The sequence below is a fragment of the Manihot esculenta genome, chromosome 11 (assembly GCF_001659605.2).
Source record: "Manihot esculenta cultivar AM560-2 chromosome 11, M.esculenta_v8, whole genome shotgun sequence".
NCBI lineage: Eukaryota > Viridiplantae > Streptophyta > Magnoliopsida > Malpighiales > Euphorbiaceae > Manihot > Manihot esculenta.
This window is the reverse complement of record NC_035171.2, coordinates 2,483,310-2,752,628: the sequence shown is the minus strand read 5'-3', so window position 1 is coordinate 2,752,628 and position 269,319 is coordinate 2,483,310. Positions and strand designations below refer to the sequence as shown.

The window sequence follows — 269,319 nt, the reverse complement described above, 5'->3', positions numbered from 1 at the left end:
TTCTATCAATATGATATTGAATTTTTAGTCTACTGTGTGAATAAATGTCAATGTATGATTCTCGGTGTTTGGTTTGGAAGAAAAATGAGTCCTTTCTTTGATTTGCTCGCAGAAATTTCTATTTGGGGTGATAATTGACTATTGGGAGGGGCTCATGTGAACTAGATATTTCCTACAATCTGTGGAATAATAAGTAGGTTTTGGTATTATTAACTCAAGCTTTTATAAATTTTCTGATATATGCACAATTTTATATTTATATTATAAAATTTTCCTCATTGACTATATGTCATTTATATTTAAAAAACTTAAAATTTAATGCACATGTAATGGAAAGGTCACAACTCAAGCACATCCAAGATCCAATTTTTGTCCTTTTCTCAACTGCTTGTGTAGTGATCCCCTCCAACATGATTTCTCCATTTTCCACATGAACCCATCTTAACATCTCAAGGAAATCAATAGAGAAAACTCTTAGCTTGCTTTTGACAAAAAAAAAAAAAAAAAGCACTCTTGCTTTGCTTGGAAGTTTGCTAGTATTGCACAATTACACTTACCAAGTTCTGTGTTGGCAACCTAGAGAGCAATTTCACGCTCAGTACAAGTGGGAATTGCAGTAAAGTATAAGGTTATATATAATAATAATAATTAGTTATTAATTAATTATTTTGGACTAACAGGAAAAATAAATTTAAAAATGATTTAAATCAGTTTAAGTATACTCCATCATGGTTTTCAATGTGCCTTCAAAGGTTACCAAACATATTTGGCCCAGTGACGTAGTCCACATTAATTGTTGTTGCAAAGAAGGCAAGTCATTGCCTACTTCTCTTCAAACTTGGTGGGCGAGACGAAGAAAATGCCAAAGTATTACTAATCAAAGAGCAATCATCTTTTGGATGTGCACTAAAGATTTCATCAAGAATTTTGCCACTTGCCACTCAAGAATTAGCAGCATCATCCATGTTCTTCCCCTATAAGCTTGATGAACCCTTTCGATATTTCATCTCATTCATGGCCTCACCACCGTCCATTTCATGTAAGTTTGTGCTGGAAGCCACAGAGCTTTCCAAATTAAAATAAGGCATGTCCCCTCTATGGACCATACGCTTTCAACGTAAAACAGTTGGGGGTGTCTGCCAACCTGCATAACGATTGCCCAACAAAAAGCTAACTTTCTTCTCAGTCACCAATCACCAATCACCATTTATTTCATGAGAATTTGAGTTGATCCATTGATTTTCCTATGTGATTTTCCCAAGGTGATTAACCAGAGCTTGCACATGTGGCCTTAAATTGTTAAACGTTGAGCCATTTGTTAATAGGGTGAGGCCCATGAGGTAGATGGGAAAGAAGAGGAAGAGGCAACAACACTTTGATGATGATTCATTTCAAACTATGGGATTAGATTAGACTAAAGTAGGTTAGTTTCCATATTCTTGTCTTTCTTTTAGGCCTTCTTTGATTCAAAACAACAAGTATACCTACGAAATATTTATATTTAATTTATAAAATAACTTTTCAAGTGTTTATTTACTTAATTAGATATAAAATATTGTATTAATTAATTATTTTAATGTTTTGTGTTGCTTTTATTATAATATTAACCATATTTATTTTCTTTGAAAAAGTGGTTAAGAATCATCTACTGATTTGGAATGTGAAAGGGTATGAGGAAGGGAATTTCAAACTCCTACTTCTATTTCTCGAATTTTATAGTTTTATAGACTTTAGTTACCCAGTTTCAATAATTTCAACTATAGAAAAATTAGAATGTTAAAAAAATTTTTTTTTTTTTGAATTATTGTCTACAAGTTCATTCAAAGTCACTATTGCTTGTACTTAGCATAGGACGAATAAAAGTTCAATCCAAGAATAAAAGTTCAATCCAAGAATACTAAGATTCTCTCTAAATTTTTAGAGCGATAATCTTTATATTTTCTTATAATATTCTCATTTATTTAAAATTTTTTTAAAATTTTTTTAAAATTTTTTTAAAATTTTTTTATTAAAATTTATTTAAGCGTTTGCGAGATTGCGACTACTCTTATACTTATACTGAATAGCGAACGCAGAGAATTTATGTTCATAATGATTTTCTATTAAAATTTATCTAAATTAAAGTTTATATTTTGTGAATCTTTATTGGTTTAGAGTGTCTATGTTTAGATTTTGCACCATTGTTAAAATTATTTAAACATTTCTTTAGATGTATGGAAATTTAGGCCATTCATTATCAATGGCTAACAATAATGTGAAAGCTATAAATTTTGCATGTATGCTTGTTCTATTTTATAATCTAATTAATAGAATTTAAATAAATAAAAGGGAAGGGAAGAGTAGCAGGCCAAATGAAAAACAAGAACATTGCAATTTTGGAAAGCAAGTGAGAAATTGAAATCGATATTTTTTATCCAGGAATTAAAATCAAACTTTGGTTATTAATTATTTCCAAACATGTCGTAACAATACATATTAGACATTCATATACACAATAAAATTATTAGACTGCAACTGAGATAGCTGGTGGAGTGATTACAATTGGATTTCTGGTACTAGGGTTGAGACCGAGTTCTGGAAAAAGAAAGCAGACCGAGGGTTTGAATCCGCTAGAGAGGAGCCTAACTCGTTTGATATGATATGGAGTAGGAAAACAAGTCCAACTATGCCATGGTTCTATCAGCACGCATGCCGCAAAGGAATTAAACGACCGTCTGCGGGGACAGTTCTGCATAACATAGACATGTGACATTGTAGCAATACACACACTCGAAAATCTTATTTTCTCTAAATTTAAAAATATAATGGAATAAAAATTTTGCATCTCCCTAATCTTTTTATTCATGGCATCCAATCAAATCATCTATTCCTCGTAACATAAACAACAAGAAGAGTATTACACTCATCAATGTCATTAGCCCATTACTTACAAAATTAAATTTAAAAAATAAAAGGGAAAATTACCAAGAAAATGACAAGCCAGAAGAATAACACATCCAATGCATTATCACTAAATAGGATCATAATGTTTATGATATAAATTAATCCCTCCACACCAAAACCCCAAACAAAAAATTGAAAAATCAATCTAGTACTTGTCTTTCTCTCTCTCTCTCTTTTTTTTTTAATCATGTAGCTACAACCCACACACCAAAAAAACCAAAAAAAAAAAATAAAGAAAGTAAAGAAAGCCATATTTATATATTTTGGTTTCTTCCTATTGGAAACTAGAACCTGGAGTGTAAATAGCAAGATCAGGCCATCCATTACTGTTTCCCCAATCACTGCTTTGCAGATAACTCCCAACTTCACCTTCATTATTAATATCACTGCCTTGTTCATCAAAGCCTGGGGCCTCACCTGAACCAGCATTCAAGTCATCGCCAAACCCACCCATTTGCACCATTTTTAAACCCGACCCATTTGGATTCATACCCTCATAGATACTTCCAAACTGTACATTTGGTGCCAACAGCGAGCTAAAACTACAGCTCATGTCCTGTATCTTTCCTTCCTGATCTGCTTCAAAGCCATATATATGGGTCGGATCACCTAAATCCGAAATCCCATTAGCCAAAATTTGCGAGCTTGATGTTGCCTGTGTTGTTGTTGTTAATGATGATGATTCTGGCACACGGCAGTTGAGCCGAGCTGGGTCAGTGTTGGTGTTGGGGTTGGGGTTGGGATCCGAGTTGGCACGTTTCTGGTTCGAGGAACGTTTAGTGTTCTTGCGGCTGCCACCACCAACTGGAATGTTTCTTAGAGTGCCACCTTTGGTCCAGTATCTCCTACAATTCTTGCAAAAATGGCGGGGCTGAGAGAGATTATAGTTGTTGTAGTAGCAGAACTTGGTTTTGGTGGAGTCACAGCGTGGACACTTGAGCTGTTCCTGCTCCGGCCAGTTTGGCCTCATCGGCTGGAATGCCGTTGATGGATCTTGCATGTTAACTCTGCTCGCTCTTGATACCAAATGGATAAAAGTCGAGATGGGTTTTGCAGGATTTGCTAAATTGAAGTGGTTTTGGTTCTGATATTGGTCTTCTTCACAAAATCAAATTTAGACAAGAATGAATGAGAAGACAAGATTTGCTTTGAGGAAAAAGATTTGATTTTCAAGGATTTGATGGGTTGTGTGTTGGATTTCAGTAATGAAAAGAGCATAAAAGACTTGAAACTTTGAATTATTTTCTGATCATCTCTGATGCTGCTGATTTTGATTAAAGCTGAGAAACGGCGAGAAGGCAAAACAGATAACTGAACGGATAAGAGAAGAGATCACAGCGGCCGCCGCCAACTCTGTAATGCAAAACCAGAGAAACTTTCAACTTTCAAGCCATAAAGGGCAGTTAAAAGAGAAACAAATCCAATTTCTTGAAGTAGGGTTTGTGTTTTTTATGAGAAAATGAATTCAGATTGAGAAAGTAAAGAGCTGTGTAGAAGACATGAGAACGAAAGCGAAGAGATCTTTGGGTTCTTGACAATGTGGAAGAAGAGGATCTGTGAGTTTGTATTTACGCGTGAGAGCGACCACTGAAGAATAAAATGGATATTAGGAGAGGCTTAGGCTTAAGTAGACAGAGACTAAACCTGTAATTAATTTATAAAAGCAAACAATTCTGGATTAAAAATATTATTATGAATAATAATTAATTTGCTTTAATGATCTTTTCAGAAGCATAACCGAATTTGTTTTTTATTTGTGGACCTCAATATTTTTATTATTTTTTTAATCTTGGCATGTAGCAAATGTCAATTATACTCATGATTTATGAAACTGCTCCTAATTAATTACATAACCACTAAAATTAAATTTTTATTGATATGCTAAAATTTAAAAGGCAAGATTTACACATTTTGATAGGGAAAGAAAATGTTGTTTCTTTTTTACTTTTTTTTTATTTATTAGTTACATCTAACCACTTTTTAACTATAATATCATATATTTTTATCACTTAAATTCACTTCATTTCGTACGTACGGATATGTTAAAATCTCTTTTCACACCAGTTAATTATTTAATTTTTTTCAATGATAATTTAATTTTTTCGGCGTACATGCTGACAAGACTGCGAAGTAATTGGACTTATTTCTCTTTTTATGTCGCATCTCCAAACTAGACTTCATATAGATAAATCCGAACACGTAGTCGGTTCAATTCGCCTCTCATTACAAAACTAACCACACGACATTGAACTGATTTGTTAGCGTGTGACTTGATGAGCTTTGCGCCTGTAAACTTCCTGATTAGAAAAGTCCTACGGTCATCACTCATTAATAATAAAAATTAAATAATAAATTTTCTCAAAAATTAAATAATTAATTTTTCAGAAAGTTTGGGAAAATTGCTAGTAACCTTATTTATTAATAGGATGAAGATAATGATTGAGTTTCCAATACTACCACTAATTAATCACCCACTAATCCAACTGGCGTAATTAAGCCATGCGATATTATTATTCTTAATCAAAGTGAAAAAAAGAAAAAAATCAGCGTGCAAATAAAGCAAGAGCAAGCAAGCTACTCGTGTGTATTTCAACTCTAAATCAAGGCCGTCCATTTTTGTTTTATTTTTCAAATCATGTTGTCTATTTGTCAAATCACGCGATTAAAGTTGCGGTCGGTAACAAAAAGCCAACGTCAACGGCAATACGTGGCAGTACCCCATGAGTGATTTGAGCACTAATGTTGAATACTGGGGTGACATTAGCATCAATTGGGATAAATACTACGTGACTTTCTAATCCTCCATGGATAATAGCTGGAGTTGGGTGGGTCCCTTTGGTCAGAGTTTTCGTTTGTTTATTGGACTGTTAGTTTTTGCTTATTACTGCGCCAAAATTCGCAGTTTTAATTGAAAAAATTAATGCTGAATAGGTGATAAGAAGTCACACAAGGCGTTTTTTTTGGGTCAATTATGAGTGTTAAGTGCCATCAAGTCAAATTGGTTAAGAAAAAAACATGGGCAAGAAAGAAGAATAAGCATGGAGGGTGATGATTAAAAACGAGGTCACGAGGGCAAAGGGACAAAACAGCAATTGGTGAAGGTGGGTCCTTAATAACCAAAAAAAACATGGAGGTGGAGGATGGTGAGTGGTGGAGATGGAAGATGGGGTAAGCTTCCTCTAACCAAATAGTCATGGACACGTTTCTTTTCACTAAGGCCATGGTTGCCGATTGAGCTTTTTTCTTCGATCCCTCTGTAAATTTCAGTAGAAGAGTAATTTGTTGTTGCTGGAGGCTCTTGTTGGTTTGTCCGGAACTCATTTTGTATGCATGTTGTTTCTATCTAAGATCCGACAATATTTTCAATGGTTTTGCTTGTTTTTTGTATGTGAGTTGAATAGTAATTGATTTAAATTAAAAAAATTGGTCGAATCAAATTAATTTAAAAATTCAGTTTGATTTTTTATTTATTTTAATTTAATTTTTTATTTATTTTGATTCGGTTCAGTTTAATTATAATTTTAAAAATTTTAATTATTTTGATTTGATTTAATTTTGATTAGAAAAATTATAAAAAATTGAACCGAACTTATTAGTGATAATACTATATTATTTTTAATAATATAGAGATATTAGATCATATTAAAATTAAACTATTTTAATTAAATTTTAAAATATTAAAATTAAAATTAAAACATAAATAAAAAATAAAAAATTTATTAAAAATTTAAATCGATCAAACTGAATTGAATCAAACTAAATTAGATCATTTTAATTTAATTTAATTTTTAATTAAAATTAATTCAATTTAAATTTTATAAATATTAAAATTTTAATTTTCAATTTATTCCGTTGAATTTAAAATCTACCAGACCCCATAATCACTCTATCCACGGCGAAGGATGCAATTGATAAGAGGCAAACCTTTTGCTAGGTTAGGGTTTGATGGTTGATTTGTTTGAGTTTGGCAATGTAATATTAGGGTTAGGCTTATGGGGCCCTTTTGCCTTTACTTCTTTATATTTTGGGCTTCTTAATCTGTATTACTGTTTAAACCTGGGCTGTGCGGCTTTTTAAAGCCTTTCAATGAACTTTTACTTTTGATAAAAAATTATTTTCTTTTTAAATTTCATTTTTTTCTTATTTACTCTTTAAATTTACTTATTGTTAAGTTATTTATAATTTTTAAAATTTAAATATAAAACTAATAGAGTAAAATGATTTTTTTTGAACAAAATACCTTACATTTATTAAAATTGTTGTAAAAAAAAAACGTTTCTCAATATATTAAAATATGACCTTATGAAACATCAATACATCTGAACCCTGAAACGAGTTGATTATGTTTAAATTGTGTGCTTTCAAATTTCTGATATTGGAATGAATGGTGATAAACTTAATATGGTATGCAAAAACTGATCTAATGCCATTAGTGTTGGCTGACTCATTAGCTTTAATTTCAATAAAACAAACTAATTTCGCATATGCAAATTCAGACAGGTGAATCAAATCATCAAAAAGATCAAGACTCTGATACCTAAGCTCTAAAAACTTTAAGCAGATGAAATTAGACATGGTAACCAGTAATTTTAAAACCTCTGCCAATTATTTCACCACCACAGAACCAAGCAAAGCACTCAAGTCCAAACAGAGCAATCAGCCCAGCATTCTCTATATTGAACTCTTGCTTGCTCTTCATCAGGCCCTTGAGCGACTCCACTTCCTTCCAGAATGCTTCACACCGATTAGGAATACTGTGGGAACAACCACAAAACAATCAATCAATAAGTAACTTCAAATAGGGATTTTTTTAAAAGAAATTGTAAATTTATCTTTATTTCAACCTCTGGTATCTGCTAATTAAGTGCAGAAGATTCCCCAGAAGACATAAGATCAGTGTGTAAAATTTGCAAGAGAAGAACCTGGCAAGGCGGGTGTAAAGCAGTTGATTTGCTAGCAATTGGCATCTCTCAACAGTGGGTGGATCCTGCACATATTGCTTATTTTGCTCCAATAACTGCTTGTAAAAAGCACGTCCATGCTTGGCTGCTGAACTCAACTTAGCATGCAACTGTGGCAGCTTTGATGCCATGGTTCCCCTGCACCAATTCTCGCATTAAGCTGAAGTCTTAGACATCAATAGCTAGCTATCTAATCCTACTTAAAACTCGTAAGCATAAGCAAAGTTACAATTAATCCTTCATTAAATTAGTTGGAGGTTCGCTATATGGATATCTTCTCTCCATTGTACACGCCCATATTAGAACAGATTAGCAGAAAAATTATGTGGTCACATTCTCAACAATGGTTTTGCACATAAATATGCTAAGGCATTGGCTAATGTTCCATTCAACCAAGAGCCAACAAAAAATAAATATGTTTGGTGCACAAGAAAACTTCAAGGGAAAATTGGACATATAGATTTAGCACAAGAATGTTTTACTGACTGGGAAATTGGGGGAAGAAAAGAAGAAAAAATAAAAATGCTACATTTTCCTAGAAAATTCCCCGACCAGCAGCAGTCACAAAGAACCCAATAAAACAAGGAGGGGAAAATTCAAGAGAAGATATCAGATCAACAAAATAAATATCCAAAACAAGAAGAAGGAAGGGATTTAGCAAGATTAAACTACCTTTGATTAGTTTTTCTCCAAAACTTTCCTATTTTAAGCAGTGGAGTTCAGATAGGAATATATGCAAGCAGATGATAGACATGCTAAACTCTTAATAAAGCTGAAGAGAGAGATTAAAAAATGGCATTTCAGTTAATTAGTGCCAAGAAAGGAGGGGAGTATGACTAGTTCTCCAACTGTTCTCTGGAGAAATCAGTTCATGGGCCAATTGCACAAGGGAGAGTCAAATGAATACTGAAAAATAGCAACAAGATAACATGTATTATTGGGATTTTGGAATCTGGTAAGCTCAGTGAGATATGCTGATTTGGGTAGTTTTTCTGAATGATAAATTTTAAAAAAATATCTAAACTAATTCAACTACTTGATTATCTCGACCCTTAAATGTTGCAACTTCATTTAACAGATTTTATCATCACCCAACAGGTTCTCCATGTCTTAATGGGGATTGGATCAATCTCACTATCTCTTGAGGTTTGGGCTGAAAATTTTGGCTTTCACTCAAGGGATTGAAAAAGAGAGTAGGTTATCTGCTCAACCCTAATGAAATCTTTTTAAATTGAATCCAAGAGAAAGAATTAAAGTTTATATTAAACTATGAAATTATGAAAATAGTAAATTCTTAAAACTTATGAGTAATTTCTCCAAATTATTATTTTTTGAAATCTTTTCTAAAATTAAATTATTGTACTCCCTAAAATTAAAAGTTAATTTACTTTAACTCAATCCCCTAAAAATCTGATAGTTTTATGATAAAATATTGGCAAAAAATAGCATTTAATTTAAAATAAAACTCATAGATTTTTTTATAATTAAAATAAATAATAATTTAACATTTTCAATATTTAATAAAAAATTTTATTGAAGATTTTTCGTATAATATTGATGATTCAGAAAAATAGGATTTTTCAAGAGTATTGTGAATTTAAAAAAACTTAGGTTTAGAGGAAGACAATCCTCTTTTTATCTGTTTTCTTTTCTCCGCTAGTGACGTATAACAGACTGTCCGTCGTTGGGCCACCTGTTTCTGCCACGTTGATACGGACGTACGAGAATGTCAGATCTCTGCTCCATGCGTAACGACCTCTGATTCTCCCAGCCGCACATGCGGATGGACCTACAAGACAGATGGGTTGATCCCCTTCCTGATTTCGAGCCCGAACTGGGTCTGAAGATAGGATTAAAGCTGAGTCCAAATAGGAGCTGTTTAATGGGTCGCATGGATTAGGTCGGCCTGATTGAGGAAGCTAACTGGAGTCCGATCTTGAAGCTGAGCGGACCGGACCTGATTCATGCGGGAGACTTGAAGGCCTCTAAATAGTGGGCTGTTACCATGGACCTGACCCCGGACCGAGTGAAAAAATTCAACGGTCATCAAATATCTTATTATATTGAAGTAATATATTAAATTAATAATTTTATAATAATTTATTAAAAAATTAAAATTTAATAAATATATTTTATTTTATTTTATTTTTTAAAAAAATATATTTTAATAATTAATAAAATTTAATATATTTAAAATAAATATAATAAAAAAATTATATTTTTTAATATTTATAAAAAAATAAAATGGAGAAGAAAAAATACCATTTAACAAAAGTATTTGTCAAATTATTATTATTTTTGAAGCGGTTATTATTTATTTTCCTATTTTAAAGTGAAATGGATTTATTTTCACAAAATAAAAATCTGTTAACCCGCTAGGGTTTTTGTTTGCCGCTTACACATTATATCAGCTAGGGTTTCAGTCATCTACACCACTCTCTCGTCCTTAACAATGGTAAGCGGCTTGGAAATCGGTAACGTTCCTTTCAACCCCGACGGCTGGGGTCCTCCAGATGCCACAACAGGCGCTGCTGCCACCACTACGCTTCCTCTCAATGTTCCCTTCGCCCCCTTCTCTCGATCAGAAAAACTCGGCCGAATTGCCGACTGGACCCGCACCGCCAACAATCCCAATGCAAATCGCCCCAACTCCAAGACGGCGTCGGATTCAGTTTTTGACTTCACTGCCGATGATTCCTTCCCCGCGGCAACTGCTGCCGGTGATGATTCAACATTCCGTCTCGTAGACGGAAAACCTCCTCCTCGCCCCAAATTTGGACCTAAGTGGCGCTTCAACCAACACCGACCACAGCTTCCACAGCGACGTGATGAAGAGGTGGAAGCTCGCAAACGGGAGGCGGAAAAGGAACGGGCCCGCCGCGATCGGCTCTATAACCTCAACCGGTCCAACCAAAACCAGCCACGTCGTGAGGCGGCCGCTTTCAAGTCATCGGTGGACATCCAACCAGAGTGGAACATGCTGGATCAGATCCCCTTTTCAACCTTTTCAAAGCTATCATTCACAGTACCAGAGCCAGAAGATCTACTTCTCTGCGGCGGTCTCGAGTTTTATGATAGATCGTATGATAGAATCACCCCCAAAAACGAGCGTCGTTTGGAGAGATTCAAAAACCGAAACTTTTTCAAAGTCACAACTACTGATGATCCGGTGATACGGCGACTTGCGAATGAAGATAAAGCTACGGTCTTTGCAACTGATACGATCCTCGCAACTTTGATGTGCGCGCCGAGGTCTGTTTATTCATGGGACATTGTGATTCAGAGGGTCGGAAACAAGCTCTTTTTTGATAAGAGGGATGGTTCCCAGCTTGATTTACTCTCTGTGCACGAGACCTCCCAGGAACCTTTGCCAGAGGCCAAGGATGATATGAACTCGGCTTATTCGTTGAGTGTTGAAGCAGCTTATATTAATCAGAACTTTTCACAGCAGGTCTTGATTAGGGATGGGAACAAAGTCGCTTTTGATGAGCCCAACCCTTTTGCAAATGAAGGAGAGGAAGTTGCCTCTGTGGCCTATAGGTATAGGCGCTGGAAGCTGGATGATGATATGCATCTTGTTGCCCGGTGTGAGGTGCAGAGTGTTGTGGAGGTTAACAAACAGAGGTCGTTTTTGACACTGAACGCACTTAATGAGTTTGATCCAAAATATTCAGGAGTTGATTGGAGGCAGAAGTTGGAGACTCAAAGAGGTGCGGTTTTGGCCACTGAATTGAAGAACAATGCCAACAAATTGGCCAAGTGGACTGCTCAAGCTCTGTTGGCCAGTGCAGATTTGATGAAATTGGGTTATGTTTCAAGGGTTCATCCAAGAGACCATTATAATCATGTGATATTGGCGGTAGTTGGGTACAAGCCAAGGGACTTTGCCGCCCAGATTAATTTGAATACGTCCAACATGTGGGGGATTGTTAAGAGTATTGTTGACTTGTGTATGAAGTTGAAAGAAGGTAAATATGTGTTGGTGAAGGACCCATCCAAACCACAAGTGAGAATTTATGAAGTTCCTGCTGATGCGTTTGAGAATGATTATGTGGAGGAACCTTTGCCTGAGGAGGAGCAGGTTCAGCCCCCTGGTGAGGATACTGAGAATGTGGAGGCAAATGGAGCTGTCAATGATGTTGAGGATAAAAAGATTGATGCTCAAGCATAAAGGTATTAGTTCTTTATTTCCTATGTTGAGCTCTTTATTTCAGTCTGTTAAATAACTCATTTTTTCAAAAAAAATTTTGTATTGATGGAGTGAAGTTTGACACGAGAACTCTATTAAGTGAGGAAAAGTGTGGAAAATTTTGACACTCTTGGGTATTTGAAATTGTGTGGCATGATATTTGAAAATAAGTGTGTTTCCTGGGCCAGTGTTCAGCGAGTCTGAAATTATGACATTTCAGTATCCTTCATGGTAGCTCACGTATGGCATTATCAATCGCTGCCCTGTATTCATCAGGCTCTAGCAGTATGTTTTCTTAGAGATGTTGTCATTTCAAATTTCTAGTAAATAGATCCTAACTTAAAAGCAAGTGCCTTAAAACTAGCTAATACTCGTTAAATTGCTCCTTAGTATTAAAATTTTCTGTTTGCTTAAATTTTTTTCCCCACTGAAGCCTTCTCACAATGTCTGATTTCCTGTTGTTTGTAGCTGATCTATGAATAAATTGCTCATCATTTTCTGCTATATTCAACTTGATTAACTTGCATCAATGCCTGTTTTACTGCTACTTGTTTTGTTAGTGACAGTCTTCATTTGATTATAGTGCATAGTGGCAGTAGTTTTGGCAAGAAAAATGAAGCAACTGTGATGCTGTTTGCAACTGGAGCTTTACCCGCACTTCTTCCTTGTGTCCAGGAGTGCTGCTGATTCCTTTTCTTTTTCTTTTTTGGAGTCTTTCTATTTACATCCTGATGTTTCACTGTAGTTGGAAAGATATTTACAACATTAGATGGTTGCTTTTTGAGACTCAGTAGAGATACAATAAGTATTCATATGGTTGGAATTTTGTTGGTATGCTGGTGGGATTGTAACTTGAGTTTTTTTGCCTATTGTAAGCTGCTGTCTTTTGAGTACCCCCTATAAAATTATGATGAAATATATGTTGCCAGTGGAATTGGTTTCAAAAAAGCTAAATTACAAAAAATTCATGTCTATTTCCCTCCATTTGATATGATTCATTTTGATTTCTAATAAAATTATAAATAGATTTTTTTTATTTAAAAATGATAATTTTATGAGTTAAAAAAAATTCAATACTTTCGCTCCAAATAAGAAATTTGATAAAATAGAATAGAATTGAATTGAATGTTTATAATATCTTTAGGGAAATTAGTTTGTAAGACTTAGTTGTGATTGTATCTGAGTTGCCACTGTCGAGATTATATTTTGTCAAATAATCTTCTTAGATCTAGTTGTGAGATTTTTCTATTAACATGTGGAGATAGATTTTTGCAGGCTTTGAGCTTGCAATTTAGAGAGGCCAATTTCTCTGAAACGGTGTTTGGATTTATGAGCAAGTTTTCCGAGTGAAAATTAGATGCGCTTTGCCAATGAAATAGATAACAAAAGGAAAATAGAGTGGAAGCACATGCATGTAAAGTGAACAAAATATTATTGAAGGGTTGAACTTTCTTCAAGTTCACCGTTTTGAAAGCAAGCAACAAGTTGTTAGCATCCCATTACATCCAAGCTTATACACAAACCAGGAAATAGGCGATACATATAGGAAGCTCAACTTGGGGGGCTATGGGGACCATAAGTTGGAGAACTTGTTTCACTTGGTCCACCAGTGAAGAAAATCTCTCCTCCTGTTGATCTTCTTCTGCAGCTGCATGATTCCATAGAGCAACGCCTCTGCTGTGGGCGGGCATCCTGGCACGTAAATGTCGACAGGGACAATTCGGTCACATCCGCGAACCACAGAGTATGAGTAATGGTAATAGCCACCTCCATTGGCACAGCTTCCCATCGAAATCACCCACCTTGGCTCAGGCATTTGATCATAAACCCTGCAAAGAAAGTAAGAGTTCTCGACAAATCAGTTTCACAGGTTGGAACTTCTTATTTCCTTTGTCTCTAAAAATAATACTTCCGTCTCACAGTACATATCGTTTTAGAGTTAAAATTTTCAAAATAACATTAATTTTTATTTTTCATAAACACTCTTATTAATATTTAAGTCATTTAATATTAATATATAAAAAAAGCATCGTGATCTAAAAAGTGTGTAACAAATTATTATAATTTTTTAAAAATTTATTATGAATTAGTCTTTTTCATTTGTGAGCGAAGGAAATAGCACTCAAATATTTTTCTTAGAAGCTTACAAATAATCGTAGCATCCATTAATATAAGTTCAATATTATAAATAGCTTAATACTATTAAATTAATTATTTAGATAAATTAATTGAAGTGTTTATCATAAATGAAAAATTTATAATTTTGTATAAGCTCTAACTCTCTGTAATCTTACATTAATAACAACTCAAAATTATTAAGCGATTAATTAATAGATTTCGCAGAGGGCGAGAATACCACTTAATACTCCAAAACAACAATGAGTTATTATTAAATTAAAACATTTATTTATAAATAATATTAAGAAAAATAGGTATTCACATTAATATTATTTTTTTTCAAGTATATCCATCAAACTTATAATTAATGACTATAAAGGTAATTTTCATATGAAAACTATTTTCTTTAATCTCACCCCTTATTTATACACAAAAATCATGAATGCAATGAATAAGTGACTGCTAATGTTTACATTTGTTATATTCTCATTCACTATCTCAAAATAATATTTTCATTTTTATGTTGGGACTTTCTCATAATATCCATAAATTATAACCATTTAAATATTTTCCTTATTTTATAATTTAATTTAAAATATCTATAATTATAAATTTTATTATAATTATATTTAAATTTAAAACTTCAACGAAAAAGAGTAGGTTTTGATAATAGATTATTTTATTATACTTATATATTACATAAATAAATATCATTAATAAAAAAGTTTTAAATTTTTCACTATTTTATAATTTAATTTAAAATTTTAAAAATTAATGTAATTATGAGTTGAATTACATTTACCATTCAACTTTTATAAAATTCCATAATTTTATATAAACAAGAGAAGTGTCCATGAAAAATTACTCAAAAGCAAAAGTTCTAATTATAATAATATAATTACCTTTTAATATAAGATAAAAATAGGTTGTGAAAAATGCAAAAGAATAAAATTTTAAATAAATTTAGATATAATTATTCTACCTAAGAATTAATTATAGTTTAAGAAATTTTTTAAATAAATTCGATTCACACAAATCAAAATATTTATATAATTTTTTCATAATGAAATTCATTTGCCTATATTTTCAGTCCATGATATATCAAATCCAATGGTTTGTATGCATACCTCCTCAAAGCTGGAGCCATCTTATTGGTTAGAGTCCCAGCCACAACCATGACATCAGATTGTCTTGGGCTGGGCCTGAAAATAAGCCCAAACCGATCCATATCATATCTAGCAGCTGCAACATGCATCATCTCAACGGCACAGCAAGCCAGACCGAAAGTCATGGGCCAGATGGACCCTCTCCTGGCCCAATTCATCAGATCATCGACCTTTGTTATTGCATACTCTGCCACCTTCGACAACCCTGTTGCTGGCGTCGCCGGTGGCCTTGATCCGCCGTATTTAACCGGAGAACTCGACTCAGATGATGATGATGATGAGTAAAGGGTTGTGTGGATAAGAGATGAATTATGGGTGGAGAGCAGGGCTAGACGTGAAGCAGTTCTCGGCACAAGGGCAGCCATGGTTGCACAGAAGCAAAGACTTCAAAGCTTGAAATGTGCATGCATGAAGAGAGGAGAGGAGTGTTAAGGGGTAAGGGCTCATTAATATAATGAGAGAAGGATAAGATTTGGATAATAATTATTTATTTATTTATTTTATGTGAGAAATGATCATATGCTGTAAATACATCAGAGTGATTGGGAGTGTTTCAGCCGTTGGATGGTACTATGTGTTTAAACAATTTCTATGAGTTGGGTCATCTTGAAGATGACGATTCTAGAGATTATAAATCAAAATATGAAATATGAGACCTTCCAGAAGGGTTTTTATTGGTCCAATATTTGAAATTTTTATATATAATGTGATGTGTTTTGAATATTATAAGTTAAATAATTTCAATTATTGTGATAAAGACGGTTTAAATAATATTAAATAAAACAGCATTGTTTTTTTTTATATTAAATTATATGGCCCATCCTTGGATCTAGCATTTTAAATTGAGGAAAGCAACTAAGGATAGCCCACCAAATTGGAATTCCATTACATTGCGCAGTACAAATTCCAAAGATTAACTTACTATTGCTTGGTTTTTGGGGTTGGAATGAGTTAGGCCGTGACAAGAGCTTGGTGACATTTTGCATGGATGTTTTCACCATGAGATACGAGTACTGTACGACTCAGCTTTCATCATGTTTCCTATGTCAACACTTTCAGATTATCAACATCTAGATTTTATTGTGTTAGATGGGAATATGATTTTATAATTTTAAAGTGCAATAAGTAGAATCTAAAATAATTATTTTACATTGTTACATAAAAATAAATATTGAATATATTCAGATATTTAGTAAATTCAACTCAAATAATATAACATAATAAAATTAATGAGCCTTAGTCAATTGAATGCTTTCTAAACTCTCTTTTGAAGAAAATTATCATTTAATTAATAGAAAAATGCTTTCTAAACTGAAGCATTTTTTTTTCCATAGTGAATTTGAGAGTCCAAATTTTATACCCATTTAATTCAGATAAGATAAATCATTAATTGGAAGTATGCAACCTTATTTTTCTCTTCAAAAATCCCTTTTAAGTAGTTTAACTTTAAAATTTCAAAAACGATACTTTCTCCGGTAGCAATTTCAATTGAAAGACTATATACTAAAATATCTTGTTTTGAAATGGCAAAACAGCCAACTCTGATTGGTCTAGTTGATGTTAAAAAAGATGAGTGAAAACTTCGATTCGAGTCATTCCATCAACTTGTTTCGAAACGTTCGTTTTTATGGTTAAAAAGAAAAAGACTACCTGTAGATAAATGTGATTCAAAAAAATAAGGACAAAACACAAAGAAATAAGTAAACAACATTCACATAAAAAATAAAATAGGCAATTAAAATTAAAATGAGTACAATGGTTCAAAATGCAATCATTTATTTGCTCTTCAAGTCATAAAAGAACAAAAAGAAAAAGAAAAACTACAAAAATATCATAAAACTAGTAGGGGAAATAAATACCCAACATCCTCCAGTAGTCGCTAAATAACACCAAGTTTGGCATTGGCATTGGCATTGGCAATGGCAATTCAAGTCAGTAGTCTCTAGTTGGCAATCCTAGCAACAAAGAATCAATACCCCCCAAAAGAAACCAAGCAAAATCTCTACAAATTATCTTAGGACTAAAAAGGATCAAGTTTCAAGCATGACGACGAATCAATAGGAAAAAAAATGCACTGCAAGTTTCAACAGCTCCTTCCCACCAAGATTTGAGTTGGAAAAAAAATATAATAATGAAAAAGAAAAGCCTACATTTCACCTTAAGATCCAGTGGCAAATATTGAACTGAGGTGTCCTTTTAGTTTTTCCTTTTTTTTTTTTCTTTTGTTGAAGAGCTACTACAGTCACATTTTCTTCTGACTTCAACCCAACACATTTTAGAACATAAACCGCAATCTTCTATTTTTAGAAGATGATAAGATAAATAAGGGGAAGAAAAAGGAAAGGAACTGTGGGGAAAGAAAAGGAGGATGTAGCTGCCTACCCAGGAATAAAAACAAGTTGCTTCCTTGTGGATTCTGCAGACAGCCACATCTGGACATTGCATCTATGATCAGTAGCATGTGTTACAGATTGAAGGGGCATCTGAAATGTGAGGACTCCATGTAGCCTCCACCTAACTGGTTGGTGGGAATGCAAAAGAATCTTCTCCAATAGCAACCCAAAAGAGTTAACCAAGCAACTATTTCTCATTGGACCATCTTCATGCATAGTACATGTACAAGCTGTTTGCAGCAGCACAAGCAATTGAATTTTCAGTTGGGTGCCATGCTAGATGCAGCAACTTTGTTGTGAAATCAAACGAATTTCCATTTGCATCAACCCCTGGGCTTTCAGCTCCTGTTAATAATAAAAGCACATGCTCCACAGTTTTATATGAATATACAGAGAGATAGAGGAGAGGAGGAAGGGAGATTAGGAAAAGCAAGTGATGACACTGACCCCGTCTTACAACTCGTGTTATACTGCTTAGGGATCTGGAAGGCCTTGAAGGTGTCTGAACTTGTCTCCTAAATGGGTAAACCAAAGTTTCATTAACCAATGTTATTTTATAAACTTAGACGAATATATCTATGTACAAGTACCTCATGGGATTTTTGCTGGCTTCCAAAGTTGTTGCCTCAGAACTTCCCGGGGCACAACCAAACACACGGAACAAATTGCTGGATTTGTATAAAAAAATATAGCTATATTAAGGTGCACAAAGATTTCCAATAAAAACATATTGATACCAAGATATGGGCACTAAACACAGACCTGTAAGATCCTGTTGCCACTCGCAATCCATCACCGCTCAAACAACATTCGAACTTATCAAAGATTGAATCATTTTCATACAAGTCACACAACTGGATACATTCAGAGTAAATTATAATCAGCACAATTCAGCCTAGTCAAATGACTTTGGTTTAGTAACATCTCAAGGGAGGGAAAAAAATTTTTTCACCTTAGGTCTTAAGTACTCCTGAACCTGGAAGGCTGCAACTGGACCCGAATCCATATTGATGTCCCATAACTAACAATGTGAAAACACAGAAATGAGAAACCAGGAAAACAATCTAAGATCCCAACTCAACCTCAGAACATGTCTGCAAACATCAATTCCTTGTGGTATCTAGATTCTAGAATGCAAAGAATATTCATTAACAAACTCTTCCAAATGCATGGAATATTTCACAATCCGAAAATTTCAAACAAATTCTTAATAAATCCATTATCTTTTAAGATTAGAACATTTAGTGAATCTCATGGTTGCCAAAGGTTTTCAGAGCGCAGGTAGGTATAAGGATCCAACTCATCTAAAAATAAATCTAATAGAACTTGTATAATTATACTACTTTATAAACACTAATAATTTGCTTAAGGAGGCATTAAAAAAGGTACTTAACAAAACATGAATACTAAAAGAAGATCAACAACTAAAACAGCTCACCATAAGTGACCGAGTACAAAGAAATCATCCCAAACAAAACTGCCTTCAAGGTAAATTAAATAGCAAGGAAGACAACTGCCAACTACTAAGATTATTTTGCAAAAACAACAATAGCAACCATCAAAAGACATACTCCCACAAAGATCAACAGCAACTTGAAATATACTCCATGAGCCATTCTGGGAAAAAATAGAAGTGCTTATCATCACATTAAAGATCATCATCAGCTGTCTTGTTTCTTTTCATCCATCTTCTTTAAACTCGTTCCTTCCTCATCTATAATTTCCAATAGAGTAGCACCAAAAAAAAAAAAGAACTTGCCTTTTTGTTGGTACTCTAAACAATCAATATCATTGGAAGGCAGCCAACTTCACTTTGGGTTTAGAACACCATATGGTATATGCCATTCACCTTGTAAGAGTTGATTCTATTTAATCATATTCACTTTATTGTCATAGATACTTAGAAAATAAGATCTATATGGTTTTATACCCAAATAAAAAGGCAAAAAATAATAACTCCATCAATACGAGTAAACTTCAATATGCATGGGATGCAAAACTCAAAAGCCACACTCACATTTAAAATGTTGTCACAGAGAAAAATTAGTCTCAACCATCTTAGCCTAGGCAGGTCAGGAACAAATAAATATGGTCATGCAAGAACCAGATGTACCCAGCTAAAGGGTTGATTCACTTTGGGTTTAGAACACCATATGGTATATGCGATTCACCTTGTAAGAGTTGATTCTATTTAATCGTATTCACTTTATTGTCATAGATACTTAGAAAGTAAGATCTATATGGTTTTATACCCAAGTAAAAAGGCAAAGAATAATAACCCCATCGATACGAGTAACTTCAATATGCATGGGATGCAAAACGCAAAAGCCACACGCACATTTAAAATATTGTCACAGAGAAAAATTAGTCTCAACCATCTTAGCCTAGGCAGGTCAGGAACAAATAAATATGGTCATGCAAGAACCAGATGTGCCCAGCGAAAGCATTCAACTCTAACAGCAGTCCCAATGTTACAACACTAACATGGTAAGTATCATAAATATACACTCTCTTCATGATCCAACAATTTTCATTTTAAAACAACATAATAGCAAGCAATCAGATAAGTTCTTTTACCAAAATGGCTACAAGCAGAGGTGGTAATTTTGGTCATGATCACGTAGCAAAAGACAATGTTTTTTCCCATCACAAAAGTCCAAAAATCAACACCAATTTGTCTATGAATCTTTGCTACCGCATTATAGGCTGATGCTCATATAAATATGGTACTGCATGATCAACCACAAATGTGATCGAAATGAATTGAAATATAAAAGTCCAAACCTTGAGAGTCATGTAGTCACGACTAAGTATGTGCCGTCCATCCTTAGCAAATTTTATATCTGAGATTGAAGCGATTATTTCTGTGAAAAATGACCTAGAGCCTGGTGCCTCCTGTTCCTCAAACCTTCAAACAATGAATATTACCATTAAGTCCATTTGAATGCAAATGACCTCACAAATAATGTTTATTGATTCCAACACCATCCAATAAAGGCCTGTCCCCACAAAAACTCCAACATAACTATGCTACAAATTAACATGGCATATGTTTATGCGTTCCATTTTTCCTGATCCCAACCATCTCTTTTCTCTTCTCCAAAAGGCATATTCAGTACTAGTAGGACAAAGCAAAAATCTAATACTTACAATTTGGCATGAGAGTCGCAAAGAGCTGATTGCCGCAAATCAATGAGTCGGATTGAGCCTCTTGAACTGCTATATGCTAACATATTGCACTGATTGGGGTGGAATTCTGCAGATGTTATAACCTCTGCAAAGATCAAGAAATTAGGTTGATAGCTCAAGCAATGTATCACTGAAGAGAAGCTTGCCACTTGAAAGAAACACAATTAATAAAAAAAAGGAGAGCTAGCACTAGTTTATCCAGGAAGTATTTGATATGGAGGGCCAACATAATGATGAAATACATGGAAAAAATCAGCTCATTCACCAGGCAATAGAAGTCCCCTGGATAGCCCCATGTAAAGGTGTCGTTGCACTAAAAGCTAAACAATTTTACAGAAAGGAGTACAACAAATAATAATAAACCAAATGTCACACCAGGATCTGCATTGTTTATAGGCACGTTCATTGTGCTAATATATTAAGTTCCAATACATCCCTGAACAATAAAGACTAAGAGGTTTACCGGTTAGATCCTCCATATTTGCAGGTTTCACATCAACAATGTTAAAACTTTGATTGCTAATTTCCAAGTTCCAAAGATTGATTCGCAGGTCATCAGCTGATATAAATGTTTCACCATCACTAGAACATATGAGACAGGAGAGATGTTTAGCAAATTAACAAGTCAACAATGCAGATGAGACAAGGATAGCAAGACACATATTCTAAGTCCATACAAACAGTTCTTATAACACTTGCCACATTACTGAAGTAATGAATAAAATTAACATTTATCATAAGTTTCCATCATTATAGAGAGAAGAGTTACAGGGTGAACATTGGAAGAAGATGGAGTGACGATAAAAATGAATAATCTGTTGGAGATTACAGAAAATTGAAAAAAAGCATGTCTTGAAACCTTTCATTTCATGTGATATTTTAATAATGCATGGCCAAATCTAATGCATGCAGAATAAATTCTTTAAGGTATAGCCAGTTGTTCAAAGAGAAGAGTCAGCAAAACCATTCATTAGCTGTAGCCACATTGATTAAATAAGCTTCTATAAGGCACAAAGGGTTATAACACAATCGCAATTAGTGGTATTCAGATATTCAAAATTATGCATCATTTTTGAAGAATGCACCCACCTTGTAGCAAAAATTGCTACAGAAGGTTAGACCTTTATCACAGGGTAATGTTATCTTCAAGAATATAATTTGGAAATTTCAAGTCATCACAGATTTTTATCTTCAATAAAGCAAATTTGAAGTGTAAATACATAGACGAAATACCAAAGTCTCATTAAGGTAGCATCAAATGCACCAAGAATAAAAACAAATGACTAGAAATTTAGAAATGCAACCACCTGTTATTTGAAATTGAATTGATGTGATAATCATGTGCATGAGCATATACCCTTCGGCATCTGGCCACCAAGCTGGTCTCGCTGCTAGTTACCTAAGCAAAACATAAAATAGGAGTTAAATTAACAGAAGAGCAGATGAGCAATCAGAATGTAAAATAAACCATATCCAAGGAACCCACCCACACACACACACACACACACACAAGCAACAGCAAACAAAACATTGCATCCTAAGATTTCAAGGCTATTGAGGCAACAGAACTCATGAGAGAGAAAGACACAATAATTTATGTGTCCAACCATAAAGTAGACCAAAAAAAGGCATACAATTTTAGGACAGGGGAGAGAAAATTTTCACTAAATCAAGTAGAAAGAAATGGTAAATTATAGCAAAAAATTTCCATAATCAATTGAAAAACCATTCCTTGGACATGCAGCCCTTCATAAAACATGCCACTTCATTGAGGTATACTAATTGAAAAGTCAGCAAATACACAGAAGGCCAGATGCCATGAAAAGAAGAATATCAGTTCAAGTACAACTACCACAGGTAAGTGCAGAAATGGAATGCCCCCAGGTGGGAAATTGAAGTCATTGCTTGGGAAACTAGATGACTTCTCTGGACAACCTCCATTTGCAAGATAAGGTTTAGCACTATTTGAGTTACTTGAACTAGCAATACAACCATTTCCTACAGCTTTTGAAGAGTCCACATTCATTTCAGAAATTTTCTTCACCTTCTTTTCTTGGACCTGTGAAAATTTCATATAGAAATAACAGAAACAAAAAGGAAGTTAAGTGGCTGAATAACACAGGCAGCTATAAACCAGTGAGTCAACAGTAACGCTAAAGGCAAGTTCTCAATAAACGAAACATGAAAGTCATTTGATGTATCTTAAGCCAAAATGTACTCATAGTCCAATCTCTACTAAGGAAAATCATAAAAATTACTCACACAGAGGACATACATTTCTTACAAATATATACCATTTGGCACTGCAATGAAAATTTTCCCTACTCACAACAATTACAGACTAGTTGCATGATGCACTAAGATGGCTGCTTCCATGAAATAGCAATTCAATATCATGTTTAATGCATCAGCTTAGACACCATAGCATGCCATCTAAAAATTCATGCCCCACAAATATCCTAAACATGGGCATCTTAATGCACAGGATAAAGGAAAAGAAATACAAATAGGAAAAAAAATGTCCTAATCATCAAGACTTTGGCAAGTTAATCCAAAATTAAAACTGTCCCAAAAATAGATGTTTTAGTAAACAAGTATACAATTCTCCCATTAACACAAAATGCATAAGCATATATAACAGCCAGATATTTGCCTAAGAATTCTATAGGGCCAGTAATTTATCAGAGGTGCAAGAGTAATCAAAAAACTGAAAAAAAAAAAAGACTTTTACCATGCTTCAAGATAGTTTCATTTCTTACCTTCCAAAACTTAATGGTTTTATCATTAGTGGATAGGAGAAAAAGAGCACCATTGGCTGTTTGACACCATCTGATTTTGTTTATTTTCTCCTCAATTTCCAAGCTCTTGAGATAGTCAAACTAGAGCACATGCATATAGAAGTAGCGTAAATGTTAACAGTGTGATAACGGAAAAACAAATGAATTAGATACGCAGTAACCAGCACCAGAGGAAAATAATACCTCAGGTTCATGGCTCTGAAACTCTGTTTTATAACGAAACTCAGGGTGCCTACTAATAGGATAATCCATTCTTTCCAAATCCCTTCTGGATCCACCATGCTACATTATTACAGAACAAAAGTTGTTACAACGATGCCACTAACAGAACCAGATATCAACTAACAATAAGCGTAATATATCAACAACAGGTTGATATATGAAGCCTCTGCAAGGGAAGAGAGAAACATACATCCTTTGTGTCTGTCCTCTCAAATAGAACTACACGGCCCCCACGGTCACCAGTAGCAAGATGATCACCAGTTTTATCAAATTCAATAGCTGAAATGATATCAACTGCAGAAGAAAACAAAATCAAGATTAGTCAATCCTGATCCTTCCACTCCACTGCACAATCGTGCAAATACTATTAAACATCTTGCAAATAAGTTTGAACTTTCACTTTCCTATATCATATTTTATCTCTTTACTTAAAACTTTTTACGCGTCATAATTGTGATATCAGCTCCATGCATATTGCCACTGCTACCTGTTCTATCCTCCTCAAGGACTCAACTTTAAAAGTTCTTTCTTTTCAGGAAGTTTTTCTTCAACATATGCAATAAAGCATAAAATAAACCCCTTCACATGACATTCATGTATCTTGATGTTAGAAAAATAAATTAAATAAGCAGACAATAATATAGCTGTTTAACAAATAGTGATTGTTATGCTTGTATCATTTTTAAGCTGATACCAAGTGCACTGATGATAATGACAATAACCAAGGGGAAAAGGAAAAAGGGAAAAAGAATCAACAAGAGGAGGAAAAATAAAGAAGAGAAAAAAGAAACAAAATTGAAACAGAAACATAATATAAATCATCGATGCTTAAGTAAACAAACAAAAAGAGGGCCATCAATGAGTGACAAATATGAAAAGCATCACGTGCACACCACAAATAGCTCTCCTGATGGAATTCATCAGCGCACAACCTTACAGCCGAACCTAATTTGACCTTTTCCTCCAAGTGCAGACAGAACAGTTTTGCTAACTTCCAAGTTATTCTTAATAGTAATTATTATCACAGATGTACTTGTCAATCAAACTGCTTAGACAATCATTTCATAGCCAAAAGCACCAAGTGCAAATTGAACAGGCCAATAACAATTAAGTATCTGTATTCTGTAAGTAATAGAATAATTTAACAACTCAATCCCCTTTCTTTTGTGGCTGAAGAGTGTGGATTTGAACTCATAATCTCCTCTTAAAACAGTGGTTTGCACACTAGGTTATGCTTCAGCCACAGCAAATTTGTCCTCCTTGAACAATAAGAAAGCTCCAAGAACCAACAATAGCAGCCAAGAGGATCATATAGTATGCCTTTAGTATAACAGAGTCCCTTGATAAATTCCACCTGAACCTATAGTAGAATTATGAATAACCTTAACTGCTTATAGGAAGGGCGTAGCCATTGAATCCAGCAAACACCCCCCCCCCCAAAAAAAAAAAAAAACAAACGCCCCAAAAGAATATAGCAATTACCTGAAGCTATGTTAGAATAAGGTAGATCTTTTCAGACAACGAAAGTTAGACATCAAAAGAATACTGCTTCAAAGACTTCGAGCTAGAGTTATGGATCACTGGTGAGGGTTTCCGTAAGTTGGGAATATATTATTTCAGTAACGAGTTGATCAGTTTGTATTTCCTCAAAACCATAAGATAATCTTTCAAACTTACTTAAATTACACTAACATTCATCACTATGCAAGAACTCAATTTCCCATCTCACAATTCTTTAAGGCATTTTAGTGCCTGAAGAAACCTTCATCTTCTAGCTTATTTCTCACTAAACTAGCTCATATTAAAAGTTCTGAATCCCAGCTTTTTGCAGTGAGCTTCAAACATCCTTGCCTTCAGTTTTATTCTTCTTGCTCCATTGTCATCAGCAATTCTAAAGTCTTCCACTTGCAGTTACAATAGCAAAACTTCAAGTCTTGAAAGCCAACAATCTTTGCAAAGAAGGTTAGATTAAAGTACTGATTCAATTGACATAACAGAATGACAGCAGTAAAGCACATTTGCCTTCTTATCTCATTTTAGCTGTTCTTATTGGTACCTCATTGACTTTAGCTTTATTCCAATTCAGTAATCAATCTTGTATAATTCTTACGTTACTTGATATGCTAGGTCAATTGTCAAATTTTTCACAAATGCAACCACACACCCAAAACCGCGACAAAAGAAAAGGAAGGAAAAAACCTAGCCCTTTCTTGAAATGTGAATTACCTTTATTTAGTGAATTGAAAATGATGCTGCACATTCCATTTGGCAGGCTCCTCAAAACCACATGCATGTATAGATCAGGTTACCCTTGACCATGCAGAATGGAAGTTACAACATTCAGAAAGAAAAAACATTTGTCTCTCATGCTCAAATGTGGCAGATGTAAATCAAACAATTTTTTTTTTACTTCTGACCTGCTATAGTGCATTATTTCAAACATTTTGCGTTACACATTTATTTCCAGTAGTGTCATTGTGGAAATGTAAAACATTTGGGCCTAATTCAAATATCTAGATGAATCATTTATTCAAAACTTAAGTACAATCTCCAATATTCTATACACTATACAGAAATTGAATTATGAATTTAGGAGGGGGGAGAAACAATTCTTAGATTTATCATGCACCAAGTTATAAAAAAGGCAAAGTTTGAGATAGAGTAAACCCAAGAGCAAGTTAAATGTGGTTATTCTTTTGAAAATCAAGAAAAAAGAAAATATAACAGCTAAAGGGACTGCCATATTCACTACAGTAAATCAGGCCATATTAGCTTGCTTCACAAGACTATGAGCAACATGTACACCATAATCCGTAACACCAATTACCAACAGGTAATATAATCCATTAAGATCCACAACATAGCCACTAAATTCGAGCATTCACGACTTGAACGACCCAGTTGTATTACTTACACATTGCATGTGCCGTCAGAAAACAGATACCCAATTCTCCACTAACTTCACCAAGCTCACTTCCACACTATATTTCCCTCAATCTATTAAATATGCAAATCTCTATCACTAGACTTGCATAAATCACAGCAGAAACCCCACAATAAAATTTAAAAACCCATAAACCTAAACACACATTTATAATCGACCCACGATCCATTTCGGATCCAAAACCCAAAACAAGCCCTGATACGCAGTAAACATAAGAAAAATCAACTGGATCCAAATGAACCAAAACCTACATATTAACAAAAACATGAATATACAAACATGTATTAAATTACCTTCTTGTACTTCTTCTCCGGCGGTGCGCTCACCGAACACCTGAGAGAATTTCCACTCCAAAGGCTGTGGTGGGCCCGCTGGAGCTGCAGCGACCTCATCGCCACCGTTCATTCTATTCTCTTTCACTCTCTGACTCTTGCTCTATCTATTTCTCCTGAACACGATCAAATCCAAGGTCCACAAATAAGTCCCGACAATCAATCAAAAAGATCGCATCTCAGCTTAAAACAAATACCCATCAAATGAATTCCTTTTCTGACAAATGAGAGGTTTTCATAAATCAACCATTGAAACAGAGAGCTTTCTCATTATTTTTGGTTGTTCCTCCTTTTTTTTCCCCACTCCCTATATCTCAAAAGGCCAAAAAAACAAAAAATTACAACTTTCTCTCTCTACAAAAACTAAATAAGGCCAGTGGTTGCCTCTCTCTAAAAGGGCAAAAATGGAATTTTGATAACTATTCTAGAGAGAGAAAGAGAGCAACAAACAAAACCGTTCTTCGGCTTCGATGAGAGCAACCAAATAACACTTTGCCCATAAACAGCACTCTCCGTCTCTCTGCTTCTCTCTCAATAATGGGCCCTTTTTTTTATTTTTATTATTTATTCTTCATGGGTATATGATGGAATTACAGTCGGTGGTCATCTTTTTGTTTGACAGTCGGGTTTCATTGGGTTGTGACGCTGAGCGATGTGATTTCATTGGTTGGTGAGGATAAAAGGATTATGGATGTACACGTTAGGGTTGATCTTGAATGACAGGATTACCCTTGGGGATTTTATTTTATCTTTCTTTTTTTTGGCATGGAGATCAACGTGGGATGTGAAATCATGTGATCGGACGGTTGTCCGATAGTGTAAAATTATGAGGGGTTTTGTGTAATTATATTTTAAATTTTATGTTTGCTCTTAATGTTTATAAAGTATTTTAAAAGGAAGGAAATTACGGATTTATTTAGAAACAATTTCCGTAAAGATAAATTTATTTTTAATTTTTAAATATTATATATTTAAAGCCACATTTTTTTTACCTGCACAAATATATATTTGTAATATTTTTTATGGTGAAAAATAACAATTTTAATATTTATAAAATTAAATTAAATCGATTTTAAATATAAATCAATTTAAATCGAATGATCTAATTCACTTGAATTTGGTTTAATTTAATTTAATTAATTATATTTTTAATAAATTTTTTATTTTTTTATATTTTATTTTTAATTTAAAATTTAATTAAAATATTTCAATTTAAATTATAATTTAAAACTCTTTATATTATTAAAAGCATGATATTATTATTAATTTAAACTCTTTATATTATTAAAAATAATATATTATTATTATTATTCAATTTGCCTCGATTTTATTAATTTTTTTCTAATAAAATCAAAACAAAATAATAGAAATTTTATAAAATAAAATAAAATAAATCGAATTAAATTTTTAAATTAATTCAATTGGATTAATTTTTTTATTTAAATTAAATACTAATTACCCAATTTAAAAAATTAATTTTATATCATATTTATATTTTTAAAAATTCAGCAGTTTGATTCTTGTATTTTAACTGCATCAAAATGAAAGTCTTTAACAAATTTTGAAAATAATATATATTTTTTAGTTGAAAAAACTCAAAATATAAAGATTAAATTAATAAAAAAATAGCATTAGTTTTAACATAATAAAATAATGAAAAAGCAGTACATCTTTCAGGATATTTTACTAATTTTTTAGACAAATTGATAGAAATTTTACAAAAAAATATTCAAAACCATGGAATCAAAAACTAAAACTTATTTTTATCCCCTATTTACTCAATTTAAAATCAAATCAAATTAAATAAATTTAATTTTAAAATTAATATGAAATGCACCATTATTCGATTAAAGCTTAGGAGTGATTTAACTTTTTAATAATGGTTTAGAAATAATTTTAAATTAAAAAATAAAATTTAATATTTTTAATTTTATTATATTATTTAAAAATAAATTTAATTTTTTAACCTACATTTTTTCATTGGAATTCTCAATTTTGTTTTCCTTTTCTGTTTTTTTAAAGGTATATTGGAGGGTTAATTACATTATTTGTGAATTCTGACAAACCCTAATCCATTATCATTATAATAATAAAATAAAAATAAAAATATTAAATTTGAATTAGATATAATTCAGCCAGAAAATTAATTTGAGAGATAAGTGTCTATATTTCATATAAAGGGCACATTATCCTTTCACAATCCACATGAGATTAAAAAAAAATAAAAATAAAATTTAAGGACATCAACAGAAAAATAATAAAGGATAATGGGTTGATGTCATGGAGGAAAATCAAGTATAAGAATTAGGTGAATTAGTGGACTTAATGTCCCTTTTTCTCCCCATTTGATAATGATGTTTCTTTATAATCTTTTAATTAATAATATTTTTATCTAATTTATTTGTTTTATCTGTTCTATAATTCTATATACTTTATGTAAGCAATACTAGCAAGCTGGACAACTCCTTTTATTTAAATGTTTTTTCTTTTTTTTTGTTAGGTGAGGATATGAATTTTTTTTATATAAAAAAATATTAAGAAATTAACAAATACTAAACTGTTGAATTTTAAAAATAGATCGATATATATATTTAATTTGAACATATTTTATAAATATATAAATAGTTTATTAAAAAAATAATATAAGAGTGATTAGAGTATTGATAAATAAGGTAATGAGTCCAAACACTAGTGAATTATAAGGTCAAATAATAGATTTAGAATGTGTTGCAATGGTGGGTCAATCTATGGATGGGTTGTCAAGAGAAGGCAATAGGTACATCTCATGTTTGGGAACTCAACTCTTGGACCCATCAAATAGGTAAACTATTGCCACTACATACAGTGCTGATTAATCTCACAGTTTAACAATTGCACCCCTTTACTTGCTTGCGGCCTTCCCCATATGTACATTCAATATTTCTCTCTATTTTCGCTTGATCTATTCATCAGAGGATAAAACTCGGATAAAAAATTTTATCGAACCAGTATAAAATGATTTAGGCTAGTTCTAATCGATTTTAACTAGTATTTACTTTAAGCCCATCATGGTCATTTGGGGTTTGATTGAACCTCGATGAAAGACTTGTCTATGGGGACAGGGAGATAAGTGATGGGTTGCACTTAACCAAATCTAATCTCAATTTGACATTAGCTATTGTCTTGGCCCAAATATATATATACATATGGCTTAAAGCTGTCTTCAATTCCTTATCGTCAAATCTTGCTTTTAATGCCATGAGATGACATGTTTTTTAAAAGAATATTGAAAGCAGGATTTGAATTCTCTGTGTCGGTGATTGAATCTAAGCACATTATTCATTTTATTGTTATTAAACACTTATTTCTTCTGATTTATATATCAAGCTACACTTAGATTTTTATTTTTTTAACGTATTGATTCGAAAAATATTAAAAAATATTTAAAATCTTAATCATAAAAACATTAAAATAACAAAACTTTTTTTTTTTATGGCAGAACTAAATCACAAAGCACTGAGCATAGGGAGCTAAAGACTGGGTTATTGTTTTAGCCATGGGCTGAAACAATGAGTTTATAATATTTTCATAGTTGTTGGGTTGCTGGTTAATTTACAAGCCCAACCAGCCATGATCCATTGCTCTGGTAAAGATATTGGATCAAAGCTTGTTCAACTTCAAAATTGGTATAACAACAAGTAGGGGTGAGCAGTATTCGGTTTAAATCGAAAAAATTGATTGAATCGAATTGATTTAAAATTTTAATTTGGTTTTTTATACATTTTGATTCGGTTCAGTTTTTAATTTTAGAAATTTCAGTTATTTCAGTTCGGTTCGGTTTTAATCATAAAAAAATCGAAAAAACTGAACCGAACCGATTAGTGAAAATAATATGTTTTTTTAATAATAGAGAGAAATTAAATCATGTTAAGTTTAAAATATTTTAATTAAATTTTAAAATATTAAAAATAAAGTGTAAAAAATATAAAAATTATTAAAAATCAAAACCGATCAAATCGAATTGAATCGAATCAGACCGGTTCGGTTCAATTCAGTTTCTGATCAAAATCAATTTGATTCGATTTTTATAAACACTAAAATTTCGATTTTCAGTTTATTCAGCTCGGTTCGGTTTTGAACCGAACCGACCGAATGCTCACCCCTAAGAACAGGCCAAGGGTTGAGCATTTGAAGTTAATTTTGAGTATATGGGGCAAGCCACTAAAAGAACTAAAAGCAATAAGTTAGATAATTATGAGATGTGGATGTGGTATCATCTGATGAGATTAATGATTCATCTAGGTGGCTTAAGCTTATGGGAAGTGTTAAATTAAAAGAAAGGGAAGTTTTAGAGAAATGGGATAATGCTAAAGAAAGAATGTGAAGATAAAAAGAAATAATAAAATTTATGTGGGAATCTTGGGTAGGCAAAGAGTGCAAGGAAATGCCTCCCTTTACAATCTAATGCAAATTGCAATGTGCCAACCATGGCAAGAACGGAACAATGTTTTGGACTTTCAAAACTCAGGCAGGCAGGTGCGGCCAACCGTCATGGGTTTAGTTCCGCCATACCCAATGTATTAAAATTGACTCCATCATCAAGATTAGATTTTAAAGTCGGAAGATAAACCGCCTTGATATTTTTAAATCACTGAATTAAAATGTATTTATATTTAATTTTTGAAAATAAAAATTTAATTAATTTATTTTAATTTTATAACAAATATTAAATAATATGGATATTTAAAATTATAAAAATTAAGTAATATATATAATTGAAATTTACAATCATTTTCTTTAATAAAATTACTAAAAAAATTTACTTTTACAAAATTCAAAACGTTTAAATTGAGTCCAATAAATATTTAGATAATTTACAGGATCTCCAAAATTCATCAAATAATTTTTTATTAAATTTTTAATAATAAATTAATTTTTAAATTTAATCTTCGTCTAATTTTTTCATTAATAAAAAGTATAAATTTCTGTTAATTAACTATTGATTAGAGATTTCATATTTTTTTAATGATCAAAATACTTTTAGGTGATTATTTTTTTAATTAAAAATAAAAAAGAGCTATTTTAATTTTTTAAAAATGGATAAATTTGTGATTTTTATTCATTATTTTTTATTTGTTATTATATTGAATAATTTTACTTTTTAAAATATAAAATCAATATTTTATATAAAAATCAATAAAGAATAATTTTAATTTTTCTTAAAAATTAATTTTTATATTATGTAAGTATAAAAATGACAGATTTAAAAATTAAATATTAATTTTTATGCTTAGAAGTCCGTTTAAATTGATTTTTATGTATAAAAATTTGTATACTTAACTAAAAGTAAGAATTAATTTTTATACTTTTATATTATAGTTGGAATCTACCTAAATTAATTTTTATAAGATAATATCAATTTTTATATTTTAAAAATTAAAATTATTTATAATGATAATAAATAAAAAATAATAATAGATAAAATTCAAAAATTTACCAATTTTTAAAAATTTAAATAGTAATCTCTCAGTTTTTATTATTAAAATAATTTTTTATTAAAAAAATTATTAACTGCTTAAAAAATATTTTAATCATTAGAAAATATAAAATTTTTAGTCAATAGTTAACTAATAACTATTTCTACATGTTATTAATAAAATAATTATTTTATTAAATGAAAATTAAATTTTAATTTATTACTAAAAATTTAACAAAAATATTCTGTAAATTTTGTTAAAATTAAAAAAAAAATCCATATAAATTAACCTAAAATTTCTTATAAACTGATAGAGCTAAGTGTAGTTATCCTTTCATCCAAATTTTAATGTATTTTTTTAAATTAAAGAATTAATTAATAATTTTTTTCATACTAAATAGACTATGTAATAAATTTTCTTTTTATTTAATATTATAATTTTGTTGGTTTATTTTACCATTCACATAAAATTAATATTACCCATAGGATCCTAGGGAGAAATTGAGGTGAAATCATAAATATTTTATGAGAATAAAATATGATAAATCCATAAAATAAATGCATTATTTTTGTACTTAATTAATTAATAGTAAAACTTTAATTTAAATCACGATTATTAAAAATTATAGGGATATATTAACTAAAAATTAAAAACTTTATAATCTCCATTAAAATTTTTTATAAACATTTCAAGGGCCAATGTAAATTTTTATTAAATTTTGTTTTTATTGATTTTGAAGGGCATAGAGTACTCACTGGCATCCTTGATCCTACCATATCAATAACAATGTCGTCTTTAAGAAATCAAATCCAAATTTGATACTCAATTGGGTCAATTTTGTTTAAACATTTTGTAAATACATAATTGAGTTGTATCTATATCTAAATTTTTAAATATATTTTATTTTTTTTTATTAAATTTTGCGTTAAAAGTAACCGTCTGTCGTTCCATATCGACGGATTATGACAAATTATAATTGTATATAATAGTTAGTATAAAATTACTAAATAATTTATATTAATTATTTTGAATCAAATGAAAAGTGAATTCAAAATTTATTTGAATTAATCTGGGTTAGACTGTTTGAATTGGTGTTACCATGTGAAACGAGATGGAGCCGTTCGAAATACTAGCAAACTACATACAAGGTGGAGCCATATGAGATACTAGCAAATTACAATATCTGAAAGTTCAATTCTAGTTTAGCAAGTGGACAGTTTTATTTAAAGCGTGTCTAATTTATTTAAAAAATTAATTAAAGAAAATAATGTCTAAAATTTTTGTAATTTATAATTTAAGGCCTTTGAATAAATAACAGGCTAAATGGGACACTGCACAAGTTGTTGCATTTTCTTTCAACCACCTGCCTAGGGGCAAAAAAGCAAATTTCTTTTCTTTAACTTTTGGCTTTTGGCTTTTTCTCTCGGATGACGGTGGATTTTGGTTGGCATGTATTATCTTCTTTCTATTTTCCTTTAATTACAATTCTCCAATATTGTTCCTAAGCTCTAAGGGAAAAAAAATATTTAATTTGTACATTATATTAAAATTTATTAGTTGGTTATCAATTTTTAAAAATATATTAAAATATTTTTAATATTTTAATAAATCTATTAATTAATCTCTGTATTAATTTTATTCAATAAATATTAAAAAAATAAAAATATATTTAATATGAAAGAATTAATCGATGATTTTTTTATAAAATTAAGAGATTTTATAAAAAAAAACTGAATTTTTGTACTCTGAATTGAAAAAGTATTTTTTTAATATAATTTTAAAGGTAAAGTAAAAAAAAAAAAGCTATTTGTAAATTATTAGATAAGATTTTTGTAGATTTTAAATTTTTAGATAATTGTATCATGATTTAGATATTTGAAAAACATTTAATAGACAAATCAAAACGACATATAGTAAAGGGTAAATTACAATTAAGTGTCTATTTTTTTTATCAAAATTAACTATTAGTCAATATTTTTCAAAAACATAAGTAAAACATTTCACACTTTGAAGAATTAAACTTTTTAATATTTGATTTATTTTTTTAAATGTTAATTAATTTATTTTAATCTTAATTAGATAGAATTATAATAATTATACAATATAAATATTTAAAATTATTTTTTTTTATAAGATGACTAAAGAATTCAATTTTCTAAAATTAATATGGAATTTTTAATTGGACTTACAATGTTAATGCAATAAAATATGTAGATTTTATAATAATGTAGTAAATATAAAATAAAGGAATATTTATATTGTTATTGTAGTTTGGGCTTAGTTAAATGCTATCAGCATTATTCTCATGAAAATGATGTAAATTAAGGTGTTTGAATCCTAGTCAAATTAAGTTTTTATTATAATATACTTTTTTTTTAGAAAATTGGATTCTATTATTTATCAAATATTCAAATATATGTTTTTATTTACATTTTGATATTAATTTAAAAAATATTTTAAATTTTATAAAAATTTTAGAGAAAGCGTATATCTTTTAAAATAAGTGTAAGAATATACGATATTTTGATGTCTTGACGTGTAAATTAAAATAAAAAAAAATTAAAAAAAATCGTCGATTGTATTTTTTCTTATTGCTGGCTCTTTTACTTTTGCTGTGGATGTTTGTTCAATTTTATATTTTTCTTTTCTGTTATTCTATGAACTGTTGATTTTTTCGCTTTTAATTTGAGGTTTACATCGAGATGCTTTTCGTCGGATTTCAAGAAGATCGGTAATAATCGATATTAAAAATCTTGTTAAGCTCTTTAAGGTAACTCTATAGTTGTAATAGATTGAAAATACCATGGAATGATTTTTGAGATGTCGCTACACACAATTGATTTTATTATTTTTTTTGACTAATTTTTAAATTTGTGGTGCTTTTTCTTTATTTTGGTGATGGCTATTTTGTGTTTTTGTCTTCTTTATTATGTTTCTTTTTGCAAGTTAGCTTCTCATCATTTTCAAGTGTGGTATCGACGGGTGAGCATTCGGTCGGTTTGGTTCAAAATCGAACCGAATTGAATAAATTGAAAACCGAAATTTTAGTGTTTATAAAAATCGAACCGAATCGATTTTGGTCAGAAACCGAACCGAACCGGTATGATTCGATTCGATTCGGTTCGGTTTGATCGGTTTCGATTTTTAATAATTTTTTTATTTTTTACACTTTATTTTTAATATTTTAAAATTTAATTAAAATATTTTAATTTTAGTATGATTTAATTTCTCTATATTATTAAAAAAACATATTATTATCACTAATCGGTTCGGTTCGGTTCGATTTTTTCGATTTTTTTCTGATCAAAATCGAACCGAACAGAAATAACCAAAATTTTTGAAATTAAAAATCGAACCGAATCGAAATGTATAAAAAATTGAATTAAATTTTAAAATCGATTCGATTCGATCGATTTTTTCGGTTTAAACCGAATACCGCTCACCCCTAATTTTCGTAATCTTCTTTTTTTATTTTTGGTAGTTGTTATCTAGTGATGCACGACACGGCAATAAACACTAGCGATAGGACATGATCGGTGGGAGAGTTGTTGTGGGTGTACACATATGTGCCATATAACTGTTTGTTTATAATTTCATATGGAGTTGAGTTTGGGTTGATTGAAAATTAGTTGAATTTTTCTAATTTGACATTTGTAATTTATGAGTATGGATTTGATTTATAATTTATAATGTTTTGAGGTGGATTTGAATAATTTAATGCATCACCCTTATATTATTTTTAAAAAATAATAACATATATATTTATTTTGATTTAATTCAATATATAAATATATATTATTTTCATAATTTGAGTATTTGTAACTCAATTCCCTACTTAAAAAAAATGTGATAATATATATGCATTAATTTCCTTTGTGTATATTATTAATTTATTAAAATATATACAAGGACGCTTATTCCTAAATTATTATAAAAAAATACATATTAATATTAGTCTATTAATAAATTAGTAATTATTAATTTTAAACAAAATTATACTTTAAAATAAATAAAAAATAGAGTTACGAGGGAAGGAGAGATTTTTTTTTTTATCAAAAGTTTTTATAAAAAATAGAGTAACGACGGAAGGAGGGAGAGATTCAATAATTAACTAATAAAATTTTAAAATATTAAAAATATTTTAATATATTTTTAAAATTAAAAAATGAATTTATAAATTTTGCAGTAGTAATTTTTATTATTATAATTATAATTATAGGCAATTTGTGCTTAAATATGAAATCTGATATGGTCATTTTAACCTTTATTATGTGCCATAATTGTTTTGAAATTATTCGAAACTTATCTCTATACCTAATTTATACCTAATTTATAGTGGATTCCTAAATTTTAAGGAATTATAGGACAAATTTAAAATATTAAAGATAGTACATATATATAATTATTATTTAATTTATATATTATAAATTCATTAATCACATTAATTTTAAAAATATATTTAGAAATAAGTAAAAAATTTTATAAAATAAATATTTTTATAAAATTAAAAAATTAATTAATAAGTATATATATATATATATATCTCTCTTTTAATATGATGAGATATGACGCACATACCAAGAATAACGTGAGATATTGAATTTTTAAATGATTATTTCAAATGGAAAATTCCCAAATAGCTTTAATTACATAACACATCAATTATCTGAAAAAGGAGGAAAAGAATTCTCCTTCAAAAACTAGCAGCCATGGAAAAACAAATTAAAAAAAAAAAGAATTAAAAAAATTTGATGGTTGTAATTGTAAATCACAAACCATTAGAGAATTTTGTTAAAAAAGAAAAAACTAAAGTTGGCTTGGCAGCCACACAGGGAAGCGAGGTTCCAAGAATCACCGATTTTAGGACTTAACTCGGAATATTCTCTTTTAAAAAAGCAAAGTGCGCCTTGAAGGTTGGCATTCCTCCAGAATATTCCCTTATTCCCGCGCTGTCTCAGCCTCCATCTTCCCCACCACTCCCACCCATTCTCACATATTCACGTAATATTCTGTTGGCATCCATTCCATAATCCTCAGTATAAATACCCTCTTCTCTCCTCTGTCTTTTCACAAAATCATCATCATCTTCTTCTTCTTCTTCTTGCCTGCCTTTCTTGTTTTTTTTTTCCTATCTCTTATGGCTGGAATTGTAGTTGTTTTTGATTTCGATAAGACCATTATTGATGTTGATAGCGATAACTGGGTCGTTGATGAACTGGGTTTTACAGACTTGTTCAATCAACTTCTCCCTACCATGCCCTGGAACTCTCTCATGGTAAGTTTCTTGCTTCTTCCTTTGTCGTTTTCTTTTAATTCCCCTCTTGTCGTTTTACCCTTTTCAACCAATTAACCAAAGGTTCTTCCTTTTTTTGTCTCTGGGAATTGCAGGACAGGATGATGAAGGAGCTTCATTCTCAGGGGAAAACCATTGAACACATTGTTGATGTCTTGAAACGTACCCCTATTCATCCTCGAGTTGTCCCTGCTATTAAATCAGCTCATGCTTTAGGGTATGCTTTAGATATCTCCTAATCTTTCCTTAATTTGGAAGGAGAAATTGGTTTTAATTAATTAATTGTGATGTTTATTACATGTTTAATACTTTTCAGGTGTGAGTTGAGGATTGTAAGTGATGCAAATATGTTCTTCATTGAAACTATCTTGAAGCATCTTGGATTGAGGGATTATTTCTCTGAGATTAACACAAACCCAGGATTTGTTGATGAAGAAGGGAGGTTAAGGATCTCTCCTTACCATGATTTTACTCAATCTTCTCATGGTTGCTGCCGCTGCCCACCAAATATGTGCAAGGTATTGAACCTCTCCTGAAAATTCTTGATATTTTGCTGAAAAACAAGGAGCTGGATACAGGCAACCCCCTGGTGTTTGATTTATTGTCAACCATGTTTTATGCTAAGAAAAGTTTATGTGGAGTAGATTAGTTCGTTAAATCCAGAATGTCTGGAACATATATATTCATGAGTTTCTTTCTTTTAGTCTCTGATTTTGACATAATTTGGCTGGAAAATGTTTGATTCTTGTCAACTTGTGTTCCTAGTGACCCCACCATTAATAACATATGGTCCATGTATTTATATTATAATCTTGAGTTTATATCTTAATTGGGAGAATTGAAGTTCTAATTTTTATGTTTGTGCTTTCTGTTTCAATAGGGTCTCATCATTGAAAGAATCCAGGCTTCCATAGCAAAGGAGGGAAACAAAAAAATCATCTATCTAGGTGATGGTGTTGGTGATTATTGCCCAAGCTTGAAGCTTACAGAGGCAGATTATTTGATGCCAAGGAAGAATTTCCCTGTGTGGGATTTAATTTGCAGAAATCCCATGCTCATCAAAGCAGAAATTCATGAATGGACTGATGGGGAGGAGCTAGAACGTGTATTGCTTCAGATTATTGGTGCAAGTTCTATGGAAGACAGCAATGGAAAATCAGCTCAGTTATTCTCAGCTGACTGCAAGTTGCAGACTATAACAATTGGTGCCCATGAAGCCTTCCCAAAAGCTCTTGCTGTTCCTCAGTAGATAGCTTTTTATAACCCGAATGTTGGCAGATGCCACGCCTATAAAATTAACGATTATTTCCTTTCCTCGTTGGGTTAACAAGAAGCAAGCAAGTTTGTGATGCTGCTTCTGATAAAGAATTAATCCACGAAATGAATCCATATACCAGTGTGCTTTAACTTGTAAATATTGCTATTCTCTGCTTCTGTCTGGAGTCTTAAGTGGCAGCCAACATGGAAAACTCTGCCAAAAAAAGCTCAGGTGTCAGAAGCCTGAAAGAGTATGATATCCAATATAGTTGCAGAAATGAAATTTTGAAGTGCCATCAAATTTCATGGCAAAACCTCTAATTTTATGAATAGTTTTTTCACTGTCGTACTGGATTCATAATGGACAGCATGAGAAAGCATAAAAAAATTCTGCATTTAGAGTTTCATAGCTCTTAAAGTTTGATTCCTTAAGCAAAATTCCAAGAGTATCCATTATCCTAATTTCCAATTTTATTTTCAATTCTCATTAGTTTGAAGGCTGACAGGCTGCCGCCCTTCAAACTAATGCCATGGCAAGAACAGAATAAAAATTTCTTGTCATCCTGTTTTCTAACTAAAATTTCTAATTACATTGATCGATTAGAGTATAATAAAACAATTTTTAGAAGATATCTTTCCCTTGTTGAAATTTTTTATTTTTTTATCTTGATCTTTAATTCTGATACTTTAATTATTAGCTTTATTATTATTTTTTATTTTTGTATATTAAAAAAAATGTAAATTTGAAAGTATTATCAAATCTCTAATGTTGTCATGTGACACTTTCAATAGGAGCATGTATTGCCATATGGCACTTTCAATCCAATTCTAAAAGAGCATAATTTAGTGCATTTTTTAAGAGTGCTAAGAATAATGAAATTTCTAGCTATATATGTATAGGTTATAAATTGTTTATTTATAGGTTACAAATTATTTATTAATTGCCCTCTTAATGTAAATAATAAATAACAATTATTATCAAGTAAATTACAATATTAAAAGTATTTATTATACATATCTATAATGTAATATATGATAGAAAGTTCAGTCCACGTAAAAAGGGAGGAAAAAAAAAAAAAACAGAATTACTTGTCCAGTCTTTGCCTTAAATGAAGGGCTTCCATTGAAACAGAAAATAGATAATCTTTTGAAGCCCATTACATAAGCATAAGTTGGGCTTTGCACATTTGATCAAAAGAAGGGAATAGAGTTTTTTGATGTGTAGGGCAGAGGCCCATTTGGAAGAAAATTTATCCAAGACAAAAGAAGTTCAAGTTTGATCCTCTTCAGAGGCAAGTTCTCTTTCTCCCCGGCTTCAGTGCTCAATCTATGTTGATTGGTGTCATTGAAGGGCATCAGAAAGTTGGAGAAGAAACAGCAGACTGATCATTTCACCTATCAGATCCCACAATCCTACATGTAAATGACATCAAAACTCTCATGAACTTGTCATTAGTTTGAATGATTTGTTTCTGTTAGGACTATCAGATTATGTTTCAGAATCCTCAGAATATGTTGCAAGTGTTTTCCTTGCCTTCAAATGCATATTTCTAACCAAGCAAGCAATATATCAAATATTCTATAGAACCCTAAATAATCCTTACAAAAATTGAGAGAGTATTGAAGAAAACAAGCCTGCTAATCTTTTGAAGGCAAGCTAAACCCACTTAGCAGATTTTCCAAGCAATTTCAACAGGTTCAAGCCCCATCACAAGTAGCTCCCCTCAATGCCTTCCATTGCTTTCCTCTCAATTCTCATTGCCTCTCCTTTCAGTTCTACTACCATTTAAATTTCTCATCTCGTTTCTGTATTTGCCAGAATTGAAATCTGCCACTGGCGAACCTAATTTGCCTGCAGCAATTTCATGCCTGAGATCTTCCACGGCTTTCTTCAGTAGACCATTCTCAGCTTGCAAAACCTCTAGTTGCCTCTTCACCATCAAACAAGCCTCCGCCATATCAGCATTTGTCAATATCGAGCTCAACTTCGTTGCGGCGGAGACCGCCCCTTTCGATTTCGAATCATCACCGCTCATGAGCTCAATCCCTATCTTGTTCATCACCAAAAATGGAATCTTTCTTAGGTTTATCCCAGTAATAGATCCTATTCCATTCCTAATCTCCTCGGGAACCCCAACTCCCCACCGGAAATTCAGCACCGCTCTCCTCACAGGCAGCTTCGTATTTGCTGTAACTTCCAAGCCAGACAAAGCCCCATCAATCGTCCTTACAGTAGGCGGAGGCAAAACCGAAATTCCGTTCATCACTGGAGGCTCCACCGCTTCAATGGGTCCATCACAATTGCAATTCGGCAAAGACCCAACATCATTCCCACTCTTCTCAAAGAATGAAGAAGACTGCGATGTCTTAATAGAAAAATCCCCAATCCTGGGCTTGAAATGTAGCATAAAGCTAGGGTTTCCCCTCCCAAGCAAACTGAATTCAACATTCATGAGCATGGAACTGGCCATGGGCGAACCGAGGGGTCCAATTCCAGTCCTGACAATGAGAGAGAAAGGGTTCCAGGCATCGTTGGGGCGGTAGGCGACCTTGATAGAGGGTCCAGATTGGAAAAAGGTAGCGAGATTGAGAGTGAACTCCTTGAAGTCACCGCCGGCCACAATTCCGGATTGGAACGGCAAGCCTAAGATGCTTAAAGGGACTTTGGCTCTAAAGAGCGGCTTTTGTTCTTCACGAAACTTTAAGGAAGCTTTCATGATTCCTTGCTCTGACACGAAACCCTAAAAACCAAGATCAGTACGGAGCTCTTAAGTATTTTTTATTTTTATTTTTTGCAATTAGAGATTTCAGAACATTACATTTTGTGTTTGAGAGAGATTAATTTTTTTACAAATAAGTCAATTCACTAAATTAGTAAATTGAAAAGTTTTTTTTTATATTTAAATAATTTAATAAATTTTATATTCCTACCAAATAATAAAAAGTCATAAAAATTTAAAAATTACGAAAAATCTTATTTTTAAAAAAGCTTCTACTGACCTGTAAAAAATTGGCTCAACTGTTAGAGAATGGTGATATATCTCAAAGATATTATTATATTGAAAATCCTACTTTATAAAATTTTATGTAATAAAACTAATAGACACAAAATTATGTAAAACTGCATTAATTTATATTATAATGCAAAGATTTTTCCTCAAAACAAAATAATAGAAAATTTCAATGGAGGGTTTTTTTTTATTTTTTCTTTTGAAAGAGGGATATTGGGTATTTATTATTTATATTAAAAAATTATAATTTAATTTTTATATATAAAAAAAATTATTAGTTAATTTTTCAATTTTAAAAATATATTAAAATATTTCAAATAATTTTAAAAAATCTACTAATTAATTTTTTCATTAATTTTAACTATTAAATATTTATTATTTTAAAAAATTTTATTAGTTGATGTTTTAAATTTTTAAAAAATTTATTAATTAATTTTTTATATTAAAAATATTTTAAATTTTTTTATAATATTTAAAAAAATTAATTAATAAATTTTTAAATATTAAAAATATTTTAATATATTTTTTAAAATTAATAAATTAATTAATAAATTACTGTAGAAATTAAGTAGTAATCTTTCTTTTATATTATGACAAACTTCTAGCCCATATAACAATAACTGCAAGCTTAAAAACAAAAGCTACTATAGCTCAGCCCAAGAATACAAGGACAGCCTAAGGCCCATCACCCATAAATCCCAAAGTCTGCTGCGGGAGAGGAAGATTAGTCATGCTGGGGCCTACCTCGGTGAGATCTTCCACCGCTTGACATGAGGGAGAAATTATATAGCGGAATTCTTATACTAACTAGAATTGTATACACTCTACAATAAATTAATAAAAATAAAATAAATAAATAATTAAACTTTATCGATAAATTAATAAATTTTAAAAATATAATAATTAATTAATAATTTTTTATTAAAAAATACAATATCTTAAATAATATAATCGTTTTATTTTATAAATTCTCGATGGGAAGATGATAAAAGAGGAAAGCGAAACTTTGCATACATTTTACATATAAAGGCCATGCTTTTCAGCCTTTTAAGGGTGATGATGGCCTCATAGGGCAATGACCCTATATGCTTACCATCACAAATTTAGCATAGAATCCAACACCCTTTTAATCAAGCAAAGTATTACACAATTTAGCATAGAACAAGACACCAAGTTTTTCATGCAATCAATCAAAGGAACATGCTTTTCTGTGTAAAATGTTAGCTTTGTTTTGCCGAGGAAGGTGCATGGTGATCTTTATTGGCCCACCCATTTTGGCATCAATCTTATTTTCAAAATATAATAAATAAAATAATTTTATATAACTTTATCATAAATGTTCAATTTATTATGAATTGATATATTCATTCAGAATAAATTTATGGTAGTTGCTGGAGATTTATTGCATCAGAAACTGTTGGCAAGGAACCTTTAGCATTAATAGAAGAGCTGCACACATATTTACAAAACCAATTTAAAAACCATGTTCCCAAATTTCTAAGTCCTTGTACTGATTGGACAATTCAAGCTGTTAGCAGCAACTTTTAATGGACAAAGAGAGGCCCATTAGCATTTAATGAGCTTAAGACAGACAGTGAATCCTCCACTGGCCACTTGGGAGTTGGTCCAATTCAAGCCATCAAAATCAATATTCTGATTTATGGTCACCTTTCAATTAACTCTGCTCTTCCTTTTAATTTAGACAAAATTCTTCTAATTTCATTACTGCCCATAGGATGTTTGTATACTTTTCTTTTAGACTTTTGCTTGTCTAGTTGTTTTTTTTTTTTTTTTTTTTTTTTTTTTTAATTTTGATATTATTGTAAGAAAGGTTGCATGGCCAAACCTAAGATACAAATAATTAAAAAAAATATAAAAAAATCTTAAAAACTCATCAATCCAACCAATAAAAAATTCGTTTCGAAAATTAATCCACTAAGGAAGCACCGTCGATTTCAAAGTGTAATTACCATAGGGAGTAGATATTTCGGGGGGTGGGGGAAGAGAGCATGGAAAAAGCCACAATAGCAAAAATCTAAGCTGAAGCTTACTTGAGTAAATTTTTATTAGCGGTGAGTAATATTTAATTTAAATTAAAAAATTAAATTAAATTAATTTAAAATTTTAATTTAATTTTTTATTATTTTTTATTTAATGTGATTTGATTTTTATTTTTAAAATTTTAAATTATTTCAGTTTGATTTTAATTATAATAAATTAATAAAATTATTTTTGATAATATAAAAATTAAATTATAATTATGATTGAAAATATTTTAATTAAATTTTAATAAAATGTAAAAACATAAAAAAATTCAATCAATTAAATCGAATTAAATCATACTAATTTTGATTTAAATTAAATTTTATTCAAAATCAATTAGATTTAAATTTTATAAATACTAAAATTTTAATTTTTAATTTATTTACTTTAATTCCATTTTGTACTAAATTCACTAAATCCTGACCCATAGTTTTCATTACCAAATCATCATTTAGAAGTAAGATAAGAGCTACAACCACACATGCATGCAGGTCCACAATCATGAAAGTAAATGAAACTAATAAAAAGGATAACAAGGAGGTAAGGCTGTGCAAACTTTGTTCTAAATTGAAAAATTAAATCATTCTGTTTGGTTATTTGTTTAGTTTGATTAATATTTTTATATTTTTTTTAATTTTCAGTTTTATTAATTAATCAAAATCAATTTAAAAAATCGAATCGATAATATATATATATATATATGTTTAAAAACCCAAATCCCTACCTCATTTATTCGGCCGCCCCCATCTCATCTGCTTATTTCTCTCACGTTCTCCTGTGAAAGTCTCGCCAAGACAACGATGGCTTCTTTTCTCTCTAATGAAGCGAATGGTTGTTGCTTCTTCCCATGAATGAGATTCTTAGGTTGTGGCTTCGTAACAATGACCTCTTCTTCTTCCTGCTTTTAGATCTGCAACCAAATTTTGATGTTTTGATTAGAATTTTAGGAGATTAAAAAACTTAAAATTTTTTTATAAATTGATTGGGTTTGCTTGTTCATATTCCTTAAGTTATTGGTTTTCAATTAATTTATAGATTTCATTATTGCTGAATTGATTGGGGTTTTTATTTTTCAATTGATTGGGTTTTACTTGTAGATTTTATTAATAACTTTTAAGTTGTTGGATTTGTTGTTGAGATTCCATTGTTAATAAAATTTATGTTATTATTTTACGAGAAGTTGGGGATTTTGGTGTTTAAATGCTTGTAGATTTTGGGATGTTCATTGTTCTCGCAATATTTTGCTTTTGGATTTTTGTGGTTGATAGTAAGCCCTGTGCAAAAATGGTGATTGATTAAGAGAAAATACCGTAACCTTATCGAAATCAACAAGCATTACCTTTTCCGAATTCAAATAAATTAATCCCATCAGATCCACCGCCCGCCATTTTTGTCGAGGTGGCATCGATATTGATCTCCGGTAAAGAGACAAAAAAAAAAGTTAATTAATCAATTATTTAATATTATTTAATTAATTATATGATAAATATGTATTTTTTTAATGATTTTATGTAAAATAAATACATGAAATGACCATTTATCTTATCATTTTTTCATTAATTTAATAATTAAAATAGAAATAATAGAAAAGAAAATTATATTAAAAGAGAATGGAGGAGAGAAAAAAAAAAACTTTAATAACTTTCTTTTTTAAGATGGCGCCTTCTGCCATTTAAAATGAGAAAAACGACAGCGTAATTATCCTCTAATCCCAACATTAACAGAAGCCCAGTTCCGAAATTGTACCAGAATTAGAAGGGTAAATTAGGAAAAACAAATTAAGCCGAATAGAGCGCGATGCGAGCAGCGATCCTCTGAAAAAATTGTATGGTACTACAGTAGATTTTGTAATTGTAGAGCTGGGTTCATATATGAATAAATAACAACTGCAAAACAGAGAGAACTGTATCTTCATTTTCTCAGTTGATGCAAGGCTATGCAATCTGTTCATTTTGTATGTTGATTTAAACAACTTCGCTTCCAAGCAATCAGTGTTACAGAGAAACAGAGACACAGACAAAGAAGTGAAAGAAGATGATTCTGTACTCATTTCCACAAAATTGAATAGAAATTGATTGATTGATTGATTGTTTGCTTCCTGTAAGTAACCCTAACGTTTTTTTTTTCTTCCCTTTTCCTTCTTCTGCTAGTTTTCTCGCTCCTTCTCCCTCTCCTTCTTGGGAGTGTGAAAGTAGAGAGAGAGGAAGCTGAAGGTTTATCAGTTATGGGGATCAAAGCGTTTATTTATTTAGAAATGTTTCAGAAAAAAAACTACACCGTTTCACCAAGCAGGAGTCCTTTGTACATGAGGTTGTCGGGTTTTTTTTTTTTTTAATGGTTTGGGCTACAATGCTCCGAGTACTTTTCTTTGAAACAGAGCTGTGGCATTTTGAACTTAGCTTATGGTTGAAGGTTTTGGATCTAATGAGGAATAGGTCGAGCTAACCATGTTATGCATGAGTTATTACTTATGTTAGAGTTAGTCATTAATGGTCAGTTTTTTTCTTGTATTTTTATGTAATACTATTATTTTTCTTGCATTTTCCAAGGAACCAGTCAGATTTTTTTGGGGTCTTTTTCCTATACTTAGATACCGGTATTGGTTTCTGATTTCAAATTTAAGCAGATGACTGGCTTTGAAGGCTTAAGAGTTAAGAGTGCTTATTACAGTTCAAGTTTTAGGTTTCAGTGGGCAGATTCCACAGTCAAATCAATCAGCGCAAAAGCTTCAAAATAAGCAGTGATTTTTGCGTGTTTTATTGGTTCTATTGGGAAACCAAAAAAGAAAGGATAAATAGAATCTATAATCAGTACTGCCTACTAGGATCCGAAGAATTACTGCTTATTTCACCTTTTGGAGCTGTTTTTTTTCACTATTTTGATTCACTGGTTTGAAGGCTTAAAAAGCAAGTCCAGTCTGTGACATATAATGAGGTCTTGTGTGGGTTCTGTGTTCTTTTCCATTTTTGTCAAATAGTGTTGTTGATTCTCTATGTAAAGTTTTTGTAGGAGCGAGTTTTTGTCCAATTTGTGCCAATGGAATCAGCTTCCTGCTTATTGAGCCAAAATGATATCTAGATCCTCAAAGATTTCTGGGTACTATCTGCAGAAGGCCAGGGAAAGAAGACAACTTGTGAAGTAGCTTTATTTTTTGTGAGGAATACTCGTGGAATTTAGGTGAAATGGTGAAAATGGTCTTGTCAATGAAGGTGTGTCTGCTTCTGCAATGACTGGAAAGGGCATGGTTTTGCTGTCGGCGGTACAAGTCTTTGGAACCAACATGGTGGGGGCAGAGCAATAATGCATAAAACGTTTAGCGGCTTCTGTTTCTTGCCTTATAACTGTGGGGCTTCGATGGGTTTTGACATTTTGATATATTAAAGGAACAAGTAGGTTTTTTTTTACACATTTTGCAGTGGTGGCAATGAGTAGAGAGCAAAAGAGAGGAAAGCAAGAGAAAGGCGGCTCTGATGTTGCCGAGAAGGTTGTAGTCGCAGTTAAGGCATCCAAAGAAATTCCTAAGACTGCCTTGGTGTGGGCTTTGACTCATGTCGTGCAAGCTGGGGATTGCATCACTCTGTTTGTGGTTGTCCCTTCACAGAGTTCAGGTGCCTTTTCCATCTTCCTCTTGTTTTATTTTTTATTCTTTGCTTGTCAACTTTACTAGCATGTGTTGATTGAGATATTTACTTTTTTAACAATATTACGTGTAATATGAACTTTCCTTATAATTGACAACTTTTGCCAAATTCCAGTCATGCGTCGATATCATTTTATTCATTATACTTTGACTAATGAGTACTTCCAGATGGTACTAGGGAATTTACCTTCTAGTAAACAGCAAGGGAACTTCATTGATATTTCCCTTTTTGGAAGGTATTTACTGAAGATGAAGAGTTGCAATGTATTAGCTGTTTTCTGGCCATCTACCTTACAAAGTATTTTTTTTCTTGGTAGTACTGATGTCATGATTTTGTCTTTGAAAATTTTAAGGACCATTGTGAATGAATTATGGTATTTCTGAAATCTACAAAATGCAGTAGCACCATTTTTCTTTCTTTCTTTTCATTGTAGTTTGTTACTAAATATGATACTAACAACTTGCTTCTGTGATTATTTAGGTCGAAAGTTATGGGGTTTCCCAAGATTTGCTGGGGACTGTGCCAGTGGGCAGCGGAAGTCTCATTCTGGAGCATCCTCAGAGCAGAACTGCGACATCACAGATTCCTGCTCCCAGATGTTCCTTCAGCTCCATGATGTTTATGATCCAAACAAGGTGAGATCAATATGTGCTCTAATTTATGTGCAATGGCTTGCATGCTTATGCTGGATTTGATAACCTGATCTATTTTTGCAGATCAATATGAAGATAAAAATTTTTTCTGGATCACCTTGTGGGGCAGTGGCTGCAGAGGCCAAGAGGGCACAAGCCAATTGGGTTGTACTAGACAAGTAATACTAAACTTCTTTTTTTTTTTTTAATTTTTTAAAAAGGTTTTTTATATGGTTCTGTTTTGCTTAATACTTTCCTTTTGAGTTCTTATAATGTTTTACCCTCTCCAAAAACAAACACCTACTACTATTTTGAATTAACATGAGATCTTTTTGAGAGCTCACATATTGCTTTCTTTGATGCAGACATTGTTTTCTTGCTTTCAATGCATGCATTTTCATTCCATATATTTTTGGCTTGTTTTCCAGACAGCTAAAGCATGAGGAAAAATGCTGCATGGAAGAATTACAATGCAATATTGTTGTTATGAAGCGTTCCCAGCCAAAGATTCTTCGCTTGAATTTGGTTGGATCGTCTAAGGAAGCTGAAACCACTGGTCAATTGCCTTGTGAACTAGATGAAGCTTCTGATAAATGCACAAAACATAAAAATGATTCTTTAGTTTCCATTCGAGGACCAGTTGTCACTCCAACAAGCAGTCCAGAGCTAGGGACATCATTTACTGCTACTGAAGCTGGAACTTCATCTGTTTCAAGTGATCCTGGCACTTCGCCATTTTTTACCTCGGAAATGAATGGAGACCTGAAGAAAGAGGGATCATTAATCATTAAGGAAAATATGGATGTTGATGAATCTAGTTCAGACACAGACAGGGAACATTTATCATCAGCTTCAGCAAGTTTGAGGTTTGAACCATGGATGGGAGAATTCATTAGTTCCTACATTCAATCCTCACGGCATATGGAGGAAGGTTCACGCCGAAATACCAATATGGCTCAAGAATCAACAACTAAAGCTTTGCTAGACAAGTTCTCAAGACCTGATAGAAAAACTGGAACTGGAATGCGCAACTACAGGACAGATGTAGACTTGAGTGGAAATGTGAGAGAAGCAATATCATTATCCAGAAATGCACCTCCTGGACCCCCTCCTTTGTGCTCAATATGCCAACATAAGGCACCTGTTTTTGGAAAACCTCCAAGGTGGTTCAGCTATGCTGAGTTGGAGCTTGCAACTGGTGGATTTTCACAAGCTAATTTCTTGGCAGAGGGTGGGTTTGGATCTGTTCACAGGGGCGTATTGCCAGATGGCCAAGTAGTTGCTGTCAAGCAACACAAATTGGCTAGTTCACAAGGGGATCTTGAATTTTGCTCGGAAGTTGAAGTCCTGAGCTGCGCTCAGCATCGAAATGTTGTTATGCTGATTGGATTTTGTATTGAGGAAAAAAGGAGGTTGTTGGTATATGAATACATATGCAATGGATCACTTGATTCTCATCTATATGGTAATTTCTCTTTACCTCTGCATGAAGATTTTAATGCTTGCATGAGGCAGATGCTTTTGTATGTGGTCAAACCTCAGACTTCATTTGTCTACTTGTAGGTGTTGTAGGGTTTTTTTACTTGGCATTGATATTATTACTGTATAGTGCCAGAACCATACAAGTACTAGTATTGGCAATGTACCATTAATGCCATTCAATTTAGTGAGTTGTTTGTGCATAATTTCATATGGCTTATCATATAGAGTTCAAAAGCTTCAAGTGGATTTTGCTTTAAAATAATCCTTGTATTTATGGTCTATACTCTATAGCCCTCTTTTTAGTAGGTTAACTAATTCTGTCTTGATCATTGAAAGGTTTTGAAAGCGACTTATTGAAATTTTGTATATTTACTTTCAGGGCGTCATCGGGAGCCCCTGCAGTGGTCTGCTCGCCAGAAGATTGCTGTGGGAGCTGCTCGAGGGTTACGCTATCTTCATGAAGAATGCAGAGTCGGTTGCATTATCCACCGTGACATGAGGCCAAATAACATCCTTATTACCCATGATTTTGAACCGCTGGTATGTTGATTCTGTAGTATCCCATCTAGATCAACATCTTGGATAAATGTCAAATGACTGTAGCTTGCTTGCTGCATGACTGCATCTGCTCATATCTATCCGTCTGAGTTTCTTATTTTTTGGCACTAAATTGTTTGGGATGTTCATAGATTCCAGACACGAGAGTATCAAAATAGAATCTTCTGGATGTTTAAAATGTCAAATTTTAGCCCCTGATATCATTTGTCTTTCTAGAGTTTCTCAGAACCTGTTTTTTCAGATATTGATAATTTGAGGCTCATATCACATGATTGCACGTGCTAACATATTGGATATTGTGATGCCTTTTATTTTCTTAGGTTGGGGATTTTGGCCTTGCAAGGTGGCAGCCTGATGGAGATATGGGTGTAGAAACGAGAGTCATTGGAACATTTGGGTATTTTTGAATTTGTTCATTTACTTCTAATTTCAAATTTTACCTGCCCCAATTACAAAATTAGTAAAAGAAAAAAAAATCTATGTTCTGCAGGTATTTGGCTCCAGAATATGCCCAGAGTGGCCAAATAACTGAAAAGGCTGATGTTTATTCATTTGGGATTGTATTGGTTGAGCTTGTTACTGGAAGGAAAGCAGTAGATCTTAACCGGCCCAAGGGCCAGCAGTGTCTCGCTGAATGGGTAGGATATGCTTTTGAAATGGCTTCTCCATTTTTTGGCATTCAATTGTATTCTATTTATGAAATATTTCCTGTATTTTTCATGGCTGAGTGTGTGTTGATTGGTGAGTTAAGTGTGTATTAATCATCTATGAAAGATGTGACTTTAATTTTATTATAATGTTTTATTTTCTGACTGTATATTCTTTGATTTGATCTCTTTATTTCATTATGCTTCCTGTTCTGGATTAGGCACGCCCTCTGTTGGAGGAGTATGCCATAGATGAACTGATTGACCCACAGCTGGGGAACCGCTATTCAGAACAGGAGGTTTACTGCATGCTTCATGCAGCATCATTATGTATACAGCGGGATCCTCACTCTAGGCCTCGTATGCGACAGGTGAGGAGAAACTTCCAACAATTTTAGGCCTTTTCTTACAATAACTGGAATTTATATGGAAATTTTACATCATTTCTTTCCTCCATATATTTGTAGCAAGTCTTTAGAGCAGCCAGATAGGTTAGCTTGATTTGGACAATCCCAATTACAGTAGTTCTGGATGGCATACATCTGAAAACTAGGAAAGATGTCACATTTTGGGATAAGAAACTACTAGAAGTTATGTCTTCTTGAATTTAGCAAGGGTCACCTTCTCTTCTTTCATGCATATATGGCATATTAGATATAACTGCTAAGTATTTATGCATTGCATATGTGTAATCGTTTCCCTCTTTTGCAAGAAGGTTCTTCGCATACTAGAAGGTGACATGCTAATGGATGCAAGTTACACATCGACTCCTGGATATGATGTGGGAAACCAGAGTGGACAGATTTGGGCAGAACAGCAGCAGCAGCAACATTATAGTGGTCCTCCTTTCAAAGGAAGGGTTCAGTAAGCCTTCTTTGGATACGCTGAGGCTACAGTTCTGGGAGAGGGATAAGGCCAGGAGGATTTCATGTGAAGATGATCTGTGAAAGGTTAATCCACAGTGGAAAAGACACGGTAAGCTAAATATATCCCTGCCCTTTTTTTTGTGTACTTGGATTTTTGCCTTCAATTTTTTGGTTCAATGACATCCAAGATTTTGCTTTGTATAGTAGGAGGGTAGTAACGTTTTGTAATTTTTTTGTTAAATGATAGAAACCGATGTTATGCACGATTTTCTTTAGAATCAGTGAAGCAATTGGGTGTTCTTTGCATGTAAATTTGGTTGAAATTGCGTTGTTCAAAAAGGGGGAAAATAAAGAAGATAATTTGAATCTTGAGGCAGGTGTAAGAAGCAGACAAAACTAATATTAGATTTGTCTTGTCTTAAAGAAGCAAACAAAAAAGAGCAAAGAAGACATTAATGAGGGATTGCAGTGAAACCACATTCTCATATCGGCATTAGTATTTCGAATTTTAAATTTTCAAATCATATTAAAGCAAAAAGGCCAAGTGAAGTAATAAAATCTGATAATGACAACCTGAGAAATTTCAGAACACAGTTTAAGTAACGTTTTGGAGTTTGGCTGTTGCTGCTACTGCCTTAAGATTATAGACAATGTCAGCATTTGTATTTTTGTCATCCACAGGAGGAAGTTGGCTGCTATATTGTCTTATTTGCCTCTTTGGCCATTATGATTTCAGATAAGCTATCCTGAAATTGAATTGTCTTGTCTTCACTTTGACTTATTGGTAGTAATAGGTTTCAGTCAATTTTGTTTTACTCAAATTTTAAAATATTTTCAATCCAGTGTTTCTTCCTCCTTAAAGATGAGTCATTGATGATGAAAGAGAGTAAAACTCCACATACTTATCGGTAAGACTGGAGTATATTGAACCGTGATTATGCACTCATGAGCTTTATCATGTTAAACAATCTTCATCCCCTTTATCTTTAAGCTATGAAAATAAGAGTGCTTTCATGTTTTTGCAAAAGCTTCTACTTCTGGGTTAGGCTCAAATGACTAGGTTACTGTTCCCTATCATTTCTTGTTGGTGTACTATTGTTTGATAGTTCTAATATATGAGGAATTTCAGATTGTTCTAGAAAAAAAGATTTTTTTCTTTTTAAAGAAAATTAATGTACTGGGCAATGATCTCTAGCCACACTATGGATAAAGTTGCCTATCACATTCCTTTGGACTTTATTTTTCTCACATGAAACAAAGTCTGTATTTTTGGATCGGAATCATTTTTCAAAGTTTAATAAGATTAAAAATGGCTTACAAGGTTTTCCTGAATCTCAGTTTCCATTTTGTTTCCTTTTTAATCTAATAAATGTTAACATTTTTTAAAAAGGAGCAACAAAAAGAGTGTTGTTCTAAAATCATACTGAACTAAATTGGATAATCAATTCTGATCATGTTCAAGATTGATTTTAATTAATCTAATTTTAATAGTTCCGATTCCGATTTCAAGTTGAACTGAATATATAACTATTTACTTAAAATTAGAATTTATTTTTCTAATAAAATTTACCATTTATTTTAAATTCAAAAACTGTAACATTTGTAGAAAGATGAGTATCCAGAACCTAAAAATAATTATGGACAGCAAATTGTCTTGGTTCATCTTGAAAGCCGCTGAAGAGTGAACAAAATATTACAACTGGTTGGGATAAAATTTTCACCTTCCTATTTTCTGAGAATTATTACTTAGTTAATGTAGATTTGTGAAACCAAATGCTTTATCCATTTATTTTTAAAAGCATCTTTTCAATTGTTCACTATTTCTCCTATTATTTCTTAAAAACTTAATAATGTTTGAAATAATTAAAATGTTTTTATTCTAATTAAATTTCAAAAGAAAAACAACTATTTAATTATTTAATTTTAAAAATATAACTATTTAATTAATTTCTTTTTAAATAGGGGATTGAGATATGAAAACTCGAATAAATGTATTTTAAAAGTTGAAAATTTTAAAAATTTGACTGAACTAAGGAGGATGGACAAAGTGTTTTAAAAGTTAAAAATCCAAATTACATATTCAATTCATCATCTTTTCATACTACTATAATATTAATATTCATTCATTTTATTAATGTTTTAAATCACCCAAAGCCGCAATAAAATGCTCCTTAATTTTTTACTAAATTACATTTTTTTTTTCTCATAATAATTTCAATTGTAATCATTTTTAATTGAAAGAGATAATCAATGAAATATATTACTATCGTGTTTAATAAAAATTAAGGATACAATTTTTAAAAAATTATTACCCTTTAATCATTATAAAATTTATAAATGATTTTCCACAAGCCAACTTTCAAAAAGTGAGATAAAAAAAGCTCCTATTTAATTCAAGTTGAATTTGAGAATCAAGCTTTGCAAAAATGCAATGCAAGGGTTTAGTTCGCTCAGGAACTAATGTACACCTCACTGGTAAGGCTTTCTAATCTTGGGCTTGCCATATCTGAAGATCACCGATTTGCTTCTTATATTATAGAAAATTTTATTAATTAATTTTTTAATTTTAAAAAATATATTAAAATATTTTTAACATTTTAAAAAATTTATTAATTAATCTATTTATTAATTTTAACCGTTAAATATTATAAAAAAAATCTAAAATATCTTTTTATAAAATTAAGAAATCAACTAATAAATTTTTTCAAATTATAAAAATTAAATAGTAAAATATTTAATGGTTAAAACTAACGAAGGACTAATTGATAGATTTTTTAAATTTTAAGATATTTTAATATATTTTTTAAAATTAAAATATTAACTAATGAATTTTAGCATAACATAGAAACTAAATAGTAAATTTTATTAAAAGAAGGTAACTAGATTCAAATGGATTTCACAGGGAATGAAATTTAAGTTACTGTTCTAGATTCTGTTTTATGATTAATAATGAAATTCAGCAAAAGCCCAGGTTATACTTCTGTGAATGGAATGGAGGAATCCATGTAGATGAATCTTAAAGGTTCAGACAATATAACTCTCAAATAAAGATTACCAAGTTGGTAATCATTTTGGTAGTGCAATAAAACAAAGCATTGCTTATGCAATCATAGTATACTCATCTCAGGGACTCAGCAGACTTCTAATCACATAATGGGCAATCTGAAGATTAAGAGTCTCAAGGCATTCCAAGTGAAATCAATGACAATAACTGGCAATGGAAGCATGTCATATATAACCATCCCTAAGCAGATGCAAAGAAAGGTTTGCTTCTTTTCTTCCATTTGGTGCATATCTGACATATGACTAATTCAAGAGCCATTCACTTATATCTGCAGCTACTACAACATTTTCTGGATCTACAGCTACCTCACTTCAACTTAAAAATAGAAAAAAACACAGATAAACCGAATGAAATGCAATAACTTGATGAATGTTATGCACCTGAATGGTAGACAAGTTAGAGAAACTGAAGTTTTCAACAAACAATAAAGTGCATCTTTTGAAGTACCATAAATCTATTTACACTCACTAAATCACGCTGGTTGGCAGAAGCAGCAGCAATGTCAGTTGCAGGCGCTTCATCCGAGTCACTGCCTCCTGCATGTGGAAATATACTCCAACATGACATGTGAGTCCACACGAGAAAATTCAGAGAACTTATGTGAAATCCCATCCCATGTATATAACTGCTAACACAAATGAAGTTAAGAGAATTGAATGCATCCAACTTAGCAGGCTAATAACTTGACAGGCAACTTCAATCATGAGTGCAAGAGAAAGGAAGTATGAGATTAATACTCTGTTCATATTCATCAAATATCAATTTAAAAATAAATCAAGAAACATCATCATCACTATGATTATTGGGCATCATAGGCTCCAGTCCCTGCACAAAAAGAAATGTGAGTCGACAATCTGATAACAAAGGAAACAATTTTCTCAATTTAGTGCAACATGTGAGTATGCACCTGGTTTACATTTCCTCCTTGAATTTTGATCTTGCAAGTTCTGTACGCAGAGTGGATCCAGTTTGAGGATCAAATTTTACTCCCAAAATGTAAGCGACAAAGGAAAATCTGTTCAGAAAGGTGTATTTTACACATTTCCAGAATATTTTTCAGCAGCACTATTAAGCTAAGTTCGACTCTGAAGATGAATTGGAATGGGATGTGAAGAGTGTAATCCATTTTCATTTGCATTCTATTTTCAAGGCAAACTAAATGGATCCTAAGTTGCAAAATTTTCTGAGAAGATATTAGATTTTCCATCAAAGCCTAAGTTCCGTAGTTGTATAGGGAAATTTTAATGCAATAAAAAATGAAATGATGGCACCCGGTTGCCGTGGCCGTTGTACTTGATCTGGCAAGAGTTAAAGCCGTGGCGTGGACGAAAGAGGTTGTAAATCTCGCTGGCCTTGAAGTCGTCTGGAAATCCGGAGCCGAACAGAGTGTTGATCCCGCCCCGAATTGGTGGTGGTGGTGGCTGCAGCTGGTAATAAGGATCGTAAGGCTGATGAAGATGTGCCATTAATTTTATCCCAAATGGTTGGGGACAAGCTCGTGGATCTGATGAGTATAGAACCGCCACGTGGATCGCACCGTAGAGCGGATATGACGCGGTGGCGGAAGAACAGAGCGAAACAGAGCAGAGGGATAGTTGTAATTAAAATATATCTAAGAGAAATATCAAAGCTTTTATGATTAATTTGTTTTTTAAAAAATAGTTGTATTTTCACAGGCAATAATGTATAAAATTTTCATGCATGAAAAATAAATATAAAAATTGAGGTTTATATTTATATTTCTTTGATTTTCCTTTATAAAAGCCTTAATTTTGATTATTGAATTTAAACAGATTTTCATGGGCTGACATACAAAGAAAGAGATAGTTCCTCTAACAAATCTCTAATATGAATCACTTCAAATATCTTTTTAGTTTAAAAATTAAATTATTTTATTCATCATATTTTCAAATATAAATTAACAAAAAAATAATTAAATTTAAAAATTTTAATTCCTAAATAAAGAGATATTAAAAAATATAAAAAATAATTTTCTGAATTAATAGTGTAAAAATAACAAAATGTCTAAACAAGAATTATTTTAAAAATATATGGTATCATTAGAAAAGGAATAATATGTATGAAATGAAAGATTTTCCAGAAACGGCATCACTTTTACCTTATATAGAAGGAAAAAATTAAAGTCTGGAAGCTTTTTTCTTTACAATTGGAGCTATGACTGAGATCAAACTCAAAATTTGAATAATTATACTATATAATTATTTTATAAACAAATAAATTCTATTATAATCTTTAATATATCATTATTACATTATAAAATTTTCTAAAAGTTTGAATTTTGCTTTGATTTTACTATTAAATCACGAAGTAAGTTTCCTAATTTTGAAAAAAATATATAAACAATTTCAACATCATAAAGAGAGAACAATGGAAGCCAGAGCACAAAAACATCAATTACATGCACCATCAAAGCAGTCATTTTAGGGATTAGTTGAGCAAATGATTTTTCTTTCTACACATACCAACCATTCCAAATCCAGATTCTATAACCCCAAATCACAATTCCAAGAAAACAAAAGAAAAGAAAATTCCCAAGAGCTAGAAAACTAGAATTCTGTCTAAATTCAAGTTACAAATGTAAATCAAATTAGCCAACATCAAACTTAGTGACAAAACAAATTGGAATTAATCAATCTCACTAATACGATTAAACACATCCACCAAAAAATAACAAAAAGAAACCTCGGAATCAAGCAGAAGAGGAAGCACCACCACCACCGTCACCGGCACCGGCGGTACTCATCAATCCAGTGGCCTCCTCACCCAGGAACAAATCATCAGTCTTCCTTATAATCCCGTGCAACACCACAACCACCACTCCGATTAGAAGCGACACCAAAACGTTCAAAGTCACATCGGTCAGCAACAAGAAAACTATCGTCAACACCCCCAGTACGATCAGTACCACCCGATCGTCGATCGTCCGACCAAAAATCACCAAAGGCTCATCTCTCAGGAAGTACAAGAACAGCCACACAGCCATCATCACTATGAAAACTATGAGCGAGATTGGATGCCATAGGAGGCTCAAAAACAGGATAATTAGTATTATTAAGGCGTAATTCATGCGAAAATAGGCAACGTTGGTCTTCACTCGGACCAGAGCTTCTGCTAGATTTGGAGGGAGCCTGAAAGAATGGAGATTGAGCATTATTTTCCATGGTCTGCGAGTGCTTAGTCCCTCTTTGATCCTTCCTTTAGCTCGAGATATGTACTCGAGGTTCGTGGCGGCTCCTAGCATCGATGAGGTTGGGATTGTGCCGTATGTCGTCATTTCCCGGCGAGGTTCCGATGGAGATTTGCTGGGGATTGATGTTTGACCTTTTGGTGACGTTGTCAAAGAGAGAACCCGTGGGAAGTTGATACAAGGAAGTGGGACTGGATATGGACATATATATATAAATATATAAAAAAACTACTATTTAATTCTTATAATATATAAAAAAAATTTTAATTAATTTTTTAATTTTAAAAATTATTAAAACATCTGACACATTTAAAAAATTGTAATTTTTTATTTAATTTTACTTTAAATATTTTAATATTTAATCTTTATAATTTTAAAAAATTTATTAATTGATATTTAAAATTTTTTTTAAAATTTATTAATTAATTTTTTATATTAAAAATATTTTAAATTTTTTATAATATTTAATAAAAAAGACTAATGAAAAATTACTCGATAAATTTTTTAAAACATTAAAAATATTTTAATAAATTTAAAAATTAAAATTTTTATCTAAAATTAAAAATTTAAATTATAAATATACAAATTTGTAAAATTATATTTTTTTCAACCAATACACCTTTTAAAAATACATCACTTTTTTTTATGTCATTAACTATTTAATTTTTTTTAATTGTAGTAATTTTAAAAATATAATTTAAAAATTAAAATTATTAAATAGTTTTGATTTTGAAATTATAAGAGTTGAGTAATCATGTCAAATTATAAATATTAAATAGCTGTATTTTGAAATTACAATAATATTTAGAAATAAGCAAATAGTTTTTTTTTTTTTTTTAAAATAAGGGGTTGGGGGAGTAGAACTTTAGATCGAGGATGTACTTTCCACCAGAGATTAAGATTCGGAGTGCGCGATAAGCAAATAGTCACTGTTGTTAAATAACTAAGCAACAAATTTATAATTATTAATTAACATAAATGCTCAACTATTATATAAATAAAATAAAAATTAGTTAATATATATTAATTTATTTGATAAGAAAAAAATTTAAATAAATTATTATTATTTTTATTTTACAAATTTTATCTATTTTTTTATTATTTTAAAATTATTATCCATTTTTTAATTATAATAATATATAAATTATCTATTATAATTCTATTTAATTTTATTTTATTTTAAAGAAATTTTAAAAATATTTTTTAATATTTAATAAAATTTAATATATTTAAAATATGTATAATTTAAAATTTAATAAAAAAATATTTTTTTTAATGTCAGATAACTATACATAATTTTTTTTTCCAATTATTTTTATTTAAATTAATTCTGCATCAAAATTAAAAATAATAAAGTTTTTAATACTAGTTTTCTCGCAACATTTTCAAAATTATCATATCATTTGCCATTCATTATATTTCTAAATTATCCCATTTTAGATTATATCTTACATTAATTTTTTGGGTAGTCTTGAATCATTAAAAAAAAAAGTTGGGAAAATTCAGATAATGTCGGCAGCATATAATGATAGTGAGACTGAGTTGAAATCTTTAATTATTAAATTAGCACAACCGTCCAGCCTTCAATCATGATGGTAACGATCACGGCTTTAATTCAAAATATTAATTATTTTATCAAATCCTTGTTTATTTAATTATTTTTTTATTATTTAACTTTAAGTATTATTTGTAGATGATTAAAGAAAATTTTATCATTTGAGCTTTGTCCTGGATTTTAGCTTTATTTAATTTGTTATAAATTTTTTTTTATTTTTTTCTAATTTCAATTGAAAATATTAATTTATCAAATACAAATATATGAAAGGTAATATAATATTTTTTTTAAAAATTACTATTTAATTTATATATTATAAAAAATTTATTAATTGATGACTCAATTTTAAAAAATATATTAAAATATATTTTATATTTTAAAAAATATATTAATTAATTTATTAGTTAGTTTTACCGTTATATATTATAAAAAATTGTTATTAAATTCTTTTCATTAAATGTTATAAAGTTTAGTTCTCAAATCAATATCGTACTCAGCCAAGTAAGGAAATTCTTGCCCAACACACAATAAGCAAAAACTTCAACTTTATGTTTTGCAAGTGTCGAAGAATAGAAATCAATAACGGCTTTATAGCTTTTAAGAGTCGTAATCTAGAGGATATCGGTTTTCTTAATGACTTTGAACCATCTTTCTTCACAACAGCTTATATTTTTTGAATAATTATAAAAAAATTATGATATAATTTAGAAATTGATATTTAGGAATTAATTTATTATTTTATTATAAAATAAAATTTTATAATTAAATTTATAAATATTTAAATTAAATTATATATTTTAAAAATTAAAATGAGTAAGAACAATGCAATCACTAAGAAATCGAGCTTTTTGCAAAACTGAATAAATAAGAACTATGCTAGTTGTGATGCGGGACAATGGCCCCATTACTAACTGCCCCTTATAAGTTGGACTCTTATGTAGACAAGACCACAATAACGTTGGTAGGGACCCCGATAATAAAGAGACGGCAGGGTACCACCGAGGCCGGCCAGCTTGGCGTCGTTATACAACACACTGTGGATGTCCAAAAACCAAAAGCACAATGATTTTTCCACGTGGCATCTGACATTTGCAGAATCCAGCTAATCATGTATTGCCACATCATCAATTTAAAAAAGGGGTTCACGTATATTATTGATGCTGGATCAAAGGTGAGGTCAAGGAGAAATTGCCACCTCATGAAAAAGGTGGGAAAAGAAGTGCTGCAAAGGAAATGATGTTTTTTGTCTGCCTTTTCTTTGGTGGCTCATGAGAAAATGAATTTTGCCCATCACATTTTTTATGATTGAAGTAATGATTTAATAATAATTTTTTTAATTTTGATTTTCATTTGCTGAAATTGACAGCTAGCAATCTCAAACAATTTTTTTTTTACTTAAAGGAAAAGAAAAGAAATGGAGGAAGAGGAGGAGTTCAATATAAAGGGGAAGGGAGATAAATTGAAAATAAAGTAAAATGACTTATAGAAAAGTATGGTTTGAGAATAAAAACTTGAGCTTCAAGTACAATCTTGGAAATGGAGTTGAAGGTTGCCTCTAAGACTAACCAATGAAGAAAATTTCACAAGTTTTTCCAAATATGCCAACACATTCATTTGCAGTCTAAGCTTTCATTTGCTTGTTAATCTATAGCAACTAACTTACCTACCTTTATATACAAACAAACACCTCATATCACCCAAATTCAAACTCCCACATTACAACTCAATTACCATCTTTCTTTGCTTTTCTCTTGAGAGGATTAATTCAATTGCTTAAGGCCTACAGCAATGGAGGCAACTCAAAATTTCTTCCATGGAACCCTTGAAGTTACAATCTTTGATGCAACACCTTATTCTCCCTCATTTCCTCTCAATGTAAGTATTTATTCTTTTTAGTATAATTACATTATAAAAATATTTTATTCATGTTAAAATAATCAGGTAAAAGATAATTTTATCAAATTAATATATATTACTTTCGTCTTTTTTTAAATTATTTAATATTAATATGTTAATTCTTATAAAATTTTTTAAAATTAAGACTATTAATTACTCTTATAAATTTGAATGAATAGCAAAAATTATTTTAGACATTAATTACTAATGTTTTTTTTTTCTTTTTTAAGTGTCTATTTGTAAATGGAAAGCCCACATATGTGAATGTGAAGATAGACAAGAGGAAGGTAGCAAAAACAAGTCTTGAACGAGAAAGAATTTGGAACCAAACATTTCAAATTCTATGTGCTCACCCTCTGGACTCCACCATCACCATTACCTTGAAAACAAAGTGCTCCATCTTGGGAAAATTCAACATCCAAGCACACAAGATTGTTACCCAAGCAACTTTGATCAATGGCTTCTTCCCACTCGTAATGGAAAATGGGAAACCAAATCCTGAACTCAAGCTCAGGTTCATGTTATGGTTTAAACCAGCAGAACTTGAACCAACTTGGACAAGGATAATCAGCCATGGTCAATTTCAGGGACTGAGAAATGCTTCATTTCCTCTAAGATCAAATTGCCATGTCACACTTTATCAAGATGCTCATCATTGCTCTACCTTTCAACCTCCTCTTGCTCTTTGTGGGTCTCCAAGGAAATTATGGGAGGATGTCTACAAAGCCATTGAGGGTGCAAGGCATCTAATTTACATTGCTGGGTGGTCTTTCAATCCCAAAATGGTGCTGGTAAGTGAAGCCTTATGACAACTAGTTCATTTTCCTTATTAACCTTAGACTCGCTATAACAAAATTAGGTTTCAATAAAAATGCTAATTTACTCTTGAGCTATACAACGAAAACTAAATATATCCGTTACTATATATCCGTTGTTAATAAGATTTTTTAAACTTTTATCCACATATAAAACATATATACTATTAAAAGTTAAATTTGGGTAGTGCCTGAACATAATAATTAAACTAAACACATGCAGGTTAGGGATCCTGAAACAGAAATGCCACAAGCAAGAGGAGTAAAGCTTGGAGAATTGTTGAAAAGGAAAGCTGAGGAAGGTGTAGCAGTGAGAATAATGGTTTGGGATGATGAAACATCCTTGCCAATTATCAAGAACAAAGGTGTGATGGGAACTCATGATGAGGATGCTTTTGCTTATTTCAAACACACCAAAGTAATATGCAGATTATGTCCAAGATTACACCACAAGTTCCCTACTTTGTTTGCTCACCATCAAAAGACTATAACAGTTGATGTTCGAGCCAATAATGATTCTATAAATGATCGCGAAATCATGAGTTTTGTTGGAGGTTTAGATCTTTGTAATGGCCGGTTCGACACAGAACAACATTCTTTGTTTCAAACACTCAATAAAGAATCACATTGTTGCGATTTTTATCAGACAAATATTGCTGGAGCTTGCCTGCACAAGGGAGGGCCAAGAGAGCCTTGGCATGATACTCATGCTTGTATTCTTGGTGAGGCTGCTTGGGATGTGCTCACCAATTTTGAGCAAAGGTGGACTAAACAATGTGACCCTTGTTTGTTACTCAACACTAGCTCCATACCAAATCTCCCACGCCAACTGACTGTGTCTTCAAGCAACCCAAATGGCAGAAATTGGAAAGTTCAAGTCTTTCGATCGATAGACCATGTTTCAGTAACCCAAATGGCAAGAAACGTAACTGTGGAGAGAAGCATCCATGAAGCTTACGTAGAAGCAATCAGGCGTGCAGAGAGGTTCATATATATTGAGAACCAATACTTCATTGGAGGGTGTCACTTGTGGGATAAAGATAGGCACTGCGGATGCAGAAACTTGATCCCAATTGAGATTGCACTTAAGATAGTTAACAAGATCAAAGCAAAAGAGAGATTTGCAGTGTATGTATTGATTCCAATGTGGCCTGAAGGGGTCCCTGAGAGTGAGCCAGTTCAGGATATTTTGCATTGGACAAGAGAGACTATGTCAATGATGTATAGGCTCATTGGAGAAGCATTGCAAGAAAGTGGCCAGATGGGGCACCCAAGAGATTTCTTGAACTTCTTCTGCCTCGCAAATAGAGAAGAAGAGAGAAAGGGAGAGTTTGTGCCTCCATATTCTCCCCATACATCAACACAATATTGGAATGCACAGAATCATAGGAGGTTCATGGTTTATGTTCACTCCAAGCTCATGATAGGTACCCTCTCTTAATCTTTCTTCATCCCCACCTCTCCATTAATATTAGAAATTAGAGAAAATTACTATTTAGTCCCTGTAGTTAGAAAAACTCATTAATTAGTTTCTTAATTTTGAAAAATATATTAAAATATTTTTGAAATTTTAAAAATTTTACTAATTAGTTTCTTCATTAATTAATTTTATCTGTTAAGTACTGAGAAAAATTTAAAATGCCCTTAATCGGAGAGACTAATTAGTTTACATTTTGATACAATTGAAAGATCAACTAATACATTTTTTTCATAAAGTATGGACCAAATAATAGAATCCTTAATGTATAAAATTAGAGAATGACTGATTAGTAGATTTTTTAAATACCTCGTGAATGTTTTGATTATTTTTCAAAATCAATAGTAAATTATACCCTAAAAATTATGAAGGAAAGAGGGTGATTATAGTATAACGGTAAAGTTACTCAGCTTGTGACTTGAGATCATGTGTTGGAGCCATGGAAACAATCTCTCAATAAAGTAGAGAGAAAACTGCATACATTAATTTATAGAGATCATTCACTAACAAGTTCTGTTCTTTTGTTTCTAATGGATTTTGCAGTAGACGATGCATACATATTAATAGGATCTGCAAATGTGAACCAAAGATCGATGGATGGGCAACGTGACACTGAGATTGCAATAGGATGTTATCAACCACAAAATGATAGAAACAACACTAACCCTAATGATATCCTAGCATACAGAATGTCACTGTGGTATGAGCACACTGGCTTGGCTGAACAAACATTCCTCCAGCCCCAAAGCCTGGAATGTGTGCAGACAATTTATTCATTAGGGGAAGCAATGTGGAAAATTTACAGTGGTGAAGAAGTTGTAGACTTGGAAGGTGTGCACTTGGTGAATTATCCTGTGAATATAACAAAGGATGGTGTTGTTGAGGATCTTGTTGATGGAGATGGTAACTTTCCTGACACAAAAACTCCAGTTAAAGGTAGGAGATCCAAGGTGCTTCCTCCCATTTTTACCACATAGTTCTCAATAGATAGGTTGATTAAGATTTGTATACAATGATTCATTTGGCTACAGAAACTAAAACAAAATGGGGTGTAAAGTCTTTGAATGTTAACCTGGAAGGATCATTGTGAGATTGTGCATTACATATCAATAATTGAATAAAAAACATCATGAATGTAAGGACAAAGTAGTTTCATCCATCAACTTTGTAATAATTTATGAAGAGTGTCCCCACATCATACTCCCACATTTGTTGAACCTACTATCCTCCACTCAAAAGGATATGGGTATGAAATTTTATTGCATATTGAATATTATATAAAGAAAAAAAAAGATGTGATGCTTATCTTATTAAAAAAAAATTATTAAAGATTGCATGCACATATTTAATGTTTTAATAGCCAAATGACATGATTTTTTACAGAAGAATATGATAATTGAATTTGAAAACAAAGTTCAAATCCGTTCTTATATTATAAAGGATGAAATAATATTTATTATTGAAATTTTAAATCATGACCATTGGATTATTGTTGAAATATAAGAAATTAATATAATTTTTGCCCTTAAATTAGAGATAATTATTGTTGAATATGACAAAGTGGGCCATCAATTCACATGTGCCTGGTTTCCATTGCTTCAATCATGGTGTTACACTTTTTCATATTTGTTGATGAAGGGTACAACAAGTTCCTTATCTTTTATTTGGATAAATTATATATTATTCTTTAGTGAAATTTATATATTTTTTAAAATAAATTTTATTTAATTTTATAATGTAAAAAATAATAAATAAATAAATATAAAATAATTTTTACTATGAAACATAATAAAATGAAATGTGATAGCAGAGTAGTGTGAAAATTAAATTATTCAAATTTAAATTTAATTTATATCAATAATATGTAAATTTATTTTAAATTTGATTAAAAATTAATATAAACTAGTTGAATCGTTTTAAACTCATTATTATTATTAGAATAAAATTTGAATATGTTATTCTCATATATCTTAATTAATAATTTATATAAAAAATATTTTTTATTAATAATTTTTATTTAAAAATTTAATATTTTTAAAAATATATTTAAATATTAATTTTTAAATAAAAACACATAAATTTTTTTATAAATATTATTGTAAATATATATTTTTATATTAAATTATTTATTTATATAAATTAGTTCGGATAATAAATACCTATAAATAAAATTTAAAATTTATTACGGGTATTATTTTTTTAAATTTAAATTTATTTCAAATGCAATTATAATTACCAAAAAATATTTTATTTAGAATAAAAATTTTTTTAAGAATTTAATTTAATTTAATTTTTTTATTAATTTATACTTTTATTTGAAAGGAAAGAATTTATTTTTTTTATTAACAAATTTTTTATTTAAAAAAATTATACATCATTTGTAAAAATTTATCCATTTGAATTCTTTATCTACTAATTTATTATCTTATAAGAATTAAATAATTAACTTTTAAAAAATTGGAGAAACTAATATACAAATTTTGTTAAATTAAAGAAGTAGAATGTAGTTTATTCTTCCTGTTCCTCCTACCATTGGTGGTAGTATTTGCCAAAACGACAAGTAACCTTAACCTCAGATCATTTTGAGTGATGGGTGATGTTGATATCCTATCAAAGTTCTAAATTTCCCTCTTTCTTCTTTGTATTGTTAGGTTGTTATTCCAGATATGGATTCAACGAGGAGCTCTCTGGTACTCTTCCTTTTCTCTCATATAAGCCAACTAAAAAGAAAATGAAAAATCTCTCCTTTTTCCTTGCACATTGGAAATGAAGCAGAAGCAACAAACCCATTAAGATTTTTGTTGTTTCTTTGATTTTCCATCATCTGTTCATAGTTATCTAATCCAAGTTTTACTGGGTTTATGGTATGAAAAGGAGAAGAGCTCAAGCTATTTCTCCCCAAGCGAAAGACTCTGTGCAGTGCTTAAAGGAATAATAGAAACCGTGATCTTCAATTTTCTAGGCTGCTTTAATTTCCACCGTCTTCCTCCTAAGCCCCATTACAGCTTCAATGATCTCGATCGCATTGCTAGCACAACTCTGTGTTTGTATCTTTGCCTCAATGAATATTTATACGTTAGTTATGTTTGTGATGGTTATGGTTTTTTTTACTGATCCCAAGATTTTTGTCCCCTGTATTTGGGGGTGATATTGCAGTTTCAGTTAATGAAGTGGAGGCATTGCTTGATCTATTCAAGAAGTTGAGTAGTTCAATTGTTGATGACGGCCTTCTACATAGGGTATCTCTCTCTTTCTCTCTCATCCATCGCCAGCTCCCTTGCCTCCTCCTTACTTTTCCCTGAATACAGAACAAATTTTGCGATCCTGTGATAGAAGATACCCATGTATGCCTTCTTAGATTTATGTGCGAGTTAAATTTAAATTCTCATGTTCTTGTTTGTTTGGCCAGGACATGTATGTGAATTTAGTTAGTGGTAAACTACCCAATTTCCAGTATAACCGATTTGGTTTGTGTAAGCTGAGTTAAGCTAAGCTAATTTAGGGGGTTTATCAGATGAAAAAAGGTGTAGCGCATGATAAGGTAGCATGGAAGAATATTCTTTTGGTCTGGTGTTTCTTGGAGTTTTAATGCTTATATGGCTTTCATTTGGGTCTGCTAGTGTTTAGCTGGATAGATTATACTTGGCACCTAGAATTGCTGCACGTTTGTGTGACTTAAAAGCATAGTCTGTTACATGAGAACTTTGATTATTCAGAACCAAGAAAGTTTATGGACTTTGTTCTCCCGTTGAGCTGAATTTGTCAGTATATTTATTCAAGTTGGCGAATGTCACAAGCATTCATCTTATTACCTACCAAGCATTGTGGGTGAAAAAGAATTGATGCATGCAGGATTGTTTGATATTATTTTTGCCCTGATCCTTTTCCTTTTGTTCCTTCCTCACTTGAAGGAAGAGCTCCGGTTGGCCTTATTGAGAACTCCAGCAAGCAAAAACCTTTTCCTGGACAGGGTATATTCATCAACCTCTTTTCCGGCTTCTTTCACCTTTTGAATACATTCAGTTGATTCAATGGCCAACCCTTTTTTAACTTGTTTTCTTCTAGATATTTGATCTTTTTGATGAGAAGAAAAATGGTGCAGTTGACTTTGAGGAATTTGCTCATGCACTCAACATTTTTCATCCTCGTGCTTCTCTGGAGGACAAAATTGACTGTAAGTTTCCAGGTGCAAGAACCTTTTCATTTAGTTGTTGGTTTTCTGTGACTAGAACCAAGACATTTAATGTTGATATACATTGGTTTCTTTGTCCCCTGGGTTTTATGCAGTCGCATTTAGGTTGTATGATTTGAGAGAGACTGGATATATCGAACGGGAAGAAGTGAGTATCTTTATATGTTGAGACATGTCCAGAAAATACATGAGTTGATTAAATTTACAGAAACGTCTGTCTCTTCCCTAGGTTCCCATGTGCAGTATTGGATTTTGTTTTGAACTGCTTGCTTTATTGTTAATCAGTAGAGAAAGCAAGTCCTTTTGCCCCAGAGTCATCCATTCTCTAGTTGATATTTTAGTAGTTCTATTGCAGATGGCCAAATTGATGTCCTTGTTTATTTGTAACATTCTTATAAGTTTAGCCATTGACTTCTATGGAAGTTTTCAGGTCCGGCAAATGTTAAATGCCATTATTCTGGAATCTGACCTGCAGCTTTCAGAGGAATATCTTGAAGCAATCATTGATAAGGTGGAGAGAGATTTCCATTGTTTTAAGATTGTGTATTCTTTTCTACTTTCATTTTCTTTATCAAGCTTCTCCTTCTTTAAAAGTTGAGTGCGTTAATGGTCACTGCTCTCCTTGCTCAGACATTTGCCGATGCCGATATCGACGAGGATGGTAAGATTAACAGAGAAGAATGGAAGGCGTTTGTTGTTCAGAACCCAACCCTTTTGAAGCACATGACTCTTCCTTCCTTAACGTAACATGCTTCCTTCCATAGGCATCCTCATTTCATTTTCATTAGGATCATGAGTCTTCTTCTTCCTTGTAATACAAGTTTTGTTAGCTAACAGAATTTTGTTCATAGAAGAATTTCACGTAAATGATTATTTTGCAGGGATATCACCACAGCATTTCCGAGTTTTATTTTCAGCACTGAAGTTGATGACTGAAATTCTCTGCTAAGCCAATAATATTGATTGAAAGGCAGCTTCAATAAATTAGCATTCTAAGCATCCAAAAAAGAAGAAAAGAAAAGAGGCCTTAGCAGCTGGGATAAAATCTAAAATTCGATACTCTTCATGGGGGTCATTTTTTCAATTTAATTGCCAGGTCGGGAATAAAAGTTCTGAAGAGAACACAATGGTCCAAACTTACTGATTATTCTTTTTTTTTTTTTTTCTTATTCCTTTTCTTAACTCAAATTGGCAAATTCTATGATACTCTTCTCATTAACATTTTCTTCCCATGTGACAAAAAGGTAACTATACTTGGTTAAAGTTTGAAAAGTTCAGCTTATTTTTTCTTTTTGTTTTCAGAATTAAGAGGGTAATCTTTCTGATTCAAATTTAATACAGTTACTTTTGGCTTAAACCTGTAACTAATTATAAAGTTCATTTGTTATTGTATTAGTTACAACTTTGTAATGGAGATTTTTTTTTTCTATATTTTTACAGCAAAATGGGATATGCATCAAACTGTTCAAGAAACTAGACATTGATCCATGAGTTGTGTAAACATTTTTATTTTTGAAATAATAAGATTATTTAAATATATATATGTAAAAAAACATGTTAAAAATATACCTTATAAACTTTTTGTTTTTCCTGTCAATAAAATTCAATAAAGCTATTTATCGATGGCAATTTACTTGGTATTAACTGTGGCTTTTTATATGCATTGCCATGTTTAACCTATTCATCTTCCTATCTTTTCATGGTTAGTGTTATATTGTAGGCTTACTTCATAACTCAGTTTTATAATGCTTATACACATGTAGTATGAATATTATATTAAAATATTAGAAAAGTAAAAAATCTCGCTAATTTAATGATAATAATATATTCACAAATTTAGTAAGATAAATAATTTTATTTAATATATACATATTAGTTATGTATTAATTAATGATAAAAATACAGGTAAAAGAAAGAAAAACATGCAATAAATTATTTATACTTACTCTTGCACAAATTTAATATTTTTTACACCTTCCATTTCTTAAAATGGTGAAAGTCACCATTTTGCCAATTTCACTAAAATTAAGGTAATAATTAAAATAAATTAGTAGAACGAATATTTTACTAAATACTCTTTATGAAATGTTAAAAACCACATTGACCCATATATATATATACTCTGTAAATAAATACTTACATTGAAAAATTAAAATTTGTTGAGAAATGTTAACGAGAGAGCCATTTGAAGACATGACTGTTTAGCCCTCTCTATCTTATCGGCTAAAATACATTATTATTATCTCCCTTCAATTAATGATTAATTATTATATATCTCAAATAAAATGAGAAGTGATCAAATTTATTAAAAGAAACACTTATTAAAAATGGAGAGATTATCATTAATATAATTTTAATTCATAAATATATACTAACTTTAATATTTGTTTTAGGTATTAAAAAAAACACATTAATATTATTAATGCGGCTGGAGAATTTTCAGCAATAGACCCTTTCTTTTAGCTTTATTTATTTACTCTACAAATCTTTATTTCATGATTGTGCATTGTGAAACCCATATGCAATACACCCACTTGATAAAATAAATGGCACTGAAATCAATTTTACCCAAATCTTTGTTGATATTACATGCAATGACATGAAAAATAAAATTATATAGGATATGGGGAAATACGTGTTGATTTGAAATTCTTTTTTTTTTTTTTTTTTTTTTCCAATGGAGAATCCAATATTTACCGGTTTATTCAGAAAAAAGAAACAAAATTACATAATACTAGGTTCCTCATTAGGAATCATATATTAAAAAAAGCAATGCATAGAATAATAATTTTTCTTCATAACCTTCTAAGCTTTCAGATTATACATAAAATTAAAAAAAAAACAAACATATACAAGTTTACCTCTCTAGTTTCCGTATGATAATTTTTTGTTTCAACAAATTTCTACTATAGAAAAATAGCTTCCTTGCTAATAGAAAATAAAATTATTAGACCAGGTAACAAAATGAAATTACAGAACCCCGGAAATTCTCGTGCAATATGATTTCAGCTTAAAAGAAAAACCCCAGGCATGTTCTTTTTTTTTCTTTTGCAATTCTTGAATGTTAAATTCATGGCAATCAAAATGTTTTTTCTAATCTCCACAAATGTCTCTGTAAGAAAATGCTAGACTTAATTGAGGCTATGGCCTCTACTATTTTACCATACTTGTAAAAATCTTCATTTTCCTTTATTCTGAAGACATGAATCGTATAATTGAGAACAAAAACATGAATTATACTCCAATCATACGAAAGCTAAAAAAACAAAAGTGCTACAGCATATTTCCATCAGACACACCTTATATAAAAAAAATGAAAAAAGATATAACAAAAGTCCCATGTAATTTTACTTATTTTCATAAGAAAAGTACAATGTAAATTCATTTATTTTCAATTCAGCTTCTGTAATTCAATTTGTATCAAAATAATATATGAAATATAGTATCGTTAGCAAATAGCTGTAAATAAAATACTAATGTAACAATTAAAATATAATTATTAATTAAAAAGAGAAATATAAAAAAAATATTATGTAGGCTCGGCTTGTGCACTGTACAAGCATATTTTCTAATATGCTTGTTTTGGGAGAAAAGTAGTTGATCATCATATAGTACAGTTTAAACCTTCCCTTTTAAGTAATATTCAGAATTGTTACTTTGCTAAATTGCTTGTTTTTAGTTTTTGACACCCAACAATTGTTTATGCAGCAATATGCTTCTTCTATTATCAGAAAGTAATAAAAATAAATCCATACAAATGCTGGTATTTTGGACCATTTGACTTTCTATTCATTGACATAAAATTGGATTGAAACCAGAATGTTGCTCCTATTGTCCTTAGGGGGTGAGCATTGGTTGGTTAGATTGGGTTCAGATTTTGGCAAAACCAAAATAAATGAATTGTAATGGTATTAAAGTTGAAAAGTAAAAAGACGAATCTACCAAACTAACAATTGACCGAGCCTTCTCCTTTCAGTTTCAGCTTAGCTTATTGCAACCATCTATTTTATGTGATTAACTAGGCAGATTGAAATTTTTTTTTTCCAAAAAGAATAATAAACTCACTGACAAGAAGAGAGGCAAAACATAAGCTTACTGACAAACCCCCAAACAAATCACAACCTCAAGGTTTATATAACACCCAAATGCAAGTTCTTAATGAATGACTTGGAAGAAACACAAATCAAGGAAAACTTTAGCTTTCATTAACACGGGCTTGCCTAATTAAGAATGAGAATAGCAATGGAGAGAGACAGCACCATGCAGAGATTAAGAGTGGCAGATGAGAAGCCAGTACACGCTAGTTCAAAAAAAATTGACACAAAATCAATTTTTTCTGTTCTGAGAAAATACAACCAAATTGAAAACGAAAAATAAAGATTGATTAAAATTTCAAACCAAACTTAATCAACATGCAATAAATCAAATCAAATTAACTAAACCTCAATGGTTATTTTGATTTAAACCAATCAATGCTCACCCCAAAATTTTAGTTATTCCTTTCTAGAAATAAATCTTATCAGCAATATTTTTTTTTCTTTTAAATAATTTTTAATGCGTAAAACTTTCTTTTAAAAAGCAATTATAATAGAGGACTAAAACTTCCCTTTCTGTGGCACTTTGTTCTGGATGGCACCTCCCTCTGGGATAGAAGTGGGGTAATGCAGCGTCAAGCTGCCTTGGGTGGGAGTGCTAGTATAACAGAGCAATAGTAATAAAAAACAATACCTGAGTTTCGCCTGCCTTCACACCCAGTTATCAATCTGTAAAAAATTAAAGAAAACATAGTTAAAAGAAATCTCGAAAATGCAACTTCAATAATCAAAGACAAGATGACAAGCTAGAAATATTGTGTCCTATCTGTTCTTAATTTATCGTATGTAAGTTGATAAAATTAAATACACTGCCTCAGGAGTCATGATCTTGCTTCTGCTTATATAATCGTGTAGCTGTTTTATTTATGTGTCAAATAATTATATAACTCAACCTATATGAACTCTGATGAACTCTCTAAGGTTACACCTGTATCAAAACAAACATTAGATAGTGAATCATAACTTTATCTTTGTTCATCCTTGCATTGTTCAATAAGAATAGCTTAGTTGGCAACTTAAATAACTTCTTTGACTTAACAAACCATCTCCTCATCTAATTTGTAGCAGGAATGACCATCCTGAAAGTAATGCAGTCAAAATTTCACTGGACGAAAACCATGACATCCTTCACATTATACTGAGGCACTAGTTCACACTACAGGAGAATTTTTATCAAAGCCTGGTAATCAAAAAGGTTAAAGATAAGTCAACCCATAACTTTCAAAGGAGGTTAATCAGCTATTATGCAGCCATCCTATTACAAAAACAAAAGCATGGTGACCTTCAAAGTTCAAATAAGATTGCAATCCAACTTCGCCCTTCAGGATTTCTATTGATTTGTATCCCTTCTCCAATGATGTCCAAAATCATATGCCATCAACAATATCCTAGTGCTTTTCAAGAAGAGACTAACTACCAGAGCAAATTATAGTTACAAAAGAAAAATCCAAAGAACAATAACAGAAGGATAAATCAGCTATTAACTAGCAAAACCTTAGCATCTTTCTCGAGCCAGAACTCTAACAGTAAATACCTAATAAGTTGCTACACATTAAAAACCGAATAAACCGAATTTGATTAGAGTGGGCACCCTGATAAAGGGGAAAAAGAACAAACATTCTCCAGTCCAAATTAATCATATCATTCTATATAACTACCAGAATCAATCCATTACTCGCCCCCCCTTTCTCATCCATAGATACCCTTAAACAGAATTTAAATTTCAAACCAAGGCTTTCCCACGTTCAAATAACTACCTCATGGCTCTACAAATGAATGGCGAACTTTAGAAGATATTAACATCAAATTTACCACTTAGATAACTTGAGACCTTTTCAAGTCTGCCTCATGGACTGTTCCATTTGCATATTCCTCACCAAAAAATAACACCTAAAATATGTTCTTATCCATCATAAATACATACTCTTAATAGTCCTTGTAGAGAGCATCAGTAAGTAAGCATCAAAAGACAATCATCTGAACCTCCTATTATCCAACAACACAACAACAGAGCTTTGCCCTACACCATTTCATGCGATCCTTGAACATTAATGTATAGTTGTACAAAGCAAAACAGATGTTGTTGAAAAGATGGTAGTTAACTGTAACTGCACTTGCTTAGCTGTGATGCTAATAACCTATAGACAATCAAAGCAGCCAGGAAAGCTGATGAATAACTTAGCAAGGACGAAAGTAACAGATTGTTTGGTAGCGTATATGAGAAGTTATGCACCTATGGCGAACTACCTATGAATATATAGATCTAGACTAGTCATTAATCACCAATAAGAGAAGGAAATAAACACAATAGATCATTCATTAAAATTACCTTAAAGAAAAAGAAGTTTTAGATCCATGAAACCCAAATAACAGAGATAGAATACTTGCCTAAGAAGTATTAGCAGTCACCCTCACGTCAAACAGCATGCCCATTGTCCTTCAGAATTCTGGGGTCATTTTGACGTATCAAGCAGCTTGGATACTTGTAGTTGTACATGGTCATATTCTCTGTCTTGACTACTGAATGATGTTGTAGAACAATCAAGTGAAGAATTAGAAAGTGTGAAATGGAGTTAAGGTTGTATGGCCATTACTTTACCATAGATGGGCCGAAGACCTAAGTGAAATTTTGTCAAAGAGGAAATGGTTATTGTTTCATTCTGACCTGCAAGTGTTAGGGTGTTCCTATATGATCTCCACAGACATTTTGAAGCGTTGAAACAATACAATGAAAATCTGTAATAAGTCCGTCCAAGAACTCATATATCTTGCTTTACTAGTATTCTATGAGACCAGTAGATTTAGGAGGGGCTTCCCACATCCCCTTGAACACTGTGTCAGGGATATGAGAAGCGCTCTTCCAACCATCAGCTTAAATCAGTGAATCGGCTTTGCCTAGTACTTCTTCTATTTCAATCACCCACCCACCAACTGTGAGTCGGTCAAATCCAACCAAACACTCAACTGGAGGTCATAACCAAATCTTTAAATTATACACACTGAAAAACTGAGGGAAGGATGATCCAGCATAGCTAAAATCTCCTACAGTCCAAATATACTTCAATCAAGCATGAGTAGTCATCGAATCACATAGTCTAACAGTTTATACATAGAGAATTGAGCTAAATATCCACCTGAACATGTACACAACTTTAGAAACTAACTCCAAAATCTAAATCCTAAAGGCAATGGCAGGAAGTATAGCCTAGGTTATTACTTTTCGTTAATCCAGAATAGCACCAATGACAAGCCATAAAAGTCAAATGCTAATCCTCTTCAGTAAATTCTCCATATTCAAGCATTGAACATCATGGCCCTGCAAACATAATATATGGACAGGAATATTTGGAATCATTCCAGTGAATCGCTACAACATACCCCAACTCTCCAATACTTCCACTCCTCAAATGCCATTTTTTAGAACCTTTATAGCTAAGCACTTCATAGTGAATTGCAGGTACCCATTGATAAGTTTCCACCACAGAATGAACCAACATGCTTCCAGCATAACAAAAGTGCAGCTCAAGCAATAAGGGCAGATGCAAACACGTAAAGAATGCTCAAAGAGAACTCCTATGGGTAACAAGAACCTGAACTATTCATCACATCTACGAATGTTAAGATCAGAAGCTTCCAACTTTTGATCCTAGCTCTATTAGACAAGTGTTAATTCTATTGCACTTGTTTTTATGTCAATGTACTAAGTCCAGTAGTTTTCTCCCAAACATGTAAAGTACGCACAAAGAGAACTCCTACAAATAACAAGAACCTCAACTATTCATCACATCTAGGAATATCAAGATCAGAGCATTCCAACTTTTAATCATAGTTCTATTAGACAAGTACTTATTCTCTGTCACTTGTTTTTATCTCAACATACTAAGTCCAGTAGCTTTCTCCCATGCTACATGATTGAAGTATGTATCCTGAAATGTATGTTACTGTAAACTAGCGAAGGATTAATGCTATTTTCAGTTAAGGTAACTTCCCAAAGAAACAGAGTAGTTCCTTTTACTGAAAACTAATGCCTATCGTCCCAACATAATTTCTCATCCTATTCATCTCGTACAGAACGATATGCGTTAAGAATACAGCAAATGCCCTCCTGCGATGTAAATGAAGCAGCAGTTGCTGCAGCACTAATAACAAGCTCCAAGGAATTAAATTCTTGCAACATATACAGTGCTCACCAAATTTGTTAGCCAATAAAACTTCATACAGATTCCATTTACAAAAATTATCCCCTAAGACACCCATAACCAAGGTCACACACATTTTGCTTAACAAAAGAATAGCCCGAACTAATAGGGATAGCATCAGCTGGATGCCTGCTGCCATTGTCACATTGCTCCCCTTGCTATTAATATTAAGCAAAAGTATTTTAGGTCCCCTCACAGCAAAGCCAGAAGAGACAGAATGTATTCAACACTTAAAGGCAGAAAGTTTATATTCTCCATGCATGTCCAGCACAAAATTATAGTCCACGATTCCAACCACCAAAAAGAGAAGAAGATTCTATTTAAGAAATATTCCGGGTCTATGAAAGTAGAAAATCACATAACTTGGCAAGTGATGCGAGACTGGAAAGAGTAACAAACGGAGGTAAAGAGGCAAGGCAAGCAGAAAAGGTGGAGCTGAAATATATCACAATAGAGATTACTATAATTGGAGATAAAAATGAAACCATTGTCTAGCAATTAGCAAAGCAAAAAATAACCACATTCAAGTCAGTTTAGAATAACTAACAATGTATTCAGATAAAAGACTATTGTTTGGCATGCATGCAAAGACGAATGCATGCAAAGACGAAAGCATGCAAAGACGAAAGACACTTCTTCTGGACTGAGATATTCAACAATATAACAGGCAGCCACAGTTACAACTTGGCCCTTTTGAATCTCAACAGCAACCATCTCAACGACGAGGCAAGCGGGCTTTGTCCCATGAAGCAGGACCAGGGCCATACAAAGGACCCTTGTCAGCAGCAACCTAAGCAATCAGAGGAGAAAAATGAATTAAAACAGATGGAAAGTACACATCCGAATAATATAAATTACTGAAAAAAAGGAAAACTTTAATTATGAAAATTGAAAACACATACCATGTGAGTCCCATATCGATCTCCATAGGGTGCAGGAAACCCCCCCTCAGGATTACCATACTTCATCCCGTACGCTCCACCTTGAATCACCAAACATATGATAAGCAGCAGCACATTTTAGAAAATAAACAATAGAAGTGGACACACCGCCAAGATGATAAAATTCAGAAAGGGAAAGGCATTTTGGTTAAGGTCAAAACTAAATAACAAACTGCATAGAAAGGATTAAAAAAAAAATGAAAAAGTGACGCAGCACACAAAGCAATCCCACATTCATGGGCTCTAGGGAGGGTTGATCACAAGCCTTTCCTCTGGCCCCTGATTTGCAGAGAGACTATTTCCGTGGCTTGGATCTATGGCATCAAGTCATAAATCGAGTAACTTTACCATTATTATAAGAGATATATATATACATATATACATATGAGAGAGTGAGAGAGAGAGAAGTTATTGCATGTCTTGCTATAGCTTATTTGTTCACCCCTTAACTTCATGATGAATCCACAAGCAAGTAAGACAACTAATTCTCTTCCCCAAGTCAGAGATAAGGGAAAAGAAATCAAAATTATTCCCAGCTAATGAATAGTTCAAAATTCGACTTTAAGCTCCAACACTGATTAAAAAGGGCACAATCCAAGAAGGCGTGAAGTAAATAGTGGATCGACCAATGCCACATGGAATTCATGGAAAACCTTAAAACAAGCTCTAGAGGACATGTATTTATACCAGAAACCCGAGGTCGAGCATCAGCATTAGCAAGCTCAGCCCGTAGCTTTTCAACTTCACGTGCCATAGAAACCATGTCCTTCTCCATTGCCTGTCTCTGTTCCACCAACTCAATGTTTGCCTTCTTTTCATAATCGATAGCAGTTCTAAAACAAAAAAACTTAATTTTAGCATTTATTTAGATGATTCATTACATTTCAGGTGCAGAACGTCAAGCCAAAGGATTTATGGCGGGAAAGCATTAGAGTGAAAAGGAAGAATTATCTATAAAAATGAATCAAGAAGAGACCTAGCATGCATAAGTTCCTGGTGCATGCCCTCAATTTCACCCCGCAAAACAGGAATCTGTTGATTATCAGCTTGTGATCTAGCGAGTTCTTGTTTGAGGGACTGAATTTGCCCAAGGAGTTCCTTCTTTGCATTACTCAGTTTATGAACCTCCTCACGTAGTTGTACAACCTCATTCTTCAAAGGCTCAGTTGCACGAAGATCAGCTTCCAGCTTCAAGCCTTTCTCAATAAGCTCCCTTGAATGCACTTCATGTTCCATGCGCATTTCAGAAATGACAATATTCATACGATGAAGTTCCTCCTTGGCAGCACCAAGCTCTTGCTGCAGAGCCATTCGATCTTCAACAAGCCGACGATTATCAACCAGGAGCCCACGAATTTCAGCATGCTGTATTTCAAGTTCATCCTCCAACAAGGCAGGATGAGGAGGTGGATGTGGCAAAGGAGGGCCACGAATGAAATTTCTCTCTGGGGGGAAGCCACGACGTTCACTATAGGCCTCACGAGGAAAACGATTTCTCCCCGCCATTTTAAGTTGCTCTGCAAAAGACAGGTGAAGCAATAAAATCATGATATACTATATAAAGATGTTTCATGCATAACATTGTGACAAAGTGCCTCTATGAAACTTTTACAAACTTAATTTTACAAGCTTACACAATAATAATATGACAAACATCTAGAAACTTCACAAACAATATTTTTAAAGTTCAGATGCTGTAGCATAAACTCATGAATCTAGAATTTTATATTCCAGGTGAATGAAAGGAATAAAAACAAGTGGTCTAACTACTAAGGCAACAAATCTCTTAAAAACAAGCATCATTCAATATTTTATTCAGAAACCCACAACCATCAATAAACTCCACTACTAAGAGTGCTCTTATATAATGGCATCTTTCTGAAACTTCAAAATGGAAAGAACATTACAGTTCCCTTTTTCTTTGATTTTATTGACGATATACCAAAAAGGACTTCCAATTTTCAATCAAATGGCCAATACACATAGTTAACTTATAATCAAAATATAGATGGATTCTCATCACTTGGAACCCATCAATACAGCATGAAATGAGTGCAATATATTTTCTTCAAGTTGGAACCATATCCAACTTACAAGGCACAAATGAGGTTCCAAAATCCAAACATTTTGCAAAAGTCCCATTCCAACAGTTTGTAATTCATTATCTACAATAACTTCAAAATATTAACAAACCTAGCATATGATACCAATAGCATTCCATTTCCATTGCTCAGCCAACAAAAAATGTTCAAACAGTTGAACAGCATTAATTTGCGCAAACAAACCCTACTCGGATCACACCAAGCATATCTTCAACCCATATCTGTATCTTCCACATATGAACATATAAAAAAATTATTTAAACAAAAGACTCCAAAATCTGAAACTCATAAATTTGCGGTGAAAAAACTAGTTTAAATTAATAATAAAAAGATACCTAGAGCGAGCTAAAATTTGCAATTAAAATTGACCCCAATACGTGTGCCGATTATAAAAAAGGAATATGGAAAAAATTGCATTAGAATTGAGAAGAGCAAAAGATAAAGCAGGTAAAAGTGAAGAAAACATAAATAGATAGTCCAATGCTCAAATACTGAGGGATTATTAAAATAAATAAATAAAAGACGCAAAAGGTTTAAACTTTTCAATTGTAGAGAGCCAAAAAGGAGCACGAGAATCGAAACCTGCGAAGAGGAGATGGAGATGGTATTCGCTGAGGACTTTGATCGATATTCCGACGAAGGGAAGAGACCACGCTGCTACCCGGCCCTCCTACTGGCTTTTGCCGGTTCGTTCGCTCAGATAATCCAAGCCTTGTTTGGTTGCGTAAGTTAGCTAAAGAAGTAAAACTTTCACCATTTATTTCAATTAATATTTTAAGGAAAAATTATTATATTTGTGATATTAGAAAAAAAATTAGTTAATAATAAATATTTTTAATTAAAATAAAAAATACTAACTTATTTAAAAAAAAAACCTTCAAATTTCAAAAAAAAAACTTTATAAACATGTTATTTCAATTGAATAAATCATTTCTTTTAAAAATAAATAAGAATTGTTGATAAAATTTTACTATCAATTATAAAAAAAATTCATAGATTACTTAATTATCGTAAATTTGAATTTGTTATACAAATATGATGATCCTTGTGCTTATCTCACCATGGGATGAGCCTGGAACCGAAATTCGAAAAAGGATAGAAGGTTCAAAATTCCTATGGTCACACACAATTAAGTTGATCCAACATTGCACATCGAACTTTGTGACGTGAAGTGAAATGGGTTGACTACGTATGCGGGATTAACCAAAAACAATTCAGTTCGGTGACGTGATAAAAGGTAGGGGAGGGAGTTTAGTCACCTCACAGCTCTATCAATATGCACACTGCGAGAAATTACATAGGCGCCTGATATAGAAGGGTACTTTAAGCGGTTATATGTTATAAAAGAAAAAAAGATAAAAAAAAAATAAGTAATTTTCCCTTAATAGAGTTTACACAAAAACTCTATTTTCTTAATATCAAAATATCACAATATATATTTTAATATATTTATTTTAAAAATAAAGTGAGACAAGTAGAAATGGACATACTAGTAAAAAAATGTTTATTATATATTATAGTTTAAATGTAAATCATATAATATTTAAATTTAAATTATAAAATAAGATGAAAATTTATTATACTCCACCTAAACATTATTTACAATTAAAATAAATTATTTTTAAAGACAAAATATAAATTTATTTATTTAATATTTACATAGTTTATAATTTGAAGAACAAATTATTTATGGAATCCCACATATTAACTAATTTTTATTTTTCTTTATTTTTCCCCTTTTCAAATAAATTTAAGTGAAAGTATAAAAATTATTTTACGTTTCCATGCTTATTCTCACTCCTTCACCTATCCAAACAAGACCTAGAGGTCCTCATTTTTTGGGAAAATTAAGGCCTCACAAGAAGAAGGGTCCAAACCCTAATGCAAATTTGGGTTTTAGGCCCAAGACCACATCAATCCATTACAGGGCTTATTCTTGTTTGGTCCATTTAAAAAGGTAATAATAATAAGATAGGAGATTGCAGATGGATGAGATTTAAAGCATGAGGTATCAAATAAAAATTCATCATTTTCATGATTAAGGATCATCTAGAAGTAGAAAAGTTTGATTAAGATTAGTGGAAGGATTAATTGTTAATTAATTTTACAGAAGAGATTCATGAATGAAGCCTCTAACTGCCATGGAGCAATGGGACCTCCTTAATTAATTATAATTATAATTATAATTATGTCTTCAAAAGTTGCAATTTCAATCATCTCTATCCAACATATGAAATGAATTTAATTATTTTTATTCTCTATATTTTTCACACAAGTTGTTCAGAAAATGACATTCTTTTTATCTTTTATTCCACTATTTTCAAGAAACAAGTGTTCATTCTATCACTTTGATTTCAAATCGAATCGAATAAATTAAAAATTAAAATTTTAGTATTTATTAAAATCGAATCGAATTAATTTTAAATAAAAACTGATTTGAATTAAACCGATTTAATTCAATTTCACTTGATCGGTTGAACTTTTTAATACACTTTATTTTTTACCCTTTATTTTAAAAATTATAAATTTAATTAAAATATTTTAATTTTAATTTTAATTATAATTTAATCTTTTCATATAAAACATATTTAGTTATTTTTATTCTCTATATTTTTCACACAAATTGATTCAGAAAATGACATTGTTTTGATCTTTTATTTTTTTATTTATTTTTATGTTTAAGAAATATAAATGAATATTCGATCGATTCAATTTAAAATCAAATCGAATAAATTAAAAATTAAAATTTTAATATTTGTAAAAATCAAATCAAATTGATTTTAAATAAAAAATTTATTTAAATTAAATCGATCTAATTCAATTTCATTTAATCAATTGAATTTTTTAATTAACTATTTATTTCTTACATTTTATTTTAAATATTATAAAATTTAATTGAAATATTTTAATTATAATTATAATTTAATTTCTATAATTTAATTTTATTAATTTTTACTAATTAAAATCAAATTAAATTAAAAATTAAATTAAAAATTAATTTAATTGAATTAATTTTTTATTTAAATCGAATACGAATTTCATCCACCATTATTTTCAATATATAATATAAAAGGAATATTAATTATTTATTTTCTTTTGAAATTTAAATATATCGAATTTGGCTATCTATTTTCTTTTATTTGTTTTTGATATATGAGTAAATTAAAAAAAAAAAGTCACATCTTATTAAATAATTTATTAATTACAATTCAGTGAAAAGAAATTTTCATTAATAAAAAAAATTAAAATGATGAATGAAGATGGGCCACAGTTTGTGAAATCTGAGGAGATGTGGTTTCAAAAATTACTTAATAGGAAAAATTTCGGACAAAAGATGTTCTAAGACATTGAATGTTCAAATTCATTGGGACCCAACACCACAAATCATTGATTTATGCCCACTACTTGAATCAACTCACCTTGTTTTACAATTCACAATCAATTTTACATGCAAATGGTAAAAAAAAAATAAAAAATTATTGAAAAACAAGTGATAATTATAAAAAAAAGGGTCCCATGAAAAAAAAAAATATTATTCTATAGTCTAACATTTGCAATACCTAGCTAAATGGAAGAGGACAAATTTGTGTCAGTCTTGTTGATGTCCCCCACACGTGTGCACTGTGGCAAATGACAATAATTATTATTTTAATAATAATATACTATGATTTTGATGCCTTTGAGTCTTTTTCTTGTTGGCCTTAAGGAAAATTTTTTTATAAATTTTTATGTGCTCAAGGATCTTTATTTATATTATTTATTTCTCTCCTTTTGACCCAAATTGGCATTCTTCTCTTCATTCTCACTGTTGGGAAGTTTACAATTGCATCTTCCTCAGCCACCCAACTGCATTCATTAACCAAAAATCAAAATTCATACCATTAATTAAAATTTCTAATTAAATTATAAATATATTTAATATATTATGTGTTAGACCAATAATTCAATTTTCAAGGAGAAATACAACTTGGGATGCTTTATTATAAGACTTTAGCAAAAGAATAATCAAATCAATTATAAAGTAGCTAGCTAGGGTTTTTGAATTTTGGTTTCAAGTATGGCCTATAGCTATATATGTTTACATACATAGTCCTAAATTTCACTATTCCATTTTGTCTATGCCTTCATTCTATACTAAATCATCAAATCATATTCACCACTTTCTTAAAAAAATTATTTTTTAATCATTTTCATTTGATCAATTTCGATTCAATTTAAAATAAAATAATATGTCCTTATAAGAGATTCAATTTGAATTAATCATAATTCAAATTTAATATAATATTATAATTTTTTTTGTCAAGATCTGTTACAATTTCGAGATAGGCTATTCGATAGAAATATAGGGAAATCTCACTCTTCATATGGTTTTAAGTATTTTTTTTTTAATTAATTTTTGAAATAATTTTTGAAAAGGGAGTCGTAACTCATTAATATTAATTTTTTTTTAAAATGTAACATTTCAAAATTTTAAATTTCAACTAAAGCTATAGTTTAAAAAAAAAAAAAAACTCTAGATTAATGGTTAGGGACCCATAAGTTGAATGGCTCATAGTGGTGAAATGTAGTCAAATCTCTTAGGTAGGGCTAGATTCATAGTAGAAATAATGGCTAAATATATATGAAGTGACCTCTGCAGATTTGGTTTTAATTTGTAATGCTTTGAGCCAACCATGAGTAGTTATATAGCTAGATGATTGAAGATTGACTGATTGATTGATGTTGATGAGCTCAAATCAATTTCATATTACTCATATGGTAAAATAAATAAAATATTAATAATAATAATATGCAATGTATTTAAAGTTTATACAATAATTAACTATTTGTTTAAGCAAAAGGATAATTCTATTAAAAATAAAATAAATATTCATCAGCTGTAATTGCTTGTGGTAAATTTGCAAAGGAGGGTTTGGTTTTGTTGGAAGCAACTAAGGAAAGAAATGAAGCCATGTAAAAATGGCAGAAAGTTGGATGCAATGTCATGATTTTATCTTGTCTTGGCTCTTTTTTTTATAAAGTGAAGGGGGAAATCTAAGGGTTCAGTGGATGACAACTCTTCTAAATAATTATGAATTATTGCTTATTAAAAAAAATTATGAATTATTTCATAGATAAAATATTATATATAAATAAACAGCAAAATTAGCTAATCAATCAGCAGTTGAGTGAGAGAAATTAATTACCTAAATTGTGTAACTAAGTGGTGTAAGAAGATGGAAGCTTCCAGCCTAGCCAAGTCAAGACCAGGACATAATCTCTGTCCACCTCCAAATGGAGTGAAGTTGCTATTGCTTGTGTCTTTGTCCTGTGAATCTCTCCACAACTTCAACTTAGATGCTTATAAAAATAAATAATTTTGAAATCGAGTGTTTTATTCTTATAAATAGAATAAATATTCGTTGTTATCGTAATTCAACTTTAATCGTGTTGAAAATAAAAATAAAAAGAGAGAATGATTTCTTACTTGCCACCTCCATGGATTGAACTGATAAGGCCAATCATAGTGATTTCCATCAAGATGAATTGATCTAAAATATGCAAAAGCACACCATCCTTTTGGAATCAAATACCCTTTGATCTCTACATCCTTCATGGCCTTTCTCATTACCCCAACTATAATGTTTCCCATTCTTAAAGTTTCTGTGATCACCTTTTCAAATAAAAGGAAAAAAAAAATTATTAATTAATTATTTTAATGCTAAATATATAATTTACTTGCTTGATTGATTATTGGTTTTTACCTTCTGTGTAAATGGTAGTGATAAGTAATCAGTCCAACTTAGTGGCTCCCCAAGCTGAGCTTTGAGATTTTTCAATTTCATGTTCTCATCCTGAATGGAATTGTTTTCAAATTAGAGAATTAAGACAAAGACAAATCTATATAAGAAAAAAAAACAACCAAGAAAATTAGGAAATGAACAAAAAACAAAAAGCCCTAATTGAAAGTTACAACTCACACGTGGATCAATGCACAAAGACATTGATATCTCACCTAACAAATTAATGAAATTGACCCTAAAAATACTATAGTTTTGAGTCCTATGTCCATACGTTTCCACCAATTTAAACCCTAACATAAAGATAAAATTATTTTATTTTCATTTAAATTTTTATATATAATTCTCTAATAAAAATAGAAGGAAGAGTATTTTAATGGGATGGGAACATGTTTGTTTTTTCCTGTAATGAGGACATGAATTGGCCATAACCATAAGTACAAGAGTAGTGTGGGCAAAACCCTAGAAGATATGCTTATTTCAGTATCCCACTTGTGTCTACGAGACCTATGAATGCAACTATTCAGGTGCAAAGGAAAATTTTTCAGCTGGAAGGATAAGAAGAATGAAAATGACATGATTACAATAATAAAAAAAATTAATTAATTTATAAATTTAAACTAGTCAAAAAGATCTTTAGCTAGATAGCCGACTACCCACATCTTAATTTTGACTAATTAATTAAGTATAATAATAATTAACTAGCTAGAATTATTTTAGCCTTTAATTGATCGAGTAGACTGAAACGAAAGAAGAGAGAAAAATTATTTAACTTACTGTTAATTGTTGCAAGGCAGCAGGGCAATCTGAAAGGTATTTGATGGCTAGAGTCATAAGAACTGGAACAGAATCCTCCCCAGGAATCATCATATCAATTATGTTATCTGCTATTAGTTCATGGGTGAATTGTTCACTTGCATCATTAAGCAGAATATCCACCACATCTTTAGCTGCTGTTGAGCTTCCACCATCTTGATGATGATGATGATGATGATGATCCCTTTTAGATTGAATAATTTTCTGCACCAACTTCACCATTCTCTTCTTGGCCTGAAACCAATTATAGAAAGTTTATTTATCTAGATATGGCTTGTAGTTAATAAGGCTTAATTAGCAATAATTAGTGAATTGAAAATTTTTCAAAGAGACATGAACAGTTTTTTTTTTAAAATTTAATTGTCTTGCCTGTAAAGAGCGATAAAGTTGAGTTCCAGGGATATTGATGGGTAGAGACATGAGACCAGAGATAAATTCTTGGAACTGCTTCTTCAGTGACTCCATTTCTTCACCAGGATCCAAGCTGATCAATGCCTTGACTAAGACTTGAAAGGCAATCTGGAGACAAAAGGAAGTGTATTTCTTAGTAACTTTTAGAAAGAAGCTGTAAGAAATAATTATGTTGAAGACAAAATGATTTCATGCAAAATTATTATGAACCCCATAACTCCACTACTTTCCAGCAAAATCATTTCTAACTTAAGTAGAAGCCAGAGATAAAATTCAAACATCAATGATTCCTTTCACTACAGTGAGAGACAAAGGCAAAGCAAAGAGATTCTACATGTCCATTGAAGCTCTCTTCAGCAGTACTTTTTCATGGAACATGTGAAAACTTAGAAGAAGAAGAAGACAGAGATAGGTTTAAGAAAGATGACAACTTTTGTTTTTTCTCATGTCCAAAATGGAACTGAACTCTTCTCCCCAGAAATAAAGAAAAGGGAATTCATCTCAGAAAAAATGGGTTTCAAACTCCAAGAATCGAATTCACTCTCTGCTAAAACAGCACAAACAGAAGAAAACAAAACTGAGTCACAGAGAGAGAGAGAAGGTGAGCACTAACATTCTTGGTTTCGTCTTGTATGTATACTGGGTGGTGATCGTTCCATTTCTGCATTGATTCTTGAACATAAACTTGCATGTCTCTGGTGATTTGAACTTTGAGATGAGCGGACTTGAAGAAGGCGCCTACAAGGCCATGTATTCTCTTCTGTAAGCTACCATTGATGAGCAAAATGGAGGATTTTCCCATCAACTCTGTGAGAGATTTCGGGTAAGAAGGAACAAAGATCTTTGCATCACTTTGTAGTATAAATTTGCTCACTTCTGCATCTGTTGATACTATAGTAGGACTTCCAAATATGTGAGACTTGAACACCTTCCCATACCTACCAAAAACAAACAAGAAAAAGAAAAGAAAATCTCATCATCATCATCATATCTTCTAGTTTCTGCAGACATATATACTTTCCTGCAAAACCCTGAAAAAGAAAAGCAGATAGGCTCTAAAGCTTCCCTTTGAGCCTTTTCTTTCATTATGGTTCAGATATTAATTACTTGCTTATTCAAATAAGTACATGGTAACTAAATGAAACACACACATATACATACATGTAGGAGCAGATTCATTAACAATAAAACTTGAGTTGTTAAGGTGTATCATCTAGGATTAATACATGTATGTATGTATAGAAAGATGGACAGAAACTTACATGCGGCGACGTTTATCCATGAAGGTTTCAGGGCGGTCTGAGTAAGCACAGGAAATGAAGTCGAGGGTTTCTCCGAGAAAAGGCCATCCAAGGTTGCCTAAAGGAAGTGGGGTTTTGTACTTTGATGATCTGATGTTCCTGTTCTTGTACAGGATTATGGAAGACAACAAGATTGCTAATACAATCCACAATAAATTGTCCATTATAGATGCTTCTCTCTCTTTTCTCTTGCTTTCTCTTAAATGTGATTAATCATGGTGACTATAGGATGATGATGACATTATTTAAGATGTAAAAATATATGCATGTGTAAGTGCACGCGTGTGGTATAGAGAGAGAGAGAGAGAGAATATATGAGCTCAAGGTTGAAGAAGATAATATTTTGTGTTGGGAGATGTATATAAGTTATTACTATGTAGTTTTGTCTTTGAAGTTTCATATGCATATGAACACATACATGCATAAGACATAATTGGGTCGGGTTGGGTCGGATCGGAAAAACCTGACCCAAACTAAACCTTTTAGTAAATTCATTGCTCTGTGTGGATTGATGAGATCAGTAACTTTGTATTAATAATTGAGGTGAGATTAATGATAGTCATTATTGTTTATTATTATATTAATAGGGATGGTAACGAATCAGTTATTTTTAGGTATTCAATCCGATTGAATTTTAATAGGACTGATTTAAATAATTATAATCAAATTTTAAATTTGTTCAAATTTAAAAAAATGATATTCGTTCTGAATTTGGATGGAATTCGGATTTTATGTATAAATACTCACTTCTTCAATCCGTATATATAAATAATTAATTTAATATAAAAAATATATTTTATAATAATATTTATAAATTTTTTTATATATTTTTATTTAAGATATTTTTTAAAAATATTAGATTTTTTAAATAAAAATTATTAATTAAAAAATATTTTTATATAAATTATTAATTAAAATATATAAGATTAAATGAATTTAAATTTTATTTGGACAATAATAATCATATTTAAAATAAATTTGAGTAATTTAAATTAATTTTTAATTATTAATATAAATTAAATTCGAGTCGGATACATACATTCCTATATATTAATGGTCATAATATTTATTAGTTATATATTTTGTTATTGGATGGGCTTTGCTAAAGTTTTGAAAGAGAAAATGAAGAAAAACACATTTCCCATTTTGTAAAAGTTGCAAAGTTGATCATAAAAAAAAAAAAAGAAGAGAGAAATAATGTTTGCTAGCTAGATATAGGGTTTGTTAATTGGGTGGCAAGTCAAAATTAGGGTGGCAAGCATGGATCAAATTATGATTAGTGATTAATTTAACTAAGAATTAAAGTACAAAATCTATATGGGCATGATGTATGTATAAAAAAAATGTATGAGTGTGAGTGTATATAATAAGTATAGGTGTAGAAGAAGTCCCCACAAGTGCATGATTGTGTTGTGGCACAGGGGAGGGGCTGGAGGCGACCCTCTCCTTGAAGCTGCAGGCGCAGGCGCAGCTGGTGGCCTCGTGCATTCATGTGAGACTCAATTACTCCAACCACATTCTTCATCATCATCATCTTTGCCTCTGCTTTTGTCCCTCTCTCTCTATGCACTGAAATTATCACCCAATCCTCACACATACACAATAGGACAGCCTCTCATGTTACTTTCATCCCCATCCTTCACTCTCATTTTATATGGGAGAGGCCACATGTGGATACCTCTTTTTAACAAAAAAATACTAAATGGGTAGTGATTATTACCCTTGAATTTGTTGTTTGCAATGTGATTTGATGATGGGTAGTTTTGTCCATTTTGGATGTAAAAAGAAAGAAAAGAAATAAAAGCCATCTCTTTTGGAGAAAAGTTAATTAATTAATCTAATCTTTTAACTTTCAAAATCTCTCTCTTTGACTGTTATCAAATAATGGGGTACTCTATGTGGCCCATTCCTTTGATTGCAGTATATATTTAATTGTTGAGGTCTATTACTTAGCTCTTTGTTCAAACTACCTAACATATGATTAGGTATCTTTTTAACAAAATTAATACTTTAATCAATTATAATAATTACATTAGACCTTCGGACTCTCTCTCATAAGTTCATTTGTTAAACCTTTTCTATATCACCAAGAATCTTAGAGAATATATAGGATATGTTTCTAAATTCTTTTGAAAGTTTGGAGTTTAGGGCTTTTGTACTCTGGGGAGTATTTTATATTTTGTAATATGGCAGAAGATGATATTGAGTTGGAGTTTTTTAAAAAAGAAAATAATTATAAATAATTTTAGGTTGGAAACCATTCTAGTTGGTTGTTGAATTTGGTTTGATTTTGGAACCTTGCATGTTGTGGGTACTCTCAGCATGCATATTGGTTGTGTCCACATCCTCTTTGGAAATTGTGCAAGCTCTCATTAGGCCCATGTCACCATGTGAATCTCTTCAACACAAAAGTTGGAAGAAAATGCTCCATTTCTAATTTCTCTAATTGGACAACAAATTAGATTAAATCTAATCTCCCCCTGAAAATGATGTTAGCCAACTGATGCTAATATGACAAAATGACAGCAAAGAGTGACTTAAAACCTAGTTTTTTAAAGACCTATCGTCAGATAGAATGTGAAGGAATATTAGCAAGATAACACCCCAAAAAAAAAAGTGAAAATGGTGATAAAGGTAGAGAGAGAAACAAGAACTTATAGATGATTATTTTATTTGTAAAGAAAACATTTGAAAAACTAATGCAGATCAGAGTGGCATTGTTGGCCATAGATCAGTCAGGCAGATTTCATATTACAGTGTACTGTATTTGATATAAAACAATGATTCAACCTGCAGGTCTGCAAGTGTATATATCTGACCACACAAAGGCAAGTACAATCAGTAAGTTTATGGTCAACAAGAATCTTTCAGAAAAACAAACCTCAACATTGTATCAGAAAAAAAAGCAATAGTAATCACAAAACATGAGAAGACTTTTGAAAATCTCACCTAGAATCAAACATTTAGGAGAAAACAGTATATGCATTGAAATTCAGTAACTGCAGAATTCAAACTTCTCAACTGATGAAAGAAAATCTGCTAAATTCACGTCGAAATAAGAGCAAAAACAACTAAATACTTGGGATGGATTTTGCTCGAATGAACTGTTTAAGAATCGCTTTCTCTTCATCGATGCGCTTCTTCTCTTGGGGATCTTTTGTTTTGACCTTTCTTTTCTCTTCCAAAATCCACTTGTACAGTTCACGCCGTTGACTCTCTGGGATAGCTTCATGCAGCTTCACAGGTTCTGAAACTGTGGGCAATGCAGGCTTCTCAGGAACTGTTGTAGTTTTAGTAGATGTAGATGAAACTGAAGCAGAGGAGACATTGGTTGCCACTTCTTCCTGTAGGTCTGTATCACTTTTCTTTGTTCTCATGAATAAGTAAGCTGCAAAATTACAAAAAAAAAAACTTTAGTCCATGGGAAGAAATGCATAATCACTAAGAACTTTTACGTCACAATCAGTTGAAAGCTTCAAAAACAAGTGCCAACTTTAAATCCACGAATTTAACTCTTAAAACATTAAGAATAGGCAATAAAAAAAGCCAGACACCTGGACCAGAGGAAACATATACTCACCTCTCAAACAAGATGTTTATAGCTCAGTTGCTAAATAAGTGCTGAAAAGGAATAATCGCAATTGGCTGCCACTAACACTCGAAGGAAGACAAATAAGGGACATTTGCTAGTGCTCATCATTTATCACTGTAACCATAAAACAACTAAAATTGCTTTGTTGGCAGATAAGAACCAGCTCCATCACAAAATAATGATTATAAACAACGGTTTTAACTAAACATTGAACTGAACCAATTTAATTTGGTTTTTTTTCTTTTTCTTTGGCTTTTCAGTTCAGTTTATCCAGTAAAAAAAACAAATAAACCAAACTGATTTTATTGATTTACATAAAATGTCATCATCTCCATTCTGCATATATACACTGAAAATGAAAACCCTAAGCTAGGGATTTTCAGTTTCACACTGCTGCTTCTCGCTCCTCCACCCTGCACCATAATTCCATTTTGTTTCTTTTCATTTGTTCAATAGTTCCTTCCACTTTCAGAACCAGAATTCATTTGCCTCCTTTCACTTCAACAGGTTCTTGTTTACTTCAACAGATTTGCACTACCATTCATGTGCTCCTTCCACGATCAACACCTCCATCTTCGATCTCGACTCCAGTCAGACAGGTTCATACTCCTTTTTTCCTTTCTTTTTTCTCCCTTCCTCTCTGTTGTTCAAGCGCTGGTCATTGCTTTGGAATATTTGATGTACGCCTGGACATGTAGCCTTATTTGTTTAACTAAAATCTCAGCTTTCACTGTGCGACTGGGTCATGCAACCTCATGTGTGCTTTCAACCGCTGCCTAATATTGGTTGTGACTTCAACCTTGGCAGTCAGCATCTCAAATTGCTGTCACCTAACTCCACTATTTGCTCTGTGCTTATTTTTGTACATTGTGTTTGTGTTGTTTCATTTTCTGGATCGTTGAGATTGAAAGTAATAATGTTGATCTGGATTCTGGACCCATTTTTATGTTGTAAGTTTATTTGTTTCAAATTCTGGATTGATTGAATTCAGATTGCTATTTGTTTCAAATTCTGGATATTTTGGATTATTAGTTGATTTGGGAAACTTTGGGCAATTTTCTATGCACTATATAATATGGACAGCATAGAGGGTGGAACCAGTTGGTTCCAAAAGGAACTAATTTTTTCAGTTTGGTTTGATTTGATTTACTTGTTCGGTTTGGTCTATAAAAAAAAATGGTTTTCAGATTAGTTCAGTTCAGAACTGAACCGATTGATTGCACACTCCTAGAGCAAAAAGATGTTCTGCTATCAATAAATTCAATAAATTCCAGATAAACAGATACCTATTCCTTTTCCTTTATTTAATACACTCCATTCTATCGAGGACTTTATCTAATAGCTCAATAGACAGTAATATCTGAAGATGTCTCACTCAATGGCTTAAAAACTAGATTTACACCCACTCTTTCTTAAATATAGAATAAAAAAAACTTATCATTAAGAAACATTGCATACATCTGCATCCTGTCATATGGAAGATCATTCAAGAATGGGGGCTGCTGCACAGCAAAATTTTGCCCATTTATTCCCTAAAGAATACAAGGGCACATATCCACCAAATATTGAAGTAATAGAAACCTTTAAATGTGTTCATCACAGCATCTCATGCATGGATAGTTTACTAGGCAAAATAAATGGATATGATTTTGGACATCTCCATGGAGTAAATTCAACTAAGGGCTAACCAAAAGTCCTATTTGTTTGTAATGATTTTAGATTTTTTGAGTTTGTTCCATAATCATGTGATTGTTGGTACAATACGTTGAGAAATTTTTGAGATCTTTTTATTGAATGTTAGAGGTACTAATTTTGTGCCATAAACACAAGATATGGTATGATATAAATGGAGACTATTTGTTAATCTTTTGAGTTAGAGAGGAGGACAAAGCTTCTTCCTATATTGATTCAGAAAGATATTTCTCCTTTACCAATGTTTTTTTTTCCAATATGTGGTACTGGAGCTTCAATGACTTTCTGGGGTTTGTGAGAGGGAAAAGAAGTGCTTATGAAAGAAAACTTGTGAGACATCCTCTCCAAAAATTTAAATACAACCTTCAAATATGAAATTTATGAATGTGCATGGCACAAGTTTAGGATTTTCTACTGGAAAAAAAAGAGAGAGAGAGAGAGAGTTAAAACGTGTGCAAAATTACCATGGATTGGAGAAAAATTTTCCGGCCAGTATTTTGATGAGAAATGCATCAACAAGGAGCTGCTGATGAGAAGTGCATCAATATTGGAGTTGGGTGACAAGTGCACCAAAGTGACCAACTGGATAGAAGTGCTCCAAGACATGAATACAAAAATAAATCAAGGAATTTTTTTCATGATAAACTCACATTGATAAGGGAGGAAATCTTAGGTTAAGTAAAACAATAGCTGACCAAATCTTTAATTGTTTGTTAATGATTTAAGATTTTTCAGAATTAGTTCCATAATCATGTAATTGTGGTATAATTTGTTAAGAAATTTTAAAGATCTTCTATTCATTAGAAGTGTGATAATTTTGTGCAGCAAACACAAGATATGGTACTACATAAGTATAGTTTTTTGTTATCTTTTAAGCAAGAGAAATGATGCAAAGTTTTTCCATTATTTAGTCAATAAGCTGTTCTTTATATAATATTTTTCCAAGAAGTCCCTTACCTTACAGTTACACTACACACAAATTGGCATGTGCAACAGTAAAGGCAGTACAAACACTAACACATCGCACATGATACTAAACATTCACATCAGCCAACAAGGGTACTCCATAAACTTTTTAAATGCCCCTATGACATTTAAGTAATGATAGGTTAAGTTTGAACATAATCATGGGAGGATCAAGAACTGCCTACACTCCACGAAACTGAGAGGAAGTTTATGCCAAAAGACATTCCCGTATAAACAATTCAGAAGTATGCAGGAAAAGAGAAAAAAAAAAAAAGAGAGATAAGAGTCCTTTCCCATGCTGAACCCCAATTAAGTCTGTAAAATGCATCTGTAGGAAGAAGTTATAGGCTCTAAGCTAAAAAATAAAGAAAATTACAAAATATATCTTGTATGATATGCCCACAAACATCACAACTGGGAGATACAAACATTCATAAGCTGGAGCCTTCTGACAGTTCTTCAGTTTGAAGAGCTGACAAAATGCCTCCTCTATATGCTCCAGATGAGTGTATATATATATATGCACCCTTCATGGGACCACACACCCAAAGTTAAGGGCAGAACATGTTCTCCTACAGCTAAATGTTTTCAAGATGCTTCCTCAATCTGTCAGTCCAGTGAAGTGATATGTTAATCTGAACTGGAAAACATGCCATTGGGCAATGTTAAACTTAATGGAAGCTCATTAAAAATTACTGCAGAAGACACACAAATATACACACATATGTTTTTTAGATTTAACCCAGTATAGTTGTCCCATGCATGATTGGATCATCTGAAAACACAAAGCTGGCTTGACTCAAAGATTTGAGTGCGTAGCGTATTACATAGGCTTTGACCAGTTGAACAGTTTAGTCCATGCATACTTATAATATGAAGAAGCCAGCATTACAATTTTTCGAAACATTCCTCAAAACTTCATTTGGAAGCTAATGAAATGATTTTCAAGCATTGCACAATTGAAAAAGTGAAAACCCTAAATCAGAAGGGAAACAATCTGCAAGAAAAAGGGAAATTTGGAATTAGAAGAGTAAGACATACAATTGGAATTTCACCATGATGAAAAAGCATCGTCCAAGTCCACTATAAATCCAAGGACCACTTAATTTGTTTTGGAACATTGACACAATCCACATACTAATGCTCTATAATTAGAGAATCACTCTCGCATGTCCAAGATCTAAGCCATGCTCAAGCATCTCTAACATTCCATTGCCATCACTGGGTTCCAGTTCTCAATGGATATTACAATGAGACTATTTCTCACTTAAAACTAGGTCGTTACTGCACACGAGTAAGCTGAACTCATTTCTTAACTTGCCAACTGAACTTTTCACACTCATCTTAATGCACACAAGTATGCTGATCATCTATTAATTTTTTTCCCTCAAACAATCTCCCATATAAAAGAGATTTTTAAAATGCAATACAATCATCAACATGTCCAAGTAAAGCTGTAACTTAATCAAAGAAACAAACTACCCCCCAACAATGAAATGAATTCGTATGTAAGAAAGAAACTCCAAATACCCGTGTCATAATACCAGGCATTTGAAAATTTTATATACACATACAGAAGTATATAAATGTTTACACCTCCAAAAACCAAAAACAAAGACCTCAAAGAAAAATTCTAAGAATGAACTCACTGAAACATTTACTCAACCAAGAGATGATGAGCACATGGCAGTAGAAATTGAAAACCTATTGTTGCTGAAAATTTACCATGAAAGGCTAGAATACACAATCAACAATAGTAATAAAAAGAAGAATTAAAAAAAAAAGTTCCAAAAGCCTGCTACACAGCTATAAACACTTACGGGCATGAGAATAGAATCATTTAGAAGAGGGAAGAAGATCACCTCCAACCGTGAGATTGACAGCCAACAGAAGAGGCCACAAGAACTTGTAACGCTTAGAGAAGGGCTCCTTTGGAGGCTGAGGAGGAGAAGGAGGAGCCATCGACTGAGACCCAATTTTGTAAGACGCTGCTGCAGCTGAGGCTGCTGCTGATGGCGTTGGTGTGGCTTTAATAGAAGCTGTTTGTGTTGGGGAAGAGAAATCCTTTGCCTTCCGTTGCTCCTGAAATTGCTTAAGTTGTGCTGGTATTTCAAGAACAGGAATCGAATCAACAGCCAAACCCCACCATAACAATGATTGAAGAGAAGAAATAATATGGAAGAGTCATAAAGAACCTTAGTGGTAGTTGAGGAAAAAGAAATTGATTTTTCGTGTGTCATAAAAAAGACCAAGAATGAGCTCTTACCTTTCTTGGGCTTGTCAGTGTAAAGCTTTGGACTTTCTTCGCTCATTGTGCTCTAAGATTTCCTCTCTCTCTCCCTCTCTCGCTTGATGAACTCTTCCCTCTCCAACACTGACAGGCACTGCTACTATTCTCTCTACTTAACAGCAAAGCGATATAACGACGGTGAGGGTCAAAATGATATTGAGAACATAATTGAAAAAAATATATATATATTATTTTTAATATTTTTATACTGAAAATAATAGATATTTTATTTTAAATTACATTGGAGGAAGGGAAAATTTAGTGATTACGTAAGAAAATAAAGTTTTATTAGTGTGTTAGATTTTAAGAGGAAAATATTGAAAATGAATTGTTTTTAAAATAGTAAATTATGATTTTTTTTTAAACAATAATTCCAACAATAAGATTAAATATATCTCTTTCTTCAGCAGCCAAATAAAACCACGATTGAAAAATTGGAAAATTTTTTGAGAAAAAGGAAACTGGCAATTTAATGAAAAAAAACAATATCGAAATATGAATTTTATGCAAATCCACATCTGAAGTTCAGTATTTTTGCTATTTTTGTTGGTGAAAAGATGAAGTAGGCCGTCCAAACATGGGAGGACAAGTATAACTATTCAAACCCAAAATCGAAACAAAATGTATGATCTAAATCATACTTAAAACTGAAACAAAACCAAATAGTTTTCTGTCCCATCGTAAATCAGATAAAAATCAGACAAATTGGATTAATTGATCTCATTCAAGATCAGAACCGTATTTTTTTATCAAAATGATCAACCACTGAATTAAATATAAAATCAGATTGAAGCAAAGCACGAATAGAGACACTGCAGTCTGGTTTATTGTCCTGTGAACCTTTGAACCAGAATCACCAGTTAATACTCAAAACCGGCAAAACCAGAACAGCAGCCAGGTCCAATTTCAGGCATGTCCTGAAGAGCACACAATGAGAGGGGATTTGATTACTGCCTCTTATTTTAAGACTGAAATTCAATTGTTGTTTTGCTGTATCTGTACTGGCTGCTCATGAGAGAACATGAAACTTCAACACTATAGTACACATTTAATATCATTTGATGACAGTTCAAGAAGTTATCTTCCAGAGCTAATTGCCCTATATTTTTAGGCAGATAAACCAATAAAAAAAAAAAGGATAAAATATGACAATGTAGATCTGCAGAACATCTAGATCTCTATCCTCTAGTCATACAAGTTTTCCCTTGACATTGAGTTATGTGCCTGTCAATCAGCTCCAGGAGCGGCCACCACCATAACCCCTCCCACGATCTCGGAAACCCCCATGACCTGATTCAACAGATATAAAAAATCAACACACGGCTTTAGCAAATAAAAGCTTAATGGATGCACAACACCACAGACCAAAGGAAGAAACCATGCTATAATCAGGTTGTTTGATTACCTAATCAGTCTACAATAGTGTCTATCTCTAAGGGAGAAAGATGGTGCAATCATAAAGTCACCATCCATTGAACTATAACTGTAAGATGCAGCATAAAATGTCTTTAAATATTTTATTTGAACTATTAAGCCAGTAGTAAATTAGACCAGCAGCTGTAATGGCTCTTGCATTCTCAATAGCACATTGGGACCAAGGAATTTCAGTTTCAAAGGGTAGTACAAATTCAGAACAACACATGCTACAAATATGTTGCCTAAACTGACAGAGAATTAAACAACTGCTTGCATTCACCCAACCCTGTAGACCTCTAAGGAGACCTTAACAATTAAATGGAAAAACACATGCTCACTTGTTTCCAATGGAACCACAGTCAACTAACCTGATGGTGGAGGGGGGGCACCTCGACCCATTGCAGCCAATTCTGGACTGACCTTCTGCCCAGCTTCCTCAAGTATGGTGATAAGTTCCTTTGCAAATCTGGCATTCGCAGCTGTGAAGAAAGTGTAGGCTGTTCCTTTTGCCCCAGCCCTTCCAGTTCGACCAATTCGGTGAACATAATCCTCAAGGGATCCAGGAAAGTCATAATTGATCACATATTTTACATCTTTCACATCTGCCACCAAAAATAAAAAATTACAAGGATCCAGATATTGAGGCAGAAATGCTCCAATCACAACCCAAGCTAGTTTTCCCTCAAAGTGAGGTGACTACTCATGCCTAAAAAACTGAAACAAAGCTCTCAAAGTGAGGTCACTACTCATGCCTAAAAAACTGAAACAAAGCCCATAAATCCACCAAGTTTGGAGAAGATGAGTTAAAGAAGAGTTTGACTACACTTTCTGAACCATCACCATGCACCAATAGATTAGGATCAGAAAATCCATCAAAAGAACAGCAACACCATGAAGATGATTATATTGCTTTTCATGATTGAGATGGTAATTGCTACTAAGAGCACGATATACAACTGAACATAGAAACTACAGACAACCAAATTATGTTAAGCCTTGCAAATTAGGGACCAAAATTAAGATCAAGAATTGGGCACTATAGAGCATTCATAATGTATTAACTGTATCTAATATCTACCTAGTCCACGGGCAGCAACATCTGTTGCAGTCATTATGGGACTTTTGCCAGCCTTGAACTCTGACAGGACCCAATCCCTTTCTGCTTGACTTTTGTCTCCATGAATTGAGAGAGCAGGCCAACCATCCATGCGCAGCTGCCGAGTAATCTGGTCACAACCCTTCTTGGTGTCCATAAAAATAAGAATACGGCTGCCATCCATGATATCCTCCAGCAACTTCACCAGCCTGGTATACAAAAGAAGATATGTAAACTACTGCAACTAGAAACTCATCACTTATAATGAAAAAACAGTGAAGGAATACTGAAAAATGGTAACTGCAAGAACATAAAATAAATCCTACTTATTATATTTCTGATTCTCAGTAACAATGTCAACGTGTTGGCGTATTGCATGGTTAGCTTTTAAATCTGCAGATCCTATTATTACCTGCACAATATTGAAGGACACAAACCAATTAAAAAAAATTGTCCATTGAGAACAATTTGCTAAACTCCAAATAAGCAAGGGCACTTCAGAATAATATCAAATACGGAGAAGATCACACTTCTTAAGGACAATTCAAAAAGAAGACTAGAAAAACCAAGAAGGTCAAAATAAAATAATAATAAATAACATAATATAACATAAATAAGGGGTAACTGGTATTTTTGCATAAGCACAGTGTTGTACAAGGCAACAGGCAAGGTAGGACCCCATCGCCTCTCCTGACTGAGGCAAGGCTCCCTGCACACAGGTGGCCGCCTTGGACCACCAAGATGACAGATTAGAGGATCCAGAGGGAAAGAAATACTGAAATAATGGTAATTTTGTTTAAAAAAATTGCTTTTAAACGGCAAGGAGAAAACCTAGCCCCTCTCCATCTCCTTCAAAAAGCAGGCAGCAGCCAAAACACTATTTTCTTCCTCTCCCTTGTTCTCCCAACACCACCAGCTAGGTATGTCTCTCCTCTTCTCCTCCTCCTTCCTCTCTTCTCTCCCATCTGGACCCAACACAGCTGCAGATCCATTTTTTCTCCTCTTCTCCTGCGTTCTCTCCTCTTCTCCTTCTCCTCATTCCTCTCTCTCTCTTTCTGCAGGACCTATCACAATAGCAGATCCCTTTTTTCAAATTTCTCTCTCTTCTTCTATTCACGTCTCTTCTTTTCTTATTCTAAGCTTTTCTTCCCTTCCCACAATGGGACTATGACAGCAGCTTTGTTTCTTTATAACAGCAGCAATTTTTTACTTATTAAACTACCTAGTAATTAAAAAGTATGATATTTTTATGTTAGAAGCATATATGTATTTATTGGCGATAGCGCCTCACATCATAAAGACCCTCGCCTTGCCCACAGCTAAGGCCATAGCATTAATATCGCATCTCGCCTAAATAACACTGTTAGTGTTGCCTTGCATGAACAAAAAACATGAAATTAAAACTAATTGCAGAGGACTACATGCCACCATATGGGAAGTACACAAATTGTTTCCAGAATCTTACTTTGTACGGATTGTAAAGAAATTGCCTTGCCAGTTGTTCAACCTCTTTAGGCCAAGTGGCACTCCAGTACAAAGTCTGACGATCCGGGCGAATCTGCATGTAACAAAAAATTATAAGTAACATGGTAAATATGTGCACTCATGAGTCCAGACACAGACAGAGACAGAGAGAGATAGAGTAAATCTTGCTACCATATACTTATTTTACTTTTGCATTTTTGCTGGGGCCATGCTTTATAATTAATTGTAAGCAACCATTTTACAGCAATACACATCAGAAGTATCTAGATTCTAGACTAATGCCGATTTTGAGTTCACAAAACAAAGATCCTCTCGTGAGCATAGGCATACCTAGCAGTGGGCCAAGGGGAGCCATGGCCACCCCCGAGATTTTCAAAAATGTTAGGGGTATTTAAGTAATTTTTTAAACTCCTACATAACTAATGAGACAAACACGCAAAGGTTCTCCATTTTCTACTACTCCTCACTTTGCTTCCCCATGCTCTTTTCTATCATTTTACTTTTAATAAAATATGCATTTAAGTCTTATAATTTTTTATTTTAAACATAGATTATAACTCAAATTTTTAATTAAATATGTTAACGTGAATTTCAATAATTATTAATACGCTCAACGATTTCTCCAATGAAAAAAATCCAACCCATTTATGCTAGGTAAATAATGCCTTAAGATTTTTTTTTTTTAGACAAATGTCTTTTGATTTTTTAAGCAGAAGATTTGATGCATAATCTACACTAAAGGATCAATGGGACCTCATCTTAACATGCCGCATACTATCGTTTATTTTAAAATAATAAAATATCTTTTTTATATACTAATTACTCAAAAAAAATAAAATTATACTCTCTCAGTCCTATAATTTTTATCCATCTTTCCACTTTTACATTATGGTTAAGATATAAATTGACTACTATAAGGGTATTTAATTTTATTTTATTTCCAAAACCACCTCTCATTAATTGTTGTTTTTCTAATTCAAAATATCTCCTACTATTTAATAAAATTTAATGTCTTTTAAGATTGGTATAATTAGAAATTTAATTAAAAAAATCTTAATATGTGTAAAAAAGTAAAGTAGACAGATTATAGACGGAGGAAGTATATATTTAAGAAAATCAAGAACATAAACCCAGAAAATAACAATACAAAAATTTATCTATAGGAAATCAACAAACAAGTAAGGGTTCTAAAAATCATCAAATCTAAAAGAACACAAGTCCCAAACAAATTGAATACTTGCCAAACAATCCATCACTACTAGTCTGCTATATTTGCATCAGGCAAGTATTCATGGTTGATGCAGGGATTGCCACCAGCCTACCACATGAAACCCCAAGAAAGGGTGCTTATTGGCTATAAAAATGAGGAATTCAGCAATGCTTTGAGCCAAGTAATCATACAGTGGTTTGTCAAGATGGAGGAAAGAATAAAGGGCCATTAAAATGTGGCTATGTAAGTAGGTGATGAGGAGAAAAGGCTGAAGCATTGGGTAGGCTTGCATCTCAATCGAGTCTCCTCAAGACTTACGAGTTTGGTAATTGAAGTGGAACCAATCTCAAAGAAACAAAATGGTCCTTCTATCCCTTTTTTCACCTTTTTTTAAATAATTAGAATTTTGAAAAGATAAAGATATATTTTATTATTTAAGATTAGAAACTTTATTTTTTTTCCCCATTCTTTTTTTTTAAAAAAAAACAAAGAGATTGGACTTGGATGACCTAAAAACTAAGAGAGTTAACTTAGCCATAAAGTTCAAACTGGCTTTTAATTGAACATCACAAACAAGGTTAGGGATAATTTGAACTTTATCCCTTGTTCGAAGTAAACTGTCTAAGGCATCCGCCAATGGTTCAACTTTGAAAAATCAAACCTTGATGGCACAGTATGACTAAAGAAACAGGGATAGGAAGAGGTAAAAGGGAAGTGGGAGAGAAACATTAAAGTGTATATAAAAGGCGTACCATAATCGGATGATAAGACAACTATATGCACATAATATTTTTCTAAATGAGGATAAACACTTCCTGACCAGGAGAAGGGGGAAGCATAAAAACAAAAACCTGAGAAACAATTTTTCGTATCTGAGGCTCAAATCCCATGTCTAGCATCCGATCTGCCTCATCCAACACCAAGTAAGTAACCCTTCGCAAATTTGTATGATGTGATTCCAACATATCAATCAACCTTCCTGGTGTAGCAATAACAATTTCAACACCTACAAAAAGAGTGGGGAGGAGGGGAAATACAACAATTGCTGTTAAACTCATCAAGAACAGATTAACTTTAGAGTTTAAAACAATAACAAAATCATCTTAAATCAATTACCATGAATGGATAGCCAGTTCATGAAAGTCAGAATACAGTATAGAAGCAATGTCGTCTCAAACCTAGCTGCCACCTACCTTTCTGGAGATCGCGCACCTGAGGTCCCTTTGGAACCCCACCATATATGCATGTATTTTTTATTCTTGATGATGCACCAAATTTAGCAGCTTCTTGTTGTATCTGAACAGCAAGTTCACGTGTAGGAGCTAAAACTAATACAATTGGACCATCTCCAGGTGCTGGATAAAATTTGAAATACTCATCCATTGATCAAAACAATATAAGAAGGTTATAAAATATTAAAGGGAAGTTTCAACTATGACCAAATTACACTTACCTAAAATTGGCTGGGCATTGACATGGACTATGGCAGGCAACAGATAGGCAAGAGTTTTCCCAGATCCTGTTTCAGCGATACCAATAAGGTCACGACCCTTCAAAGCCATTGGCCACCCTTGAGCTTGAATAGGTGTAGGTTCCACGAAGCCAGCTTTTGTTATTTCTTGCAGAACATAATCTGGAGCAAAAGTAGAAACATTTTAATGAGTAACTATCTGAGAAAAACATCGCAACAGAAAAATTCCAGTGGTATGGCATTTAACAAATCTCAGTAAATTGATTCGAAATAAAGAACAAGATGACCAAGTTATTGCTGATGTCTCCTATAGGCAAAGAAGCCAAGGTAAATAGTGGCTGTCCATGCTAGGTTTCATTGTCTTAATTTTCCGTTTAACAATCTTTCTTTACTGGAATTCTTGAGACAGGAAGAAGAGAAACTACCTCTACCGGAATGCCCCACCAGGGATCATTCTATCACCACTTATCATAGGCCTAATTGCTTCAGCTAAGATGGTGCTCATTTGTGGATTTCAGTCCACAGATGATACAGAACTACAAGTTTAACAGTTGGCAAAGAGCAGATAACCTCAAATAAAAAATACAAGCACCAAACTATTTAGCAGTGAAGAAGAAGTCAGGGGAAGACATATTGCTTCAGAAGTCTTGAAGCATCCAGTTTTTTATCTTTTCGTTGTGTGAAGCAAAGAACAACTTTAAACTCCTTGTCCTTGTTTATACTCTTTCATGTCAAAGAAGTTGGACAAAGAATTACCCATTGCTTAGTGGGACTATCTACAAAGGGATAGACAAGAATCTTTTAAATAAGGATCCTGCTTAAAACTGATAATGTATTGAATCCTTGTTAATTTGGGGTTTACCAGGTAATTATCCATCCATTTTTTCTACTTTATAACTACAACTGGGAAGTTATATTCTTGCTTTATATTTTCCCTTTCATACTGGTAAATGCCTAGCTTGGGACTCGATATTTGGCAGGTCAATAGACCATAATCCCATGCACCATGCATTGCTATAACCCAAAAAAGGAAAAAGAAAAAAATACGATAAATCTGCTAGTACTTATGAAAATATGAACAATAAAAGAAAATTTTCCACTTTTAGCAGTGTCAATAACGACATATTAGAAGGTAAGAAAATCTCAAGTTGCACGTTAGATTTATCCTAATCAGCAACTCTGCTCCCATTTGAATTTAATGACATAATATCATCATTATTTCTTTCTTTGGAGAGCGCTAGTTAAAAACTCACACCAACAAAGTCCATTCATCCCTCCATCTCCATTCATTCATTAACATCCCTTGTTGTTACCCAAAATAATGATTTAAAATTATAGAATCTTTTTATCTTCTTTTTCTATCCTTTCATGAGTTAAGGAATTTGAACAATTTACATCTATAATCACCTAGTTCATCCCAGCTGAATTATAAAATAAAACAAGCTGTCAAGCTCCATAGTAGTTTTGGCCCACATACCCCAAGTTGCAAAAAGAGAAAAAAGATGTTCATATGACCAATTGCTAGAGTAACTACCATTTTGAACCCCTAAAATGATGTGCACATATATATATATATATATATATATATATAAAGAAAAAAAATCCTAACCTAAAAGATAATAAATAAATAAATAACGGTCTTTCAGAAATTTTATGCTGAATACCTGGAAAGCCCACATCGCGAAAATGCTTGACAGGTTTTGGAACATCACGGCCCTCTACAGTAATTTCTCTCCGTTGTCTGTACTCCTCAACCTCCCTCTCTGACATTGCCTCCACTGATGGTGACTCAACGTAGAAATTCTTCTCAAATGGAGTCAACCCATCCAAATCCGATTTCCTAGGCGAGTCAGCACGGCCGTAGTCCCTCCTCTCAGATGAGGACCGTCCCGAGCCAGCATAGCCCGAAGCCCCACCAAAACCTGAATCACTAAGCAAACACAAAAATCATAGAAATGAATAACCAATCAAACCAAACTAATCCCACACCGGCACTAAATAGTCCATGTCCATAACAAAACAAAAAAGAATAAATAGGAACAAGTTGAAAGCAAAAGGTTATTATATCCGGGTTGCTGGCAGACACCAATTCACTAGGATGAAACTGGAATTAGATTTCAAATTAGTTATTTCTGGCTACAAGGCCAATGAAACACAAACCCCGTGGTAAAAAGAAACTTAAAACTTTTTCATAAAAGGAGGCTTTACCATCTTTATATGAAAATGTGTCACCAAACAAAAACCGGGGAGAAATCATCACATGCTTGAAGTATAAAACTTGAAAACAACACAAATAAAAGCAGCGATGATAAATTCCACTGCTAAAGCACAGACACATTTTCGGTTCACTGAATAAACCACTGGCATATGATTCAATTGAGCTACGGAAATATTGAAATCACTACAAAGTTCATCGATTTTATATTCATATTCCGACACAAATATGGGTGCACGGTGTTACCTTCTCCGGTCACGATAAGAAGTGGGGTCGCCCGAACGGCTGTCGTATCGGCTCATGGTTTCGATTGGGCGAGCTACTCACTGCGGATTCTCACAAGCACAGATAAATTTGTGGTGATAAAAGGAATGGGTTTCCTTCCTTTTTCTGGGCTTTTAGGGTTTTAACTTTTAACACAGAGCTTGGCTTTTAGTAAAACGGTAGCGAGACCACCCCAACCTATCGTTCTCGGCTCTTGCTCTTGCTCTTGCTCTGTCCCCTTTTTTTCGCGTTACTTCCCTCGTTTACAATTTAGTCCCTATATAATCTCATTAATTACAAATGAGTTCTTACATTCTCAATGTTTTTTTTTTTTTTTTGGCCTTTTTCCCGAGAGAATAAAAGACTTCAAGATATTGTAGAGTTATAGCCAGGCCGAAGCTCATATAAACAAAAAGCCTCTAGGCCAATACAATTAGGCCCATACACTTTGACCTAAAAACCCGAACCCGTGGATGCCAAATCCGCCCCAACTTACTAAACTTGACAAGAATCCAGCAGCTCGTCTTGAATTTTTAATAAGTTAAATATAATTTATTTTTAATATAATACAATATTTAACTTCAAGTCTAGAAAGTTATAGCTGACGTAAACAATGGCCCGTCAAAATTTCAATTTTTACTTGAGAATAGATTAGATACGATTTTATTTTTAATATATTATTACTGTGTTTAGTCATTTTTTTCATTATAAAAATAAAAAAATTAGCCTTTTAATTGATCTAATTAAATAAAATTTGGTGAATTGAAATTTAATAAATTAAAATTATATTTTTTGTTAAATTTAATTTTAATTAATTTAGTATAATTATATTGAATTTAAAGTTATTATATGTATATTTTACTCTCACTACATATAAATAATGTGGTAGTGATTATTTTAATTCATAAATATAAATATCTTATTAATTTTTAAGTGTCACTAATATTACTTGAGGTCACAAATGACTAATACAAACAAATGGATTTAATTGCTGAAAACAAAACTAGAGTTATGCCTTTTTCAGGAGATGATAGCTTGGGCAACAGGAATGGTTGGACCCTCTTGGCTTTAAAGGAGCATAGAATCTGTACACTACAGTGATGAAGCTCTGTGTCTGACTATGGCATTTAATTCAAGAGCAATTATTATTTATACTAGATTTAAATAACCGGTAATATAAATATAAAAAAAATTATATTAACTCTATAATATAAATTTAATTTAAATAAATATTTTCTTTAATTTTATATCGCCGTGGAAGTAGAGTAGAGAAAATTGTGGGGTAGGAGTGGTTGAGCCCATGGTGGCTATAATGGCACCGTGTTTAGAACATGGGTTTGGCCCCATCGCAACAACTTAGAGGAGACATTAAGAGTTGTAACCAAGTAGGACGAATTAGTTAGTAGTTGAACCATTTTATATGTAGGGTGGACTCGAATGTCTAATCTACTGGTTAATGGAAACTTAACCAACCACAAGGACTAACCATTTTATATCTAATGAAATGGCCAATGAATTTAATGAATCACTTGTTTTTTTTTTTCACCTAGGGTTCGCATTCGGTCCGTTCAATTTTGAATCAAATCAAACTAAATAAATTAAAAATTAAAATTTTAATATTTATAAAAATCAAACCGAATTGATTTTGATCAGAAATCGAATCGAATCAAATCGGTCTGATTCGGTCCGATTTGGTCCGATTTGATCGGTTTCGATTTTTAATAAATTTTTTATTTTTTACATTTTATTTGTAGTATTTTAAAATTTAATTAAAATATTTTAATTTTAATATAATTTAATTTCTTTATATTATTGAAAATAACATTTATTATTGATAATTGGTTCAATTTGATTTTTTTGATTTTTTTATCAAAATCAAACCGAATCTAAATAATTGAAATTTTTAAAATTAAAAATCGAATCAAACCGAGATAATACAAAATTTAACTGAATTTTTAAATTAATTTAATTCAATCTAACTTTTTCAATTTAAATCAAATACTAAACTCCCTACTTTCGGAGAGTGGAAGCGCATTCCATGATCAAATGGACCTACAGCTTAAAATGCTGATCAGATGATGCTAAATGCACAAGTTGACGGAATAGCTAACCCACACATTCTCTTCTCTTTTAGGGCCCAGACCTTTTTCACTGGATTAGTCTTATTGGACCCACCAAATCGACCGCAAATATAGTGACAAGGGACACCATGGCTAGCCAAATGGTTTGTGTGGCATGCTCATCCACAGTGTATCATCATATTACCCTCCTATTTTTATTTAAATAAATATATTAATATATCAATATCGATTTTTTTATTTATATAAAATTTAAAGTTTGATATTTATAAAATAAAATAAATATTTATTATAAATACTTTATCTTTAATAAATCATTTCAATATAATTATAAATAAATCTCACTATGAATTAATTTTTTAAAATTAATATAATAGCGGTAATTTAATTATATTTTTACAATAAGGACTAAATTATTATTTTTTAAAAGGATAAGATTAACTAATTAATTTTTGGAGATATGTATATTTTATTAAATTATAGAAATTAAATTATAGTTTACCCTAGTAAAATTTGGGATTGTATGGAAGTGGGTCCTATTTAGAAGGGCAAATCCAATAAGGAGGATTAGGTCAAAAAATTGAAAAGGCAATACATGCAACCAGCTGCAATTGAAAACAACATTGCCACTGCCCCCAAATCAATAATGAAGATAACGACACAACATAGCTGGGAAAATGTAATTGACAGACCAATGGAGTTTCAGGATTCCCAGCCCCAAAGAATGAGTGAGTGACCCATTTGCCAGCAGATAACATCCCATCAGGTTGTAAGATATTAATTTACTCGCATCGCATCTGAATATATATACCCGACATATAGAATTTATTTATAAAATTTATCATGATTTTAGATAATGAATTTCTATTTATCTATAAAAATATATGCCAGTGCCGTAAGAATTTTTTATTTTAAAAAAGGTGATCTCAGAAAAATATCATTCTCATTTTAATATTTTTCATAATTCTTTAAAACTGTTTAACCATTAAACTCTTATCTTCTTAATTAGTTATCTTATCTTCTTAATTAGTTATTGATTACCGTTAGATTATTCGCATTCAAACTGTAGTCGAGTCATTACAAAAGAGTTGAGTTCAAAACTTATCAGAATTTATTATGTAAGTTAACTCGTTAGCAAGAAACGTAGCTCACAATCGAGCAGGCCGAACTGACCGAGCCTCAAACTCATCATAGGAAAACTCAGCTCATCTAACTTGATGGGAAATAGGGAAATAGATCCAACTATACCGCAATTCTATCAGTACGAGTCTCACAAGGAAATTAAATAGTTACACAATGATGGAGAAAAGTCAAGTACGTCCGTACGTACGGTTCTATATAATAGAAATATATGGTATTATAGTAGAATAGCGGTTATGCGTTATTAAATAATAAGAAAAAAATGAATATAATAGAGAGGCGTGAATCATTTTAACCAAACTTTTTTCATACATACAAAAGCCTTTTTTTTGGAATTTCATATCATCGGTTGTTGATACCAGAATAAAATACTAAAACACATTTAAAAAAAAATATATATATCTGTATATCAAGCAATTTAGAGTTATAAATGCTTTTTAGAAGAAAATGGGTGATGCTTTCATATTTTCCATCAAGTTGAAGTTGAAATTGAAATTACAATGAAAAATCATAATTTCAATAAGGTGAGATTAGGGCATGCAGGCAGAGACCATCACCATGAGTTGTTGTACATCCATTTAAACATGGTCACAGTTTGAAGAACATTAATTATTAAAACCATATATGTATATATACTTAGAGAGTGAGAGAATTTTCAAAGACAGCTTAGCAAAGTAAATGAAAATTGATTTGAAATGATAATGACCTTTGATTTAATAATTGCAAGGCATAGCCTCATCTACTTACAGTAATTTTTAAAAAAAAGTTTATATATTAAAAAATAATTTAATATAATTATAAAATTCAATTGAAAGCAAATCAATAATTGAATTAATGTTGAAAAAACAGTTTATAAATTAAAATAAAATATTGGATAATAATCAAGTGTGCTATTATAGTTGGGAAGAAAGATATGAGCTGGCTATGGATCAAGTGTTAAGTGAAAAAAATCAATTAATGCCGGTGGTGATGATAAAGTGGGGCCACCACTTGATAGAGGCTTCCATCTAACATTGGATCATTAATTCAACAACCAATAGTAGAGCATCGATCTATGTTTAGTCATAGACTATGTTTCCCATCAAAATAAAATTTACCATATAAAATCATAATTAGTAAATAATAATGTAAAAGCAATTAATGGAGGTATCCATTTTAAATAAAAGATACAAAACAAGTAGATGACAAGTTAAAATTATAATTGGCACAATTTGCAGAATTATAAATATTTACATAATTTGCTTTAGATCTCGGTAAAGCTTATTTATAATTAATTGGCAAGACTTCATTGACCATATGATACGGGTTGCTCAAAATTTTTCATTTTTAAAATAGAAAATAAATAAAACTCGGGTAAGTCAAGCTTCAAGTTTCCAAATTTTTAATTGAAATCGAACTTGAAGTCGTATTGCTTCCATGTAAAGTGGAAGAACGTGAATTATTCTAAATAAAAAACACTAAATACAAATTGAAGGTTAATATATATGTAACGATCAAAAAATCGGATCGCTACCAACGCTATAATTCAAGTAGACGTAATATCGTCGGAACTCGTAACAAGTCTACCATATATTTTGTGTATTTAATAAAATTACATACATGACCATACATTTTCAAGATATATCTTTATCGTTTTAATATTTTTTTATTAGATTTCATTATATTGAATATAAATATTTTTTTAAATATATTTGAAGATTTATTATAGTTGATAGTTGACTAATAAATATAGAGAGAGTTAACTGTTATTTATCACGTGTTACATTAATTTAATATTTTGCATATATATTTATGATTTTGAGAATATTTCAAGAAAAAAATCAATCTATAAAATCGATCACGTACCCTAATTTTTTAAGATCATACTCATACTCGATATATTCAATTTATATCGAAATGAATTTTGCTCTATTAATAAAATCAATTAAAGTGTAAATATGTATTTTAATTAAAAAATAATTTTATATTTAATATGTTGTTACTTATAAAAATTATAAAGACGTACCATTTCAAAAAAAAAAAAATATCAACATCCTTTATTATTTTAAATTAGTTTACAAAATTTATTATTGATAGTTACATTCATTGTAGGAATTTTACGAATATTTTCTTGTTATGTTCAACATTTCAATTATATAAACAAATTAAGATTAGATTTAATTTAAATCATAATTTATAAACAATTAATTAAAAATTAGAAGCAATCATGCCGGGTTACAGTTTCACGTTGTTAATTAGTTATTTTAATGTCTTGATTCCTCTAACATAGTTGACCTTCAAGTCCTAGTTTGCAATCCACACTTTGATATTAATTATCAATCTCCATAGGTAACTATTTATTTATTTATTTATCCTATGGTATATAAAAATTATTAAGCTTTAATTTCTTTATATTATAAAATAAATGTATAGTTTTTAATCAAATAATGCCGTTATATATTTTTTTAATCGTCACTCGCTGCATTAGCGCGTGGGCATGGCATGTGGATTACGGACATTAATAACGTAAGAAGTAAGAACTAACAACAAAAGAATCGACCGTATTGGGATTGTTTAAATCAAATCTTTGCGTTTTAAGACCCCAAAGAAAAACCTCATTTTATACAACCAAGCCAAACACACCTTTAATCTTAACACTTTTATTTTATTTTATTTTTATAAATACTAATATAATAGTTTTTTATGGAAAGTGAAAGAAAATTCGAATGGAAAACTGAAAGTTCATTGGATGAAGCTCAGCTCCCTCTGCTTCAGAGTGAGCGAGCAAAGCCAAGCCAAGCCAAGCCAGGTCCTAATTTCTCTGTCGAACCCTTCAGAGCTGAGTGTTTAAAAGCAGCTGTAAAGCACCTTCACTTTTTGCCATTAGCCATTCACATGGTCTCATCCATACTCACACTGCCACACACCTGTTACTGAACATAATCACAAGAACAAGTTTAATTCTTTCATTTTCGCTCCCTTTCTTGCATTTTCCTTCTCAGTCAAGAAAGAAAGGTTCTTGAGACAAACCAAGACATAACCATCTGTTTTCTTTCTTTATCTCTCTCTTTTTTATTCTTTATGTGCTTAGAGAGTAATAATAAGAGAAGGGGAAGAAAAAGGGCATTGCTTTTGAGGGGAGGGTCATTATTCTTGAGCTCATGATCATGCCCATGAAGAAGTTTGCAGTATGCAATAATGTGTTCGTAGTTATTTTGTTGTTGAGTTTATGGGTTTGTTCTGTTAGTTCCTCTGTGTCATATGACTCAAAGGCTATCACCATTAATGGCCAGAGAAGGATCCTCATTTCTGGATCCATTCACTACCCAAGAAGCTCCCCTGAGGTATTTTTCCATATTTGCTTCATTGTTTGCTTCATTTTTTCATTTTTTTTCCCTTCTGCCTCCTACTATTTTCAAAGCTCATCTCAAATGGATAACTTTTAATTTGCTTATATATTTTGGCCTTTAATCCATTGGTTTTTCTGCTGTGGATATGTCAGATGTGGCCAGATCTTATACAGAAGGCAAAGGAAGGAGGATTGGATGTGATTGAGACTTATGTTTTTTGGAATGGCCATGAACCTTCACCTGGAAAAGTAAACATAATTTAACGATTTATCTTACGTTTCTTTTTTCTTTTTACAAATTTTTTCCCTCACAGGAAAAAATGCTTCTAATTTCTCTATCTGATTCACTGTTACAGTATTATTTCGAGGGGAACTATGATTTGGTCAAGTTTATCAAGCTGGTGAAGCAAGCAGGTCTTTATGTTCATCTCAGGATTGGACCTTATGTCTGTGCTGAGTGGAACTTTGGGTAATACACAAAAACTTAAAACGTGCAGAATATTCACTTTCTGTAAGCAGAAAGAAAAGCTTAATTGGCTATGAAGTTTGGTGAATTTTAGCTAAATATTCTGTTCTAAATTCTAATTTTCAGGGGTTTCCCTGTTTGGCTCAAGTACATTCCAGGCATCACATTTAGAACAGATAATGGCCCTTTCAAGGTGAGCACATTTGATGATTCATTTTGCATGTATGCTTTTCTTCTCTTCTATGTATTTCCCTTATCCTATTAACTTGCTTCATCTATTTTATTAAACTTTTGATTTTCAATTTTCTCAAATTAAGTTCCAAATGCAAAAATTCACCACAAAGATTGTCAACATGATGAAAGCAGAAAGATTATTTGAGTCTCAAGGTGGTCCAATAATTTTATCCCAGGTACTGTTTATATAAAGCGCACATATCTTTTTTTCCTGATCTTTTCATCCCTTTGATGGGATACAGTTTCTTCCTTTTTTCCTTTCAATGTCTTGGACAGATTGAGAATGAATATGGACCCATGGAATATGAACTTGGTGCATCTGGTCAAGCTTACTCTAAATGGGCAGCAAAGATGGCAGTAGATCTTGGCACTGGCGTCCCTTGGGTCATGTGCAAGCAAGATGATGCCCCTGATCCTGTTGTAAGTTAACGGCTGATCATATTTTGCCTTTTAGCATCATCTTTTTACCTTTTTCTCATCATGTTCCGTATCTAATTCTGTGTGGTCCTCGTATTATCTTGGTACGTTTGCTAGTTAACAGACCCTTTTTGTTGGTCATGGGTGAAAAGCATTATTGTTCCGTATAGCACATCGCTCAGCTTTGAAACATCTCAGTGTTTTCTGTTGCAGTTTGTCTTTTTGAATCTTTTTTGTCCTTTGAGGATTTCTGTAAGGAAAGTACTGATAATCTCGTCTCCTTGTTAATAATGATCACCACCCATTTCAACTCCCAGAGTTAGTGGGTGTTTATAATAATACTTGCACTTTTTCTTTTTGTGGCGGCATAAGAAAAAAAAAAAGTATTTTTAGTCCAATTATTGCAGTTCCACTTTTTGTCTTTGTGAATCATATGGTCTTATCGTTGGGTTATTCTACCAAGTGATTTGTTCTTTCAACTTGTGCATTGAGTGTCGCTCTTAACATTTTATTTTACATGTTATCACAATAGATTAATACCTGCAATGGTTTCTATTGCGACTATTTCACTCCAAACAAGCCCTACAAGCCCAAGATATGGACTGAAGCCTGGACTGGCTGGTAAGTTGCTTGCTCCTTGCAATGGCATCACTTCCCATATGTCAGTCATTGATACAAGAATCACAAGTTCATAGCATACAGTGGTATATCAGCTGATTACCTTTTTATATTGTCCATTTCGTCTACAGGTATACAGAATTTGGTAGTCCAGTTCCTTACAGACCAGCTGAAGACTTGGCTTTCTCAGTTGCAAGGTTTATACAGAAGGGAGGATCATTCATAAATTACTATATGGTAATTTAACAGTTTCTGGAATTTACCAAGCGAGTTGCTTTATGGTATAGTTATGCCATACTTTATATGCTTTTTTTTTCTTTTTCTGGTTTAGTATCACGGGGGAACAAATTTTGGGAGAACTGCTGGTGGTCCTTTCATTGCCACAAGTTATGATTACGATGCTCCAATTGATGAATATGGTATGCACCAAAATTTGATATTTTAAGGTGGTGTTTTTGTTGATGTTTATCCATTACTGGTTTGCTTAGTTTTAAGCAGAAACTAATAATTATTTCCCATGTCTTTTAAAGCTGGGGTGCAACACCCAGATTGCTGTCTTTTAAAGCAGTAAGTGGATTTAGTGCTGCCAGCACTTACTGCTGTTCAGCATGAAGCAAGGGACAGCTTAGTAACTAATGTTCTTGTTTCTGGTTAAAAATGGCTGTGTCCTCTTTGTTGAGACATAATATGTGTAACCAGTGAATTTATGGCTGTGCTTTTTGTCATGTTCTTGAAAAACTTTGGTCGCATATGTCATTATCTCCTTCTGTTGAGATTTTGATGGCTCAAAAACAGTTGGAGAAAAACTTGTACACTAGCATATAAATGTGTATGGTTGGTCCTTTCCTGGTCACAATAAATTTGTGGTTATTAAGGATAAGGAAAGATACTGTGTTCATGTGATTTCTTTTATTAGTAAAATGTTTCTGCTATTAAAAAAGCTTTTAAAAATTTCTTTTAAAAAATTTCAACTTTTTTCCTCTTTAATATCTCTAATTTACTATAGTTGCATTATTCTGAAAGCCTGGAATGTTTTTCTAATGTAGGACTACTGAGGCAGCCTAAATGGGGCCATTTAAAGGATTTGCATAGAGCAATTAAACTGTGTGAACCTGCTTTAGTATCTGGGAATCCAACTGTGATGCCACTTGGAAATTATCAAGAGGTCAAATATACCTTCTTATGTGATAATGAAGGATTCCTATATTTCCAAGGGCTGTGACTAAATTTTACCCATTGCTTTATGTGTAGGCTCATGTATTTAAATCAAAGACTGGAGCTTGTGCTGCATTTCTTGCAAATTACAATCAAAGATCAATTTCAAAAGTGGCTTTTGGAAATATGCATTACAACTTGCCTCCTTGGTCTATCAGCATTCTTCCAGACTGCAAGAACACTGTTTACAACACTGCAAGGGTCAGAATTTCTTATAAAATCTTAGAAGCTTTTAGTTAAAACTTTGATTATTTCTTTGGTTTTGCTCAACCAAAGTCCTCACACAGATTGGTGCACAAAGCGCACGAATGAAGATGACTCCTGTTCCTATACATGGAGGATTGTCTTGGCAGGCATATAGTGAAGAGACAGATTCAGATAGTGACAGTACCTTCACAATGGTTGGGCTGAAGGAGCAGATAAATACAACCAGAGATGCCTCGGACTATTTGTGGTACATGACAGAGTGAGTATTATAAGCTAGATCTTCTTTTGTTTTTCAGTTAGCTTTTCAGTTTTTAAAGTCGCTATCATTTTGTAGCCTTTATCTACTAATTGGATTCTCACCTTTCTCTCCTTTTCTTTTGCCAACTGCAGTGTTAATATTGATCCCAGGGAAGGCTTTCTGAAGAGCGGAAAGTATCCTGTTCTTAACGTTCGATCAGCTGGCCATGCTCTGCATGTTTTCATCAATGGTCAATTGTCAGGTGGGATGTGCATTCTCTGGCTTGTATTATTCAGCTTCTTTTTGTCATAAATATAAAAAAGGAAAAGCTTGCATTGGTCACATAAATAACTGTTGTTGGAATTTTTTCTTATAGGAACATGAAAATGTGAGAGAAAAGTTTTGTTAATGTGTAGCCATGCTACTCTAAAAGAAATAAACTTTTGAAGCGTTAGGTTGTATCAGTATCCAATAAGCCTTTGTCTAAAGTGGGACGTGTTCCTTGGTTTATAGACCAACATTCCTTGGTTTTGCTTGCTGACACTATCTAAATAACTTTGTGGGCTTACAAGTTGCAATGTGTTGTTTATAGTTTGATGACTATATTTCCTCTCACTTGTAGCATTGATTTTAATAATCTTGAACAGGAACTGCATATGGAAGTTTAGAATTTCCAAAGTTGACATTTAGTCAAGGTGTCAAGATGAGAGCTGGTATCAACAAAATTTCTCTTCTTAGTATTGCTGTTGGCCTCCCGGTTGGCTCTCTCTCTTACTCGCTCATGAATGTGCTAGCAAATTTATGCTCTAGAAGCTGTGCCTTTGATATCTGAATCTGAAACTACCTTTCTTTTGTTGGTTCTTGATTTTGGTGCAGAATGTTGGTCCACACTTTGAGACATGGAATGCTGGTATCCTTGGCCCAGTGACATTGAATGGCCTAAATGAAGGAAGGAGAGACCTGTCACGGCAAAAGTGGTCCTACAAGGTTTGTCTTTAAACATCTGTTATATATCCTCTTTCTATACTGACGCACAGAAGACTCATTCACTTGCTGCCAATCAGATTGGTCTGAAGGGAGAAGCATTGAGCCTTCATTCACTCAGTGGGAGTTCATCAGTTGAGTGGGCTCAAGGGTCTATTGTGTCCCAAAGACAGGCACTTATGTGGTACAAAGTGAGTATTTAAAAATTAAATTTAAAGATACTTAGCTAACAGGTATAAAAAATGTGTTGCTTGGTATTGCATCAACAAGTATAATTTTAAAGGAAAGCTTGTTTTCTTAAGTGATGGATATAAATGTTTGATCAGCAAATAGAGCATGGTTCCATGCACATTTTTTACCAGCAGATTCTGGGGCTGATGGGTCTAGAACTAACATTCTTGTCTCACATTTCCAGACCACATTCAATGCTCCAGCTGGAAATTCTCCAGTGGCTTTAGATATGGGCAGCATGAGTAAAGGTCAAGTATGGATAAATGGACAGAGTGTTGGAAGATACTGGCCTGCATATAAAGCATCTGGTACTTGTGGTTTCTGTAATTATGCAGGAACATTTAATCAGAATAAATGCTTAAGTAATTGTGGGGAGGCTTCACAGAGATGGTAAAGCAAAAGTTAACTCTTCCTGTTGGTATGTTTTGTACACATGTATGGATCCTTAAAAACCAACCAAAGATTTATGATGTCTCAGGTACCACGTCCCTCGTTCATGGCTGAACCCAACAGGGAACTTGTTGGTTGTGTTTGAAGAATGGGGTGGAGACCCAAATGGGATTTCTCTGGTTAGAAGAGAAGTAGACAGTATATGTGCTGATATTTATGAGTGGCAACCTACTTTAATGAATTACATGATGCAAGCTTCTGGTAAAGTTAACAAGCCTCTGAGGCCTAAAGCTCACTTGGCATGTGGCCCTGGGCAGAAAATCTCATCAATTAAGTTTGCTAGCTTTGGAACACCAGAAGGAGCTTGTGGAAGCTATCATGAAGGAAGCTGCCATGCCTTTCACTCTTATGATGCTTTTAACAGGGTATGTTATTCTTTGCTTTGCCTGTTTTTTCATCGTTTATAATCACTGATGTATGGCTTTGTTCTTGCAGCTATGCGTTGGGCAGAACTGGTGCTCAGTTACTGTAGCACCTGAAATGTTTGGAGGAGATCCGTGCCCAGGTGTCATGAAGAAACTAGCCGTGGAGGCCATTTGCAGCTGATGATGTACTATATGGAGATAGCAATTTCAATATATTACTATTTCATTTTTCTTGGTAAATTAAGCCAAATATCATATCCAACACCACCAGTTCCACCGCCATTTATTCGGCTTTTACAGGGTGAAGTTGTACAATTATACAGCACACCTTCTGGTCAAAAGCCCTCAGATTGTGAAAATGATTGTTGCACATATAGTAATTTGGCAGAAGCACGTCAAGGCGAAGTTAATTTTGATTCTATGTGTAAATTTCCTAGCTTTTGGTTGCCTGTAATCTTATGTTTGCATGTAAATTCCTGGCAAGCAATTGCTTCATTGCTTTGATCTTGTAGGAAAGTTTAATGGAGTTTTGAGGCAATCATCCAAGCTTATCATTTGTGTGACTGAGTTATGATAAATATTATGATATGGGTATTCACATTTTCTGACTTGCCTTTTTTATAATTTTCTTTTATTTTCATGCTATTGTAAAATAAATTAAATAGAAACATATAGTTACATATTAAAAAATTTTATTTTATTTTTTATTTTAAGTAATTTTTAATTTATTTAAAGCATGAAGCAATTAGCTCCTATTTAGAAATTTAAGGATGAAGGATGTGTAGCACAGAGTAGGAGCGAGCAGTATTTGGTTCAAATCGAAAAAAATGATTGAATTGAATTAATTTGAAAATTTTAATCGATTTTTATATATTTTAGTTCAGTTTGATTTTTAATTTTAAAAATTTCAGTTATTTTAGTTTAGTTTGATTTTATTAGAAAAAATCGAAAAAACTGAATAGTGATAATAATATATTATTTTTAATAATATGGAGATATTAGATTATATTAAAATTAAAATATTTTAATTAAATTTTAAAATATTAAAAATAAAAAATAAAAAAATTATTAAAATTTTAAACAGATGAAATCGAATTGAATCATATCAGTTCAATTTGATTTAATTTTAAATTAAAATTAATTTAATTTCAAATTAAAATCGATTTAATTTGACTTATATAAATAATAAAATTTTAATTTTTAATTTATTCAGTTTGATTCGTTTTTAAATAAGTGGATGGAATGTCCATTCTAATATAAATCGCGTATGTTAAGATTAGATACTAAAATTTAAATTCAGAATTCATTTTATTTAAAAAGTACTAAATTTATTTTCATGTATACACTTTAATTATGTAGAAATCAAAATATAAAATATTTAATTTGATATTATTAAAGTCATATTCATATATGATCAACTTATATTTGTCTCTCACTTTCAATTAGTAGTTAAAATTTTCAACAAATAAAAAAATATTATTTAAAATAATTAATTTATAATTTATAAAATATTACATCCTTAATTTTTAACTAACATCATAATCTTAAAATATTATTTTAATAATCACTTTTCTAATATTCCAAACTTAATTTCAAAAGGCTGATTATCAATCATCTCATCAGAAGAATAATCAACGGCCCAAAAAACTCTCTCTCTAGTGTGTAGATATAAACAGAGCTTTCAATCTCCAAAGCACAAGACGAGAATACTAAGAAGCAGAAGCCACTCTTATGAACCCACGAGTGCCTCTCTCTCTCTCTTCATGACGCGTTTCCATGGCGGCTATTGTAGCTTTAACTTGTTCACATATATCTAATCTGATCTCTAAATTTCATTTCTTTTCATTCTATTCTCTGAACAGACACCAACCCATGTTCTCTCACCTCTTATTCTTCTTCCTCTTCTTCTTTGCCTTTTCTTTGTCCTGCGTTCTTTCTCTCTTCTTTCTCTATAAAAATTTCAGCAGGCCAAAGCGAGAGGAACAGAACCACAATGCTGGCACTTTGGCTATAAACCGTTCTTTGTCCAAATTAATTGATGAAACTCGCAAAACCCGTGAAAATGACTCGATCCCTTTGTCTCGTTCGCTTCTTCTCGATATCTTGCCGTCTGATTCTACCAAATGGGCTGCTCTGTTTGGAAATTATCAGGATAAAACGAGTTCGGGTCATGGTGATGAGAGAGACGGGTCAGTAGGTGATTCCCAGAAAGTGAAAAAGAAGAAGAAGAGAGCGAAGAAGAAGAAAATGGATTCCAAGAGTGAAGAAAATGGGGGTTCGGGTTCCGACTCGGGGTCGGGGCAGGTCAAGCCGGAGTTAGTTTGCTTATATCCTTTTACCTCAACGAGTAGCGCCACGCAAAGGAAGATCAAGCAGCAGTATGATCAGCTTGTTAAGTGCAATGAAAGCAAAGGATTGACATTGGCTCAGGTTTTCATTTTACACTTCGTCTATAATAAAAAAAATCAATTTTTGTAATTAGAAAGCAAGGTATAAATTTTTTTTAATCAAGTCATTGAGCAAACAAGTAAATGGTAGATTGTGAATGGGAACAAGCAAGGTAGATTTTGAATCTTTTGATCCATCATGCGGATTAGGAAATGGCTGTTTCATGAAATGATTCAGATAAGATGATCAAACGGAAGAAATTTTCAATTGCATGTGTTATGTGATGATAAAAGTCACAGATTGTCCAAGTTACAAGCAGCTTATTTTCGTAAATCTGTGGCACAAAGGATTGTGTGGATCATGGGGGATTAACAAAGAAAATTTGAAAGTTAAAGAAGTTTAACTTTGGTGTAATAGGATTCCCGGTTACTGGCTTACTGCACAAAATTACACACAGAAGGTGCTCCCAACCGGGAATTGGATTTTAAACTAGTTATGGCTTATGCGCTATTTTCTTCTGTTATGATGAGACAGATGAGTATTTCCCCATAGTAATATGTCTTTCTGGAGCAGACTCTTCAAATTCATTCCCTTGGAAAAAATTTTTTTTCCATAGAAAGTTGGCTGCTTTAGTTTGGACAACATCCCTATTGTTTAAGCTGTCAGCAACTCAGCATTATGCCTGGAAGAAAGACCAGAAAAGTAACTGCTCCATCCCTGTTGTTTTTAATGCTTGGAGTTGAGGGAGGACTGTGACCCTTGTTTCAGGGTAGAGTTAATTGGTTGGTCTTCCCCTCAAGTTGGTTAAAAGAACTCTAATTATGCAGCTAAAGGGTAATTCAGGCAACGGAGAGTCCAGATTATTGATTTTGCTTTTTTTGTTAAGCCAATAGTATTGGAATTTCTGGCACAGTGTATGGGTCTTGGTTTGGCTTGTAAACAAGGTTTTCATCAAGTGACAGTAGAGGTGTTTGCAAGTTGGTGATCCAATGTCTCAGTTACAGTGTTTCTAATGTTCATACTTTTTGGTTTCTTTATTTTAAAATGCCATAACTTTGTCGATCATGAGTAGCTGCTTGTTGAGATTTCTCACATGTATAGAAAAGAGAAGGTGGCTGATTGGCTTGCCAATCATGTGCTGACTTTGTATTTGGCTGTCAGGAGATCTCTTCATTTTCTTCGGGGTCACATCATTGCTTCTCCTGTAACCGTGGCGTGCATTTACCCAGAACTGTAGTCTGTTAGTTTCTTTTCCTACTTCCTGGGTTCTTTGCACAGTTCTCTTAAAGTAACTTAAATAAAATCCAAAACTTGTAGTTTTCCATGGTAGATGGCATTGTTCAATGACCCAGGTTTTTGAGCTTAAATGTAGGTGAGGTTTTATAATAAGGGTTCCTACACTCCAATCTTACTACTATTACCAATTCTCATGATAGACATGGAATTAGCAAGATGATGGGTTTTAAACATTTAGGTAGAGGCCTAAGCTTTGGTTTAGTTCTATATTACTGAAGGTGTGGTTCAATTGATAGATCAAATTCATGACTATTTAATTTCAAGCTTGAAAACATGCATTTTGGATGGTTGGATAAATAAAAACTTAAATGCAGAATTGCCTGATGTGTAATATCTGCTTTGTCTTGTGATGCAGGTTGGAGAATTTGCTAATTGCTTGATTGAAGCCAAAAATGATTTGCAGCACAAGTATGTTAGATTATTCTCTGGAGGCCAAGTTTGCGCTCTAGCTTTTGTATTTTCTTGTTTTACTGTCTTTTGTTGTGCTAGTTGTCTTGTTTACCTTGTGACTGAGATACATCTTTCTGGTTTTGAGTTGACACAACTCATTAATAATGAATGCCTTGGCACTACCCTGATAAGTTCATAACTTTTGCCTAAGTTCATTAGGATTGACTAAAAAGCCATCTCTGTGCACCACACCCTTTTCTCCTCTAAGCCATCTCTGTTCATTAGGATTTACATAATATATATTTCATTTATATCTATTTCCTAAAATAGCAGTCGTACTTCATTGTTTCCACATATATAATTGCAGTATGATATTCATCTAACTTTTATCTAGGTCTGAGGTGATCAAACGGAAGTTCACAATAACAAAGGCTCTTCTATTCAAGGCAGACAGGTCTTCAATTGATCGCCTTCGTCAACAGGTGACTAATTACTAATCTAATTGTAGTTGGCTTGATTAACAAAGCAAATAATGTCAATTTCTTTGCACTAATTTGTATTTTCTCCTTTCCCCCAGATTTACAAGCTGGAGCTTGAACAGAAGAGATTAGAAGAGGACAAGTTTGTTTATAATTGGCTTCAACAACAACTTAAACTATCACCAGCATACAAAAAGGTAAAATTCAAAACCTTTTTATTGGCACAGTGAAAGAAAGACTGTAATATGGAATGTTTTGGCATTTAAGCTGTTGTTCATAGTTTCTGGCGATGCAGACCATGCAAATTAATAATTTTGCCTCTTCTACTTTCCCCTGCAATAGGTGAAAATGTGATCATTGTTCATGCCAAACAAATGTGATGTAGTGAAACGGACAAGTTATGCCATATTTTCTATGTTTATGTAGTCATTGGACTTTTGCAAATTAAGTCTCAAAAACAGAGTCTTTTTAGTAAATTTAACAACATTCCCTGGATTGATGTGATGCACTTTTATTTCTGATGAGAGTACAATTTGCAAAGATCTGATACAAGGTAAAGGATCTTATAGAATATACAGGCAATGATTCAGCATTATGCTTTTTAATTTCCTCTCTATTCTTCTAGGTACTCCACTCAAACGTTTGCACGAGTAGAATTTGTCTTTGTTACTGATAAGACACACATTTTGTTATTATTACATCTTTTATTCCTCAGCTCCTCTCAGCAAAACAATAAAAAATTAAATCCTTCTCTTTTGATAAGAGGTTCTTACTACTTTGACCTTCTCTATTACAGATGCTTGAAATCAGTGCCTGCTTGGAGTTGAAAGCCAAGTCCGGTGAGCTGATTGAGAACAAAGATACTGAAGTTGCTGATATTTCCTTTGAAGAGCTATTAGCACAAGAAAAGAAGGATGCATTTTGGTTGGTTTGCTAGTCTTATCAAATGTGCATTTCTTATTCAACATTAAGTTAGATATCGCCTATGACTAACTTCATTGTCTATAAATCATGTACAGGCAGAAAAATGGCAAGTCAAGGTTATACTCAAGCCAAGAATAATGCCTGTTTGGTAAACTGTATTGAAGGATGGACCCTTTTGTAGTATATGTGATAACCAACAGTCGCAGGAAATTTTTTGACTGCCTGTGCTTCTTTGGGGTCTTCTTGTTGAAGAGAATTGTAGCCATTGTGCATTGAATCTTTCTCTCTCATCGCTTCCCCTAGGTTTTTCCATTGGAAGGTAGTTAGTCCTCAATATGCATGATCAAGAGTAATCTTTGCATTTGGCCTTTTGCTGAAATTCCAACATCACAGTATGATTCCTGAATAGTTCCTTTTTTTTTAATATCTACTCTTGAATAGTTTGCTTTCAAAATCTATCATGGTTTTTTCATTACTAGTTTCTAAATAATTGAATTGACTCTGATAATATTGAAAATATGGTCCATAGCCGTTGATATAAAAGGAAAAATCTATTATAGATAATCCTGAAACATGTAGCTGTCCTTCATAATTAAAAATCAAGATGCACAACCAGATGGTGACATACAACGCACAAGACTCTCTCTCTCCTTGTGGTTTCATGTGAAAACACAAACCGAAGCCCAAACCATCACCATTGCCGATTGCTGAGCACTCGCGTGCGAGTATTTTCGATTTCAAAGCTAGTTTTCTAAAAAATAATAAAAAAGCTCTTCAATTTCAGTACTGTACTAATGGTGCAAACTGTGATGCCGTCTCTTATTCAGACGAGGATCAATAAATAAAATAATGGTCCAATTGAATCTCAATCATCCAGCAGTTCAGAGTCATCCGTATGCCAATGTGATGAACCAAGATTCACACTGAATACCCTTTTCCCATGAAAATAAATTTTAAGGGAAAATTTATCTCTGCAATGTTAGCTCAAATGAAACGAGATGCTAACTCCTACCGCCGATTTTTCTGTTGGCTACTATAGAGTTGCAATATAAGAAACAGAAAGCAGCATTGAAAGAACTCATCCTATATAATATATAAGCTGATATACTGTATGGAGTTGTCTAGATCACCGGTTAATGCACATAAACTAATGAGAACAGTTTATATAATTTTTCACAAGCGTAAACAAAACCTACTCTATATAATCAATACATGAAATGATTTCACCGCGACCCACCAAAAATTTCCATTGCATAGCCTGCATCTAGAACAAGCATAGAGAAAACAAACGCCCTGGAGTTCACGTCGTTCTCATCCACCTTTGCATCAGCAGTTCGGTCTCAGTCAATTTTGACAGATGAGTAAATCTTTCGGACAAACCAGAAGCAAGCATAGAAGCCAATTGTCCCAGTCAAAACAAAGAATGCATAAGATATGATTATCATATACCCAAAGTAGAGGATTCCAGAAACCAACTTTGTGATTTCCAATTTGGTAAAGAAGTAGAACACCGAGTAGAGGAAAAGGTACAGAGCAGAAGAGCCAGCAGTCAGGTAAGATCTCCACCACCAGTTATAGTCCTCGCTGCATAACTGGAAGTAGCAGAGCACAATTGTTATCTCCACACAAGTAATCAAAAGGATAACAAACACTATGAAGAGGAAGCCGAAAATGTAGTAGAACTGATTCAACCATATTGATGTCAGGATGAAGAAAAGCTCAATAAAAACAGCACCAAATGGGAGAATGCCTCCAATGAGAATGGAGAAAACTGGTTTCATATACCATGCTTGCTCAGGTATCTGTCTAGGAATTTTGTTCGTTTTCACAGGGTCTTCAATAGCTGGCTTTTTGAAACCAAGGTAACTACCCACAAATACCAAAGGAACAGATATACCAAACCACAAGCAAACCAGAGCAAACATGGTCCCGAAAGGTACTGCCCCTGAAGACTGCTCTCCCCAAATTAGGGCATTCAGCACAAAGAAGATTGCAAAAAGAATACCCGGGAACATAAATGCAGTTTTTAGAGTGTTCCTCTTCCACTCTGTGCCCTTGAACATTTTGTACAAACGTGCAGATGAGTAACCAGCCAATATGCCCATGAACACCCACAACAGGACCATAGCTGTCGTAAGGCCACCTCTGTTGGAAGGGGATAGGAAACCCAGCAATGCAAATATCATAGTCACTAATGTCATTCCAAAGATTTGTACACCTGTACCAACATAAACACAAAGTAAACCATAATTGATGGGTGCCCGGAACACATCTCCATGGACAAGTTTCCACCCTGTTTCTTCCTGAGCCTCATCTTGAGTCTCCAACTGATTGTAGTTTGCAATATCTCTATACAAAGTTCTCATCATGATCATGGCCACCATGCCAGAAAGGAACAAGACAATCATCAGTGAGTTTATGATGGAGAACCAGTGGATCTGATCATCATTCATGAGTAGATATGTGTCCCAACGAGATGCCCATTTAATTTCACTTTCCTAAAACACACATACAGCAAAAATTGAGAAAGGCTCCCAAAGAAATAGGCATTCGCACAGACAGCTTAGGAAAAATGAAAAACCACAAAATTATATTGTAAGGAATACCTTGAAGCTAACGTCATACGAGAATACAATTCTCTTGCCCGAGTCAACTTCTTGTGGAACAGTGCTACCTTGAATCAACTTCTTGGTATCCTTGTTGCATGTTGTCACTTGAGGATTTTTATCATCCCATTCCTTGTATTCATGATTAATACTGCTTAGAGGAATCAGAATAAAAACAGAAGGAAATAAATAAACTGATCGTGAAGTGGACATAGTTATGTGATTGGAAAACCATAAAGAAAATAATAAAGCATTTCCTATAAATTTTTACATGATGCTGATGAAAATTCACAAATGATCATGACAAGCAATGTATGCATATAAATTGGAAATAACCAAGATACATGTGCAATTTTGGCACAAAAGCAACATGCTAAAGTAAGAAAATCAGATCCACTCATCAGCACCAAAGCAATAAATGGAAGCCCCCAAGCAATGAATACAGGCAAGCGTTCCATGAGGCTTAATGCTCAAATTACCTAAGTTTTAATTTTTGTCTAAATTAACCCAGATGTTTCAACTTAAGCTTAATTTAGCCCAAAAATCAAGGGGAAAAATTGAGATTCTTGAATTCTGGGCGAAATCAGAAATCAAGAAATTTTGAGCCAAAAAGTCAAGAAATTGACCACCTTAATTTTTAAGTTAAACCAAGAAATCAACAAATTTAGCCTAGAAATTTATTTTTGGACTAAGTTGAGCATAAATTGAGAATTCCTGAGTTCAAAGTTGAAAACAGGCTAAATTGAACACTCCAATAAGTACCAGGATGAAACTGAACATTTAGCCATTCATATGTCCATCAATGTATTTGCATCGGTAGCAAGCATGCTTACGCTGCATTCAAGAGCTTAAATTTTTATTTCCTCCACTGCATTTCAGCTTTCAGAATTTGGAGTAAATGCTAAACTTAATTCATTACCATTCACCCAAGGAAACTCGACAAAATGAAAACAGAAATATGAAAAAGAGGAAGATGGTACAAATACCTGTTCGGGATAACCTCAAACCCAACAATTCGAGCAGAGTCTGTCTCAGGATCCTTGTGAAACATAACTCTAAAGCTCAAGTGGTTATTGATAAAATATTTCTCCTCTTTACTCTGCAAAAGAAACAAATTTTCAAAACAAAATGAGAAAGAAAAAACATCCAGTACTAGCTGGTGCTTTCTAAAACATACCCCAGCGTAATTTCCTTTGAATCCAACACGGAAACCATGTTCATAAGTTGTTGACTGACTGCCATCTCTCCTTTGTCTAAGAACAGCAACTGGAAGATTATCCAGGATCCTGCACACCCATTTCCAAACTATCAATACAAGCAATAAACTGTTTTAACTGAAAATGCACATAGAACATACGGGTATAAAATTAAAATAGAATACAAACACAAAACAAATGAAGTTATGAATAAAAAAGCAACAGAAGAGTGGAGTTTAGTATGGAAAAACTGAATATATGCAAACAAAACTCAGAATGATAAAAGTAAAATATGGAAGGCACATCTCAAACTTACATGTTAACCCGATATTCATCATCAATTTTTTCCTTGAAATTCTTAGCAGATTCAGCATCAAGTGTCACTCCACAGGCCACTTTGCATGGTTGCTCTTCCATCATTTCAAACTGGGGTGAGTTACATAAATTAGATCCACATACCCAGTAAACACCCGAATTCATCATCATTCTTCAGTTCATATCATTAAATAAGAAAATGCAACATATGCTTACATTGTATACAGAATTCTCAATGCGGTCGCCACGAAGAACCTCCCCCAAATTTTCAGCACTGTTAACAATAGTTTTGGGCTTACAATATTTCAAGTAGTAGTAGTCATATGGAAGTTGTGTCTTTGTAGATGACAATTTGTTCACTTTGACCGAAAGGATATCCCCCTATTCAGAAAAGCATAAACATCATATAGTGAACTATACATGAAGAGGTAACAAAAACAAATGATCAATGAAAATGTTGAAAGATTTTGAAAATTTCCTAAAGACAAAAGAACTTCATACCCCTTCCCTCCACCCACATATAAAAGCAGCCAAGTTCAGAAGGAAAAGTTCACATTTGAAGTGGGAAAAAGTCACTAGTGATACTCCAAATCAAACAATTCACCATGTATAGAAGCCACTATTGATACTCCAAATCAACAATTCACCATATATACAAGCCACTATTGATATTTCAAATCAAACAATTCACCATTTGCACAATAATGGATGATATGATGAACGGCTGAAAGCATGAAACATACAGTATTTGGTCAATATATGATTTGGCTCCAAGCCACTATTGATATTTCAAATCAAACAATTCACCATTTGCACAATAATGGATGATATGATGAACGGCTGAAAGCATGAAACATAAGGTATTTGGTCAATATATGATTTGGCTCCCATTCTGGCTAATATTAGCACTGATGACACCACTGCTCATGATAATGATCCAACATTGCAACTAAATCTCTCACCATCACAAAAAAATTTTCTCTCTTACATTTCTGGTTTCAATATTCACATATCATACCAGAATTCAATATCAACAGGAAACAAACTCTTCAAGAGTCTTTGCACAAAAAACAATGAATGAAATTTAAGAATAAACAAACTCGTTCTTAGAAATTGTACATTCAGTAGCTTTCCAATGACCAATTTTGTTTCCTACATACTTCTTGTAAATGTTCTCCATCATTAATCATCATTATCTCACGCATATGTGAATAGCACAAACGAATAACCCCTCACACTACATTTGTCTTTTCGCATGCTAAAACCCAAAATCTCAACGACCGACAAATCAATCAATTAAAAACTACTGCAGCAACACAAAGAAATAACTAACTATAAACTTGTTATCAAATCACGAGCTCATTTTTAAACACAAACAACTATTCAAAGCGATAAAAGGACAACAAAACAGATCCAAAGCAAACCAAAAGCGAAGCTACAGATCTATGAGAATCCAAATCAGGCGTACAACGGATCAAACTCCAAAACCCTAGATCCAACTCTATTTTAAGCTTTACCAAAACACACACAGACACGTCAGCTCTAAAGAACATAACAAGTGAAACCCATAAACTGGAATAGCCAAAGAAAAATGAAAAAATGAACAGAAAAGGCGGGGGAAAAAGCACTAGAAAAGAGATAAGTAGCTAGATGGTACCCTGTGAAAATCACGAGGAGCTACACCAGGAAGATAGAAGGAGTATGCAGAGGAGATAAGGAAGAAAGCGAAGAAGAGGATCGCAGAGACGGTACCCATCTTCGTCTTCATCAGAGAGAAATGTTCAGAAGTCGAGAGGAACTTTTGCAGTGACAGACTATAACTATGGAGTGAAGATGTGTTGGTTTCGACTATTGCCACGCTTTCTTCATTACTATCCCCTGCTTCCAGTTCCAGAAGCCTTTTTTAATTTTTATTTTTCTTATTGTTAAGGTCAATCTCACTAAAAAACGAGCTTAATGGGCATTAAATTAAATATTTTATACTATCAAATTTAGTATAATTAATTAAAAAATATATAATATATACAAATTTATATATAAAGCTTCAATTTAATAATAATAAATTAATAATAATTAATTCATTTTGTAAAAACTCAATATATAACGGTCAAATTCTGCTGGCTTCGTCCGCAATCCTAATAAATTATAAAAATGTATCTAAATAATACTACTATTGGTTCCTACAATTTAAAAACTTATTTAAAATATTTATAAATTTTAATTATGTAAAAACGATGCCTTAATTCATTTAAGTATTAATATTACAAAATTAAAATACTCTTACAAAAAAGAAATATTGTATTTTGTATTTTTTAAAGCGCAAATAGCTATTTATTTAAAATATGATAAATGATTTCAAAAAATGATAAATAAAATATGCTGAAATATATTTGAAAAATAATTAAAAATCTAAATATTTAGTAAAATAAAAATATTAAAATATTTTTTTATGAGCTTTTATAGGGATTAATATGTTAATAAAGACAATAATTAAAATTATTTTTATAAATCACCCATTTACTTATTTAATTTTCTTGACTTTAGTCTAAATTGCAAGTAAACTAAATTAAGGAGGAAAAACGAAATAAAAAATTTCTTAAAATTTTAACTTAATTATTTTTTCTGTTAATTCTCTTATTCTAAAATTCAATTTGTTTTAACTTAAAAATATATTTTGAAAAGAATTAAAATCGTAGATTCATTTGAAGTTTTTATTGTAAAATAATTTTTTTCAAATGAATGCAAAATGATGAAATTGAGCATCAAGTATTTAAACCCACATGGAAGTTTCTATAGGTATCTTTTAACTTAGAACATACACAGCCCACCTTACCTAACAAGAAGTCCATAAATATAATCGAAAACGTCCTAAAGAGGTCAAAATCCTCAGTTGCCCACCAAAGCGTTGGTTGACAAGGATTTGTTGGAAGCAAGAGCTTTAGCAATATATCAATGCAAGGAAAGTGATTTACAACTGATTGAGGGACCTATAAATTTACCAAAAATAACTATAGGGATTAACTTATTGTACCTTTAAAGTTATTTTGATAACTTATCAAACAATTAGCGGAAAATTGACACGATTGGATTAAGGGATATTTTATTTTGATAAAATTAATACAAGAACTGTATGTTTGGAAAGAGATTTTTTAAGGTAATGAAAGGTTTTTCAAAGTTTAAAAAAGTTAGTTGATCCCAAATTTAATCAAAATCAAATTGAATTGAAATAAACCAACCAACTTTTAAGTCTAGTCCAGTCCCCCTAGCTTGTAGCTAAAACCGCCATTTCTCGCCCTTTGTAGAATAGCCTACTTAGCTTTGCGCATTTTCATATTCGAAACAGAAATTGCATTTTTAACATAAACGAGCACTTGATAATAAACCGAGGAGAGGAAAAGAACATGCAGCATTTAAGATGGTCATGGTCACCAATGATTGGCCACCTTAAACGTTAAAGCATCTCTCTAATTCTGAAGTAGATATCAGAGCAACTCGAATTACCAAAAGAGACCACTCTACTAACAGAGTCCCACTGTTCAGCATCCCAGTTATCAGCAAAACTAATGAGTTCTAGCTTTTATCACATGTGAGAATGTGAGATTTAAACTTATCCAGTTCTGCAAGGACCTCCTCCTCCGGCCTGTAAATCAAGTCGATCATCCGCCATATCTGCACCAAATTAATTATGTTTCAGTGAAGGAATAATAGTCAGAGTGCTAACTTATATTTAACACGTCTAGTCACAAGCAAAATGTGCATCTAATTCACGTGTCAAATCGTAGTCCTTGTTTTTATCAGAGCAATTGATACAGGTCCATACGAACAATGACCATGGGTCCATCTTAACCACTTAACAGAAAAGGATAAGCATTAATTAAACCGAAGTAGAAAGCAACAAGCCAAATCACTCGAGAAACCATTTGTTCAGCGCTGCAATTCCTTCACCAAGTGACCCATAATGCTACCACATGTTGGATACACTTGACAAACCTGCTGTACCTCTCATCCTTGCCAAATTGAAGAATGCTTATTCAGTTTTTCTTACTCCAAATTCTAGAATGGTTAATTATAAATTTCACCACTCTAAGGGAACAAGTACACAGGTGGGTGAAGATTGAAGACATGCAATAAAATTAGATTGACTAAAATCAGATTCCACATTTTCGAATTATTTTCTCCACAAACAGCAGAAGAGAGCATAATAGAGAAACATTACAAAGAAATGCTAACTTAAAGCCATACTTGCATGACAGAATAAAGTTCTCAGCAGAACATCAATTGAAAAAAATGGTTTTTTCTTACCTGTAGAGTACCACCTCCTGAAGTACTTTCACAATCATCAGAAACACTGACAATTGTCCACGGATCTGAAGCATTCCAATGGAAGTCAACAACCTTGTCCCTAAGTGCACATATAAACCATGATCACCACAATGAAATCAAACAAAAATGAGCATATAACAAACGCTGTCAACCGCCCAAAACATTTTAGGCATCAATAACTACTATGAAACATCTGCAAATTGATATTTCAGCATGACAACTTGAATAAATGTAAGAATAAAGGGCACAGGAAGCACACAAATAAACTCTCATACCTATGCCCAGCATGTCGGAAAAATAATCCTGGAGGAGCATTTGGCAATTTCAATCCAGTAGAATCTTGCTTTTTACCAACCTGAAAGACGAGGATAATAAACAGCAATTTCAGAAATACAAAAAAATGCCAAGACGAAAAAGGGAACAAGGAAAATAGGCAAATATATAAACCTAATAATCCCTCCACCAATGAAACCAAAAGAAAATTTTTACAGATGCTATTAATGCCAATGACACACTGTTCAAGATGTGATTGACTGATATGAACTCTAATCTAATTGTTATGGCTCAACTTTTAGAGAACCACAATGTTGAAGCCTGTAATGGAATATGAGCAGTCAAACTGTTTGGAGAAAAAGTAGAAGTGCGTTTAGAAACAAATTAGAAATATGAACCCTCTTCTTATATCAGTTCACTCATAATAACAGGAACAACTCCATAGTTATTTCCAGTGAAACAATCATCTTCCCCAGCATCCAGATTAACCTCAAAAATTGGGGGAAGGTGGCAACAAGATCAATTTCATTTTTTCAGGATCAAAGAGGGAAGGAGAAGCAGAAGGTTTGCCTGCACTGTGAGGCATGCTTTGACTTTGACTACTACACTACTGAACTTGTGATTAATTGTTGCTTCACTATGCTGGCACATCAAGTAAATCAAAACATGTCACACTATTTGTCTATTCTACGGCGTCTCTCCTTGGAGGCTTTCCATATGTTCCTCGCATTAGGAAGAGGAAGATATTTTGACCTGAATTTCCATTTGTATAGACTTCCCTCAAAGTCATGTTTGATTATTAAGTTGTTCTCTCTTTTACCCTTTATAGAATTGACCATGAGAGAGGGAGAGCAGAGAAAGAAAGGGGGAGGGGGAGAGAGAGAGAGAAGAGAAGCAGTCTAGAAGGAAAAATATAAGCTTAGGACCTTCTCATAATCCCAGATATTTAGAATGCCATCCTCTGCAGAGCTTCCAAACACAGAAGACTTGTCTGGAGACCACTGGAGACAAATGCATAATTTTGTTGAAAGTTAAATACTTCCTCCTTGTACAGGCATGCAAAAATCAGCAATTTAACCATAAGCCAAAACAATTTGCCAGACCTGTACACACAGGACAGCAGCACTGTGACCTGCAAATTTATGAATAGGTGATCCAAACCCACCAGAAGTGAGCTTTCGGCGATCAAACATGTGAATAGTATTATCAGCTGATCTGAAGTAAAGAACAATACCACTTAAAGGCATACACCGAGTTACATAACTTAATTCAGCATAGGTAAAGAGATCAAAGAAAGTGTAAATGAAAAAGAACCAATGGCACAAAAATCATTCCAAATTCCATGTTGCTGCTCATGATAAAGAATATGAATACTAACATTCTTCATTGTAGCACTCACCATGATAAAGAAAATAGATACAGAAGAAAGGACAGAAAATATAGTACCCAGTGAGAAAGAGGTTTACATCATGAGGATTCCAATCAACACAGTGAAGATCAGCATTGTGTGCTTTCTCAACCTGCCAGATCATAAGAAAAATAAAAACAAAAACAAAAGAATGAATGCCAAATATGGAAACTACAGGAAGCGGTAGCATAAAAAGACCAGGGGAAAAGCAGTTCCACTTGTCAAAATGGAAACATAAAAATAGACAAAAACACAACATACAGTTCTCATGGCCAACACATTGAAACTTGGACTAGGAAGCAAAACCAAGTGAATCAAATAGACTTTTCACCTGTACTATATAATGAAATACTGGTTACTCAAAATAATGATACAGATAACAGACACAGTTTTAGTGATCATAACTAAGCAAAGGCTCAATCACAAACCACACGGATACTTATCCTACACTCTACTTTGTATAGAGCTAAACTTTCTGGGAGCTATTTTGCTTCTACCTCAGTGCAGGTTATATTTTGTCTCCCTCTTCTCCACTCCGGCCACATGGATTTAATTACCAAATACTGGTGCATCCATAGGTTGAAATGGAATGCCACTGAACCATCTCAAATGCTACTTAATCAACTTATCACCTATGGGTAGAACCTCCATCTTCATACAGGTCACTCATCCAGTCATTTACTCATTTAGTAAGCTATATAACTCAACTGCAAACAAGCTGCCTCCCAAAATAATAGGAGTCTTACAAGTGAATTATATTTTGCAACTTTCATCAAGGATAAAAACAGAACAAAGCGAGAAAAAAATGTAAAGAGACAAATAATAAGCATCAAGAGAATGAATGCAACCTTGACAACTGGACTAGAGCCAGTTCTTGCATCCCACAGTATAAGACAAGAATCATCTCCTACACTACAGAACTCCTGCGCACTGGCCATTGAAACCAAAAAAACATGAGATAATATCACAACTTCACAAGGGATAGAATGTTCAAAGGAGACTTCAGGTAATACTTCCATTAAGTGATAATGTGAGAATAATAGAGACCCAGGCTTCTAAAGCAAAGTGCAAGTTATACAGATTATACAGTATACAATGTGCCAGAACAGACCAGATGTATGAATGCACACATCATTAGCTTGACTACACTTTATCCAAGGGCAATTGATTATGATTGCTAGAGCTACCTTGATGGGCAGAATTGAACATCTTCAACAGTATCATCATGCCCTTGATAGGTACCTCGTGGCCCAATAGAAGGCTTCTCCGCAGGTTTATCATTACTTGCACCAACCTTAGATGCATGTTTTGCATTGGAGCCACCAGACCCAGGAGACTTTGAAGGCACTGGGTCAGTAGCCAGTGTTGAGATATGATCATGAATACTCCATAGCACCACTAACTTGTCTTTACCTACCATAACCATTGCCCAAGCACAAAAATTGTGAGAATGTTAGTCAATTTAATAGCCAACCAACATAACATAAAACCTGACCAAAAAAACAATTCACATTTCCAGTAATGTGCATAAGAGGCGAGCAACAGAAAATCCAACAGCATATAAGATGTCTGTAGTTTATCATGAGCTCACCTACCCTTCAAAAAATAATAATTATATAAGTCTGGGATGATTATATGAGTCATGCGATCATGCATTGTTTCTACAGTAGGCACATGACAATTAACTTCATTCAACCAAGCATTGTCCATATGTCTCAAAGATCAGTTTGCTTCTTAATAAACAATTAAGTTATGCTAAAGGAGTTCTGAGATTGAGAACCTATGAAATGAAAATAAAATCCAACCTCCAGATAGTACAAAGGACTCAGTAGGGCACATAGCAAGAGCAAATTCAGCATCATCTTTATGCCCAGTCAATATCTACGTGAAAATATAACCAAGTTAAATAGTGCACTGATGAAAAAATAAATTAACAAAATTCTTCATATACATATGAAATGATTTCTACAATCTCAATGACCATTAACAGCTGAATGCATTCTTACAAGCCAAAAGCTGGAAATAGAATTTCAACAATAACATTTTAAATATAATAGATTCCAACATTGCATGCTATTACAAAAGAAATAGAAAGATTTTAAGTATAATTGCAAGCTATAAGAAGTATAAAAACTACTTAAAGAGTTTTAAGAGAAGGAACAAAAGATTGCCACAGGACAAACCAGATCTGGATGAGACTCAGTGGCTCCCATGACAGCATGACGGTTAGGTTGGCTCTCAACATCCCAAATGAGGACCTGTTTAAAAATTTTGATAATTTAGTTCGAATAGAACTCCAATAGTCCATACCTATAAATCACGAGAAAAAGCATAACTAATTTTAAATATCTTTGCAGATAAAAATGAAAACAAATGTTTACATCAGGACTATCAGTGTGTGTAGCCACTATCTTACTGTTCTGAGGCAATTCCCTGATTCTGTTCACCTGTGAAAATACACTGAAATGCCTCAACATCCATTGGCATTAGGAGAATGATGTATAAGTGATGAAGCAAAGTTAGACAAGTTAAATATGAGTAAAAAGTTACAAGTAAAGTGTACATTATTGCAAGACAAAATTACTACAGATAGATCTAGAGAGAGAAAGCTTGCTTCAGGGTTCTATCTTCGAAAGTAAAATAATTTACATAAAAGCAGCAAGAATTCAGTGGAAGGCTTTAAATTCCATGGATATGATTCTTTCAGTTACTGAAAATGAAAAAATCAAAAAGTCATTAAATCCTCAAATTTGTTAAAAGGCCACTCCCCCTTTCCCTCACCCTACTCCACTTTGATGCTGCTATTATTTCCCATTGATCCCTTATTTTCTTAGACAGCTAAAACCCTTTCCAAGCATTTTTCATTTTTCAAATTAGACACTTCCCACCAAAATGTTTACAATAATCAATTGGGTTTCTAGAAGTAGCAATCAATTCAACCAATAGGAGAGGGAAAAGTTAAAAACTAAAATGTTAAGAAGTTACAGGTACCTCGCCAGGATGTATAATAGTTTTATACTTCCTTACAAAAGGAGAGCGTGCTTCTTCATTGAACTGTTAGATAAAGCAATCAAAGGATCCCATAGCTAATCAGTACAACGTTCAAAAAACAGCGAGAAAGGCAACCATTATCATAATGACAATACCTGCGCTATATGCTCTGCAGCAGCAACCCTAGGTTTAACAACCTCACAGTTTGCAATTACAAGAGTATTTGGAACACTGCCATCAGTCTGGATATGAGAGAATAAATAAGTAAATAAATCCAGCAACATGACTGCAGGACTATGAACAATGGACTACAGGATCCAGCATTGGAATTTTAGCAACATCAAAGAGGAACGGGCACAATCCAAGATGTAAAATGATAAAATCACTTCTGCAGCAGCTTTGGACAATTAGAGATTTTCTCATGCAGTAGCCTATTCAACATTAACGAAAATAATCTAGATTCCACAGCCAATTTCTAAGCAACTACTCTCATAACTGTTGTTCAGGTTGCAGTTGTTTGTTTAAAATTAAGAGGGAATGAAAAAGAAAATATTAAATGATGATTCCTTTCTCCTAATCATTTTTATTGGCTTCCCATTGTATTCCGAATAATCAAACAAAGAGCACATCCAGCTAACAACTAAATGAATCTAACCCTTCAAAAGTGACAATTTTATAACTCTCTGCCTCACTATTTGTATAAAGTATACTAATTGAACTCCCAAAAATATCAAATCAAACCATTGACATTGTTTAACCTTTTTCCCCAACACATCTTATATTAACAGAAGGCAAAAACTATTGATGAAAAAAAAAAGCACTATAAAATAGATGTACAAATTTATATTCTGCACAGATAGTTATCAACTTGCCTGTTCAGAAAGGTATAGGCGCTGACGATTCTTGTAGGTTGCCTGCTCCAGCTGTGGACCCCATCTATTAGTTAAAAAATTAAAAATAGAGGATCAAATCCCAAGTACAGAGTAACTGAAGATGCTTATGCATCACTATGTGTCCTTCTTCTAAGGCATGTGAAGCATTAAGAATATGATAAAGCACATTGACATAAGTACTTGTCAAAACGGATCTCAGATGAAATCAAATTACATACAAGAACATTAACCTACATGCATTTTACATGTTGACTAGTAGAGTCGAATCAAAGTACATTTCTGCACATATCAAAAACTCCTAACACCTACAAAAAATGAAACTCTAAATTTTGCCCATGACCAGATAACTAGTGTTAACAATATCAAAAAGTGGGTCAAATTAAGCCTAAAAAATTAATCTCAACCAAGGGAATGTAATTACAATCATTTCCAAGACACTAAGGAAAAAAAAAAGCAATTACATGCACTAGAAGAACAAAACAATCAAGTTTAAGTCATGAAGCATTAGAAGAATAACAAAGGTGCATGGAGTAAGATCTAAAATGCAGTAAAAATAAACCACAAGAACCAAGTAGATTACATGATTTTCATCATCCACCATCCAGTACAGTTGCACAGTCAAGCTGCTTATTTATCCCAAAAAAAATGCAAATGGAAAAGAATTTTGCAAAAAATAAAGGAGTATAACAAGCATTTCGCAAAACAAGCATTCAAAACAATAAGTTAACACAACAATGAGGAAATGCACCAGAAAGAGAAATGAAAACAGAAACCCTAGGAACCAGTGCGAGAAGCAAGTACCGGCAAGAGAGAGAAGGCCAAACGAGGTTATGATTAGCGAGCCAATCGTAGAGGACAGGAACCAGTGACTTCCATTGTGCATACCTCTCGTCAACCGATCTCTTCCCTTTATCCTTCATTTTCTTTCTCTCTTCAATCTCTCTTGCCTCAACGTTCTGTATCTCTTTTGTGTTTCGTTTCCCTCTCCTTTTTTTCCCCTTTCTCTTTCCCGCCTACTCTAGCACTGTCAGGTCCTCTGTAAACTGCGAACCGAGCCACCGAGGCGCTCTCTTTTTTTTTTTAACCTTTTTATTTGCCTCCCTCTCTTTCGGTGCGATCTAGTGAGCCACGGTGGGGAAGACAAGTCGATGGGTTCTCTGACGTGTAAAAAATGTGGAGCGTGATGTTAGGCACCGGTGCGGTTCCATTCGATTCAGAATTTATTTTATTGGCAAAAATTACTACTATAAATTCATAAATTAGATTCTCAATTTAAAAATATATATTAAAATATTTTCAATATTTTTTAAAAAATATTAATTAATTTTTTCTTAATTTTATTATTAATTATTTTATTAGTTAATAATTATAATTTTATAAAATTTATTAATTAATCTCTCCATATTAAAAATATTAAATAATTAATATATTTTTTAAAATATTAAAAAAATAATATATTTTTAAAAATAATAAATTAATTAGTGAAATTTTATATATTATAAAAATTAAATAATAACCTTTCTCCTTTATTTTTGTTTGCTCAATTACTAATATTTTTTTTATGAATGCATATATTGTGCATTTTGTCAAAACCTATCATGTTATATACTAAAAGGATAATAAAGATTATATCATTAATCCAATTTAAACTCAAAATAAATTTTAAGTTTAAACAATAAAATAAAATGAATTAAATCAATTTAATCTCAATATAAGTAAATAAACGATCAAATCAAACATAAAAAAACTTAAATACTACAATAAAAATCACAGTTACATTTAGATTTAAAATATCAATTAATTAAAAATCATAATTCAACACGTGAAATTTAGATTTTATGATATTATAACACCACCTCATGGATTAATATATATATATATATATATTTATATACATATGACCCAAAAGATAGATGGCTGTGTTGTTAATTAAATAAGTTTTATATTGTTTATTACTATAATTATTTTCATAACTATAATTTTAATATAATTGAGAAATTAATTATAAAAATTAGTTTATAATACATTGTCCATTTATAATTAAGTTAGAATTATATTATTATTTGATAAAATTAAATTTAGAGTTAGTCGATGATAATAAATTTAAATTTTACGATACGTTCCTATGATAAAAATTATTTAGATTAAATTAAAAACTTGTTAGCATGAGTTTGAATAATGTATAATCGGATTAAAATAAATTCATAACTATGATGATTTTTTAATTCTATTTATTAACATTTATATTTAAAAAAATAAAATTTAATGTTTTTTAGAATTTATTTTTTAAATGAAAATTATTAATTAAAAATACTTTCAGATATTAAAAATATCGTTCGGATTTGAATATGATAATTTGTAAGTAATCTAACAGTTGTCATCTCTATTATTAATTTTATTATAAAATTAGAAGCACCTTATTATAAAAATATTAAGTTACTTAAAAAATTATTTTTATTAATATTTTTTTTCTTGTAAATATTCATTCTATCAATAAACTTAGATATAAAATATATAATTCATTGTTATAATTAAATTTATATATTTACATAAAATATAAAAGTTATACAACCGTCAAAAGTCTAATGATAAATATATAAGTAAATTTAAGAGATATTATATCAATTTTTAATATTTTTTAAAAACAAAAAAATATAAAAAATACTTTAACAAACAGACTTTTACTGCAAAACTTGACTTTTTTCATATTATATATATTTGTAAGTTTTTATTTAATTAATGATGAATATTATTACTAGCTTGTTATTTTATTAAGATAATGTATATTTTACAATAATTAAATACTAAAAATAATAGCTAGTAAAAGATAATGTATATATTTTAAAAAATATTTTAAAAATATAAATTAATAAATTTTTATATAAAAATTAAAATAATAAACATATCCAATGAATAAAAAGGTCCAACGTACATAAATAAAAATTAATTATATTAAAATTAAGGGCAATAATAAAAATATAAAAATAAATATATTTTTTTCTGTAATTTTTATTTATTTTATTTTATATATATTAAAAAATATAATTTTTTTATTAATTTTTAAATATAGCCATTTTATATATTAAATTTTAATAAAATATATTAAATTTTTAAATATAGCAATTTTTTTATTCTAACACCTCCGAAGATGTAAATATAGATGTTGTGGTGCCAAATATAAAAATAAATAAAAAAAATAAGCAGATTTCTGTGGGCCCAGTTGATTTTAGGGTTTTAATATTTTCTTTAGGGGTCCATTTAAATATACGTGAAATTTAAGTTTAATTAATGGAATTTAACAATAATAAATAATCAAATGCCACAGCACGTGATTTTATGGATATTATGACGAATGTCCCATAAAATCTTCTACTTAAAGTGGGCGCATGTGCACGTGACACTTCATTACTTGAGCCTCAAATTGAAAATTTCAATCATGAAAAAATAAATAATAATAAAAAAGTTAATACTATAATTATTTTTTTATTTAAATGGCTATGTTTTAAGGACACTCCAATTAGGTGACCATTCGATCGGTTCGATTTAAAATTAAATCAAATTGAATAAATTAAAAATCGAAATTTTAGTATTTATAAAAATCGAATCGAACCGATTTTGATCAGAAACTGAATCAAATCGAACCGGTCTGATTCGATTTGATTCGGTTCGATTTGATCGGTTTCGATTTTTAATAATTTTTTATTTTTTACACTTTATTTTTAATATTTTAAAATTTAATTAAAATATTTTAATTTTAATATGATTTAATATTATTAAAAAAATATATTATTATCACTAATCGGTTGGATTCGATTTTTTCAGTTTTTTTTTATTAAAATCGAATCGAACTGAAATAATTGAAATTTCTGAAATTAAAAACCGAATCAAACCGAATTGAAATATAAAAAAAATCAAATTAAATTTTTAAATCGATTCAGTTCGGTCAATTTTTTCGATTTGAACCGAATACTGCTCACCCCTAACACGAAAAAATAAAAAATATTTATTTTTTATTTTTTTTTTCAATTAAATATATAATACAAAAATTAATACAAAAAATTAATCATCAATTCGAAAGCATTTTTTTAATATATATTTAAAAATAATACTCTATTTGTTAGCTTAGTTCATTTTTTATTCCAAAGTGTCGACATTTTTTTAAAATAATATTTATTTATTAATTTTATAATATTTTTAGTTAATATGTATTTAAAAGTTAAAAATTATTAAATAGTAGTTTAATAATAAATTAATGAAAATAAATATGTTAGAAAAAAATAATATAAATTTAACTGTAATTTTTTAATGCACTTAGCGTGGTGGAAAGTGCATTCTATAACCTTGAAAAATCTAAGGTTTGACTCCCCCAACCCCTATTTAAAAAAAAAAAAAAACTGTAATTTTTTAATTTATGTGAAAAATAATAGTCATTACGTGAAAGAAAAAGTATAAATTGTTAATAAAATTTGAACATGGAATTTAAAATATAATTTAATAAATTAAAACGTTTTTAAAAATAAATTTTAGTGGCCTTATACTTTTTTATTTAATAAATCAATTTTTAATAAAAGAATATTTTTTAAATAATTAAAATTTAGTTGTATTTTTTACTATAAAATTAAAAATATTAAATGATTTCACTCATTTTAATTATTTTAATTTATATCAAAATATTAACTATTGTATTGTTGGAGAAAGTAAAATATAATTATTAATTAAAAAATAAAAATTTTTAAAAATATAATATTATTTTACTATTTTTATTTTAAAATATGTGATTTTATTTATATTAAATTAATATAATATAATTTATTATTATTTATTAATAGTCTCATATCATAAATATTATTTATCTAAAAATAGATAAATTATTATAATTATTTTTTTAAATTTTTCTCTAGAACTAAATAATCATAAAAGAATATTCTATTACATTTGTATAAATAAATAATAATACATATTAAAATTATAAAAATATTAATAAATATGCTTATAATTAATTTTTATTATAAAAATCCTAAATAAAATTTAATTATTTACTCTTGAACAAGGTTATTATTTTTTTTTTGAAATCGTATTTTTTATAATTTTTTTTAATGAAATTGTAAATAAATGGAATTTAGGAGTTTCACCTTAATGAATTTTAGTTCATTAACACAAGAATTATTTTCATTATTCTAAAATTTAGAGTTTGAGTCCCAATAAAAATCAATGTATTAAAATAAAAATTTAAAATTTCACATTTTAAAACCAAAGTTATTCCTAATAAGAAAACATAAATTAAAAAAATATTCACTTTAATATTTGTATATTTATAAAAAATAAAATTATATATCAATAATAATTTATTTAAAAAAATGTATTAATAATTTATTGAGAATTTTTATATATATATATTTTATGTGGTGAGGCAATGCTCAATTGCCGAGAAAATAATATAATATTATAAAAATAAAAGATTCCTCAAATTTATTAATTATGAAAAATAGAAAATGGTGATGGAATTGGCATTTTTAAAAAAAGAAATTATGGGACAGTCAAACTCAAAACCACTAACTTTAAATTAGAAAATAGAAAAAACAAGCACAAAAGGCTGAAAAAATTTTCTTCTTTTGAGATCTCTCTGTTTCTATCTGCCTTCTTTATCAATCAGAGCAGAACAAAACAAAACCAAAAAAAAAAAAAAGAAAAAAAAAGGAAAAAAAAAACAGAAAAAAACATCCCTCAGGTGGATTTGAGCTTTCAATCCTCTTCAGTTCCGATCAAACACAAATGGGTAAACTCTCCATTTTATCTGTTTCATTCTGTATATTAATCTCTCTAAGCTTTTGCATTTCAATTGAAGCTTTTTCACCGTAATTATATATCTCATTGCCATTAATTTATGCAGTTATTGTCATGCGTTTTGGATTAATTTTGTATAAATGTGATTGCGGTTTCTGTTTTGTCTTTAACTTTCAGAAAATTTTCATACAACATGAAAGATATAGACGCATTAGATAATGAAAATGAGTATTAATTATTTTCAAACAATTTGATATGGTATTTGGATTTTCAGAAGGTGTTTATAAATTGCAGATTTGTTTTTAGGTTTTGGAAATTGGATCATGATGAAATTCTTAATCATACTCAATGGCTGGGGAAAAGAGGAGAAAGGGAAAAGAGTTTGTTATTTGGAGAATCTTCTTATTGGGGTTTGTGGATTCATACAAAGTTTTTTTCTACTTTGCTGGTGACAAATTAGAGGGGCGAGTTCAATAGATTGTGCGAATTTGATTATTCTCAATGGCATTGGAAAAGCCATTTTCAGGATTATGCTATACTTTTCATTTTCGCTTTCTCGCTTTTTTTTTTTTTTCGGGCAATCAAACTGATGTTGATGGTTTCTGCTAAGTTATGGCAATGAACCTCATGAGCAGATTGTTTTTTTTTTTTTTTTTTTTTTTTGAAATATCACTCTTATATGTGCATGCCCGGATTGATATTTATTTCTCTTTCAATTTTTTTCTTTAAATTTCATATTTAAATTTATAGGGAGATGTCTGTGGATTGGACCTGTTTCGAAGGTTTTTAATAAAAATGTCCTCTAACACGAATAATATGACACTTATTGAAGCTCTATTGTTGTATCATAATCAACACATAACAATTCTGGTTTACAGCGAAAAATGAAGAATGTTGTTCTACTCAGCTGATTGATGGAGATGGTGTATTTAATGCTACTGGACTAGAACAATTTATCAAGGATGTGAGATTGGCCGAATTTGGACTATCATATGCTGTAGTCTCCATTATGGGCCCACAAAGTAGTGGTATGTATTCTACCTTTTCTTCCATTAACTTGTTAATCTCTAGTTTCATGCGTCTCCAGAGGTGAGCATTCATGCTGCGATTTGTAATTTACATGATTTTATGCTTTAAGCTGAATAATATGAATCTGTTGGCAAACAAACAAAAGGTTATGAAAAATGCCTTTTTTTTTCCCCTCTTTTCGATTTTACTAAGCTGTTTTTTTAGTTGAATTCAACTTCCAAATTTTGTGCTTCCAACTCTGTCTTGATGGAAAGATTTACGCTGTCTAATGACTTTGATATTGTTTTCTCTGGATTGAACAGGGAAAAGCACTCTATTAAATAATTTATTTCGTACCAACTTTATAGAGATGGATGCTTTTAGAGGAAGGTATATTCTTGTATCCCTTTCGTATTAGATGTTATTCCTTTCATAGAAAAAAATATGTGGAACTTTGGAAGCTTCATATTGCATTTTATTTTCAGGTCTCAAACCACTAAGGGTATTTGGTTAGCTAGATGTGCTGGCATTGAACCTTGTACTCTTGTAATGGACTTAGAGGGTACTGATGGAAGAGAACGAGGAGAGGTGCATCTTTTTTAAAATTTTCTCTTTGTTTTCTGATAGATTCATTTATTTTTGTGTGATATATATCTATAAGACCATATTACAAACAAGAATGCAGTACTGCATCCTTAGTTTCTACACCTTTTGTTCCTTTGCTCACTGTGTGTAAAACCTTTGGCATTTTACTATCATCAAGGAAAATGGGGGTGCTTATGGTCTTCAAGCAAGAATTGAACTTCTCTAGATGTATCTTAAGTTAATCGCCAACCAATCCTCCATTGTTGACTTGGTGTATTAAAACTGTTGAATCCCACATCGGTTTTCGGTTTGGGATAGGGTAATGTGCCCTTATAAGGGGGGCTTTAGCTACTCTTCCCCGTTGAACTAGCTTTTGGGTGAGTTAGACCTGACCCAAATTTAATATGGTATCAGAGCTATTAGGCCTCCTCCCTTGAGCTAACTATTAGGGAGCTAACTATTAGGATGAGTTAGGCCTAACCAAATTTAACGAAAACCATAGCTTTAATAATTTTTTTTTTTTTGTAATTGTCTTCTTGATTTTTGAAGTTTGAATGGTGTATATAATGTTCTGAAGGTTTCTGAAACTTGAGCACATATATACCAACCCGATTCGGATACATTATTCACTTCTGACTGGTTGGAATCTTATAGAATTAGGATTTGTTGTGCATTTCAGTATGAGAATCTCCCCCTCTCTTGATATTGATCTTTCTTATCTGTGCTTCCCCCCATATTTCAGGATGATACAGCATTTGAGAAGCAGAGTGCACTGTTTGCCCTTGCTGTTTCAGATATAGTATTGATTAACATGTAAGATGTTTGCTTAAGATGTACTGGAATTCTCTAATTTATTATCTTTCTATGAAATGGTTTCTCATAATGTCTATGCATCTTTGCTGAGAACTTTTTCTTAGGTGGTGTCATGATATTGGCCGTGAGCAAGCTGCAAATAAACCTCTTTTGAAGACTGTATTCCAGGTACTTCACTCGGAGTAAAGTTGTCCATAAACAATTTGATGTATATTTTGCTAGCTTGTGTGCTACTATCTTATGTTTCTTGCCTGTGCTTTTGCAAGGTCATGATGCGATTATTTAGTCCACGCAAGACAACTTTGTTGTTTGTCATACGTGATAAAACAAGGGTGTGTTTCTCTCTTATTTTTAGTTTAACATTGTGACGTCAGAGACATCCACTCTTTCTTGTTCCATTTGTTTTTATGCTTAGGCTATAATATATCATTGCTTTCTGATGTAAAGTGACCTGGGCTAAATATTTTCTTGTGTCTTGATCTGTTATTTACAGACACCGCTGGAGAATTTGGAACCTGTCCTAAGAGAAGATATTCAGAAGGTAAAAGATGTGGTACCCTTCTCATTTATTGGAATACCACTGTTTTCTTACTTTTTTCCCCAACTACAGATATGGGATGGCGTTCCTAAGCCAGATGCACACAAGGAAACTCCAATAAGTGAATTTTTTAATGTGAGATATCTTGCTTTCTTCTGAGATGAGCTTATCTGTGCCCTTCTCTTTTAGAATGGAAGCATTTATGCTGACTTTCTGTTACTTGTAATGTATGGATAGGTTGAAGTTGTTGCCCTTTCTAGTTTTGAAGAAAAAGAAGAACAATTCAGAGAACAAGTAAGCCATTTGCATATTTAATTAGCTTACATGCGAAAATTGGAAATTAAATTCATGAAAATTTTTGGGTACATTTCTTCCATCCCTCAACTTTAGTTCTTATAACTGAACTGCCCATGAACTTTGATTTTGTAACATTGAGATCCCTAAAACTTTATTTGAATGAATAATAAAGTCATTATAACTTGTTTTTTCTGGCTTACAAGTTACAAGGCCGATGTAGTAGACATCAGAGAAAAAAATAACATCCCAAAAATCTCTCTGTTCACCTCATCCACTTTTCTCTCTCCTTCTGCTTCACTTTCTCTGCCTCTTCCCCTCTATGCTTTCTCATCTTTCATGCCCCCCTCTCTATGTTCTTCATCTCTTCCAGGAATTATCACCTTAAAATTGTTTCTCCAGATGATTTTCAGCAAAAATCAAAATTAAGTCTCCAGTCATTGAGAGAGATGTGAAAAGAGAGCGGAATTTTAATGTTAATCTACAACAGCAACCAATGCCTATTTTGTAATTGCTCATATCTATAAAAGTAATAACTGTACAAATTATTTAGGGATCTCCCCAATACATCTCAAAGCAATAGCAAGATTAAGTTGTTAACCCTACATTTCAAGATCACAACCGTAATTTGGAAAAAAATAAAGGGCTTGACCTTGTTGAAGCGAGAGAGGGATTGAGGAAAAGAGTGGGAATTTCACTGAGCAGTAAAACTAAAGCTGCAATCAACCTCTTACCATCTCAGCCCTTTGAAAGGTTTGAGATGCAGAGGGACTCAAAATTGCGCAGATTTAAATGATCACATTTTGAAACAGCCTCTGCTCTTGCTTCATGATGAACTCTCGCTCACCCCAGTCTCTTCTCAGAATTTTAGATACTCCAATTTCTTCATTATACCATTATATTAAATCTGAATAAGGATCTTAATTTTCTGAGACTTGCCTATTTCTCTTATCACTCATCAAAACCTGATTGGCAAACATTTTAGAGAAAAAACGCTTCATAGTTGGATTCAAAGTGACTGTGCAACATGCACAGCAAAAGAAATCGAAGACCTACCTTGGGCCACCAATCATCAAGTCAACCATGGGTTTGTCTACAAAAGCAAACTCTAGAAAGTCAAGAGATTTACCTGGAAAGCCAGCCAAGAGCCTTTGTGATTGAAGTACATTTACCAACATAGATGAATCCTGCAACAATTTTGAGGCCTAAGCAGCAATGTGAAGAAGACATGCTAAAGATGATTTTAAGATGTGCATAAACGGAGAATTATCATCAAGCTTAGGAAATAAGTTGAAGGAATAGTGGGAGAAAGACTGCCTGGGGGGAGAGTAAAGGAGATTGTGACTTGTGAGGGGAGAAATGTGTAGTTTCAACTTGGTTGAGGGTATTTAGGTCATTTACTTTCTTTATGCCAGCCAGCATGGAGGGGCCACATTATTAGGTTAACTTGCGAACTCATGAGATCAGATAATTTATTGTTCACTAAATCAATGTTCATGGATTTTCGTGTTACACATGAAGTTCATTGCAGATGATCCTGTTACAGTGACCAAAATTGTGGGACGGCTGGCTAAATTTAACCCTGAAATTGAGATTGTTGGTGTCTTTGCTAATCATTCAAGAAGACATAAGCATTCAACTTAACTGTATAATGAAACTAAATTATTTTATTTCTGTGATTTTCAAATGTCCCCAACAGTAATTATATCACTGCAAATTTCTTTCTGTGCCAGAACTAGGTTGTCTTTTACAATGTGTTTAACTGCTCCCTATTAATGAAGGTGGCTAACTTGAGGCAACGATTTGTCCATTCAATTGCGCCCGGTGGGCTTGCTGGAGATCGACAGGGTGTAGTACCCGCTTCTGGATTTTATTTTAGTGCTCAACATATTTGGAAAGTCATCAAGGAGAACAAGGACCTTGATCTTCCTGCCCACAAGGTTGATTTTTGAATGTTTGCTTGCACAGGCCTGTAATTAATGTCTAAAAATTTTTTGATGACACTATGATCCACAAATTTGCAGGTCATGGTTGCTACTGTGCGCTGTGAAGAAATTGCAAGTGAAAAGTATGCTAATTTCAGTGCAAATGAGGTATATTATCTTCGTATGCTCTTTTTTTTCTCTCTCTCTCTCTCTTTTTGTAATTTTGTCTTATTTAATAACTTGATCTTGCAAACTTTCTAAAAGTTGAAATAAGCACAAATTGTTGAAGTTAACTAACCAAACTTGTTTATAATCATCCTCAGGGGTGGCTTCAAATAGAAGAGTCTGTACATTCTATCCCTGTCTCTGGGTTTGGAAAGAAACTTAGTTCAACTCTAAGTGCTTGTTTGTCCGGGTATGTGTTTTCTTTTATCCAATTTATACTTTCACTGGGGTTGGGATACTTATGTTCAATCTGGGTAGACAGCGTTACGGTGCTGACTTCAGCTATGGCAGATTTGCCATCTCTGATTCTCTATTTCTTCACTATGTTCAGTTATACATCGGAAGATTTGTGTGCTTCCAATGGTATCAGGAAGTAGATGTAATTTCTTTTCATAAAAAATCATAGAAGTGGTAACAGAAATAACTACTGGGATGGATCACTATGAGGATTCTGGGTTAATAAAATATCTGGTTGTTGATAGGTTGGCTTTTGATCTTTTTGTCTTTTCTGTGGTAATTTTTGAGCTTTCCATATGTTAAAAGCATTCGTTGTTTTCATTGATAAAATTCTTATCCTCTATGTATTTCACTTTCATCCAGCAGCAGACTTTTATGATAAGATAAACGGCTTATTCACTAAGCATCTCTGCATTAGCTACTTGGTGGATGATATCATCTGATAATCTTCCTTTTCTTGAGCAGTGTTTCATGTTTTAGGACCATCCTCTAAAAAATCTAAGCTAATGCTTTTGTTACCATTATTGAGTTTTTATTTCCTTTTGGTTCTAGGTATGATGAAGAAGCTATCTTTTTTGACGAAGGAGTCAGATCTGCAAAGCGAAAGCAGCTTGAAGAAAAACTGCTGCAAGTAATCCATCTCTCTAGTAGCCTGTAGCTCATTTATGGTAGTTGAAGTTATTTAATCTGTTGAGAAGACTGCAGCATTTCAATGAGACGGAAAATGTTGAAGATGAACTGTAGCCTTCGTGTCTGTCTGTCCATAACTAAAATTGTGGGAATATTTGGTGGCAGTTGTGCAAGCAACTCCTTTGTATCACTGTTCACTTGTTTGTGGTGTTTTAGGTTAAAGCTTAAGTAATGGGGTAGAGTCTTAAACACCACATTAAAGTCAACTTGTTCATTTATACTTACAGATGTGGGATTCCTCTCCCCAAAAGTTTTTGCGGGAATTTCCTCAAACTTTTTTTTCTTTTAATGGATAAATTGATATTTTGTGTGGTATCTAATGAACTCTAACAATCATCTTCAGTATATGTGCAATGCTTTTTTCTTTTAATTTCTTATTGCTTGTTTTCTTATAATTTGGCAGCTTGTCCAACCAGCATATCAGTCCATGTTGGCACATATAAGGTCAGGAACTCTTGACAAATTCAAGGAAGCTTTTGTTAAGGCTTTGGATGCAGGGGAAGGGTTTTCTTCAGCTGCTCGAACTTGCACTCAATCTTACGTGGCTCTATTTGATGAAGAATGTGCAGGTATAGTTTCATTGTATCACTCATTTAGCCCTTTACTTAAATGATGCAGATCAAAGTTCGAGAAGACAAAAACAAGACAAAAACTTCTAAAATACTGAATGGGTAACTAAATAGTCAGAGTTTAGGTGAAAATATTAATGATCAGTCATTGTATCATTATTATGGCTAGTCTTTTACTTCATCCAATATTGTAAAAGTACTTGGGAAATGGTCTTGTTGGCTTTACTGAATAGGGGCCAAAATATATTTTGAAATTTGTACATGATAATTGCAGATGCTGTCATTGAACAAGCAAACTGGGATTCATCTAAAGTCAGGGATAAGCTGCAACGTGATATAGATGCACATATTGCCTCTGTTCGTGCTGCTAAACTGTCTGAATTTACATCATCGTTTGAGGTATGATCATCTACAGGTTTTCTCTTCCTTAAAGATTTCACTGTCTTCAATTATTGTCCTAAATAGAAGATGAGCGAGTTATATTCTAATGGCCTTGGGTAGAATGGAAATTAAATTGTATCTGTGAACATGTTGGAATTTAGCTGAATCTTTTTTATGATGGGATGGGAGTGAAAAGTGAAGGTTGGTGGAGAATATATGTGCATGGTTTTGTAATCGATATTTCATTTTCCTCATTTCATTATTGAAATAAATTATCCAAACTTTGCAGAAGAACTTCACATCTATAATTCTTAACTTCATTTCACTTTGGCAAAAGTATTTCATCTGTTGTAAAGCTTGTTTAGGCGTGCCTGGTGACAGCATAGCGTTCATTTGTTTAGGGATTGTTGCATAGAATTTTGAGAAGCTTGTCCTGTTTTACAACACTTAGATGTTTACATGACAATTTTCACTGGGAATATTTACAGGCTAAACTGAATGAGGCACTAGCAGGACCCGTGGAAGCTCTCTTAGATGGGGCTAACAGTGAGACTTGGCCAGCAATAAGGAAACTTCTGCAGCGTGAAACAGAATCAGCTGTTGGTGGCCTCTCTAGTGCACTTATTGGCTTTGACATGGATGAACAATCTAAGGATAAAATGCTCAAGAGTTTGGAGAATCACGCAAGGGGTATAGTTGAAGCAAAAGCTAAGGAAGAAGCTGGACGAGTCCTGATTCGTATGAAAGACAGGTATGTAGCAACTCCTTGTAACTTTTTCTTTAGTTATTTGATTTATTCAGGTTGCATCTGTGGGGATTGACTAAAATTTGCATACAGGTTTTCTATGTTGTTTAGCCATGATTCTGATTCAATGCCACGAGTTTGGACTGGAAATGAAGATATTCGAGCAATTACAAAAACTGCTCGCACTGCTGTATGATGTGATTTAAGTTTTAAATTTCTAGAATGATTTGTTGCATTTGTGTCATATTTAATTTGATTGATAACATTTCTTCAGTCCTTGAAGATTTTATCTGTGATGGCTGCAATCCGTTTGGGTGATGAAGTTGATAATATTGAAAGTACCCTATCATCTGCTTTGATGGATACAAAGAGTAATCTTGCTATTACTGATAGAAGCATCACAACATGTGATCCACTGGCTTCAAGTTCTTGGGATGAGGTTTACTTTTTATTATTCCTTTTCCCCCTTCTACAGTCTATGACAGTATGTTTTCAGTAATTCTGTAATAAAAGCATATATAATTGACTGGGAAGGAGACTTCAAGTAGACAAACATCTTCTGTTGCACAGATGTTAGGTCGTGTTTTTTCTTGTTTATCATTTGAATGCTGTAAATTGTTTATTTCTCTGTTCTTATTTTAATGAATTACTGAATTAGATTATCCGGGATAACAAAAAGATCACCAAGTCTGGCTATTTCAATATAAAGGTGTCGTGTTCAGTATTGTCAAATTTATTTACATATGTACTCCTTGAATCCTATTAGTGATACAATAAATGGGCCTACAGCTCTAAACATAAGTATCATGTCACTATGTGCATGCTGGTTGTTACTTTATGTTACATGTCCAGATTTATTTGACCGGTTCCATTTGCAATTTACTTAAATAAACTAATTTAGGCATGCCTTGATGGATATTTTGGGCTAAGATTTCTCCCGTCTCTCTTGAATATGCTATTTCTTCTGAGAGCCTTTTGATTTGCCTTGTTCACTAATCAATAATTTTAACTTTCTTACACTGCAGATTCCATCATCAAGGACCTTGATCACACCTGTTCAGTGCAAATCTACGTGGAGGCAATTCAAGATGGAGACAGAGTACAGTGTCACTCAAGCCATTTCTGCTCAGGCATGATTCCTCTGACATACAAATATTTTACACATTTTCCCTCGTTTCTATAGATGCCACTTTTTATACAGAAGTTCTTGATTTTTGCTGGCTCTGGCTGGGACATGCTCCGGTAAAGAATAAAGGATGGGGATGCTATTCTCTGCGTTTGGCAAGGAATATTGAGCAAACTTTAACTGTTGAAGTTGGATATTGAATGATTGTCTGATATTGGGTAAACAACTATTACAATCATTAAGCCTTAACCCAAAACTAGTTGGGACGATAAGATATTAGGTATAGAACTAAACTACAAATGGTTAAATGTATGGCAGTAAGCTTTAGCATGTGGAAGTTGCCGGGCCAAAAAGTCTGGGCAGAATCCATTCTTGGCTTTGGATAATTGAGAGTAAAGTATCGATAATATGGTTCAAATCTTATCATGATACTGATATAATTGTTTTATGTACTATAGTTATATTGCCATAGCACTAGCAGGACTTGAAAAATTATTATATTCATAATTTCTCTTTTTTTATAGATATTTTTCATTAATTTACTCTCTATTTCAATTTCAGGAAGCCAGCAAACGCAGCAACAACTGGTTACCACCCCCATGGGCAATTGTTGCTTTGATTGTGCTGGGATTTAATGAATTTATGACACTACTAAGGTAAATCTTTATGATATAGTTGTGAAATTAATTGTGTTGGTGAAAGATGAGATCCTTCATGCACTAATCTCTCTCTCTTTTTTTAAATAACTTTATTAAAAAAAATTCATGGCAGAAATCCCTTGTATGTGGGATTCATCTTTCTAGCTTATCTACTGATGAAAGCCTTGTGGGTGCAACTGGACATTTCCGGTGAATTCCGCAATGGAGCTGTGAGTGTTCTTTATGCTACGCAATTTATTGGTTTTGAAGCTAATATCCATATCCTACTGTATAGTCATTTTCTAAGTCGTGTACTTGGTACTTAAATTTGCGGCACTAGAAGTAGTTACTTTAATCTCTGAAGCAGAGCGTTTTATCCACAGCTTCCTGGGCTTATTTCTTTGTCTTCGAAGTTGCTTCCGACTGTTATGAACCTCATGAAAAAACTAGCTGAGGAGGGGCAGATGCCTGCTACTAATGATCCTCGTCCTCAGAGAAACCCATCCATGGCAGCAAAGACTTTTCGGAATGGAAATGAGACCAGCAGTGCTATGTCAACTGCTTCCTCCGGGGTAACTAATGCCGAAAATGGGACTGAATACTCTAGCACCTCAAAATATGACTAAGTGAAATAACTATGCTGACTGGACAGTAGTTATATTACTGTTCATATATACAAGTGTTTGGCACGCATTTAGGTGCCCAGTTATATGTGTATGGTCCACGATGATCAACTCTTGTGAGTAAGCGAGAGAAACAGATTTTGGAGGCATTGATTTTAGTATATCTGCCGCATACAGGGGGCTATTATGAGAATGCCCCATTTTTTTATATATTCAATAGTTTCTATTTGTTAGTCTAGGTATTATTGTTATTATTATTATTTTTTGGCACCCAAATTTTGTTGGAAAAGCTATTCTAGACTCTTTCTAAAAATTGATGCTGATTGATTATGCTGTTCTGAATTCGTTTTCTTTTTCTTGTGAAAATTTAATTTCCCCATCATTTTTTTCCCCTCAAAGGTGTGAGAAGAGGGTGTTTGATTCAGGAACATGAAATATTGTATGGTATTGTAATTTGCTCTCTTTTGAAGTAAATGGTGGTTTGTTTTTGCTTGAGCAACCTTCTATCAGGTAATTGAATATATATATATATATATTTATATATATATTTTGGCCGAAGAGCTTGGTGTCCATTCAAAGTGGAGGACAGCTTCATAAATATGCTTAAGAAGAAGTTGGGGATGGGGCAAGCTCTGTAAATGAGTGAACTGTGCTAAAACATCTCCATCAATGCGAGGTCCTTTTTGGTTTAATGTTAAACATAAACATCTTTTGGCAGCTATCTCGTGTCGGAGTAAATTTATGGCTATGGCCTATGGGCTATCACCATCTTTGTTGCATTCTCAACGTATCTCTCCCTTCATTTTCTTTCATATTCATCTGATTCTATAGAGTAAACTTTTCACATTTCTAGTTTCACCTTTTGGTTCTTTTTTCCAATAAATGAAAATGACTGTACATAAATTATCAATCATGACAGCTAAATTCTCAATTCAAGATCCAATAACAAGAAGTTTCCTCTTTTACTACACTTCTACTACGTAGTCTCGCCATCAAAATCTTCTGGTAAAACTCACATTAGATGTTTTTTAAGTGAAAGCTGAAGGGATTGAAGAACTGAGATTCTCAAAATTTAAGTAAATATACTTATCGCCGTATTAAGCTGTGAATGACTCACACCAGACTTGGACTCCAAAATTCTTGTTTAATATAACAATGGAATATTTCAATAAAAATGAGGGTTTCGCTTTTAGATTGTTTTTGTTAATTTTTTACTTAATTATAAATGAAATATAAATCACACTGGGCCAATTTGGTTGATGAATAGTGAAATTTCTAATTTTCACTGTAAACTTATAATTTCTGTACATAGTGAAATAATACAAAATCAATTTTTTAAAATTGATTTAATTATGATTTCTTACTACAAAATTTTCAAGGATTATTAACGAATTCTGGTCCATAATTTTTTAATTAATGAATTTGAAGTCCATTGGTAATTAGAAACTTTTTTTAAAAAAAATATTTATTAATGGATTGTAAATCAATTGGTAATTAAAAAATCATTTTCAATTAAAATAATAAAGTTTATCTCTATCTTTTAGATTATTTTGGCAACAATTAAAATTATTTTTCTTATTATATGTATGCTTTATTTTTTATGTTCAATGGAAATATATTATAGTGAGTAGAAAATAAAGGTATTGAAATGAAATGAGAAAAACGGAAAATGAGATAAGAAAAAAGAAATAAAAGAAAATTAAATAAAATGAGAGAAAATATAAAAATAACTAAAAAGTAATTAAAATGAGAGAAAAATCAAAGAAAATGATAAAAATATTAGAAATGAGAAGAAAATAAGAGAAAATAAAATACAAGGAGGGAAGACAAATTAACTGAGAAGAGAAAGAAAATGAGAGAATAGAAAAGAAAATAATAGAAAACAATGATAGAAGAAAAAATATATAATTAATTATTTATTTATTTATATTGTCATTCTACGTTTAATAGTGTGTATTAGTAGTTAGAAAAATTAATTTCCTCACTGGACTAAAAATAATTATACAGTAGATATGGATGAACTAATAAAAAATAATTAGTTTCAAACAGTCCTATAAAAAATAGCTAACGAACAATTTTCATTTTTTTTTAAATATATTCAAAAGTGGAAATTAGTTATTGAATTGCTATTCCATATTGGTCATTGTTGAATGAATAAATTGTGGATTAAAAATAATTATATAATAATTAATTATTTTGATGAATTTAAAGATTATAAGGAAAAACACAGTCTCCCTCCCAATCCCAATCCCACAGTTGCACATTAATAGCAGACACGTAACTTTTTACTCAAAGTAGTCTGCTGAGTGGTGGATTGGATGGGCATGATCAGATCACATAGGAAGAATCCAGAGAGAGAGAGAGAGAGTTAATCCAACGGCCATTAATTGTCGTTTCTCATCTAACCATGTCTTTTTCTTGGCTACCATTAATGCCACCTTTTAGTTTTGTTGTTTCAGTGATCTTTTATTACAGTTAAGTCCTAAGTCCTGCATTCTACTTTTCCCTCTAAACTTTCTTTATAATTTTTATTTTTTTTCTGTTTATGCAATTGTTTACTAACCATTCTTTCTTTCTTTCTTTTTTTTTTTTTTAAAAAAAAAGAAAAGATTATGGTATTTTGATCTGCTAAGTGTAAGTATATATAAGTGTGTAAAAACACACAAAACAAGACCAACCAGAGGCAGCCACATAGAGGTAGAAACTAGAAAGAAAGAAGCTTCTCCTGTTGAGTTTTGAAGTAGCCAGCTTTGTCTGCCTTCAATGGCGTCTGTTGGGACACTGAAGCTCTCTCTTCTTTGCTTGCTTTTCTTCGTTTCAACTCTCTCTTCTTCTCAAGGTTTCTTCCTCTCTCTCTCTCTCTCTCTCTCTCTATCACCCATTTTGGGTTTCCATTGTTTATGCTAATTCTTTGGCCAATCAATATTTCTATAGGTAATAATCAATGGGTGCAAAAAAAAAATCCAAAAATTAAGTTAATTGTTGCTTTATATATCCTTTACTGATATTTTTCTACATTTCTATACATGGCAATTGGACTACTATTTGATCCATCCACCATTGATGTAGTAGTCTTATATTTTCAACAATCTTCATAAACTCTTGATGGATCAGAACTTCTTCTTCTTATTCTTCTTCTTCTTCTTAAATTGTCATGTTTTTTCTTCTTCAGTAGCTGCAAGAGAAGCTGGCAACCACAAGAGATGTGAAGTTACAGCTCAAGATGGGGTTGTTGGTTGCTAGAACATTTATTTTCTCATTTACTCTGGCTAGCTATGGCCACAAATTTTGCTACCACTAAAAAAAACATATTAAAAATATATATACATACACACTTTTCCCAGATTAAGTGGCATAAAATAATTGCATGCATGGTATTTTTTTTTAATAAAAAAAAATTAGGAAAAATTTACAAATATAAATTGGAAATATGCAGGGAAGAAGAATTTGTATCCATTTATAAAGAAAGCAAGCAGTTTCATCTCCTCCTCATCATTCTCATCAAGTGGTGCTAAAGAGAGTGCCTATGATTATATAATAGTTGGAGGTGGAACAGCTGGGTGTCCTTTGGCTGCAACATTGTCCCAAAATTTCAAGGTGCTGTTGCTTGAAAGAGGAGGTGTTCCTTTCACAAATCCAAATGTTTCCTTCTTAAGCAATTTCCATATTACTCTTGCTGATACTTCTCCAACTTCTGCTTCCCAATGCTTCATTTCAACTGATGGAGTCCTCAATGCTAGGGCTAGGGTTTTGGGTGGTGGTACTAGCATCAATGCTGGATTCTACAGTAGAGCAAGCACAAGGTATTTTCTTTTTCTTAATGTCTCATTACATTCCACAGAAAAATACTCTAAAAATTGAAAAAATGAATTAAATAATTAAATTTAATGATATTATAGTTGGTTCAAGAGATTATGAGATTTTAAATTCGAGTTGGAAGTGAATTATATGAAAAATATAAATGCAATAATTGGGGAAGATTATGGTTAGAGGTTGGTGATGATACGAAGTCTTTGAATTTATGACTTTAAAACAAGTGTCATATTATGAAGAAATCAAACGGTCACAATTATTAAGATTTGAATCCACCGACTGAGACCATTTGATATGACAATTTGTTAGCAGACGTCGGTTTAAATTAAAAAAATTGATTCAATTCAATTAATTTAAAAATTCATTTTAATTTTTTATATATTTTAATTCAGTTAGATTTTTAATTTTAAAAATTTTAATTATTTTGATTTATTAGAAAAAATCAAAAATAATATAAAGAAATTATATTATATTAAAATTAAAATATTTCAATTAAATTTTAAAATATTAAAAATAAAGGATAAAAAATAAAAATTTTAATAAAAATTCAAATATTAGATCGATTCAATTTGATTCGATTTTTGATCAAAATCAGTTCAGTTTGATTTATATAAATACTAAAATTTTAATTTTCGATTTATTCGGTTTGATTCAGTTTTAAACCGAACTGGCTGAATGCTCAACCTACTTATCACTTCATTCCAAACATTTCTGATTTTTCAACAAATTTATGGTTTTTTTCTTAAATGCTAATTTTTTCATCTCATAATTTTTATTTTTTTAAATTATGGATATAATTAAAAATTAATAAAAAATTATATTTTTTAATATATGTAAAAAAAATTTATGAGATTGAATTATTATTATTATTATTATTTTTATAATTGTGGTCCTCTTGCAATTATTGGGCGAGATTTGACTTATGAAGGCTAATGTGATTGACTTTGATTCATCAAGAGTTCCACAAGAACAGTCTCATTAGAGAAATTGACATCTTTAAGAGAAAATAAATGCAAAAATGTGTGTTAAATTTTACATTTTTTTATAAAAATTTGCATTTTGTACCACAGATTTAAATTTAATTATGCTAAATTAAAATTTCACTGATTTTTAGGCAATTGTGTGTTGCAGGTTTATAAAGAAAGTAGGATGGGATGAAAGATTGGTGAATGAGTCATATCCTTGGATTGAGAAGCAAATTGTTCACAGCCCCAGTGTTGCCCCATGGCAGGTTGCTCTAAGGGACAGTCTATTGGATGTTGGGGTCTCACCTTTTAATGGATTCACTTATGATCACATCTATGGAACCAAGATTGGTGGCACCATCTTTGACCGGTTTGGCCGCCGGCACACCGCAGCGGAGCTGCTTGCCTCCGGTAACCCTCAGATGCTTACTGTCTTGGTACATGCCACAGTCCAAAAAGTTCTTTTTGAAACATCAGGTATGTTAAATAATGAGTCACACATAGGAAATAGCATAAGGATTTAATAATAATTTTTCCTAAATTATTTTTATCATATGATAGAATGATTATATACTCTACAAATGGACAGATACAGGGAAGACTCCAAAGGCAAAGGGAGTCATATTCAAAGATGAAAATGGGAAGCAACATCAAGCATTTCTTGCAAATAATCCTAGGAGTGAGATAATATTGTCCTGTGGAGCCATTGGCACACCTCAGATGCTGCTGCTAAGTGGTATTGGCCCAAGAGCTGAACTTGAAAAGATGAGAATTCCACTAGTACTTGACAATGAATTTGTTGGGAAAGAAATGGTTGATAATCCTATGAACACCATTTTTGTACCATCTAAAAGACCAGTTCATCAATCCTTAATACAAACTGTTGGGATTACACAGCTGGGTGTTTATATTGAATCTAGCAGTGGATTTGGACAGTCCAACGATAGCATTCATTGTCACCATGGAATCATGTCTGCTGAGGTAATGGTCTTCTTGACTTAAATTCAGCTTTGCGAAATTGAAGGCTTTTTTTCAAGGGAAAATTACTAATTAGTTAGTATGATGTGAGAAAACTCATTAGTTGGTCACTCTGTTTTGTCTATTAATTTCTTGCAGTACTTAATTATTAAAATTAATGTAGGGACTAATAAGCAAACTTTTTAAAATGTTAGAGACGTTTTAATATAGTTTTTAAAACTGAGGGATCAACTAATGAGTTTTTAGAGACTAAATATTAATTTTTCAAATAAGTTTTTAGGGACTAAATATAAAATTTTCTCTTTTAATTATAATTTGCATGGTGCAACTAGATAGGACAGCTATCTACCATTCCTCCAAAGCAAAGAACACCAGATGCCATTCAAGCCTACGTTAAAAGAAAGAAGGACCTGCCTCGTGAAGCATTTCAGGGAGGCTTCATTCTTGAAAAGCTTGCCAACCCCCTTTCAACGGGGAACCTTAGCTTGATCAGCACAAATGTTGATGATAATCCTTCTGTCACCTTCAACTATTTCAAACATCCCAAAGATCTACAGCAATGTGTTTATGGTATCAGAATGGCTGCAAAGGTTGTTCAATCAGAATACTTCACAAACTTCACACAATGTGATAAGCAGACTCTGGAGAAGATTCTTAACATGAGTGTTATTGCTAATGTAAACCTCATACCTAAGCATTTGAATGACACCAAGTCTCTAGAGCAGTTCTGCAAAGATACAGTGATCACAATCTGGCATTATCATGGCGGGTGTCATGTAGGTAAAGTGGTGAACCCTGACTACAGAGTTATTGGTGTTGAAAGGCTTCGGATCGTCGATGGTTCCACGCTCGATGAATCCCCTGGCACTAACCCTCAAGCCACAGTCTTGATGATGGGCAGGTATATAAGCTATAGTTGCATAAAAACTGATACTTCAATGGAGCTATGAGAAAAAGTTAGTATTGAAATGGTTCACTTTGATCTGCAGGTACATGGGACTGAAGATTTTGAGAGATAGACTAGGAAAGGCAGCTGGTGTTTCGGGACCAAAGATCAACCAGAGACAATGGGATTTCAAGTAGTGGCAATATCTGTATTCCTAGAAAAGCAGCTTTGTAGTATGTATGAAATATGTCTTGCCTTGGGAAAGCAAATGAGACACAACTCGTTATAATTTTTTTATCCTAGGGAATTAACTACATGATTTTGCAATTGTAATGAACAAAAAAAGGTGGCTTTGGTTTAAATAATTTATACTTGTTAACTTTTCTAGTATTAATTGTTTAGAAAAGTTATATACACCTTTAGCTACCAAATCAAACCAGATTCAATTTCATAGCTGGTTTTGGTCATCAGTGAAAATCACTCTTGAAAATTCTCTTGAAATCTTCTGGAGATGTTTGCAAGAATCTTGGGACTGCATCTTACATCAATCTGAATACAATGGAATTTTCCTAGTTTGAAAAAATTTATCTGGTTCCTGGCCATAATTTTAGTGAAAATCCATGCTCACTCATGCTGCCTCTAGACAAACTTCTCAATCTCTGCCAGAACTGTCTTCTACTTCCTGTTCTCATTGGCCCTGAGCTAGAGTGCCTCCTGAATGACCCAAATTCCTGCTCCTCAAGTCCCACTGATTCTGTAAACAAATCAGATGCTGATAATGGCAGTGGGTGATGGGATTGTGAAACTTCCTTAATCTTGTCTGAAACTCTTGTGCTCATGCTATCTACATCAATAAGAAGATTCTCATAGCTGTGGCTTCTTGATCTTTGCACTTCTGTTTCATTAAATTCATTGCAAACAAGCTTCAAGGCCTGAACTACTTCACCCATAAAAGGACGGTGAGATACTTCTGGTTGCACACACATTGATGCAATTGCTGCCACTTTGACAATGGTATCAAAGGAGACAGTAAACTTTATAGCTGGATCGATAATTGTTTCTAAATCTTCCTTGTTTGTCAGGAGCGGACGAGCATAAGCAACAAGATTTTCTTGACCTGGTTGTTGTGACAAGTCTACAGGTTTTCGTCCAGTTAAGAGCTCAAGAAGGACTACACCATAGCTGTAAACATCGCTCTTTACAAGAAGATGTCCGGTCATTGCATACTCTGGAGCCAGGTAACTGTGAGCCAGAAATTTGTCTAAGAAGATGAAAGAAAATGCGGAAAGAAAGGAGCTGCCATATGAAGAGCTTAAGTTCCAAAAGCACATAAAAAGATGTAAAGATCCTTATGAGCTACTCCCTTACTTGACTTGATATAAGCAGAATAAAAAGCATAAACATACCCAAAAGTCCCCATAACATGTGTGGAGATGTGTTTGTTTTCCTCGTCCATTGCTTCTCGAGCCAATCCAAAATCTGAAACCTTAGGTGTAAAATCATGCTCTAACAAGATGTTACTGGACTTGAAATCTCGATGTATAACCCGAGGGCTTGAGTCTTCATGCAGATAGGCTAGGCCTCGAGCTGCACCAAGGGCAATCTTCATTCGGGCATCCCAGTTTAGTGGATCAATTTCCTTGTCAACTCCTAGGGGGGAACAAAAAACACATTGAGAAATCACTTCTTGAAGAAATGATTTACAAAAATCCTTAAATATCATACATTTTGAAACACAGAAAGAAGCATATACAGAATTGTTTAAGATTTACGCCCACCATGTAAATGTGATTCAACACTTCCATTTGGAATAAGTTCATAGACTAGGCAGCGGGTGTGCTCCGTGCAAATGCCAATCAATTTAACTAGGTTTCTGTGATGTAACCGGTCAAGCATTTCAACTTCTGCCAAGAACTCTCGGTTGCCATGTTGATCATCTCTTTTCAAAACCTTCACAGCCACCTTCCTTCCATCATCTAACTGGCCACTGTAGACAACCCCAAATCCACCTTTTCCAAGGATCCTTGAAGGATCAAACTTACTAGTGGCCTTCTCTATCTCATCCAATGCGAAAACCTTAGCAGATCCTGTATGTGCCATGGCACCAGAACTGAAGGACATTGATGAAGAACTAGGAATGCCTCCAAAAATCTCAGGCCCAGAAGTACCTGCCAAGTGTAGATAATGATATGTAATTTAGTTTGAATTCTGCGTTATTATATTAAGATAACAGCAAGAAATAAAGATTGATCAGTGGCATAATAATGTAGGGAAATTGGAAAGAGATATGCAAACATCACAAAATGGCAGTGCCTGATGGCTTTGCAGGGGAGGTCACTGAAAGTTGTGAAACTCGCTGAGGTTGATGAGCACAATTTCCATATTTCAACAAGAAAAGCCAGGCGGCTGCAATACATATGACCAAGGCAGTGAAAGAGGAAAGAATTATTATAGCTGTTGTGCTTCCACCAAGTGCATCTTTTTTCCTTCTAGGTACATCAGCACCTAAAGGTTTATCTGTCCTTTCATTGTTGTCATGACGAGGATATGGTTCATCATCTATGGTAGAAATGCTCAAAGGTGAAGGCGGAGAGGGTGGAAGACCTGCAGGTTGCATGGGCTTCAGAGGTAGGAACCGAATGCAAAACACGTAGCTAAAAGTGTCAAAAGAACAAAAAATTCTATCTATTTAAAGAAAACTCTGAAAAAAGGAAGAACAACTTCTATAAGTTCATTGAACTACATAGGTTGATGAATTTATTGTCTTGATATAGCAAGAAATTTATTTAGTTCAAGAAATATTCTAGGACATGGTATTTGGACAAATACTTAAATGCACAATTCAACTAACTCTTAATTAACTGTTCAGAGCAATTGACCCTATTTACTTATTAAAAAAAATCATCAGTAAAATTGCCTGATATGATTGAACACCCCCGAGTACTCCTGAGTGTGAAATTATCAAAGGCTCAAAATAAGTATAAACTATCCAAAAATATGTCAAGAAGGATAAGAAATACAACCTGGATAATGAACTGATAATACTTCATAAGTACCGAAGAGGGAAGCCTTTATGAGAACCTGTTTATTCCAGAACTTCTTGTAGATTGATAATGCAGTAGTATCAGAAAATTTTACTCCCATTGGTACTAGGTTAATGAGAACAGTGCTTTTTTCTAGCTGCTGACTAGCTGCATTGGCTCCCATAATGTGAACCTGACTGTGGCTTAGTGCAACACTGGCTGCAATTTCCTCAGCCAACTCTGTAACCAAAGTAAAGAATGAATATATGGCAACACCAAGGCGGAGTGTAACTTGAATTGGCCACACACATCCACAAAATGTCCCAGGAGGAGTATATGTTAGTGGCTCAGTGCATGTTACTGCTGGACAATCTATAAGACAGGTAAAATATCCATGAGATAGAGATCTGCTTGATTCGCAAACAGGAAACAAAATGCTACAGGATATAGAGTGGCAATAGTTGACTGTGAATTTACCTCCATTAGGAGGTGGGGGTGGCAGAGACAAAATTTGTGATGGTTGTGGAGCCTTCATCTTCTTCAAGTTAGAATGCAATGGAGATATTGCGGGAGGATGGATGTGCACTTATAAACAGAAAAGATGAAATCAAATCGATGAGGTGATTTTTAACAATCACCATAATTAAATTAAGAACTCCTAGATTAAACCAAATACAAAAGTAACCTTCCCATACTATTAGAGTGGCTCTCTGGGGCAATTGGTGATAAAGTAGGCGCAAGAGAACCCCAGCTCATGGATGAAGGAGATGGAGAGTGGAGTGAAGGCACCGAAGGAGCTACATATTCCATAAAATACGCTCAGAACTTAGTTTTCAAACACAGGAAATTACATAATAAGGTGAAGGAGGATCTTCCAGGTCAGAAAATCATACCTATTTGATTGTAACTTCTTCCATGATGATGATGAAAATTTCTGTTAGTTGAGATTGAAGATGAATATGCAGGACCATGCATCCACTTCTTTGTAGGACTTTGATATGATGATATAGAAGGCGCAAGTGCAATACTTGAGGGCTTAATTATGTTGGGTGAGGCTGCAACAGGAAAATAATTAGAGTAGTTGATATTTATGTCCACATAATTTCATCATCCACCTAAGTTCCTTTACAAGCAGAAAAGTACACTAGATTTCTGTCTGACCTTCATTTGGAGAATGATCTATGGAAGAGGAAATGTGGAAAGCTTTGATGGGGGGTAAAGTGCTCAGCTTTCCATATCTGTTTTCACTGTAGCTGTGAGGAGCTTGATTAGGAGAGGAAGCAGGTTCTGTGGCAAAGAAAACAGTCAGTTGAAGAGACATGAGACATCAAAGATTTTTAAATGCTCCTTTATCAAATTTTAAGTTGCTGCAATGAGCAAGTTTGGCAACAATGCTTTCAATTGGTTGACAAGAAATCCCAAGAAGAAAATGGAAGTAGAACACCTTTGTAATGCCACATTAGAGCTTACAAGAGTAGGAACACTCAGGAATACCTCTCACCAGAGGATAGCTCTCTTTCTAAATATGAAACATCAATAGGTGGTAATAGAACATATAGCAAGTGAATTTGAAATGATATGATCTGGGTTTTGTTTCTGTTTCATCTTTTGGTTGGCAAGAACAAGCTATATAAAGGACCTGAATGATTTTTGGGCTAGGAACAACCTTCATGCAATTACTAGCAGCAAATATTATTGCATTGCAGGCCATGGAACCTGAGCACTAGCTTTCAGACACTCTGCTCATCTAATATAGATATATGGCAGCTCACTAGTTGCTAGTAATATGCACAAAAAATGCTGATGATTCCATGGTATGGATTCCAAAGCTGATGTACTAAATGGTACTTCTTATAAAATCTCTCACTTTACTGGTGAAAGAATGAGGGAGCGAGGGAAAACATCTGTCGGAGCTAAATACTGAAATGGGTCTCAGGACACTCAAATGTAATGGGATTAAGCATGTTTCATAAGGGCTTTTTACAAAATTAGGGGTTGAAGAAAAATTATTTGTAGATTTAGGGTTAGAAAAAAGTTATTTGCGGATTTGGGGTTTGACTGCCAGGTGGCAGCCGAAAAAAGAGTCTGGCGCCTATTTAATAGGCGCCAGAGCCTGGCGCCATTTAAAATGGCGCCAACCTTTTTTTTTTTCTTTTTAAGAATGGCCTGGCGCCACTTAGAGTGGCGCCAGGCCATTCTTTATTTATTTATTTTTTTTATTTATTAAAATGTTAAAATATTATAATTATATTAATTAATTAATATAATAATATATAAATATTTAAAATTATAAAAATTAAATTTATTTTTATTGGACTGCTATTATACATTCGTACATAATTACATAACAATATTAATGTCTTAATATTTTGGAGAGTTATGAAATATATTATTATATAATTTGATAACCGTCGGACTTTTCTCACTCTAGGGGAAGCTAAACCCGAAAAAGTGAAATAGGTCTAAGGTCTCAGAAACTCACTTCATTTAGTCGGTTCAGCATCTTCGGTCTTGATACAGACAGACACGAGGCAGATCGGGCTGTCCGCGAGTCTGAGTTCAGCACGAGAAGTCCAGCTCGGTGATGTGACTTGAAGAAAAATAGTAATTAGATAATATTAGATATTTTTATAATAATAAATATTTTTTATAATTTTAATATATTAATATTTAATAAATTTTATTATTAATTTTTAAATAAAAAATTACTGTATTAATTTATTAAAATAATAAAAAATTTTATCAATAAATAAATATAAAGAATATTATTGAATTATTTTTATATATCTAATTACCATCGAATTATTTTTATATATTTAATCATAATATAATATTAATTTTTTATTTAAAAATTAATAATAAAATTTATTAAATATTAATATATTAAAATTATAAAAAATATTTATTATTATAAAAATATCTAATATTATCTAATTACAACCGAGCTTAGATCGCTAGTATGGAAGTATCAGAACCTCTCTTCACGTGACGGCTATTTAATTCTTATAGCGCGCATGCGGGCAGAGCTGCGAATTGACTAGACTTACTGTTCTTCTTCAAGTCACATCACCGGGCTGGACTTCTCGTGCTGAACTCAGACTCGCGAGCAGCCCGATCTGCCCCGTGTCTGTCTGCATCAAGACCGAAGATGCTGGACCGACTAAATGAAGTGAGTTTCTGAGACCTTAGACCTATTTCACTTTTTCGAGTTTAGCTTCCCCTAGAGTGAGAAAAGTCCGGCGGTTATCAAATTATATAATAATATATTTCATAACTCTCCAAAATATTAGGACATTAATATTATTTTGTAATTATGTACGACTGTATAATAGCAGTCCAATAAAAATAATTTTAATTTTTATAATTTTAAATATTTATATACTATTATATTAATTAATTAATATAATTATAATATTTTAATATTTTAATAAATAAAAAAAATAAAGAATAGCCTGGCGCCACTTAGAGTGGCGCCAGGCCATTCTTAAAAAGAAAAAAAAAATAAAGAATGGCCTGGCGCCACTCTAAGTGGCGCCAGGCCATTCTTAAAAAAAAACAAAAAAATTGCTGGCGCCATTTTAAATGGCGCCAGGCTCTGGCGCCTTTTAAATAGGCGCCAGGCTCTTTTTTCGGCTGCCACCTGGCAGTCAAACCCCAAATCCGCAAATAACTTTTTTCTAACCCTAAATCCACAAATAATTTTTCTTCAACCCCTAATTTTGCAAAAAGCCCGTTTCTTTTGCTGTCGATGATCGAAACAACTATGTTATAAACAGCCCAGATTCTCAAATTCAGTCCAAATTCAAAATTCACATGTTTATAAATCACGCATAATTCAAACCAAAAACCAGCTCAATGCAACAAAAGATCAAACCCCATTACCTGCAGATCCATGAACTGACAAAGCACAAGCAGCTACCCATATACTCACCAGCAAAATACCCATTTGCACCTCCATTTCACTCCTCAATAAACGAGATCAATTCTCAAGATCTACTAAGTTCTCACCCATCCAGAAGGAGACAACCGAAAAGAAACACATGGATCTGGCTTAAAGAAACAACCAGAGAACGAGACCACAAAGAAAAGACCCACATATAGTACATGAGAAGCAATGAGAAATGAGAAACACTGGTGGTAAAAAAAACAAGAAGGGATACTTCTTCTTCTAAGACTAAGCACTGTATTTTGCAGAGATTAAAGAATGGTAATAGAATAGTTACTTTCTGCTACAAATGATTGAAGTTTACAAGAACTGAGCAAGCCAAAAAACAAAACAGTTGAGCTTAAAGTACTAAAGTAAGTGGCACTTTTGAGTGAGAAGGTTGGTGAAGAAAGAAGAGAGATATTGTTCATAAATCATAATAATTGTTTACTGTGGGATTGCTTGGTTTCTTTTCTATTGATGGTGGAAAGATGGTCCTCCTGAAGAATTTTTGTCCATGATAACTCAATATTTAAAGTCCATGATTACAATTCAAAGGAATTTTTTTCCTTTTTTTAAATACTTTCATGTTAGGTTTAGTTTGGACTCTTTCTTCTATTTCCATACATGAGGTTGCTGATTAGTACTCAACTATTCATAAATCCTAGAGGTTTTTCTCCTTTGTGATGGTAGATTTATCTACTAATGATCAATTCAGAATTATCAACTTGCTTGTACTGTATTTTAATTTATTTAAAATTACATTCAATGACTTTTTTTATTAAAAAAAATTATTTAATTCATATATTTTCGAAAAACACACTACTTAATTTTTTAATTTTAAAATTAAAAAATATATTAAAATATTTTTAAAATTTTAAAAATTTATTCATTAAGTATTAAAAATATTATTTAGAGTTGATAATTCTTTTACTTGATTAATGTAAATTTTAAATTTAGAGTAAAACACTTAAGTCTATACACTCATTTAATTACTAATTAATATATTATTTAAAATTGTGGTAAATTTTGTTTAAAAATAAAGTAAATTTATATAAAATTTTATTTTATTAGGTAATTTATATAAATTAAATTATATAGTAAGATATAAGCCTTTTCTTTTATATAAGATAGATAAATGCATGAAACAAAAATGCATGCAGGCCCGCTCTTCTTCTCTTCCTTTTTCTTTTTTTTTTTCTTTTTTTTTTTTAATCTCTTTCTTTCCTTTTATTTATCTTTTTATCTCAAGCTCTTTTTTTACTCATTGGCTTGATATTAAAGAGGAATAATCTTTATTCCCATTTCCTTTTCTATATAAATAAAATTTATAATATATCAGAAAATGATAATTTTTATGATCTGAAATATAGGGAAGTAGAATTTGTGTGTATATGAAATTTTAGATCGGATGAGTCGTAATTTTTTTTTTTTATTCTCTAATTACACATAATTGCTACCCTTTTACAGTACCATCTGTAACTATTACAAAGAGCCGTAAGTATGAGTGTATTTATATGTTTGTCTTTGTTAGATAACCATTTAATTTCCTTCCAGCGCCCATATTAATAGGGTCACAGTATAATTGAGCTTACTTTTCTACCCTCTATCACGTTAAATGGGTTGGGTTCCTATCTGATGAGTTCGAGCCTCCGGTGAATCCGACCTGTTTTAACTGCGAATTGAGTAGTGTGCTGATGGATTGGTTTATGTAGCAGGATTTGATAGATTTTGAGTCTGCCTCTTCTTTCAGACTCGACTTGGTTCTATCATCAATTTTGATTTTTATTTGTATTTATTAAATTTGAAAAACAATTAAAAATGTATAAATAATACTAAATTAATGCCTATCATGAATTTACAATCTTCAATTGCAAACCAAATAATTGCAGTCTTTAGTTACAAACCAACTAAGATGCAACATTTTTGCATGAGGTTGGTGAACTTATTTTTAAAATTTCTTCAAGAAATGTTAAAAGATGATTAAAATAATTTAGTGTGTTCTGATTAAAAAAGTAATAAAATAATTTGAATATTATTTTAAGTAAAATTTTTCTGAAAAAAAAATCTAAATTCATAAAAAAGATTATGTGACAACTTAAGAATATTTATGGTAGGGGCAACTTTAAGTGTGATGAACCTATTTATTTGGGATCCTAAATGCATACAAACAGCCCAATTCTATTTTTTCAATAGAGAAACAATTGAAAACCTTTTATTCTGAGTGGATATTTTTTTTTCACCCAACTTTTGATCTTCAGAAATTCAGAATCCAAGCAGATGAATGAATGTAATATTTTTTATACCCTCACTCATGACCTGTTGGCTCTGAGCCTAAAATAATAAGAAAAAGGAAACCAATTGGTAAGCCGCCGGAAAGAGAGGCAAACTCTGCCATTGCCTGTCATCTCTTCGGGGCATATCTAGAGTTGATCATTCGGTCGGTTTGGTTCAAAATCGAATCAAACTGAATAAATTGAAAATCGAAATTTTAGTGATTATAAAAACCGAATGAAACTGATTTTAGTCAGAAATCGAATCGAACCGAACCGGTTTGATCGGTTTTGATTTTTAATAATTTTTTTATTTTTTATATTTTATTTTTAATATTTTAAAATTTAATTAAAATGTTTTTATTTTAATATGATTTAATTTCTCTATATTATTGAAAAAAATATATTATTATCACTAATCGGTTCAGTTTGGTTTTTTTAATTTTTTTCTGATCAAAACAGAACCGAACCGAAATAACCGAAATTTCTGAAATTAAAAACTGAACCGAACTATAATATATAAAAAATCGAATCAAATTTTCAAATCAATTCGGTTCGATCAATTTTTTCAGTTTGAACCGAATACGGCTCACCTAGGCATACCCATAGCCATAGCCTACGGAAAAATCATTCTATTAAATAAGGTCTTGTTTGTTTAGGGTTTAATTTGTCATTTTCATTTAAATTAATATCGAGGGATATATTAATTATAAAAATCCAAATGATAAACTAAAAATAAAAACACAAGTGTAAGGTAATGTATCCTTTTTATTATCAATATAAACAAAGAAAAACTCAATTTTGTGATTAGGTCAGAAATCAATTTTTAATGGGAATTATAAAAAAAGCATTAATGAATACAAAGAGAGAGATGGAGAGGTTAGAGGATTACAGCTTGATTTTGTGGATTTTCTTTGAGAAGGTTATAGTACAGTGCGGCAATAGCTAGCTTATGCTAGATGATTAAATTTGCAACTTAACCACATGATTATTGACTTTTTAGGAGACAAGTGATGTGATTAAAGTCATTGTAATTGATGGGCTTTAGAGCATGGGAACATGGTAGGCCTCCACTTCATAATAGATGTTCACTTGCACACGTGTTAAGAGAGAGTCCATGGTGGGTGATATGGACACATCACATCTATGTGCTGGTTTGACAAAGCAGTGGGCCCATTTTATTTTGGATGCGTTTTATCCTAGTCTTTGAGTCGTTTAATTAGGTAATATTGCTCCTACTCTTCACTCGTCCCTCTCTTGTAGCCTATGTGAATATGAGAATTCTCACCTATCAAAAATATGTAATTATTTAAAAAAACACTAATATCTGTAAAAGAATTATTAAAAAAACATTTTTTTTTGGGCAAGTTTGATACATTAGGGATTAGTTAAGGTTAGTTGTTGGTTGAGAAAGGGAAGTTGCCCAATTCTAATAAGACCACTGAACCTCTCAATTAAAAAAAAAAAATCATAATTAATGTCAAAGGAATTAAACTAGAATCTCACTTAATTTTAAGAAGAAAATAAAAGTTTTTTTTTTATATGGACAAATAAATAATTTTAATTTTAGTATTGGTTATCTAGTTGCTATCTCTTTGTCATGTCCTTTACCTGCCTTAATTTATTTCTTACTCTTATTCCCACCCTTTATATATACAACATTTCATTTCTGAAAAGAAACACTTCCTCTCTTGAATTTCCTCCTAAGCAAAAGAAACTCATTTTTCTCCCATCTTCTCTTCTGCTTTATCTTAAAATTGCCCGTCTCTCGTATATGACCTCAGCAAAATAAGCCTCTTTCTTTCTCATTCTGTCGAAGGAAAAAGCTCCCTTTGGCCTTTTTTCTCTCTTAGGCACTCATCAAACACCTAAGAAACTGTTGCTTTTCTTTCCTTTTCTCTTCTCTCACCATGACAGAAAGAGTTTACCCTTCTTCGAAACCTCCCATTAATGGCAACGCTACCACCACCAACCCCTCTTTTCCGGCCACCAAAGCTCAGCTCTATGGAGCCAGCCGTCCTGCCTACCTTCCTCAACCCCAACGTAAACGCAGCCGTCGGAGTTGCTGCTGTGTTTGTTTTTTCTGGGTATTCTTTATCATATTTGTAATCCTCCTTCTTGCTGCCATAGCTGGTGCCATCATCTATGTTATCTACCGTCCCCACCGGCCCACCTTCTCCGTCTCCGGCTTCAAAATCTCCTCTCTCAACCTCACTTCATCTTCCCATCTCACCACTAATATCAACATGAACATCACTGCACGAAACCCCAACAAGAAGCTCGTCTACATCTACAACCCTGTCACCATCGTTGTAACCACAGACAAAGATGATATTCTTATAGGAAATGGCTTGTTACCCTCTTTTGTGCATGGCACCAAGAACACGACCTTGCTGAAAGCTACCATCACAAGCAGTGGTCAACAGCTAGACGATGCCTCTTCTAGCCGATTAAAGACAGATTTGAAGAGCAAAAATGGCTTGGATTTGAAGATAGAGCTGGAAACTAAGGTGAAACTGAAGATGGGAGGATTAAAAACACCAAAAATCAGGATTAGAGTAGCCTGTGATGGGATTAAAGCTACTGTTCCTAGTGGGAAAACGGCAACTACTGCTTCAGTTTCTAAAGCCAAATGCAAAGTTGATTTGAGGATCAAAATCTGGAAATGGACTTTCTGAGTTGAATTCATCAGTGTTTAATTTAGAAAGAAAAAGGCGTGATATTTGTTTTCTTTTTTCAATTAATTTTCATATATGTTTTTTCTTTTGCATTTTTTTTTAAAAATTTTTTCGCAAGTATATGTATAATGTTTCTCTTCTTTTATTGGTCATATGTTTGTAAATTGAAGAAAATTAAGTTTTCAGAAAATTAATTTCTCAGTTGAAAACGATTTGTTATTATTATTTTTTTCAGAATACAAAATAAGAAATAATCATTGGGTGGTTTCCTTTCCATCCCAAGCTGTGATGGGTCCTAAGCAAAAAAAAAAAATTGTGGGTGGTTGTTGTCCTGTCTCTTCTAATTATTTGTGGTAGAACTCTAATGTTTCACTTCTTATTCTTCTTGTAATAATATGATTTGGTGATATTAAGGGTGTCGGTGGGGAAATTATTGTAAGAATATTTAGCAAAGAGCCTAAATAATAATTGTGGTACACGGCTGCTAGCAGCATTTTAAGGCAACATGTGGAAGACGAAGAAGACCATGTGGCAACATAGGCATTATGCGTGTTGCATGCTGCCTTGCCTTCTGCTTCTTTATTTATATCTGTAATTATTTAAATAAAACACAATTTTACTTATAATAGCAGGTTTTTTTTTATTTCTTTATTAATATGATATTTATTCTCTTATGTACAATATTTTAATCAATTATCTGATTTTTTTAATATTAAAAAATTAATTAAATATTAAAAATATGAGAGGAAATATATATATATATATAATTTAATACACATCAATAAAGTAATCTATAAATTTACTATTACTATTGCAATTCCTAAATTGATATACCGTTTAGGTAAATTACTTGATATTTTACTGAATTAGGTTATGAGGTTAGCACCACGGGCCTTGGGTATTGGGCTATTGGCCCAGATAAATTGCGGGCCAGGCAACGGCAACCCCCTTCATTTGAAAACATGGGCAGGTGTGTTTGATTTAAACCTTTGCTTAAGTTCTCATTGAAAGCTAAAACCCTATCAAAAGCCCCTGCTTCTGAATTGCCAACAACACTCAAAAACACTCTTCTTTCTGCATTTTCTGAATTTCTGTGATCCTCGATTATGTATAGAATAGCTTCAAGATTAGCTTCATCGATTAGGTATTGCTTCTTTCTTTTCGTTTTCGCTTTTATACTTTTCTCCAGCTCTCTCTCTCTCTGTGAGTATCGTGGCTTACATATCTTTCTCTGTTTTGTGATGGGTGCGTGCATTTTGTTTTTGGGATTAACAGCTCATCTGTTTCGAAGAAACGGGTAATAATAAATCTCTCTCATTTTAGCTTATTGACTGCATTTTTCTTGTTTCTTTTGTTTCATGTAGGCAGCAAATGACTGTAACTATATGTAATTTTAATTAATTTGATGTTTTGAAGTAAAGTTGAACTGGCTTTAATTAAGTTAAGTATGACCATTGGTTTTATCTCATGAATTTTCTACTTAGCTACCCAATGTAATTTATACAATCAACGTTTAATTAACTGGGTTGAGCGATTTCCATGGTTGCTCGTTAATCTTGACAGTTTTCTTATTGTGTTTATTTCTTTATCTCGGTTAGGTGTGTGGTAATATTATATCCAGTAGAAGTTATGTGGCAAAGGATATCAGTTTTGGGGTTGGGGCTCGTGCAGCTATGTTGCAGGGTGTCAACGAGGTAGCAGAAGCTGTAAAAGTCACAATGGGACCACAGGTATTGAACATGCACCATCGTTTTTTGTTTATTTATTTAGTTTTGTGGAGTTCTGATATTTGTATGAGTAGAACAGTACCGGAAACAATTGACATCACTATCTGGTCCTTATATTTAGCCATTTAGCATCTTTGTTGTTACAATAACTTGATGCAGGAGAGGCTGTCCATTCCATTGTTCTGGAACTAAAGGTCTGCTGTGCTTCTTAATGAGAAGACTATAAAGCTTTCTCTTTTGTAGATCCCTTGTTGATACATCTATCATAACTTTTTCCATTTTCTGCAATTATCTTTGACAGGGCGTGCACTGTGTAGATTCATGAGAACAATGATACAAACACTAAGCATTTTTTAATTCTTTGTATTTTTTTTTAACTCATTGAATTACTTAGGGTCGTAATGTTATTATTGAGAAAAGTCATGGAGCCCCAAAGGTGACAAAGGATGGTGTAACTGTTGCCAAAAGCATCAAATTCAAGGAAAAGGCCAAGAATGTGGGTGCAGACCTTGTGAAGCAGGTGGCTAATGCTACAAATACTGCTGCAGGAGACGGTAATCTATTGTTGATATTTTTTTCAACTTTCATGTTACAAGAGACCAACAATCTGTCATAAGTTTATTAACATACTGGCAATAAAAATTAAGGTTGGCTTGACATTAATAGGATTGGATCCAAATTTACGGGTTAGTATGAGCTTATGCTTATCCATGCAGTTATTACATATGTATATATATATACACTTAATATATTTAATAACTCATGCTTCTAGTTAGAATCATGTTTCAGTCTGATGGAAGTATTTCTTTAAGAACAACTAAAATGTATTTGCAAAAGTATTTATTAACAGAACAAATAACTTGTAGTTTCAGAAGTGACTGTGACTTTGACATAGTCTTGTTACTGCACTATCTTTGAAATTAATATCATCCTTATCTCTTGGTAGGCAAAAACACTATAAGTTTCCATCATCTTTCATTTCTTCCACTTGCTTGGTTTCATCAAATGAGTGTATGAATATGTGTGATATGAAACATTAAGTTAACATGCTCAAGACACTGTATTTGAAGTGGAGAAAATATCATTGTTCAATGTTGAGCTCATCCGAGAATTTCTCTCATTCTGGAGATATGTTACTTGTCTGGTCACAGGTACAACTTGTGCAACTGTCCTGACACAAGCCATACTCACAGAAGGCTGCAAGTCTGTAGCTGCTGGTGTAAATGTTATGGATTTGCGAACTGGAATTAATATGGCAGTGAATTCTGTTGTTTCTCTCTTGAAAGAGAGAGCCCTAATGATAAGCACACCAGAAGAAATTTCACAGGTACTGCAGCATCTTAAAGAAACTATACAACAACAACAGCAACTAAGCCTTAAATCCAAACTAGTTGGAGTTAGTGTCATTAAAGGTGCAACCTAGCGAGGCGAGGCCTCTTGCACGAGGCTGCGTCTTTCCTCGTCTAGCTCGAGGGGCGAGCCTCGCCTTTTGAAAATAACATGGATGGCTTTTTTCTTTCTTTCTTTCTTTTTTTTTTTAAAGACTAAAACTCCAATGCATATTTCCTTTTGAAGCAGCTGATTGGAGAGCTAAATTTTAGGTATTAATTGGAGGATATATACCCATAATTATGCTAATTAATTAGAGATGTATATCCCAATGTTATCAAGGCGAGAAGTGATCCTCAGGCGATAAGGCCCCCTATCGCCTTAAGCAAGAGGTGAGACGATGCCTTTTTGAAAAAGGTGATAAAGGCAAAATATTTTTATATATTTTAAATGTACACACATATATATATATATACATATACACACATCAATGAAAATCTACATACAAATTAATTGGAGATAATTAAACATCAACTATAAATTCAAATTAATCAAATTAAATAAAAGCAACAAAGTAACACCAATTAAGCAAAATAATAATAAATCAATAGTGTATCACCCATTTAATCAACAATAAATCAATGATACAACATTGATTGGAGTTGGCTATATGGATCCTTTGTCATCATAAATTATCTTTCATGGGTAATTTTGATCCAAGGTACATCTTGTGAACTTGATATGCAAATATGATACTGTAGATAATCTTAAAAGAAAGTTCTTTAGTTTTTTAAGCTGTTGGAAAGGCTTCTCCTTGGCTTTGATATGTCTTTGTACAAGGCATTAAATAAAGCTTACAATAGATTGTGAGTTGTTTTCACTGCAATTTTGGTATTATTCTCTTGATGTTGTAAAATGTTCATTTATGTTTCTAGAACCTGCTAGAAGGTAGTATACATAGTTCTTTTATGCTTGCTGGATGTTCACCTTCATTGTTGGCAAGTGCATGTACTGTCAATAGGTTGCCACTATCTCTGCAAATGGCGAGCGAGAGATTGGAGAATTGATAGCAAGAGCTATGGAGAAAGTTGGAAAGGAAGGAGTTATTACTGTCGCTGTGAGCAAACTTTCTTCTTCTGACATCAGATGAACACACGTTAAATTCATGTCTAGGTTACATATTGTCTTGATTCTTGAATTTTGCAGGATGGGAATACTTTGGAAAATGAGTTGGAAGTAGTGGAAGGGATGAAGCTCGCCAGAGGTTATATTTCTCCGTATTTTATTACTGATCAGAAGACCCAGAAATGTGTAAGCTCAGATCTTTATGGTTTCTACTGTCAATATCTACTTCCTGCAACAGATTATTCAGGATATTGGCTAAAATGAAAAGTTCACCGCAAAACAGTCACTAAACTATCCTATATTCCTAGGAATTCTTTTCACTTTTAAATTATCCACACGTTTTCTTTTGACTGAGTGTTTGGGGTTGCTTGTGCCATTGCAATCAATATGTCAGGTGGGTAAAAGCAATGGGGACAGTTTTAGGAAGATACTAAGGGATACCATTATCATCCTGTTGGATATTATGGTAGTTGGTCGGGGGATATGCTGTTATATTATGTTCCTAAACTTACTGGCTTTTTGGAGCTTTCATGTGTATTGCATGTGCAGTCACTTTTAGATGCAGTGAGCTTGGCATGTTCTATCTCCATGATAACTTCTCTTTTTTGCCAAACCCCTCTCCCACCCCCTCCCTCCCTTTCATTTTCTTTATATTTGTTGTGTTATGTGCCAGTAGTCTTCTGAATGTCTTTTACTTTCATGTCAAGATACTGTTCAAAGAAAAAAAATCATGATTTTGCATGTTTTCAGGAGCTTGAAAATCCTTTGATCCTTATTTATGAGAAGAAAATTTCAGACATGAAGTCACTTGTGAGAATATTAGAGTTGGCAGTAAAAGTACGTACCCGTTTTCTGCCCCTTGTCTTGTATTTTGAATATTGCTGTTATAAGTGAATGCTTATATGATGTTGTATATGAATTTCTAACCCTATTATTTTCCTGATTATGCAACTTTAAACAGAAAAACAAACCACTTCTAGTTGTGGCCGAGGATGTGGAAAGTGATTCTCTAGCTATGCTTATTCTCAACAAGCATCATGCTGGAGTTAAGGTGATTGAATAGCCTTTCCTTGAAGCACTTTATTAGGCCTGGGTACACTGTATCTGATGGAAATCTCATAAATCTGGATGATATTGAAACCTCATGCTTGTATGATTACAATACAAGTAAATGCAAATAGAGTTATGATATACATATCTCTGTGTGCGTGTCTTCATATGCACTTGTACTTGCATGACTCTGTTTGTGTACTACAAAGGTATTTATGCATGTGTTGCTTCTTGCATGCATGTGTTGAGGATGAGTTACAAAAGTGCCTTTTGTCAATGATAATCTTGTTTAAAAGATATTTGTGGAATAGTTTGTCTTTCTTTTGTGCTTACGGTTCTTCCTTCTAATCATGCAAATAAAAGGACACCTATACAGCATAATTATATAATGATTTATTTAGGTGTATAGGTGCATATACTGCTTCAGGCGTGTGAACAATAGAATGAAACTAGCCATGCAAATACTCTTGTGCATAAACTCACATGCCTACAATTTTCTAGCTTTTAGAAGTTTCAGACTTCTAATGCTCAAAACAGCACATATGAAAAAAAAAACAATAAAACTCACAGTTAGTGTTTATTTTAGAATTGAGATTTTACTTTCCTAAAGGATAAGTGTGAAGTGTGAACTAATTATTTTTGGCTTATATATCACAAACATGTGCATGCACATGTAATTGATTGAACTGTTGATGTCAAAAAATCTTGCGTATGTGGTATTTTGGTGCTGCTGCTGAACAACATTGTATTGGTGCACATTTTTCACTTTGAATCATTTTGTTTAGGTCTGTGCAATTAAAGCTCCTGGTTTTGGCGACAACAGAAGGGCGAATTTAGATGACCTTGCCATTCTTACTGGTGGAGAGGTAGTATGATTTTCTTTTCATCTCTAGGTAATTAGGCATTCATAATTATTTTGGTGGCACGAGTAACCGTTGATTTGTACAGGTTATTAGCGAGGATCGTGGTTTAACTCTTGATAAAGTCCAAATAGAAATGCTTGGTACTGCTAAGAAGGTTTGTACATAAGGTTATGGTTCTTTTTACAATATAACATAGAACTTAACTGATTAATTCAATTTGTTGTAGGTTACTGTCTCTCTTGATGACACAATAATTCTTCATGGTGGCGGAGATAAGAAGCTGATTGAAGAAAGATGTGAGCAGGTATTAGATGAGCTTTAGAAAAGTCTATTAAGGCCTATTTGGTAATAGTAGTTGTTCTAGCAGCTACTAGCTGTTTTAGTCTTTTAGCTAAATGGTGGGAGTAACGTTTCATGATCTACTATTAGATATTGTTTTGACCCTAAACACAAACTTTAAAGTTGTTTTCTAACAGGACTTAAGTCTATATAAATATTACATTTCAGTTTTCATGCAAATATAGAAAATCACTCTCTCCTCACTGTTAATATTAACTTAACACTCATGTTCAACCTTCATGAAAACTCTGGATAGAGGAGGTAGTGTGTAAGGTTCAGGTATATAGAAATGTAGACTTGATTTTCAAATGCAAACTAGATACTAAAGGAGAATGTGTGAAGTTCTCTGATAAAAGCTATGTCTATGATATTGTATAGCTGAGGACAGCAATGGAGAAGAGTAATGCAATGTTTGATAAGGAGAAAGCGCAAGAAAGGCTGTCAAAGCTCTCTGGTGGGGTTGCTGTTTTTAAGGTGTGTTGTTCAGCTGAATCAGCTCTGTAAATTCTGGCATTAATGTGTATACAGTATAGGTAATCATTTTCTTGTAGGTTGGTGGGGCTAGTGAGGCAGAAGTTGGAGAAAGAAAAGATAGGGTTACTGATGCTTTGAATGCTACCAGAGCAGCTGTGGAAGAAGGTATTGTACCAGGTAAGTTTAATTTTATTATGTTATATTATATGTAAAGGTTAAACATGTGAAACTCTCTTCAAAATCTGAAGGTGATTTTCTGCATTAGGTGGTGGTGTTGCTCTTTTGTATGCCGCAAAAGCTTTGGAAGACCTTCAAGCTGAAAATGAAGACCAGAAAAGAGGCATCCAAATAATTCAGAATGCTCTCAAGGTTTATGATTTATTAGCCTTTACTTGCTGTCAAGGTTTGGCTTGACTCTTTCTGTGTTGTGTTACTTGCTTCATTAATATCTGACAATTTGAATTGGATTGCTATAGGCACCTACATACACAATACTTTCAAATGCTGGATTTGATCCTGATGTCACTCTTGGAAAATTATTAGAACAAGATGATCACAATTTGGGTTATGACGCGGCTAAAGGTTCACTCTCTTAGATATTACAAATCAAATTGTGTTTGAGCTATATTAAGGCTTCTTCTCAATCAAATCTGTGTTTCTATTCTTCAAATTCACGGAATTTTCTTTGTTAGTTTGGTTCAGTGGAGATTTCTTGTGATGATAAGGCTGTGTGTTAAACACAGGTGAATATGTGGATATGGTGAAGGCCGGGATCATAGATCCTCTCAAAGTTGTTAGGACAGCGTTAGTAGATGCTGCCAGGTGAAAATGTCAATTTCATAAAATTCGTGCTTGTTTATTGTCTTTACTCAATTAAACCTCCTGTTTCTTTTTCATTTCAGCGTTTCATTGCTGTTAACGACTACTGAAGCAGCCATTGTGGATAATCCAAAAGAGAAAAAACCTCCTAGCCGAATGCCAGATATGGATGCCATGGATTATTAGATTAACATAACTTGGAAATTTTGTAGTTTCAAGCTGGTGTACCATTGACATATATAAAATGAGGATATCTTTATTATTCATTCTTGAAAACTGAAAACTCTTACAGTGAAACCAAGATTTTGAACACTTGGCAGGTGGGGATTGAATCCCTTTAAAGTTCTTGCTTACAAATCCTTGTTAATCGTTGTCTTGTTTCCGACAGTAAAGTGGGACGGTATAAAATGAAATTTCAATTTTTGAAAGTGAAAATGTAATGGAACTTTGACGCTTCTTGTTCTGCGTATTGCAGAATTTTACTGCCGAATATATGCTTCCAATTTTTTATTCTTAAGCATATGTTTTAAGCCTCAATCTTTGAGTGCTTCTTTTCCATCGTGGCATTAAACTCCAGATGATCTTTGAGGACCGTTTTAAAATCATCTCTTGCTGCTTTGTCAAATATGAAGATCGACTTGATCAAGTATGTTCTTTCCTTCGTTCTGAAGCATGAGAAGTTCTAGTGTTTTAAGAAGGAACATGTCTGTAAACTGGACTGCTACGCAAATTGACAGCATATTTAAGCAGGGAAATGCAAAATTAAAATTTGATTCACTTCCACCGTTTGTGATCACATAAATAAAAGTATAAATGATATCAGTTTAGAACATCTACCTTAAAGCAAATCTGTGTATTATGTAATAAATTGAATAATAAATTACTAGCCATCCAAGAGTTTGGTCTGAACCACACAAAGTTAAAATCCCATGCACCTTCAGACTCATCAGGTCACAATAAGACTCTCAGATTTGTACATCCACTGACACGAAGAACAGTCAAGTGATGAGAATCTTCTAAGTGAGTCATATTTCATGATTTTTAGTTTCCCTTATGCCAGCAGAAAGATCAACCAAGTGAATCATAACCAAAAAAGTTTTACATTGCAATCCAAAAAGAATATTTTGTGAATGCCTGTTTCAACAGTTTCAAATATGAAATTTCCCTTGCAGACGTTGAAGCTCCCCAAGCTCTCAAGTTCCAATAAGTCAAACGAACAGAAAGAGGAGAAAATAAAAAATCAATTAGATACCTCTGTCCTCTCTACATATCATTGTCCATAATCAAGTAATGAAAAATTTTATGCAAAATTCCAAATAAAACTTTTTAAGTTTCAAATGTTATCATCTTACTAAGGCTAAAAAGAATCAAACCAGAGATTCCAGTATTTTTTTTTTTTTTTTTTTTTTTATATTTCTAACATACTCCGTCCATTGATCTTAGTCATAGATAGACATTTTTTCTTCTTCTTTGCATGGAAGATTAACAAGAATAATCATCAACAATCCTATCATGATGAGATAACTAACTGTGTCAACGGTACTAACTGCCTTTCAACTAACTCTTCAGGCTCAAACTTGACGTCGTTTATGTCAAGAAGTGGCTTGATATCATCACATTCCTTAACAAAATGCTGCTTGAAATCATGCAAAGATGGCGATGATGTAGAATCTTGAATGGGCAATGCTTCATCAACGTTTTCTTGCAGTTTCTGATTATGATCTTGAATCACAAATCCTTGTTCCTCTTCTTCTTGTGTTTGTGGATAATGATATTGAATCATGGTGGGATCATATACATCCAAAGAATCTGGGTTCAAAATCTCACACCCAAGCGTTGTTGAATCATCAGTTTCTAGCATTTGGAAATGAGTTTGTTGTTGAGCTTGAGCACGACAAATGGCAAGTTGATGAAGAACAAGATCAAGCTCAGCCTTATGATATTCGATTTGACGTTGAAGTTCACGTATGATACGATAACAGCCTCCGACAGGATCATTGGCACGAACATCAGATTGAAAAATGATAGTACGCATAGCTTCGTCCTTGTCAGTTTGGTTAAGGTTCTTGATGATTTTGGTGATGTTGCTTACTCCAAACAATTTATGGGCATTGAGGAATTGTCTTTGGCGATCATGAGGGAAATAAGGGGCGAGAATACAGTCAGGAGCGCACTTCCTACGCTGGTATTTGCAGGCAGCACAAGCTTGGGAGGTGCCGTTGCCGTTGCCGTTGCCAATCCTTGGATTGCTCATATCGTTTGATTTTGTTTGTTATTGTTTGCTTTTGTTGATTGTGAGATATCGGTTGCGTTGCCGGCGGGGATGGTGCAGTTTTCTTTGATGGGGATTCTTTTTTTTCTCTGGTGGTTGCAGATCCTGTGTTTTCTCTAAAGCTAAGGAAATGGGAGATGGAGAGAAATGGGAGGAGAAATTAACAAACATATATGTTTGAGAGTGATATGAAACAAAAATTATAGGTATTAACAGATTCAGTTGTGGATGATATTTTTGGACAATGATAATATAAGAAAATAATATAGTCTTAGAATTTTCTGTTTTTTGAATTTGGAACTAAAAATAGAGTGGCATTAGATAGCCTTGGACAAACAATGTCTTTGCATATATAGTAAAATACACTTGACTAGGACGATTTCAAAGCCTAAAAGATCAGACGTTCTAGAAAAAACAAGATTAAAACTGAGTTGATGGGATGTTAATTTTTTATATATTTTTCAATTTTTAATTTTTTAATGGGATTGAGACTTGCATTCACTGCATGATAAGTTTGCACTTTCAGAGAACTTAAACTGGAATTATTGCTAGGCTTAATATGGATCAGCTCCTGAGACTGGTTCCATTTTAGAATACAGGCCATAGAGCAGTAACTATCTGCAGGGTCTTGCTTCTTCAGGCACAGCTCATTGTACACATTGATTCAAGTTCTGGTTTATTTGCATTTCCTTCAACGTTTTAGACAGGCAACCTCTGCCTCTTTTGCATCGAGAGAGTATTGCCAAAATAAAATCAGGATGAATAATGCGGAAAAAAAAAAAAAAAAACAGTGCATACAACTTCTGAAATTACAACTATTAATTGATCACAAATCTTGAATTCATAAAATCTTAAGTAGAAACAATTGTCTCATGTTTTTCACTATTAATAATGGTGCTTGTTGGTGGTACAAGTATTTTTCAGACGTTTAGGGAAACAAACTCGATGAAAGTGCAAATATTAGGCATATCAATGAAATAACTGTGAACTTGGATATATAATTTCATGGCTTCGAATTCCAAGATGCATGGTTAAATAAGTTCTGCCTGGTTATAAGCAGTATTGGGATAAAGACAAGAGAATAATCCTCTCCTTCCCTATTAAAGAATAGGAAAGGAGTTGAATTCTACAGCTGCAGGGTCTGCGGCTTTCCCGTGCAACTTGAATGGTTACACAAAACGTTGAACTGCAATTAGACCTGAAATTTACAAAGCAAAAGTTATGGTCGAAAGCAGCTTAAAACTTGCATCTTAACAGAAGTTCTCTTCTAACTAAAGTAGGCTGTTTTAAGATCAGTGACAAATGAATCAAGAAAAAGCATCACAGGGATGCAAGCACATGTTTTCTCAAGCAAAATAAAGACTTAAAATCATGATAATTCTAAACTAACCACTTTTGGTTGCTTAAAACAGGTCACAGTATTTTCAGGAATGTGTTATTGTGCCTACAATCACTTGATTGAAGGCCTGTTAATTTCTCTATCAGCCGAGTTCTGGTCCTGAAGTAGATGTAAATAGACCATTAAAGAGTTACAACATGCAACAAACGCTTGATTGCAAAAATAAATCACTCAGAAGATTTTAACTTCCATATTTTGTGTAATCATCAATCTCGCAGAAATCAATCACAAAGCTCAGCCATTTTTCATACAACAATTACAAGTAGCACTTCCAGCAAAAAAATTTAAGCAACTGTTTCAATTAGGTAATTGAGATCTCAATGTAAATCTTACCCATTCATGGTGACAAGCAGTCACAGCTCAGACTTGATAAGCTCTTCAACAGAGCTTCTGTACTTTCCTAGTAGGTCCCTGTATTACATTAAATATTAATTCACGATTGAAAACTATATATATATATATAAACCTAAAAGAAAAAACAAAAGAAATTCTACTAAGGTTGGAAACCTTCTCTGGTTTAGCAGTTGCTCACATTCCTCAACCTTTCTCTTCTGTCCCTCAACTGTCTGCATCCAACATCTTAAAAGAATTAACATGCAGATCAGACCAAGAAAAATTCCAACAACTATGAAGGTTCAGTTCACAACTCAACCATAGTAATTGATATAAAGGGGAAAAAATGAAAATCAGGAATTGGATAAAACTAACCATAGATTTTGAGTTAATAGAGGTGGAAATCGAATTCAGTAACTGCTGGCACTTCTCAAAGTGATTATTCAACTCAGTAATCTTCCCCAGAAACAAAAAAATAAACAATGGATAAAATTCAGAAGCATTCACCACATATAAACAAATAAACAAAAAACCAAAAACCATTGGAAATCCATTTCTATTGTCAATTTCACATAACAAAGCAAATCCAACAATTTTTTTTTGAGAAAAAAGAAAAAGAGAAAACTTTAATAACAGGGGAAAGAAAACTAAGAAACAAACCAAAGCATCAGAGTGCTGATCCCGAGTTCCATTCTCGATAACTTCAGCTAAATTCTCGACGAGCTGCACATAAACCTTTTTGAAATTTGCAATTAAAGCGATTACGAGAAACCAAGTTAGGGTTTGAGTTGAGGAATTACGTGTAACAGGTGGAAGTGCGAGGCGAGTGACTGGTGCTGCTGATTCTGTTGCTGCTGCTGCTGTTGAATTAAACGCTGTTGCTGTTGCTGCTGCTGCTGAAATTGGTGCTGTTGTTGAAATTGCTGCTGCTGCTGCTGTTGCTGTTGGAATTGATTGAATTGCTGCTGCTGCTGTTGGGATTGTTGGTGTAGGTAATATTGGTCCTGATTTGAGTGAGCAGGGGAGTTGCTATGGGACGGTACGTTGGGGATCATTGTCCAGCTGCCTCCAGTGTATGACTGATCCATTGCCCTCCTCTTTCTGTTACAGACAATATGGATACTTCATGCTAATAATAGAAGGAAGATGACCAGAAGACGGATCGAACGCTGTCGTTTTACCATGATGTGGCCACAAGGGGAGATGGGCTTCGACCGGTGAAAGAAGCCCAATCTATAACCAAAAGTATTCCAAACGACGACATGACGTTTTTATGTGGGTATATTCCCGATGCCAACAGCACCGTGTTTGCCACTGACGAGATAACTGGCATATAGATTAGACGGAAACAAATGTAATGTAAGACCTCATTTGTAGCTCGATTACGGAAGAGAAAGAAAAGGGTTTGCTTTATATATATCCTTCTTCCTCTCGTTTCCTCTTTCATACTGCAATTACTGTCGCCATCAGCACAAGGACATCTTCGATTTGGAAATTAAGGTTTGGCTACTCTTTCTATCTCGTGTTTCCTTATTCCTATATGGCTGGCCGCGTCCGCGTGGGTGTTTTAACGTGGAAAACTTTATGTGAGATTGGACGTTGAAGCTGAAATATGATCTGGGTTTTTCTAATTTCTCTGGTATTTGGTAAAAATTAACTTAATTTGAATGTCAATGTGGAGTTTTTTAATCAGAAAAGATCCTAGTGAATCTTATTAGGCATCACAAAGTATGAGTAAGGAATTCATAATACGTGTTTTTCTATTTGATTTTTACATAAGCGATTATTGGGTATATAGAGGAAACTACTATCTTGCTGATTAATTCAATTTGCAGTTTTGAGAATGTTTATGATATAAGCAAACCTTCAGATAATTGTACGGAATGCTTACACTATGAAAAATACAATGCTTTAATTGCTGTACTTTTATGGAAGGTTGAGGTAAAGGACAGCAAGAGGATTTTGTCTGCTTGAAGATACTTTGTCATGTTGTATGATTTTTCTTATCAGATCTGTGTAGGTAATGGGAACTAGACATTCCCATTATTTGTGTCCAAATAATCACGGGTTTGAGAACTGGGAAGGGATATGTTGGAAAGGAGTCTCCATAAACTTGTTCAGAACTTCTCTCGCGCTAGATTTGCAAGATATTTATTAGCTGCTGTCATGAGAAATGCTCCCTCTCTCTCTCTCTCTCTCTCTTTCTCTTCCCCCCCCCCCCAAACATTCTACATGTTTCAGAACATTATAGTGTTTTGGACGCACGAATGCTTACCCTAGTCTGTTTTCTCTAATTCAGCTGATTACTTTAAGAACAGCTCATTCGTAGAACTTCACTTGAAGAGGTCACTAAGCAGCCTGACAGCTTGGTTTCCTTTTCTTAAATTTGGCTGATTGCTATTAGACAGAACTTCAGGTGAAGGGGAAACAGAATGATGATATGATAGACTGTTGCTACTGTGAGAATTGCTTAGCATTAGCCCTTCAAGGGTAGGGGAAGGGGAATGGAATAATAATGTATTGGATGGGGCTTTGAGTTGTAATAGTTTGTTTGCATATCTTTCCTGAAGTCATTTTGGTATATCAGAAGGCATAGAATAGGAAAGACTCCTACCTCCTAGGGAAGTAAAAATAAACAAGAAAAAAAGTTGAATTATGATAAAATGGTGGGATTGTTACATTACAAATCAGAAAGTGAATGGTAAAGGACTCCTCCACTGAGGGACCAAACCTAGGAAACACACTCTACCTGGCTGATAACGCATGTTTATTTCTTTAGGTGAGGCTTTTCTGAGATTATAAGACTGAGAACCGGGTAACTTTACCCAAATCCTTGTTAACAGTAAAAAATATAAAGGTATGGAGCATTTTCTGTGAGGTCAAGCTGCTTTCCTCCTTTCCTTTCCTTTCTTTTCATAGAAGAAGGATGTTGTTTACATGCAGAACTTGAATAAAGCTTTAGGCATTTCTTTTAGCTAATTAGTCATCAACACTGGCTTGAGTGTTGAATGCATTGACAGCATGGGCTACTCCTGGCATTTGCAATTTAAGTGTGGAGGGGATACCTTTTGAATTTAAATTTTGTTTTCAGGTCACACAAGAAATGGCAGTAAAACCAACAGTTGCTTTGAGGGCTATGCTTGTTGGAGGGATAGCTGTATTTGCAAAAGTAGCTGGTGCAATGAAGGCTGCTGGTGGTGCAAAGCTGGGGGCAGCCGCAACAGCCATGACAATAGCTGCAAGTGCTGCTATGTCAGGATCAAAACAAGATTCAAAGGATGCTTCACCTTCAAAATGATTTTCTTTCAAATTTTTTGGCAGCAGTAACATTACTATTTAGCATAGTTCTCAGATCCCCATGGGTATGTTGGGAGAAGAATAGTTTTGTTTGTATTGTACACTTGATGATGAAAGTCTGAACTTCTGGAAATAAAAGAAAATGCAATTTGATTTGCATTATCAGATGTAAATTTCGTGCCAGGAAAACGTCATCATTATGCTTCTTCATACAAGAGCCAATGTGATTGAAATTGTTTGAATGATTTATCCAAGAGAAGGCAATTCATACGGACTGCAGCCACTACTAATAATTCAATGTTCCAATGACTTCCTTCTCATCACACTTCATCTTTCTACTAATCTACGCACTCAGCCAAAAACTTGTGTTCCACAGTACATCTCTGTTACAAGGTCATGCATGGGCTTGATCTCTAGAGGTCCCACATTGCAGATATGGAGATCAACTGTACAGCTGTACCTTGCTCATTTTCCAACGACAGTGCACGTCAAATATTTACAATGTGTCGCTAAAGCTGATGCACATTCGATTTACTTGAACCACACGTGAAGTCTGGCTGATCAACTGAATTTACCACAAGCTCAGGGTGATGTGATTCTAACTCAAGTATGACCTGCAGCAATTCCGAACAAAACAAAAGAAAGAAATCCTTGTATCATTATGCAGTAGCAGAAAAGCTTATTTATTGAACTAAGGAAAGCAAAAGTGTATGCAAGGTGATGTCGGAAATGACGCTTCTGATATCATTGAAGAAAAGGAACATCAGTCACATCCCCATCTCCTTCCCTCAAATAAATAAACCACTAGAAGTTCTCTATCTCAATAATAGACAGGTCAAACATGGAATGCTGCTCTATAACAACTGGAAGAAGTCGGTGTTCAAATCCCTCTTCCAAGGTGGCAAGAGGAGGAACTAATGTCTCCTCTCATCAGTATAAAATATAGATGATACATTTTATGTCATGGTTTGGTTTTTAAGATATAAATGAAGATGAACAGTTCAGATGCCAGAAGAATTGCATGACAAGCATATAAGAAATTTAGAGAACCCATAAACTGATAAAATAAATTACAAGTAATCAGGCATCTCATACCAGAACATTTTCTCCACGGTGAAGGATTGGAGCAGGGACATAGAGGGTGCACTGTGGCCCAAAAGACTGCAAACCAGCCATTTATAGAACATCAGACGAGAGGAGTATGCACAGATAAGAACATAAATGCAAGGCACACAATAAAGTGAAAGCTAACTTCATAAGATATGAAGAGAGAGAAACCATTATCATTACCGGCCAGTATCTTCCAATGTTAAAATCATTTACAAATGCAATTCCTTTACCCCAGCCGCTGAATGATATGAATGTATCCTTAACTTGGTTGTCTTTCTCTATAGAAAAGTGGGCCGTATATAATGCTGGTTCTTTAGAAACCCTCTCTGCAAAGAAAAGCCGTGACTTGATTAATCTGTGATAACACAACCAAGATTAGCAGGTTGTTTACACTAAAGAAAATGCAATAAATACGGTAGATGATATTCTTGCATTTTATATATTTCTGAGAACCTACCAGAGTCTTCTAATTTTCTGAGGGCTGATGATGTAACGATTCTGGAATGTGCAACCAGAGTAATAAGATTAGTTCTTGGCACCTCATTTAGGGTGTGAAGAGGAATTGTAATCATTTTCCATCCATCCAAAATTCTTCCATCCAGATAAACAGAAGACAAAATTCCCTGCAAAATCAAGCGAGAAATACCCGTTGAAAATATCTCCTGGAATATGACACCATGCAATGCTATTATCTGAAGAAAAAAGAAATTACTACCACCAAGGACTTAGATTCGACCGGGAGAAAGCGTTCAGCAATGCCATATAACAGGCAAACAACCAAAAGTTTCATGTTTGTACCAAGGAAGATGACAAGTGCATCAGATATAACATAGGGTAAAAATTTTGCTTTCTTCTGATTCAAACAATAATTAATTATGGTATCACCAGCCACTAGAAAATCATACAGGCAGGTTTTCCAAGTCCTTGTTGGGAAAAAAAAAAGGCTCTTTTACCTTCCTATCAAACATGTACTGTCCATAATTTACACGGCCCATGTTTTCAACCTATAAGAACGGAAATGATATTGATTAGAAATAACAATGTATAATAAATTTCATAATAAAAATGCCAGATATAAAAATTATACGGACTGATCATGACAGGAAAGTAATTTGTGGACAATTCCTTTAGTATTGGTATAAACTGTAACCCACATACAATAAAATTAAAGATTTCAGTTACATTATTTTTTTATTATTTCTTTCAAGCAAGTATTTGCTTGATTGTTCTTAGAATAATGTTAACAGTGTTTCCGACAATAAGTCAATGGACTAAAGCAGATAACAGAAGCAGACAGATAAGAATATTTATGCACACACTATTATCATGTAATTAACTACTAAGCTTGAAAGTAAAACTATCAGAAATAGGAAGTCCAAGAAGCATCATTAAAAATTCTCACGTAAGAAAAGGGATAGATAGGTACCAAAACTATTAAGCTGATGTTAGAGGCACATTTGGTATTAGGAAGGAGCAGTTTTTCATTTGACCACCTTTCAATTGTACCAATATATGTTGGCCTCCTCTCCTTATCATCAGAAGAGCATAATACAAACACTTGAGCTCTATCATGCACCTGGACACATTAAGAAGTCAAATAGTGTGAAGAAACGATTAAACTAATAATAGATGGAGATTCGGGCTGCAATTCAAAAAGATCTCTGATATTGCAATACCCTTGTCAAAAAAATAGACAAGAATGTCAAAAAGTTTACTTAACTACAAAGAAAGGCATCAGAAATGATAGTTTCTTTACCTTTGGTATGAACAAAATGTTTCCATCATCCTTTGAAGCATATTCAGAAACATAAACTAGAAATCCAAACATCTGAACATTCAAGCAGAAGAAGTGTAAGAAGCAATATTGGATTATTGATTCATCATGGATAGGTTCAGTCTTTTAACACCATGTAATAAGACAGACGTTAAAAACCTGTCCCACTGACTCCATTGAGACTGGGTTTCTGGATTCAACCACATCAGCAGGATTAATCATATCAAGTAAATCAAATAAAAATGCTGTTTTCTGTAACCGAATAGGTCCATATCCTGTCTTTTCATTATCAGGAGGAGTTGAGGGAAGTGATGCCACACTATGACGCCCGATAACCCTCTTCAGTGCTGAAAGAAAAAGATATCATAAATAGAACTATCTTGCAGGATAATTAAAGTTTAAAAGGGAAATTTAAGAATATAAATCTGACATTCAGTCAAACACAAAGAAGCCATGAAGAAGTGAAGAAAACTAGGAGCATATGGCCATTACCAAAACCACACTCTCAATACACTCTTGACAGTAACAATTTTTTTTTTAAAGATAACTGCCAGTCAGGCCAAAAGTCAATAGTAGGTTAACGCACACAACTGTGATACACTTCAAAGATGCCTGCTTTCTATGTTTTATGAGCAATTAATATCATAACCACATTGTCAATGAACCACCACATCTAAGTTGCAAAATCATTGAAATAGTAAGAAGCAGAAAGTTATCATAAAACCAACAGCTATATTAAGCATGCTACGTTATCATCCCTCATATCACTAGGTTATTAAAACTAAGGCAGAAAGTAAGCAACAAAACTTTATCTATGTTGGCATGGGTCTGCATATAGCTACCAAAAGTGCAATTTGTGTTAGAGAACTAATAGCTGCTTGCAAAAGCTTCAAATATGGATTTGTTTTCTCATCTTTTGGCTTATGAAAATCAAATTGTAAAAAACTATTGCCTATTAACCAAGAGAATTTCCTACTAATATTTTGTCTAAAAGTTGGTATTGGCAACAATAATGCAAGTATACTTCATATTTATCTTAGTCTATCACAATCACATTTAAGCACACTGTTGTTGATTAGGGAAGGACAGTCTGAAGACTAAATTTTAAGCAACGGCCCTGTTGTAAATAAATAAATGAAGAAAAAATACCTCTAAATTTTGCGTTATCCACATCACCAGATTCCTTAATTGGTGCATCCTAGCCAAAACCAATATTATGTCAGTTTGGTGTATACATTTTATACCATGAATTCAATATAAGATGTTCGCCTAAAGAAAAAGTTAAAAATATCCTCACATAATCATAGGAAGTGATATCAGGCTTGTAAGTGTAACCAGACTCGTCAGCAATGGTATTTGCTCCATTATAAAATCCAAAATTTGTTCCACCGTGTGCCATCTGGACATTAAAAATCGGATTAGCATTATAATATACCCATTGCCTTTGGATTGGCAAAAAAGGGTTGTAAAAAAAAATATTTTTATGTAAAGTCAAATTGTATAGTTATATACAACTATACAACTTAACATATAACTTAAAGAAAAGGAGCAAAGAAATTTGACATTGCTCTTTTTTTTTTAGTTTTCAAAAACTCGCCCGCACTAAGACCGAACTCGTCCATCCATAGATGAAGCTTTGGGAGCAATTAGGTAATGGAGGGAAGTTATAAGTATTACGTTCATGCATAACTTTTATATCAATTACCAAGGTTAGCAAGGACATACATAAAGCACAGCTGAACCATTTTGTGAGAAAATCTTTTCCAAGGCAGACGCTGTAAACCCAGCACCTGTATGCTGAAGATCCTCTCCCCAGTGTGTCAGCCAACCTGTATAGAATTCCCTGAAAACAAAACAAGCATATGAGCATTGAACCACGAGCCAATAGTTGTGATACTGATAATTGAGGCACTTACGCAGAAAGTGGTGGTGATTTCCCTGGGGCATTGAATTCCTTCTGTAACTTGAATATAGGTGAGGGATCCTCACCAGTGGAGAAATCAACCGCTGCAAGTTGGAAATAGAGAATATGTTATATAGACATTCTACACCCATCCGAGATATTTATCCCCTCCAAGAGCCAATCTCAATTGAGAAATCAATGAATATCTGGAAAACGTCAGCATGAACTCAAGTCATTACCAACAATAGTACTTTATTGGAAATAACTTGGCATATACCATACTTACATGTTACAACCTAAATAGGCATACAGAAACACATACAAACTCATCATTGAAGACAAGACAGGAACAGAACTAGTAATAATAACAACAATTAAGCCTTAATCCAGACTAGTTGGGCAGGCTATGTGGACCTTTTTATTTTGCTGCTCTATGTTTGCAACTAATTCTGCGTTAGTATCTTAAAATTGCAAATCTGTTGATACTACTTCCCTGCACATCATAATAGGTCTCCCCTTTTCATTCTCATTCCTTCCATCACTAAGTTATTACACTTCCATAATAGGGCATTCAATGCTTTATGTTAAACGTGAGCAAACTGATCAAGCATAATTTAGGTATATTTTTTACTATTATTATTGATGCTAAATTATACATTTTCTAGCTAATTTTGTAGTTTTGATAATATTTTGTAGAGAAAGATGAAAAATGAAATTTTGGTGAAAAATAGCCTAAAATGTATGAAAAGTTGATTTGGTCGGAGCAATTTGGGCAAATCACCCTCAAGAATGACCAAGGAGGTTGCACAAGCAAATGGAAGCAAGAAGCTAAAACTCAAGATTTTGATGTGCTAGAAGCAAATTATTGGGCAAATCGATTATTGCAGAACAGAGAAGGGAAGAAAGGCATAGTCTCGCGACAAGGGCAAGCGATTTGCCCAAATCACCGGACAAATCGATCACCACAGAACAAAAAAGTGCAGAACGGCAGGAAACACCAAAATTCGAATTTCAAGAGTTCTATTCCATCTCAAACACACTAAGACGCATCTGAAACATATCAAATACTTTGCAAAAAGAATTTCTTCACTCAAGAAAGTCTATTTATAAAGAAACACAATCAAGGAAGGAATCAAAGACCAAGTAAAAAAGGAATTCCATCTCATAAGGGACTGATCTAGGGTTATGTATCTATAAAAGGGGCAGCAAACCAGCAGCAGAGGATCATGAAGGATTGCAGAGCCTCAGCAACACCGGATCTGCCTTCTTTTCTTCTTTCTTTTCTCTTTGTGTTTTCTTTGCCAACCATGAGTGGCTAAATACATTTTTCTTCTAGTTAAAGTTGGAGAAATTTCAGTTTATTTGTGAATTGGGAGATCTGAAACTTTATTGTCAATCTTCTATTTTTCAGTATTTATGCAAATTCATTCTTCATGTCATTATTGCCTTGCTGTTAGGATCAATAGGGTCCGTTGCTTTTAATTGCAAAGTAATATATTGTTAGTTTGAATATTTTAGGTCTGTAATTGCTTAAATTGTTCAAACACAAGTAACAATTAGTATAACAACTAAGAGATTGCATGACCTAACTCACCACGCGGTTGACTAAGTTAGAATTAGATCTCACTATTTCTTAAAATAGTCAACAGTTGAAAAGTAAAAACCCCCAAGGACGTTCCTTGGCGACTTGTTAACTAGTGTTTGATTAGCAAACGTTTCCTAATCAATCTAAAGCTAAGGAGAGAATTGGTTGTGTAGAGCGTCTTCCACAACCTAAACTAATTTATTGAAACAAATAGAAGAATCAAAGTATCAATGATCAATTTCCAAACTGAAATGGATCCTACACTTCAATTAGAGTCTTTTTATTATTGATTTACTCTTCTTTTAATCATTGTTTTCTTATATTACTTTAGTTTTAGTCTTAGTTCATCAACATCGAAAACTCCCCCTTTATCTCACTTTTATTGTTGATTTGCCCAAGTCATTGTTAGGAAAGTCATAGTGTCAATGCCCTGCGGATTCGACCATATTACCACTATATGCAGTTCTTAATTGTTGATTAATAATAGATTATTTTTTACGGCTTCGACAATCGCTATCACAAACCATTTTAATTAAACCTCTCTCAATTTATCCCTTAATTTTGCTACATGCATAGCAGATGTGGTCATTCCTAATCTTATTAATTATCATAAAATGGAACAAGAACAACAATTACATAAATTAATAAAATATTAAATATTTAAAATTCATGTATAAATGGTCACTAGAAATATAGGATATTTCTTTTGTTGCACATTGTTATATTAGAATCACCAAGAAGATACTAAAATTTTACCGGAAAAGACAGCATCTCCACGAATTGTTCCTTTCTCAAGAGTTTCCCTAGTTCCTCCATCTGTAGTATACCTGTAATAATTAAAATCTAGTCAAGAAAGAGATGGTTATCAAATAAGACAAACAATCTACTCCAGAAGTCAGTTTGAGAGAAACAAGGGGCACAACATCTTTTGAATTTATTCATAAAGGAGGGAACAAAATGGCAGATACGAATATGAAAGAAAATACATTGATCTGGTTAAATGAAAATGGATGAGAGAAGAAAAAGCGAAAATAAGAAAGGTAACTATCGAACAAAGTTTTTAAGTGATGGATGTCACATATCAGCTTTTTTTACTATCATTATGTCAAGGGGTTCTTTTAGAATGGCCAAATGGTTATTTGGGAATTTCAAGGTGAAACAGACAACCTGCAATCTCATTTTTCTAAGATGGCCATGATGGTCACAATATCATGATCACAAGTTGCATTATAGTTAATATGCACTTTTAAGGTGGGGGGACAATGGTTTATTTGACTTTCAACAGACATAGAAATCATGACTCTAAGAGAACTCCAAGTACATGGTAGAAAAAGCAAACCTATGATCCTAGGTAGATGGTGGTGGTAATAAGTGTTGTTCAAGAAGTGATGTGGAGACGAACAACTATGAACTAATGTGATAGACAATTGAGTCATGTTATCTCTAGAGCATTCTAACAGGATGTATTAGTTATGAAATGCTAAAAACACATTCCCTTACAAACCTTAAAATGGAATTGCCCGGACTGGATCCAAACATGATTGGTTAATTCAATCATCTACAGTAATTTCAAGTATATAAGGTAACCTATGTTTTGATGATCCACTATTAGCAAATTCACCACGTGAGTTACCTAAATAAGATAATCACAAACAATGTACAAGTGTGTTCTTATCGAACAGTGAAATTTTGCAATTTGCAACTTAGAAACAGCAATTCTATTTAGTGCAATAAAGTTAAAGACAATATGAAGTGTTTGAACACAGAATCACATTGCAGATGTTATATGATGCATGTATTAATGGAAGAGTCTCAATAAGACTAAAGGCATAGAACCTCTTACAGAACTATGTTCTCCCCAAGATGTTCTCGAGCCAATTTGACTAGGTGATGAAGATAAGACTGGTCATCCCCATATGAACCAAATTCATTTTCAATCTGACAGCAAAGTCTTCTTTAATATTTTATTAGTGGACAGAACCAATATCAAACAAATTGAAGTATACAGAAAAAATTAATGGTAATTTCACCATTAGAAAGGATACAGAGGTGGTGTTCTTCAAATTTAGCGCATTGGAAATTAGGAATTGGATATTATCTACATAATTTTTCACTCCCACAATCTACTGGATATCACATACGATACACCATTAAAAGGTAACACTTACCTGAACCATTATAATAGGACCTCCATTGTTATAAAGAAGATGAGCTACCTTTGGTAGTAGGATTCCCCACCATTTGTCTACCTACAAATTTAAGTCCAAAATAGCTAATGCATTAAAGAAGACCAATTAAACTACAGACCACGAATCTTTAAAATTCAAGCATATCATTATGAAAAACATGAGAAGGATATCAAGTTCAGATGATTTTTCAATGTAGAGACACTATAAGAAATCAGTAAATTGCCTCTGTCAACATTTAAGCTAGCCTGCATTACCTCATTAAGTTAGCATGTTCAAAGTAAAAACATTTTGTCTCTATGAGAGCCTCAACATAGACAAATATGTTTCAGATCTTATGCTTGGCACACAAGGGGGCTATATAAAACATCTTGTGCTTTATTTTAAAAATATCCTTATAGTAACACAAAAGGACTACATAAAAGATATTGTCCTTCAATTATAATAGCAATTACGGGCAATTGTCAACAACATAATTGGAAATTTTGTGTAAAATAAGAGAGAATAAAAAATAAAATAAATAAAATAAGAGAATATACTATAATTGTCCAAGCCAGAAAAGATGACTTCTAGGCACTTCTCAACGATCAGCATAACTTAGAAAATTACCACCAAAAAAAAAATTGTTCCATAGGCTGATTTAGTGTGTTGCTAGATTACCAACATTAAGAGTTCAACTACTTGGTGCACCGTCTGACTGCCGTGATATTTCTATTTACAGGCAACAAAGCGTTGTTCATACCAATTTAAGATATGCAGGGTCGGATGATCTCAATTTGAGAGCAGGCTCTATGGCTAATAACCAGGCAGGGAAACCTCCTAAATCCCATTCTGCAACGAACACACAATTCACTGATAGTTTGAGGTATGGCTCCACATATGTCAGATAATAATACTGAATTCAAAAACTATTAAATTTGACAGTTAGGAGAGTTTGTATTGACCTGCACAAATATAAGGCCCAGCTCGAAGCATAACAAGGAAATCCAGCTTTTGGCAGATTTTGAGAAAAGAAACTAGATCAGCAATACCCTCGAAGACCAAGTTGCCAGGTTGTGGTTCATGTAGATTCCAAGGAACATAAGTTTGGATGGTATTCAAACCCAGAGCCTTTGCTCTCAAAAGCCTATCTTCCCAATACTTCATCGTGAAAACAAACTCATCAAATTACCAAATTACAACAAAAGGAACATTTCATTTCACAAGAGAAAATACAGCAGAGAGTACCTCAGGAAGTATTCGAAAGTAGTGCAGATCACCACCAATGATCCGGAAAGGTTTACCATCCTTCCAGAACACGTCATCCGCTATCTCAAAGCTTCGAGCATTAGCCTGCAACAGTAATTCAACATCTTAACACTTGGAGAAAATGAGTAAAAGAAAATCCACTGTGATCAAGCATTTCTGAGAGCGAGAGAGAGAATTACTGTGAAGACCTTCCTGTGACGATGAGAGTGAGAGGAAGAGGAGAGAGAAGGGAGAGGAGCGAAGACTGGAACGAACACTCCAAATGCTATGATTGAGATGAAAAGAAGAAACAGCGTGATTTTGGGGCCTCCCTTTCTCGCCATTGTTATAGTGAATTTGGAGCTTAGATTAGAAGCACTGTTAGGTCTGATCATCGATTCTGATCAAATTCCCTTTATAGAGGTCATCACAACCAGCGTTGCTTGCTTACTGTAGCTAACAGCTCCCTCTTCTGGTAAAGTCAACAGTGTTAGTAGGTCATAGAAACGTTTTTAAGACCACGTATCCGAAGAAACGTTTCTCCATGTCTTGCGAATAATAGAAACGTTTTATCGTTTGCTAACTGGCAAATTTTGGCGGTTTTCCTCCTAGATTTTAATATCCTTTTTTAGTAATTACAGATAATTTTAATATATTAACAAACAGCTGAACCCTAACCCTAATCAACACAACCCTTTCAATTTACAACATAGCAATCAGCAATCGCATGACGAGTTACCACGAAAAAAGAAGAGAAAATTCCTAAAAAACTATAAATCTACATCAAATCTCCAAAATACACGTCTCACATGATATTTTAAATTTTCAGTTTTAAAAAAATAATTTTCTTGAATCACAATTTAAAAAAAAATTAAATCATAAAGAATTATTTAAGAAAATCTTATTCTATCACTTTCTTTATTAAGTTGGAGCTGCTGAAGTGTTATGCGGACTTTGGTTGTTTGGTTTTGTTGGTACGTGCTCTTCCAACCAGGTCGAGCTTCTGGCCCTAATGTATGGGCTTCAACTGGCTTGGTTTTTCGCTGTAATAACACTAAAATAAATATATTAGTTAAAAACATTAAAATTTTAAAATTTTTCTTAATAATGTGTATTTTTAAAAAAAAAAAAGAAAAAAAAGAGAATTTTCATTTTTGGACCAAAATCCATATAGCAAAATAGCCGTTGAGAAGTGAGGAATGAAATGATGTAAAATTAGGTGAAAAAAGAAAGTACAAGTTTCACAGGCCAATGTAATGATCAAAGCAAATCATCCCTCGGGATTGAATCCCACTTCCCATTTTCTGAATAAACACCCACATCCATATTCACTTTTTTTTTTTTTCCTTGGAGAATCCAATGCTTTTTGCACCATCATCCTCTGTGCACCAACTTCATCAGTTTTACCTACTTAATTATCCCTTTAGTATATTTATTCAGTGGAAATTTTTTATTTACTCAAAAAAATTTAGAAAAAAAACATATTTCTTATGAGTGATTTGAGAGCATCCTAGTCCATGCAATTTTTGTACATGATTAATTGTCTTAATAATTTTAAGTGGTGCCACATTCTATTAATTTTATTTTAAAATAAAAATAAAAATTAAAAAAATAAAATATGAAACCTCTCAAATTTATTGAATTACATTAACATTTAAACGTAATATTTTATTAATTATTAAATGTAAACTCTTTTATGATTAAAAATTATTATTTTTAATCATATTCTATTGATGGGTTGCATTTGGATAGAGTGAACTTAGAAAATTTTCATTTAAAAAACTACAAATACAACGTTACTATATAATTTCATCTCGACTATCCAAAAAGACAGAAGTTTGACTTTTAATCTATGCTTGGCCTTCTCCCTAGTGTTATTTTTTCATGAATGGCTGCATGATTGACTATTCTGTTGCTCATGAGCAGAGTTCACGCAATTGCCAAGACCGGCCATACTCAGTATATCACTGTGAGAGAAAGCTCTAAGACCCAAGAAATCTCTAGTCAAACCCTCGCCAGTGGTGCCACCGCCATTTTCATTTGTTGTTGCTTTTGATATAGAGTCATGGAAGTTCCTACCTTTCTTATCATTCAAAACTCCGCTAACAAATGGATCTTCGAAAGAGCTATTCCCTTCAAACCCAGAAGAAGAAGATAGAGAATTCATCATTTCTTGAAGAAGGGCACCTGAGGGCGCACTACTAGAACCAGCTGTGGTATTACCAGAAGGAACAGCAACTCCAGCTTTATTCCCAAAAGAAGCCTGCAGGCCATCAACAAATGACCAACCACCAGACAGCTCTTCATGCAAGGACAAATTCAGACCAAAACCAGTTGTGTTTGCACTGTTGTTACTAGAATTGGAAGACACGTGAGCTTGTTCTTGGTGGTGGTGGGGTCTCATCAAGCAGTTAGTTTTGCCGCTCATGGTTGCACCCATCTGAGTTGCTTTTTGCAGCAATGCAGTAGCTGACATGTGTGGGGATGGAGCTGTCCGATAACGGGGTAGAGTGGGTTCAAGACTAGGGTTAGGGTTTGGGCATAACTCTTGGTGATGGGTAAAGATCGAAGCTGATGAGGAGGAGAGATGATCAACGGATATCTGCCTATGATATGGTGGGCTAGGACCAGGAACAGCCCCAGCCCCAGCCCCTGGTCCTGGCGGGCAAGCTAGCCATGGTGGTAACTCAGGCCTTAGACTGAAACTTTGTTGCTCTTTCTTAAGTGAAAATGCAAGCAAGTCTTGAGTAGTGGTAGTATTGAAATGGGGAATTTGGAGATTTATATTATGAGTTGTTGAAGAACCTGGAGCTGGCTGAGAGTAGTGAAGTACTGAGTTTTGTGCGCCTGTGATATCCCTTACACTCTCCTCTGCTAAAGCATCACAGAAAGCTCTGTGGGTGATGAAACTGTCTCTCCTGAAAAAAAATATATATATATATATATATATTAATATTCATACATAGCACAGAAAACAAAAAACTCACACCACAAGAAAACAAAAGCAAACCTGTCACAAATGCCTCATGATAATAATTCCTGCAGTACTTGACACTCTCTCTCTCTCTCTCTCTCTCTCTCTCTCTCTCTGCAGAAATTTCTCCTTTTTTTTTTTTTTTTACTCTGGGAACTAGGGACAGATTGTCAGCTAAGCTCCTGAAATTAAAATTTTCCATACCAAGGCACCTCTCTGTCTCTCTCTCTCTCTCATAGTATGTGTATATATATAAAAAGAATAATGCCAATTAGGTCTGCAAATATTTGGGATTTGAAAAAAGGAAGCATTTAATATGCCAGTTCTTTTTGTTTTGTTAGTTCATATATATCTCTTGCTATTTTAAATAGTTGCTGTGACTATTGATGAAGGGACGCTTAATCAAGGCATAGATTTCATAATAGGATATGTATGAGATTGATTACCTTGAGAAAAGGGTTCCACAGTCACATCTGTATTCCTTTGTGCCACAGGTCTTGGAGTGAGCCTTCCAGTCTGATTGAACCGCGTACCTCTTTGAGCACTTGTCACATTTCCACTTCTTCTCACCATGTTTTCTGAAAAAATGCTTCTTGATTCCCGTCAGGTCACCAAGAGCCCTTGATGGATCATGGTGGACGCAGCTAGATTCTGGGCAGATATACACCTTCTTCCTAACTTCCTTGCTTGTTCTTTGTTTCAGTTTCCATGGCAGATTATGCCCTCTTCTATGAAGCTGAAGATTCTGATCTCTTTGAAACCCCTTGTGACAGATCTCACATAAAAATCTATTTGTTGCCGTCAGAGTCTTGGGTGATAAGGCTATCACTTCTGCATCTGGGTCTGATTGAAGAACGCAACAAAAATAAAAATTCAAGACAATTGACACAGACAAATAGTAAGCAATAAAACTAGTGGCGTCAAGGTGGATTATTGAAACCTGGGTTTCCTGGCAGGTTTCTCTTCTTCTTTACAGGTTGAGTTTGAGGAGCTGCAGGAGGAGCAAAGTACTGTTGAGGAGGATGATAGTTTTCATTTCTGTTGCCTGAAGAAACGCTTGCTTCACCAGAAGCTGAAGTCAGATTAGACATGTTTTCTTCTTGTGGTTGCTGTTGCTGATGAAACATCAAACCTTTTATCATCTCCATCTCTTAGATAAGCAGTTGAAGAAAGCTGAAGATTGCATCATGGGCCATGGACCTTTGCTTTTCATAATTTGTAAAAAATGGTATAAAGATCTAAAGGCAAAGAATAGAAAATATATAAAAGAGAAAAAATCCAAACCTACAAAAAGCTAAAACAAGGGAGAACTAGTAACCCCAAATATAGAGAAGTTGAAACTGATTTCTTAGCAGCAGCTAGTCTTTAAAACCCAATAACCCTTATCGTTCACCTTGATGTCTCTCCTTCGTTTGGCTTCAACCAAAGAGACAATTTTGGTTTTTAGATTACTCAAAAGAAACAAGCAGAAAGAGAGAGAGAGAGAAGAAAACTATTAACTACAGAACTGAATCCAGATCCTTAAGCCACCTTTTTTTTCTTGATTCTTCTGTAAAAACCTGCTTCCTTATATGAAGAAAATCCAACTGTAATCACTCGAATATGAACAAATACAAAAGAGGGAAAAAAACCCAGTTCAGAAAACTCTGAGAGAGAGGTGTGGATGAGAAGAGAAGGTATCGGCTGTGTGCGATGATGGAGTCCAAAACAAAATAGCACACAAAAAACCAAAGAGGGAACCCTACGGCTGAACTCTGACGTTGCACTTTCTGTCTTTTCTTTCGTTCTCTTCGCCAAACCCCAGAAAAATCTCTTTCTTTTCTTTATTGTCTATTTGCTTTTAACAAAGATTTAATTTTTCTGCTATAAAAAAATTAACCCTTTTTTTTTTAATCCCCTCTCCCTTCTCCCATAAAGTCAGCTAAAAGAAAAAGAAACCCAATATGTGAAAAGCGAGCATCATTGATTTCTAAATCAATGTCGAGAGATAAAGATTTAGACTTTTTATAAGTAAAATTTTACATCATGCATGGTTAGTCGACCCTTTACAGCTTTCTACATTAATTTACAGTTGCCATGATTATCCATTGATTAATACTCAAAAGCTTTATTAAGATAGCTGAAATTTCTGAGAATTTTGCATGGTTACTCCTACAAAAACACATTATGAACTCAACTAATTAAACAATGCTTTTCCTCCGCTTGCTAGCTTTGTATATACTCAGCACTTGTGGAGCTGCATGTCTTGAGTTTTTATTCCCAAATAAATTAAATAGGTGGAGAATAATTATTTTTTTAAAAAAAATTGATCCGATTCAAATAATTTTTAAATTTATTCTCAATTTACTTTAAAATAATTAATTTAAATTATTTAATAATTTTATATTAATTATTATATACAATTTTAATTTTTCTATTTTACTACTCAGGACGGAAGCAGCACAAAAACTGTTGTGGTTTTGTCACTGTGGTTTTATTGGCATTTAATGATTCAGTAATTAGTTTTGAAATGGGATGGGTCGACCCCCATTTCCTCAAGAGTCATGAATATATATGCTTCCCAGCTCATTTCTACTCTTCATATATTTCGTAAATAAAAAAAATTCATTAAAATATTTCTCACTTGTTAAGAAGTTAATTAATTAATTTTTTTTATTAATTTTAATTATTAAATATTATGAAAATTTTAAAATATATGTGATATAAAGAAATTAACTAATAAATTTTTTAAAAATTTAAAAAATTAATTAATAAATTTTTTAAAATTATAAAAATTAAATAATAAAATATTTAATGATAAAATCAACGAGAAATTAAATTATAAATTTTTTAAAACGTTAAAAATATTTAATGTATATTTTAAAATTTATAATATTGAGATTAAATAGTAAATTTTTTTAAATAAAATAACATAAATTAATTTTCTACGTTAATTTGTTATATCTATTGCAAGTATATATTTATATATAGAGCATGATTAATTTAAACTATATGTCAAATTGACAACTAATTAATTAAAATATTAAATCATTTAATATTAATTAAATATGTATTCATAGACTTAGTTAGTTTGGTGATAGATGTATAGAGATCTCATATTCTATTCTCTCAATTTTTAATTTTTATTTAAAAATAATAATAATTAAACATGTAAACTGTGGAAAGTGATATGAGTGCGACCTCCATTTCTGCTCCATTTAACAAGTGTTGAATGCAAAGATAAGGTACACAGAACTTAGATTCAATTTAAAAGAGTAAATTCCATGTTTCCCACATGGAATAATAGCTTATTTGGAGCATGATTATTCATTGGGTAAATTATTATGAGAATATTAAGTTATTAAAACTAAATTTATTATGAGAATAAACTTATACAATAGCTGTTTGGTAAAACAGCACGGTCTAAACTGATTCAAATAATAATTAAAATGGTCTAAACTGATTTAAATAAATTTTTATCTAAACTAATTCAAATAATAATCAAAATGGTTAATTCAAGTTATTTAATAGTTTCGTGGTAGCTATTATATACTTTTTTTATTTGCCGTAAACCGCCCATGTAATTCTCGTCATAACTGAATCCGATATAATTACTAAATCAGACTCGGACTCTCGAATATTGTGATTCGTTAGTATCTCGCGCGACTACACCTCATCTCACACGGATAGCCCTTCTCTGGTAGATCCACTGACCCTGTATAATTTTTCTAACTCATGGTGATTGTGATATTCATAAAATCGGACGCTCAGGTATTGGGATTCGCTAGTATTTCGAGCGGTTCTATCTCATTTCACACAGATAATCCTTTCTTAGTAGGTCCAATAATTCTAATTCTATCTTAATTTTTTTGACTTAAAGTGACTATAATACCAACTAAAATCATCCCACTTAAATTAAGTAAAATAATTTTTAAATTCTATTTAATAATTTCATACTAACTATTATATATAATTATATACAAGTATGGCTGATGTGGATTCTTTTCAATAATTTCATAGTAGCTATTGTATACAAGTAACCGCTGACGTGGATTCTTTTCAATAGGGCAGATAATGCATAGTATATTAAAATTAATTATTTAATTTTCAAATTTTATTAGAAAATTATATATTTTGTAAAATTAAATGCTAGCTTTTGTATTCTTTTAAAAAAATAATTAACTGACTTAGTTTTAGTTTTAAATATTATATTCTTTATTTTTTTAACATTATAGATATTTAAAATTTTAAATCCTAAATAATATATATAATTAAAATTATATTAGCTAAATAATAAATAGTATAAATATTAAAATTTAGAAGTTTAATATAAAAATATTTTAATTTAATAAATTAATAATTTATTAAAGATTTAAAATCTAATAATAATTTTTGCAGTACCAATTTACCCTTATTCATTCTCTGTCATACCATCTTCACGAGCAGGAATATAAAGGGGTGCAGTGGGTCCCACTTCATAGGTTTGATAATTCGGTGGTCCCACAAAAATAATTTGTTCAACACGTGATCTCCCTTCATGCTAGGCCCCACAACCCTCATGAAAGCCGATTACCCATATGATCGCTACGTTTTCGGTCTGAGAATCAGAGTTCAGGTAGAATGATGAACCTGCGAAGCAGTAATTTCTCTCTCTCTCTCTCTCCTCTTCTTCTATTTTTCTTTCTTTTTAAAGTTTCCCGCTTGACCCTCAGCTTCACTCTTAAAAAGAAAAAATTTACAGTACAATCATTCTATAACAATTTTATAATACATATTATTCATCCGACTGATTAATCATTAAAAATAAAGTGCTTTTAATAAATATTTATTTAAAAAAAATAAAATATTTATCGTAATACTAAAAAAAAAAAAAAAAAAAGAGGCAGAATCAGTGCTTGATTAAGGGGCATCAAAATTCTATTGGGCCCAAAACCATAAAATCTCTGCAACTCTCTGACATGTTCACATAATTTTGTTTTACCAGAGCATATTTTATACTTGGACAAAAATTGGCTTTGAGATTCTTACAGTTATTTGATTGCACATGAACAAAATTGTGTCAACTCAGGTTCTGTATCCAACAGTCATGCAGTTTCCACTATTTTTTCTTCCAACACTTTTGGAAATTTTGATCCAGACATGATTAGCCTGGCTTGTGTTTTTAGAAAAGTAGAAGGCTAAGATTTTGGTTGAACCCTTATCATTTCAAACAAGAATCTATAGCAACCCACAATTATATCATTCCAGAAACAGTATCTGAAAGTAGAGGTGGCAAACACCCAGTTCAGGGTAGAATTAGATCAATCCAATCCTAAATTGAAACTGAAATGAAATCAGACTCTAATCAACTGGTTTAATTTTAGGCCAAAACCAAATATTCCCCTTTAAGCAAGGGATGAAGCTGTTGAATTTATCAAATTAAACCAAATGAGAATTGGCACCCAGACTCGAAGAACCCTTAAATGCAGTCTCAGTCCCCCTAATCCTAGAACCAGAACAACATGTCCAGTTCTGAGTTTAGGCTCGGAACTAGACCGTGGCCGGCCATACCAGAAAGAGCTCAGATGCAGAAAGTCAAATAATTGAATCAAGTTGTTCATTAAAGAAACCTGTATTGCTTGTGCACAAATAAAAGGACAAAAGTTCTTTGTAGGTCCTGAAGAGTCACAAGCAATTAGCTAATTCCAGATTTGACATTGATAAGATGAGAAATAATTCATCTGGTCTCCACAATAATTTCAAATAACCAACCAGGTACTTGGTCTATGATTAGTAGCCTGCGACATGAAAACCAGCAGCACTGTTGCTGAAAGTGAATTACACTGGAAGATTCAAAGCATGAAGGGGAAATCATCACTTCCCAAAATGAAACTAAATTGCATGAGCTCATGAGGAACCAAAGAGCACAATGTACCCTATGTCATATGTATTATTGAGAAGAAGAATGTGAATGGAAGTAGAATCAAGACAGAAGTTAAAGTGATACTGGTATTCGCAACCCGTCGTAGCTTAGTTGTACATCAAGCCCTTCTGTCTCCATCAATTTCAAAAGGTACTCGTTTACCTTATCATGATCCATCAGGTGCATCATGCCTTCACAATAACAAAATGTGAAGAAATTCATTTTAGAATAATATTCAACTGAATGTGATGGTTCGTCTCACTAATAAATGGTTATTATAATGAGAAAATAGCAGAAAGCCAGAAACTAGTTTCGTTATGGATAAGCCAAAATGAGTAGATGCACCTGTGAAAAGTGTTCTCTTTGGTTGAATTTTCCGCACTTCATCTAACGCCTGAAAAGAATGTTAGAATAAGCATAAAATCCTAAAAACACCCAAATTTTATTACCAAAAAGAAAGCAACAATTTTTTAATAAGAAATTTTTATTGAGCGAAAAAGCTAGGGGTTATAATGTCATTCTTTTTATAGCATAAAACACAAGAAAAGACATCACAACAAAACTTTTAAAGAAATTAACATCCCCTAATGGATTATATAAACTATCTTACCCTTTGAAGTCCAAAATGTGTTGATGACGACCGATCAGGCCTCAGAGCATCCTGAAAAAGAAGGAACTGACATGTAAGCTGAGAAAGGAGAATATGCATGAAGCAACAGAAAAAATGCAAATGCAAGTGCTTATGTTCATATGCCCTGTTTTCAGCATGCATGTATATGAAAGAGATAGAGGGAGAGAAAGAGAGAGACCAAAATCAGAATTTCAGAGTCCTCCAATAGTGGATAAGTTTCTTCAGGTATCTCACTAACATCACTGCAAACAGAGGATTAGCTCCAGAATGTGGGTATCACAGTAAATAAAGTGAGTTTGCAAAACCTTCTGACAATTGGAAGCAATACCTTATGTAACATATGTTACCAAAGCGAAAACCAAGCGAACGATAACCACGACCATGCCACACTGGTAAAGGGGTAAACTGAAACAAAGTATAATAAATGAATTGGTTCAACTTAAAGAGAAAAGTACTCTGTTTTTGCTTGTCACAGCATAAAATATGATGTTGCACTCAAATGAGAAAGATGCTCTATTCCAAATTATTTTCCAAACAAGACCACATCAACAACTGAATATACAAAGGATGGTGCCCAGAAGACATTAAAACATGATATCACACTCCAATAAGAAAGACGCACTATTCCAAATTATTTTCTATTTAGATTAGAAAGTTTTAAGAGTTATGATTACATGTTCTCACAAGCAAGACCACATCAACAACTAAATATGCAAAAGATGGGGCCGGAAGACATTAAATTGCGCTGAGCAGTTTAAAACATAACAAGAATTTGATCAATTAAAGATTGAACAATGCTGTTTTTGTGGCTGCAAGCTAGCATTCTAAGTAATTCCTCCGGACCGGCAAATCCATCCGTATACAACTACTGACATGGTTTAAAGGATTTGTCGATATATGTATTACTACCATCAGATCACATGCTGTAAATGGCTCCTCATGTATGATGTTAAATTGTAATTCTGAGACAGCAGCACCGGTTGTAACCACACTCGTATCCACCAAATAATAATGAGTCTTCTTCATCACCTGAATTGCTTTAATCATCGTACAGTCAGTTCTGAGAATTACATAATGTTCCAAAATATTTCATAAAATCAACAATTTGCAAAGTAATTTTAACATCCAATGACTGATTAGTTCAGATAACCAGGCGTGTTTATTATCATATTAATAGAAGAACAGTATTTCCCCACAGCACTTGAAAGAAAGGTCAAATTAGGGGGGAAAGGAAACAAATATACCATTTGTGCAGTAATCATTCTACAACACAGAGAGAAACAATGATGTCTTCACGTAGTTTAATAAGATATTCAAGAAAAATTATTAGGAATGGAATTTGAGCTAAAACTTCCAATCGTCTAGGTGCAAGGTAAGGCCAGGAGAAGAATTTGTTAAAAATAATTTGGTCTTGAAATGATCATTAGATTGCATTCATGCACATGCTATGCACTTATAATATTAGCAATTTCAAAAGCAAACTCGGGAAAGAATGGAAGGTGTGTCACACTAAGCAAAATTGGATTCTTTTACCTCAAAATCACGCTGTGCAACATATATTGGAATGTGTGGCTGCACATTGTTTGTCCAATCTCGAAGATCATCCAGACCTGAGGAAGCAATTTAAGCAGAAAATGAATGCACTTCTAGTGTCAGGAACATGTGAATTTCGTCTTGAAAAGGAAAAGTAACTTCTAGCATGATCTGAGTATCATTCTTCAATTTACTAAATTACAGCAGAAAGTGTCAATGTCAGAGACCTCCAATTGCATCAGCATGAGAATGAGTAATAATAACTGCATCAATTGTCCTTAGCCTGACAGAAACAGAAAGGCAAATGCATGAAAATAGCTGTATACAGTATAAGAGAACCAGCTATCAATTCAATTATCCACCCCATACCCTCCACCACTTCTTCAAACAATTATAGACCTTAAAAGAGAAATTAACAACAGAACTAAGAACAAACTATGAGTAGTGAAAAAGAAATACTCTTTTTGCTAGTGTTGAAGAGGGTGTTGCATGTGGAGCACTTGCTTGGCAATAGGATTTCAACAGTTGTGCCTTTTATCTTATTGGACGATGATCATCATGTCTGTATATGTGAAATGCAAGGAAATACATCTATTCTTGTTTCCTTGAGGTGCTTTTTCCCCATTTTAATTTTTGTATTCCAAGTTTATTATTTGTTCTCCCTTAAACATTTGCCTAACTTATTTAAGATATACCCTTAAATATTTGCCTAAATCAAGTGAAAGAGTCATAGGTAATGATGGAGTAAGTAATTTCTATGGAACCCCAAAATAATAGCTTGCCATATTAGAGAAAATGTATAGAATGAAAACTAACCCAAAAGCAGGAAACCATCGAAGAGCACTATGGTAGAAAAACCTGCAGAACAGAAGTCACAGAGAAAGCTTAATCGAATTGTAAAAGGTAATTAACCAACCAATAAATACTGCACAGTCAACATGAACTTGGTCGGCCACATTATTCGGCAGGAGCACAGTTCCTTTCCTATTATTTAAGTATGTTTTGGCCTTTATTGTAGGGTTGTCCCTACAATAGGTAACAAATTGACACAAGCATCAAACCTGAAAGATTGACGCCAAAACATCACTCTAAGCCTATAGGTTCAATTGTCACATTCACTTCTATGTATGACTTTCAATCACGATCTAGGCATAGAAATGGTTAATCCCATAAAAGAGCTTCCACTGTTTAAATCATTCCCTCCCCATCCCATGCTAATTCACTGTTGTCCACAGGAAAAAAGAATTGCAAGAACCTAATGTATCATTTTTTGCAAGAACCTAATGAATCAATGTTTCAAGGCAAACTCCAGTTTAATATATGATTCATGAAGTAAGGAACAGCAAGCCAAAGAGAACTTCATTGCATATCCCATTTCAATTTATAAAAGAAAGTGCAGTGTAAAATGATAAGATGTCAGAAGGATGAACATTTTTCAATATTGATAACAAAACTGAAATTCCGTAAATAGGAAAATGCATCCTTAGCCAACTATAACTTAGAATTGGTGCAACATTTAAGTAGACATTTAAATTTTTATAAGAAAAGAAAAGTCAAAGCTAGAAGTATCGAACTTACTTGCCAGCATCTATTAGAATGTTGCGTCTTTCACCAGCCCCAGAATAACGAATTAGGAGACCTGTGTTCAATCTCCTGTTCTTATTACCTGGTTCCACAGCTTTTGAGCACACCTGAGAAACCAAGGAGCATTTGCAGTCTTGAAACAATCAATGCATCTGGTAGATATTTGAAGCAGTAGCTTCACATTCAACAAAGGATAAAATATTAAATATCTAAAGAAGTGTTAATGTGAGGATGGTTTGCAGCAATACCGGACATTCCTTTGAAGGATTAGTAAGGCAGCTGAGACGTGGAATCCCTTCACTAGTTCCTGTTCCCATGAATATGATTTCAGATTGGTCTAAGGGTGACTCTGCATCAGCATTTCCACTTGCATCTGTAAGGAAACACCTGGTCAAAACATGACTTTATTGAATACCATCATAACCTGCAAACAGCATGATAATGTATGAAAGTGGCGTCCATCAGCACTTTTACTACAGGCAGAGACAATGGCATCTTGAAATTAATGGAACCTTTTTTTTTTCATAATTTATAGATGTTAAAGCTGTTGAACTAAGCAAAGTATTTTTATTGCGTAAGTCTAAGATTACAAATACCCCATAAAATCTAGTAAGCCAGAAAGACACCTCAAGAGTAACACTAGGTTTATTATCATTTTAGTTTAAGATAATGCGGTATTCCTAATTATAACTTACTTAGTTCTAAACCCTAATGTGATTAAAATTTCAAACTCCATAAGTAGAACTAGCTTTTCTTTTTTCTTTTTTTTTGGTTGGTTAAAAAGGACTAGCTTTTCTATTATTATTAACACTGATTACATGAATTATTAACTGTTGACAACTAAGTAAAGTTTTATTGAGAATTTGTTTCACTTGGTCCCTAAACTTCCTGGTTCCATCTTGTTTTCGTATTAGAAACTTTCAAGCTGCAAAGTAATCACATCAGTACTGCTACCTCCAAGGCTTTTAAGCCAAGGATAGCTTGGAACACTTAAATATTCAAGTCTAGTTGCTGCCTAGCATTCATCCACACATGAAAAAATAAGTCTCAAATTAATAGGTACATGATTCTTGTAAGACAAAGGATAAGAATCAATACAGAACCTGCAAATGCTTACAAAGTTAGAAAAGGGGAACCAACCGCATAGCGTCAGAGCCGCTTAAAAATGCTAGTGACGCTTGAACTAACATAACATATTCATGAAATGCTGAACACCCATTTGATTTCACGAAATAGCCAATCAATAATCATATAGAACAGAAATGTAACTACTAGTGTATGCAAAGGACGGACGTACTTGAAATAAAGCTAGCTTGAAGAATCCTCTTAGGCAAGGAGAACCCATTTTTGGAAAGCGAAAATGGAGAGAGCCCAATCCTCGAAAGTGAAAGTGAAGAGCTCTGGTAAGAGAATTGGTGTCCGGGGTGAGCAAAACTGGCTAGAGGAGTTACACGAATGGCCCCTAGAAATTGGACCATCTTTTTGAGTAAGCTCAAATTTTTTTTGGTTTATATTAATTGGAATTTTAGAATTCTTTGAATGTAAATTAAAATTTCGAAAAGAATATTAGAATGGCTGAAAGGAGATTCGCCTTTCAGATGCGAAAGGTGGCTTCTTGGTCTCGAAGGGCATGGAGTGTGACGAAACACTATTCGATTTGCTTTCTGGTTGATAAAGGCAAAGGGAAAAAGTTGACTGTGCTTCCAAAGAATAAATACAGGAATCAAACGACAACGTTTTCTGGCGGCAGCCAAACTCATGGGGTTTTTCTCCTAATGGTTTTGAAATTTTCGTTTTAACTGCATAACAAGGTAAAGGTATTAAATTTTATTTTTTGGACTAAATTTATTTTTTGAATCATAAAGCAAATATAAATTTTAGCTTATATTCTAAAATTTTAATAAATAATAATCATATTTATCCCTCCAACGAGATAAAAAAGTATACAAAATCATCCTGAATATAAGAAAGTTAAGAATTTAGTAACTTGAATAATATCGGCAATACTTAAAAAAGCTGAATCTCCATTGCATCACCATCAATAATAATTTGTTAAAAACCACGAGATCGAGCCACTTCTTGGGCGGAAGGCAAGCAAGAGTTTCTAAAAGTAAGAGATCTGTGATCGAGATCCACAAACGGCATTGCCAATCCAGGATTGCACCTTGACAGTCTTGGACCAAACGGCATTGCCAATCCAGGATTGCACCTTGATGGTCTTGGACCACTACTGCTGCAGCTCAGCCTTTTTCCAAGTCCATAAAAAGCATCAAAGTTAAGTTTCACAAAAGATCAAGGAGAAGCTACCCGGAGGTAGATTGAGACATTTTGAGTTGCAATGGGAAGTCCAGGCCACCAAACACATCTTCTTTTCATTTCTTTGTTGACCCACCAAAAATTTGCAGTTTATTATTTATATAGGTAATTTCTTAGGAAGTCAGATTCAAATCACTAGTTTATTATTTATCAATACTGACTCCTTTCTTGGATCCATATAGCTTGGCAAATCAAGAAAGCAACTGATGCAGTGGCCAATCGAGGAAATTGAAATGCTTGGCAAGCAACCAGCCAGTCCCAAAGCATTTGTGCTTGAAGTCCCCAGTGTCACGGCAGAAATAGGATTTTTTGCCAAAAGAGTGCCTCAGTTAGATGCAGTTTAGGCCCATTTGGGTTGCTAGTTTTGGCATCTAAATTCATGCAAGGATGGCCCTCTGTTTTCGTTAGAATATTCAAAGGCCACATTTTCTTTCAAGCCATCAATTCTTACTCGTAAATCCAAAACTTCCTTAACCCATTTGCTAGCTCTTGTGTTTTACTTTTATAACTTTCAGTTCTTCACTGAATCACGACAACGATTGGACCACATACGGGTCATTTGTGGATGTGGTCCCTGTTCATGACCCATTGTCAATAAGAAGCTTGGTCGGTTCTCTCTATCATTATAAAAACATTAGATTTTTCTTCTACTACAATTCTAAGATCAATGTTTAGCTGTCTTAGGACCACATGGGGAAGTTACTTGGAAGATTGTCTCTTTGAAAATGTGTTACCAGTTAGCCAAGCCCAAACTTTCTAGTCAAACATCTTGCAAGAGCTTACCCAACGTAAGAACTCAATCTAAAATCCATAATCAACAGTTTTTGTATTAGAAAATATTGACTCAAAGATAACGGAAAGTATCAAAAAGTTCAAACTTAATGGCCATGCCCTTCAATCTATCCAACCTGCCGCATGACTGAATTCCAGTTGATTTTTTTTCAAAGAAAAAAAAACCCACAAACTATTTTCCTTAAAAAGAAATTCTCATTATATTTCGACAACATTCCAAACAGACAATACTATGTTTATAGAGAAGCAACACAACATAAAACCCAAATGAAAAAGGCCAGATGTGTCACCAAGCAAAGGCTTGTATTGCTTGTAGAATTTAGCAATTGAGAATGGTGCCCTCCTCTTGTCTGTTTTCAGCAAAATGGTCGCAAAATTAGAGAAAAAAATACCTTATTTTTGAAAGTCTAAATATTCTTTTATATTCTCTTTATATTTTTAAGATTCTGACTTCAACGTAACGTTGAATTAATTATCGTGACTATATCTATCCCCGTCTCATATTTTTTCTTTTATAGATTCCAACTAATTATATCTCTATATTTATATAATTTTCAAAATTTATATCAAAATAAACTTATGCTTAAGCTTAATAATCAATAATTATACATTAATTATATATTTTTTAATTAGTTATTTATTGTTAATAAAAAATATTTAATCTATAATTACTAAAATCATTCTCACAGGACATCAAATTTATATTAGACTACCTTATTTTAATTTCATTACCTAAATAATTAATATTAATAATTAAACTTTAGTGTTTGGAATAATTAGCATTTTGGATTTTATCACTTATTTTCTTTATGTGAGAATGAGATGGATACCTTTCTTGCTATAAATTCTAAATATCCCTTTTGACTTTGTTAATTTATTTTATAAAAAAAATTTAATTACAAATTATTATTATGTATATTTAAATTATACATATTAAAAATAAATAATTTTTAATAATATCTTTTAATAAAATTAAATATTTTTTAAATCAAAATTAAATCTTAATTAATAAAATAAAGTTTTAATATATATTCAATTTACTATGCTGTTCCTTACGCTAAAATGAGCGGCATGCAATCGTTGACATGTGAGTATTTGACGTATCCACGTGGGAAAGGGAAGAAAAACAACATTGAATAACCTAATTTTTGTCTAAATTCAAATTACGTACAAAATTCAAAATATAAATAAGAGTGTTTTATGTGATTTTAATTATATTAATAAAATCAAATTTCTTTTTTTATTTTCATTTTTAATTATTTTAATAACATTATATTTAGAAATATATAGAAATTGGGTTCACATGGTGAAGCTGTAAGACAACTAGCATGGAAATAATTAAATAATTGTTTTTTTTTTTTTTCAAAATCCACCCAAAAATCATTAATTGGTTGATTTACTGCCTTTGATAATTTGTCCCCTCTGGCCTATCAGCTGCTGTTAGATAAAATAAAATATTCTATATATAAAATTTTTTTAAAAATATATTATTATTCCAGAAATAAAGATATTTTTATATTACCTTAAACACATTGACTTTGACTTCAAAAACCAGTTTTCTTGGGTGCTGCTGTAATCTAGAAAGTGAAATTGAAATAAATAAATAGGATGGTTACCTGATTTTGAGAACTTTTACTTCATTTTTGTTTTTCATATTTGAAAAAATGAGAAAAACTAGAAAAAATAATATTCCATGTAGACTAATCTTTTCATGCATCCACCAATTTTCTCCATTAAGATAAAAATTTATACTCTCTGCCACCAAACTCCTCTATATAAGTTCCTTGGGGAGTTGCAGACATGTCTCACTTCTCACCTTATTCAATCAAAGGAGCTATGGACATCTTCTCCATGAAGCTCTTCTTCTTCCTCTTTGCTCTCTTCTTTGGCTATGGAGTTTTTGAGCTTGAAGCTTCCCATCATATTTACCATACATTTCAAAATCTTCAAGAATCTGCGGTTTCTGCATCAAGTCAGCCTTACAGAACTAGTTACCACTTTCAACCTCCCAAGAACTGGATGAATGGTATTTTATTCTCTTCTTCTTCTTCTTCTTCTTCTTTTTTTTTTGGTTGCTGTTGTTGTATTTCTCTAACAGTTTGCTTTTGCTCTGCTGGGTTGTGAAATGGACTCATGGGGTGCACAGATCCAAATGGTGAGTTTTTTTTTTCTGTCTTTTTGTTATATATATTTTTTTATTCATCCATATAAGTTCTGAGTTCATTTAGCAGCCATTGATGACCTCATCAAGAATCCCAAAAGCTTTTTTTGTTTGGATGCTAAAGATTCTGACTTTTGATGCATTCCATGTTTTGTTTTGGCCTCTTCAGTCTTCAACTCAATCTTGTGAACAAGATAATTTAAAAAATATATATATTTTTCTTAATATTTTCTCTACTCTTCCATTGTTATATGCATTGGCTCCATTTTTTATAATTTCACTATTCTGAAGTCTTGATGCTGTGTTAGCCATATGGACAGTCAAAGACTTAAATTTGTGGATAAATATGATTTTTATAGATCAGAAGTATAAATTTAATAAAAAATCCTTCTTCAAGCAGTCTATTAATGGACGTGGCTGGTTGCAGGACCAATGATTTACAAGGGACTATACCATCTGTTCTACCAATACAATCCCAAAGGAGCTGTGTGGGGCAACATTGTATGGGGCCACTCAACTTCAAAAGATCTTGTCAATTGGACCCCACATAAGGTAGCCATCTATCCATCTCAGCCATCAGATATCAATGGCACTTGGTCTGGTTCAGCCACAATCCTCCCAGATGGCAAACCAGCCATTCTTTACACAGGAATCAACCCACTAAATCAACAAGTTCAAAACTTGGCCATACCCAAAAACCCATCAGACCCATATCTCATTGAATGGGTGAAATCACCCAACAATCCATTAATGGCACCCACCCCTGAGAACCAAATCAATGCAAGCTCATTCAGAGACCCAACCACCGCCTGGCGCGGCGTTGATGGAAGATGGAAGGTGATCGTTGGAAGCAAAATTAACCGTAAGGGATTAGCATATCTTTACAGAAGTAAAGATTTTGTCTATTGGATTAAAGCCAAACATCCTTTGCATTCTGCTAAGAACACTGGTATGTGGGAATGTGTGGATTTTTTTCCAGTATCAGCTAATAGCCCAGTCGGGGTTGAAATGTCAGTACTGGGATCAGATTTTAAGTATGTGCTTAAGGCGAGTTTGGATGATACTAAGCATGATTGTTACACGATTGGAGAATATGATCATGTGAAAGATAGATATACACCAGATGAAGGATCTGTGGAAGGTGATTCCGGTTTAAGATATGATTATGGCAAATTTTATGCTTCAAAAACTTTCTTCGACAGTGCTAAGAACAGAAGGCTCTTGTGGGGTTGGCTCAATGAATCTTCAAGTGTTAGCGATGATATCAAGAAGGGTTGGGCTGGGATTCAGGTGATCTTCTGCTGTTATATAACTACTCTGTTTTGGATTTTTTTGATCGCTTCCATTTTCATTTTTTTTAAAGAATTATATTATAGTGAGGTGAATATCGCGTACCCATTTCATCATTTAAGAATATTTTGATTAAATATTACAAATATATGCAGTTTCAATTCATGGATATTATTAGACATCAAGGTTGACTCCTTTCTTGGATTCATTCTCGTAGGCAATTCCAAGAGTTGTCTGGCTTGACAAATCAGGAAAGCAACTGGTGCAATGGCCAATCCAGGAAATTGAAAAGCTTCGTGTGAATCCAGTCCACTTGCCTAGCCAATACCTTAAGGGAGGATCTGTGGTTGAAGTCCCTGGTGTCACAGCATCACAGGCAAGTCGTTACAATTCAGAAATTGGACTTTTGCTACTTTGCTAATTATAATGTTTACCTCTTTTTTATCTATCTATTTATATGTTATTATCTCAACAGGCAGATGTGGAGATTACATTTAAGGTATCAGATTTTAGCAAAGCAGAAGTGCTGGACCCAAGTTGGACCAACCCACAATTGCTATGTAGCCGAAAGGGTGGCTCAGTTAGAGGCAGTTTAGGTCCATTTGGGTTGCTAGTTTTGGCTTCAAAAGGCATGCAAGAGTACACATCTGTTTTCTTTAGAATATTCAAAGGCCAGAACAAACATGTGGTCCTTATGTGCAGTGACCAAAGCAGGTCCTCTCTCTCTCTCTCTCTCTACTTTTCAAGCCATCAATTCTTACCTTTACATCCAAAAGTTCCTTAACCTTCTTGCTTTTACTTTTATAACTTGCAGGTCGTCGCTAAATCCAGATAATGATAAGACCATGTATGGGGCTTTTGTGGATGTGGATCCTGTCCATGAGCAATTGTCATTAAGAAGCTTGGTGAGTTGACTGTAAACATATTGAAAAATTAACTTTTCTTTTCTAAAGTCAATATTTAGCTGTCTTAGGGTGGCATGGGAAAATTACTTGGATGATAAGATCTTTGAAAATGTTGCCAATTATCCAAAACTTTCTATCCAACATCCTTCAAAATCTTATCCAATACAAGAACTCAGTTCAAAGTACATAACCTCAATACTGTAAATGTCCATAATCAATAGTTTTCTGTGGGAAAGATTGAACAAAGATATGTGAAGAAATCAAAAGGTCAGTCAATTTGGTATTGCTCATAAAGCTTCCTTATTATGTTAGGTATTAAAATGTTTTAGCAATAACAACTTCAAAACTACTAATCAACTTCTTTCAACAACATCAGAAATTGTGTTTTCAATTTAATAAAAAAAAAAAAAAAACAAGCATGCCAACCACAATACCTAATGGAGCCAAAACCTAATGGCCATGCTCTTCAAGGAGACGCAATCAGTTCAGGAGACTATTGGCTGCTACTAGTGTAATAGTTTGCCCAAAGTGATTCAAATAACATTTGGATCCATTTTTCACTTGTTCCAAAATGGTTAACCAAGTTATTTAGTAATTTTTCTGGGATATAAAAAGCTCATCAATTCTCTGTTCGTGGACAATGTGGAATTGCTAATCCTTAGCAATCAAGCTGCTGAGTGTTACAACTAGTTTCCTTTGGTGCATAGTTTCCCTGTTTCTTCCACACATTTGAACAGGCTATTCCATCCCTAGATTAGGCATATATTACTTTTATGGAGAAGCTTTAGCAGAAGGTCCAACTAATCTATGAACTTAGAATAGTAGTTTATACATTCAGAGACAAGATTTCCAAATCTATTTTGGACTGTGGATTCCTAATTCCAAAAACTTTTCATTGACCGGGTCAATTACATCCTACTAGCTTTTTGTCTTGATGTATTTGAATTTTGGTATTTTCACAGATTGATCATTCAGTAGTGGAGAGCTTTGGTGGACATGGAAAGAACTGTATATCAGCAAGAGTCTATCCCATGCTGGCCATAAATGAGGCTGCCCACTTATATGCTTTCAATAATGGAAGTGAAGCTGTAACTATCACAAGATTGAGTGCTTGGAGCATGAAGAAGGCTCACATCAACTGAAAATCTTAAACTAAGAATTTGGAAATGGAAATTAGAACTACAGGACCATGGACTGAGATACAGATAGTCAGTCATAGGATTTATAACCAGAGAACTATAATTACACAATTTGATTCTTGTTTACTACTGTACCTTTCTAATTCTTGTTTTTCTCGATAATTGTTATTTCCTCAAGATGAAATAAAAGAAGCCAGTGCATTTGCTTTTGTGATTGTTGGAGTTAATGAGATTTTGGGTAAAAAAAATATCTTCAGATTTAATGGGTTTGTTTTAAAGGAGTGGATCTCCTTATTTTCAGCTGAATATAGGTTGCTTGTTTGAGTTGTATTAGGTGAATTTGTTGACTTGTAATGGCTTTTCCTTTGATTACAAAAAGGAGGTTTTACTCTTGTAAAAGAGAGAGAAAACGCTGTTGTAAATTGAATGTGGAGAGTTGGAAAAATGGATGAGAAAGAAGAAATAAATTTCTTTGTATTACTGTTTAGTGGTAGGCCGCTGGTGGGAGCATTACTCGTGGCAGGCCGCTAGCGGTGATACTTTACACGGTAGGCCGCTTGGAGAAGCTGGTAGGCCACTGGAGAAAGGCGCTGCGGGCTGGGCTTGGTGAGTGTGGTACTGTGCAGGCGGATTGAGCTGCCAGGTGCGCTACAGTGCGAGGCACCAGAAGAGACCATCCAAGAGCTGCTGGGCTGATTTTCTCTAGTAGGCCTATGGATTTAGCAATCTATCAAGCCGTGGAATATTACAGAACTATGGGAAGCTTGTTCAAGAAGCTTTTCCAGCCTCTCCAGATCATCTCCAGAATATTTCTAAAGAAATATCTGCCAGGATGATTTTATTAATGAAGTTTAAATTTTTTTTTTCTTTCCATTTTCTCTTTGAAGCTTTAATGATGTGTTTGTTAAAGTTGGAAGTTTCAATTTTTGATCCTTGGTTTTGTTATTACAAATTTGATATTTTGTAGGTTTTGTTACTGCAAATTTGATAATTTGTTAGGTAAGTTGCATGCTTTGTTTTTTTGGTTATGTTTCTATTTTTAATTAGCTATTTTCTATTATAATTAACTATTTTTCAGTGTTAAATTTCCAATAGTGGTATCAGTTTGTTCTTTATTTCTTGACATGGTATCAAAGTTTGTTTGATTTTTAACAGTGATAGGAATTGTAAGAACTCAACATTAGGTGGAATATAAAATCTTACAAAGTTTCATATTGGAAAATTCTGGGATTTTAATTTTAAGGGACATACCGAATTACTTATGACCTTGCAGCTCTGATAGTTCAGTTTGATGGAGGAAGGTGATTATGTTATTGGCATATTCCTGAGAACTCACTTCACATAGTAATGGCTTTTTGATAATATCAGTTACATTATCAGTTATGGTAAGTCTTTGGCTAAAATTCCACATCATCTAAGGCCAGTGTCTTGAGTTCTATCCTTCAAAATAATATTAACCTTCTTAAAATCCTCTCTTTTCTCGTCATCAACTATCAAAATATTGTTCACAATATTGTCAAATTGAAGCATGCACAGATGCACTCTGTTTCTCCTCAGAGAGAAAGATGAGAAGAAGACGGCCTTCATTATGTTAAATGTCAACTTGTTTCATAAACAAAATAAAATCAAACTAAGCAAAATATACGAATATATACACGATTAGAAACTAAAATGATACTTTATATAGAATGTATGAGTTGGGGATAAAGACAGGATCCATCGAGATAAAAACGTTGATTTTTAGACCATAATAACCACCAATTGAAAACAAATACATTGGTATACTTTCTGGAGTTTAGAATATATGTAAAATTAGAATCCAAAGGTTTGATGCCCAATATAGATGGTAGGACTAAAACAATAAACATTGTAAAAGAAAAAAATTATCAAACCTATGCACATAATGCAAGAAAGAAAGAAAGAGAGGAGGGGGGAAAAGCACCAAAACTTTCATCGACTCGGCCACTTCTGATACTGCACTGCCACTGTCCAATCACAGTTTGCTTCAAAACTTATTACTACTGTTGCTTGCATTCTGGAGCACGAGCACTTTGCTGACTTACCCTAGTTCTTACCCCTGCACCCTTCTGTGATTCAAGAACCATAATATCCAAATTATAATTCACAAATGAGACTTCAAATCTTCATATAGAGAACAAACATGCTATATCAACTCAGCTTATGTCCACTAGATAACGCAACAACATAAATATGAAATGGCAGAGTAATTATGCAATGGCAGTGTAATAAATTAGCAACCTCAAAAACTTGCAACTCTATCTAAACTTCAAATGCAAAAAGGGAAATGCAGAAAAGCAAAAATCTTATAGATGTTTATACTTCCTACCTTCTTCCTGCCCCTTTTTCTTTCTTCATCAACCTCCTCATCCTCATCATTCTCATCTTCATCTTCTTCGTCGTCGTCACCATCGTCGTCGTCGTCATCATCATCATCGTCATCATCTACATTTGATTCATCATCAACAGCCTCCCCCGTAAACCATGATACAGCGTGAGGAATAACTTTGTCCCGAATGGTAGTACTACACAACAAGACCATCAAAACTTATTCCAATAAACAATAATGAAAATACAAACACAATACTATTCAACTGGATTCACAATGAAATTGGTACTTACCCAACATTGTAATCTTGTTCCATTCTATCACGGATGTCCTCAACCTGTCAATACTTACGTTAAATAGATTAAGAATACTTATATATCATCAATATCATTGATATTAAGGAAGCAAACCTTACAGCATCATCATCCAGGTCATCATCTTCCTTATTAGGAGTGTTAAAGAAATTGAAGAAACTAGCACAATTCGCAATTTTGGTGATGGGTTTGACATTATTTGATCCCTTTCTTGGTTTCTTCTTCAGGACTTTCTTTGTTAAGCATTTTCCAGGATACCATTCAATCTCGGTCCTATGACACCCTACCATAATAAGAAAATTGAACCAGAAAAGGGGGGGGGGGGGAGAATGAAAAATTTTCATACACTATTCTCACTATTACCCAATTGTTTTCTCCAAAATAGGATCATCATCATCAATCATATGATAAGTCTTTGTCAGGACAGAATTTTTGAAGTAAGGATTACTGTCAAAGTAAAACTCCAGCTTAAAACCTTCAGGATTATCAATTCTATGCCATTTGATATCTTTAAGAAACTTTAGAGCCCCTTCATCCCGTTCTGTTATCTATAATAAGAAGCAGAAAATCATTTTATCACGATCAGGTCAAAAGAGCAGAAAAACTACAGTGCCTTACATCATCCCATTACCTCCTCACCCACTACGTCATTAGTTTCCATTGCAGTGAGCCAGAACTCAGGCACTCCTTTCTCTGCATAAAAAATGCATTTATGTAGCAAGTGGAAGAAAAATGAGTTGCCATCAAACATCTTTGCTAAAAAAGGATACCTTCTGTAGCTTTATCCCCCTCTTGGTTTGTTGCAACTTCATCTATAACTCCTTCAACATCTTCTATACCATTCACAATCTCATATCTCTATGAGTGCCCAGCAACAAAATAAATCACAAAAGGGAGAAATTGTTGAACCTTGTCACCGCATGACAATTTTGATAATATGCTAAGCACACTAAAGAACTTTTAAAATGGAAAAGCAAAAGAAACTGTAATATTGGGATCCACTATCTAATATGCAAAAGTACTGCAAGGCAATTACCTTTGTGTAGAGTGGTTCATAAAGTTTCTGGTATTTAGCTTCTAATGCCCTTCTCTCCTCTTTAAACTTTGATTCCAGCTCAGCATGTTGGCTCTGAAAATTTGATATGCACAGTTACTCTTTATACACATATCATAGCAAATAGAAGATAAGTCAGCAAGTTGATGTGTTATACTAAAAATCTAAAGTACCCAAACAGCCACCAAACTTTTCCTTATCTTTTTCTCCCCTCTCTCACTCTAATCAACGCAATTTCAACCCCTACTTTAAACTTCGCTTCTTCTTCGGATCTGAAGGCAAAAACTTGCCAATTACTAGAAATTTGCCCGCCATAAAAGTATTTATTTTTTATATGACATGAAATCACTATTCATTTCCTATAGTCCGGCACAAAAGCTGCATTGTCATCATAGGACTCCTGAAAAGCTTGCAATTGGCATTAATTTCATGGTATGCAGACGACTTACATTTTGAAAGTTAATCATTCAAGAGCAAGGCGGAAAATTTGTAAACCTAAAACTACCTCCTTTTTTTCCATTGGGTTGGAAAGAAAATAACAACATGCAGTGACCTCACCACCCTCTCCCCCCCCCCCCCCCCCCCCCCCAACCAAATACAACTTAAGGCTTAAGCTATTTCTAACTATATTCTTAAACCTCAGTTGAAGAAGCCCTTAATGAAGTGCATGACAGTATACAATTCATTAATCAATTAATGGAAAAATAATGAAAATAAATAGAAGAAATAAATCACGACAACAATAGATAGCCATGAAAAAAAATAAAAAAGTAATGCATAATAGAGTTAGAAAAGTAAAAGAAAACCTGAATCTCTATTAGAAACTCAACGCGCTTCCTGACAATGGGTGACAGTGAATCAAGAATATTCGAGTGTTGTCCAGCTAAGCTTTGAAGTTTATTCTGAAAAACACCCAAATACTGTAATCAGAGTAAGGAATATGGGAAAACAAGCATCCTTTTGTGCAAGATTTTCTTTCATTATTATTATTATTTTGAAAAATGGGCCCGTTGGTACAAAGGAATTATTATAACTGATCCATGTGGTACATGGTACTTCCATTCAGAACATTACTTATCACAAAGATTCAAAGAATCCCATTGTCAACATTCTTCCAACTTTCAGACAATGAATACTATTCTGTAGTGCAACATCAACAGCTTTACTATGGCATAAGTTGCCCCGATTACTTGCCTTGAGAGCATTAACAAGGTCAGCGCGATCCAAAGCACTAAGAGCTGAACACAACAATACACAAAAAAATGAGTTACCCATAAAAGAATATCAATAAGACAACCTGCCATAACTCTACACTATGAAAAAAACACACACATAAAAGAACAGAGACATATGTACACACAATTATAAATTCAAAAACGAGAACGACACTTAATAGGTAGAGATAAATAAAGGGATCGTGATTTGCTTGATTTCAACGACAGCTACAAAGAACCAAGATATAGATTTTAAAATCACTTTCGATTAGATAACACTGCACTGAGAACTCCAGATTAACAGATTGTTTATGTTCTCAAAATAGAAGAGCAATAAATAGGATTAAGCCAACATCCGCAAAAGCTAATAATAACGTTAATGACGTAAAAGAATTTAAATAAATATATATATACATATGTTTCCTTGGGAAGGAGAAGGTGGGGTGGAGGAGGTTTAGGAGGGATTACCGGCAGCGGCGGCAGGGAGGTTAAATGCATCCTTCTCGTCGTTACTCATTGTTAGTGGATTCGGAAGGCTGTTTGGGGAAGCGAGAAAATGGAACGGCCCTACAGATAAAAACGAGAGTGGAGATCCTAGAAAACGAGGGAAAATGCGGAGTGAGATGCGAGCGCGCGTTTTGATTTTATTTTATTTTATTTTATTTCTCTTTCTTCTCTTCCCTCTCTGTTAGAAACAACTTTGCGGTGTTATCGCTCCCCAAGCGCGGTTTCATTCCGGTAGATTGGACCGCCCAATACCGGTTTTGCAGTCAGTAATCCAGTGCAATCAATTTAATTAATTAATTTAAACAACAATTTAATTAATTAGTTAATTACTTATAATTTTTTATAATTTAAAATCATGTCTCTCTAATTATAATCATGTTGATGTTGTAAAAATAATTTATTTAAATGAGTTAAAGAAAAAAAATAAAAAATTATAAAATTTTTATAGTATTTATATTATAAAAAAAAATCAAATGAATAAAATGCACAAAGAAGATTTTTTAATTAAATTTTAAAAAATTTAAGTTTAACTCTTTAAAAAATTTATTCATGTTAAATCTGAATATAATATTAATAATCTCACATTTAACTTAAAAAAATAAATTGAAATAAATTAAATATTTATTAAACTGAAATCGAATATATCACGAATAATTTATTTATTTATTACTTTAATCATAATGATATTTATTTTTAAAATTATGTTAAGAAAATATTTTTTTCAAATATATTGATATAAATAAAACTATTTTATAGTTCAACTTAATATATATTAATAATAAAAACTCCATTTCAATAAATATTTTTTATTATTTTATACAATTTATGTTAAAGAAAAACATTTTCTTCCTTGCACTATTTTATATGGTGTATCTTTACGAGTAGTTTTAAGCACAGTTAAGAAGTTAATTCAATACTTATTCCTTTTTTTTCTCATATCTAATTGATTCGGATTGAAATTCGAACTCGAAAACTTTCGGTCCCGGAGACGACACTACCGTACATAGTACTTGTGGTGTTTACAAGTGCATCAGCAAGATTATTAAAATAACCATTTTGTCTAAACTTCTAGGCAACAAGGATTACTGAAAATGGGAAATGAGAGTTGGAGTTTGATATTGATGGGAAGAAAACAATCTGGAACATGATCACTGTATCCTGAAAATCATTTTACTCAAGCTGACAAGAAGTTTGTTCTCCATCTGCTCAGGACTGCAATTTCGCTTTCAATGCTTCTATCACTGCAGAAAAATCGCTATCACTAAGGCCATGACTTTTAGCTACCTTGTAAAGTTCATTTGCAGCTGCAGCTATTGGAGTTGGCTGTGAAACAGATTCTGCTAATGCCAGAGCAAGTCTCAGGTCCTGAAATCATCAACCTTACTGTGAGATGAAAGCATTTATTTAAATGATGCAGGTGTTTTAGATCAATTACGAACCTTCTGCTGATGCTTCAAGGGGAAAGCAGTAGGGTATGCAGATTTGATCATAGATGGACCTTTCAAGGAGTACATTGGTGCACTAATGGCTCCCTGTGACACTACCTGCAGTACCATCAATATATCTTTCAAAACCAAGTTTCATCTGAGATTTGGAAAAGGGAAATTACTTCACTGAGATGACTATGGAACTAAGGAAAAGGGCGTGTGCCGTAACCAAAGGGATGAAAAAAATTTTCGTGCACATAACTCTAAGAGCAGGAAAATAAATGAAGTATTTTGATTAGCTGTATCCCACAACACAAAGCAAGAGGAACTACCCAATCAATTTACTTGGAATTTTGTGAAATTCACGCAAAAGATGCCGATCCAATAAGATATAATTTGGTTTAGTAATACCTCAACCAGAACATTCGGGTCCAGTCCTACTTTCTCGCCGAGAAGCAATCCTTCAGAAAAAGTTGCCATCATACTGTAAATTGTTGACAACATCAGGTGTCACAATCTCAATGAGCACAACCAGAAAATAAAGTAACGGATAGGATAGAGTGTCTTTAGAACCTTCCCATGATCATGTTGACAACAAGTTTCATAGCGGCCCCATTTCCAACGTCCCCAAGATAAAATCTCGACTGGATGAAATCACAAATCTATGTAAAATGGCAGCGGTAATTATATTCCTGGGTAGTAAAGAAAAGAAATATACCTTCCCCATGATGTCTAAGTATGGAGCCACTGTTTCATACAGAGATTTGTCACCTGAAAGATGGCACTTATGCTTCAGTTTTTGCTAGGCTATCACCATGTAATTGAACACAGGTTACATTATGATTAGCACCAGAAGAAAACAGAACAGCAGAAAATGCTTGAAATTAAGACATTGAAAACATTGTTAATTTGGAAAAAAATTATGTAGTTTCAACCACAAGGGCACTGGTTTCTCTTAAGAGTAGCCACTCTACGCAAAAACGTTGGTGGGTTGGAGGTAGGACCATCTCTACATTCTCCCTTTCAAGTTCTCACATTGACAGGACCATAAATATGTAAAGGCCCAACAGGTTTCAACATATTATATCATATGAAACATTACCACTTACCTGCTGTAAGAAATATAAGTTGTCCATCTTCTGCTGGTTTTTTAGAGCCAGAAACAGGAGCCTAAGAAGGGAAAACACATGAACTTTAGAGAGCATACCTTCAAATGCCATTGTCATGTGATTTTAATGAATGGATTAAGTATTTCAGTTACAATAATATGATGTCTTCACCTCCAAAAATGATGCCTCAGTGGCTTTAACATGTCCATTAATCAATTTAGAAGTGTCACCATCAACGGTTGAAACATCCACATACCTGCCAATGTTGTAAAGATACAACTTAGGAAGGCCAAGCAAACAACTTGGAAAAGGCAACTAATAGCAGAGAAACAGGTCTGTCAGCCTTAACCTATACTATATGATGCTATTCCATGAGGCAAATTAGCAATTCCCTCTAATAAAACCTACTGCCTATTGATGGAACATAGAAACCAAAGTCATTGTCATTCTGCAAGTGGATCAGCTAGCACACAAGTGTTTATTCCTTGAAATGATTTGTGAATAAACTATGCTTATATGCATCTAATAAAAAGGAATCTGCAAGGTCAGAGAATTTGATATTATGAAGGATCTTCCTTGCAAAGGATAGAAAAAAGAGCATATCTTGAACACCGGTTCAAAGGAATATAAAGCTTGCAACATGTAACTTTTGACTTTTCTGTGAAGAAGTGGCCAGTGCCTTTTTCTTGGAATTAAAGTATTAAACACTGGCAGCAACTTGCAAATTGCAAGATTAACAACTTAGTCAACAATCTGCACAAAATGTTCTGGTGCAATGCTAATAGCAAATTATCAGAAGAACACAGAAATATCATCATGAGGGAAAACACAAAATACCCTTTTCCTGGGCCCAAACCACTTGCTGCTCCATGCTTTCCACATGCAACCTCCAGCTAAAATAATGCAGCAATAAGTTATTGTGCATAAGAGATTTAGAAGCAGGCAGCTAAAATGAAAACATACGCACTGCACTTTCAGGATCAGCAAGCATGGCAAATGTAACATCACAAGCAGCAGCTACTTCTTCAGGCGAAGGTTTATATCTGCATTAGAGAGAAAACTATCCATGAGAGATTCTTGCAAAAGCATGCATGAGGATCTTTAAGGCATCTGTTTTGAAAGGTTGAGAATAAAGCCAAAGGGCAGTGGACCAAGAAAACTGTAAACACGTCAAGTGCATAACCTTGCTAAATTTTCTGCAAACAAGAAAGGAAAATAATAACAGTTTTAGATGTGCATCTTGTAATTTGTACCAAGGTTATGTTGTTCATTTTTTGGTTTCTAGAGACTAAGAAAATTGATGACATGATACTCATACAAAATCCTAATCTTCTCTTGAGAATCAACAATATTGATGAAGGGGCTTAAGGCCCATAGTTTTAATACAAGCACACTTACACATACATTTAGTACAGCAATGGAAATGGAAATTTGTGCACGAGATTTTAAGCCATAACAGTAGCATAAAAAAAAAGAAAAAAGGAAATTGAGCTTCCTCCAAAGGGTTAATTTATAGTCACTTTAGATGAACAAAAACATATATGAGCATGAGGATAGGCATGTATATCCAGTATATCCAATATATCCCCAATTTCAGTATAACATTTGCTGCTGTGACAAATCTGGTTTGTTTACTACTGGAAATATTCACCTCCATAGATTACTGTCAACAAGACTCAGGATTTCGAAGAACCATAGCATGTTCAAAGATCAGAGAGAGAGAGAGAGAGAGAGTATAGTAGCCTGTATATTAGGTACTTACTGTGCACCTAAGCTGATGAGAGGATCACATTTGCTCTTGGTTCTGTTCCAAACAGTCACATCGCAACTACAGGATGCAAAATCTATGGTTAAATTCCGGATGGTAAATATTGACTGTAATACATCTCAATGAACAGTTAATTATTCTTTTACTTCTTTTCAGTCTTAGGCAATGCATTTCAACCAAGAAGAATCACTAAACCTTGATCCCTTTAAATCAATGTAGCAATATAGCATGAAGGAGAAATCTGAGTTTTTAATACTTTGATCAAAAGTTTTTATAGACAAACCATTATCAACAAAAGGCAGCATTTTGTTTTTCAATATGACAAATATGCTGAAAGATCAATCGTTGATGATGGATATCGTACCCTGCTTTTATGAGATTTTGTGCCATTGGAGAACCCATAATTCCCATACCTAGAAAGCCAACACGTATGGATGATCCATCACCTGCGAATTCACAACATTCAGTTGAGTCAGATAATACAACCACCACACAGTATATGCATGAAAGATGGCTTAGGACACTGCTGAATAATTAGACATAGAACAATTATATCTATTTGTTTATATTTAAATATGAATTAAAGAAAATAATGTTTCAATCGTCTATTCTAACTATATAACTGTTATAAGTTGCTTAATCTTAGGGATTGTATAATCATAGGCTTGATTTTCCTTACAGTTTAGATATTGTCTCTCATGTATAAATAGATTGTAATCTCTATTGTGAGATAATAACAATTATTATATTTCTACATGGTATCAGAGCCTTTCTCGTAGAGATTTAATTTTTTTTCTCTCTCTCGTCAAGTTTTAAAATTTTTTTTGGAGACTTAGGACTCTGTTCATTTGGGTTACCCATAAAGGATAACATTTGGATCTCACCGTCGTTAGACTCGCCACACTGTCCCCTTGTTAGATCTGAAGTTTGTTTGCCGTTTGGGTGTTGGGTGGAGGTGTTTTAGGTACTATTCATATTCGGGCACTGTTCACGTGGTACTGTTCACGCCAGGTACTGTTTTCTGATTCTGTGTTTCTTTTGTTGCTATCGTTTTGGGTTGGTTGTCCTTATTGCTGAAGTTAAAACCACCACTGTAACTGATATGATTCCTATGATGACTAAAATCACAGAACACAAATTGAATGGGAATTTTGATATCTGCAGATGAGTATGCATAATTCATCCAATACCAGGCATCTCTAAAATCCTCTAATTCCTCCTCTATCACTGCAATTGCCGAGTCAGGTAACTCTACTGCATGTCTTGTGTCTTCATCCTCCAAATGGGTTATTGATTCTGGTGCTACCGATCATATGTCAGGTAATTCTACCCTTTTGTCCAATCTTGAGTCTCATACATCGCCTTCTTATGTTACTCTTGTTGATGGCACTAAATCTTCTGTCATGGGTTCTGGTATTCTCTGTGTTATGTCTTCCTAAGTTCGCATTTAATTTGCTTTCCATGAGTAAACTCACTCGTGCATTGAATTGTTGTGTCTCATTATTTCCTGATCACTGTGTTTTTCAGGATCTTTCGACGAAGCAGATTATTGGTAGAGGGAGTGAGTCAGAGGGTCTTTACGTCTTGGATCAGCAACTATCTCGATCTCCTCGATCTCTGGTATGCTCCACGCGTTTAACACCTTTTGATGTTCATTGTCGTTTGGGGCATCCTTCTCTCTCGGCTTTGAAAAAGTTATACCCATAGTTTCATTCTTTGTCTATTTTAGATTGTGAGTCTTGTCAATTTGCCAAACATCATCATTTACCTACATTGTCTCGAGTCAATAAACGGGTTTCGTCCCCCTTTGAGTTAGTCCATTCAGATGTTTGAGGTCCTTGTCCTATTGTGTCTAAGTCTGGCTTTAAGTATTTTGTTACTTTTGTTGATGATTTCTCTCGTACTACTTGGTTATTTTTAATGAAGAGTCGTTCAGAATTATTTTCTATTTTTTGTGCATTTTATGCTGAAATCCAAACCCAATTCAATACTTCCATCCGTATATTGCAAAGTGATAATGCTAAAGAATATCTCTCTGGGGAATTTCAATCTTATTTGTTACAAAAAGAGATTCTTCATCAGTCCTCTTGTGTTGCCACTCCTTCACAAAATGGAGTTGCTGAAAGAAAAAATCGACATCTTCTTGAACTAGCCAGAGCCCTCTTATTCCAAATGAAGGTACCTAAATGTTTTTGGGCTGATGCTGTATCCACTGCTTGTTTTTTGATCAATCGCATGCCTTCCTCCATCCTTCATGGTAATATCCCTTATAACATTTTGTTTCCCACTAAATCTTTGTTTCCTATTGAGCCACGTATCTTTGGTTGTACTTGTTTTGTTCGTGATGTTCATCCACAGGTTACTAAATTGGATCCCAAATCACTCAAATGTGTCTTCCTTGGCTACTCTCGATGTCAGAAAGGGTATCGCTGTTTTTCTCCTGATCTGAATCGGTATCTTGTGTCTGCGGATGTAACATTCTTTGAGTCCATTCCGTTTTTTCCGCCATCATTTGTTTATAACACCCAAGAGGAGGAAGATGACCTCTTGTTATACACTGTTCGCTCTCTGTCTCCTCAGACTATTCCTACACCTTTCGCTCATGTGCCAGGTCGCCCTCCCATCTTTCATGTGTATTCCAGACGCTTAGAGGACTCTGACTCCGTTCCACTACCCGCTTCTTCGTCGACCGATCCTGCTCCCACTGATCCTTCACTGTCTGATTTGGATTTGCCCATTGCTCTTCGCAAAGGTAAACGTACTTGCACTTATCCTATTTCATCTTGTGTCTCTTATGATCAATTATCCTCCTCTTTTCGTTGTTTTGTCACTGCTTTAGATTCTATTTCAATTCCCAAAATTGTTATTGAGGTTTTGTCCCATCCTGGTTGGCGTGCTGCAATGGAAGAGGAAATGATGGCTCTTGACACTAATGGTACTTGGAAGTTGATGTCCTTGCCCCCAGGAAAGCGGGCTATTGGGTGCAAATGGGTGTTTGCAGTGAAAGTAAACCCTGATGGATCTATTGCTCACCTCAAGGCCCGTTTAGTGGCCAAAAGTTATGCACAAACTTATGGAGTTGACTATTCTGATACATTCTCCCCAGTTACCAAGCTCGCATCTGTCCGATTGTTTATTTCCTTGGCGGCTACTCATGATTGGCCTTTGCATCAATTGGATATTAAAAATGCTTTTTTTCATGGTGATCTTCAGGAGGAGGTTTATATTGAGCAACCACCTGGTTTTGTTGCTCAGGGGAGTCAGGTAAGGTTTGTAAACTTCGAAAATCCCTTTATGGCTTGAAACAGAGTCCTCAGGCATGGTTTGGCAGGTTTAGTGAGGTGGTCCAACAGTTTGGAATGAAGATGAGTAAGTGTGATCACTCAGTGTTTTATAAAAATTCTGATAATGGAGTAATTCTGCTTATAGTATATGTGGATGATATCATTATTACAGGAAGTGATATTACTGGCATCACATCCCTAAAAGAATTTCTTAAAATACAGATTCATACAAAGGATCTGGGTTCCTTGAAATATTTCTTGGGAATCGAAGTTATGCGGTGTAAGAAAGGCATCTTCTTATCTCAAAGAAAATATGTTCTTGATTTGTTGGCAGAAACAGGAAAATTTGGTGCTAAGCTTTGTAGTGCCCCAATAACCCCTAACCTTCAACTTATCACAAAAGGCAATGAGCCATTTGCAGATCCTGGAAGGTATAGAAGATTAGTTGGCAAGCTGAATTATTTGACGGTGACTCGTCCTGATATTGCATATTCAGTGGCTTGAAACAGAGTCCTCGGGCATGGTTTGGCAGGTTTAGTGAGGTGGTCCAACAGTTTGGAATGAAGATGAGTAAGTTTGATCACTCAGTATTTTATAAAAATTTTGATAATGGAGTAATTCTGCTTATAGTATATGTGGAGATATCATTATTACAGGAAGTGAAATTACTGGCATCACATCCCTAAAAGAATTTTTTAAAACACAGCTTCATACAAAGGATTCGGGTTCCTTGAAATATTTCTTGGGAATCGAAGTTATGCGGTGTAAGAAAGGCATCTTCTTATCTCAAAGAAAATATGTTCTTGATTTGTTGGCAGAAACAGGAAAATTGGGTGCTAAGCCTTGTAGTGCCCCAATAACCCCTAACCTTCAACTTACCACAGAAGGCAGTGAGCCATTTGCAGATCCTGGAAGGTATAGAAGATTAGTTGGCAAGCTGAATTATTTGACGGTGACTCGTCCTGATATTGCATATTCAGTGAGTGTGGTAAGTCAGTTTATGTCTTCTCCTACTGTTGCCCAGTGGAATGCTCTGGGACAGATTCTTTGTTACCTTAAAGGGGCCCCAAGGCGAGGCCTATTCTACGGTAACTATGGGCACTCAAATATTGAATGCTTTTCTGATGCTGATTGGGCATGCTCGAAAGTTGATAGGAGGTCAACTACTGGGTATTGTGTTTTTGTGGGAGGTAACTTGGTCTCATGGAAAAGTAAGAAGCAAAATGTGGTCTCCCGTTCTAGTGTTGAATCTGAATATCGAGCCATGGCACAAGCCGTTTGTGAAATCTTGTGGGTACGTCAACTGTTGGAAGAAGTTGGGTTCACAAATTCGGTGCCTGCTAAGTTGTGGTGTGATAATCAAGCAGCTATCCACATTGCCTCCAACCCAGTATTTCACGAGAGGACTAAACACATCGAGATTGATTGTCATTTTATTCGTGAAAAGGTCCAACAAAAGATAATATCAATAGGATATATCCGAACTGGAGAACAATTAGGAGATATTTTCACTAAAGCTCTGAATGGGACTCGAGTTGATTATATATGTAACAAGTTGGGCATGATTAACATTTATGATCCAACTTGAGGGGGAATGTTATAAGTTATAGAAAGTAAATATGTTAATATAGGAAGTAAATATTGATAGATGGGTCAGTTGCTTAATCTTAGGGATTGTATAATCATAGGCTTGATTTTCCTTCCTATTTAGATACTGTCTCTCATGTATAAATAGATTGTAATCTCTATTGTGAGATAATAACAATTATTATATTTCTACAATAACTGTAGTACAATTATCTGTAAAATGATCAGAGGGGACCTAAACAGCCTCCAAGCTGATTAAACTCCTGAATTCTTAGCAGATGAATACCACTAGCTCTCAGAAAAACAGTTGTCATTGCTATGACGGCTGCAGAATTACCATAAAAGCATACAACTAAAGCTGCCACACTCCACCATCCAGCATTCCAGCTTGAAGATTATACATAATGTCATATTTTTCATAATCAATGCTCAAGAGTTGTTCCTTTCCTATTTGCTATGCATCAATTACTGGACTGTTACTGCTCTAGTGGAATTCATTATGCTCATACGAGCGAGAAGGCAAAAGTATTGATAACTACAAATTTTGCAATTAATCCATAGAATTCTGCAGCGCATATGCATTATCCAAATCCAAAATCACAATGCGTTTGTCACCATAAAACTATTTTAATTCTAAAACCAATGTACAGTCTCAATTCAAAATTCAAAATTGTTAAATTACAAATGATAAAGGTTGATTTAAGGAAAAAGGCAAAGCAAGAAAGAATGCCATCAAATAACCGAAACCACAAAAGATAGAGCAAGAAGTCACCTTTAAGCGGAGCACTGGATGCTTGGGCGGAGAAAGCTTTAAAACAAAGAGGAAAAGGTTGTCTTGAGGGGAAAGAAGAAAAGGGTCTTGCTCCAAAATGGCTGGGAAGTTTAGGGCAAAAGCTTGAGCACATGACCATGGCAGTTGATGATAGCAATTGATGACTGTTATTGGTCTTGAACAACAATGTCATGGCCCGTCCTCAGTTTAGGCCTGGAGATTCAGTGGCTCTGACTAGTGCTCACACTTCGATGCAATGTTTTGTACGCTAGTTAATGGATAAAGCAAGAGATGAGAGGAGTTAATACGCAAACGGTGCCGTTTAATCTTCAACCGCCCGGCCTCTGTTTTTACCCTTTTTTACGTCTTCTTCTTCCCACCTCCTCTGTCAATAACCAAACAAGCAAAATGGAGTTAGAAGGCGATGATGGCTCGACGTTTGAACTGAAAGGCGACAGTTCCGAGGCGGTGTTTGGAAGAGGCTCAGGGTTTAACACCAAAGACAGAACCGTCTCTCGCCGTCACATCTTATTTCAGCTCGACAAAACTGAAAATCATACAGAACCTAGGGTTTCATTTCAAGTTATTGGCATGAACCCACTCTGGATGCGAAGCGGAAGCGGAAGCGGAAGAGATATTAAGGTTTTCAGGAAGCTCGAGAGGGGTGAAATGGCAGCCGGCGACTGGTTTTGCATTTCAGGTCAAAGTCCTGTTTGGTTCAGTCTGAAGAGAAGTGAAGTTGGAGAAGAAACGGATTTGGGGAGTGTGAATGGAAGCGATAGATTGGATGAGAATTGGGATAATATTGACCTTTCACAAATTGACCTTGTTAAAGGTTTGGCCTTTGTGCTACTTTCTTTCAGTTTATTTGTGCTACTTTCTTTCAGTTTATCTTAACAAGTAACCATTATAATATATTGCTTTTAATTGTATGTTGGAACTGCAGAGTTTGGATTTCTGGTAATTGGGCACGAGTTCGACTGCTACCCCAAGCAAAGAATCCGTGATGTGAAGAACTGGGATTGGTTCCTCAATGAACCTGAGGAAGATAGTGAGGATGGTGGGAGTTTTAAGAGTAATAGAATGCAGAGAAAAGGAAATGGGAGGAGAAAGAGGAAGAAAGGTGGAGGCAATGACGAGGATGATGATGATTGGAGTGGTGAGAGTGAAGAGGATAAGCAGATTGTAGAGAAAATAAGAAAGGTTGAGAGATCAAAACGTTCAACAAGATCGAAGGAAAAAAGGAATCCCCATGAAGATACAGAAATAAAGAAAGGTTCTTTGCAGAGGAACACTGTGTCTTCCAATGGGGAGGACCCAGAAGAAGGAGATGAGGATGAAGATGATGATGAGGATGCTACACTTGGAGGCTTTATTGTGAATGATGACGATGCTGAGGAGGAACAAGGAGGAGAAAGCTATGAAGAAGAGGAAGAATTCATTGATGACGAAGATGAGGACAAGCTGGATGATTGAATTTTGATAGACTGAACAGATAATTCTGCTGATATTGTTCATAAATGCTAGTTTGCTGCATATCCTTTTCTTTTTGTACACTATATTCTGCTGTAATGTTTTCTGAGTCTAGTTTGCTGTAATGTCTAAAATAGAAATCAATTGCTGGATAAAAGCTTTCTCACATTCCCATTTGTAGTTCCATTATCGTTGCAGATAAGTAGATGAGGAAGCTTGGGGAAAGTTCATAGTTTTAATGCAATTAAAATCTATGATGCACCAGCAGATTTCAGAGGAGACACAATCATGTCGTGATCACATGAATTGTTTAAATTTATTCAAAATTAGCAGATACAAAGTTTCAAAATGGGAAGCAATCAAAATTGGTAAATCAATCAACTCGCTGAATTTACCAAGAGAACAATAAGCTCTGGTTTGTGAGTTGTAAAGAAGCTCAATTGAAATTTAACTTATTAGGAATTCTATAATTCAATTTCTCATTGGTTTTAGACTTTTATCCCTCAGGGACTCTCAGATAAAATTCCTGGAATTTGGCATTGAAGCCACTATAAATTTAATGGGGAGCCATCCAAATCAACGTAAAACGACATCGTTTCAACGGCTGCCCGCGATCTGTGCGCTTTTTTCCCGCACTGTATAAAACCAAAGCTAACCTATAGGATAAACATTGAAATCCTTCTCTTTATTCTCTGCAACAATAAATCAAATCCGAAAAACCCTCCTTTGCCCTCACAAAACCCTAGCTACTGACTGCTGAGGGTTCCTCTATCTAGCCGATTACAGTTTGAAGCTAATACAAGCAATCAATTCAATGGATTATGATTATGAGCAAAACCGGACGCAATTTGAAGACAATATAGTGGCGTATAATGGCGCAGAAGAAGAAGACGATTATTATGACGATACTCAACGAACACAACAAATGGGCGGTGCAGGCCACGCTAGAAAGCTATCCCTAAATCATCACAATCGCGATTCTTCTTCTTCTTTTCCAGGGTTAGTTTATGTAGGTTTATTGTTTAGGTTTTTTTGAGGGTCTCGCCGCAAAAATTTGAGCGTTGTTGGAGAAATAATTGTTGGTTTTTCTTCTTATTCTTGTTGGTAGAAAACTCTTTGTTGGTGGCGTCTCCTGGGAAACTACTGAAGGTGCCGCTCGAATTTCTTTTGAACTACTTTTGTATAATTGCTATTGTTAGATTTGATTGAGCAATGATAAATTTAATGCTATTTGTTTTTCATAATTAAGCTGTTTATTTCATTTTGATTAGCTAACAATCGTATATTTCATTGACCTATGAGTTGCTGTATAGTTTCCCTAGTTGTGAGTTTCATTTTAGAGTTGAACTACTAACGGGTTCGCACATGCAAAAGTAGAATTCAAGTATAGTGTTCCTCATGGGTGTAATATGCATTTGTTTAGGCTTATTTAATGTACCATTTGCATTCATTATGATTCAGCGCTCCACTAGTATAGGAAACTACTACTATTTTAATGAAAAATGCACCTATCTCCATAGTAGTGGGATGCATTTGTCATTAAAATTGTAGTTTTTCATACTAATGAATTGCATTGAATGAACTTAACAAGTGCAAAATATGCACCCATTAAAAAAACCAATTCAAGTATTCCAATCAGTCTTGTTTGTTTTACATTGGGGCACAATGTGTCATTCAAGAGAACAATGATTTAGTTTTGAATGATTGATTGTTGTTGAAATTTGATATTACAAGTATTTCGTCATATTAAGAAACTTGGTATACTCTTGGAAATTTGAATCCTGGATAATATGAATGGTTGTTGTTCTTCATAGTCGTGTTACAGTATTTTGTGTCATGAGAGGATTCTGTAGACTATATGGTAGTACTCTATTTAGCCATTTAATTGCAATACAGGTGTCAATGAACTAAAATTTGCAATAGGTGCTGTCTTCTTAGTTGTTTGGAGGTATAAGGTTGGTCTAAATATGTTAGCATTATAGTTGTAATTGGACCATCCTTAAGCTTCCTCAAAATGTAACTCATTTTTCGGAATTTAGTTGTTCTGAACTTGGATTTTATTGCCCTTCTACCAGTGTGAAATATTTTAATGAGGTCTTTTGGGTGGAATTGACCCAAAAAAAAGAGAAAAAAAATGTTTCCTTCAAGCTGGACAGAATGATGCATGGTAGAATAAACTTATTATGCTCGATTCTATCTCTTCATGTCAGTTCTTAGAATGAAATTACACCGAGAATAGTTTTACAGGGTTGGACTTTTACTAGACACCTAAAAACCCTTGTGTGCTAATTTTAAGCCAGCCAAAAACAAGACCATAGAGTTTGAAATAAAGCTTTGTGAGACATTGTCATGCCATGTGAATCTATGTGTATATACACACTTCTAGACATTGCCATGCCATGTGAATCTATGTGCATGTACACACTTCTGCATTTGTTATTTTGTGGAAAAGTATGAAACTCACCCCCAAACAACAGCAGCAAAGTAGAGGAAAATAAGTAATATGTCTTTTTTCTTTGTTTGAGAAATAATCATGAAGTGTAAATTGTAGCAGCATGTTTATGTCTACTGTAAAGTGGTTTATTTATCATCTCCTCTTGTAATAATTTATAATGGACATATGCTAGGTGCCTATATGTTAAGCCAAGCCTTTTGATGTATTATCAGCTCTGCTTTTATCATAATCTTTCTCATGTTGATTTGGTTTCAGAGACATTCATGAATTACTTCAGCAAGTATGGAGAAATCACTGACTCTGTAATCATGACGGATAGACATTCTGGAAGACCAAGGGGATTTGGATTTGTAACATTTGCTGACCCAGCAGTTGCTGATAGAGTTTTGGAGGAAGACCATCTCATAGATGGCAGAGAGGTAACATTCTTGTCCAATAATGATGCCGAACATTAAAGTTTGTAATAATTTTTGTTTGCCTCTTTTTTCTCCCTTGTGAGATGAAAAAAATTTTAGTTTTTTGGATTTGAAACTTATGCTGGTGCATTCTTGTGTCAGGTTGAAGTGAAGAGGACAGTTCCAAGGGAGGGTATGGAGGTTAAAGGGGTTGTAAGAGCCAAGAAAATATTTGTTGGTGGAATACCAGCTGCTCTGGCTGAAGGTAGCATAGTTCTGTCAACTTGAATTTTCTCATTTCCAAGGGGGCTAAATTGATTCTCCTTTTTTCTATATGGTTTTTCATCACAGATGAGCTAAAGGAGTACTTTTCTATGTATGGCAACATTGTTGAGCACCAGATTATGCTAGACCATAAAACTGGACGGTCTAGGGGCTTTGGGTTTGTCACTTTTGACAATGAAGATTCTGTTGAACATATCTTCTCAGAGGGCAGGACACATGAACTTGGAGGTAAACGGGTAAGTTATAATTCTTGATGAAATGATACTGTTTAACCTTTTTGTTTTGAAATGAAATGCTTATAACTCGACTTGTTTCCTGATTAAATCAGGTGGAAATAAAGAAGGCTGTACCAAAAAGAAATGGTGGTGATTATGGCTCTGCTACTGCAAGGCCTCATTCTGGATTCAGCAATGGTGGTGGCCATAGTTCAGGGGAGTTGTATGATGAGAAAGTTGCCAGAGGATATGGCATGTATAATGGATATGGCTACAATGGTTATGGAGGTTATGTGGCCTATGGAAGCAGCAATGGTTTTTATGGTGGATATGGTTATGGATTTGGGTTTGGTGGGCCCATGATGTTTGGCAATGGTGGATATGGAGGTATTGGTTATGGTACCCCTAGCGGGTATGGCGCAGCTGCTGGATTTGGTGGTGGTAAAGTTTATGGAAGAAATATTGATACTGATAGTTTTGGCACTGGCAAGGGATATGGAAATAGAATTGATGGTGCCTTACATGGTGGTCATGGCAGTAGCAAGGGTTACGGAGGCAGTGAGAATGGTGGTAGTGCTGTTACAGCAAGGTACCATCCGTACCAAAAGTGAAAGGATTTTTTTTTTATTATTTTTTTTTTTATAACGGGGCATCAAATTCCCAGCCTGTTGTTTGATATGAAGATTTCCTATGCAAAGTTAGGGTTAGGTTGTTTCCAAAAAACTGCTGAATATTCAGTTGCTGCCAACCTCATTATCTAATTTTGTGAGGTTGTGATTTGATGATAGAACGGATTTTTGTAATATGAAGAAGAAAAATTACAGTATAGTGTTGAATTTTGCAGTGCTTGTACTGGGATAATTGGTCTATTCTCTTTTATGGAGTGTGGGAAGTAGAGATTTAGAGAAGTTGAAGAAAAAATATTAGAATCAAGTCTACGCTTAGGACTGACAAAATCAAGATTAAGTACACTCCTAATTGCATATTTTATATAATGTATTAAATAAAACTCATACTTTGACATTTCTGTTTTTTTTTTTTTGTTTTTTGTTTTTTGGGGAAAAAATTCTCAGATTCTTAGGTATTGGTATGTTAAATAAAACAAATGCTTGACATAAGATAAGGTCCTTAGGTGTTGTTATTTTGAAATGATGATTGTTATGGTTGATTGAAAGCTAAATTTTTGAAGTAATTTTGCTATTTTGATGATGCATGGGCTAATCCCACCGTGGCAAAAAAGTCAACAAAACAATTAAGAAGGTGAAATCATGCAAGTCTGAATACTGCTCTCTGCTCTGGCCCTGAATATCGCGAACAAATTCGCACTAATAATAGGCAATGTGGATACAGAATCTAGAGTTACTTTTGACTTTTATATATGATTAAAAATTAAAAGGGTAATTGGTTATAAAGGACGAGAAATTATCGTTTTTCAACCCACTATTGTTTTGCTGGTCTAATTTAACTCAATAATTTTTTTTATTTAATTTGAAAATTGAAGATGGAGAGAAAAAAAATTTAAAATCTCTAATATTTACTCTGATATATTTATCATTAGATTAAATCTAAATATTTTTTTTTTAGATATGGATTGCATTGCATTATAGGTTTTACCATATATTTAATTTGCAACAATGGGCACCATTGCTTATAGAAATTTAACTCAACCATCAAATTCATGCTCCTTCAGTATGACATGATTTATTTTGGAAAAAAATAAAAAACATCATGCACAAATTCATTTGTTTTAAAAGTAAAAATTTTAGAAGTTAAAAAAAAAATAGTTCATCCATTTTAAATAAAGAATTTGATAAAAAAAAAGAATTAAACTGAATTCTTATAAAAGTTTTGATTTAAAATTTAAATTTTACATAATTTGAAAGATATGTTTTTTAATTATATTTAGAATATTATTATTATTTTTTTTTTGCTAATGAAAATGTTAGAATCACAATTCGAATGAGGCAGGTAGGCCGCTATAAAATCTTCTTAATAAGCATCATTATGATGAACTATTACATCCGTTCACCAAAAATTTCGAAAAGCAGAAGCCAGCTTTGGTGCAATAATTAATATAATTATTGGAACGTACATGAACTAATATTAGCTCACCTAATCCTAATCCTAACCCTAACCCTAACCCTAACCCAAATCTACGTAAATGTTAGGAGATAGAGCAGAAAAATAAAAGGTAATTAGTTGAGAATTGATTGAAAAGTTGACTAATTCAAGATTTCACCTTCCCTAAACTCTCTCCAATGTCACTGCTTTTAATTTTTTTTCTACTTATTTTCTTTAACAATACAATCTTGCCAACTTTTCTTCTATACCTTAAATTCTTCATCTGCCAGAAAAAAAAAAAAAAAAATCCTCATCAAGGCTTCTCTCTCGTTTCCTTTGCGCGTATGTTATGAGCAATTTCTAGTAGGATAGGCAATGTAGGGTTTATTTATTATTAACTAATAAATAAATAAATTGATGAATGGTACGTCATAATTAAAAATTAAATAAAACTTTCAATTCTTTTGAAAAATATAAAATTTTAAGAGCTAATTATAGTGTGAAACAAAAATAAAATTTTAATTTACTACACTAATTTAAAAAGAATGCAGACTGTAGGGAATAATTTTTATACCCACCTGATAACAATAATAATAATAATAATAAAAAAATCTAGGAGATAATGTAACTATGTCAGAACATATGATCTAATCTCTTTGTTATTTTATTTGATCAGTTATTTTCTCTTAATTTTATTAAAAATTAAAATATTTTTTTATTTTATTATGAAAAAATAAATTACTTTTCAAAAAATAATTTATTTAATCCTGAACGTTGAAATAAGGGAGAAGGTACAAACATGAATGGCATAAGATGAAAGGGCACGAAGTCCAAAATTAAGCGTATCTCATAAATCTTATAAAGGCCAAAAATCTTAAACGGCAAAATTCATGTGTGGATGTAGCACATTATTCAATAAAATAATTTTAATTTTAATTTTTAAAAATAAATAATTATATTATATATTTATTTAAACTTATATTAAAATTTTTAAAATAAATATTTAATAAACATGAAAGGAAAATTGGAAAAAAAAAAAAAATCCTAAGCTGTCTCTTTCGACGACAAAGCACACTGTTTCTTCAACCTCCTCCCTTAATCATGCCTCTTTGTAACGGCCATTCTCTTCCTCTCTAATCTCTCTCTCTCTCTCTCTCTCTCTCTCTCTCTCTCTCTGTGGAGTTTGCTTTCTATCTCTATCAAGTAAACCCGATAGACCCGGTCTATCCAGCTATTTCCCTTTTTCATTTCCAGCTCTTTATTACCCTCCTTTTTCGCTCCTCTATCTCTTTCTTCCTCCTTTCTCTCTCTAGGGTTTTGATTCTTTTGTACAGACCTACCCATCTCGCTTTCTCCTTGCATTTCTTCAAAATTTTCAGTTTTTAGAATGACTTCTGTGAAGAACAACTTCCTGCCTCCTGGGTTGGTTTCCAATCTCCAGGAAGTGTTGTCAAGCAGAAAGGGTGAAGAAGATAATAGTAATGATAAATCAACTGAACCCTCTACTTGTACTTCTGTTGAAAATACTTCCGAGGCTGAAGAAAATTCCAACCCTATTGTTTTGGTTACTAATGGAGATGGGATTGAGTCTCCTGGTCTTGTTTTTCTTGTTCAAGCTCTCGTACATGAAGGCCTTTACAATGTTCATGTCTGCGCGCCGCAATCGTGGGTTTTCCTTTCTTTTTAACTTAGTTGTGTTTATTTTGGATGGTCTCTAGTGTTAATTACCTTATCTGGGTATGTGGTTTCTCTTTAATTTGTGATAATTATTATTGCCTTTCTTTTCTGCTTAAGTGGGATGCCTTTAATTTTTGAACCTGTGGCGTATTATTTGTGTTTGGATTTGGTTTTTGTTTCTGCAAAAGTGGGTTCTCTTCCTTTCATTTTTGTTATAGTATATGATAAATTTTCACATGGGGGTGTATGTGTAGCTTCTTATTTCTGTCGCATCTGTACCTTATATGTATTTGCCTAATGTTGTTTTCCGTTGCGGTTCTGTTTTTAAATGAGATATTCTGTGCATCAGATTGCTGCCTTCTACTTCTTTTTTTTTGGCCAGAAACCAGAAATGAATTTGGTAACACCTTGTGATTTCTTTAGTTTTTGAATCCGTTGGTATAGGGACAAATCAGTATCTGGTCATTCGGTTACTCTACAAGAAACAATTGCTGTGACTTCTGCCAATATTAAGGGTGCCAAAGCTTATGAAGTTTCAGGTAGGACGACATTCTGATTTTACTCTTGCCTATTAATAAACTGATTTCATTGAATTAGGATATTAAATTGTTTACTTACGAATTTGTTGAAGTTGAATGATGTCTAGTTATTTTCAATGTATTCACATCTGTTGATTTTGACTTATAATTTTCCATTTTATTTCTGGCTAGAATTACAATGAATAATTTGCAATTGTTATGTAGACCATCTATCCTGTTGATATATTTGGCTCCATATGTCAGCTAGAATGTGCACCTTTTAGTTCCTATTGCTTGTAGTAATAATAAGATTTGGTGATGGTACTTGTCCCTCAGGGACTCCAGTGGATTGCGTCTCCTTAGCACTGTCTGGAGCACTGTTTTCTTGGTCAAAGCCTTTGCTGGTTAGCTTTAATATGTCCTTATGTGTGAGATTACATATAGATTTTGCTGCCAATAGCTTCTTAAGGAATTAAATTTGATTTGATTTTCAGGTGATTAGTGGAATTAACCAGGGATCAAGCTGTGGTAATCACATGTAAGCACTCTGAAGAGATTTTACATCATTCCCCTATTGTTTTCTTTGAATGTTTAATAGTATGTCAGTGAAGATGTAGAATCATGTTCAAATGGTTAAATATGCTTACGTGGAGTTATAACTGGCTATTTGTAGAATCAGCACATCCTTCATTGGGTTTTATCATTTCCCCAACAAATGCATTCAGTTCTAATCCATTCTGGTGGCTAAAGGTTATTTGTTTCTTGAAATTCGACTAGGTTTTATTCAGGTGTTGTTGCTGGAGCTAGAGAGGCATTAATTTCTGGTGTCCCATCTCTATCAATATCACTAAACTGGTTAGTTGATGTAGACTTAGTTGTTTTTTTCTTCTTACATATATACAATGTTTTAAGAGTTTTAATCCCTATAGGAAGAAGAATGAAAGCCAGGAAAGTCATTTTAAGGATGCAGTAGCTGTTTGTCTGCCATTGATCAAAGCTGCTGTCAGAGATATTGAGAAGGGGACTTTCCCAAAGAGTTGCTCTCTGCACATAGAAATCCCCACATCTCCATCTACGAATAAGGTAAGCATTTTTATACTTTTTTTCCTGAGAATTTGAGGAGGCTTTTGATAAGTTGATAAAATGCTTCCTGACTTAAGGTAATTGTCATACTCATGTGATCTTGGCAATGGTTCTTGGATTTTATCTGTTCATAGATGTTTTCTCATTAGAAAATGCCTCCACCTAAAATAAATATATTTCAGGTGTGTTCTGAATTTTGTGGAAAGTGGCCTTTGTACAATTTTGTTGAATGTCACAAGAAACATGGTTTTAGGAGGGATACAAAATGAAAGTTTTATCTTTAATTAAGGAAATAAGTCTCTCTCTCTCTCTCTCTCTCTCTCTCTCTCTCTCTCTCTCTCTCTCTTTGTAACTTGATGTGCTAGTTTGGATGGTCACAAGAAAACATGGTTTTAGGAGGGATACTTGTGCTCTTGGAAGTTGGAACTTTAAAGTTTAAAGTTTGGAGCTTAGGTGAATCCATGTCTATGTGCATTTGTAGCTTTTGCAAAGTTGTAGAATATTATACTTGGAGGTGTTAACTTTCTTTAGCATTAGCAGCTAACCTTTTCCCCCGCAAGGCTACATGAAGTGTAGGTAATCATTATGAGGTCCATTTTCATTGATCTAAGTAACAGAAGATATGATTCATCAATGGTCTTGTACTGGCTGGTACTGTTGTTTCCAGAATCTTAAAACAGTCAATTGGGTCCATTAGCAGCTGCTTTGAGGTTATCCTAGATTGTTGTGGAAACTCTTATTAAATTTAGTTTTAGCAGCAGTTGTAATTATCAACTAGGTAATTATTGCAAAAATTGTATCCATTTATAGACTTTTGACACATCAGTTTGTTGAGGAAATAGTTAGTTACTCCAACATCAAGGCAAAGGGCATATAAATCCTTTTAATCAGGAAAAGAATTACAAACAGCAATTGATGAAGGAAAAGGGCTGCAGTTGTGGCTTATTAGAAAACTGATTAAGGTTCTCAAGTTTGAGGGTGTTGATTGTGGCCTAAAACAAATCTTTTCCTATTCATTGACAGCTGTTAACTGACATTTTTAGCATCATCTGCCCTAAGATAAGCATTTGGCATAGATTTTCTCATGGAATGGAGTACGGACACCTTACACCTAAATAAAATTTCCATGAAAATAACTTGCTGTTGAACTATGCTATTTGCGACTTCAATGCCATGCTGAGATGCCCTTTGAATAACTTTTTATAAGATCACACCAACTTCCAAAGTTTTTGTGGATATATTGCTTTTAAGATTTTTTTTTTTTAGCTTAAATCCAGTCCACCATAGACCCAAGACGTAAACATGTGAGCCCTGCATGTAAAATGGGTGGTTTATTGTGGTTTGGATGCATGTAGACTGGGTTTAGGCTAGACTTTCCCCTGCTTCTAATGTGGTAGGCATGATAGGAATATTTTTTTCAAGTTTCAACATATATGGTATCACCATCCTCTGCCTTTTACAGGGTTCACTATGAACCTTTCTTGGGTTTCTTAACTCTTAGTTGTGTCCTCTTCAACTTCAAAGCATTCAACAAAACTGAAGATGTAAACTATTTTCTGTTGCTCTAGTCATAGAGAATGGCTTGTGTTTTGATCTGTTAGTGTTGCTTGATTGACTTTATGGCTTGATCTGAAACATAAATTTTTCTCAAGTCAAGAACAATTTCTTTTTCCGTATTACCTTGTAGTCTTTCTCTCTACCCCCTTCCTCTAATTCTCACCCCTCCCACTTCTCTCTAATTCTCATTCCCCCAACTTCTTTTTCTTATATATATATATATATATATATTATTTGATTGTTCACTATTATTACATATATCTGTAAAACCGTCTCGTCCTTTTACCTGTCATGATAAAGTAATACAATGTTTTACCTATTTTCTGGTGATAATTTCCTACTTCTCTTGCATGAGCATTGTTATTTTTTATGCAATAGGTGGCTTTTAAAGAATTGGTGCCTTCTCTCTCCTTGTGTTCATTTTGTGATAAAATTTTCAGCTAATACTCTACAATTTTTCTCTTTTTGGCTTGGGGTCTTTATTTGTAGGGTTTCAAATTGACTAAACAAAGTATGTGGAGATCTGTGCCTAGCTGGCGAGCTGTTTCAGCTAACCGGAACCCTTCTGCTGGACATTTCATGTCTAACCAACAAAGTCTTGGTATCCAACTTGCACAGCTTGGTCGAGATGCTTCTGCTGCTGTAAGTAGCTCTCACTATAAATCTTTGCATTATTCCTATTGTTCTGTAATTTCTTCTAGAAAAGAACGATCAATATGCATTTTTCTCTCGCTGATGGTATTATTTATTTTGGTATACTCAGGGTGCAGCTCGCCGTGTAACCACACAAAAGAAGAATGTTGAAATTGAATCAATTGGGGCTGCAGGCAAATCTGATGCCAATCGGGTGAAAAAGTATTTTCGTCTTGAGGTAAATGAAAAAAAAAGCTTTACTAATATTATGTATGGGAGCAAGTCCAGTTATGGTTTTTCAATTGTGGCAAGAATGATTTCAAATGGCTTGTTTCAGTTCAAGTTTATTAGGTCCAAATAACTTTAGCACTTGTACATCCAGTAGGAAACTTGATTACTTGTGAGGATACTTTTTCCAGTTTGTTCGAACTTTTTGTTGGAAGCTGTTTTGGCCTGCTTATAATACTACAAGAAATGAAGTTGCTTGAAATTGCTAATCAAGAACTATTGTAATTGATGCAGAACTACAAGAAACATGTTGTCATTGCATATCTTTCCTTTTTAGAATAGAACTGTTCTTATACCACAGATGTCCTTATCTTCTATTTTTTGTTATGTGTGTGTGTTTGGTTTTAGCCAGATTATCCTTGCTTGCCAGTACTGGTCTGTGCTCTTTTGCCACAAAAACTTATTGGTTGCTCTACACTGGTGAACTAAATTAGCATTGGTGTGTATTGATTTTCAGTTTCTTGACAAGGAGCACGAAGATACTGATGAGGATCTGGATTACAGAGCACTTGAAAATGGATTTGTAAGTTAAATGTTCATGTGTGAAATTACCAAGACATCAACTTGAGCAATGGTTTAATGTATTTTACAAGCCTGTAGCTTTTGCTGATATGGAACCATCATTGTAGCAATAGTTGTGATTTTGAAGAGTTATTTTTTTGGCATTACTTGTTGAATATACATATAATAAACTTGGTACTTATTTTTGATTTGAACACTAGGTTGCAATAACCCCTGTATTGCTTTCACAACATATGGAGACAGACATTCGTGTAGCGGCCTCAGATTGGATTTCTTCTGCAGCACTCACTGGGGGCCAATGAAAATCTACATAGAAATGATATAACCAGCGATTTTGTATACATTTCCAGTTGTGTTAAATTAGTTATTAATTGATTTGTGCCTTTTGCATTCACCTTCTTTTAAATTAACCTTAATTTAATTTTCCCAAATATTTTGTTGGAGTTGGGTGGTTTGTAATTTTAGTTGTTGCCTACAGGAATGTAATCTAAAATGGGCAGGTCCTAATTCTGTGACTTTGCCTTCTCCTCTAATCCCTTCCCTCCTTCCACTCTGGATTTGTATTTTCTATTTTATTTCTCAACATGTGTTTGATGATTATGGATACTCTCATGTTCTCTCAACTGTTGCTTACTGTAACTTAAATATCTCTTTTCTTTTCTGTTTTTTTTGAAAAAATTCTATTGAATATTTATTTTTATTTATATTTAGTTTCTCATTTCTGATTAAATTTGATTTGATTGATTGATATTCTTTTAAATAAGGGATTGAGTACTTAAAAATTGATCTATCATTGCAAAGTATGTAAAAAATACAATTCAGTTCAATTTCATTAAGCATAATTTGTTAATGGTTTCATTTTAAAAATTAAAAAAATATATATATTTTTTATTTTTAATAAAAAAAATTAATAGAATTAAGTTGAATTATTGTGAAATTTTTTATTCATTCCATTTCTAGAGGGCACCATAACATAGGTCATTGGCCGTAAGGCCCAATGAATTTGACATTCGAGACTTTTGGAGGAATTGTGGACTTTTGAAGCCCAATCTGTATTCTAATTCTCTGGGTCACTTCCCTTCAAGCTTCGCTAGGGTTTTTCGTTGGGGAAAACAGATCATTTCTCCGAAACAATGGCGTCCAAAACTCTAATTCGAACCGGAGCTTCACTGATGAATCGCTTTTTCTTATCAAATCCGATTCTCCACCAAAACCCTAACCCGAATTCTCAGCTCTTATCTCGCGGCTTTGAAATCACTCCTCGGCTATTCCCTTCTCTCTCTAAATTTCAAACATCTCTTCATTTGACCCAAAATGACGCCCATTCCTTCAATAAACTCTCCAATGAAGAGTTTTTTCATCCCTGCGGTTTGCCTTCTCTTCGTTTCTTCTTGCCGGACGGTACTCTCTCTCTCTCTCATATTCGTACATATGCATATACTTTTAGGAGAAAAGCACATTGCTTTTCTTTTTTGTTGTTGGATTGTACATGACTGGCACCTAACTGAATGCGTAATTGAGCTTTTGATCTTACCACTGTCAATTTTTTTTGTATGTCACGCTGTTTAAGTGAATGATGCTTTTGTCTAACTGTTTAAAAGCAGCTGGAGACGACTGTTTCTTCTAGGAATTGTAAATTGATAACTCCTTCCACCTCAATTATGGTCATTTAAGTGATTGACATTTACAAGGAAACTTGTACCATGGAATCTTTTTATCTGCGCATTTGCATTTTTAATCTGCATTTGCTACAACCAACTTTTTGGTGAAAATTTTAGACGTGTTTTAAAATAATAAAAAGGCTGAATAGAAAGAAGGTCAACTGTTTGAGTCCTTATTGATCATATATCTTTAAATTTCAAGTCATTCTCATTGATTGTGTTGCAGAGCTGATTAACAGAATAAAACTATAGTTAGGCTACAATAAGCAGCTTTGGACATATGTATATGCTTCTATTTAGTCATTGGTGAATTTTTGTGCACTATTGGGAGGTTGTTTGTATTAGCCGCTTTTTATGGTTTTCATATTAGATTAGTCGGTATTCGGTTTAATTTGGACTCTCAATTCTGCTTTTGCCTTTCTTACTGCAGCGGATGATATCTGTCATGCATTACAATATTATATTCCGTTTCTAGATTAACCTTTATATTCCAGATGATATTCAGGACACCTGCACCATTGGACCTTCAATGCTTTATTTTGTAATTTGAAATGTGTGTTTTATTTGGAAACAAGACCTATGGAATTGTTTTCTGAGGCATAAATTTATTTGCAAACTCCAAGTAACTTTGGTGGTGTTTTTCGTCTCATTGTGATCTTTGTACAGTATGCAATTAATGATATTTAGAAGTGGATATCGTTTTAGGAGGATGACATTCTAAGGAATCTTAGGACACGGTGATATGACGCTCATGATACACATGCTTTCTTTCTTTGATGCAATGGGGTTATCTTACTGTTGAGGAATCTAATACTTGCTGGATTAGATATATGGTTGAGAACAGCACAGGGAAAAGGTTTCTTTGATGTATATCACATTATCACTAAATGTATTCACCAGTTTCTTTGATAATCCTACAGAGTTGTTGCAATCTGCTATTGGATTGATCTATTCTAACAATTATTTTGTTTGTTCTCTTGCTCATGGAAAATTATTCAGTCCACTCATTGCAAGGTTTTTAATGAGGTTCAGATATCTTTTGTTTATTTCTGCAAAAATCATTAGAATGAAAATACTTTACACAGATTCCTGGAAAGAAATGAAAATAGAGTAGTGTTGAGTGGATAGCGTTTTTGCTTGCAAAATTTGGCCTATAATAAGTAATTGTTACTAAGCATTACAGTTTAGATGCATATTCAACAACAAGGTTGCATGGGCTGGCCTGGCCAATGACTATAACTTTTTGCTTCTCCTCCTTGATTAACGCATGACTGGTCTGATCCTGTTCAGGTGATTCATCAAGTGAGCCAATGCTCTTATTCCCTAAGAGGACATTTCAACCCAGCCTCATCAGGCGTAAGAGAAATCATGGCTTTTTTGCACGGTATTTCTCTCTTCCTCTCAACAAGAAGTGAAAATTCTGAGAACTCGTGCATACTTTTGTTGTTTCTGAACTCCCTTATACAGAAGACAAACTAGTGGTACATTTCTTTTATTAAGATCACTTCTGCTTAGCCTTTTGCCAGATATCAATGATCTGGAATCTATTCTATCAGTAAAATAACAAAAAGATCAGCAAATTTCTTGAGAAATGAGAACAGAGGAATTATTTTTAATCTCTTAAAACATCAAATAAAGAGATCAGGACATCCGATGTAAGTGCACAATTTGCATGACAATGTTGGATTTACAGGGATGCTTCTTTGTTTTGCAACTTTTGAGACAAATTCCTGATGCATGAGTAACAAGGCAACCAAGGGTGGTAGGAAAGTCGTTGCTCAAAGATTAGGAAAGGTTTATGCGTGTGTATTGAGTAAAATTGCTGAACTGAACAGGCCCTTGTGATTAATGCAATTTGGTATATGCGCAGCAAAGCAACCAAGGGTGGTAGGAAAGTCATTGCACGAAGAATAGCAAAAGGTCGGTCAAGGGTTACGGCTTAGCATCGGTAGTCATATTGCTGGAATAAAAATTTTTGCATGCAGAAGTTGCCTGTCTTCATGATATGACGAAGCAAATTAAAGAACTTCGCTCCATTTTGGTAGCCCAGCCAACCCCTAATGCCTTGTAGGACTGCAACGCAGTTTTTACATCTTTCATATTTTTAGTTTATGGTTACGAACGATTCTTCATGAAACTCAAGAATGTTTTGCAGATATATGCATCTTGAAATGGTCTCTGCACATGCTTTGTTTTAACTGGATCAAAGTCGCTGTTATCTGTCTAATTGCTGTTCTATTTCACGGTGCAAGGAATACTGTGTATTCTTTTACCCTATTTTTGTATTGGAGAGAGAAAATAAAGGGAAAATATTGGTAAAATGTGAATTTTTTTAGAGGAAAATAACAATTTATTTTCTTTTTATATAATTGTTGAATTCTACATCGATTTGGAATACGGGTATAAGGTCTATATTCCTCCTGTCCTCACGTTGAGGTAGCTTTTGGAGTTCGTTGAGATAGTTTTTGGGATGAATTAGAGTTGACTTAAATTTAACTGTGCTTCTTATAAAGATTTTAATCATTCTTCCATTTGAATTAACTTGGATGAATTAGATTTGTTTTAAATTTAACAATAGTATTTTTACTAAATTGAGTTAACTTGAAATGAATTTTAAATTTAATAATAGTCGTTTCAATTCGGAAAGAAAATAGAGACGTGAAGACAATTAAATTCATATATAATCAAATTTGAATATGTATAAGTAAAAGGATAAACTAGCATTTTTAACACATACTATTTTCTTTTTCTCATATTATTAATTTTCCAACTATTTTCATTTCTCCTTTTTTTAATTTTCCTTTCATACAAACAAGGTAACGAAAAAACAAATAAAGGATTTCCTTATTTATTCTACTCTCCTATTTTCTTCCTTTCCATCAAAATATTGCCAAATATGGAATTAATATCTAATGCTTATAATGACATGGTTGAATAATCAGAACAGAATAATCTTTCAGCATGTTTCACTGTTTCTGAAAAGCAAGAAGAGTCGGTAATCAGAGACTGATAGTGTGCATCATTTAAAGCATGAGTTTGAATTTCGACAATAATTGAATACTTTGAAATCAAGCAATCCTCTGTAAAGGAATAAAAGGTTGACGAATCTTGCATCGAAAAGAAAGCCCACTTTAATATGCAAAATTTGTTGAAGAAAAAAACACATGGATATGCCAGCAATTGTGAAAAAACACCAGATGGGCATCTTTAGACATGACTAATCTTTGCCTCCCATTGCACTGGCAGGCTGTCTTGTACGTTCTTATGTGGAGTCTTTTCCTACTAAAATGGCTAGGTTTCAATGGATCAACGACTCAGATTCTCTCTCTCTTTCCATCACTCATGCTCTCTTTCTCTCCAGCTCTTTTGTGCGAGTAGGAAGTATTTTAGTACAATGCAGCCCATCACTCTGCACGGTGTTTGCTGCTATTAATACTAAATGATGTGAGCATTATTAGCTTTATGACCAAAAACCATTTGCACATATATACATGTAAGGACATACATCCTCTGATTACACTTGCACTTTGACATTGCTTTTTCAACAGTAATTCCAGAAAAAAAATGCTTTCTAATTTTACCTTTTTTTATAATTAATTTTCAATCAATTTTAATATCTTCACACTTATATCTCATGACTCTCAGTCATTAATAGAACCTGCAAAGGTTGGAAATGAACCAATATCATGGTTTTAAAACATGGGAAAAGAAGAAATTGTATGCGATCTCATTTATCAGGACGCCATTTGCAGAGAAAAATCTTCATTTCTCCCTGATCTTAACTGGGGGCTAGAGATTTTTTTCAACTGAAAAACCTTTATGCACTTCCGGAACTGAGATGTGTAGGGTAAAATGAAGATATTGGGAGCATAGTAAGGAAAGAGCTAGCAGAGACCATTAATGGAGGATAAACTGTGGCCCCCAACAACTGACAAATTCTTCAAAAGAGACAAATCATCATGTCCATGACTTAAAAAAACATCTATCTTTGGCTAAAGTTAAACGGTAGATGGTCTCCCTTTAATCGAACCAAAAGCTGAATATAATAAGAGCTACTAGTCTTTACATCACACTACTGTACTGCAAGAAAACTACAGTGATGCATGTCAGATGTAACAAACGTTGGCCAAGTAGTTAGCACAAGCTTTTCTTCTTTCAAATTGATTAGAATTGCAACTTTCTTGTTTTTGCAGTTTCTGAACTTCTCTCGTTTGCTTAACTTGTAATTTAAAATTGTTGACTCTATGTGTCAGCTTCAATAAACTAACCATAAAAAGTTATACCACATAAGGCCACCTCCTCTCTATTTTTAGCCTTATAACACATTTAATTATATAAGAACACATCAATAACATCATCATCCAGGGCATTAGTTAACCTTTCTCCTAAGCAACAAAGACAAAAACTAATTTCATAATCTTGAGAAAAAAAATGATCATAAAATTTAATTAGTATGCTTAATTTTTCATACACGCCTTTGTAATTGTAGATAGAGATGGTTGGTTATTGCTACCTCTTCCCGTAGTAGCCCTTTCTTTGCATGTCCGCTACAACTGACCTAAACAATTTTCAGATCTATTTTTGACTTGACACAAAATGGTTAACTTAAATTAGTTAGTAGTTACTATTATATACAACCACTATATTCAATAACCCGCTGATATAGGATGGTTACAAAGGAAGAATGCCTATAAGTGCATGACTTGAGAATTAAGGGATGGATAGATAAGATATGCAAATGTAGCTGGCATGCAAATATATTAGGTGAGGAACATGTCAAAAGAGCCTACACATATATTTATGAAACCTCAGCAAGCATTACTCACTGAAGAGCCTGAACTAGTAACATTTAGGTTTTCCCATAAGAGATGCACTCACCATCTTATGCATATTTCAGGATATGAATGCACTGTATCAAAATGAATCCATACACAAAACCTATAACCCCACTAGACACCCATTTCCAGCTACTCTCTAGGCATCCCAGCTGCAGCTTGAAGGAAGCTTATTATTATTGTTATTGTTGTTATTATTATTAGGGTTTGCGCCAAATTGACTGCTTGAAAATGCTGATAGTGATGATGATGATGAAGATGATGGCAGTGATGACATGATTGCATCAATGTACTCCATTTGAATATTTGCAGGCACGTGCGGTTCATGTGGATAAGACCCTGCAGGGAAACATGGAAGTCTAGAAACTGGGTCAATTAGTACTTCTTGCAAGGTAGATGATGATGATGATGATGATGGGATATTGCAGCAAGCACTGCTTTCAATGATATCACACAGCTTTGGCATCATAGGAACCATAGTTTGATTCTCATAATTAGGCAGTATTGCAAGAGTTTCATCTTGATTAGCTTTACTTCCAATGTAATGTGGACCTGCTCCATTGCTCAAAATCTGATCTTCTTGATGATTTGTACCAATGTGTTGAGGTGGATAAGGCAGTGTCCACACTGGATCAAAGGAAGATGAACTATTGTTTAGTTGAGCTGGTGGGATTGTTGGGGGAGCGAAATGAGCAAAATCAAGATTGTAATTATTGGGCTGGTTGAATTTGAAATCTCCTTGACCAAAACTTTGTAGCATTGAAGCTGGTGAAGGAAGGTAGAGCTGGTCTTGTTGAGCAGTGAGGATGAGATTAGGGTTTCCAGTGAGAGAGAAGAAAGCTTCCTCAGAGACATTAGGGTTGTGAACATCAGTGAAGCTAGCTAAAGAATGAACATCATGAGAGATGAGCTTCTTCTTTATGCTTGAATTCCAGAAGTTCTTCACTTCATTATCTGTTCTTCCTGGTAGATGCTTAGCTATCTGTGCCCATCTGTCCAGAAGAAGCATATATATCCTTAGAAAATGATGCAAGAAATTTCAATGACTGCAAAAATAGTATCCATATATGATGAATTCTATGCTAGCTACCGGCCATTCTTTTAAAAACTCTACCTGTTGCCTAAAATACTATGGAGTTCAACGATGAGAGCTGCTTCTTGAGGAGAGAAGCTTCCACGTTTTAGGTCAGGTCGCAGATAATTAATCCATCTTAATCTGCAGCTCTTTCCACATCTCTGCAAGCCTGCATCAAAGGATTAATAGGCCAAAGAAAGAAGAAGAAGAGACAACCATATACAGTGGAAATTCAACCACAGATACAAGTAGCGTGGAATTTTAGGCAAAGGGTATAAATAAATTAATGCAACATTTGAATTGCCTGCAAAACTAGAAGAGGTAGCAGCGATGGTCATCGATCAAGAAATGATATACATAGACCTATTAAATGCTAATCATCGAGAAATAACCTGTTTATGCATCTGAATCTGTATCAGCATGTGAGTGTGTGCGTGTCTATGTGTTTGTCTGTGTGTCTGAGAGAGAGAACTAATGATTAATACCAGCAAGCTTAGGAACTGAGCTCCAGCAACCATGGCCATAGGTTGAAATGTAATTGATGAGTTTCTCATCTTCTTCTGGTGACCACAGTCCTCTCTTAACTTTCTGTTTGTTGCAGCAAGAGTGATGACCCATCTCTCTCTGAAATCAGTATTACAGTCACTCAGAAAAACAAAAATCAGAATTGGGTATTGTTTATATAAAAGTGAAAAAGAGCCAGAGATCAATGAAAAGGCAGTACAGAGAAAAAAGATCTCTAGCTTTTTTCTCTCCCCTACCTAAGCAACACCCACAACAGCAGCAGCAGCAGCAGTCCTGGAGATTACATAATAAAAATAAAAAATGGCGAGAAATGAAAATGGAGATGATACGATCAATATGAGTGAGAGCAGTACAGAGAGAGAAATAGCTGTGAAGAATTTAATGTGAGGAGCTGTACCATTGTGGCCCCAATTAGGGTTTGTGGGCAAAAGGCTAAAAGCTGCAGAATCATACTGTGAGAGCTGTATGGCTTATAATGGGATCCTCTCTTTGCAATTTCACAGAGGAGATGGGGCCTACCCTATCCACGTGTCATTCATGCAAAGGTCGTGGGTCCCCATTGTCACCTCAGGTCCCACTTTGGACTTATCATCCCATTTCTTTGATCATCAACATCAACTCAACGGTTGGATGGATTCAATTATGTGACGCACCTTAATTTGCATATCTATAATGCTGCATGGCTGTTGTTCAATCATGCATGGAAAGTAATCTCATCCGACGGTTGTCATTGCATCAAACTTTATATTTAATTAGTGAAAGTTGGTTGTGCTTGCTTAATTAATATCTCAAATGATAGGACGTTAATTGCCCCCACTAAACATGTAGGACCAGATTTTAAGAGTAAATATATATAAATTTCTATTACATTATCATTGTATGTTTTGATTCTTATCTTAATTTTATTTTAATTTTCTGTTATGTAATGATCGGTTGTCTGAATTTCGATCACTTGTTCAGCATATTCTTCTACGTACCCTTGTATTTCAAATTATTATTATTTTAATTTATATATTGTTGTATCAAACTTAATTTCAAAAGAGTATCATAAATATTTCTTTTTTGAATTGAAAATTAGAGATTGAAATAGTAGAATTTGAAACCTCTCAAATTTACGTAAATGCACTTATTACCGAACTAAATCTATAAGTACAGTATCACAAATATTTAAAAGGGAATTTTTTTTATGAGAAATGATTTATAAAAAAGATTAGGCAAAAAGAGGGAGACAAAAGTAATGATGATAGAGAAGATGGTTTTATGCTAGAAATTTCATGATTTTGGATCTGATTTATCATCATACAGTTTTAGCTTGACAAGAAATTTGATCAATTTTAGAAGGATTTAGCACCATGATATATATTCTTTTACTTTATTAATCATTATTATTTCTTTTGACTTCAAAGTCAAAAGAATATGTCATCCCCCTCTTTTAACTTCATTTTTTTTTCACTTCATCACTTTTACTCATAAATTTATTATAACCACCCATTATATAGCTAACGTAATTGAAATGAAGTTAATTTGTGATCGGTCGAATTGTGAAAAAAAAAATGAGATAGTTTACGTTTATGGATAATCGAAACTAAATTGTGATTAGTTAAATTGTAAAAAAAAATATATATATATATAAAATAGTTGATGTCTATAAGCAGTCACATTGACGCTTAAAAATTACTTTAAACTAAAAATGAGTGTGTAAAAATGTGTATATTCATCTCTGTGCACATTAATTTTTATACTGTGAAAAAGTGGAGTAGATTATCAAATTTTCTGAAAATTCGATTGATATCAATTAGTAGATAAGAGAATTACTGAATTGTATCCATTAACGGTAATTTTCAATGAAATTTTATCTTGCTCAATAAAGAACGAATCCTGATGAAAAATATAACGCTACAATGTCTGAATTTTCTTTTTTGTGAGTTGGACAGCGTGATAGCTTATCAAACTCTCATCACGAATATCGTTTTATGATAATATCTTATAATTTACTTTAAGTGATTATTGAATCGTATCAATAACTTAATTAAGAAATATAAAAATATTCTTGAAAAAACCTATATATACATATACATTAAAAAAAATTAATTAACATATATCTCTAATTCCTTCATTTCTCTTGGTTACTATTTCATTATTATTATTGACATTTTACATTTAAAATAATATTGTATAGATAAATTTTTTTTCTTGTGTGATATTTAGTATGGTTTAATTATTCTATTTTTATAATTTAAAGATACATTAAAAAATCATTATATTTTATTTCTGTCAGGCATATCCATTTTTTATTCATTTTTCTTAATTTTATTATTTCATTCCTAAAAATTTTATTATTTAAATATTATTATTTTGGAATTCTATCATTATATATATTTTAGTCCATATTTTATCATTTTTTTATTAATTATTAAATTGAAAAAGAGATATGTATTGGGTATATGAAGGATTAGACATTATAATTTATTTTATATTAATTATGATATTAATATAAAATGAAAAAGTAATTATTTTTATGTAATTAGATAAGCTTAGTTAGTTGGGAAATTGAATTTCCTAACCATTCTTTAAGTGGGTATCTTTAAAAATCAGATTGAGAAATTAAATTTACTATAAATCTGAAATTTTAGATTTCTTGCTAATGTTATGTTAAGTTTTGGTAAATTAGATTAATATTAAAAAATCCAAAGGTAGATTATTTTGGAGTAACTTCTTGTTTCGTCCATGTGGATAAAGAGAGTAGCATGAATCTGTGAAGCTTCTTGGAATCTGCTAATAATACTGTTTTTTTTTTCAAAAAGGTGATAGAGCACTTATTTTATTAATTTAGGCCATGAAAAATGAATTTTTAAATTAAAATCATCAGTAATTATTAAACTAGTCAAACGATCCGCTACCGCATTTGCTAATAATACTTTAATCACTCCTTTTATTTACCTATATATTCTCAATATAAACAAATAGAAATCGGATATGTGGTTGGTTTTCTTTCGCTTCTTTTAAATTTGAAATATTCATTTTTATTGTAAAAAACAGAGAAGGCTACCTCTCATAAATTATTATTCGGTTTTGATTCTTACAATTGGGATGTTGAGACATAACCTTTTAACATTTTCTTTTCATTTGGCATAATTAATTTAAAAAATATTAAATAAATTCTTATAAATTTTAATTTTTTAAAAAATATATCACTTAATTAAATTTCTTGAATTGAATTCTTATAAAATTTTTGATATCAAAACGGATAGTTAAAAGATAAATTCCGTTCAAACTATAAGCTTTCTGTTTAGTAGAATTGGATCAACTCGGTGTGAACCAGTTGGATTTTGATTAAATTCAGACATTTTAAATTTGATTTTTTTAATCAAAATCCGGCCAGTTCGCACTGAGTTGATCCAGTTCTACCAAATAGAAGGTTTAATAGCTTGAACTAAATGAGGCCGGTCGGACTAGTTTAACTTGGAACTGGATCAGTCAAATTGAAGACAAGGTATTATCGATTTCATGAGGTTCATAGACACACTACAGAAGAATGCCGACAACTAAAAGATGAAATTGAGAATTAATAAAGGACGGTACGCTCTGAAAGTTTGCTATAAAAGACAGAAAAAAAGAGGTCAGGACCTGAGGTAAGAGCACCGGTCGATCCTAATGAAAATAAACCCGTTGGGGTTATTTACGTAATTGCAGGAGGATTAAGTGACAATAAGAGTCTATAGAAGTAGAATGTAAATTGATCAAGTTAGATGACCAAATCTTTTAATTATTCTTGAAAGAATATTTATAATTTATGGAAATACACTACAACATTATCCATATCTTGTCACAAAATAAATTGTAGCTAAAAATAGGATTTTGGTGGCTAGATGATTTTGCCACAACATATTTTTTCCGTGACATACCGTAGCTAGAAGTGGCGTAACTAAAGTTTAGTTACAGGATTTACCTGTGTTGTGGCTAAAATAAATATTTATAGTCACACTTTTTATTTAAATGAAGCAAAAATATTGCCATTAAAAATAAATATTGTGGCTAGTTATTAGCCACAAATGGAATATTTGTAACCACATTTTCTTTTTGCCACAACAACTTTTTTTGTAAGTGATTTTGCTATGATTATGTTACAAAAATAATAATGTGGCAATTTAAACTTATGTATAGTTACAAATTTAATTTTATGGCTAACATATCTAAATTTAGCCATAAACTTAATTGTATGACAAAAAATATTTACTATTAGCCACATTTAAATAATTATAAGGCAAGAATAAAATTTATAGTCACAAAAATAAAAAAGTGACAAGTTCTAGTATAATTGTTACACTTAATTTTATTTTATAACTATTGAATAAAGCCACAAAATTATTAAATTAGAAGCTATTCTAAATATAGTACATACGGCTACTATTAATTATTTGTAGTTAAAATGTAATATTTATTTAATTTATTATTATTTAATGGGATTATATTATAATTTACTATTACATATGTTATTTATCTATTAATAATTTTGGTAAAATTTATAATAGAATATAAAATTTATATAAAAAATTTAGCTAAAATTTAAATTTATAAAATAATTATATATTAATATTAAGACTCAATCAGAATGACAATTATAAAATAACAATAAATTTAATCCAAAATAACTAATATTCAAAACAAACTAATTTAAGTCATAAACCAATCACACTAAAAATACTTGAAATTATAATACTATACTAACACTAAATTTTCTAAAAGTAGTATTATAAGGCTGCTGGCGGCTTCAAAATCCAAAACTTCAAATATACTGCAAATCATCCTCCAATTTCATCATCTTGGGAATCCTCCTGTATAAAATTTTATTTGAAAATATTAATAACAAAATTATATAAAATAGATAAGGTTCATACTAGTTATATAGCTTATAAAAATTCTTATATTAGAAAAAAAAATGAGACTTAGTTTTTAATCACTTACTGATGCAATATTATTGTTTTTCTCCAAAAGCATCTTGAATTTATGCTCCCATATTCTATTCATCTCTGCAAGTTTCTCATCCATTTGCTTCTTAACATCATTTACTTGTTCACTTGCTTCTTCTTGAATTTGTTGGACACGTTCGTTTGCTTCTCTTCTTGAAGTATCAAGTTGTCTAAGTAGTTCTATCTTTGTAGGTCTAGCACCAAAATATTCCGTGACATTTTTTCCAAGACCATAAGCACGTACATAACCATTTTTTTCTGGCCCAAGTACATCAACAAACATAGCATCATCATCCAGTGAAATTTGTCCTTCTTCTCGTTGTTTCTTTAGTTGCTGAAACTTTTCCTATAGAGATATTTATATTTATTGATATTAAAAAAAACAAAATATAGCATAAAATACATAACAAATAAATAAAACATATGTAAAAAGTATTACAATGGCTTCTTGTGATATTGGATCAATTTCTTTCTAGATTCAAGAAAAAGCTCTAAACGAGAAGGTGTTTTTCCATTTTTTTTCTTCTGTTCAAATAAATATAACAATTAGTATTAGTTTATCATAGATCTATATCAATAAAAATTTAAGTTCAAGCAAAACCAAACTTTTCGTAAAAGAGTCAATTGACTTAACTACAAATATGCTACAGATAAACAAAACTTGTATAAAAGAGCTAACATTTTTACAGCTAATGATATCAATTCAAGCGTTAAAATTAATAATACTGTTGATTATTATTTAATCTACAAGTTTGGATGCTCATAGGGTTGACCAATCATAATTCATTCCTATATTTAGAATATTAAACATGGTCAAATTCCACCATTAAATGAGTGAGTTATTAATGGTGTTTGCTGTCTAATCTAATACTACTAAAAAATTGTCATGTTTAACTTTAATGAGCAAAAAGAAAAAGGGGATTTGTTTTTATGTGGGAAATGAAGGTTAATAACGGCAGTCTGAGTCTAATTAGGCATTTATAGAAAAAATAGTAAATGGCATATCAAAAAGTTCTAACAATCACATGAACTTCAAAAGGCATTATTATTATTTTTTTTTGATAAAAATAGCTTTTATTAGAACTTTGAGAGTTATAGTAGAATACAAAGAATAACAACAAGCAGCTAGCTTATACCATTACAGGTTGACCAGTTCTTGATTGTTGAGCTACTAAAAAGAATTTGGATTAAGGAATAAGGAAAGCTAGGCACATCTTAAACCAAACAAAAGATCCATAAAAGATCAAATCATAAACTTTCTCAAGCTCTAAACTAGAATTATCAAATACTATTTTGTTTCTTTTTAGCCATAGTCCACAAAACGACAACAGTAAAAAGGGATTATTTATGTATCATTTAATTAATAAAAAACACTATAATACTAATAAAATAAAAACAAACTCATACCATATGATCTCTCAGCCGAGCAAAGCTTTTTGTCCCCGTGTATGGCGGCATAGAACGCTTGCATCTATTTGTCTTATTTTTGTTGCTTCTCTCCTAAAGAAAAACAATGAAAAATTTTCAGAATTTATGTTAGCTAACAGAAACTGAATTCATATAAAATAAATTATTAAATTTTATATGAATTTTTAATACCTGAAATGCATTTTCTGTCCAAAGATTAACCAAATACTTCCAATCTTTTACATCCATATCCTTAGGCTTGTTTCGGAGACGAAGTGAATAAGTTGCCTTTGAATCAAAGTACTTCTTCTTCAACTTATGCCTATAATACCTATATAATGCATTCATATGACCGAAAATTGCTCCCTTTCTTACATCAGAATACTCAAAAGTGAACTTTTCCTTTTAGCAAAGAAGTAAGAAACAAAGATTATGATACTTAATAGAACTAAAAAAATTATAATCATTTTATAATGGATGTAATTTAATATAAATTTTTGTACCAATATGGTAGACCACATGTGGTCGAGCTTATCATCGGTAATCTTATTCCATTGTTTCACTTGCAATGGACAACACGACACACTTCTAATAGTTTGTCCTAAAAACCAAACAAATGCAGTAGCATTATCACCAATAGCTTGATCATCTTCATCAAATTCTACTGGCAATTTTTGCCCATTCTCCAATTATGTGATTTTCAAGCATCTTGTTGGTCCTCTAGTTTTTCTTTTAATTGTATTGGAACCTATTTCAAAACAAAAGTAAAACAATAATCATATAATAACAAGAATTTCTCTACATAGAACAAGTAAACATAATCAATTGTTTAAATAAAATTAAATGAGTAAAGCATTTGGATTTTAAAGTTGATTAGAAGTGTGATCAACGGTAACTGCGGGTAGCTCGTCACCAAGTCCATTTGGTAAAATATCATAATCTCGAAATAGAGTGTATATATCAATGGGTTTCGAAGGGAACTTCTTATAACTATCCATCATATTTTTCACATCTGTATCATCTTTAACCTCTATCAATGCATCAAGATCACTAAGAGCTTTATCAGCCTTCAAGTAATAAAATTTATCTCCTTTTATAACATCAAATCCACAATCCTTTTTCAAGTCATCCAATATATCAAAAAATGAGATGAAATCAACATCAAAATTAGGTTTCTCCATGAACCTACCATTTTCATATATTCTATTTGGTGAAAAACGATGAAAAACAAATATAAGAATGAAAAACGTACCTGATTGGATTTGAATGAAAGCTTTTTAACATATAAAAATAGTGAATCAAAGCTTTTTAACAGATGAAAAATGAATGAAAAGTAAATATCAGATGTCTTTCACGTGTTTAACCTAGAACAATTACAATGAAACATTAATTTTAAGGCTTTTGTAATTTTAAACGTACCTGATTGGATTTGATAGTGGGAGCTTCTCCTTTTGATAGTGGGAGCTTCTCCTTTTGATAGTGGACAGAAATTGAAAACTGAATGAATCATGAGTGAGAATGAAAATTTATATAGAATTCGTAGCGGTCGCAGTAGCGGCTGTAGGGAGGGAATTTTTAATTTGAAGGTTTTCATTTCCCCCAAGGCAAAAATATATATATATGCAAGTTATCATTATATTGCCGCCACTAATTGATAGGGTTCCCTTTATTAATTAATATAATATTATTTATTTTTACTTTTTTGTAATTAAAATATTTTATATTTTTAATTAAATAAGCAAAATAAAATAATTTTAATTTGTTTAAGCAGATTCAAAATAAATGCTATGAATTTTTTTTTAAAAGAAAAAAAATCATGACCACACCTTTGTAGAACTGTATTTTTAACATCAAAATAAATTTATTTTCAAAAAAAAACTTCAAAATTAATTTATACGCAAAATACAAATATGTAGGTAAAAAAAAAATTAAAGTATGTAAAAAAAAAAATTTAAGTGTGCCAAATTTGGCATAATTGTGTCTTTTGATGGAATAAGACCCTAAAGGTGTTAAATCGTTGGTTAAAAATTTGGAATAATTTTGGTATAAATTTAATTTATATATTGTGGATAAAGAATTTTAGTTTTTTGGTTACCGATTATGTTCAGTAATTAGTAATTCTGTAAGAAATTTTCAATTACCATAATTTCCAAATTTGCTAATTGGTCACGGTGATGGTTATAAAATGCTCACCTTTAAGCATATGACAGTGTAAAGTTCATGTTACTATGGGTGTGTAGTAGAAGACTTAGGCTCAGAATCTGAAACAGATGATGAAGACCTATTATTATAAATGATAGGTAAGAGTGTAAACATTTGTTGCATTTTCTTTAATTTTGTTTTTTGATTAAACAATTGTCATTTTTATGGATTTCATAATTGATTCAGAGATTGATATTAGTTGATTTTAAAACAAGTTTTAGTAGATGTTAATACAATATTATAAATTTATTTTGCTTTGTGCAGGTTGTTTCAATTCAGATAAGTTACAATAAGATAATTGGTCAACTTGAAGGTTGTGGGTTTGTGGAATTTGTTTCACGTGTAGCTGCAGAAAGGATTTCAAAGAAATACAATGGGACACAAATTGCTGGAACTGAACAAACTTTTAGATTGAATTGGTTTTCTGTTGGCATTGGAGAAATGCCAAAAAATTATACTAATTCTTTTTAATGAAATATTCATGATGTTTGAATTTTTTGAAACTGGCATTTTAATATTTTTTATGTGCTAAGACTAATCGTTTGATTCTTGAAAAATGATTCGACAAAAAGTTTCCAACACTATTATCTAATTGTTTTATGTGCTGAAAATATATATACATAAAATTCTTAATATATATGTATCTTGTGATTTCCAAATAGCAAAATTAACTCTATAAAATAACAATCAGTTTGAGAATGAAAAATTAAAAGATAATGCAAGTGCTCAATTTTTGTGTATCTTTTATGGTCGCTACTCAAACCATGTTGATTAAAAATAAATTATCAGTTCTTAAACTATAAGTGCACTTGCTTCGTCCAAGGATATATTTTGACATAGATTACCATAATTTAAAAGCATCATTCAACTAAAATTGATTCATTAATATGTAATTTTTTAAGCTAGAAAATAATTCTCAATATCTTTTCTATCTAAACAAATGGACAATAGAAGAAAAATTGATTGAGAGACAAAAAAAAAACATATTATATGAAATTTTTTAGAACCTCTAAGCATATTTTTTGAACTTGATAAACCAATATATAATACCTAGAGAACCTCAGAGTAATTTTCCAAATTATTTTATTAGCTATAGTATTCTATCGTAGTTATATAATTGTGGCTAATTTGATAGCTAATTCCATGACTCTTTGATAATTATAACTAAAATATCATAGTACTCATACAATTCAATTTGCTACGATGTTGTGGCTAATGATTTAATAATAGTTATGACAAACATAATTACATAACTAATATTTTTATGTTTCTGCCACAAATTTTTTGTAATGACTAATAAACGGTAGCTAATAAAATAATTATTACTACAATCATATTAGCTTTGTGGCTCTTAAAATTATTACCTATAATATTAATGTGTTGTGACTACAATGGTAGTAATTATTACAAAAAAATTAAATTTATAGCTATTATATCTATTAGCTATGATATTACTTTGTAGCTAAAATTAATTGTGGCAAATAGTTAACAAATAATTACATTATATATAAAATAAAACAAAAAATACATATTAGTTATAATTATTGCATTTTTGTTACTAAATAGTTTAAATTAGCCACAATAGGTTTTTAGCCGTAATAAAATAAATATATTAGCCACAATAATTTTTTTTGTAGCTACGTATCGTAACTAGAGATGTAATATGTTGTAGTATCAATACAACTATGATGTATTCTTTAAACTCTTTTAGTATTTAATTCAGAAACATTGGATGGATAAAAATATGCAGACAAGAAAAAAGCCACAAAGCGGGTATCCGCCGGACACATGATCGGGTGTTAGTCCCGTTAACTAAGGCATTTTATGCCTAGGTTATAAGGTGGGTATCTGCTAGGCACATGACCAGATATTAGTCTCGATAACTAAGGCATTTTATACCCAGACCACAAGGTAAGTATCCACCAGGCTCAATGACCAGATATTAATCCCATTTTATACAAATTTCCTAAGACATTTTATACTCAGGTCACAAGGCAGGTATCCGCCAGAATTAATGACCGATGTTAGTCCATTTTATAAAAATTTCCTAAGACATTCTTTGCTCAGGCAATGAACTGGTGTTAATTCCCGTTAACAAAGTCTATTTAAATTATTGAAGATAACCTCACTTAGCAATTTATTAGAAAATTATTTAAATCTTATTTGGCGATAACCGGACGAGGATCTTTTCATGGTCGAGTATCGATCCTTAAAAACTTGGCAAAAATAAAGTCAAGAAAATTGCAGGATGGATTTTTCATTCCTAAGGAAAAATTACATGAGAGGGCATCTTCAGCCTCTCTTGGGTCTCTATTACATTATTTTTAACATCTACTATAGTATCTATGGAGACCCGGTTGTCCTCTTCTTCCTCCTCCTCTTCATCTTCATCCTCGTCAGGGAACATGTTGTCGATCCAGGAAAAGTCTTTTGAAGGAAATCCTCTGATTAGCTCCTTCTTGACAGAGTCTTGGTTTTGTACGAACATCCCCCTGCCCCAGGCCATCGTCTCCTAAGATCAGCTTTCAATTCAACAACTTTCTCCGTGGCAGCTCGAGCATTCTTTGCCTAAGACTGTGGCTCCTGGACTTGGCGTTTGAGAGTAGTCACCTCATCCTCAGCAGTTTTAGCCTAGTTTTTAGAGGTTAGCCTTGAAGGCAGACTTCAGCGTCTCCTTCATGGTGTTCTCCACCTCCTCTACCTGAGCTTTTAGCCTTAAGCACTCCTCCTGTAGGAGATTTTTATCCACTTCTTACTCTCCAAACTCTCGCCTTAGAGCTTTGTTGCACTCCTTGGCCATACAGGCACAGAGAGCGCTCTCCATAGCAGAGTAAATAATATTATCGTAGAGGTCATCGGTCTCGACCTCATTCAATCAGTAGTGGTCTCCGAACCTCAAAGTGCTTTTAGTGATCAAGACAGACAGGCGGGACTCCTTGAGAAGGAGGTGGTACGGGTTAGAGCCAATGCCAGGTGCTAAATGCTCCAAGGCCATGTGGCTCCAACACTGTATTCTTCTTGTGGAGTATCAGTTTAAGTAGTGGTTGTAGGAGGAGTATCCTTAGAGGAAGGCTTGGGCTGAGTGGAGGTTGTTCCCTCAGTAGTAGGAGGAGGTGGAGGAGGAGGAAGCATGATGATCTCCTTGGCACAACGAGCATGCTTGGGTGGAGGATCGTCACTCCAGCAACAGCCTTGCCTTTACGGACAACACGTGCTGCCTCGGCAAATTTATTTCTTGACCCGGCCATATTTGTATAAAATAAAAGGTGAGTAAGTAAGACAGTTTGAAATAAAAAAGAGTTAGAAAGAGAAATATCATGTTCGCTAGCTAGGGAGGTACTTTCTCCAAGGCAGGGAAAGCTGGGCGGGTGAGGAGACCATGCCTGGCTCGCCTGGAGATGGCGCTGCTAGGATAAAATGACATTCCTCATCGCCACGGTAATGTTTATTTTTTGGGACGTGGCCATTATCTGGAGGAAATCCAGAGCCTCTTCCTCACTCTTTTATGGCTAGACCCCATTCTTCCTCAGTTCCACATACACGAACAAAACCCCCGGATATCCTGTTGATGATCTGAGATCCAATAGAATATGGTTTTACAAGGGTTTTGTATTACTGAATAAGGCCTTAGTTTCCTGAGGAGGGGACTCCTCTTTTATACATTGTCTTGCTTGCTGGTGACGTGTAAAGGTCTCTCCAGGATTGGGCCACGCGTCTCTGCCATGCGGATTCGAAGGTACTAGGGTATCAGCCGCCTGCTCCATGCGTAACGGCCTCTGACTCTCCTCGTGCGTACGTTCGAGTGGATCTGCCAGGCTGTCTGGTGAATATTATTCCGGATCCTGGGCTGGGCTGAGAGTTGGGCCGGGTGCTAAGCCTGAGTGAAGAGAGGTCGAGCCCGACCTTGAAGGTTGGATGAGCCAGGCTTGTTATGTATATCAGGTGCGTGGGCCTCTACGTCATGGGCCTTGGGCTGTGGTCAAGCCCCTGGTCCGGGGTGAAGGAATCCAGCGGTCATCAATTGCCCCTTCACCTTCTCGGCAGTTATTGCTCCAACTGCCGAGGGGGTGAATACCAAGAACTATTATGATCGCGTCTGTTCGGGTTCAAGTGCCTTAATAACATCCTTTCATCTTTCAGTCGTTGCGCAGTTTCTGAATTCTATCTGTTCTTTCCTCTTTCTGTCTTTTCTCTATTCTTCTTGTCCTCTTTCTTGTCACCATTATCTGGACATCTCCTTTCTTTCCTTTTCTGTGAATATCTTTTAGAAATCTGACACCATTAGCTTAGGGTCTAGTGTAGCTCTGCCCCGTGCTAAGTCCTCAGGCTCCGAGTATATATCAGCGCCAGCTTTTCTTCATTCTTGAGCCTTCTGTTGAAGCGAGAAATTCTTGTTGTATCTGTGGCAGGTCTATCCGACGCCTTCTTCAAACAGATTGCCTTGTGCCCCAGAGGTTTGCCTTGATTGTGCTCTTATCATCTTAAAGGAGAACTGTTTCAGACTTGTCCCTGTTTTGAAACTTTTTGCAGTTCCTGAGATAAAAATGGGTCAGTTCAAAATTCTTGAAAATTCGATGTTACCTCTAAGGCGTCTGGATGGTGCATTGAAGATCCTTCGGGTATGGCAGTCGAAGGGTGGGACCATTCGGCAAGCTGCTGAAATTGCTTTACCCAGGTCGTCTGGCCGGCCTCCTCCTCTGCTTGTTGTCCGGGCTCCAGAGAAGTTCTGGGCTGTTGTGGGGTTCGCTCTAACTTTGCCTTTTTCCGCAGAGAAACAGGGAATTTCCTCGATGCTCCTGTTGTCCTCTTTTGATATAAATGGGAGTGGCGTCGGCGCTCAGTTTGTTGTTCTTTTTGATGTGAAGTACCAGTATTATTATTCCCTTTGGTGTGAAGTACCAGTATTACGTGAGGCTGGGATCTGCTGCACTCAGTCAGGTCTCCAGCGATTTCTTCGAATGTGTACTTCGCGATCTCTTCGGGGCCATAGCCTCGAAGACTTATGTTTTTCATGTGTGGTGCACGGCCGGTATACAATATCTGAGCTTGTTCGAATGTACCGTGCATCACATTTGGGTAACCGGAAGTTTGCCCAGGGGGACAGTGAGAAATGCTTATGGGAATCAACTTGTTCAGTTCCCCTATAATAGCGGGACAGATCTTGGCCTTTTCTGCCAAACTCACATTCCGAGCTGTGAGAATTCCTCCGGGCTGAAGACCGGAGTAGTAGGATAGGTGATAACGGTGTAATCATAGATGATGATATATCTGGATATGTAAATCCTTTAAGGATAGTCTTTCATCCCGTAGTGTAGGCCTTTGTAACGTGCTGTAATGTACTTTTCTTTTAATGAAGTTCTTGTTCTGCTCTCATGCTTAAGCTGTTCTTCTTTTATCATGTGTGAAATACTTTAGATTGCTCGCCTTACAATTTTAACCAACTGAGCTCTGCCCTGCTTTTTCCCGAGCTGATGTAACTTATCTGCGAGCTCTGATGAGTTGAACTTCGGATCCACTTAGCCAACTGTGCTTTCAAGTTTCCGAGCTGGACTGTCCGACCTGTGAGCTCGGTCTTTACTTCGATGAATTGAGCCTTGAGTCTCCTTCATCCGACCGGGCTCTCAGGTCAAGTGTTCTGTCTTTGCTTAGTGAAATGAGCTCTGAGTTTCCTTTAGTTGGTCGAGCTCCCAAGTCATGCTGTCCGAGCTGGACTAATCCGACCTCTGAGCTCGGCTTCTGATGAGTTAAACTCTAAGCTCTCAGCTCAGTATGGATCCGAGGTATCCTTGTCGTCTCTTTCCGATCTCGTAACCCTTGTTTTAACAAGTCAAATCTTATATGTATTCTACGTGATGAGTAGGTCTAACCTTTATCATGCTTTCATCTGCTTGCATCTTTGAGTTTTTCCTTCTATTTCCTTGATATTTACCACGGATGTGGTGAAGTGATGAATCTTGTGGGTTAAGTTGTCTTGGCTGGAAATCAGGTCCGAACAAGTTGGGCTTGCCTGGGCTTTTAAGTAATGGGCTATCATTGTGGACCTGGCCCTTGATAGATGTAGACAAGCCCAACGATCATCCTTTTGCCCCTTTACCGTCTCTCCGGTTATTACTTAACCGTTGAGAGGGTAAACTTCGAGAGCAATTAATGATCGCGCCGCTCCAAGACAAAACTGTTCAGATCAACGTTCCGTCTCATCATTGCCTTTCATTTCGAA

At 33.1% G+C, this 269,319-nt stretch overlaps 37 protein-coding genes and 3 long non-coding RNA genes across 73 annotated transcripts; 18 read left to right on the top strand and 22 right to left on the bottom strand.

Moving 5' to 3' along the window:
- Nucleotides 1–2,972: 2,972 nt before the first annotated feature.
- LOC110625970 (dof zinc finger protein DOF3.1) lies at nucleotides 2,973–4,571 on the bottom strand. Its single transcript, XM_021771682.2, has one exon. The coding sequence runs from the start codon at nucleotides 3,941–3,943 to the stop codon at nucleotides 3,218–3,220; it is 726 nt and encodes a 241-aa protein (XP_021627374.1). The 5' UTR covers nucleotides 3,944–4,571; the 3' UTR covers nucleotides 2,973–3,217.
- Nucleotides 4,572–7,253: 2,682 nt separating this feature from the next.
- LOC110627180 lies at nucleotides 7,254–9,096 on the bottom strand. 2 transcript variants are annotated; one of them, XM_021773449.2, is made up of 3 exons: nucleotides 8,577–9,096; nucleotides 7,866–8,042; nucleotides 7,254–7,697 (listed from the first exon to the last, which is right to left on the bottom strand). In XM_021773449.2, exons 2-3 carry the CDS (start codon nucleotides 8,033–8,035, stop codon nucleotides 7,511–7,513), a joined length of 357 nt encoding a protein of 118 aa, XP_021629141.1. In that variant the 5' UTR covers nucleotides 8,036–8,042; nucleotides 8,577–9,096; the 3' UTR covers nucleotides 7,254–7,510. The 2 variants fall into 2 exon arrangements, with proteins under 2 accessions (XP_021629141.1, XP_021629142.1); XM_021773450.2 differs by lacking the exon at nucleotides 8,577–9,096 and having other exon boundaries at nucleotides 7,866–8,550.
- Nucleotides 9,097–10,261: 1,165 nt separating this feature from the next.
- On the top strand, nucleotides 10,262–13,387 carry LOC110626453 (eukaryotic translation initiation factor 3 subunit D). Of its 3 annotated transcripts, none has more exons than XM_043961816.1 (2): nucleotides 10,262–12,077; nucleotides 13,369–13,387. In XM_043961816.1, exon 1 carries the CDS (start codon nucleotides 10,357–10,359, stop codon nucleotides 12,073–12,075), a length of 1,719 nt encoding a protein of 572 aa, XP_043817751.1. In that variant the 5' UTR covers nucleotides 10,262–10,356; the 3' UTR covers nucleotides 12,076–12,077; nucleotides 13,369–13,387. The 3 variants fall into 3 exon arrangements, with proteins under 3 accessions (XP_043817751.1, XP_021628056.1, XP_021628055.1); XM_021772364.2 differs by lacking the exon at nucleotides 13,369–13,387 and adding an exon at nucleotides 12,654–12,986; XM_021772363.2 differs by lacking the exon at nucleotides 13,369–13,387 and adding an exon at nucleotides 12,677–12,986 and having other exon boundaries at nucleotides 10,264–12,077.
- Nucleotides 13,388–13,508: 121 nt separating this feature from the next.
- On the bottom strand, nucleotides 13,509–15,812 carry LOC110626185 (NADH-quinone oxidoreductase subunit B). The gene is made up of 2 exons (XM_021771965.2): nucleotides 15,339–15,812; nucleotides 13,509–13,922 (listed from the first exon to the last, which is right to left on the bottom strand). The coding sequence occupies exons 1-2, from the start codon at nucleotides 15,740–15,742 to the stop codon at nucleotides 13,688–13,690; spliced, it is 639 nt and encodes a 212-aa protein (XP_021627657.1). The 5' UTR covers nucleotides 15,743–15,812; the 3' UTR covers nucleotides 13,509–13,687.
- A 1,321-nt stretch (nucleotides 15,813–17,133) lies between these two features.
- LOC110626413 (serine/threonine protein phosphatase 2A 55 kDa regulatory subunit B beta isoform) lies at nucleotides 17,134–27,779 on the bottom strand. 2 transcript variants are annotated; one of them, XM_021772286.2, is made up of 14 exons: nucleotides 27,217–27,779; nucleotides 24,170–24,273; nucleotides 23,941–24,039; nucleotides 23,719–23,838; nucleotides 22,809–23,018; nucleotides 22,267–22,358; nucleotides 21,423–21,541; nucleotides 20,921–21,044; nucleotides 20,555–20,678; nucleotides 18,723–18,791; nucleotides 18,533–18,624; nucleotides 18,361–18,438; nucleotides 18,218–18,285; nucleotides 17,134–18,115 (listed from the first exon to the last, which is right to left on the bottom strand). In XM_021772286.2, the coding sequence occupies exons 1-14, from the start codon at nucleotides 27,326–27,328 to the stop codon at nucleotides 17,979–17,981; spliced, it is 1,548 nt and encodes a 515-aa protein (XP_021627978.1). In that variant the 5' UTR covers nucleotides 27,329–27,779; the 3' UTR covers nucleotides 17,134–17,978. The 2 variants fall into 2 exon arrangements, with proteins under 2 accessions (XP_021627978.1, XP_021627979.1); XM_021772287.2 differs by having other exon boundaries at nucleotides 22,812–23,018.
- A 9,893-nt stretch (nucleotides 27,780–37,672) lies between these two features.
- On the top strand, nucleotides 37,673–39,582 carry LOC110625978 (inorganic pyrophosphatase 1). Its single transcript, XM_021771688.2, has 4 exons — nucleotides 37,673–37,986; nucleotides 38,100–38,221; nucleotides 38,321–38,522; nucleotides 38,885–39,582. The coding sequence occupies exons 1-4, from the start codon at nucleotides 37,849–37,851 to the stop codon at nucleotides 39,251–39,253; spliced, it is 831 nt and encodes a 276-aa protein (XP_021627380.1). The 5' UTR covers nucleotides 37,673–37,848; the 3' UTR covers nucleotides 39,254–39,582.
- Nucleotides 39,583–40,330: 748 nt separating this feature from the next.
- LOC110626004 lies at nucleotides 40,331–42,050 on the bottom strand. Of its 2 annotated transcripts, none has more exons than XM_043961615.1 (2): nucleotides 40,897–42,050; nucleotides 40,331–40,674 (listed from the first exon to the last, which is right to left on the bottom strand). In XM_043961615.1, the coding sequence occupies exon 1, from the start codon at nucleotides 41,976–41,978 to the stop codon at nucleotides 41,010–41,012; it is 969 nt and encodes a 322-aa protein (XP_043817550.1). In that variant the 5' UTR covers nucleotides 41,979–42,050; the 3' UTR covers nucleotides 40,331–40,674; nucleotides 40,897–41,009. The 2 variants fall into 2 exon arrangements, with proteins under 2 accessions (XP_043817550.1, XP_021627420.1); XM_021771728.2 differs by having other exon boundaries at nucleotides 40,866–42,049.
- A 4,142-nt stretch (nucleotides 42,051–46,192) lies between these two features.
- LOC110626003 (inactive protein kinase SELMODRAFT_444075) lies at nucleotides 46,193–52,447 on the top strand. Of its 3 annotated transcripts, none has more exons than XM_021771727.2 (10): nucleotides 46,193–46,415; nucleotides 47,325–47,923; nucleotides 48,437–48,591; nucleotides 48,673–48,767; nucleotides 49,017–50,053; nucleotides 50,450–50,610; nucleotides 50,949–51,025; nucleotides 51,119–51,266; nucleotides 51,497–51,646; nucleotides 51,991–52,447. In XM_021771727.2, the coding sequence occupies exons 2-10, from the start codon at nucleotides 47,740–47,742 to the stop codon at nucleotides 52,141–52,143; spliced, it is 2,160 nt and encodes a 719-aa protein (XP_021627419.1). In that variant the 5' UTR covers nucleotides 46,193–46,415; nucleotides 47,325–47,739; the 3' UTR covers nucleotides 52,144–52,447. The 3 variants fall into 3 exon arrangements, with proteins under 3 accessions (XP_021627419.1, XP_021627418.1, XP_043817549.1); XM_021771726.2 differs by having other exon boundaries at nucleotides 47,316–47,923; XM_043961614.1 differs by lacking the exon at nucleotides 46,193–46,415 and adding an exon at nucleotides 46,444–46,625.
- Nucleotides 52,448–55,164: 2,717 nt separating this feature from the next.
- LOC110626118 lies at nucleotides 55,165–57,162 on the bottom strand. Its single transcript, XR_002489667.2, has 2 exons — nucleotides 56,113–57,162; nucleotides 55,165–56,030 (listed from the first exon to the last, which is right to left on the bottom strand). It is a non-coding gene; the product is annotated as an uncharacterized LOC110626118 (long non-coding RNA).
- A 491-nt stretch (nucleotides 57,163–57,653) lies between these two features.
- LOC110626430 (PRA1 family protein F3) lies at nucleotides 57,654–58,593 on the bottom strand. The gene has a single exon (XM_021772329.2). The coding sequence runs from the start codon at nucleotides 58,498–58,500 to the stop codon at nucleotides 57,916–57,918; it is 585 nt and encodes a 194-aa protein (XP_021628021.1). The 5' UTR covers nucleotides 58,501–58,593; the 3' UTR covers nucleotides 57,654–57,915.
- Nucleotides 58,594–61,661: 3,068 nt separating this feature from the next.
- On the top strand, nucleotides 61,662–65,362 carry LOC110626426 (phospholipase D alpha 4). Its single transcript, XM_021772323.2, has 4 exons — nucleotides 61,662–61,843; nucleotides 62,095–62,655; nucleotides 62,903–64,106; nucleotides 64,700–65,362. Exons 1-4 carry the CDS (start codon nucleotides 61,757–61,759, stop codon nucleotides 65,131–65,133), a joined length of 2,286 nt encoding a protein of 761 aa, XP_021628015.1. The 5' UTR covers nucleotides 61,662–61,756; the 3' UTR covers nucleotides 65,134–65,362.
- A 1,336-nt stretch (nucleotides 65,363–66,698) lies between these two features.
- Nucleotides 66,699–69,777, top strand: LOC110626429 (calcineurin B-like protein 10). 2 transcript variants are annotated; one of them, XM_021772327.2, is made up of 9 exons: nucleotides 66,702–66,846; nucleotides 67,031–67,199; nucleotides 67,313–67,395; nucleotides 68,068–68,127; nucleotides 68,222–68,330; nucleotides 68,444–68,496; nucleotides 68,779–68,859; nucleotides 68,979–69,091; nucleotides 69,230–69,777. In XM_021772327.2, the coding sequence occupies exons 1-9, from the start codon at nucleotides 66,823–66,825 to the stop codon at nucleotides 69,282–69,284; spliced, it is 747 nt and encodes a 248-aa protein (XP_021628019.1). In that variant the 5' UTR covers nucleotides 66,702–66,822; the 3' UTR covers nucleotides 69,285–69,777. The 2 variants fall into 2 exon arrangements, with proteins under 2 accessions (XP_021628020.1, XP_021628019.1); XM_021772328.2 differs by lacking the exon at nucleotides 68,444–68,496 and having other exon boundaries at nucleotides 66,699–66,846; nucleotides 68,259–68,330.
- A 2,270-nt stretch (nucleotides 69,778–72,047) lies between these two features.
- On the bottom strand, nucleotides 72,048–80,419 carry LOC110626428 (protein FLX-like 3). 4 transcript variants are annotated; one of them, XR_006352559.1, is made up of 7 exons: nucleotides 79,776–79,902; nucleotides 78,559–79,099; nucleotides 78,270–78,415; nucleotides 77,544–77,623; nucleotides 77,189–77,431; nucleotides 77,005–77,076; nucleotides 72,048–73,111 (listed from the first exon to the last, which is right to left on the bottom strand). XR_006352559.1 is itself a non-coding variant. In XM_043961844.1 (5 exons), the coding sequence occupies exons 1-5, from the start codon at nucleotides 79,807–79,809 to the stop codon at nucleotides 77,357–77,359; spliced, it is 876 nt and encodes a 291-aa protein (XP_043817779.1). In that variant the 5' UTR covers nucleotides 79,810–79,902; the 3' UTR covers nucleotides 77,085–77,356. The 4 variants fall into 4 exon arrangements, 1 of the variants encoding a protein (XP_043817779.1); XR_002489725.2 differs by lacking the exons at nucleotides 77,005–77,076; nucleotides 79,776–79,902 and adding an exon at nucleotides 80,267–80,419; XR_006352558.1 differs by lacking the exon at nucleotides 77,005–77,076.
- Nucleotides 80,420–82,960: 2,541 nt separating this feature from the next.
- On the bottom strand, nucleotides 82,961–88,337 carry LOC110626427 (3-epi-6-deoxocathasterone 23-monooxygenase CYP90D1). Of its 2 annotated transcripts, none has more exons than XM_021772324.2 (8): nucleotides 87,954–88,337; nucleotides 87,305–87,629; nucleotides 86,650–86,799; nucleotides 86,242–86,514; nucleotides 85,429–85,518; nucleotides 85,152–85,337; nucleotides 84,871–85,010; nucleotides 82,961–83,530 (listed from the first exon to the last, which is right to left on the bottom strand). In XM_021772324.2, exons 1-8 carry the CDS (start codon nucleotides 88,154–88,156, stop codon nucleotides 83,419–83,421), a joined length of 1,479 nt encoding a protein of 492 aa, XP_021628016.1. In that variant the 5' UTR covers nucleotides 88,157–88,337; the 3' UTR covers nucleotides 82,961–83,418. The 2 variants fall into 2 exon arrangements, with proteins under 2 accessions (XP_021628016.1, XP_021628017.1); XM_021772325.2 differs by having other exon boundaries at nucleotides 82,965–83,530; nucleotides 84,871–84,992.
- Nucleotides 87,378–88,564, top strand: LOC122725122. The gene is made up of 2 exons (XR_006352560.1): nucleotides 87,378–87,514; nucleotides 87,978–88,564. It is a non-coding gene; the product is annotated as an uncharacterized LOC122725122 (long non-coding RNA).
- A 2,209-nt stretch (nucleotides 88,565–90,773) lies between these two features.
- On the bottom strand, nucleotides 90,774–96,683 carry LOC110626401. Its single transcript, XM_021772257.2, has 3 exons — nucleotides 96,509–96,683; nucleotides 96,105–96,344; nucleotides 90,774–91,380 (listed from the first exon to the last, which is right to left on the bottom strand). Exons 1-3 carry the CDS (start codon nucleotides 96,552–96,554, stop codon nucleotides 91,064–91,066), a joined length of 603 nt encoding a protein of 200 aa, XP_021627949.1. The 5' UTR covers nucleotides 96,555–96,683; the 3' UTR covers nucleotides 90,774–91,063.
- Nucleotides 96,684–97,483: 800 nt separating this feature from the next.
- On the bottom strand, nucleotides 97,484–106,045 carry LOC110626400 (DEAD-box ATP-dependent RNA helicase 20). The gene is made up of 10 exons (XM_021772256.2): nucleotides 105,672–106,045; nucleotides 104,875–105,140; nucleotides 103,193–103,372; nucleotides 102,933–103,094; nucleotides 102,591–102,745; nucleotides 100,510–100,602; nucleotides 99,371–99,456; nucleotides 99,027–99,253; nucleotides 98,317–98,550; nucleotides 97,484–97,822 (listed from the first exon to the last, which is right to left on the bottom strand). Exons 1-10 carry the CDS (start codon nucleotides 105,725–105,727, stop codon nucleotides 97,764–97,766), a joined length of 1,518 nt encoding a protein of 505 aa, XP_021627948.1. The 5' UTR covers nucleotides 105,728–106,045; the 3' UTR covers nucleotides 97,484–97,763.
- Nucleotides 106,046–111,756: 5,711 nt separating this feature from the next.
- Nucleotides 111,757–118,270, top strand: LOC110626399 (beta-galactosidase 1). The gene is made up of 19 exons (XM_021772255.2): nucleotides 111,757–112,230; nucleotides 112,389–112,484; nucleotides 112,592–112,704; nucleotides 112,828–112,894; nucleotides 113,019–113,111; nucleotides 113,212–113,355; nucleotides 113,885–113,973; nucleotides 114,102–114,207; nucleotides 114,302–114,389; nucleotides 115,017–115,135; nucleotides 115,222–115,386; nucleotides 115,473–115,651; nucleotides 115,783–115,892; nucleotides 116,278–116,387; nucleotides 116,507–116,617; nucleotides 116,695–116,805; nucleotides 117,030–117,235; nucleotides 117,324–117,660; nucleotides 117,731–118,270. Exons 1-19 carry the CDS (start codon nucleotides 112,048–112,050, stop codon nucleotides 117,839–117,841), a joined length of 2,538 nt encoding a protein of 845 aa, XP_021627947.1. The 5' UTR covers nucleotides 111,757–112,047; the 3' UTR covers nucleotides 117,842–118,270.
- Nucleotides 118,271–119,348: 1,078 nt separating this feature from the next.
- On the top strand, nucleotides 119,349–123,591 carry LOC110626816. The gene is made up of 6 exons (XM_021772927.2): nucleotides 119,349–120,090; nucleotides 121,700–121,752; nucleotides 122,129–122,216; nucleotides 122,312–122,410; nucleotides 123,010–123,137; nucleotides 123,233–123,591. The coding sequence occupies exons 1-6, from the start codon at nucleotides 119,437–119,439 to the stop codon at nucleotides 123,273–123,275; spliced, it is 1,065 nt and encodes a 354-aa protein (XP_021628619.1). The 5' UTR covers nucleotides 119,349–119,436; the 3' UTR covers nucleotides 123,276–123,591.
- A 614-nt stretch (nucleotides 123,592–124,205) lies between these two features.
- LOC110626814 (transmembrane 9 superfamily member 7) lies at nucleotides 124,206–129,163 on the bottom strand. Its single transcript, XM_021772925.2, has 7 exons — nucleotides 128,912–129,163; nucleotides 127,471–127,635; nucleotides 127,256–127,365; nucleotides 126,921–127,029; nucleotides 126,730–126,842; nucleotides 125,744–125,894; nucleotides 124,206–125,635 (listed from the first exon to the last, which is right to left on the bottom strand). The coding sequence occupies exons 1-7, from the start codon at nucleotides 129,020–129,022 to the stop codon at nucleotides 124,478–124,480; spliced, it is 1,917 nt and encodes a 638-aa protein (XP_021628617.1). The 5' UTR covers nucleotides 129,023–129,163; the 3' UTR covers nucleotides 124,206–124,477.
- A 1,437-nt stretch (nucleotides 129,164–130,600) lies between these two features.
- LOC110626815 (WD-40 repeat-containing protein MSI4) lies at nucleotides 130,601–138,197 on the bottom strand. The gene is made up of 15 exons (XM_021772926.2): nucleotides 137,944–138,197; nucleotides 137,122–137,185; nucleotides 136,405–136,491; nucleotides 136,250–136,312; nucleotides 135,640–135,705; nucleotides 135,442–135,516; nucleotides 135,064–135,139; nucleotides 134,446–134,671; nucleotides 134,107–134,188; nucleotides 133,297–133,370; nucleotides 132,954–133,065; nucleotides 132,777–132,851; nucleotides 131,853–131,932; nucleotides 131,557–131,656; nucleotides 130,601–130,923 (listed from the first exon to the last, which is right to left on the bottom strand). The coding sequence occupies exons 1-15, from the start codon at nucleotides 138,060–138,062 to the stop codon at nucleotides 130,825–130,827; spliced, it is 1,398 nt and encodes a 465-aa protein (XP_021628618.1). The 5' UTR covers nucleotides 138,063–138,197; the 3' UTR covers nucleotides 130,601–130,824.
- Nucleotides 138,198–142,714: 4,517 nt separating this feature from the next.
- On the top strand, nucleotides 142,715–153,665 carry LOC110625544 (protein ROOT HAIR DEFECTIVE 3 homolog 1). Its single transcript, XM_021771171.2, has 23 exons — nucleotides 142,715–142,918; nucleotides 143,805–143,954; nucleotides 144,258–144,324; nucleotides 144,420–144,522; nucleotides 145,262–145,332; nucleotides 145,437–145,500; nucleotides 145,599–145,664; nucleotides 145,826–145,873; nucleotides 145,943–146,005; nucleotides 146,108–146,164; nucleotides 147,946–148,104; nucleotides 148,189–148,257; nucleotides 148,413–148,504; nucleotides 149,104–149,182; nucleotides 149,645–149,810; nucleotides 150,085–150,209; nucleotides 150,680–150,942; nucleotides 151,030–151,126; nucleotides 151,211–151,375; nucleotides 151,962–152,066; nucleotides 152,624–152,718; nucleotides 152,834–152,930; nucleotides 153,084–153,665. Exons 1-23 carry the CDS (start codon nucleotides 142,915–142,917, stop codon nucleotides 153,324–153,326), a joined length of 2,448 nt encoding a protein of 815 aa, XP_021626863.1. The 5' UTR covers nucleotides 142,715–142,914; the 3' UTR covers nucleotides 153,327–153,665.
- Nucleotides 153,666–155,838: 2,173 nt separating this feature from the next.
- Nucleotides 155,839–160,359, top strand: LOC110625545 (protein HOTHEAD). The gene is made up of 6 exons (XM_021771172.2): nucleotides 155,839–156,162; nucleotides 156,760–157,126; nucleotides 158,268–158,578; nucleotides 158,691–159,082; nucleotides 159,412–159,980; nucleotides 160,069–160,359. Exons 1-6 carry the CDS (start codon nucleotides 156,087–156,089, stop codon nucleotides 160,160–160,162), a joined length of 1,809 nt encoding a protein of 602 aa, XP_021626864.1. The 5' UTR covers nucleotides 155,839–156,086; the 3' UTR covers nucleotides 160,163–160,359.
- On the bottom strand, nucleotides 160,299–167,411 carry LOC110625543 (receptor-like serine/threonine-protein kinase ALE2). Its single transcript, XM_021771170.2, has 10 exons — nucleotides 166,871–167,411; nucleotides 164,150–164,275; nucleotides 163,882–164,043; nucleotides 163,684–163,785; nucleotides 163,466–163,573; nucleotides 162,989–163,360; nucleotides 162,279–162,569; nucleotides 161,744–162,133; nucleotides 161,372–161,615; nucleotides 160,299–161,207 (listed from the first exon to the last, which is right to left on the bottom strand). The coding sequence occupies exons 1-10, from the start codon at nucleotides 166,944–166,946 to the stop codon at nucleotides 160,550–160,552; spliced, it is 2,529 nt and encodes an 842-aa protein (XP_021626862.1). The 5' UTR covers nucleotides 166,947–167,411; the 3' UTR covers nucleotides 160,299–160,549.
- Nucleotides 167,412–170,861: 3,450 nt separating this feature from the next.
- On the top strand, nucleotides 170,862–172,009 carry LOC110625953 (NDR1/HIN1-like protein 13). The gene has a single exon (XM_021771664.2). It carries the CDS (start codon nucleotides 171,097–171,099, stop codon nucleotides 171,862–171,864), a length of 768 nt encoding a protein of 255 aa, XP_021627356.1. The 5' UTR covers nucleotides 170,862–171,096; the 3' UTR covers nucleotides 171,865–172,009.
- Nucleotides 172,010–172,841: 832 nt separating this feature from the next.
- LOC110625524 (chaperonin CPN60-like 2, mitochondrial) lies at nucleotides 172,842–180,020 on the top strand. 3 transcript variants are annotated; one of them, XM_021771148.2, is made up of 18 exons: nucleotides 172,842–173,008; nucleotides 173,140–173,161; nucleotides 173,463–173,594; nucleotides 173,986–174,145; nucleotides 174,743–174,918; nucleotides 175,942–176,037; nucleotides 176,127–176,231; nucleotides 176,796–176,882; nucleotides 177,007–177,096; nucleotides 177,881–177,961; nucleotides 178,044–178,112; nucleotides 178,185–178,262; nucleotides 178,676–178,771; nucleotides 178,849–178,948; nucleotides 179,037–179,140; nucleotides 179,248–179,353; nucleotides 179,515–179,593; nucleotides 179,674–180,020. In XM_021771148.2, the coding sequence occupies exons 1-18, from the start codon at nucleotides 172,971–172,973 to the stop codon at nucleotides 179,774–179,776; spliced, it is 1,722 nt and encodes a 573-aa protein (XP_021626840.1). In that variant the 5' UTR covers nucleotides 172,842–172,970; the 3' UTR covers nucleotides 179,777–180,020. The 3 variants fall into 3 exon arrangements, with proteins under 3 accessions (XP_021626840.1, XP_021626841.1, XP_043817883.1); XM_021771149.2 differs by lacking the exon at nucleotides 179,674–180,020 and having other exon boundaries at nucleotides 179,464–179,593; XM_043961948.1 differs by lacking the exon at nucleotides 173,140–173,161 and having other exon boundaries at nucleotides 172,871–173,008.
- Nucleotides 180,021–180,817: 797 nt separating this feature from the next.
- On the bottom strand, nucleotides 180,818–184,828 carry LOC110625517 (mediator of RNA polymerase II transcription subunit 9). Of its 10 annotated transcripts, none has more exons than XR_006352587.1 (6): nucleotides 184,395–184,828; nucleotides 184,255–184,329; nucleotides 183,970–184,050; nucleotides 183,794–183,840; nucleotides 183,595–183,672; nucleotides 182,685–183,060 (listed from the first exon to the last, which is right to left on the bottom strand). XR_006352587.1 is itself a non-coding variant. In XM_021771141.2 (6 exons), exons 1-5 carry the CDS (start codon nucleotides 184,680–184,682, stop codon nucleotides 183,615–183,617), a joined length of 561 nt encoding a protein of 186 aa, XP_021626833.1. In that variant the 5' UTR covers nucleotides 184,683–184,828; the 3' UTR covers nucleotides 182,685–183,060; nucleotides 183,595–183,614. The 10 variants fall into 10 exon arrangements, 6 of the variants coding, with proteins under 6 accessions (XP_043817885.1, XP_043817884.1, XP_021626833.1 ...); XR_006352585.1 differs by having other exon boundaries at nucleotides 183,794–183,827; XM_021771141.2 differs by having other exon boundaries at nucleotides 183,769–183,827.
- A 91-nt stretch (nucleotides 184,829–184,919) lies between these two features.
- LOC110625518 lies at nucleotides 184,920–187,064 on the top strand. The gene is made up of 2 exons (XM_043961954.1): nucleotides 184,920–185,094; nucleotides 186,686–187,064. Exon 2 carries the CDS (start codon nucleotides 186,698–186,700, stop codon nucleotides 186,890–186,892), a length of 195 nt encoding a protein of 64 aa, XP_043817889.1. The 5' UTR covers nucleotides 184,920–185,094; nucleotides 186,686–186,697; the 3' UTR covers nucleotides 186,893–187,064.
- Nucleotides 187,025–197,168, bottom strand: LOC110625516 (beta-galactosidase 17). Of its 5 annotated transcripts, none has more exons than XM_021771136.2 (19): nucleotides 196,877–197,158; nucleotides 196,677–196,781; nucleotides 196,394–196,589; nucleotides 196,192–196,280; nucleotides 195,432–195,512; nucleotides 195,107–195,201; nucleotides 194,020–194,090; nucleotides 191,692–191,782; nucleotides 191,501–191,618; nucleotides 191,073–191,174; nucleotides 190,925–190,973; nucleotides 189,926–190,122; nucleotides 189,758–189,829; nucleotides 189,428–189,577; nucleotides 188,955–189,005; nucleotides 188,459–188,624; nucleotides 188,182–188,327; nucleotides 187,987–188,052; nucleotides 187,025–187,505 (listed from the first exon to the last, which is right to left on the bottom strand). In XM_021771136.2, exons 1-19 carry the CDS (start codon nucleotides 197,069–197,071, stop codon nucleotides 187,401–187,403), a joined length of 2,145 nt encoding a protein of 714 aa, XP_021626828.1. In that variant the 5' UTR covers nucleotides 197,072–197,158; the 3' UTR covers nucleotides 187,025–187,400. The 5 variants fall into 5 exon arrangements, with proteins under 5 accessions (XP_021626828.1, XP_021626829.1, XP_021626830.1 ...); XM_021771137.2 differs by having other exon boundaries at nucleotides 189,935–190,122; XM_021771138.2 differs by having other exon boundaries at nucleotides 196,886–197,158.
- Nucleotides 197,169–198,425: 1,257 nt separating this feature from the next.
- Nucleotides 198,426–201,454, bottom strand: LOC110626883 (protein indeterminate-domain 7). 2 transcript variants are annotated; one of them, XM_021773049.2, is made up of 4 exons: nucleotides 200,939–201,454; nucleotides 200,591–200,855; nucleotides 200,097–200,493; nucleotides 198,426–199,594 (listed from the first exon to the last, which is right to left on the bottom strand). In XM_021773049.2, exons 2-4 carry the CDS (start codon nucleotides 200,796–200,798, stop codon nucleotides 198,559–198,561), a joined length of 1,641 nt encoding a protein of 546 aa, XP_021628741.1. In that variant the 5' UTR covers nucleotides 200,799–200,855; nucleotides 200,939–201,454; the 3' UTR covers nucleotides 198,426–198,558. The 2 variants fall into 2 exon arrangements, with proteins under 2 accessions (XP_021628741.1, XP_021628740.1); XM_021773048.2 differs by having other exon boundaries at nucleotides 200,591–201,066; nucleotides 201,181–201,454.
- A 3,849-nt stretch (nucleotides 201,455–205,303) lies between these two features.
- LOC110625549 (putative hydrolase C777.06c) lies at nucleotides 205,304–210,981 on the bottom strand. 4 transcript variants are annotated; one of them, XM_021771182.2, is made up of 12 exons: nucleotides 210,577–210,980; nucleotides 209,528–209,652; nucleotides 209,274–209,386; nucleotides 208,512–208,553; nucleotides 207,923–207,978; nucleotides 207,696–207,772; nucleotides 207,072–207,191; nucleotides 206,491–206,567; nucleotides 206,341–206,404; nucleotides 206,142–206,192; nucleotides 205,877–205,925; nucleotides 205,304–205,722 (listed from the first exon to the last, which is right to left on the bottom strand). In XM_021771182.2, exons 1-12 carry the CDS (start codon nucleotides 210,755–210,757, stop codon nucleotides 205,604–205,606), a joined length of 1,074 nt encoding a protein of 357 aa, XP_021626874.1. In that variant the 5' UTR covers nucleotides 210,758–210,980; the 3' UTR covers nucleotides 205,304–205,603. The 4 variants fall into 4 exon arrangements, with proteins under 4 accessions (XP_021626874.1, XP_021626876.1, XP_043817409.1 ...); XM_021771184.2 differs by having other exon boundaries at nucleotides 209,528–209,703; nucleotides 210,577–210,714; XM_043961474.1 differs by having other exon boundaries at nucleotides 209,528–209,666; nucleotides 210,577–210,714.
- A 3,048-nt stretch (nucleotides 210,982–214,029) lies between these two features.
- On the top strand, nucleotides 214,030–218,094 carry LOC110626819 (beta-fructofuranosidase, insoluble isoenzyme CWINV1). 2 transcript variants are annotated; one of them, XM_021772934.2, is made up of 7 exons: nucleotides 214,030–214,413; nucleotides 214,534–214,542; nucleotides 214,976–215,838; nucleotides 216,056–216,214; nucleotides 216,314–216,552; nucleotides 216,653–216,743; nucleotides 217,706–218,094. In XM_021772934.2, exons 1-7 carry the CDS (start codon nucleotides 214,188–214,190, stop codon nucleotides 217,883–217,885), a joined length of 1,767 nt encoding a protein of 588 aa, XP_021628626.1. In that variant the 5' UTR covers nucleotides 214,030–214,187; the 3' UTR covers nucleotides 217,886–218,094. The 2 variants fall into 2 exon arrangements, with proteins under 2 accessions (XP_021628626.1, XP_043817973.1); XM_043962038.1 differs by having other exon boundaries at nucleotides 214,282–214,413; nucleotides 214,949–215,838.
- Nucleotides 218,095–219,603: 1,509 nt separating this feature from the next.
- LOC110626131 (nucleosome assembly protein 1;2) lies at nucleotides 219,604–223,526 on the bottom strand. Of its 2 annotated transcripts, none has more exons than XR_002489671.2 (11): nucleotides 223,280–223,526; nucleotides 222,792–222,835; nucleotides 222,404–222,499; nucleotides 221,580–221,672; nucleotides 221,314–221,401; nucleotides 221,175–221,236; nucleotides 220,907–221,091; nucleotides 220,640–220,816; nucleotides 220,523–220,566; nucleotides 220,230–220,425; nucleotides 219,604–219,969 (listed from the first exon to the last, which is right to left on the bottom strand). XR_002489671.2 is itself a non-coding variant. In XM_021771889.2 (11 exons), exons 1-11 carry the CDS (start codon nucleotides 223,326–223,328, stop codon nucleotides 219,901–219,903), a joined length of 1,098 nt encoding a protein of 365 aa, XP_021627581.1. In that variant the 5' UTR covers nucleotides 223,329–223,522; the 3' UTR covers nucleotides 219,604–219,900. The 2 variants fall into 2 exon arrangements, 1 of the variants encoding a protein (XP_021627581.1); XM_021771889.2 differs by having other exon boundaries at nucleotides 220,645–220,816; nucleotides 223,280–223,522.
- Nucleotides 223,527–224,223: 697 nt separating this feature from the next.
- Nucleotides 224,224–233,497, bottom strand: LOC110626175 (glyoxylate/succinic semialdehyde reductase 2, chloroplastic). Its single transcript, XM_021771947.2, has 12 exons — nucleotides 233,266–233,497; nucleotides 227,987–228,068; nucleotides 227,617–227,682; nucleotides 226,822–226,897; nucleotides 226,692–226,747; nucleotides 226,026–226,110; nucleotides 225,855–225,915; nucleotides 225,464–225,516; nucleotides 225,319–225,389; nucleotides 225,157–225,229; nucleotides 224,758–224,862; nucleotides 224,224–224,683 (listed from the first exon to the last, which is right to left on the bottom strand). Exons 1-12 carry the CDS (start codon nucleotides 233,456–233,458, stop codon nucleotides 224,525–224,527), a joined length of 1,080 nt encoding a protein of 359 aa, XP_021627639.1. The 5' UTR covers nucleotides 233,459–233,497; the 3' UTR covers nucleotides 224,224–224,524.
- Nucleotides 233,498–233,556: 59 nt separating this feature from the next.
- On the top strand, nucleotides 233,557–234,906 carry LOC110626176 (chromatin-remodeling ATPase INO80). The gene is made up of 2 exons (XM_021771948.2): nucleotides 233,557–234,100; nucleotides 234,212–234,906. The coding sequence occupies exons 1-2, from the start codon at nucleotides 233,557–233,559 to the stop codon at nucleotides 234,739–234,741; spliced, it is 1,074 nt and encodes a 357-aa protein (XP_021627640.1). The 3' UTR covers nucleotides 234,742–234,906.
- Nucleotides 234,907–235,303: 397 nt separating this feature from the next.
- Nucleotides 235,304–238,949, top strand: LOC110626174 (heterogeneous nuclear ribonucleoprotein 1). Its single transcript, XM_021771946.2, has 6 exons — nucleotides 235,304–235,737; nucleotides 235,847–235,887; nucleotides 237,449–237,612; nucleotides 237,751–237,853; nucleotides 237,940–238,109; nucleotides 238,202–238,949. Exons 1-6 carry the CDS (start codon nucleotides 235,553–235,555, stop codon nucleotides 238,697–238,699), a joined length of 1,161 nt encoding a protein of 386 aa, XP_021627638.1. The 5' UTR covers nucleotides 235,304–235,552; the 3' UTR covers nucleotides 238,700–238,949.
- Nucleotides 238,950–241,266: 2,317 nt separating this feature from the next.
- On the top strand, nucleotides 241,267–247,050 carry LOC110626959 (5'-nucleotidase SurE). The gene is made up of 10 exons (XM_021773160.2): nucleotides 241,267–241,814; nucleotides 242,271–242,365; nucleotides 242,681–242,748; nucleotides 242,839–242,882; nucleotides 243,122–243,199; nucleotides 243,274–243,427; nucleotides 245,474–245,626; nucleotides 245,748–245,855; nucleotides 246,363–246,428; nucleotides 246,628–247,050. The coding sequence occupies exons 1-10, from the start codon at nucleotides 241,537–241,539 to the stop codon at nucleotides 246,727–246,729; spliced, it is 1,146 nt and encodes a 381-aa protein (XP_021628852.1). The 5' UTR covers nucleotides 241,267–241,536; the 3' UTR covers nucleotides 246,730–247,050.
- Nucleotides 247,051–247,415: 365 nt separating this feature from the next.
- On the top strand, nucleotides 247,416–250,365 carry LOC110625940. The gene is made up of 3 exons (XM_021771652.2): nucleotides 247,416–247,828; nucleotides 249,379–249,472; nucleotides 249,959–250,365. Exons 1-3 carry the CDS (start codon nucleotides 247,561–247,563, stop codon nucleotides 250,029–250,031), a joined length of 435 nt encoding a protein of 144 aa, XP_021627344.1. The 5' UTR covers nucleotides 247,416–247,560; the 3' UTR covers nucleotides 250,032–250,365.
- Nucleotides 250,366–252,782: 2,417 nt separating this feature from the next.
- Nucleotides 252,783–254,948, bottom strand: LOC110626354 (transcription factor MYB26). The gene is made up of 4 exons (XM_021772196.2): nucleotides 254,760–254,948; nucleotides 254,484–254,622; nucleotides 254,038–254,167; nucleotides 252,783–253,915 (listed from the first exon to the last, which is right to left on the bottom strand). The coding sequence occupies exons 2-4, from the start codon at nucleotides 254,614–254,616 to the stop codon at nucleotides 253,063–253,065; spliced, it is 1,116 nt and encodes a 371-aa protein (XP_021627888.1). The 5' UTR covers nucleotides 254,617–254,622; nucleotides 254,760–254,948; the 3' UTR covers nucleotides 252,783–253,062.
- A 4,663-nt stretch (nucleotides 254,949–259,611) lies between these two features.
- LOC122725093 lies at nucleotides 259,612–259,965 on the bottom strand. The gene is made up of 2 exons (XR_006352501.1): nucleotides 259,933–259,965; nucleotides 259,612–259,839 (listed from the first exon to the last, which is right to left on the bottom strand). It is a non-coding gene; the product is annotated as an uncharacterized LOC122725093 (long non-coding RNA).
- Between the last annotated feature and the right edge of the window lie 9,354 nt (nucleotides 259,966–269,319).

Excerpts from the sequence above, each read along its gene's own strand:
- LOC110625970 (XM_021771682.2), bottom strand. The coding sequence starts at position 3,943 with ATGCAAGATCCATCAACGGCATTCCAGCCGATGAGGCCAAACTGGCCG.
- LOC110627180 (XM_021773449.2), bottom strand. The coding sequence starts at position 8,035 with ATGGCATCAAAGCTGCCACAGTTGCATGCTAAGTTGAGTTCAGCAGCC. Across the intron at positions 7,698-7,865 it reads CTTTACACCCGCCTTGCCAG|TATTCCTAATCGGTGTGAAG; the intron begins GTTCTTCTCTTG and ends TTGTTCCCACAG.
- LOC110626453 (XM_043961816.1), top strand. The coding sequence starts at position 10,357 with ATGGTAAGCGGCTTGGAAATCGGTAACGTTCCTTTCAACCCCGACGGC.
- LOC110626185 (XM_021771965.2), bottom strand. The coding sequence starts at position 15,742 with ATGGCTGCCCTTGTGCCGAGAACTGCTTCACGTCTAGCCCTGCTCTCC. Across the intron at positions 13,923-15,338 it reads ATGGCTCCAGCTTTGAGGAG|GGTTTATGATCAAATGCCTG; the intron begins GTATGCATACAA and ends CTTTCTTTGCAG.
- LOC110626413 (XM_021772286.2), bottom strand. The coding sequence starts at position 27,328 with ATGAACGGTGGCGATGAGGTCGCTGCAGCTCCAGCGGGCCCACCACAG. Across the intron at positions 23,839-23,940 it reads TTCAGAGCCATGAACCTGAG|TTTGACTATCTCAAGAGCTT; the intron begins GTATTATTTTCC and ends CATGTGCTCTAG. Across the intron at positions 18,439-18,532 it reads GTGGCAACAGGATCTTACAG|CAATTTGTTCCGTGTGTTTG; the intron begins GTCTGTGTTTAG and ends ATACAAATCCAG.
- LOC110625978 (XM_021771688.2), top strand. The coding sequence starts at position 37,849 with ATGGCTGGAATTGTAGTTGTTTTTGATTTCGATAAGACCATTATTGAT. Across the intron at positions 37,987-38,099 it reads TGCCCTGGAACTCTCTCATG|GACAGGATGATGAAGGAGCT; the intron begins GTAAGTTTCTTG and ends TGGGAATTGCAG. Across the intron at positions 38,523-38,884 it reads GCCCACCAAATATGTGCAAG|GGTCTCATCATTGAAAGAAT; the intron begins GTATTGAACCTC and ends CTGTTTCAATAG.
- LOC110626004 (XM_043961615.1), bottom strand. The coding sequence starts at position 41,978 with ATGAAAGCTTCCTTAAAGTTTCGTGAAGAACAAAAGCCGCTCTTTAGA.
- LOC110626003 (XM_021771727.2), top strand. The coding sequence starts at position 47,740 with ATGAGTAGAGAGCAAAAGAGAGGAAAGCAAGAGAAAGGCGGCTCTGAT. Across the intron at positions 48,592-48,672 it reads ATGTTTATGATCCAAACAAG|ATCAATATGAAGATAAAAAT; the intron begins GTGAGATCAATA and ends CTATTTTTGCAG. Across the intron at positions 50,054-50,449 it reads ACTTGATTCTCATCTATATG|GGCGTCATCGGGAGCCCCTG; the intron begins GTAATTTCTCTT and ends ATTTACTTTCAG.
- LOC110626430 (XM_021772329.2), bottom strand. The coding sequence starts at position 58,500 with ATGACGACATACGGCACAATCCCAACCTCATCGATGCTAGGAGCCGCC.
- LOC110626426 (XM_021772323.2), top strand. The coding sequence starts at position 61,757 with ATGGAGGCAACTCAAAATTTCTTCCATGGAACCCTTGAAGTTACAATC. Across the intron at positions 61,844-62,094 it reads CTCCCTCATTTCCTCTCAAT|TGTCTATTTGTAAATGGAAA; the intron begins GTAAGTATTTAT and ends TTCTTTTTTAAG. Across the intron at positions 64,107-64,699 it reads TCACTCCAAGCTCATGATAG|TAGACGATGCATACATATTA; the intron begins GTACCCTCTCTT and ends TGGATTTTGCAG.
- LOC110626429 (XM_021772327.2), top strand. The coding sequence starts at position 66,823 with ATGGATTCAACGAGGAGCTCTCTG. Across the intron at positions 67,396-68,067 it reads ATGACGGCCTTCTACATAGG|GAAGAGCTCCGGTTGGCCTT; the intron begins GTATCTCTCTCT and ends CCTCACTTGAAG. Across the intron at positions 69,092-69,229 it reads ATGACTCTTCCTTCCTTAAC|GGATATCACCACAGCATTTC; the intron begins GTAACATGCTTC and ends ATTATTTTGCAG.
- LOC110626428 (XM_043961844.1), bottom strand. The coding sequence starts at position 79,809 with ATGGAAATGGAATGCTATTGGTATCATATGCTAG. Across the intron at positions 78,416-78,558 it reads CAGGAACTTATGCATGCTAG|AACTGCTATCGATTATGAAA; the intron begins GTCTCTTCTTGA and ends TTTTTGTTTTAG. Across the intron at positions 77,624-78,269 it reads TGCTCGACCTCGGGTTTCTG|GTGGAGCGTACGGGATGAAG; the intron begins GTATAAATACAT and ends TGGTGATTCAAG.
- LOC110626427 (XM_021772324.2), bottom strand. The coding sequence starts at position 88,156 with ATGGACAATTTATTGTGGATTGTATTAGCAATCTTGTTGTCTTCCATA. Across the intron at positions 86,800-87,304 it reads TACAAGACGAAACCAAGAAT|ATTGCCTTTCAAGTCTTAGT; the intron begins GTTAGTGCTCAC and ends TTTTGTCTCCAG. Across the intron at positions 85,338-85,428 it reads CACTACCATTTACACAGAAG|GTGATCACAGAAACTTTAAG; the intron begins GTAAAAACCAAT and ends TTATTTGAAAAG.
- LOC110626401 (XM_021772257.2), bottom strand. The coding sequence starts at position 96,554 with ATGAGCGAAGAAAGTCCAAAGCTTTACACTGACAAGCCCAAGAAAG. Across the intron at positions 96,345-96,508 it reads CACTGACAAGCCCAAGAAAG|CACAACTTAAGCAATTTCAG; the intron begins GTAAGAGCTCAT and ends TTGAAATACCAG. Across the intron at positions 91,381-96,104 it reads TGTCAATCTCACGGTTGGAG|CTTACTTATTCATGAGAACA; the intron begins GTGATCTTCTTC and ends GTAATTTTGCAG.
- LOC110626400 (XM_021772256.2), bottom strand. The coding sequence starts at position 105,727 with ATGAGCCGATACGACAGCCGTTCGGGCGACCCCACTTCTTATCGTGAC. Across the intron at positions 105,141-105,671 it reads TCTTATCGTGACCGGAGAAG|TGATTCAGGTTTTGGTGGGG; the intron begins GTAACACCGTGC and ends GTGTTTGCTTAG. Across the intron at positions 99,254-99,370 it reads GAGAATCAGAAATATAATAA|GCTGGTGAAGTTGCTGGAGG; the intron begins GTAGGATTTATT and ends TTTGTATACCAG.
- LOC110626399 (XM_021772255.2), top strand. The coding sequence starts at position 112,048 with ATGATCATGCCCATGAAGAAGTTTGCAGTATGCAATAATGTGTTCGTA. Across the intron at positions 116,618-116,694 it reads GGCAAAAGTGGTCCTACAAG|ATTGGTCTGAAGGGAGAAGC; the intron begins GTTTGTCTTTAA and ends GCTGCCAATCAG. Across the intron at positions 116,806-117,029 it reads AGGCACTTATGTGGTACAAA|ACCACATTCAATGCTCCAGC; the intron begins GTGAGTATTTAA and ends TCACATTTCCAG.
- LOC110626816 (XM_021772927.2), top strand. The coding sequence starts at position 119,437 with ATGGCGGCTATTGTAGCTTTAACTTGTTCACATATATCTAATCTGATC. Across the intron at positions 122,411-123,009 it reads TATCACCAGCATACAAAAAG|ATGCTTGAAATCAGTGCCTG; the intron begins GTAAAATTCAAA and ends TCTCTATTACAG. Across the intron at positions 123,138-123,232 it reads GAAAAGAAGGATGCATTTTG|GCAGAAAAATGGCAAGTCAA; the intron begins GTTGGTTTGCTA and ends AATCATGTACAG.
- LOC110626814 (XM_021772925.2), bottom strand. The coding sequence starts at position 129,022 with ATGAAGACGAAGATGGGTACCGTCTCTGCGATCCTCTTCTTCGCTTTC. Across the intron at positions 127,366-127,470 it reads TTGAGAATTCTGTATACAAT|TTTGAAATGATGGAAGAGCA; the intron begins GTAAGCATATGT and ends AACTCACCCCAG. Across the intron at positions 125,895-126,729 it reads TTTGAGGTTATCCCGAACAG|TATTAATCATGAATACAAGG; the intron begins GTATTTGTACCA and ends TCCTCTAAGCAG.
- LOC110626815 (XM_021772926.2), bottom strand. The coding sequence starts at position 138,062 with ATGAAGGATAAAGGGAAGAGATCGGTTGACGAGAGGTATGCACAATGG. Across the intron at positions 136,492-137,121 it reads GCCTATACCTTTCTGAACAG|ACTGATGGCAGTGTTCCAAA; the intron begins GCAAGTTGATAA and ends TCTCATATCCAG. Across the intron at positions 136,313-136,404 it reads CTGCAGAGCATATAGCGCAG|TTCAATGAAGAAGCACGCTC; the intron begins GTATTGTCATTA and ends TTTATCTAACAG.
- LOC110625544 (XM_021771171.2), top strand. Across the intron at positions 145,333-145,436 it reads GATATAGTATTGATTAACAT|GTGGTGTCATGATATTGGCC; the intron begins GTAAGATGTTTG and ends ACTTTTTCTTAG. Across the intron at positions 151,376-151,961 it reads CTTCAAGTTCTTGGGATGAG|ATTCCATCATCAAGGACCTT; the intron begins GTTTACTTTTTA and ends CTTACACTGCAG.
- LOC110625545 (XM_021771172.2), top strand. The coding sequence starts at position 156,087 with ATGGCGTCTGTTGGGACACTGAAGCTCTCTCTTCTTTGCTTGCTTTTC. Across the intron at positions 156,163-156,759 it reads AACTCTCTCTTCTTCTCAAG|GGAAGAAGAATTTGTATCCA; the intron begins GTTTCTTCCTCT and ends GGAAATATGCAG. Across the intron at positions 159,981-160,068 it reads ACAGTCTTGATGATGGGCAG|GTACATGGGACTGAAGATTT; the intron begins GTATATAAGCTA and ends TTTGATCTGCAG.
- LOC110625543 (XM_021771170.2), bottom strand. The coding sequence starts at position 166,946 with ATGGAGGTGCAAATGGGTATTTTGCTGGTGAGTATATGGGTAGCTGCT. Across the intron at positions 163,786-163,881 it reads AAGAAGTTACAATCAAATAG|CTCCTTCGGTGCCTTCACTC; the intron begins GTATGATTTTCT and ends TGGAATATGTAG. Across the intron at positions 162,570-162,988 it reads ATTATCAGTTCATTATCCAG|GTCTTCCACCCTCTCCGCCT; the intron begins GTTGTATTTCTT and ends TGCAACCTGCAG.
- LOC110625953 (XM_021771664.2), top strand. The coding sequence starts at position 171,097 with ATGACAGAAAGAGTTTACCCTTCTTCGAAACCTCCCATTAATGGCAAC.
- LOC110625524 (XM_021771148.2), top strand. The coding sequence starts at position 172,971 with ATGTATAGAATAGCTTCAAGATTAGCTTCATCGATTAG. Across the intron at positions 176,038-176,126 it reads AAGGAGTTATTACTGTCGCT|GATGGGAATACTTTGGAAAA; the intron begins GTGAGCAAACTT and ends TGAATTTTGCAG. Across the intron at positions 178,113-178,184 it reads TGCTTGGTACTGCTAAGAAG|GTTACTGTCTCTCTTGATGA; the intron begins GTTTGTACATAA and ends AATTTGTTGTAG.
- LOC110625517 (XM_043961950.1), bottom strand. The coding sequence starts at position 181,844 with ATGAGCAATCCAAGGATTGGCAACGGCAACGGCAACGGCACCTCCCAA.
- LOC110625518 (XM_043961954.1), top strand. The coding sequence starts at position 186,698 with ATGGCAGTAAAACCAACAGTTGCTTTGAGGGCTATGCTTGTTGGAGGG.
- LOC110625516 (XM_021771136.2), bottom strand. The coding sequence starts at position 197,071 with ATGATCAGACCTAACAGTGCTTCTAATCTAAGCTCCAAATTCACTATA. Across the intron at positions 194,091-195,106 it reads CTTGGGGAGAACATAGTTCT|GTATACTACAGATGGAGGAA; the intron begins GTAAGAGGTTCT and ends TAATTATTACAG. Across the intron at positions 191,783-194,019 it reads TGGAGATGCTGTCTTTTCCG|CGGTTGATTTCTCCACTGGT; the intron begins GTAAAATTTTAG and ends TCCAACTTGCAG.
- LOC110626883 (XM_021773049.2), bottom strand. The coding sequence starts at position 200,798 with ATGGAGATGATAAAAGGTTTGATGTTTCATCAGCAACAGCAACCACAA. Across the intron at positions 200,494-200,590 it reads AAACCTGCCAGGAAACCCAG|ACCCAGATGCAGAAGTGATA; the intron begins GTTTCAATAATC and ends TTCTTCAATCAG. Across the intron at positions 199,595-200,096 it reads TGTGGAACCCTTTTCTCAAG|GAGAGACAGTTTCATCACCC; the intron begins GTAATCAATCTC and ends ATTTTTTTTCAG.
- LOC110625549 (XM_021771182.2), bottom strand. The coding sequence starts at position 210,757 with ATGGTCCAATTTCTAGGGGCCATTCGTGTAACTCCTCTAGCCAGTTTT. Across the intron at positions 207,192-207,695 it reads TTGCACAGCGTGATTTTGAG|GTGATGAAGAAGACTCATTA; the intron begins GTAAAAGAATCC and ends AAAGCAATTCAG. Across the intron at positions 205,926-206,141 it reads CACATTTTGGACTTCAAAGG|GCGTTAGATGAAGTGCGGAA; the intron begins GTAAGATAGTTT and ends CATTCTTTTCAG.
- LOC110626819 (XM_021772934.2), top strand. The coding sequence starts at position 214,188 with ATGTCTCACTTCTCACCTTATTCAATCAAAGGAGCTATGGACATCTTC. Across the intron at positions 216,215-216,313 it reads CTGGTGTCACAGCATCACAG|GCAGATGTGGAGATTACATT; the intron begins GCAAGTCGTTAC and ends TTATCTCAACAG. Across the intron at positions 216,553-216,652 it reads ATGTGCAGTGACCAAAGCAG|GTCGTCGCTAAATCCAGATA; the intron begins GTCCTCTCTCTC and ends TATAACTTGCAG.
- LOC110626131 (XM_021771889.2), bottom strand. The coding sequence starts at position 223,328 with ATGAGTAACGACGAGAAGGATGCATTTAACCTCCCTGCCGCCGCTGCC. Across the intron at positions 221,237-221,313 it reads GGGGGATAAAGCTACAGAAG|AGAAAGGAGTGCCTGAGTTC; the intron begins GTATCCTTTTTT and ends TTTTTTATGCAG. Across the intron at positions 220,426-220,522 it reads GAACAAGATTACAATGTTGG|TACTACCATTCGGGACAAAG; the intron begins GTAAGTACCAAT and ends CTTGTTGTGTAG.
- LOC110626175 (XM_021771947.2), bottom strand. The coding sequence starts at position 233,458 with ATGACATTGTTGTTCAAGACCAATAACAGTCATCAATTGCTATCATCA. Across the intron at positions 227,683-227,986 it reads CAAAATCTCATAAAAGCAGG|TTGCGATGTGACTGTTTGGA; the intron begins GTACGATATCCA and ends TGCATCCTGTAG. Across the intron at positions 224,684-224,757 it reads CCTTGAAGCATCAGCAGAAG|GACCTGAGACTTGCTCTGGC; the intron begins GTTCGTAATTGA and ends TGATGATTTCAG.
- LOC110626176 (XM_021771948.2), top strand. The coding sequence starts at position 233,557 with ATGAGAGGAGTTAATACGCAAACGGTGCCGTTTAATCTTCAACCGCCC. Across the intron at positions 234,101-234,211 it reads ACAAATTGACCTTGTTAAAG|AGTTTGGATTTCTGGTAATT; the intron begins GTTTGGCCTTTG and ends TTGGAACTGCAG.
- LOC110626174 (XM_021771946.2), top strand. The coding sequence starts at position 235,553 with ATGGATTATGATTATGAGCAAAACCGGACGCAATTTGAAGACAATATA. Across the intron at positions 235,738-235,846 it reads TCTTCTTCTTCTTTTCCAGG|AAAACTCTTTGTTGGTGGCG; the intron begins GTTAGTTTATGT and ends TCTTGTTGGTAG. Across the intron at positions 235,888-237,448 it reads CTCCTGGGAAACTACTGAAG|AGACATTCATGAATTACTTC; the intron begins GTGCCGCTCGAA and ends ATTTGGTTTCAG.
- LOC110626959 (XM_021773160.2), top strand. The coding sequence starts at position 241,537 with ATGACTTCTGTGAAGAACAACTTCCTGCCTCCTGGGTTGGTTTCCAAT. Across the intron at positions 245,856-246,362 it reads AAAAGTATTTTCGTCTTGAG|TTTCTTGACAAGGAGCACGA; the intron begins GTAAATGAAAAA and ends ATTGATTTTCAG. Across the intron at positions 246,429-246,627 it reads GAGCACTTGAAAATGGATTT|GTTGCAATAACCCCTGTATT; the intron begins GTAAGTTAAATG and ends TTTGAACACTAG.
- LOC110625940 (XM_021771652.2), top strand. The coding sequence starts at position 247,561 with ATGGCGTCCAAAACTCTAATTCGAACCGGAGCTTCACTGATGAATCGC. Across the intron at positions 247,829-249,378 it reads TCGTTTCTTCTTGCCGGACG|GTGATTCATCAAGTGAGCCA; the intron begins GTACTCTCTCTC and ends GATCCTGTTCAG. Across the intron at positions 249,473-249,958 it reads AATCATGGCTTTTTTGCACG|CAAAGCAACCAAGGGTGGTA; the intron begins GTATTTCTCTCT and ends GTATATGCGCAG.
- LOC110626354 (XM_021772196.2), bottom strand. The coding sequence starts at position 254,616 with ATGGGTCATCACTCTTGCTGCAACAAACAGAAAGTTAAGAGAGGACTG. Across the intron at positions 254,168-254,483 it reads CTCAGTTCCTAAGCTTGCTG|GCTTGCAGAGATGTGGAAAG; the intron begins GTATTAATCATT and ends CCTTTGATGCAG. Across the intron at positions 253,916-254,037 it reads CATAGTATTTTAGGCAACAG|ATGGGCACAGATAGCTAAGC; the intron begins GTAGAGTTTTTA and ends TCTTCTGGACAG.